The sequence below is a fragment of the Falco peregrinus genome, chromosome Z, assembly GCF_023634155.1.
Source record: "Falco peregrinus isolate bFalPer1 chromosome Z, bFalPer1.pri, whole genome shotgun sequence".
NCBI lineage: Eukaryota > Metazoa > Chordata > Aves > Falconiformes > Falconidae > Falco > Falco peregrinus.
In genome coordinates, this window is record NC_073739.1 from 35,572,797 (window position 1) to 35,861,154 (window position 288,358).

General features: G+C 38.5%; 2 protein-coding genes across 2 annotated transcripts in view; both read left to right on the plus strand.

Annotated features, from left to right (window-relative positions):
• Positions 1-5,655, plus strand: part of MINAR2 (membrane integral NOTCH2 associated receptor 2) — an 8,659-nt gene extending 3,004 nt beyond the window's left edge. The window contains exons 2-3 of the mRNA XM_005233806.4: positions 4,419-4,664; positions 5,468-5,655. Of these exons, the coding sequence (XP_005233863.3) occupies positions 4,419-4,664; positions 5,468-5,647 (426 nt within the window). The 3' untranslated portion in view covers positions 5,648-5,655. The remainder of the gene's footprint in view (positions 1-4,418; positions 4,665-5,467) is intronic.
• Positions 5,656-34,083: 28,428 nt separating this feature from the next.
• CHSY3 (chondroitin sulfate synthase 3) lies at positions 34,084-199,903 on the plus strand. The gene is made up of 3 exons (XM_055791665.1): positions 34,084-34,984; positions 36,573-36,856; positions 197,133-199,903. The coding sequence occupies exons 1-3, from the start codon at positions 34,279-34,281 to the stop codon at positions 198,696-198,698; spliced, it is 2,556 nt and encodes an 851-aa protein (XP_055647640.1). The 5' UTR covers positions 34,084-34,278; the 3' UTR covers positions 198,699-199,903.
• The last annotated feature ends 88,455 nt before the right edge of the window (positions 199,904-288,358 follow it).

The window sequence follows — 288,358 nt, forward strand, 5'->3', positions numbered from 1 at the left end:
CTCCATTACCAAAGACAGATAAAACAGCTTTCTTTAAATTCATTGTGAGGACAGAAGTCCTCTCAGTGCTGCACAATTAAAATAGTATAAATGCCTGCTTTTCTCTGAATGTTCCTGCCACTTTGGCTTAAGCATTTATAACCATCTACTGATCTCCCTCTTACCCATGTCAGGTGGCTTCCCAGGTTGCTTTGTGTCTGGCAAACAATTCTGACCCCCTTTAGTTCCTTTGGTATGAAAACTCATTCTCAGAAACCCTTGATGTGAGCAGTTCGTCCTACTGTCTTTCAGATCTGCTTACTTACCCTTGGTTATTCCTAGCCTTCCTGATTGCTTTTCTGCAGCATCACTTACGAAATCACATTTCTTCAAGAAATTCTAAAGAGCTAATAATTATTTATCCTGATAAATGAGGAGGTTTTTGTTGACCAAATGCCTAGCAATAATTATACAGTTAAAACTATCACAGGGATTTTTGTGTGACCACCTATCAGCTTTTGATGTATCAGACCTTTTGTCTGTCTTAGAAACTTGTCTCTGCATCAGGAAAAATGGCCTTCCAAGTGCTGAGAGAGTCCTACAGGGTGCATTACAAAGTTTTTGCACAATGGAGAATCATAGTCTTAAATAAATTACATGCAAATATAGTAATCACTCTGATACCCACTTTCATTAGGATTGAGGAAGTTGTTACAAAACAAATCCTGCAGTATCTGGTGGCCCTAAGCTCCTTAAAGACCCCCTTGGTTAAAACTTCCAGGCATAGCTGCTCATTGAGAGCATTTGTCACTTTCATTGAGTATCTCCCCCAGAGGCAGCTGGAGACCATGGCTAGCCATGGGACAAGAGGAACTGTCTTTGGGGGAAATAAAGAAAAAAATGACTTCCAGGAAGTAAATTTCCCTAATTTTTTAGGTGTCTCTTTGGTCTCTTCTAGCAGACAGATGGGCTTGAGACCAAGACCTAGCCTTAACTGTTGATTTCATGGTTTTGGTGGGTGATTAGCTTGATGTCTCATATCACAGACTGAGGGAAGAATTGTTATACTCTTAGGTTGTTTCAGTGCTAACAACAATGACAACAGCAGGAACAAAATAATGAATTCACAATTAAAATGAGATTAAATTGCTTCCTAGCAATATAGATAAATTTATATTTTTTTATATTTTGTAACGTACCTATATGCATAATTTGTGCAAGAAAAACCTGTGGAGTAAGCACATTTTGACCAGGGATGGAACTAACATTGACTTTTTGTAGATCTTCAGGCTTTTTACAGAATCCTCTTTTTTTACATGCCAGTTCTCTGGGTATGTCAAAGAGATACAAACTGTTCTCAGTGAAACACAAGTTACAAACCATAACAGCTTTCTTGCTCATAAGCTATATGTACATCAAACACAGTTATGTGTGTGCAGAGTTCAGCATTTTTCATCTTGTTAAATAAGTATTTTGTCAACACATTTCATCTACAGTTTCTCAGAGTTCTTTGTAACTATTGCTTTTTCGAGTATTTGCTGTTCCATCTTCCATTTAATGAATAGTAACATAAATTGCCTCTGGTGTGTATCATATAAATTCCGTACCACATATGGATATCTAAGTTTACAATACTTTCCTCTTTCTTTCATGAATATTTTCTTCGTGAATCACAATCAAAACAGAAATCTGTGAAAACTGTTGGGAGATGTTCCGAATCTGAGAAGAATAAATAAGTAGGTTTTGCTAGAATTAATACTAGCAGGCATATTTTTTATTATCTAGTCTCCTCTTTCTCTGCTTCTATAAATGCATATATTTCATGCAATCTTCTTCGTATTTCTCTGTATAATTTCTTGGGCCTAAACTTTTGGGGGTTTGTTGGTTCTTTTGTATGTGTGTGTGTGCTTCAGGCTTCTGTCCTTCCTTTTCCCTAACTAATTTCTAGGACATACCTACTGCAGAAGTTTCACAACCAAGCGTTTGCCTGCACTCGAATGCCTTCTCCTTATCAACTTAGCACTTCAATGTCTGTTCTCCAAAACTTCTACAAACTATCTCCTACACCAAATTCCAGTCCAGTTCTAACAGTAAAACCCTGTTGTCCCTCCCATCCTATTCCCTCTCTACCTCTGCTCCAGGCTATGACATTCTCCTGTTCTCATGGCCATGAAAAGGAAGGTACTCCAGATGGAATGGGAAAAAATGTTTTGCCACAAAGTACTTACTTTATAAAAAAATTTGCATCATGACATCTATTCCAAGTTTTGGAGCATTTTATTTAAAACAGCTTTAGAAATTACTGTCAAGTCGCGTTCTTTTCACACCATTTTAGCCTAGGGAGACCAAGCATCCCCTGGTGAGACAGTTTATATTCTTCAACAAAATGTTCTCCAAGTTCGAGTATCTAGCAAGCTTGAGGGAAGTGTCATTAAGGTTAATGACAAATTTTAAGGAAGAAATAAAATAAAATAAACTAAATAAAATAAAATGCAGTCAGAAAGAAATGACAGTTAAAAACACCAGCTCAGCTGAAATCCCACCAGTACAACCCAGAAAGCTTCAGTCCCAGCTGTCACTGCAATGCAAAGTGTAATAGTGTCAGGGGACATGTCAAAGCTAAGGAATGACATATGGAAATTATGAACTAACAGAGGGACTGAAAAGGCACTGAGGATCCATCCACCTACTAATAGTAATTATTGATGGGAAACATACTTAGTCACTTGTGCACCATTTAGTGATGGCAGCATGATGTGTGCATGATTTAGAATACCAGCATGATGTTTTCTCCTAGGGTTCCTTCAACAAAACTGTTGTTTTCTCTTCTCCACCTTTCCTTTCTGAAGGAAGCCAGTCCTTCTTCTCCCTTCTACATCTGCCTGCCCCAGACCAACTCACATATGTCTATGTGTGTGCACAGGCACTGAGGCATAAAGTAGGTGATGACATGTAGCAGCTGGCTTCCACTGGAAGTGGATTCACCAGCCCACAAAGGGGGCAAAAAATTACTCAAGCAGAAGTAGTCAACAGTTTGCTATCAGCTTAGAGGCCTACATTGGCTGATGTGGGATCTGAGCAGCTCCCAGACCCTGTGTGTGGGTGGAGGGGGGGATCCCCTGTTCCCCCACCAGAAGGGTGGAAAGAGGAGCAGGACACACCCCTAACAGCAGTGAGCCCTTTGGCTGCTGAAGTCCATGCAGCCCATGGCAACTTAAAAGCTGGAGATCTCAATATAAGAGAAATATCCTGGGAAAGATGTCCTTTCATGGAAGAAGTTTCTCAGGTCCCAGTTTCTTCATCTGTTGTGATGTGCGCTCACTGTATTCCCATATTCTGGGGAGTGTGCCCCTTCCCCAGCACACCTGCCGCAGGGCCACCTAGTCAGGGCAAGGCTCCCCTTGTCTCAACATAAAGTTCCTAAGGACGAAGGTGTTAATAGGTGAGTAGTATTTGCTGATGAGGAAACCTAAATTTGTACTGTGATGGTCCTGTAGAAGCAGTCCTGAGACACGGGAGAGGGTTAGCGGGAAGGAAGAGCTATGTCAGAAGCAGATCTCTTGGGAAACTGATGCACTGCTAAAACCTCAGATGAGTGATGGATTAATTCAGGGGCAGAAAGCTGTGGTGAACAAAAATATTGAACATGGTGAATTGGAGAGCCTGATTGCATTCCTCCATGGAATTAGAGATCAAAAAATATGGTAACTACCATCTTACCAGCACCTGAAGAGGCTCTTAGCGTTGTGTTAAGCAGCAGTTTGCAAGTTGTCCAAAATGTAATCCCACCAGGGTTGTTCTTTCTCCTCCCTTGCCACTCTCTTGTCCTAAAAGGTCCTGTTTAGTGATTATTGTTGCTGGGAGACTGCTCAGATATTTAATTACCTTTGAGTTTTGGTAGCACCCAAATCAAGGACTCTCCCTTAACTGAATGAAGGGTCTCTGACATCCTGACTTGGGTCTAGCACTCAACAGAGTGAACAGAACCGTGAATCACAACCCTGCTGTCAGAGGTGCAGCTCCAGCCAAGGCAGTTACACAGCATTAGCCCTGTGCTTCATTCTGCTTTGTCCTTGTACCTCTGCTTCTGCATCATACACCTGTGGCTCTCAGCAGAACTGCATCTTCTAACACAGTGCTCCACAGCACTGTTTTGCTAAAGCACAGACTTGCTTTCAGCAGGCATAATGACAGCTCACATTTGCAAAAGCATTCAAAGTTCAGATTGTACCCACGTGCTTTCCCCAGAAGGAATAAATCTGCCCAGAGTGAACAGTACCTTTAATGCACTGTAGATGTTTGCCAGAATGAGAAAATTTGCTTCGTGTGTAATTTTAAAAAATATTCTGTCATATTACGAATGATAATTTTGGAAGAGGGCCTGCATTGTAGGTAAATGAAGATGAAAGCCAACTTCTGATCTAACTTGTGCCTTACAGAGCGAGAAGAGGAATGCCAGTGAGCTGCCGGGCTTAGACTCAAATGGGGTCAGTCAAGAAATTATAGACAAAGCCCTTGGGAAACACATTACACCCGTCACCCTGAAATCCACAATCAAAAGCAACCCCTTGTACAGTGATATCCAGGTAGATGATGACTGGGAGGAAAAGAAAAAGACCCCTTCCTGGACCGTGCAAGACTATGACAGACACTCGCTGCACTCTGACTTGGCCAGCCACATAAAGGTAACAGGCTGTTGCGCTGCATTTGTGCAAAGATAATTGCTGATCTGTGTGGTGTGTGTGCATGAACCAGTGTGCAGCCCACTTAGTTCTTTCGGTGGGGTTCCAGAAGTAAATAGAGATGTATTTTCTGTACAGACATGACACTAACATGGGTCTGATCAGGAAAAGTCTACGTATCTGATTAGACCACAGGATTTTCAGTTCTGCAGAACACAACCTCTGTGACCAGAGAGTCTTAAACTGCAACACCCCTCAGCTCAGGTTCCCCGTTTATATAAGGAAGAACTATAAACAAGGCACTTAAATATTATATACCCACTTCAATAACTGTTCAAAACATTATTCCATTACCAAAAAACATATATTTTCTCAGCCTCATCCACACTATGTGGGAACTTGCCTGCCTGTGGGTGGACACAAATAACTTTTAGGGTTACTTTTGTGAGTTTTTTTTCTGTAGTTCCTTTTTTTTTTTCCCCCAAAAGATCTGTGTTTCTAAATTGACAACTCTACTTGAAAAGACAACATAGTTTCTTCTGGGTTTTTTAATCAAATTTCAATGGCTGGTGTCCTGCATTTGGTTCCTGGCTGAAAAGTGTGGGTTTAATTTTCCCCAGTGGAACATTTGCAGTATCTGGCAAGTACCATAACCTATGTTCAAGTGAAAGTTTCTTGCGTTTGTGTTGTGATGCCTTAAATTCATTAATCACTATCTGATGATAGCCAAAATACTTCTGGCTATGTTCTAATGACTTTATGTGCAAGAGAGTGGAACTGAGTTATTTTTCTGATTTTTCTTTTAGGAAAATCCTAATGATCTACGGTTCTGGATGGGGGACATTTATACTCCTGGGTATGATACCTTGTTAAAAAAGAAAGAAAGAGAAAAAAAGCATTCCAAATGTTGCCGAATCATCCTGCTCATGGTACTAGCTGTTTGCATCCTGATTACCATAGTCACTCTCAGCGTTTTACTTACTTAGTACGGCCAAATGATGATGGGAATTTTTTCAATAAATATTTTTATGATACTATTCCCCTCCCTTGTTTTATTTGAATTCCAATTTTTTGCCACAAATACAATTTGTTTGACATCACTATTTTACAATGTTCCTGTGCAGCATAAGGAATTGATCCTGAAAAGAGACAAATACTCCGAGCACAGCAGAATGTATCCTTATGGGTACAATTAAAAAAGAAAACTATAAATACACTACTTTTCTTAGTGCCGCCTTCTTTGTACTAGTGGTTTAGATCAGATGTGTGATATAGTACATACAGTATGTACAGAAAACCTGCTGACTATTTTTTCTAATAAACACCTACCATCCTGTTCTTCTTTTTATGATAGCTATTATTGGTATACAGAAAAGTATGATACAGTGGCATCCAAGATATCCCAAAGAATCCTAAACCAAAAATTTACACATTACTTAGTGACGGAACATATTGCTGCAATGATGCAGCATTTAGTAAAAAGCTAGCCTGAATGCATAAATGTTTTCTTCTGCTTTCCCAGAGAAGAAAAACAAAAAATGGATGCTGAGCTACTGTCAAAAGAATTCCCTGAGACAGGGTTTCTTCATCCCTGTGTCATGTTAGTTGAAGTGTAGCAACTCTGTCATCCCCAAAACTGGAGTGCCAATAGTTTCTTAATCTGACACATCAAAAACTGGAGCAAAATTTGTGGAGTAGTAGAGTATAAATTAGAATTAGAATACACTTTAAAAAGATAGATGTTATATAGCCATGCTGTGAAGAAGGGTCTCTGTAAATGAAAGGCCCAAAATTAAATGTTAAGAGCACTCAGACAGTTCATACACCTCAGAATAATTCAGAAGAATGAAAATATGGGATAAAATTACAAAATTAAAAGTGATTGAAAAAAGAGAGAGCTTAAATTATTTCTTTCCTTTCTGAAAAGTAGTCTGAGTGCTGCAGACACTTTCTACCTCTGTATTAGGGTAAGGGGCTATGAATACTATTGAGATGGAGCTCTCCCTTGCTCACACAAGGGAGTCTCACAAATGCGCAAAAGCTGGAAGGTTGGATTTATACCAGATCTACCTCTCTTCGCATGAAAAATGATAGACTGTGTATTGCCTTCTCTGGATTCTAGCATGTGTCCCACTTACAGAAGCTTTGTAGTGCTTTAGCGCAGGTCAGGATGGATTCATCTTCAAGCACAGTGTGACAGTAAGATAAGTGTGTTTAATTCTTTCCTTCCTCATCTGGCCTGTGTTTGAATCTTGTTTGTACTGTAACTACTTGGGCCCTAGTCTAGCTTGTACCATAACTGGTTCAAAGACACAGGTGAAATAGTCTACTGCTTTAATCTAGTGAGCAGCCAATAGCAAAAGTGTAGCAGCGTTTTAACGTACTGGTACAAAATTAGTATCCCCATTATAAAATTGAGCATTGCTGTAAATATATAGGGGAACTGTCTCCTGGCTTGCTGCAGTTTCAGCATAGATGGGTGTTCTCTGAAAGATCAGGTCCACTCAGCTTATGAAAGTAAGAATTTGGGAGCATTTTACAAGACTAATAGCTGACATTATGAAGTAATTATTCACATTAAAACAACAATACTTGCTTTTTCCAGCCCAAGTACATTTTATTTAAGTGCATTGCATACAATGCAGAGATGTATTTTTGTAAATTATTGATGCAGGCTGGAAGCCTAAAAGCAAAGGGCTCTGTAATTTCCAGGAAAACCGCCAATAATGCGAATTGCTTAACTGCATTGCTCTCTGAGGGTTTAGGAGCAGGGATAAGATCGTTTTCTCCACAAGCCCATTACCGTCCGTTTCAGCCTGGTTGCACTGCTGCCATCTAGCGGAATGTCAGGAAAGACGAAAACCGCTTGAGCCACGGAGGTGCCGGTTGGGAGTCATTTGCCCTTCCCTCACACACCCCACACACCCCACCCCTTCTTTTTCTCTCTTTTAAAAATTTATTTATTTATTTATTTATTTATTTGGGGTGGGGAGTGTGGGGCTGGGGCTGGGAGGATGTTTTTTTGTTTTCCGCGGCGCCGTTGCCATGCGAGTTCCTCTGCTGACACCTGGCGGCAGAGTGCGGCGGGCAGGTGAGCTGGGCCACGGCCGCGCAGCCTGCACGGGGACGACCCGCCCGCCAGGAGGCGCCCTGCCGGCCCGTGGGGGTGGGGGCTGCTGCTGCACACCGCGGGGAGCATCCACTGGGGGGCTGCCCGCCGCCCGCCCGAAGGTGGGCTGTGTTCTAGGGTTTAAGAAAATAAACATCAGTGGAATACCTTGGGGGGACGGGACAAACCAACAGCTTGAGAGGCAAAGACTCCTCTGCAAGGGGGGGCGGCGCAGTCTCGGGACCCTTTGTGTGAGGTGCTTAGCCTAAAAACAATTCAGGAGGTACCCCTTCTGTAACCACTTGATGCAATCCTAGGTGATGTGTGTTGTACAAGAGCGATTTTAATTTTTGGTTGGTAAGGTTGCTTTGTGTTGCCTCTTTTTCTGTGGGTTTTTTGTCTGGTTTTGTGTGTGGGTTTTTTAATCATTAGTGACAGGGACTGCAGAAGAAAAGGCATCACATAACACTTACAAACTAGGATCAGTATTGGAGTTTGGAGAACAGAGTGTTTAGTGTATTCCAAAAGTGCTTTTAAACCTGGGCAAATAAAACAACTCTACTAGGTAATGACATTAAAACAGGACATGCGGCATTTCCAGGGCCCTGTGGTGAGTAATCACTGAGATCTACACTCCCTGGTCTCTTCCTGGCCTGAGAGAATGCTTACACATACACTTTGTTTGACTTCAGTACGATTTAAGCAGGTGTTTAAAGATAAGTAGTCAAATTTGGATCAACAGAAACAAATCTTGGCACAGATTTAAATTTTTTATTCCAATGGTAATTGGCTCAAATGGCAGCCAAGCCTCCTACTTAATAGTCAGTAAAAACTCTTGACATGCAATGCCAGATTGACACACCAATATTGTGCCAGCACCTACCCATAACACATAGAATAATGGTATAACTACAGTGGAATACTACCTTTGACTGGGCAAACTGGCATTTGCAGTGAGATGTGGCAGGAATTAGCTCTTATAAACTGTACAGCTGCAATCTGGAGGCAAATTAAGAACACTCATTCAGGCAGATCCTGCCAACTTATAATTACACTGGCAGATACTGTATTTCACAAGTGATTTTAGAAAAATTAACTTCCTTCTCTCTAGAAAACCAAGATTACCTCTCAAAACTACCTAAGCAATTGGATTTTTATTCTTTATTGGCTTTTCACACAACTGCTCTCCCAAATCACTACAGTATCTTGGAAAATTCTGATTAGGAAATTCCCAGCCTTCCTCTTCCTTTGCTACATTCTTCCTTTCCCAAAAGTATCCTTAAATATGCATTCAGTTCCCATGTTGTTTGGTTTTAGCTTGTGATATTGCTGAACTCAGGCTCATGTTTGGATTTGGAGCTCCAACAGGCATTACTTGAGGAAATTACAGCTACCACTCTGCTTCAGTAAAGTATGGAGCTGCTCCATGGAAAGGATCTTGCAGGGCTTGTTGCTTTTAGCAGGGTACATGTTTTCACAGTTTCCAGTTTAATTTTGTTTTTCTTCTGCCTATACACTCATTAAACACGACAAGGTCTAAAAGAAGAAAAGGAAAGGAAAAGAGACATTTCTGAGTTTGCCATGGATAGAATTACCTTAGTCACCTCAGGATTTGAAAAAGGAAGATGCAATGTGGGTTGTGAGGTGTCATATATTACACATTTCTTTGGGCAGGGCAGAAGTTACTCCTCCAGTTATGATGCTCTGGTGTATGAGTGCTGAATGAATATTTATTTGAACAATAAAGAAACATAACAGCAGAACTTGTGTGGATGCTAAATATATCTGCTATCACTGAAAGATCAGGAAGGTCCCCACAAATTCCTTTACCCAAGGAGAGTGTCCTGCTGGTTAGACTGGAGACATTTTGAAGCAGATCATACTACAGAATCTGCTCTAGGAACCTAGCTCTGTGTGGTTACACTATTGTAAATGGAATAATTCTCTAAAATACAGGTTTATGGAGATACTAGTCAGATGAAATAAGCATCAGACAGCCATCCAGCACGACAAATGTGATGTTCCTGTCAACTGTTTTCTCATGTGGTTTTACTGGTTAGAAGCTGCTTCCAGATTTCAAAAGCTAGAAGCAGCCATTACCTGCTGTAACAAGCAACAAGTGTAACATAAGATGTACCATCTCTCTTTGTTGCCCAAGAGAAATTTTAAAAGTTTTTAGCACAAAGTATTGTAGGTGTATTATAGTTTTTGGTTTAACAGCAGCACTTTACTCTTATATAGTTTCCTTCTATAAAAAGTGCTTTTTGTAAAACATAGGGGGGGTTAGGTTTTGGGGTGTTTTGTTTTTTTTAGGATTTCCTGGGATGCTTTACCTCAAGGACAAAGAAGGATACAAATTCAGAGCATTTCTATGGATTCACAGTCCTGCAGTGACCTTACCTGTACAAACTGTAATCTGATTATTTGCATTGCATAAGAATGCATTAATTAATACATGAGAGACTCTTGTGTCTGTGAGCTGTTTACACTGAAAGGCTTTCTCAGTTCCAACTCAGTCTCCCACAACATGATTTCAGGCTCAAGCCACTGCTGCATGCAGACTCAGGGTGCCTGGATTCATGGATAAGAACGTGGCATGTGCTGTGGTTCAACTCCTTTCTCAGCAGCCTGGAGGCACTGCGAACCTAGAATTGTAAGTCAAGTTTGACAGGCCTGTCCCCTTTTCCAGTCTGTTGGCTGTGAGGAGAAAACAGAACAATGGCTTAGAATAATAAATCTCTTCCTCAAATACTTGTCTGTAAGTCTATGAATCTAAATCTGCAAAAGATTTAAATTGCAGTTCACGGTTTGGCAGGCATTCTTTTCTCTCCTCTTTTCTCTCCAAGCACCACACAGCCACTGGCTCACTCCCTCCACATCAGGACAGGGGAGAGGACTGGAAGAGTAAAAGTGAGAAAATTTGTGGGTAGAGATAAAGACAGTTTAATAGGTAAAGTAAAAGCCCCACACACAAGCAAAGCAAAACAGGGAATTCATTCACCACTTCCCATCTGCAGGCAAGGGCTCAGCCATTGCCAGGACAGCAGGGCTCTGTCAGGCATAAGAGTTACTTGGGAGTACAAACGTCACCACTCCGAATGTCCCTCCCCTCTTTTTTCTTTCCCCAGCTTTACCTGCTGAGCATGCTGTCCCATGGTATGGAATACCCCTTTGGCTAGTTCAGGTCAGCTGTCCTGGCTGTGTCCCCTCCCAATTTCTTGTGCCCCTCCAGCCCTGTGGCTGGCAGGACCCAAGAAATGGAAAAGTCCTTGTCTTAGTATAAAAATCACCCAGTAACAACTAAAAACATCAGTGTATTTTCAACATTATTCGCACACCAAATCCAAAACATACCTACTAAGAAGAAAAATTACCCTAACTCAGCTGAAACCAGGACTCCTCTCTCTCTCCTTCTCCTCTCCTCAAGTTCTTCAGAGATGGGATGTGTGTTTCTGATGGGTACATGACCTCTGCCATTGAACTAGGCTCAAACCATAAGGTTACTAAGCTAAATCTTGAAAATGGCTAGCTGCCTAGGTTTGCAGGTGCTCAGCTTCTCTGGACATGTCCAATTGCAAACAGCTATGGGTGGTGGTAGCACCTGTCACAGGACTGCCTCAGGATGGATACTTCCGAAACACAAACACATTCCAGGCAGATTTCTGTTGGGTTATAGATATAGCTCAAGTTTGAACTGAGACGGAGCCTGAGTACACATGTGGTTATAGTAAAGAGTTTTTGACCAGGTTCCCCCAGGTGGTGTAACACCAGCTTCTTACTTTTGCAGCTGCTTTCCAGTGGACTTCTCCCTGGGATCAGACAGTCTGGTCAGTGCTCGTGGTACATGCTCACAGGCAGCCCTTCTCCTGACAGAGGGACTTGTCAGGATTTTCTACCCATGGAGGCTGACTTTGTGCATCTCTGCAGCTGTATGCGTGTTGCAATGATCCTGATACTGCTCTAATGCTGGCCACGACACACTGCATCCAAGAGTCTGAATATTCAGTTATGAATTAAATATTGTTCGGGGGGGGTTGCCTCATCAGACCTGACGTAAGTCATCTGTTTGTGGAAAATAAATGCTGGACATTCTCTCCTCTGGTATACTGCATTCTATTAAGGCAATCCAGCAATATAATTCCTGTACACATTCATATTTTTCAATGCATTACTGAAACACATTGAGAGACAGTTTTTGTGTTACATTGAGAGAGGGAAATAGTTAATCCACAGCAGTATGACATGCTGTATTTTCAAGAGAACATGGAAATGCTGAGTTGGTGTGCATTGTTTTTTCCACCCACATATTTAGCTTCACAGACAACCCAGCACATGAACCCACCTTCCAAAAAAAGGGCTTGTTTCACTCTGGGGTTTCCTCTGTGCTGATTGTGCTCTTCTTGGAAATTCTCCAAAAGGCCACTTTCTGCTCAGAAATCAACTTGCTGCAGCTGCTGCAGTAAATTGAAACTCTTGTAGCTGTAAGTGGGTTCATCTGTGGGGATTCTTTTTGTGTGTGTGGTAAGGTTAGTCTTGTGGGAGGAAGCAGTGTGGAGGTAAGGTGGAAGGCACAGAGTTTTATGACAGCACGCAATTGTACCACACACAGCAACAAACCCACTAGGCATCAGGCTTATTTGCTTCAGATTTGGTGAACTTCTGGTTTTTAATACCTGTGGGTTTGTGGTACATGAAGTAAATGTTCAGCCTTTAAAGGTTCTTACCTCTAAGCACAACTGAACACTGAAAACACATGTATAAATGTGCGTGTGCTTCAGCATTATTTCCTGTTCAGCTCTCTCTAAATAACTTCATGCTTCCTCAGAAAGGGAAGTGATAAAGATGATCCATAATGAAGATAACAAAGGATGGTTTTGTTGTGGAAGATGCTTGCTGTTGTTCCCAGTTTGATTTCTTTTTTACAGACCCTCACCTGCTTTTTTTGTTTTCTGAACCGCAAACATGGTAACCTTTTGAAAGGGCTTGGGGTGTAAGACAATCTGGAGGAACGGATGTAGAAGCTGTAGGTGCATGATATTCTGAGCTTGGCTAGCACTATTACACTGGTCTATTGCTAAGGGAAAGACTGTGTGCCTTATAAAAGTAGCTGGGTAAAATAAGCACAGGGACTTCAATCTTTAATTTTGCATTAGTTCTCTTGTTAATGAGCAATGTCATAAATGCTGCCTCAGCTCAATGAGAAGTGAGCTGAACCAAGTATTAGTAGATTGGCATGTGGGTATCTAGTCAGAAGCCAAAAGTGTTCTTTCTTTTTTTAATTACTGTTTCTTTGAAAGCTGCTTCTGAAGATAACTGCACTGAATTTCAGAACCATTTGTATTAGGTATGTGGGGAAAAATTCAAATTAGGAATTGGAAAACTGTTTTGCTCTGAAATGGTCTGTATTGCTATAAAGGTCTTGATGTCAGGTGGTTGATGGAATTGAATGTAATATTGGAGATTTGACTGTGAGGCAGTTGGAGCGAACGAGTTGTGCAGGGATAACACAGGTTACAAGCACTTGGTGTGTTCTGCTAAGGGCACACTCTTTTGTTCAGACAAGGAACTTCACAAAGGAAGCATCTCCACAAGATAGATGAGCTGGTAGGAAGCTCACCACAGGCAATGATCTCAGCAAAACTAGGGGAAAGGTAATTCTGGCAGGGGGAGATGGTGACCACTGACTCATAGATCGCTGGCTCAAGAAACCCCCCAGACCCAAGAGTTGTTCAGACTGAGCATGTGAACAAATTAATATGAGAAGCGAGAGAATTATTTGACAAATGGGAAACGCAGTACAAAGTGATGAGGAGGCTGGATAACCTGTAGCCAGTGAAGGCTGATGTCTTTGCATGCAAAACTGTGTAAAGAGCGTGCAGCTTTGACAGTTGGGGAGGCAGGCGTTTGTGGGTTACCACCTAGCTGCCTACTTTGCACGAACTAGAATAAAGGAATAAGGAATACCTCGACTTGGTGTGTGAGTTAGCGCTGTGCACCAGGTAACAAACCCACTTACAGGACAACAGTCTGACAAGATACTGTATCTTCATTGTACTCCATAAAAACTTCTAGATGCCTGCAATATTAAGTTACCATATAGCACAGGTTTTAGTACAATATAATGTGAGTGATTTTTTTTTATCAGGCTGTTTAAAAATAAAATAATGAGAAAGGAAAGGGGAAACCTCCTAATTTGTTAAGATTAATCTGAGGATAAAGAGACAGCCATAACATTAAATCAGGCTTTATCCCTGGTTGAAATGTGACATAGAAAGTGATCTATACTTAGAACAGGAATAAATCCTGAACCAGGCATTTAGAATTCAATCAGCTGATACAACAGCAGCTCAGGCTTTGTGCATATGGGTAAAAATGCAAAACATTGGAAGTAATTAGGTCTGAAATATAAGATTATGCAAAGCTCAAAGCCAGAGAAGAAAGGGCTCTCCTAGCAAATGGAGCAAAGATACAGTTTGCAGCCTGGATCACAGTGCATTAAATTGGCAAGGTGTCAGATCCTTGCAGTAGAAAACAAATGGGTAAGACCTAGGGTTTATAGGATATAATGTTGTGTGGAAATTAATTTTGCATAAAAAAATACATAACAAACTGCCAAGGGAAAGAATTCACTCAGGAACTAAACGCATGTCTGACCTTGAAGTGAGAAATCAATTTCCTTGGGGTTTTCTTGACAAAGAAAAATAAAAGTACGTGATGATAGGATCTAGATAGTGATGCCCATTACATTTTACCTTTCTTACTACATTTAACTGTACGTGCCTTGGTCAGATACTTTTCCAAGTGGTGTGTTCCATACCCCTATGACAAGTGAAGAGTCAGTGACATTGTTGTCACAAGACAACTCTACCACCAGAAAACCTGCTTCCAGTCTGAGTGAGAGCTCCGTCCATCAAGGTAGATTATTTCCTGCTCCCCTCAGTTTAGACAATGATGGTGATGATGGGCCAGTGCAAAGCTGGAAACGTGCCTGGGCTCTGCATCCTGGCAGCAGGGAGCTACCAGGGACGTTTCCATTTGTTTGATGCTGGTAACATTTCTCAAAGGTTAAATCACATCTAATTCTGGCTCAAGGCATGCTGTCCAGTAAATTTTCTGGGTTTTTTGTTTTGGTTTGGGTTGGGTTGGTTTTTTTTCTTTTAGGAGTGACCCCATAGTGTATTTTCTTTGAGGAAGGTTGGCAATCAAACAGCAAGGGAAAGAAAGCAACTAGGGTGCCAGCTGGAGACCATTGCATGACTTCACTTTACTTGTTGTGGATCTGTGCTGAACATCCCTTTCCAATGGTAAGTCCATTTGGAAAAGATGTGAGGAAGTGGCCTTTTGAGATACGCTGTGTAACTCACTGGCAGCTGGAAATGATTGCATGAACTACGCAGAGGACTGTGAATCTGGATTTTCTATGTAGCTTTTAGTCACAGCTGCCCAGGGCACATCATGGGGGTACAGGCACCCTTTCTGTTGGAGAGGTAGTACAGACAAGGAGCTGGGCAGCTAGATGCTGCAGGAGCTTGGCAAGCTGTGCTGGCTGCCTGGAGAGTGGGGCAGCCTTGTAGCTGAAGAAACCAGACGGGCAGTGCTGGCAATCACTGCCTGCACCCATTGAAACTTCTCATGGCATCAGCTCACTCCAAAGAGACGGCATTCTGTCTCTTAGTGGTGGGTTGACCCTGGCTAAATGCCAGGTGCCCACCAAAGCTGCTCTGTCACTCCCCTCCTTAATCAGACAGGGGAGAGGAAACATAATGAAAGGCTTGTGAGTCAAGATAAAGACAGGGAGATCACTCAACAATTACTGTCATGGGTAAAACAGAACCAGCTTGGTATTCAAATCAGAAAAAACCCCCCCACCTTCCCCCAAAAGGATTAAGGCCCTGAGAACAAAGAAGATGTCGTAAATATTAGATACTTAGATGAAAAAAAAAAAAAAAAAGAAAGAAAGAGGCTCCCAATGGGTGCAAACAAAGTAAGGGGGCACTCAATCTCATGGTAGACAGCTCAATCTTGAGAAGGGATACACAGGACCACAGATCTAAGAAAGTTACAAGAGAATGGCAATAGCCTTGAAAGATATGGTCTACTGATCCCAGAACTGAGTTTGTGCAGAGTGAAGGTCAATCAGTGGGTGCAGTGAAGAAGACTACAAGCCTTCGTATGAAAACCCCAACAGCCAGACAAAGACCACCAGGGAAGATGGCTGAGCATGCAGTCCATATATTTGTATATGTTAATGAGTTCTAGGAAATCTCACGTATACGTAATTAAGTTCTTGGAAATCTTGTGAATATATGTAACTTTATGGTATACAGTCTCTGAAAGTCTGTCAGATTGTCGGAGCACTTATGATGGAGCTATCCCCAGTGCTGCCCCAGCGCTGCAATGAAGAATGCCTTGTGTAACAGCAGTCTACTGTTACTGAGTTTATCAGACTCCTTACCCAGCTGCACCTGGCTTCCCACTTCAGCAAGGTTAGAAAGCAAGGGGGTTTGGATGATGCCAATCTTTGTATCATCCCCACCCTTCCCTTCTTCCTGGGCTTAATGTAATTCCCAGACAGGGGTTATGGTCAGTTCATCACATGTTGTTTCTGCCACTCCTTCCTCCTCACACTTTTCCTCTACTGCAGTGTGGAGTCCCTCCCACAGGAGACAGTTCTCCATGAATTTCTCCAACATAAGTCCTTCCCACAGGTTGCAGTTCTTCATACACTGCTCCAGCATGGGTCCCTTCCATGGGGGGCAGTGCATCAGGAACAGACCGCTCCAGCATTGTTCCCCCATGGGGTTACAAGTCCTGCCATCAAACCTGCTTCAGCCTGGGGTCCTCTTTCCATGGGTCCACAGGTCTTGCCAGCAAACCTGCTTCATGGTGAGCTTCCCTCAGGTCACATCCTCCTTTGAGCATCCACCTGCTCTAGCATGGGTATCTGCTCCAGCATTAACCTCCATGGGCTGCAAGGGGACAGACTGCCTCACAGGCTGCAGGGGAATCTCTGCTCTGGTGCCTGAGGCACCTCCCCCCCCCTCCTTCTGCACTGACCTGGGTGTCTGCAGAGTTGTTGCTCTCACATATTCTCACTCATCTCTTCTGTTGCAGGGTGGGGTTTTTTTATGTCCCACCCCCCTCCCCCCCCTTTCTAAAACATGCTATCACAGAGGTGCTACCACCATTGCTGATGGGATCGGCCTTGTCCAGCGGTGGGTGCATCTCGGAGCCAGCTGGCATTGGCTTTGTTGGACATGGCAGAAACTTCTGGCATCTTCTCACAGAAACCACCCCAGTAGCCCTCTGATATCAAAACCTTGCCATGCAAACCCAATACACTCTTAAATAACTAAAAAGTTCCCTGACTTTCCCACCTGCAAATGCTTTTACATATTATGACTGGAGGCTGAACGCCTGCTGAAGATAAAACTTTTTGCTCCTGTTTTCTTAATCCATTTTGCCCTTATTATTCAGCACAGTGATGTGGACCATAAGGGTGAGAAACAGTGTAAACCCACCAAAAACGAAATGGTATGTATTTCTGTGAATTATCAGGAGTTACTTAGTGTCCAATATCAGTTTCAGAACTAAGGAAACTGCTGACACTTGCTTATGAAGAATAAGCTGTTACTGATCACATCAGAAAAATCCATTTGAGGAAGCTATTAATGAGTTAATCAATGAGATGCTGAGGAAGGCATCCATTATAAAGTTATACAAACTAAAAAAAGCTAAATTCTGTCCCTAATAGCACAGTAGTATAGTAAACTTAATTGACAAATACTAAAGTCCTGGAGGCTTTTCTGCTGTCTGCTTTTCCCCTCTATTAGGAGTCATGCTTCTAACTATGCCTTTAAAACTTGATAACAACTTGGGCATGTGTTGGGGATTCCTCCTAATGAGTAAGAATAATGTCCTCATTAAAATGTTCAATGGTTTAGGAGTTTGTGTTTATTTTTCCTTTCATAAATGATGTTCAGAGAGGATGTCAGGGTGCCCACAAATTCTTCAGAATTTCAGCAGAACTGTCATTAAGTAAATCATCTTTTATAGTATAGTTGCACGATTCTTCTCAAGTTTCTGTTCTGACATGAAGTTAACTTCACCTTTACTGATCCATCCTAGTTCTACCTAAATATACCAACAGTGTATTTGGTTACCTGCCAAAGTTCAAGTTTACAGAGCCAGCTACATCCACAGCTTGCTTCTAGCACAAGCCAGTTAATGTCTATGCTGCACATTGGCAGTACACAGGTTTGACCAGCACAGTTAAGCTTCAAAATAATTCAGCGTACTTTTGCAGCTCCCTCTGACACATCTTTTCCAGTGCATGGTGTTCGCACCACAAGTGACTCTAGTCTCTAGAGACTGGCTTGCTACATTGAGCTACCTCAGCCAATGTGTTGTTACCTGCAGGTAAGATACACTAGCAGCTACAACAAAGAGGCAGTTGAAAATTATCTACCACTTTGTCCAAGGGCCTGAGACCTCAAAAAGTGCCCATCATGACTTTAGATAAACAGACTCCAAAAAAAATGGATAAAGACTGGTGAAAACAGATAGACTCTGAAATATTATGCGCTTGGAGTCAGGATGTTGGTGAGCAGGTCCTGTTAAGCAACAGTCCAGAGCTGCTTTGAGAAGTGGAGAGCTGGGATTCCTTGGGAGTCAGTGGCTCTGGCTGTTGCTAAATCCTCATACAGCTCCTGGGTGAACAGATCCTGCTCATGAGCAACTGTAGGAACATGGCAGGAGCTGAGAGCTGCCTGGCATAGGGACACTGCCTGAATTATCAACATGCTGCTTCTGACAAGAAAGCAGTAGGGTTTTGTGTATTTTTTTCTTTTTCTTTTTTTTTCCCCCTTATACTCTGTAAAAAGGTGAATGATTTTGACTGGTCATGCATGTGTCACTTCATGCATACAGTAATGCTAAAGTACAAAATTATTTGTTATCTATTCCAGAAAAAAGAAAATTAATGGTCACTGAGTAACTGAACATGATACTCATGAACAAGGGGGTTTTTCTACTTTAATTATGCTGGCAGAATATGCCAAAAGCCTAGATGCTCCCATCTTTTTTCAGCAAGTAGCAGCAGCGTGTTCTGTTTTACAGCCTGGTTCTTCCTTCTGTGGCTTCTGGCTTTGGAATTCCAAAAGTCAAGAAAAGAAAAAAAATAATAATCTGAAGAATACGCAAATTGTTTTTATAAACTAATTAACTGTAACTGCTATGCAGTACAGTTGCAGGGTTGAGTTCTAATTTACATCCACGTTTTTCTTCACAGAAGAATAACAATACACTAAATAAGGCAATAAGCTCTATTACGTTAGAAAAGGACTTTTCTGATGACAAAATATAAATTTACTTTCCACTTATTATAACCTCTCCATCTACATCTAGAATTCTCAGATGATAATTTATGTTAAAATAAAAATGAATTCTTAAGCAAACAGCTATTCCCTTGATAAAAATACTGGCAGGAGACCAGGGAACATATGTGTGATTACTGTTGTGTCACATACTTTCTTAAAGTTTCTTAATTCTTATACTTTTCTTCAAACCTTAATTTGATGATTTTTTGGACGCAGAAATAACAGAAGAACCAGGAAAAAGAATGCTAATCTCTAATTTTAGAGGGGTGATCTTTGATTTTATCTTTCCATTCTTTATACGGACACACACACACACAAACTCAACACAATAATTTAACTTTGTTATTGTGTATTAAACTTTTCTGGGTATGACATGCAGCCTGACAAAACTTACTGCTAACAAAACCTGCAAATACAAAACCAATTCTTTTCTCCTAAGACATCATGACATTGCACACCTTAAATAAAAAATTCTGAAAACTGAAACTTACTAGTGGCTTTCCCTTCGGAGACTGCTGTTAGAATATATTTTATCACAGGCATTGTGCTCATGACCTAGATAGGGAAATGGCATGCCAGGAAGACAGCTTTTTGGAAAGAATCGTGGCTGTCAGTGTACCAGCAACTGCTTGCCAGAAATGAGCACAAGCATGTTTCATGGCACAGTTTCAGGGAGTGGCATGTACAGCACTGACACGGCAGAAAATCACTTGCCCTGGCAGGGCATTAGGGTCTCCATGTAGAAAACTCAATAGAAATCTTTGGGAAAATTCATCCAAATTCAGTGTAGACATACTATAGAGGTGTCCAGTGGAACCAGAAGGAGAAACTGAGGTCGCTTGAGCTTAGACAGAGAGCTGATAAAAACACCAGTGCAAACTCAGTGTTTTCAATGTCAGTCTCAGTAAAGAACATAAAAAATCTGAATGGAGTCAAAGAATTGGTACTAAGAATAATATCTTGAATTCCTCCTGCTATGATAGGATTTTTGAGTGACTGAACTTGAGTCATCTTTGAGAACTGGTAATTTGATTGAATTTAAAGTTTCAGGACATACTTTTATGGTCAAGAACAAACAGAGATAGGCCAAGCATAGCCTCCTGTGCTCAGGAGAGCCCACTGCTCAGGAGAGCTTTCCACTCTCAGCTCTTGTTATGTTTTTATAAGACAAGAAGTTGGTGGTTCTGCTTCAGGTTATTCTCTATAGAAGTCATAGTTAGGAAATTTTATCAATTTTTAAACACTGAATTATACTGGCACTGTTCCATTCTCTTAGCATCTCACCAAACTCACCATTCTGAGATAACTTCTGGCTTTACAGCTGCTTCCCAGTTCTTCATGCATCCTAAGACGAAGCTTTGCTGTGTCAGCTTCATAGCAACACCTAACTTTTGTAAGGGTTCTTTTTGGTATCTTCCTTCCCTATTCAAAACTGAATCCTCATGCCGTTGGTGCTGATACATTCTGTGTTATCCTCCAGTTCACAAATAACCTCTTCAGTAAAAAATAATGTGAAAGATAAATATTATGTCATTTTGAAAGAAAGGAAGATAAAATGAGTACTCACACGCATGCCTTCTGGCCTGTTCCACATCATTACTTTCCTGACACACACTTCCTTTGTGCTTATGAGATACATTTTGTTACCTCTGATACCTGCTGTTATCTTGTATCCTTTTGGTCCCTGGATGCTTGATGTCATTTTCATCTTGTCTTTAGTAATTTGGCTTATTTTTCAATTTCTGCATGCTTCCTTCTTTTATTTAAGGTAATAAATAATGTACTATTGAATCAGGTCAGTCTGTTACTGCACATAACAGTGGCTGCACTGGAAATGCACATAACAGGAACTTCTTTCACTTAGACCTGGCATTGTTTCTTCAAGGAACCACTTCTCCACTTCCTTTACCTCCCAAGGGATTTTTTGCCTGGCAGTGCTCTGAGCTTATTCAACCATGCTAATTCTGTAACATATCACTTTGCTGAAAACAAGTGTTGGTCATGGGCCTTCTTTTAATACAAAGAAAAAACAAAACAAACATCCCCCATGTTAATAGCAGTTTCATTGAAAAGGAAGCTCTTCTCCTTAAGCTGTATCCGTCAGCCAGTGTTTAAGCATAAAGCAGCACACTGAGCATTCTTTAGTATGAAGAGGCTTTCAAATATAACTCTGAAAACAGAAGAGATGAAACACTGAGTGCATTGAAGGTGATGATATGACTCTTCACACTGTCCTAGGATTAAAAAAGCAAAGCTAAATAAATGAAAGAGAATGGCAAATCTTAAACAAAATACAACATTTCCTGTCTGACATTACAAGAGACAGATGAGGAATCCTCTGCCTACCCTCTATCCAGGAAATCACACTTTGGGAAAAAATGGAATATGAGAAGAGTTGAGGTCAGTACCTTTACACCAGAATAGGGAGGCTGACCTTTAGAAAATGCTTTTCTCCAGCAAATAAACTGTGCAGCCTTATATTGTTTGGGAAATCCTAGTCTCAAAGTAGTAGCAGGAATCTTGATGTGCTCAATTGGTCTAAGGAAAAATACTTGTGAGCTATACTTACTGATTTAAGTATCAGTTGTTTGGGCATTTTAATTACCTTTCTTTTACCCTGGTAGCAGCTAAAGGCTGCAAATGACAGGACATGGTTTACTGGATGCAGGCTTCTATTGCACTAGCTGCTGAATAGCTGGAATCTGTTTAAAATACTGTTAAGAGAAAAAAGTTGTTAGCTGACAAATACAAGCTCTCGCCTTGAAATTTTTAGTGGTGATTACTTAGAGTGAAAGAAGCCAGAAATAAGGTTTAGTGATATAGACACAGCACGGGCAAAGGAATCCTGCTTCCCTGCTTTCTTACTTACTATGACTGGCAAAATAAAGAGAGACATAGCTAGTAAAAGACTTGAACCACTAACTTTCTCTAAGTGATGATACCAAGTGTTGTTTACTGTCCATGTCCCAGGTACAGGGAGGAAAGGATTGTCTCCTCTCCTCAAATATTTTCCCATTGTACCACACAGCCATGCCTTCAGCTGTACCTCCAGCCTTACAAAGTCTGGTTTGGTTGGTTGCTGACTTCCCCCACAGTCCCTCCCACCCCCCCCCCCCCCCCACCCCCCTTGCTTTTTTAGCGATTTGATGGAGGAAAATGACAGAGGGTAAGCTTTGGCAGCCACCACAGTCAGTCTTACCAGTCCAGCCAAACCCAGCAATGCATTCCCTCCCCCAGGACTTCGTGTGGCTCCATCCTTTGGATGGCCAGATGGTACCCCTCAGTAACACTCCTTAAATGCCCTGATCCCAGCCATCTGGAAAGAACTCGACATAATGGAAGTGATGGAATAGATTACTTGAGGAATGATGACTAGGTCATTGGTTGGTTAATCAAGGGGAATCAGCAATTTGTCCTTCTTGCCTCAGGGGAACTTTCCTGCTTTTCTCCAGTTCAGCAGATCTTCAAAGCCCCCTTCTGCTATGGTTGCCATATATGCCATAGCAGCTCAGAGGCACTAGATACAACATGGCATGTGAAGTTGTTTGGGGCTGGATTTTTTTTTTTCTTTTTTAATAGTGGTACAGTGTGGTAATTCATCACCTCAGCCAAAGGCTATAGTTTTGCTTAGGACCAAACAGAAACATTAGGAGTCCTTTGAGTTTTCTAGCCTACATGAAAAGCAAGGATGCTCACAGGGAAACACTACCTTTAATATGCTCACTGTCTTTGTGGACCTTGAACACTGTCTTTTTTTGCCTAAAATAACATCCTGACATTCTGCCTCAAAGCAGAGCAGTTCAAACAGACTGGTTTACTCAAAGCCAAGTTAGTGTCCTAGTCAGAACTGCACAGAGAATGTTTTAAGTGCTATTTAATGCTATTTAGCTGGAGCTCTGAAAGATCTGTCACCAAGTGGGGCAGAGCAAAGCCAAATGCTCTAATGGGGTATGATACACTGGAGAACAATGGACATTCTTCATAGAAATGAAATGAAAATTCATCATGATCAGCCCACTGCCATCAACCTTGCATCTTCCAGCCTGGAATGAGGAGTTCCCATGCATGACAGGAGCCTGACTTAATTAGGCTACCTTCAAAGTCCAAAGCCTTTTTGTTTTAACCCAAGTTTTGCATAGCCACAGATCTTGGAGACAGCCACAGTCATGATAGTCCAAAAGAAAATAAGACAGATAGGCTTATTTTTATTGTCAGATGAATTTATTACTTTTTGTCTTATTGTTACTGAAAATCATAACCAGGAAAACTCTACAAGGGTGCACGGGGGATCTTTTGTCCTAACACGCACAACAAGTTACTCCAGGGTACACATCACATACAGCAGAGAACTTGCACATTCACAGTACGTCACACATTCGTTTTCATTCATACAAGGCATTGGTTACAAGTTTTTCACTTCTAATGCAAATCAGTGAGTAGCCTCAGGTAGCGCTGCTGAAGGTTTTTACCAACTAAGCATGCTCCCCAAGAGGGGTTTGCCCTCTTTCAGGGTGGGGAGGCTATTTGAGTTGGAGGTTGAGATCTCCCATGACCACAGTTTCCTTTCTCCTACTTTCAACTAATTTTCTGAGGATTGCAACACCTTATCAGCTTGTCTTCTCTTCGGCCAGAACCTTCTCACTTGGAGGCTTCTTTCTGCATAATTTAGACAATGGTGTTGTTATCATTATCTGTTCTTTGTTTCCCAAGATTGGCTCCCTTGATTAGATGTCCTTTCATTCATCAATTTTGATGACTTTAGTGGGTCAACAAACTTTAAACTTTGTGCACATATTTGTTTAACATATAGTTAAACACTAATCAGAGTTCTATAATTTAGGAGTTTAGATAACATTATGATCACCTGAAATTTTAAAAGCTTGCCCATGTGGAAATACCTCTTTGAAACTTGTGGTGTGACACTGCAAATCTGTAAATTCTCTGAACTGTCACCTCAAGACCACAAGCTAAATTGCCAAACTGTTGTGAGTCCTGCATTAGTCTGTGTAATTTGTTACATGATGGTATTTATCAGTGGTGCCAACAGCAGTTTCCCAATAAGCAAACTCTTTCATCATAGTTTTTGCATAAAATACAACTAGCTACGTAAACAGTGGGATTTTGCAAAGCAAATTTGCCAGACCTCACACTTGAGGCCCTTGCTTTGAAAATGCTGGTTGCTAAATGGATATGTGTCACAAACTATGAATTTCATAATTTCTGTCTTCACTATAGCCACTTCCTCTTACATGTAAAGATAATTCAGCGGGTAAACTATATCTTGAGCTATGTTTAAATATGTCTAGGCTTAAGAAAATTATGCACTTCCTTATTAAAAAAAAAAAGTTTAAATGGACATAACTTCAAAAATATAATTTCTATAATCATAACATGCTTAATACCCATATTATTGATTTGGAACTGGTGCTTCTAAGTATCAACCTGTATTTTTACTTTGCAGAATGTCTGATGTTTTCAGATACTATAGCTATTATAAAGCAAAATTTTGTGTCATTTTCTCAATTTTATGCACAAAATGAACCTTCTAGACTTTTTCTTTTGAGTTCTCTAGAGTCAAATGTCCTAGTTCCATTGGGATTGCTTCTATGCTAAAAAGAATACATTCTTGCTGAATCTGGGCTACTGTTTGCTGGGTGACTCAGTAGCCAAAATATGCCACAACACTCCTTAATCAAATGAAAAGGTGGAAAGGAAACATGTCATGATTCTTTCTTTAACTGTTGGGTTCTCTTCAGCCAAATGCAGGTTTTGAACATAATACAATCTACTATTCCTATTGTAGCTAAACAATAATGATAAAAACATGTTGTATTTATTTTATATGGTCTATTTTTAAAATAGAGCAAACATTTCCTTATAGAAGCTTTCTGAACTGATTGGTATTTCGTGCACATAATTTTACTCAAATATGCATCATAGCTTTTAAATCAAAAAAGTTTTTTGTCAAATTGCTTTGAAAAATATTCTTCTTGAATGCAATTATAAAATTATATAATATGCAATCTAACTATTCCCTTAGAAAATTCCCTGTGCTGTTAGAATGGGTTTTTTTCTCTTTAGTTGGGTTTTCCCCACAAAATTCTAGATCCTCTAGACAAGACACTTGATATACATTGGTTGATATTTTTGCCAGAGATACAACTCTTTTGGACAAACTTCTGGTATCAAGAACTATCTACTCATTGCACAACTTCAGCTAAATATGGCAAGAAATCAACAAGTAAAAGATAATGTTTTCAAAACTGTGATGGAATTTTCAGCAACTAATTCAGAAAGCAACTAGAGAAACAGCTTAATCTAAGGTCTTTTCCAATAAAATGTAAAAAATAAAATGTTGTAATAATAACTTGGTCCTGAAGATACCGCATGATGGTTTATATTATAACAAAATACTGCCAGGAACCATCAGACTGCAACCACAGTAAGGTTTCATAAGGTGACACAATCACTCCTCATACTGTGTGTGTGTCTGTCTCCTCAACTACCAATGAAGTGGTTAACATCAATCAGCGGTCCAGTGCAGCTTGAAAGAACCTACCTGTATTCAAATGCAGACAGCAGTAGCAAAATCTTAAGCATAAGCAAGTCTTCAGGGCCAGTCCAAGCCTTTTTGGAATCAATAAGCAGCTTTCCAGTGTCTTTGATGGGAATTTAACAGTTTATCCACAGGGTGTTTAAACCATCCTGCCAGGATTTCTAATCCTGTGCATGATTAGTACAGCAGACAATTTATTAAACTTCTCACGAAAAATAAGCTTATAATGCTTTGCTCTTCTCTGACTTTTTAGAAGTCCTAGTGTGATTACTAATAAACTCAGTTAGTAATAAGAACTAGATGAATTGACACATCCCTAATCCTACCAAATTCAATGACATGGCTTCTAAGTAAATTCAAAACACTTAGATATGTCAGAAGTGGGTTCTAATTAGAATTCTTGCTATTTTGCTCTCTTAATAGGCACAATTCTTTATATTCTTAATTCAAACTTTGGAAATTTATCTTTAGGACCAGGGTGGAAAGTGACATTATATACAAACTAAATCTATTTTTTTCTAGATTTATGTAACAATTGCTAAACAATGTTATTGCAGTATTTATGCAGAGTGAGTCATGTAAGTATCATTCTTTGTCCTTCCTCCAGACATTTCAAGTTGCAGACTAGAAGGACATTCCATTAAGTGACTTTGATGTCAAGTCTGAGAGAAGTGATACTTGATTAAAATTTCTAGCAAATTTGGAAAATTTCTAACTAAATTTCAGTTAGTTATCAACTTGTTAATAACCTCTTCTTAAATAATTCTTAGAAAAGGACTGCATAAAAGAAAACACTGTAGGAAGCTCACCAAACCAACATGCTTAGGATCAGAAGGAAGCATGTTTAAAAGAATTCCAGGCTCACTGTTCTCTCCTTTTATTTTTTCCTTCTAAGATGTCACATGGTCTGGTGATACCAAATGTTGGAGGAAGGTGCGTTTCTTGTCAATTTTGGTTTGGCTTGCTTATAGTGGAAGTTAACTCTTCAGTTTTCCCTCTGGGAGCAATAGCCACTCAACTTTGTGGGCATCCTGCTGTTTCCTTTTCAGAATTTTCTTCTAGGTGCTTTTTTGGTTTTGTTTACGTGTGGGGTATTTTTTGGTTTTGTTTCAGGGTTTGTTTTTTTTTATTTAGCTTAAATTTTTATTTCTTCTCCCAGATTTTCCTTTTCAAATGGCTTGAACAACCTTCAGATTTTTTGGCACCCACTTCTCAGGCAGTGCCCTCTGCCTTCACAAAACCACACAACAATGTATATATACCATGCAGCTTCCTTGTGTGCATTGCTTCAGTCTTCAGATTAACCCATAAAATATTTGTGTACAGAGGGTATAGTTATTGCTATTAAAAATTAATCTTTATTTTGCCTTCTTTTGTTTATCTTGTTCCCAAGGCAGGGAAAAAAAGAAAAAAAAAGACTTCTTGTGGCCATCTTGATCAAATGGTGATATTACCTTTGGTATTACAACAATTAGTAAAAACTATTACAACAAGTAGTTGTAAAAATTTTGGAAGAAAGCACTACACAAGTTCTTTCACTACTGTAAATGGTAGGGAAGTTATGTTAAGCAAGAATGGTTTTTACTTTCAACCTTAATCTTTCTCCATACAGTCGGTTCTCAGAGTACATTGAGAATCAAATGTTTCTGCTGAGGTCTTCAAAAGAGATACTTTCTGCTGTGCTTCTTACAAGCGTAGCTACCTCTTTACCAGGAGTGATGTACATGGCCTTCTGTCTATCCTAAGTGCATATGGAGATGCAGGACATTGCCGACATTCTTTGAAAGGGCAGCAATTACTCTGCTTAATCCTTATAATCTACCACTGGAATAGTACATGGTAATGTAAAACAACAGTGTTAATACAGGAAACAACTCTACATTCTCTATTATCAGAAATGTGCAAGAATCTATGAGGAAAAGAGTCCTCCTGCCAAAATTCCCCTGGGATGAACAGATCCTGAACTCCCCTGGAACGTTCTCTGGATTCCCCTGCTTGGGATTCTTTCAGTAACATTACCCCAAGCCACGCAGGTAAGGCCAAAGCACACTTCTTCGGATAACAGTTGCAAAACATGCTCCAAATCTGCAAACTTCCAGGTTTTGCAGGATTTTGTAAAAGTCTTTCTGCCTCTACCAGTGCATGCACACTGTAGCTCCAGAGAGTGTTCCCTGCTTCCAGGCAAGAACATCTCTGTTGGCAGAAGAGTTGCCCATGCACCATGCATCTCTTGCTGTGGCTTCAAAGGAGAAGATGCTGTTCATGTGGACTGGAAGGATGCCACAGTGCTCTCCAGCCACATACTTGATCTGTCAGGATCGAAGCCTGTGCAGTGTGTTACAAAACATACCTGCATTACAAGTTAGATGGCATGAGAGTGCAATGGACCTGGGAAATACGTACCTTTCCTAACTTATCTGAGTATTTCCTATGGGTGTCAGCCCCCATGGACAGATATGATGTACAATTTCCCAAACCTGTTAAAGCCACTTGGACTATGCCTTCCACACAAGTCCACAGCTATTGTGACACCTGAGATGGAAAAGAGTAAATACCGTTGTCCACCGCATTGGACTATTTAATGTATCTCACATAGATGTGGGAGTTGTGTAGGGATGTCTCCTATTCATAAGAGAGAGTGATTGAAGCCTTATTTATGTATATCCTAAGATGAGAGGGAAAACTGCTACAAAATAGAGGAAAAAATTGAATTTGAAAGAACAGCAAAATTAAACAGGTTAAATAAAATTTACATATAAATTGCCAACGTAAACTTAACTGTCATAATAATCATTCAGAAAGAAATGTCACAAACATCAAATCTGAAAGGATTTTCCTAAGTATGGATTTCACATCCCAGCCTATCATGCATATTATTTCAGTCTGGCTTTAATCCAAAAATAAATTACAGGACTGTGGAGTTCCATGTTTATCTTTCATTAAATTGCAGATCAAGTACATTTGCTTCACAAGTGAAAGATGGCTTTCATAACAGCTGATGATCCAAACTCATCTTGAGTCTAAAATTGAAGTTACTGCTGGATTTTCAGAACTACCTGTAACTCTGGAAGATACAAAGTTTTTGCTTTCTGTAATGCCTGTTGCACTTCACTTATCTCAGTCTTGAGCAGGACCGAGTACATAAGCTACAGAAATGTCTTTGTGGATGACAGTGAAGGAACAAGATACTGCAGTGAAATTCCTGCCACAGTAGCTGTCATTGCTCTGCTAGGAAATGGTGTCAAGACCATAACTGTGTGAATGTGACTGAATATACACAAAGAGCTGATCTCCCTTGAAAGAAAGGGCTGTATTTATTCAAGATCTATCTGGGTCTAGCGCCCAATAAAACCAACAGAAAAGGCTTCAATCAAATTCAGTCAGATGGCTGTGAGGGTTAATAGATTGGACCTATAATTACTTTCTAAAATCAAAACGTATGTAGAAATGCAAATGGCTGAGTCAGATGTTGCAATAATGCAGACACCATGTAACAATACCAAGTTCAGCATAAACGCCCTGGAGTTTTAGAACATAAGAATAAAAATAAAGACAATAAAACAATTTCTTAGTTAATATACCATTAATGTATATGATTACCCAGATGTACCAATGCATAAATAAACGCTTATTAAAATGTTAAGGGATACTTGGTAGTTACAACTACTGCTCTGTAAGTGAAGTGTATATACCTCCACAATAATACTGAATATCCAAGGAGAATTTCAAGCTTAATGTTTTCAAAAGTTTGCTCTACAAGACAATTGAAATTTCTTTGTCTTTTGCAGATGGCTGTGATAGCTCTGACATGAGCCATTTTTGTGGGGTGGGCACTTATGGTTTATCAAAGCCAAATGCTATGAATATTCTGTAACCTCACACACTGAAAAGGAAGCAATTCTCTGCTTTCTGGTGATACTTTAAAGAAAAAAAAGTAGTGAAAAAGCAGTGAAAATAGTTGGAGGTTTTTTTGGCTTCAAAGACTGAGACCCTACTGCAAAATTTTCAGACCTGTCTGGTTAGCAATACTAATAGCTCCAGTCCTTTCGATAATGAGTATTTCAGCTTTGAGTTTCTTCTTTCTTGCGTCAGACAGATCCATTTGTCAACATTTTTTTTAGGCTTTTTTGTTTTGTTTTGAAAATGACTTTCATTGCCACTTCTCTTTCTTAATTTCCTAGCAGACCTTGAGCTGATTGTAGTGGCTCCTCCAACATAAATTGAAGCCATCTCTAAGGCTGCTTTTTGAATTTATACATGTTAACAAGATCCTCTTAGAAAGAACACAAAATAGGTATCTGAAATAGAACTTCTCTAAACCTGTCCTTAATACCTCAAAAGCTAAACACCCCACCCCACCCCTAATTATACGCTGAAGTTGATTTGGGTCTGCCTTGGGGGAACGATACATCATATAACTTCCACACCAACACATATACAGACAAAACTCATATGGACAGCTGAGACACTCATCATACCGACAATCCCGAGTAAATGGTCTCTTAACTGGAATGGCACTAAACTGCTTTATCAACAAATACCATAACAGCTACTTGACCTTTGATATGTGTGTCTGTATTTATGCACATTCTTAACCTTACTATTCTATAAAGCTCTCTGTAGAGCAACGCTTAGCACAGTTGAGGGTCAGGAGTTCTGTCCAAAGAACAGTTCTAATACAACTGCGGCAATTAATTTCTCCTCAGGATCATGCTTCAGGTTTTTTTTTACAGCTGACACACTGCATATTTAAGTAACTAGCTACAAATGCAGTAGAGAAATCCTGCTGTTCTAATGGACCTACTTGTTTATGTAGAATATCTGGGGCTAATATAAAATAACGCTGCAACAGAATTCCATTCAGTGAGCTCCTTTCCGATGCTGGATTTAAATTGGATGTTTTCTCTTCCCTGTTCAGCTCCAATCTGCTCCTGGTCTATGTAATCAGCCTACACTGTTAAAGCACCCTTTCTTGAGATGGCAAGCAGGATAAACAACTGTGCCCAAAGATAGTTTCACAACTTACCCACAGCCTCACTTAAATTGCAGCTAGCTTTAGTCAATGCTTTTCACCTACAGCTGCTGCAAAGAGATTGTGAGTGTTGTTAGGGCAATCTTGGTTTAAGTGCCCTTTATACTATAGGTACAATTTTTAAACTGCAGCTCAAGTGTCAGCATCATATTCAGACATGCTAGCAAGCCGGTTGAGTGAAAACATCTAAGAATGCACTCTAGATTGATCTTCCTTTACTTTCTGTGCAGTGTTGAATTTGAAGCATACCAGTAATTCCTAGAAATCTGTCACTGGTGGCTTTGGGCTTGCATTTGAGAAGAAAAAATAGTAAGACTATTACTAAGGCAGAGGAGAAATACTCAGGGAAAAAAACAGCTGCCTTCCTCCCTGACACTGCATATCTGTGGACCACCCCTTCAGTATGGGGCCTTGTGCCTGTTGAAGACAAAACAACTGAGTTCTGTGTGGCCAGAATGACTTTCAAAAAAGTAAATCGAGAGTGAGAAGTTGATACCCACCCATTTAAATACTGGCTTCTGCTGGCATCATTGGATAAGGAACATTCGGCCTCTCCTTCTAGAGCTAAAAAAATATTATATGTTTAAAAGTATTACTAAGAATGAGGATACCCCTATGTTTCTGCCATTCCTCCATCAAAGGACATGTGTAAAATTTGATTAGAGACTGTAAAACTATGGGGATTAAATGGGAGATTGTATTTTCCACTTTTTTTAGAAGAGAAAAAGGAAAAATAGTAAGAGAATACCCCGAGATTCTAATTAAAAACACATGTTACAGTGAACAGAAGACATATTTTCTAATTACCAATAGAATTTTTTCTACAAAATTATCTTTCACGGTTTTGAAGCTGTTGCCTCACCCTGGCCTCTCCCATTTCCTCCAAGCAGTGTGAAATTGGTGTAATATTTATATCAAATGCGTTATAACATGTAACAAGCCATGTAGACATGAACTCATGATACCCGGCCTAACAAGTTAGTGTATCAAGTATTTATTTTCATTGGAAGGACGTTCTGGGTTTCATGCCTTTACTGAACTGTCTCACCTAAAAGCTAAGGCACTATCTCACCACTAGATGCCACTGTTGCTCCGATAAAAGCAGCCCAGTCTGTCCAGTCCTACCATGAAAACCCAAAGCCTTAAACAGATTTGCCCCCCCCTCCATTGAAATACTGGTGTAGCGTTGAACTAAAAATATAAATGCAGGTACACACTTGCAATATTTCTGCTGCAAATATCCTCATACTCAATTCCTTTATAAACTATCTTGATAACGCACAACACCTCAAGGTCCATTTTCATCTTGAAAGTACGTAAAAGGCATTATGGTCACCTCTCACGGGTGCAAGTGCTGTTCTTGTGACAAAAATATGCACTGTCAGACCTAAGGAATTGGCACAGTTGCCACACACTGGAATCATTTCAGTATGCATAAGCAATGGAAGTAGCTTAGCATCATACATCACACCCCTGCAACCCCATAGCAGTAAGCGGTCTGAAAATTTAAGGCACTGTGATGATGGGGTTGTGTGGGTCTAAAGGAGTCCTGATTACTGGAGGTTGTACTGTGCATGACTTGCCAGGACTCAGCAACAACCTGTTTGCAGGGAGTAGGTGAGGAAGGAGTGAGAGACTGTTTTAAAGTGGAGGAGTCATGGAAAGCTCAGACACTCATGATACTGGTAATTCCTCATGCCATGGTAAAGGCATTCTGAAGGACAGCCTTCCTGCTTAGATTGTTGTCTGTTAGTGGTTCAGTGAAGACAGACCCAGGATCTACCAACCTGTTGCTCACAGAACGTCTCGGGTGGTATTTATGTGTCCGGACACACTGCCTGGGCTGGTTTTAGTGGTGACAGCTGGAATGAATATGTATGTGCCTGGTACCTTGGGCTTTGCTGCCTGGCATTGTAAAAGTTACAGCCTCTGTGGGTGTAAAGAGAAAATTAATGATGGACTGCTTTGAGAGGATACAGCCCTGGGGAAGCTAGCGGGTATGTTTCCTGAGCCTGACACTCACACATCTCAAAAACATGAAGAGCACACAGCCTGATCACTGCATGAGGCAGAAGCACAAGGAAAACCTGAAAATTGCGTCAGTAAGTGACCTCTTTGTAGCTAAGGATATGAGAAGCAGGCATTTTTCTCTTCTAGGTGGGTAAAGCAATTTCTGTCTTTTTGGAAAAAAGCTTGAATTTTTTCCTCTTACTATTCCCTTACTTTTGCTAGTACCACACAATACCATCTTCCATACTCCTCCTTGTGCCTTGACATACAGGTCTGACAACTGATAAAGTCACATGAAGTGATAGACAATGCCATAGGTTTAGGTACAAAAACGGGTGGCTTTGCTGGCAAACTATTAGAGATACGCTACTGGATCTTCAGTAACTTGGATGTATTTCAGCAAAATGACAAATGGATGTGAGCAAAAATTTATGGCTTTTGCTGGAGATAAGCATCTTGCACAATTATAATAAGGGGTGCCTACAAATTCGAGGGATAAGAGGGAGATCTCAGACTTCAGAATTAAGGATGTTCCTGTAGGCACAGTGGGCTGGACGCTCCGTTCCTGTTGTCAGTCACCCTGGGCTGTGGACAGTGCAGTCATGCTGAGGTCGGGATGATGAGGATGCAATGCCCCAGCATCTCGGAGCTCGTGGTAATAACAACATACTCAGGCTATGGAAACCCACGCCACAGGAAAAGACGCGGTCAGGAAGGGCTACGGCTCTTGGCTGGGAAGTTGTTAAAGTGTTCGCGGCCGGGGTGCAGAGGGTAGAGCAAGGGCGGAGGAGACGGTTACCCTCCCCTCGAAACTGCACCCCTGACCTGCCCTTCCATGAGCACCCCCCGGGTGCGAAGCCAGGGCAAGACGGTCCCACCCGGCGTCCCCCGGCCTCCCCCGGGCGATGTGGAGCTGCGGCCGCAAATGAGCCCCGGCCTCAAATGAGCCCGCAGCGGCGGGAGCGGGGCGCACCGGGGCGCGCCCGGGGACAAGCGGTGCAGCTGGGGGTACCCGCGCCCGCCCGCCGCCCTCCTGAACCCGCCGCGGCCGGGGCCGGGCGGCGGCGCGGGGGATCCGCGAGCGGCACCTAAAAAAATCGTTTCCTTCCGGATCGGCGGCGACGGCCGCCACTTCCCCGGCACGGCTCGGTACCGGCGGCGGCGCCCTCCGGGGTGAGGCGCTCCGAAGCCGCGGAGGAAGCCGGCTGAGCGGCAAGCGCGGAGCGGAGGCCGCCGCCGCCGCCGCCGTGTGGAGGAGGCTGAGCGGTGGGAGGGGCGGGGAGGGACCAGCCGCCGCGGTGACAAGGTGCCAGCGGAGCGGAGGGGTTGCCGCTAGTGCTCCGCCGTCCTCCCGCCGGGAGAAGTTTGGCTCGGGAGCAGCGCAGCCGCTGGGGCCGCCGCGGCGGGGCCGGGAGCTGCGCCGGGAGTCGCCGCGCCCGGGGCCGCGGCGGGACGGGGGTCGCTTCCAGCGGGAGGCGGCGCGGGGACGCCGGCGGCGGCAGCGGCGCTTCGGGAGCCGCCCCGCCCGCGCCATGGCAGCGCGGTCCCGCAGACCCTGGCTGAGCGTGGTGCTGGGGCTGGTGCTGGGCTTCACGGCCGCCTCCTGGCTCATCGCCCCCAGGGTGGCCGAGCTGGGCGAGAAGAAGAGGCGCGGCGCCAGCCTCTGCTCCTACTACGGCCGCTCGGCGGGGCCGCGGGCGGCCGGGGGCGCGGCGGCGGCGGGCGGGCAGCAGGCGCCGCCAGAGGCGGCGGCGGTGCTGGGCGGCACGAGTTTCAGGAGCAGCCCCTGGGAACTGCCGGCGGCGGCGGCGGAGGGCACGGTCTCCAGCCCCGCCGTCGGCGGGGAAGGGGAGCCGGAGGAGGAGGAGGAGGGCGGCGAGAAGCGGAGCGGCCGGCCCGGCGGCAGCCACAACGGGAGCGAAGACTGGGGGGGCTGCGGCAAGACCCGCAACTTCCTCTACGTGGGGGTGATGACGGCCCAGAAGTACCTGGGCAGCAGGGCGGTGGCGGCGCAGCGGACGTGGGCGCCCTCGGTGCCGGGCCGCGTGGAGTTCTTCTCCAGCCAGGGCTCCGCCGCGCCTCCCGGGCTGCCCCCGCTGCCCGTCGTCGCCTTGCCCGGCGTGGACGACTCGTACCCGCCGCAGAAGAAGTCCTTCATGATGATCAAGTACATGCACGACCACTACCTGGACAAGTACGAGTGGTTCATGCGGGCGGACGACGACGTCTACATTAAAGGTGAGCGGGGCGTGCCCCGCCGGCGGGGGGCAGGGAGGGACGGGAGCGGCGGCCCGGCGGTGGTCCACGGGGGGTGGGGAGAGTCGGTTCTGCCCGGGGAGGGGGGCGCGGGGGGGTACCTCGAGCCACCCCCCGCCCCGGCGGCGTTTGCCTCCAGCCCCCGAGTGCGGGGCGTGTGGGGTGCCGTCCCGGCGCTGAGGCCCTGGTGTCCCGCCGGGCGGAGGTGTCCCCGCGGGCCGGGCCGGGCCGCGCTCGGGGAGCCCGCGGCGGCGGGGCGCGCTGGGGGCTGAGGCGCCGGTGTCGGCCGCGGCGGGCACGCTGGGCGGCTCCTGCGCGGGCGGGGCGGTCGCGGTGCTGCGGTTACCGGCGCTCGGGCGCGGCTCTGCCGTGAGCAGGCGGGGAGGGACCGGCCCGGCGGGCAGCGGGGCTGACCGCGGCAGCGGAGCGGCGGGGGGTGCCGGCCCGCGTCCCGCCGCGCTCGCCGGCGCAGCCGAAGGGTGCGTGGCCCCGCCTGGTCCTGCCGCGTCCCGCCGCCCGTGCGCGGGCGGGCGTCGTCGTCCTGGGGCGGCTGGGCAGCCCCGCCGCCGTTGCGGTTTTCGGTGCGCCTTGGAGCCGGTGTTTTCAGCACTAGTAAGAGTTCTCGGCTGGCTGGCTGACCCTTCGGCTGCTCGCACGCAGCCTCTGAAGGCTCCTTGTAAAGCTGCTGTCCTCAGCAGCGTGTCTCTGAAAAGTACCGCCCGACTCCGAGCGAGTTCAGTAGTACCTTTGCAAAATGATGCTCTGCAACCCGCTTCCTTTTGCTCTGCGCCTGTTGCTGCTGCTACTCGTGCAGTGTCCTGCTCTTGGGCAAGGAGGGGCTGAAGCGGTAAGCGTGAGCCGAGGTTCTGAGCGTGGCTGCTTACCCTGCTGAAAGGCTGCTGAAAGTTAGCTGCAGGTGACCACAGTATCCTGTTCGTCACTTGATTTTGAGTCGTTTAATGCGCTGCTTGCGTGTCAGCCGTCACTCATCTGTGAAATGCTTGCACCCATACATGTGTGTGTATCCGGTTGCAGAGGTAAAAGTTGTCAGTGTTTTCTTTGGGCTCATTTTGGAGTTGTGACAAAGGTTCCAAGTTAATCCTATCCAGAAACTTTCATTCTCAAGTAAATATGAAATCGTGATTTCTTAAAAGAAAATAGGCAAAGGGGTTGAAGAAGTGTGTAGAAGTTGTAGCACTGGGAATACTTTTGAAGGAGCCTGAGTTTTACCTTGTTCCAACAATTACTCTGTAATCAAACATACTTGTCGTGGTTAATTAAGAATTGCTCTGGTCTTTTCAAAAATTAATCCTATTAAAATAATACCTGGCATTTCCCTTGCTTTCAGCTGTATGAAAATGCCACTTTTAATGTTAATTAATTAAAAAAAAATTGTGAAAGGTAAACTTGTCCAAGGATGCTTTCAGTTAAATATAGGGTGCTGCTTTGGAAGTTATTTCCTTTTACAGTCTGAGATGCCTGTGATATTTTTAAGAAAGCTTGATGTACAGGAAAAGAGATGGCTGCTAGGCTAGGCAGAGAAATAACAGTAATCTTTTCTCTTTTTCAGGTGAAAAATTGGAGGAATTTCTTCGCTCACTGAACAGCAGTAAACCTCTGTATTTGGGACAAACTGGTCTGGGTAATATTGAGGAACTCGGAAAACTCGGGTTGGAGCCTGGAGAGAATTTCTGCATGGGAGGGCCGGGAATGATTTTCAGCCGGGAGGTTCTCAGGCGGATGGTGCCACATATAGGTGAATGCCTTCGAGAAATGTACACTACTCATGAGGATGTGGAGGTGGGCAGGTGTGTCCGAAGGTTTGGAGGAACTCAGTGTGTTTGGTCCTATGAGGTAAGTGACAGTATAAATTACAACATGCTATTTGTTTATGGTTTTGCATCTTGCAACTAAGCAGCTGTATCTGCAATCTCTTTGCACTAAAATCATGTTTTAATGCATGCATCAGAATGTAAACTGCAGACTGTTAAGAAAAAGAGAGAGGAAAACATTCACTGTATGTTGCTACAAGTGTATTTCTTTCTACTTGTGTCCTTCAGTTTTGGTCACTTCAGTAACAGTGACAGTTACTGCAGCCATGTGGTACGTATTGCTGTGCTGTTAGTTCCTAAAGCATTACCTTGAAGGTTTCTACATATAATCCTTGACAGGATGGTGCTGTGTTTGACGCGGGCTGTTCATGTTGGATCTTTTTAAGAACTTTGTTTTGGATAAGCATGCACCATGTCTGTTCTGCATCACATGTTCTTAAAATATGTTGTGGTATTTGGAGAAGAATTGCCAGTATTTTTGTAATTACTCAGATGTGGTTTAATGGGGTTCATTACTGGCAAAAGCAGAAATAGGGGTTGGTTGGTTTTTTCTAGTGCAGAAATGAAATTTTTTAGACTGCATGCGTCCATAATACATGCTAATACTGTTCTACAGTAAGAAAAACACTTTTAAAAGTGATAGATGCAGGCAGTATAACAAATCTTCCTATACTGAGATCGTTTGAGAGGCAAATGACTTCATTCCATATTAGCACTTTCTGAAGTAATAAAGATGTGTTACAGTACCCAGAAAGTTTTTTTGCAATGCCACAACTAAAATTCAGGCCTGTTTCTCTGGACATACTGTGGTTAGTGGCAAGATTCTCTTGTTAGATAAAAATTGACTAAGCATGCAACTGCCAGAAAGGGTGAAGATTGGTAACTAATCTGATGAATATGGTTTTAGTTATTTTGATTGGTTCTTTAATATTAATGTATGTTTGCCCTTGTACAACTCCCTCATTAACCAGGAAGAAATATTTAAATTGGCCAGTGAAAGAGGTTATGTGCTATTAATGACAAAAGGACAGGAAAAATACTTAATTTTGTAGATTAGTGTTTTTCTGAGTGGCCTGGGTAAAGGTGGCCATTTTAACAATGGGTTTGGTAGGCTATAGTGTATGTAAACAGGTGAATGGAAGTAAATATTGAATAGTTGATACTAAGTAGGTAGAAATCTTAGAGGTGGAAATCTTACACTTTGCTTCACAATAGGAAGGCACTTTTAAAGACTATTTCAATAAATGTGGTAAATGCCAATGTAAAATAATACATCTGTTGCACTGGTAGAGCAAGGAAGGCATTTATCAAGCAGATGGATATCAGTGTAGGACTAGTGGTTCTTAATCAGACTTCCAAACCACATGCTACGTTGGCAGCTTAGTCTTACACTCTGATTTGGGCTGTGTCTGTACAAGGTTGTTTTCAAATCCTTATGGGCATGTGATGCCTGCTGATCTGTATCACATAGCAGAATTATGATTCTGCCTTGACAGTCATATCTTGGAAGGGGTTTTGTTTTTGTTTTTCTGGTTTGTCCTCCAGGAAGAAATTGGGGAAGGGAAGAAAACTGATAATAGATAACATTATCATTATGGTTATCATTTATTCTGATGTTGAATGTGAGGAAATTTTGTCTCCAAGCACTGAGCATAACTGGGATAGAGTGAAAAAATATGTTTACTTTCTTTAGTTTTGGAGACTGGGTTATATGACTGCCCAGAATTTCAGATTTTCATGGTAGGATTGGGGCCTGAGAACATAAGCTTTTTGGAAAAACCTTGTGTTTTTATGGTATCTGGAATAGTGACACCAATCTTGAAAGTCAGTTGCTCTTGAAGGCTTTAGGTCTCTATAATAGTGGAAAAAGCAAAAAATGCGTAAGGTATTGCAATAGCAGATGCTAATTTCTGACCAGTGTTTCCATCTGTTAGGAGAATCTTTGTTGCCAGTACAGGAGATGCTTCAGAAGATGCAGATGATTAAGACAAAGCTGCTTAGGATGCTTATCCCAGCATTTAATTTGTGTGGATGGGAAGGAGTGAAATAGGGTGTCCAGAGAGAGAGAAATTGCATTTGTGCTTTGGCAGTTTGTGTTGTGTGGCTGGTTGTTTCAAGTAGTCTGATGCTGCACCTGAACAGATTGGCATGTTGTGGGTTGGTAAATCAGTGGTGACAAGGGCAACTTTTTTTTCATAGGGCACTGAAACTGTTGCTGTGTGGTGTTTCATTCCTCCCCTTAGATCAGCCACAATGTTTGTGTGCTAGAAGGGGAATTACTCCCTGAGATACCTGTGCAAAATCTAAGATTGGGCCCAGGATTTTCTGCACAGCTAGTTGTACTTTGTTGTGAAGTCATCTTGTGTGTAAGTATTAAACTGAGTCCTGCTGAGCTGCAAGATTTTTATGAACTTTGCTGCTTTGGTGAAGATGCATAATTTGTATTTAGTATGTGTTGCTGAAAACTAATATAAACAGGAAACAACTCCGTTAAAATCCAGAGAAGCAGATAAGCTCTGGAAGAGCTGAACCACTGTTGCACCATTTTTTACTAGATTTCTTTGCTAAGGACTGGCTGGGAAAGTCTCTTTTTGTTGAGGATGAAAGAAATCAAAGAGTTCAAGAGAAAACCTGAAATGCTTGATTTTTGCTGGGTGGCTCAGCTGGTGTAGGTAAGACTGGCTGCCTGTCAGGATTTATTTTGCTGCTGTTTAGAGTTAGCTAGTAAGCTGTGCTAGCTTGCTGGCAAGGACAGGGTTACAACTTTGACCTTTTATTTTTTTTTATTTTTTTTTTTCCTGGCAATACTTTTTTGGGGGAAGTAGAACAAATAAGAAAAGATGGAGATGTATAAGCCTGCAATAAGCCACTCTTATATCTGGTGCTTTCAAGAGTTTAATTCTTGTTTTGCCAGATTTGAAGCCAGAGCTAAAGGCTGGGTCTCCCACGTACCAGATGACTTATGGCTGAGGTGATGAGTCTCTCTGTCTCTGCTGATGGAGCTCCTCCACTTTAAATAAAGAATTAGTCATCAGACTGCTGAAAGAGTGAATTTAATAACAGGGTTTTTAAGGCACTTGTGCAGAGTGGAGGAGACTGAAACCTGCCCTCAGGCTGCAGTTTGACAGTTGCTCTAAGCTGACTTAAATATGGGCTTTCACTGAAGGATGGCTGATCCTTGGGGTTGCTGTCTTGTTCTGCAGGACTTGTGCAGCCCTCTGGTGAACTGGAGCAGGGGTGGGGTCCACTTGAAACCTGAACCTGACGAAAAGTATTTTCTTCAGGTGAATCAGTACTTGCAGCAGAGTTTGCTGAGCATGAGCATCAGAGGAAAGAAGATGTGGTTATGTTCAGCCAGGAATGAAAGGGCAGGAGAGTGTCAAACTGCCCTTCTGGGCAGCAGCTTACACTCACATTGGCTGGAAGTAACAGTTAAACTGCAACCTAAATCTTATACATTTCCTTGTTACTTGAGGAAGTATGAAGTGGTTTTTGGGTAGGTCATTTTCTTTCTACAGAAGATCCATTCTTGTTCTGATATATTTTTCACCTATATCTTAAATTATCCTTTAGTTTTGATGATGTTGTAATGACATTGTAATGATTGGGGTGTAATAAACCTGACAAATGTGTCTAAAATACCTCTGTAAAAAGCCTCTTTGTTTTCTTAGGTGTTAGCAACTTCTGCTTCCCAAAATCAGTAACAGTAGAGATTAAAAAGGGCCTTTTGCTTTTGTGCTTTCAGAATCCATATTTCAAGGTAGCACTCTCTCTTCCACTGATTATGAAGGCTTGAAAAGTTTTTCTTTAAATGAATGAAGAAATGAGCTTGATTTTATTGACTTACACTTATTTTATTATTTGGAAACAAAAATATAGTTAAACTGAGATGCTGTGTTGTTCCTCACTTTGCTGTTTAGAAGGGACTTGACTATAGAGGACCATTTGGGAAAAAAAGCTGATTACTTCTTTATCCCTGCCCCCCCCCCCCCTTTTTTTTTTAAAAAAAAAAAGCTGTTTCTGCTTGCAGAAGACCATTTTGTAATTTGTAACCTAAGTTTATAAGACATCAAATAGCGTAGTTCTACAAAAGGACAAAATAAAATGCAATGCATGAATTAAGCAGCTGTAACAATTTAAGCAGAAATCAAACATTATCAGGGTATAAATACTGACTGGCAGAGGAGTTTTTTTCTTCAGAAAATGAAAAATGACGAATGCAGCATAAAAAGATTTAAAGACCATTTGTCAGTGTATTTGGGACATTTATTCCTATGTTAAGTTTGTACAGCTTTTCTTTTTGTAGCCTTTTTTTCCTTTCTTTGTGGAAAATAACATAGAATTGTACAGTTTCTCAAGGTAGAAGGAACCCATAAGGATCATCAAGTGCAGTGCCCACTATGTTAGTTGTAAACTTTAAAAACTATATTTGTACAAAAAACTACATTCATACAAAACACCCCATATACTTTTGATCTTTTGGTAACGTGTACATTGATATTGAAAGAAAACATTGTACTTTGTATGTACAAGCAGTCCACATTAATGTTTGTATACATTGTCTTTTTCCTTTTACAAAGGTCTATGAAAACCATAAGATACAGTCTTATTACTAGAAGAGTTTTATAATAATGCAGCTCTCTAATAACCTATTTGTTGTTGATTGCCAGCAGTTACATTAGATACTACAGAAAATACAACGGGAAAATACTTATTTGGATCAAACTGCATGCTCAAAAAGTTTTCCTTTGCAGTGCACTGGTATTGTGACAGTCTCCAGAGGTTCTGGAACCTCTGCAAGTCATCTTCTAGCTTCCTCTAAAAATACTTTATCTTTTCCTTTTTTAATGTCAATTTTCCTTCCTTATGTATTTTAATTTTTCATTCAAGGCTTTGTGTCTCTCTTTGGTGAAGATGTTGGTGGATCATAACTCAGCTTTGAGTTGAACCCTACACCAAACAGGAGCATTAGAGGTGTATTTGCCTTTGACGACGGCAAGATGGAATTGTGCTCATTTGGGTACTGGAATGATCAGGCTTGAAGCAGCAGTACACACTCCCACTTAAACTGTTGGTTTTGGGAAGCTTCATTAGGTAGTTCATTATGCAGCCATCATTTTAAAAAAGCATAGAGTCTTTACAGTCACCCAAGAATAGAAATGCATGGAAGAGTGGGTAATTAAGACTGTAGCAGGGGTCTCTGATGGTACGTGGAGATGAACAGGATGATCCAGAGGCCTTAGAACTATTTGCATAAATGGCCAATTACTGTTACAGGATTGTGTATATGCTGTCTTAACAATTTGTTATTAATAGCTGATTACAGCAATGTTAAAGGTATTTATCAAACTTTTGTTTTTACTTTAGTAAATACAAGGTTTTTTACTTTAATGTGATTCTCACCTCATTAGAAAATTGAGTTATATTTTGATACCATTGTAGTATAGTGTTTCTGTGCATACATGATACTGTAGAAAATGCAAGTCATGAAATGCATATCCTATTGCAATAACCACTGTGCTGAAACTGGGTCATTACTCCTGCCCTATGTGGCTCTGTCTGGTCACCGTCTGAGCTGCCTGCCCGTGTTGTGCTGTGCAGACTCCCTGCTCTTTCTCTGGCCTTGTAAGTAACCTCTTGTCGTCCATTTGCTCTTTTACCTGGGGAATCTGGGGAAACTGCCCAGGAGTGCTGCCTCCATTGGGTTCACATGCCTTGGGACTCCCTGTCTTCTTGCCCCTTTTTGACCCAGCTTGGCTGGGAGTTCAGGAAATTCATGGTGAGAAAACAGATTTGTCCCTGGTAGTTGCATGTTATTGAGGGTCTTCAGCATTTTCTCATGTGGCTCAGCAGGACTTCAAGAGTTGGAGATACCTTTTTGCGGGGTCTTTACTCTGAAGGATTCAGATGGTATTCCCACAACTACTGTGGAGGTGGTGTGCTAGCACACATGAGCACATGGCTATGGTCCAGTGTATCATGGTGTCTTTGCTGTGGAGCCAAAAGCTAAGGGGGCTGTTTCTCAGCCTGGTTGAGGGTTACCTTCTCTTAGGTTTCTGGGTTGTTTGCAGGTTGGGTGTCCTGTCTTTCCTGCTGTGCCCCAAGAGGAAATATTGCTTGTGACTTTTTGCAGTTTGACAGCTGTGTAATTCTGACTCCTGGTGCTGAGTTACCAAGGTGCTGGAGGACTCTAGGGATGTATTTTCATGTCCATGATGTGAAGAAAGCATGGATAAACTTCCCTCTTAATGTGTTTTCTTCTGAGATGCCAGCACCTATTTATGTGCAGGACTATATGGGCTCGCTAACAGTTTCTAGTCTGTTTTGAAAGTTTGTACTTTCTTAAAGCAAATATTTCAAAGGTTTTCATCTTTAAGAATAAGCTCTTGTTTGAATTACCAAAGCATTCCACAGACAAGCCAAAGAAAAACATCAGGAAAAGTTCCTTAAATGATTAAAAATGTGTCTTTAGTTCTGCATATGTATATCCTGGAGCCTCTCTCAACCTCTATGGAAATTTAAACCTAAACATGTTCAACTTTTTTTCTCATGTTTGCTTTCCTTTTACTGGAGATACTTTTTCAAGACTTTTGTGCAATTGGTACATTGGAGGTGGTATTTCCTTAGAAGGTTAGTGTAGGAGGCTCACTGTTCAAGTGTGGTTGAAAATAGTGTTAGACATGAGATGACGCAACTGTGGCACAACTGTTGTAATACTCATCTCATTTAAACCCATCACATCATCACTCTTGACAGTGCCTATCACATTATGCAAGGAAACAGCTTGATTTTTAATCAATTGATGAAGAATTTCCCACTTTATTGATGGATGAATTGAATTAATTTTAATTCTTCTTCAATTGATGAAGATCTTGAGTGCTTTAGGGTCAACAGCGGATTCAGTGCTTTAAGTGAATCCATGAAACAAAGCACCATGAAATCCTGATGTTTTTCCGGTTTATCCTGAAATAGTTTTCTGTATGTTACGTTAAAGTCAAGTAAACCAAACCACATGGGAAGTATTAGTTTCTATAGATACTGCCAGAATTATCTTTATTTTCAACAATTTGTCTTTCCTAGATGTTCTGAAATAAATTTCCCTTTCACACTTACAGATTTGATTGTGGTTATTGGTGATACTTTGACAGAGAATTTTGTTAAACTATCCTGCTTGAGGCTTTTTGAAGTGTTTATTGCAGACTACTAGGTAAATCAAACAGCAGAGAGTTGCTCAAAGTGTGTATAGTCTTCTCAAAGACACTGATGGTCCACAGGTGTTTCCTCCTGCTCCCTCGCAACCCCCAGTTGGTTCTGCTACTTTTCCTGGACTGTTCTTTATATCTCTTCTTATCCTGATTTCGGAAATCTCCCAGAGATAACTTTCCTGACTTTCACTTTCCAACTTTATGACTTTTGATGAGATTGAAAGACATGCTTCTGCTGCAATAGAAAATGCTCACAAAGAGAGAAGCTCGAAGTTGTAAACAAGGAGAGTTACAGAAATTATTTCAAATAAGCACTCATTGAATGTACTATTTACCATGGTATTTTATTATCAAAAATAGAATATATTTCTTTTATCAAATAATAAGCTTTGAAGCTACTCTTTCAGTTCTGTGTGTTTCTTGGGAGTTTTCTGCAAGTAGACAAATAGGTATAAAGTGCAGCTGTGTCATTTTAGGTCTTCCGACTTTATTTACTCTGTGGTTCTCATTACCAAACTGGTTTCCACTTACTTTCAGTTCTTATGTAAGAAAGTATGTATTAAGTCATTGTCAGTGTATGCTGCTGTAATATATTCTCCAAAATATGCTTTTATCTAGATATTTGATTTCATTATATAGCATGAAATATTCAAAGAATACAAATATTATTTAAAGTGTAGCTAGAACTGCTACACTTTGAGGAGTTTATTCCATCTGACCAGTGCTGGCTAATGATTTGAGCTCAAGAGGAGTGCACAGGCTGGTTAATCTTTAGTTACATATTTGGAACTGGTCAGCAAGTAAATGTGCAGGTCCACCCTGGCTACAAAATTTTTGGCTTCCTCGGTATCACAGTAAGAAAAGATTTTTGGCCTGCTATTAAATTTTTTTTTTAAAAGCATATATATACTCCAGGAAACAAACAACATCTTAAACTGGAGGTATAATTTTAGAAAATTCTGGAGGAGGATAAGCAGCCTGGTAACAGATACAGGCTTCTTGAGTGCTGTTTTATGTACGATTGAGAAGGTTACCTTTTAATTTATTTTTTATTTAGGGCTTTTGAGACACATTTTCCACAGTCATGTTCCACATTGGTTGAAATTTTACCTTTAATAACCTAAACTTTCTGAATATTTAAAAATGTGGGAGGGAAACCTAAAATAAGTCTCTTCTGAAATGCGATGGTTTAACCAGACAGAATACTGAAGATTATATAACCTGAGGTACTAACTGGACAATTTTTTTTTTTATTATTTTTTTAAATTATTAGTTTGTGATAAAATATTTGATTCAGAAACTTGAAGCATTCCTTTTAATAATAGGATTGTAATCTTGTGCCTTGTTTTTTTGTGCACTTGATACTTTGAAGGATTTTATATTTTCAAGATTTTAAAGTGCATTTGAGTCCCTAAACTTTTTTGCTTTTTGTTTCTACAACCTTTCAGGGGCAAATTAACATCTGAACAACAATTTGATCACCAAGGATGGTGCTCATTTTGACTCTGCATTTGCTGGTGTCAGGGAAGTGTTTGTTCATGGGGCCCTTTTTGAGTGTGGCCTGTGTGAACTCGTGGAGTGGAAGCAGATACACTAAAGAAATGCAGCAATTCTTTGGTGGTATGCTTGGCCGCACTGCAGTGAATGTGGTCTTAACTACTCCATGAGGCATACACTGTAAATCTGTGCACATGTAAATGTGCATTTGTACGTACATATGCATATATTTAAACCTTGTGCCTAGTTGATAACCAGGCTCCCAGGGGCACAAGAAGGTCCTTTGCAGCTTTTAAGCTGCACTTCTGGGTATTTATCGCTGCCTCTCTACTGTAAAGTTTAAGAATTTAGCTTTCAGCTTGTTTTTGATTTCTCTTCATGGTTACATCTGTTCCTTCTGTTCTGTATATACATGTATTTTGGCTTACAGCTTCAATTTAACATGGCTTTTCAGCTTTCCATTCTCCTTGAAACCTTTCTCTTTCCAGCTACAGACTGTAGCACACCTATTAGCATATTAACTTTTTATCGCCAAAGGGGACTGTCTTATTGACCAGCTCTTATCCTGCCAGAATTGCACAGCTTTCTATTGTTGATCGTGATAAAACACGGTGACTCTTTCTGTCACTTTTATAAATTTTGGGCAAAATTTTCTGAAGTGCATGGGTCTCACTTCCAGAGGTCAGGGAGTTGAACTAGAAGAGATGTAGCTGATGGCAAAGCTTTTAGGAAAATGCTTAACTTGGCAGGCAAAACAGCTTCATTATATGCTATTGATGTTTGTAATTGTTTTAAAATAATTTCTTAGGTATAAATCTGTCCTGTTAGAATGAATACTAGCAGGTGCTAGTATTTGGGATTCTTCTTCTCTAAATTTTTGTAACTGAAGATATTTTTCTTCATGTGGTAGGGGGAAATGATTACACCTAACTGAGGGTAGTTGACTGTAAAAGTAAACATTGTCAAACAGTATAAAGTATAATTTCTTAATATTTGGCTGTGACAATTTTTGGAAATGTACTATTAGTATATTCAAGAAGGTCATTAAGTGTATATATATTTCTTTTGTGGCATTTGATGCTTGAGGTTTGCTTAAAGGTTATACCTTTGCAAAAATTGATTATTGTTTATACCTTTGAGAAAGAATTCTGTACTGAAGCTATGCATTGATCATACCTCCATTCTGGCCATGGTAAGTTGGTGCTCACTTCCCTCTATCAAATCTATTAGACTTAGTTTTTAATGTACTAAATCCAAGAATAAACCTACCTTCCATCTCTTTTCTTAAATTCCTATCCGTGCTGTGCTGCTGACGTGCATAGTTATAGGTGACAACTGTCATGGGAGAGAGATGTACGAGTCCTAGGGTCTCTATGGGGCAGAGAGTCTTGAATGAGTAAGAACAGCTGGTCTTGTTTCTTCAATACGTTTATCAGCTGTGCTAGCCCATCGTGAGCTTCCTAACTCATCACTGGAAAAATGTTTTGAACAGCAGTGGCTTTATTATTTTAGCTACATATAATGCTAGAAACAGCAGAGGGAAATGCTGGAAGGAGGTAGGCTGGAGTAACAGACTGACATGCCTTGATTGAGTTTGGCATGTTAGAAAACAGCTACTGCGAATCAGCTGCTTGTGACTGGGATTTGCATCCCCACACATAAGACTATGAGATTTTTCCTTATAATAGGATGTGGTGCTGGTGTTCTCTGCATGCAGGCGTTATGTGGTTGTGTATACATGTGTGTGCTTATGTATTTTTAAGAATAATGCTGTGTATTGCCATTTGCCTTTTTGCTGCACTTTGAGCGCTGAATAATCATAAAGGTCATTAAGTTTATGTCATGTAGCTTGTTGTCAGCTGTTTCTGGAGACTGATGATTTTTATAACAATTGTTGTGCCTAGACCTATCAGGAATTGTAGGAACCTCACCCCCATGTGAGAATCCAGTGTTATAATGTTGCTTTGTTTCTATTAAACATGCCAGTTATCCTCTGTAGTATTCACCTACTGACTGTATTTTGCTAGTGCATTAAGGGATGTGAAAGTACTTACGCTCCCACATTGATCTGAATAGGATTTACATTAGCGATGTATTCTGTTGATAAGACGCTGAATAAAGTTCATTAGTTCAGAAGTGGGAAAATCTAAATGAGACCCGTAGAACAGCCATGTTAAAATATGTTCCTGATTAAATAAAAGCTTTCAAATTTTTCATGTTTCTGAATATTGGTGATACCTATACTGGTATCTGAAAAGACACTTCAGTAGCAGCATTCCAGCAGGTAGTTCCAGAACTGCAGGAGCTTCCCACTCATCTCAGTTTAAAAGAACTTTGCTGTTGCTAATTGAAATGTTGAATTTAGTACTAAACTCACAATTTTGTTGTTTAATAGTTAATTTCCATTGCTAAACATTATTTGGACACCTACTGTTTTCCTTGGAAATGGCCTTTGAAAAGATTTATTTAGAGCTGCTGCCATATACCTGTGGACTGATGGTTTTACCGGTTTTAATAATCCATGTTATCTTCAATGTAGGTACAGTTTGTGTTCTTTCAAATCTGAGAGAAAATAAAATGCAGTGCCCTGGGTTGGGAGAGGAAAGGATTTTTGCTTTTCTTGTTTTTTATTTAGTTGTTTCTGTCTAGCTATAATTATATTAATCAGCTTGGTCAAAATAAGTCTTTCTCTGCAGACTAGGTACTAGTCTGCTAGTTAGATCATAACATCTGTTATGATCATGTAGGTAGGTTAAAAAAATAGTTGCTGGATTAAGTATTTCAGTTATATGGGAAGAGAAGCTTTAATGACTAGCACAGTGTTAGTATCATACAGTCTTACTCTGTTACTTTTTAAACAGTTTCAAAAAAGTTTTTATGTGTTTTATAGTATAATTATTATTTTTTTATTCATTGGGAATAAATACATAGTAATGAGAGATGTCCAGTAGAGTTTTTGGCATATGTTCATCAATACAGATAATAAAACAGCAACACTATTGTATTCGTTCACACACTCTAAGAAGGTATTTAAGATACCTTCCACACTTCCCATCATTCCTTTTTGTAAACATATTGAGCTCCATCTAAAATAACATGTTTTCCATTTTACCTGCACTGTGTCACTGGAATACTGTTATAAAAATGCAATTGCCATAATGAGTAGCTTTTTAACCTATGCTTTTATCTTGTTTGATGCAAATATGCAGCCATTTGTTCTTCTGTGAGTTATTATTTACTTCAGAAAGTTCTTGTTTCATCCATTGTACTTACCCACCCGTAGTGATAAATGCTACAGAGCTTTTATTTGTTGAGGTACAAGAATTTGTGCTTTCTGTTCCTCTTGTTCTCTTAATCACCCTTCATTTGCCTCAGTCTCTCTTTTTTTTTTTTCATTTTAAATGCGTGATCGGGATTGAGTATGGTACTATGTATGGGAGCTCATCTGTAACTTCTATAGTAGTGCTCAATGTTCAGCTTCACTGCTGCATCTCAGGATTACATTTACCATTTTTAAGGCTTCCTCATACTGTAAATTCATCACCATTTTGCGGTTGGTTAGTACTAGTAGGTTAATGTCATCTTCGTCCATTTTCACCTATTGAGCTTCTGACTGGCAGAATATTTCACTTGTGTTAAAATTTACTAGTACAGTAGTTGCATGTTTAATCCTGTTGCTATTGGATAACTGTGCTGTCCTGATCAGGATGTTGCAGTATCAGATAAAAATTGCCTTGTCTTGTGTAAAGGGAACATTCCTGATTAGCACAGTGACCTCCACAGCAAGGGCAGATGCTGTGGTAGCAAGAGAGGGACCGTGCTATGTCCCACATGGAAATTGCTAGCCGTTGTTCCAAGTCTACTTGTACCTCCTAGCAGGCAAATGATTAGTGAATAAGAAAGATTTTATCTCACAAAGAGCTTAATCACACATGATGTTAATTTTTGAGGGCTTTCATTCCAACTAAAGGAAGCAATTCAGTGATTCTTAGAGGAAAGTTGCCTTTTGGTCTTTCAACTTTATGCTCCATGATTTGCCATTTTCTTTTTTGATGTTAGTTGTGAAATTACTGCAAATAAACATGTAAATTATCAGAAACACCCAAAGGAGCTCAAAGGACTATCTTTGAACACTGGACATTCTTTGTCAAGTCAGTTACTTGAATCCAAAGCTGAATATCCGTGGAAGACAAACACAGTAATTTCCAGTTTTGCTCTACAGCCATTGTGGCCAGGACAATTACTGAATGAATAATGGAGTATGCTGGTAAAATTGATGCTTTTGGTTGAAGTATGTTGACTGTGTAGTGCAGATATTTTCACGCTATGAATTCATACGTAATTTGGAAAAAAAACATCCTGTGTGTACTGTTTATGAATGCTTTAATTCATGAGGAATTGAAGTGGAAGATTCCAATTAATTGTTCAAGGAATTGAAGCTTGAAGAAGTGTGTATGTATATATGTACCTACACATGTACGTATGTATGTGTTTTTGTATGTGTATATATATATCTATATATATCTATATCTGTAAGAAATGCCAGAAGAGCATGCCAGTACTTTTTAATGTTACAGCTTGAGGCAATTTCTTTGAAATACCTACAATAAAATGCAGACTTGTAAAAGATTTTTTTGGATACATTGGAAAATATGTTCCCATGAAAACAAGGCTTACATAAATGCAAGGGTTATTGCCAGCTTTAATGCTTCTTTAGAGCTTTTCAACTTCAGTAATAAGCAGTAAATATATGTGTGTTAAATCTTATGTGCACCTATATTCCTTAGGCAGTTCAGATCATGCCTGTGTCTTGAGGTTGGCATCACTCCTGCAACAAATACGAAACAAACAGCTCAGTCTTTGCAGCATACAAGCAGTTTGCTCCTGTCAGCTCTGGGAGCTTTCTTGGAAGAGATGTCAACTTTTGCAGAACTCATCTTTTCCCAGGTAAATAAATTAATACAAGTTGTAGACCTAAAACTGCCTCTGAGGTCTCCTTGCAGTCATCTGTGTTATATGCTGCTACATCCTGAGCTATCTAAAAAATCTGTTTTCAGTGCTCTTTTGGCATTCAAATGGTAAGAAGAGCCATAAGCTCTTGACGAAGCTCTGTTTGGCCATAGCACGTGCAGGTATTAAAGCTACTGTCCATGACAGGTGGTGTGAGCTGGGGTGGAATCAGATATATTAATAACTTCTGGAGGTTACTGAGGAGGAAATAATTTTTTCGTAGTAATTTTTGAATTTTTATTTCAGAAGTCCTGGAAAAGTAGGTCTTCTTTCCTTTGCCTGCTTAAATTAAGAAATACGTGCATAGACACTTCTCAGTTACATTCTCTTCACCAAAACTTCAGTCCAAAAAGTTTTTTTTTTAACGAATATGCATATTTTCCTAAGAATACAGCTTCTATAGTCTGGTGTTTCTGGAGAAAGTCTTACAATTTTTTTTAGAGGATTTTTAGTTTTGCTGTTGTAGGAAGGTGACAGTTGGGATGCAATTCTCTGAGACTGGGTAGGGAATAGGTTACTGCTGTGTTGACCTGCAGTGCAGTCCATCCTGGAATGGAGGAGTCAGTCACCAGATTTGTGTTTCTCACGCAGTGATATGCACTGAAGGTGGTGCTTTTCCTTCTTCTGTGTTAGCTGAGTGCTATTGCCTGAAGTGTTGCTTTGACACGAGACATATTTTAAGATAAATTCAGTTTTTTGGGGTCTTCCTGTACACCTCTGTCTTAAATATTTTTATATTATTAGTTTATCTTCAGTACAATTGTTCTGTTGCACAAAGTCATACAAACTGCTGCTGAACTGCTGAGGCTACATTGTTTATACACACCCTTTCTGTTCAGTCATTATCAAAAGTCCTTCAGCAATTAAATATTCATGATACATAACATTCTTTGTCACAAATTTCCAAAAACTAAAGAGTTTTATCATCAAGGGTTTGCCTTAACAGAGGGAAGAAATAGCTTTCAGAAAGCATTTTGAATGTTTGATAATTTCATATGCATTAATATCATAATGTTTTCTAGATTATGAATTTGCCCGGCAATAAAAATGCTTTGAATATGGTAATGTGTGGGTTTTTAGAGTTTCTCCTTAAATATCTGTAGCTGTGTTCTGTGTTGTAAATCTTTCAGATGTAATCAGTTAAATGTGGTTAGTTCTCAATATTATTTGGATGGGAGACTTATGGAAGTTCTTGGATGTTTGAAATAAATTATCTTGGCAATACCTGGTTCTTACTTCCCTGAATCCATGCTCAGTGAATGCCTCCAGACTGTAGTGAAGGATGGAGCAGCTCTTGGGATATAGTGCTTGTTGGAATGCTGTCCCTATGAAAGATACCAAGTTGTGGTTCTGGCAGCTAATGACCAAAGAGATCCCATGTAAATCTACTCAACAGCCTTTATCTAACTTTTGTTGTTTTATGGTCAGCCTATGTAAATCTCCTCCCAAAATGTTACATTATTGCCACATATTCACCCAGCAGGTGACTTGGTGCTAGCAAAGCCCTGCAGTGGTGAAGAGCTGGGAGGGGTGGGAGCATCACAGGTACTGCTTGTACATCTGCATGATCGGTGCTGAAGACAGAAGTCAAGAGGGTGGAAGACAAGATTGTGACATGTAGTTAGTTGGCAGAATGAGGATACCTGAGTAGATGCTCACTTGATAAGTTTTCTGTGAGCTCTGGAGAGACAAAAAGGAGAACTCCATACAACAGTCTCAGTATCTTGTCCCATGTAGGGACGGAGAAAGATGCGCCAAAGTGAGAGCTTGAAAGAGGAAAGCAGAGAGTAGGTGGGGTTCACCTGTCTCAAAGGGGGAAAAGGATCCTAGGTCAGGAGTTGGCAGGTCTTAGTGAGAGAGCTTTAAATTAGATTCAAAGGGGGAACGGAATAAAACCAAGCATGTTAAAGATAAGCCTGGGGGTGGCATGCCAGGGTTGGAGGCAAGATCAATAGCACAGCTGAAGTGCATCTATGCCAATGCCTGAAGCATGGGAAACAAACAGAAGCTGGAAGACTATGGCGTAATTGCCATCATGGAAATATGGTGGGTTAACTCACATGACTGGAGTGCTGCAATGGATGGCTACAACCTCTTCAGAAGGGATAGACAGGGAAGGAGAGGTGGCGGGGTAGCTCTGTATGTCAGGGAGTGTTTTGACTGCCTAGAGCTGAATGATGGTGGCAATATGGTTGAGCATTTATGATGAAGAATCAGGGGGAGAGCCAACAAGGTGGATATCCTGGTGGGAATCTTTGATAGACTATCCAACCAGGATGAAGAGGCAGATAAAACGTTCTACAAAAAACTGGGAGAAGTCTCAAGATCACTTGATCTTGTGAGGTACTTCAACGTACTGGATGTCTGCTGGAAATACAACACAGTCAGGAGACAGTCTAGGAGGTTCCTGGAGTGTGTGGAAGACAATTTCTAACACAGCTGGTCAGTGAGCCAGCCAGGGGGGATGCTCCACTGGATCTGCTGTTTACAAACAGGAGAGGACTGGTGGCTGACATGGTAGTTGAAGGATGTCTTGGGCATAGTGATCATGAGATGATAAAGAGTTTTTGATTCTTGGAGAAGTAAGGAGGGGGTCAGCAGAACCACTACCTTGGACTTCTAGAGGACCAGCTTTGGCCTGTTTAAGAGCCTGGTTGATAGAACCCCTTGGGAGATAGTTCTGAAGGGCCAAGGGATCCAGGAAGGCTGGACGTTCTTCAAGAAGGAAGTCTTAAAGGCACAGGAGCAGGTCAGCCCCGTGTGCTGAAAGATGAGCCAGCAGGGAAGAGCACTGGCCGGACTGAACAGAGAGCTTTGGCTGGAGCTCAGGGAAAGAAAAGAAAACATCAAACAACAACAACAAAAAGAGGCGTTTACCACCTTTGGAAGATGGAGCAGGCAACTCTGGGGGACTGTAAGGATGTTGTACGGGTATGCAGGGCAAAGATTAGAGAAACGAAAGCCCAGCTAGAACTCAGGCTGTCCACTGCCACAAAAGAGAAGAAGAACAACAAAAAAATGTTTATAAATGCATTGGAAACTAAAAGATGACCAAGGATAATCTCCATCCTTTACTGGATGTGGCAGGGAGCATTGCCACAAAAGATGAGGAGAAGGCTGGGGTACTTAATGCCTTTATTGCCTCAGTCTTTAATAATGAGACCAGTTGCCCTCTGGGTACTCAGCCCCCTGAGCTGGAAGACAGGAACAAGAAGGAGCAGAATGAAGTCCCCACAGTCCAGGAAGAAAGAGTTAGTGGCCTGCTGCTCCACTTAGACATGCACAAGTCTGTGGGGCTGGATGGGATCCTCCTGAGGGTACTGAGGGTGCTGGCAGAGGAGCTGGCCAAGCCACTCTGTATCATTTATCAACAGTCCTGGCTAGCTGGAGAGGTCCCAGAAGACTGGAGGTTAGCCAGCGTGATGCCCATCTACAAGAAGGGCAGGAAGGAGGATCTGGGGAACTACAGGCCTGTCAGTCTGACCCCAGTGCCAGGGTAGGTTATGGAGCAGATCATGCTGAGCACAATCATGCAGCACATGCAGAACAGCTGGGGGATCAGGCCCAGCCAGCATGGGTTTATGAAAGGCAGGTCCTGCTTGGCTAACCTGATCTCTTTCCATGACGATGTGACCCACTTAGTGGATGAGGGAAGGCTGTGGATATTATTTACCTACACCTTAGTAAAACCTTTGACACCATCTCCCACAGCATTCTCCTGGAGAAACTGGCTGCTCATGGCTTGGACGGATGTACTCTGTGCTGTGCTTTTAAGCTGGCTGGCCAAGCCCAAAGGATGGTAGTAAACGGGGTTACATCCAGCTGGCAGCCGGTCACAAGTGGTGTTCCCCAGGGCTCAGTACTGGGTCCAGTCCTGTTTAATATTTTTATCAACTATCTGAACAAGGGGATCAAGTGTACCATCAGTAAGTTTGCAGATGACACCAAGTTGAGTGGGAGTGTTGATCTGCTTGAGGTCAGGAGGCTCTGCAGAGGGATCTGGACAGGCTCAACCAATGGGCCGAGGCCAACACTATGAGGTTCAACAAGGCTCAGTGCTGGGTCCTGCCCTTGGGTCACAGCAACCCCCCACACAGCACTACAGGCTCAGGGAACAGTGGCTGGAAAGCTGCCTGGTGGGAAGGGACCTGGGGGTGCTGGTCAACACCCAGCTGAACATGAGCCAGCAGTGTGCCCAGGTGGCCAAGAAGGCCAACAGCATCCTGGCTTGTACCAGAAACAGTGTGGCCAGCAGGGCTAGGGAAGTGATGGTCCCCCTGTGCTTGGCACTGGTGAGGCTGCACCTCAAATCCTGTGCTCAGATTTGAGCCCCTCACTGTAAGAGGGATGTAGAGGTGCTGGAGCGTGTCCAGAGAAGGGCAATGGAGCTGGTGAAGGGTCTAGAGAACAAGTCTTCTGAGAAGTGACTGCGGGAGCTGGGGTTGTTCAGTCTGGAGAGGAGGAGTCTCGGGGGGACCTTACTGCTCTCTGCAGCTGCCTGACAGGAGGCTGTGGGCAGGTGGGGGTTGGTCTCTTCTCCCAGATAACAGGTGACAGGACAAGAGGAAATGGCCTCAAGTTGTACCAGGGGAGGTTTAGATTGGATATTAAAAAAAAATTCTTCCCTGAAAGGGTGGTCAAGGATTGGAACAGGCTGCCCAAGGGAGGTGGTGGTATCACCATCCCTGGATGTATTTAAAAAACGCGTAGGTGTGGGCTTACTGATAAATTTGGCAGTCCTGGATTAATGGTTGGACTTGATGATATTAAAGGTCTTTTCCAACCTGAATGATTTTATGATTCTATGAGCAAGGAAAAAATAACGTTCATCTAGGAAGGGGTAAGAACAAATATGCTTATTCTGGGTGACATGTATAGCTTTGGGTCAGGGCTTTGAAGCTGAGAACTTTTAACCAAATACTGTTAGAGTTGGAAACAGAGATACTTTCTGTGACTGTGAATGACTTGTTTCCAACAAAGGCAATCCATTTGGGGCCCTTCTTAGTAGATGAATGAAGGATAAATTGGAAGAACTACTGATTATTAATAATGTCAAAAAGCAGTCAGTTTAAAGCATAATGACGATGGTGATGGGATGTTCTGAGCGAAATTAAAGTTTTGCATTAAGATGTGATTATGTTTTGCAGAAGCAGCTTATGTGCTGTCTCTTACTCTTCAAAAGAGCCAGTTTATTAAAGGTTCATACCTAGCATAAATGAAACCTCATTCAAGGTTTTAGTTGCTTGTAATTTTAATAACTCAAAAAAAACCCCCCACAAAACCTGTCCGTGAGTTGCAAATTTCTTTATAGGTCTCCAGGTTAGTTTCTTTTTTTTTTTTTTTTTTTTTTTTAGTTTTTACAGTAGAGGTGGTAGGCACCCAAATCAACAAAAAAATGAAGAAAGCTGTGCAAAAAAGTAGTGATCTGTAAATGAAAATAAAGTGTGGGAGTAAGTTTAAATGTAGGAAGATGTTTTATAGTTGTTTGCCACTATTGCTGTTTCCTTTTTTATTGTTCTTTTTCTTTTCCTTCCAGTTTAATGGATTAGTGTTGTCACTCAGGTGTTCTTGGTCTGTAATATCTTGGGACTATAAATCCCCAGCCTTTCAGTATTAACAACAGCAGCAACATGAAGTTACATCAGAATCTGTGCAGTAGGCTGATGATGTTGTACATCATCTTCACTTTCAGAATGTGCCTGTGTATCATGAGTACATGTTGAGTGCTGGATTGAAGCACCCGGTTGTAGCACCTGGTGGCATCCCCAGTTAGGTCAGACAGGACTGAAGGTGTCTCCTACAAGGTCTGCCTCCAGTTAGGAACCAGATTTTTTCTTTCTTAAAAATTTGTGGTGTGGGTCCAGTCTAAATGGGCAGCAGGGGGAAAAAAACCAAGTATAAAATTGCAAATTTAGTGACTCCTAATCATCTTAAGGCAACCCTTTCTAGGTACTGTGTAGCTCCCATTTAATATCTTGTAGGCTCATATTTTTCTTCGGTTGTTGCTTTTCAGGCATTGGATAAAAGTGAACCTTTTATTCCATAGTCCAAATGGTCAGTCCAAATCAAGAGCATGTCTCTGTCCAGAGGCTCTGGTTTCTGCCATTTCAAACAAGACTCCCAAGTTATAGGGTGCAATATAGGGTTTGAACCCCGGATTTTCAAATTCATGAATTCATGGGTGTTTTTTTTCTCTCTACTTATTGGATGTTTCCCATCTTGCATGGAATACTTTCTGGTTTCAGCAGATCTATTCTCTTCCTATGGAAAATTAGGATAGAAAAAAATAAAAGGATTGGAAAATGTGTTCCTGTTTGCTCTATCAATTTTACTGTTTTCCTTCATTGGCAGTCTCATTATCAAACTTCAGTCATTTTTTTATTCTACTTGATGTTTTTTTGGGACACTGTCTTATTTTTAACCCAGTGTTTATCTTATGCTGCATACCATCCTTCTATACAGATTTCCAATTGAAAATGAAATCTTTTACTTCAATTCTATCAACAGTTATCTTCAGTAAGTTTACTGAAAAGCAGCTCAGATTGTAATATGCTGCAGTGTAGAACTTCTGCAAGTGCAAGCCAAAGGTAAAAGTCTGTCGTCTTGGCAATTTGTCAGTTTTTGCAGACTGTGTCCTGTGCAGTACAGAAGCAGAAAAACAAACTAACTTCGAAACAGCTATTGTGTAGAAATAGATTAATAACAACATAGTTGGTCCCTGTCCCAGCATGGTTTACAGACTTGCAGGGTTTTTAGTAGCTTGTCTAAAGACAGAAGCTTTAAATATTGTGTACTGAATTATCTTAATCAATGAAGGAACTCTTCTTTGCTTACAGGTATTAAAATGTAATTTCTTTCAAATGTTTGGTAGTCAGATGGTGTTAGTTTGTCTTGTTTCTGTCCCAACATATTTCAAAAGAGTTATACTGAAGGCAGGAATCCAACATGAAAGCAAATGACCATCTCATAAAATAAAGAGTATAAGCCAAGGAGAGGCAAATGAATTCTGAACGTTCTGACTTTTCTCTTTTGCTACAGTCCACAACACTTCCTTTCGCTGTCATCTGTCAAAAAAAGGCTCTTTGTGAGGAAGCGCTGTGAGAAAGTAGTCCCGCAGTGCATATGTTAGTGTGGGGAGGTCGTGGGAGACACAGAAGAAATGGTGAAATATTGTCGTGATCAGCTGGCTGAGGAATGCAAAAGAAAAGGTACGAGCCTTCCTTTTGGCCGCCAGAGAGGGTTAGGAACATGTTTTGCCTTTCTGGGTGTAACCAGCTAGGAACTGGAATATGGGAGGTACAGTTCAGGTAGTCTTTCTTCTCTTCAGCCCACTTACCAGCATCCTTTGAGACTCTCTGTATGCATGGGAGGGTCCTCATGTTCTAAGTCATCCTTCGCTTGCCATAACGTGGGAGGAAAACAATGTGTCCCTCTGTGAAGGGAGTGGGGAGGATTGTAAAATAGAGGCTTTTCTGAAAGCATTTTCCTTTATTCTCTGACATTTGCCACTCCCAAGATTTGTCCCATAAATAAAAGGCAGGTTTGAAATGGTGCATTTTGCCATGTTTTTTAATTCAGAATTTTTATCTCTGAATATTTTAAAGTATATCTAGGATGTATATGATACAACATGGCCTTGCTGTTCCTGACTGACTTTCAAACAAATATTTTTACAGACATTCATTGTACCTTTTTGTCCCACAAAGTTTAAAAGAATGAGGAGGCTTTCCTGTAATTGCAGAACATGCATGTTTCCCTTTCCTGAATTTATTTTGTGTGAATCTGCCTGAGAAGCACAGAAGGAAAAAAAAGTAATTATTTGGTCAATTCTAAATTGTGATTGCATGCTTAGTACTCTGAGCACTTTTCTGCTTCATGATTACATTGTCAAGACTGTTGCATTCAAGGTTTCCTTTGACCCTTTTGTTATACTTTATACCCTAACTGTTATACCCTATACTAATTGTAACCATGTTAGCATCATATTTGGAGTCCCTCTGATCAGTAAGCCAATGTCATTTACAAGATGCAGAATTTCTAATCCAAGGAATGGCAGCCATTTTATTTTGTGCAGCTTGGGTGGGGGGGGTGGGGGGTGAGTGTGTGTGTGAGAGAGGTGTGTGTGTGCTTAATATCTATGTAAAAGTACTTCTGTGACTGCATGTGTGAATACTTATTCTGTCATTTCTACATCCAAAATTCCTTTCCACAGATTTTGTCTTGAACAAGTAAGTGTCATAAGATTTCAGATTGTTCTTCATGAAAAGTCATAGTCCAACACTTTGTCCCTTAGCTAGTGAGATATACTAAAACCTGTATGGATGGCAGACTATATGAAGAGCTTGTTACCAGGTGAATAGTGTCTTGATTTCAGCAGATTTTCTGATAGACTAAACTTTACTGTGGTTATCTGCCACTTTTGAAGAAGCAATTGTTAAACCTTTTTTTGAAAACGAAACCGATATACTTTGTTCAAAGACAAGCAGCATGTATTAACTGCTCTAGCTCATAGCCACAGTGTTCATGAATTGCACTACAATGGAATGGCTACATTGCTTCTGGGTCATATATATATATATATATATATATAAATATATATATATATATTTATTGCTTCTATTGATCCTTGGGACAAAGTGTTGCAGCTTTCCCCCTCTGGTATAAGTATTCCTTTTGGTTACTAAATTCTAAATGTTCTGCTATGCTTAATGGTTTTGATAGTTATCCAAGTGCTTCCTAAGTTTTTTGAATGTTTGACTTGAGAATCTACTATTAATATTATTATTATATTAAGCAAGAATGAATACCAGACAAGATTTATGGGGTTTCCCTTTATGTTAATTATTCTGAAAATTTATCAAGATTGTATTTTGCCAGATGCTGATTTTTTAACTTGGTGAAAAATGAGGGATAAAATTTATGATTAAAATAAAAATAGAGGTTGGTTGACTGAAAGCAATGTTTAGCTACAGTAATTGAAGGAGCTTTGTTTCACCTTTTTAGCTTTGCTGGAGAGAGAACTCGTAGTCTTAAGTAGTCATCTGTCAGTTAATGAGCCTTTTCTTTTGGTTAGTATGTAGGGGATAAAACTCTGAACATTAATAGAGATGGATACACTTTTTCCATGATGGTACATCTTCAGTGATGGTATCTCCTGGTTTCTAATAGTCTTCTGTAAATGATCAGATTAATTCATTGGCAGTGGTTTAGCTTTTTTTAATTAAATTAGTTTGTTCCTGGTGCACTCAGTTCATAATCAGTAGGTACCATGTGCCTTTTCTTTGCCTTCTCTGAAAAAAAAATTGGTATTATGATGGTTTTCTCTAAAAAGGTTGGAAAACAAAACTATCCTTTTACTATTTTAACTTACCCAACCAAATACAGTTGAATAAAAAAGACTGATTAAAAGTAAAAATCTCTTTAAGAAACTTGTTGTATATCATTCTATCTACTCTCAGCTTCTCATCTTGATACCTCATTATACTCGTGTTTCAAAACATGTTCGATGTAGATGCTTACGTTTTTCTTCTGTTTGCAAGCCCTTATGTCATATGAGCTCTGCTTCCTCTTATTATGTTAGAGCTGTGCAAATATATTGGTTTTTTTAACGAGTATTTTTTAAGTAAAGGAATACTTGAATTACTTTAATGCATGCAATTTTGATACATTTTTAGTTTATTTACATTATTACAGGAGAAGATGGAAATACTATATGACAATTTCAAAAGTGTTTAAAAAAAAATTGGGAAGATCTCTAATACAGACAGAAAGTATCCTTTATGTCAATAATCTCTGTGTTCAGAAAGTAATTACAAGTGCAGATAATTAGCTTTCTCTATATTGGGGGTGGGGGCTGGCGGAGAAAAGCAAGATTAGGGAGAAACCCTCTTTCTTCCAAAAGGCAGTTAATGTTTAAATTGGTTTCAAAACATGCTATTTATAGTATCTTCTAAGCTCCCAGCTATAAACATGGTACCTTTGTAGCATTCACTTGTGTTTACAAAGTGACTTTTATTTCGGTCCATTAGTATTGCACAAGAACAGGATATACGAGACCAAAACACTTGAAATATTTGGTTTCAAGTAAAAAATTCTTACTTATTGCAGGAAATACTGTGATACCACATGACAAAAAAACAAGGACAACCTGTGTATTGTATATTTTCTCCCGGTGGTGAAATAGTTTCAGGCAATCGTAATACAGACTGCAAAAATTGCTTTTCCATTTTGAGTTCTGAAAAAAAGACATTTCTGTAACTCTATTAATTTGTCCCTTTTGCAAATTTAGTTCTGTCAGTATTTTGGTTTTCTTTCTTTATTTATTTGTTAATTGCTCATGCTTCATTTAAATGGGTCAGTGGTTCAGTTATTTGGTAATGAAAATACCATTGTAATGAGCACACACCCAGAAAGAAGTCACCACCATTTGAGTAATAATCTTTAGGTTTTGTACTCTGTATCTTATGCACAAATAATTACCTTTTTTCCATGAGTGTGAAATGTTTTCCCCAGAGGAGTTCTTTTTCTTTTCTTTTAGTCTTAAGTATACTTTTATGGCTTTGAGTAACCTCTTTACTTATGTTCTAGGTTTATATGTGCTAAATATAAAAGGTACAAAAAAAGGTAGATGACTGGATTTACCAAGGTGTGCACAGCAGGACAGAGTTACCCAGTTGTGTTGGGCTGAGCAGATGTAGCGCAGTACTCAGAAAGCTCAAATCCTCAGGGGCAACTGCAGTATATTTCATGCAGCAGGCAAACAGCAGGAAAAACATGCAAAGCGGAAGAAGGTAATCAACAAGAGTTAATGTTATTAAGGCAAGCAATGCTTGGCCAGCCTTATTGCCTCTATGATGAAATGGCAGGCTTTGGGGATGAGGGGAGTGTGATGGGCTGAGTACACTTTCACTTTAGAAGACTTTGGCGCTCTCTTATTCTCATTTGTAAGCTGAAGAAGTATAAACTGGATGAACAGAGCACTACATAGGCTGAAGAATGCTTGGACTGCTGGACCTAAGAGTATGTAAGTGATGGTTCAATGTTGAGCTAGTGTCTGGTCAAAAGTAGTGTACCCTCAGGGTCCAGTTCTGGGTGCAGTAGTATCGTTCAGTATCTCTATCAAGTATCTCTATGGCTGAGATGGGAAGGAAGACTGTACTTTCAGCAAGTCTGCAGAAAACATTGAACTGGGGGAGTGGCACAGACAGAAGAGGTGAGGTGCAGTACGGAGGGGCCTTGAGACACCTGAGGAGTGGGCCTTCAGACACCTTGTGAGTTAAACAAGAAATACTGCAAGGTTCTGTAGATGGAGTGAGATAGCCCCATGTTCTATACAGTCTGGGAAGGGACTGGCTGAGGAGCAGATCCGCTGAAAAGGGTTTGGCATTTCCAGTGGACACCAAGTTAAGACGAAAATATGCTTACATTGCAAATAAAGCAAGCCACATGTTAGTCTGCATTAGGCAGAGCATGGTCAGTAGACTGAGGGAAGATCTGTTAGCCGCTGTCCCCTGATGGAAGGATTATGCTCAGTTCTAAGGGAAATGTAATAATGGCCTTTTAAAAATACTAGGACAGTTACAAAGATGATAGAACTGAGCTCTTCTTTATAGATCTAGACAGTATAAGAAGGGGACTGTTGTCACAAGTTGTGGCTTGGGTGGTTCATGTAGCACATTAGGAACTTTCCCATGAGGACGGCAGGGCAGTTCTGGAACAGATTACGCATAGATTGGACATTTTGGAAGCTGCATTTCAAGCCAGAGGCTGGACTGAGTCATCCCCTAGACTTCTGTAAATCAATGTGTCTATGAAGAGAGGATGCTCCAAAGAATGAGGCTGAAACAGGGCATAGTTGGATGATGGTGCAATCTCATCAAAGTTCAGTTGGTGTCCAAGTCTGTAACACAGCGCACTCTTAAAGGAGCTCTGAAGTGGAACATAGTGGTCCTTCAGCCACTTCTGCTTCTGTAGTACCTAAAGTCATCAGCCTCTGAAGAGTGACTATAAGATGCATTGAAAATTGCAGGCTTGTTCTTATATTTGCTGCTTCTAACATAAAGGAATAACAACTTCATTATACATCTGCAAAATCAGAGGAGAAGTTAATCCAAGCACCTAGTGGAGTCTCAGTGCATGTGTATCAGTACAGTGACAAGGTTTCTTTTTCTCTGGAACTGTGTGTGTGTTAGCAAAATGCTAGCCTAATCTTTTAATAAAATCTAGCTTAAATCTGCATTTATCTCACTATTAAAATACTGCTTGTTACTATCATTTTGAAATTAAACTTCAGGCTAAAACCAGGTGTGGAATCTGTCAACAGAATTGAAACAGGTCATGATAACATAACTCTTTGTTTCTGTCCTGGTTTCAGCTGGGATAGAGTTAATTTTCTTCTCAGTAGCTGGTGCAGTGGTGTGTTTTGGATTTGGTGTGAGAACAATGTTGATGGCACACTGATGGTTTTGGTTGTAGCTGGGTAATGTTTATACCAAGTCGAGGACTTTTCAGTTTTTCAGGCTCTGCCAGCGAGAGGGCTGGAGGGGCACAAGAAACTGGGAGGGGACACAGCCAGGACAGCTGACCCAAACTAGCCAAAGGGGTATTCCATACCATGGGATGTCACACGTGGTATATAAACTGGGGAGAGGGGGTTGGCCGGGGCTTCTGATTGCTGATCAGGGGCTGGCTGGGCATCTGTCAGTGGGTGGGGAGCAAGTGTATTGTGCATCACTTGTTTTCTTTTCTCCCTTCCCTTTGAGTTTCATTCCTCTCCCCCTCTACCTCCTTTTTAGTATAACTGTTACTGTTAACTCTCATTTCAGTTATTAAATTGTTCTTATCTCAACCCTCGAGTTCTACATTCCTTTCTGATTCTCCTCCCCATCCCTCTGGGTGAGGGGGGAGTGAGCGTGCATCTGCGTGGCACTTCATTACCAGCCCAGGGTTAAACCACAACAGTTTCTTTTTCTTTTATGCCTGTATCAAAGATGACTTTTTTCTCAGGGCTTGACAAAACTTACATGCTTGATATATTCTTGAAGTTTTGAACTGCACAATTAATTACAAGTATTTTTAGAATATAGTTCTGTGTTATTAATATGCTGGGCTTGTGCTTCATGAGCTCTTAAACTACAGCAAATTATATAGTTCACATGGAAGCTAGATGATAATTTATAGTTTATATTCTTTGAATAAGAATTGTAATGTTTGTATTTGATAAGGGTAATGTAATGTGGTTTCTCTGCATTTCCAGGAACCAAATTTCTTCTGAAATCTCTGTTAAAAATGGTTTTGATACTGTAATGACAATTTCAGGTCTCTGACAAATGTTTAAAGGAAGCTGGATTTATTTGGCCAGTGGATATCACCATGGTAATTTTAAGTCTGTATGCAGAAGGCAGCTAATCCAATGCACTGTCTGTTAAGTTTCATTCACCACAAAATCGCAGTAAAATACTGCTGTGGTTAATCAAAGGATTGAGGCTTGGTGAAGGCTCTGCAGGTCTGGTGGTTGAAAGTGGAAAAAATAATGTGTTTTGTTTAACAGCTTGTATTCTGAATAATGATATGGTTGTAGGGAGTAAATTGATCTGGTAAAAAGCGGTTTGGGCTCTATGTGAAAGTAGGCTTTCTTCATGTGCCTGAGGTAGATGAATGGGGAGAATAACGAAGTAGTAAAGGAAAAATGGAGGAGGCTTAGATTATGATCCTGTCTGAATGGAACTACTCTCAGTTAAGTAATAGGCAGGAAAAGTGGGCAAAAATATGTACTTCCTCCCCCCCCCCAACAGAAAATACTAAGTAGACGGAAAAGGTCTATTCTATAGGTTGAAAATGCAGGCTTGATATTTACTATTTAACCAGTAAAAAGTAGGAACTAAGTTATTGTATGTCACTGATGTTTGTTTTTATACTCGCTGGATACCAGCTCTTTTTTCCTTGACAAAGGAAAGACATGTGCTCTGCTTGATTACTTAATGGCCTAATACTGTGTATTTTTCTGTTGTATTTACTGTGACCACACTTTTAGGGAAGGCAAATTAAATATTTTATTTTTGTAATTTGAAGAATTTGATACTAATCCTATTTAGTAATTTAAATTCTTTCATAATAAAAAGAATGTAACACCTTTTTTTCCTGTTCTTTAAATATTGGCAGTACTAGTGTTAAGTCTGTAAATGTAAGCAGAACATTGTCACCTCTATGATGTGTTCATTTCTTCCAAATTAAATGCTCAAGAATACTGTTTTCTAATTTCATGTCATGTCAATCTCCAGTTTTAGAATTTGTGGGATAATGTAGACTGGACAACAGATTGTGTGTAGGAACTAATCTGATTTGTATGAAAAAGACACTAGGTTGCTGACTCTTTCCAGCAATTCATCTACAATGCTGCTAGGGAGATCTGGCCAAGTTACATATTGTCAGAGTGAAGCATCATCACACCAATTTTATCTTTTGCCAGTTTGGATGATTCTGCTGCACAAGTAGAGCATGCAGTACAACTATCTGTGCAGTAATCGGCATGTTTCGTTAAGTATATTTACCCTTATGAAAAATAACTATGGACCAAGACAGGAATCTACTTGAAGAGAAAATAGTGGGAAAAAAAATCGATTGTTTTCATCATTTCTAGAACTTGATAATAGTAAAGATACGATACTAGAATTTCCCAAGTTATTTATAAAAATTGAGGGTTTGGCAATCATATGACAAAAGTAGAGAGAAAAAATAAATGTGACTGAAGCTTGAGAAAGACAGAATGATATAAGTCAGTAGCTTAAACACTGTTTTAAATCAGTGGAGCCTCATAAAAAAACACATGGAAAAAGTTTAACTTTCCATTACAGTTTTAAATGGCATACATTGTTTCATTGTACTGATTGCCATTTCATTTTAGTTCTTACAAATTTGGTTCAGGCATAAAGCAGGATTATAGTACCTTTTCAATGCATATATACCCTACTGAGACTCCCTGTTTCGTATTAGTATCTCAAATTTTGATAATTTTTGCTTAAGAAAAAGTAATGTTAGTTGTATAAACTCTTTGACTTGCACATTTTGATAATACCAAATTGTAGCAATGCTCTGTCTTTAGGAAGCTGAACAAGGACTTTTCTTTGTCAGATTGGCCTGAAGTCATAGAGACTTGGGGTCACTTTTATGTCCCTTTTTTACCTTTTTTTACCTTCAGAGTTTAGAGAAAAGGCTTATTTAATTTATGAGCTTATTAAGATGGAACATGTTGTATAATAATGCACAATTAGCAAAACCAATTGTCAATATATGCAGCAAGCCTAAATGTATTAAAATATGAAAATGCACAGTTGTCATCAGAATGAGATTATTTCTGAAACGACAGTTGGTAGTAACATGTATTGACACTTAAGGTCTGTGGTCTTGTAGTATTGATGACAACAAATTAGGCCAATGGCTTTTGTCTCTTTTCTAAAGCCCTGTGAGCTTTTCCTTCCGATTGCACCAGTGTTGAGGTTGGTCAAGGAAAAGGGGCCAGAACACTTGGCTGCATTTAAAGCAAGGAAAAAGCAAACTCACAATTTTATAATAGAAATAGTTATCCTTCCTTCCTTTCTTTCCTTTCCTTTTATAGGAAGGATAGCTCTTAACAGTTTTATTAAATATAAACCCCCCGTGGCAAATGTTAGATTAGTTTATGAGACAATTATAACTCACTGTTAAAGCTGATCTCAACAGGTTTTTGCGTGGTGTCTGTGTCCCGTGTCCTGTCCTTATCCCATCCTGTCCCCCACTGGCTACATTCTTAAATCCCGTTGGCATATTCCCAAGTGCATGATTTCTGTAGGAGTATTTCCTTGGCTCCTGTCACAAGGAAAGTATGTATACCATGTACCTTTATTAAAACTTTGCACCTTATTACTCAGAGAGAAATACCATTACTTATATAAGTGAAAGATTCAAGAAAGATGCCTGCATGTTTATAATCATATCTAGTACATAATATGAAGAAAAAAAATGTGTGAACCAGACAGTTCAATAGAACAATATTATTTTTCTTTTACAGAAGCAAAATCTCAAACATTAATTAACATGCATATTTGTTTTATGATACATGCAGAAACACCTCAGTTGTCTATTCTGGTTTTCCAAATGTTTTTCCTGTCTGAAGGAGAGGGGGGAAAAAAACCCCTAAACAATCAGGAAACCAATTTTCAGGCATGGTTTGTAGCAATAATGTATAAGTTGAAATCTGTTACAGCTTGATTTCAGACCCAAGTCTTGAGAAGGGTGAGTGAGCAAGAAAGCTGACTCTGTAGATGAGTTAAATTGCCTCTTTATGCCTATTATGCCTTAAATTTATTTATGCATTTTATGAATTAGTCTGAGGGAGCAAAGACTAAAAGGGATTTAAATACAGAAAACAACAATTTTGCTGAAAATACGAGTTGTGGGTATTTAGTATGTTGCTGGAAAATATTAATTATTTGGAATCAGATTACTGCAAAAGCTTATGCTTGTGGCTCTTTCAGGGAGCACATCAAATCTGGTTTATCTTTTTCAGAGCTGTCCCCCTCTTAAATTATTTGAAGTTGCTTATCTGCTATAGACATCAATATATGCCGCAGGTGGATGTTGTAAATTCCCGCTGTTGCTTTTTTAGTTATAGATGGGTAATCCAGCTTCTTGACTGTAGGAAAATTTTCAAAGTTACTGAATGCTTTCAGTAATACATTTTCTTTCATAAATTCTCTAGTTTTTTAGAAACTTTTATATTGTCCTCTGTTGACCTTTGGTGACTGGTTAACTGTCTGGGACTTGTATGAACAAAGATGCTGACCTCTTAGGCCTCTGTGCAGTGAGATGTTGGCCATTATCAGCTGGTGCCAAAGTCCTGAAGCTCCCTGGGAGGGGCCTGATTCAGTGGTCAAGCAGGTTCTGCAGAGCGTAAGTGCACCATCTTTGTTTTACACCTTTGTATAAATTTGGGTGTGGCAAAGGTAGAACAGAACTGAGTGGCCTCAGAACAAAAAAGAGTGGCAATTCTGGACTATATTTTGAAAATGAAATAAATGTAAATGTCTGTATATGTATTATTGATTATAAACCACTGTCTGTATGAAACTTACAGTAAGTAATCTTGCCCAAGTGTAACACACAGAGGCAGAGATGGGAATCTTGTACTTCATACTGATATGTATTTCAAACTTATAAAAGTTTTAACACTGAAATGTTTTAATAGCTGACTCTACTGAAGCAACTTAATACCTTTCTTAAGCTTCTTGCATATTTGAAGTTATTTGGAAATTATTGAAAGTAAGTTGTTTGATCTTTTCTGATTACTTTCTGATCTGAAGTGCAACAATATGTTCGAATAAGATAACGTTTTAAATTGTTTCAAAAATGATGTAGTAGTCTGTTACAATCCCCCTGTTGACTAAATATAGTCTAGTTACTGAAGATTTCTCTGGTTAATTGCCTTTCTGTTGGATCTGTTATACAGCAAGGATATATGTAATCTCTTGAAATTAAGCAGACAATGTAATAGCTGTACGAATTACTGTAACTGTATTAGTAACCGCTCTGCAGAGTATGGTGAGATGGAAGAATGAGACCCTGGTGTGAAACAATACAGTTCTGAAGATAGTAAGAAAGTTAATTTATCTCCCTTATTATGGATTGCCTCCCCTTGTATATAGATAAATAAAATAATGCTTCAGCATAAACTGCATTAAAAAAAAAGACCATTTATTGAAATGTAGTCAAGTAATATGACTTAGTAAAAGCTGTCTGATATGAAAACACGTTACGGAATGTAAAAATGTTTTAAAACTCAGTGTTGTTTATTTTTGCATTTGTATATATATTATGCAATAAAACCTGGAACCTCTTTAGGAGAGATATATCCTCAAGTATCCTGTTTAAGAAACTGCCATTTAACATTAAGCAAACCAACATCACTTCATGGGTCTAGAAGAGTAATAGTGTGATATGACTTGGAAGAGTCATGAAGAGACCATGTAGTGTATTATAGTATGAATTCATAATTAAATTTGTGATAAATCTTACCACCATGATCCTGCTCAGGGCTAGATAGTCCTGACACCTGCTAGTAGAAGTCTAGAGATGACTTCTACAGTGGTGTTTTGCTCTCTGGTGGCAAAGGCAGGTCTGTACCAACTCTCGGGACAAATCTGTGTGACAAGGCTTTTGTTGTGTTTTGTGATTTTTCATTAAGCTCTGCACTAGATTCAGTTATCATGGTATGTTTTTAAATTACTGTCAGTACAGTGAAAGGAAACAACTTGAGGGTACTTAATTGGACATTTCTGAAGTTGTTCTGTGAAACTTGATTCTGGAACTGCTGAATTAGTTTTCTTTCTAAAATGATTTTCCATTTGGCAGTGAATGAAAAGCAAATAAACCCTGTCTATTTAAAAGCATTAAGGTTGCCTTTTCAGGCTTTTAAAACCTGAAGCACCAGGGTGCAATTTAAATGTGTCTTGCTTGTGTTAAAATAGAATTTCTAATTATAGACTTGCATGTAGGTGTTCTTTCAGTGGATAAATGTTAAGATTTTGTTTTAAAGGATTTTCCCAAAATCATAAACAGGTGGAGCATTTATTGCTGTACAGTAGTATGCAGTGATCTTGATAAGTGGCAGATCATGATATCTCCTGTCTGGAATACCCATCTCATTACAAATGATAACAATCCTGTAAATGGGGTAGTATAGTCAACAATGAATTTTTCTTTCTAATGCATATTCCTAATCCTTATGAATGTGTTTTGTTGCTTATAAAAACAGGCTTTAATAACATAACTACATACTGTGGTTTATATTTTATATACAACAGAGCAAATAATGGGTAAGGTAGCCTTGTATTCTGTTTCAGCATGTCTGTGAAGTCAGAGGTCTGTCCTAATTTGACAGCATACTTGACAGTTTCATAGCTTTTTAGTTAAATGATTGGGTGCATTTCTTCTTGCTCCCCTGCCATGTTGTGGCATAGATTTTCTCATAAGATTTATTTTTATAAAGTCCTTAAATTATTTTTACTGAAACTTTAATAAAAGGAATAAAGGAAGACAAGGAGAAGGACAATGTGGCATGGGGCATTTTAGTGAGACTATTTTACTTAATGAAGTTTGATACTCTACTGTTTTAAAACTTACTGTTGATGCAGTACTATACATTAATACTGCAGCCCAAAGGGGTGTTATTTTAGAAAATGGTATAGCACTGGAAGAAGACTTTATAGTAAGAAACCAAAATTACTCTAAATGTATTTTTTTCAGTGTAATAAATTTTAACTAGACAGAACTGTATTACAATGAATAGTGAATACCAGATTATGTTGTGGTTTAAGCCCAGCTGTCAACTGAGTACCTTGCAGTTGCTCACTCACTCCCCCCTCCCTGCTGGGATGAGGAGAATCAGAAAAAGATAAAACCTGTGGGTTGAGATAAGAACAGTTTAATAACTGAAATAAGGTAAAGCATAACAACAACAATAAAAACAGAGATAAAAATATATAACAGGGATATATATATATATAAAAAATATTATATAATATATAAAAGGAAGATAAAAATAATTAACGAGAGAGAGGAATAAAACATAAGAAAAACAAGTGATGCCCAGTACAGTTGCTTACCACTTGCTGACTGATGCCCAGCCAGTCCCTGAGCAGTGACCGGCTCCTCCTGCCTATCTCTACCCACTTTGTATACTGAGCATGTTGCTCTGTGTTATGGATTATCCCTTTGGCTGGTTCAGGTCAGCTGTCCTGGCTCTGTTCCCTCCCAGCTTCTTGTGTACCTCCTTATTAGCAGAGCATGGGAAACTGAGGAGTGTTGAACTTAGCGTAAGTATTTCTTAGCAATGACTAAATCGACAGTGTGTTAACAGCATTATTCTCATACGAAATCCAAAACACAGCACTATACCAGCTACTTAGAAGAAAATTAACTCTATCCCAGCCAAAACCAGGACAATGTAGAAGATAGTACACAGAGTAAGAGACCTTTAAAAAAAAAGTTATGAATGCAGCATGTGGAGGTGTGTCTGTGCTGGTGTCATGTAGTTCCTTGTATAGCTAGTGCAGATGGCATGTGGCCCCATGCTTTTTGTGTGATCTAATATGTTAGGTGGTCATGCATCATCTTGTACAAACTAGACCTTGGTCTGATTGGTATTAGCTAGTCAGCTTAACAAAGCACACTAATGTACATGTAGTGACTTCCTGGGATGGGTTGAAGCAGCTCAAGTTGCATCTGCTCCAGAGGAGAATGTTGAGGTAGGTAGAGAAAAGCCATTTGAGGAGTACTTGGTCTGACCTAGTGTAAACATAGCCAAAATGTTCGATGAGGTAGTGGCTGGTGATGCCTTGTGCTTGACGCCTTCTGAATAGGTTTGAGTAACTGAAGAGTCCATTTGTGTAGGAAAGTGTTCTTCCCATCCATTTACTATATCTGTTCTTTAATGATGCTTGAAATGGGAGAAATTTCTCCCATCAGCTCTGTTTTGTGGACCATAGGTTATTTTGTAGTCATCTACAACTTTGAATAAAATGGATAATTTGTTTAGTATTATCTAAATATGTCCTGTTAATTGCATGTTCATTTGTTGTGTGTTGAATCTGCACATTATATTTCTTGGCTTTGAACTTTCAAAAATGTAGTTTTGACAGGTTGATAAATGTAAAATTACTTGTACAGAAGTACAGCAGGAAGTCCTTGCTGGCAGTGTAAAACTGAAGTGCTACAGGTCTCTATATCTCAAAGACATCTGACTACAACCTGTTTTGTCACTTCACTTTTCATTCAGTTCTACTCAGTTGCACTTCAGATAATGCTTTAAAAATTAGAGGAAAATGAGTATTGGTTATGACAGTAGACTATTCCTAAATAGCTGGAGCCATCCCTTCAAAAAATAGTACCTTCATACATGTACAATTTTATATATATATATATATATTTAATTTCAGAGTTCTGTCTCTGTTCAACCTGGAACTATGAAATGATAACATTTTACAGTGAGATTATAAGAATTATAAGAACATTATGGAGAAGAGTTCAACAAGATGAAAATATGTTCTTCCATTTCCTTGCATGTGAGGTAGATTTAAAGACAGTTGGCAAGGTCAGAGTTTCATTTTTATCCTGCTTTTAAGAGGTACTTTCAGAAACCTTTAAGAACATGCAATCTTGAAGGAGAAAATTGTTGTTATTAACGTTCTTCTACGAAGGATTGTACAATGACTCTTTGTGCACTGCAGTGTTAAAAAAATGTCAAAAGAGCTAGCCAGCCATGAGGCTGCTGCTTCTGCTGGCCCTGCCTGGGACAACTGGCTCATGCTGCCATGCCTTGCAGCAGAGCTGCTCTCCCCCATGGCTTCCTCAGCACCCAACACCATGTCCTGCCAAGAGAGATGTGCTGGAACTTGTGCAGCATTAGGGGCAGAAAAGCAAAGGAAGCCCCAAAAGGTTGTGGGAAAAGGAAGGCAAGGGCCTCCCGAGGGCTCTCCTTGGAGAGCTGGAAAGCAGCAGCTGCAGCCCTGGGGCAGGACAGAGAGATGTGGGGCTGTGCCAGGCTGTGCCTCTATCTGTGCACCCCCTTGGAGATATTGTGGAGGGAGGGAGGAAGAGCAGGAGGGGAAGCCCCAGTCTCCTCCACACCTCCTCAGTGTTCAAGCTGGGATGGGTGAGACACCTGTGGTTGACTTCAGCACACTGTCAGGGAGCCCTGGGGAAAGGCACCCACACTCTCCCCCCCAGATGCCGCCACCAGGTCAGTGCAGGGTACCTGCAGTAGGTGGTCAGGGAAGGTGGAGGAAGCCACCAGGTGAAATGAAGTCATAGTACCTTCTCAGAATTCCTCCCCTTTGGCTTTCCCACGCTACCAAGACAGTGTTGGAAAGTGTTCCTTGCAGTGGGTTGCTCTTTGGTCATGAAACACATGCACTGTGGAAAGCATCAAGGTGTAAACTGGAAGCAGAAGTGGATGCTGAGGGGCTGCAGCTACACCGTGACATTGTGTGGGTCCAGAGCAGCAGCAGGGCTGGCTGGACGCTCACCTGCACTCAGTAGTGTTGCCTCCTGAGATGGGCTTGGTGGGGCTGGCCTCCAAGAAGCACTGGTTGTGGGAGTGTGCTGGGAGACCCGGGAGCTGCACCCTCCCTCTGTGAGCAGTTGGTCCCCACAGGCCTGCTTCTGCTGGCTGAGGGGTGGCTGGTGGTGGGCCACCTGCACAGGCTGTAATGCCACTGCGGGGACTGGCTGTGGGCCCTCTCCCTGGCCATCCTCCCGCGCAGGCAGATGTAGGGCCAGGACAGAATGTGCCCCTGTCTCTGTGCCCCCTCTGAGGCGGGCTGCAGGGAGGGAGGAATGGGGAACAGGAGGGGAAGCCCCTATCCCCTCAGCACCTCCCCACTGCTGAAGGGTCAGGTGAGGTGCCTGGGGTGGGAGGTGAGCTGTTGGATGGCCCTGGGGGAAGAGCTGGTACACCCAAGACCCTCAAGACCCCATGCTCTTCCCCAAACACCACAAGGTTAGCACAGGGTACCCTCAGGAGGTGGTCAAGGAAGACAGAGGAACTTGCTTCTGCTATAAAGTAAACAAAAGACTTCATTTTAATACCTCTCTACACCTTTAAGCAGATATATAATATTGAATTTAACTTTTTTTAGACTTTGTGGGCAAGAATATATTTTTTAATGGTGTTTGATTTATAAGATTACTTTAGATACCAAAGTACCTAAAGGTATGCCTAATGTTATCTCCATGTCTGTATCTGCTGATGCCTAAATATTAGTATAAATCTTGTCCTAGGTCTATATCTCCTGAGCTGCGATGAAGTCAAGACACTCATACTGCTTATCTGACTTTTCCTTAAGGAATTTCTTTGAAGAAAGTGGCCAAAAAAATACTAAGAAAATCCCAGCTTCTTTGGTGCAGAGATGATAAGTTGTTAAGTTGGATTTTTTTCTGCGGCATCTCCTGTAACTTTTCTTTCTGTCACCTTGTTACTTCAGAAGGCTAAGATGACAACAGTGCATTACATTGATTAGATTCTTTTGCTAGCACAGTCTGACTCACCTATATTTTTGGCAAGACAAATACTATTATATTAAATTGGAAGGATGTTATCTGATGTCACATTTGTAGAACCTCTTGCATATCTGTACCATTTGAATATGTTATTCCTTGGGATGAGTCATATGACACTGCAGAATGCTTTCCATTCTTCCAGAAACTCTTACATTCAAATTTTCTGGGTGTCTCATTTTTTAAAACAATATTTTTAGCAGTATTATGGAAGATGAATATTGATGTCAAATGCTGTGTGAGTAAGTAACATCCTGGGAGTTCTGTTGTCTGTGGAAAAGGTGTTCAGATACATTTATTTTTGCTTAACTGGGCAAAAATCCTGACAAATCTGGATATTCCTTGAGTTAAAAATTGCCCTGAAAAGAGTGTCTCAGCTAGTTTATTTTTGAGGCCTGCAGCTGAACTATTGAGCTGAACTTGGCAATTATTGCTTGGACTATGGAGATCAGTAAAGCTGTCTCCAGTGTCTAATTTATACAGTCTTAGCATAGTCCTAGTACTTTGATAGTATGCAAACCCTTCTCAGCAGGTGCATCACTAAGTGTTTAATCTGAGTGTTTATTTGCATAATTGCCATCACTGTTTTTAATACTTATGTGGACTCAAAGCCATTTCCTATTCTGAGAACTCTATTTAATTTTTGCTGGTTCCCATGCTGAGAATTTTGATGATATTCACCAACAGCAAAGATTATGCTTCAGCGTTTTTTTGCAGTCATCTGAGGCAGAAGTGGTGACAGTTTTTGTGAGAAATTTCCTTTGAAAGTAGGCTTCCTAAGAAAGATGGACAGTTTTCCAAATGGTGAAAATTGTTACATATAACAGAAGCGTTTTCACTTTACTCCTCCTTAATAGTGTTGAGTTCTTTGTTAGCATTCTAGTACGTAGTAGTAGTAGAACACTAGTAGAACATGTGGATATCGTAGCAGATGCATTTGGAGACAGGTGTGACAAAATACACGAGGGGGGAAAAAGCTAGGGACATGAATACCAAAATATGGCTACCGCCTTCCTCTTCTTTTCGTCTCTTAAGGATTTATTTGCTGAATACTATGGCAAGTTCAAAATAATCCCAGCTAATATACTTGTAGTTAACTAATCAAGGCCCTGCTCACCCAGACGGCTGGTGCTGGCTCCGGCTCCATGCCCACGGCACAAGGGCAGCGCCACGCATGCAGGCGCCCTGGCAGGGCAAACGGGGGGGGTGGTGGTGGCTTGGGTCACCTCGTGTCCTGTCAGTCAGCAGAAGGGTGGGTGCTTGCCTCAGAGTGAAAGCTGGGGCTTCTACGGGAAGAAGTGCTGAGACATCTGCTGCTTCCAGCTGGGCGCAAGTGGTAGGGAGGGAGCTGGCAGTGCAGCCCTTCGGCTGCAGTGAGTGTCCAGGCCTTCCTCCTGAGGCACAGGCGAGGACCTGCAAAAGATGCAAGCAGGTGGAGGGTCTGTCACAGCAGGTAGCTGATTTACGGGAGACAGCTGTGTAGTATTGGAGGGGCTGAAGAAGAATAGGTAGATGAGGGGATTAGGCTTGATGCTGCTGGGGAAGTTCTTAATGCGTTAGAAGTTTAAAAATAAATTTTGACACCCCCCACATACACACACACCCAGCAGGTGAACAATGTTTTAACTGTGTGTTGGTCATTTGTGTGATTCACAGTGGAGTATTTGCTGCAGTGTATCAGTATTGTTGACATTAGCACAATCCTGTGTATCTTCAAAGCAAGTCTTCATATTATAAAAGTAGCCATCATTTCTCGAATGCTGCTGATAATAGAAAAATTAATTAGATATAAACTCACTCTTGAAAGATTTCTTCTTGAATGTATTAACTGATGACATTTTATGATGCTTACTTTCTGCCACCCATTGCTAGTCTTCAGTTGACATAAAATCCTTCTGTTTATTAGGGCAAGCCAAATGTATTTGGAATTCCTTAGCAAAAGAAAATTGCATTAAGCAAATTGTCATTAAGACAGAATTACAGTAGAGACCTTTAAGCCTTTATCTGCATCTCATTAACTGGCTTACGATTTTCTAGTGTGGCTATTAATTATACACAAGATTATGGGAGAATATAAAGGATGATTCAAAGACAAGCTGTCTGGACAGCTGGTTTTGTCTTTAGGAATTATGAATTTAGGAATGACAGGTCTTAATAAAACTGAATATTAGGTTTTGAGATGATAAAGGCCTAAAGAGTCACACCTGAAATTGTCATTTGTATTTGGAATCCTTTTAATTTAGTCTGTTGTCACGTCATTTATCCTCAAATCTTTATTGGAGGCTTCTGATAGCTGGAAAGCGGCTAATAGAGTTCAGGATTAATAAAATCTGACAAAAAGAGAGATCCCTCTTAATGTGAAATCATACCCAAGCTGTAAATGATGCTGACAGGCTGTTAAAAAGTGCCACTCTGAGTTATTCTGTAATATGTTACTGTGTTGTAAAGCCATGAAGTTCACGATATAATTACATGTTTTATGAAGATTTGTCAATGAGTATGCTGTGACTTGGTAACCCATCATTTATGAGAATTTTTCTATTTTGTACTTGCCATGGTTAAATAATTAAACTTGCTTATGACTGCATGTTTTAAAAAGGAAACAGTGTTTTTTCGACAACCTGTCCCATCCCACTCAGTGGGAGGAGGGAAAGATTGTTTTTAATTCTCCAGGTGGCAGCTAGGAATAACTACAGTTGCTCAGAGACTTAGTGTAACACAACAGCTTTTACTGGTTGATTTGCTTATTGCAGTTGTTATGTGGAAAAGAATAGAGATTTGTAAATTTGAATTCTTAAACACATGGTACAAGAAAACAGAGTAACCTGAAAACTTGAATTCTCAGACTTCAGGAATAGGGATCTGTAAACTTTAACTCTTATCTCTATTGTATGAGAAAATAGAGAAATAAGGAGAGAGGAAGAAAGTGTTCACCACCCTCAGATTCCACGTTGTCTTGATCTGCAGTCTTCTATGGAGCGTAGGTAGTCCTCAGGTAGTGGGCGCTCACATGTAGCTACATGGATCGTGTTTTTATATCCTTAGACTCTGCCCAGTTCTTCCTCTGAGGTGGGCCTTTGGGTATCCGTGTATGTGTGCATTAAGCCTGGTGGAAAGTTCTCAAAATGAGTCAGGGGGTGGTGTTGGGGTCCAGAGTGTCTCCAGACCCCTGCCAGTATCACATTTGATTGACCAGTCAAAACTTGGAGTTGCACCTAGTCTCTTGGTTATTTCTAATGAATAGTGTCATGACCAAGTGTTATTTCTGGGTTGCAGATGTCCCTTCCAGGAGACATTTTACGGCTTTGAATTAGGACGGGTGCTTAAAGGTGTTGGTGAAGGGGTTGAGAATTGGATCTACTCATGCCAGTACTCTCAGTAATGCAGAAGCTCTGTCTGACTGAAATGATGAAGAATACTACATGGCCTGAAAACTTAGCAGAATACTCTGGAAGCCGTGTCAGGATGGAGAAATGCGACATGGATTTTAAGAGCCTTGTCTTTGCTGGGAGAAATAAATTTTTGACCCAACATCTGAGTGGATTTCTTAAATGTTGTTGAGTGGGTAACAGATCATATTATTTATGGTAATCCCTGAGACAGGAAGTGTCTGTCTTGGCTCAGAGCCTAGTCTAAATTTGCAGTACTTCCAGTTAGGAAAGCTTTTGTCTACCACCTGAGCAAATTTTATATGGAATCTTTGAGAACAGATAAATAGTGAACACCCAAATGCTTTTTCCAGAATCTTCTTTTGGAACTGAGTCACACTTAAAGGTAATTTTGTACGGAGGTATGTGTCTTTTAGAGGGTGTGAGCTAAATTAGTTTTTTCATATAATTATTATAATACCAATTCACATTGTCTTCAACTGGAAAAGCCAATCCTGGGTTTAGAAAGTACTTCTATAATAAAGCTGATTTTGCTTTTGATATTGCAGAAATTGTTTCAGTGGGCAGAATGATGTAATCCCTGTAGTTTCATTTAATGTGTATATCTCATTCAAATCTACAAATAGAAAAATAAAAATTAAATGATCTCTTTGCAATTGCTGAATACCTACATGGAAAGTATAACTGATGAGAACTTAATGAAATGCATCATGGAATCACCATCTGAAAACAACAGCTGTATGAACTCAGATTGAAAAGAAGATCTAAAATAATGCCCAGAAAGAGGAAAATGAAAGCATTTGCCTAGGCAGCCAATGTAATTTTTTTAAAAAAACTAGATCTCTTTCTATTAGATAATACCTATATGCATATATGACTATATAAAGCAATGGAGCAAATAACAGTGTTCGTTTATTTCTGTGAAGATTAAGCATATTCCCCTTCACTGAAGCTGTATCCTTCCAAAGCATAGCCATTTTATAATCCCTGCTAGTGCTAGGGTGTTTGGGCTCTTGCTTTGAAGCTTGTGTGGCTTGTAGGATGCATTTTAGAGGAAGCACAAGGGAGATGTATTATAAAGTAATACAGATAAATGGATTGTTTTGACTGTGGATTTCATCCAAGAGGCACGCAAGCACACTAGTGGTTTGTTTGGACTTTTTAATTAGGTACTAGAGGGCGGGCTGTTGTCCTTTCTTGTTTGCAGGATGGTCGGATTTGTGGCCAGAATGCATCATTCGTGCTGCTTTATGTCCCATGAAGGAAATCCCAGTGCAATCAATTGGATGTCATGACCTGCAGTTGCTAAGGGTGCTTCTATGTCAAATGATTCATGAGCATAACAAGAACATTGTTACTGATCTTAAAATGAAGAATTTCTCAGGCTCTCTTTTATAGGCAGTTCTGAGCAATGAAACTGCCAGTTTTGTCTGGGTTTGAAGTCCTGGTTTGACAGTGGGAAGTCTATATAAGTACTGCGAATGGAAGGCTAGCAAAGAGAAAGGGAAAAAAGGATTTGGATTTTTTTTTTCTTTTAAATTATTATTATATCAGGTAACGTTGTGTATGTGTTTATTGGGTTTTGATCTGTGTCTTGTGGTTGCTCAGTGGAATTAGGCACCTGTGCTGGGGTGCTGCTGCATAACAAGGTGAGGGGATGACCTCACTGGGGGAGCCCCTGCATGGTTATCCATATTCCTAGCCTAATACGTGGTGAGCCAGCAGTGGCTGCTTTCCTCTGTGAGCCACGAAGACGTTAAGCCTCAGGGGAACACTGCCGTTTTCCAACCTTGGGAGTATTCCCAGGGTTTTCTGTCCAGTTGAGTTTTGGAAATTGTGACTCTTGAATGTATGAAGCTTTTTAATGTGGCCAGAAAGATTCACCCCTCTGTCAAGTGGCATATAAATGCTCTTGGGAGAGCTTTTTTTCAACAAATGCTGTTCTACAGTTGGAAAAAAAAAAATGTTCTGATCCAATACATGTCCATTTTAAGCAAGTCTCAATTTGGTCAGTTAGAAGTGCATGTAGGAAACTGGGAGTTAGCATACTTTGTCTGCCAGCAGCTGGAGTCACAGGGAATGTTGGCTGACTAGACTGTGCTTTTTCAAGTAACATTGCTCAACTTGTATTTCATGAGCACTTGGTGGGGGATGTTTTCATATTAGATCATAGTGATGTGACTTTAAAGTATCTAACACACCGGTCATGTTTTAAATACAGCAGTGGGTCTTTGGGAGACTTGTATTTTGGACACATGAAGAAAGATCAAATTGCAAGAACTGTTTGACTTGGATCATTATGATATAGAAACTTCAGCAGATCTTTCCTGCCGTATCCAAAAGCAGAGCATAGCATGCTCTGAAGAACTGGTAAGTATTTAAATATCTTCAGTGCGTCAGAACTGGGCAAGTGTTGGGATTTTTTTCTGTCAAGTATCTTAGCCACAGATATGCAGACTCTGGAGCATCAAAAAGTGTGTGGTTTTCTTTTATGGGTGATTTCACATTAGTTTCACTAAGCTAATCGAGCTAGTGGGAAAGACACCTGCTCCAAAATTAGAAAGTTGTGACGTTTTCCTTTCTTGAGTTCTAAAATGACTTTGCATTTGGAAACTAATTTAAGCTTCATGTAAAAGTGGGTAACATGCTGAATTAAAACTTCCAATCAAACAAGGTATATAATTCGGTCAGAAACTCATTTTGCTTGATTTGTCATTTGTAAAACAACACAGAGCTTCCATTGATCCCAATGCAAAATGTTACAGTAATTTTTACTGGAATGCACAAGTTACATTTTTGTGTTTTAAATGTGCTGCAGCCACTGGATGGGCCAAGGTTGGGAAGCTTCTTAACTGCCTTAACATTATGAATAGGCAGCACCACCTTTAGGACTACGGTAGGAAAAAAAAAATATCATTTGGAGAAAACGACATAATAGTTGGACTGTTTGAAGAATTACCAGCTGTCACAGATGGACAGTATGAAATAGAAGTAACCAGGGAAACTGCAAGCTGTGGGTATTTTTTTTCTCATTTTGAAGATGAAGGTAACAGTTAGATGGGAATAACTGACCTTTAAAAGTATGTTGCTTTTGTGATTCTTTGAAATTGTAATATAGCTAAGTATAAGTAGATTCAGATTTGTTCATTTGTGTGTGTGAGAGAGAGAAGAGTGAAATTATTACTTTCATGCTACAGGTCTCTGATGTTGCCATGTCTATACAAAACACAGAACAATTCAGCCCAAGCATATGCAATATAAGCATATATACAGATAGACACATATATTTGTTTTCCAAATTGTTTATTTGTATCCATGTATTTTCATGCCTTGTCTGCATTATCCCATATGTTCCACTGAGCAGTATGTAAAGTCTTTGAGATGTGCTTTCCAAAAATTGTAACTGCAGTAACAGAGCAAGTTTTCTTCTCTAAGTTGGAGACATGGTGATTTTCTGTATCAAAAATCTTGCATTTTTTCACTGCGTATGTGTGGATGAGTACTCAAACCATGGCTGTTGTTAAATTAACACATGTACTTAGTAGTGTTTATGTTGTAATTGACCAGGGAATTGTATAGTGTAATTTTGTAATTGATTGAAACAGTTAGTTGTGTTTCTCAGGACAATTGCAGATGATTTTTTTGGAGATCTGTTCAAGACTACCAGAATCCATTAGCATAAAAACCAGAATGGTATTGCTATGCTCCAGTGCTCTAATCCAGCTCTCACTTGACAGTGTGACACTTAGACACACTGACAGTTTTAGAAGAAAGCCTGTACAAGCTTCAACAGAAGCAAGTAAAGATTTTGTTTGACCTTTCAATTATAAAATAAGAATTGGAACAAAATGAATTTGCTAGGGAGAACCTAGGCAACAGAAATAGACTATGATTTATAATATAGTTGCATGTAAAATAGCTGTCTCTCTCAACGTAAATGATTGCATTGCTTACAGTCACTTGCATATGATGTTTGCAAGGGCTGAAACAGCCATAAATGGGGAGGTGTGTCGTCCCCCTTGTTGCTGCCTGTGCTGAGCTTGCTTGCTGAGTTGCTTGGAGTGCTTGGGCTTTCTGGACCTGAACAAATACCAGACCTAAGGCCCTGATTTTTGCAGGTTACATACTAACGCAGAATTGCCTTCTGATTATTTGCTTCAGTAAGGATGTGCAAAGCTGTGTTAGAACTGTGAGTGCAAATTCTGGATTTTGTTCCTTGCATTTCACATTTTAAGTTAGTTAGGTGTACAAAAAGAAGATTAATGAAAGTATTTCAAAAAGGAGAAGTGCAAATATTCTTTGAATCCCTGAAAAGCTGCCTCCTCAACTGAGAACATGTTTGTTTTCCTGTTGTGGTCCTTAAATTGTTTCCATAGTGTTCCTGTGTGAATGCCTAGCACTTTGCTGAGGTGCTACTAAATGGGTGGAGGCTCTCAATCTGCTATATGATACTAATGATAGTCATGTTAACTTGCTGATGTTTGTAGCATGTGAAAGTGTGTCGTGTCAAACCTTATACAAATTGACAAAAACCTTTGTAGAGCCATATTCTATAAAGCAAGTTAATTTAAAGTAGGGAAGGATGAAAAATAAAAACACAACCCAAAACTCCCAAAGCCAACCATAATGAAATAGGTGCTTGGTATCCCAAATAGGCACATGAAGTGAATGACCGTACCTATATTTCAGGTCCTACAGAAAAAATACTGAATCCTGTTGATATACACATGGTCTGTGTTTTGCAGGTTTCAGCTGTATATGAAGTTCCTATCTGTATATAAACTCCCTATATATAATAATGACCATATTCCCTCTTTGTCATTACCCTTGGGGAAAACCACTGCTAGCCTGTGATCCAATTGTTTTAATGTAAGTAGCCTACAGAAGTACAGGGCAAGTGGTGGTACCTCTTTCACAGCATGTGCATAACATATTTACTCTAACTTGTGGTAGACTGCACAGTTGTTTACAGAAAGGTTGCATGGTTGGGTTTGTTGACTGAGAGAGGTGGGTTAATGTTTCAGGCTTCTGAAATAAATCCAGAGATTCGGATGGTGAAGAGCAGAGTATGTTTTATGCTTGATGTGATTTGGAGAATCTAGTGGTTTCTTTCAGCAGTATTGTAGTAGTGAAAAATGGAGATAAGATGCTTGAAATACTTAAAAAGTACAAGGCTGTCTATTGATGTTGTGTCTATCACAACAAAACAAAGGAATATTCTTAAAACCCTTCTGATACCAACAACAATACAAAGTTGGTTTTAAGTCTCCAGTCCTATTTTGCTACTGGTACATGGGTGTAGTTTAGGGAATATATAACCTTGTTAAGATAGAAGTACCTTTCCCTAGCTCGACTTTTCCCATTCCCGATAGCTAGAGTAGTCCCCTGACTCCTCAGATCTTGCAGTTTACTTGAATTTCCCTGAGCTTTTAGAGGCTTTTGCTTTGGTTTTGCCTCGCTTCTTTTCCTTAACAGTGAAGTGAGTGCTGTGGTTTTAGAATGCTGTGTGTTTGATCCCATGAAAATAATTGTTCCCTATCCAAAACCTGACAAAGTGGTAGACACTACGTTTCTATCAGTGCCGACATCATCAAGCTGAGTAGAACATGACATTTTACACTGTGAAATGCAGATGTAACTGTGATGAGTATCCAGTGGTCATAAAAGGCAAGTAAGTAAGACCTGGGCTTTTGTTGAACTCTATGCCTGTAGTAGAGTGTAAGGTTTGGGTCTTCATGGGATTAAACTTCCCTTTAGAAATTATTGCAAAAATGCCACCACTAAGCAGCTCATTCCTGGAACAGCTGGCGGATAACTTATTTCACAGTATTGGTGTTTTGGTTAGAGGCTGGGTAGCTGCACAGTAAGAGCAGTCAAATACTTGTTATATTAGACTACAAGATCAAATGAAGACAGAGATTTTATTTGCCAGCACTGGCTTTAGACAGAAAGGTTATCCTGTATAGCTGAAAAAAGATGCCTGTTCTGCATTATCTTGATGGGAAATTTACTTTTTGCTATTGATGGTAGGGGAATATAAATTAATCCTTGTAAGTATCTATAAGCTTGAGCCTACTCTGAGGAGAGCAGCTTGCTGCTTCAATTGAACTAACATGTCTTAACAGATCTATCTTTTGAGTATCTGTGGTGGTTGCATGGTGTTTGGTGCTAGTTTGGCTTAGAGCAAGAATATCAAGATAAGATGAAAATCTCTACAGAAAAAGCAAAGGAAGAGAAACAGGTATGCTTTTATTATTTTACTGTTGAGTTGTAAGGCATAGTCGCTGCCTTTTGTCACCTGCAGAAAAATGAAGGTAAACGGGTAACAATTAGCAGACTTTCAGAGCTGGTGACCAAGAGCAGGTTTCCTGGAGAGGAGGGGAGTTAGCATGTTAATGTATACAGATCTTGACTAACAGGGATTTACTGCAAAATGCTAAGGAGTTCTCTGCTTTAAGTGGCAAAAGGTACAACAGTAAGTTATGGTTTATTAACCATAACTAATGACTGATTGCAGAGGAAGTAACAGTGACATCTTTCAAGGGGGTGTAGCAGTATCAGATGACAAAGGATCTGGGTACTCTAACTGAGATAGCAGGAAAAGATTCAGGTTTTTTGCGTGAAAATAAGATAGTCGGATTAAAACAATTGTGATTCTAAGATTCTGAAGAGCTGTTATAAAGATCATTTTATGTATTCATTTCTATCTAAAATTTTGTAATTTGTCTTTAATCTCTAGTCTGCTCACTTTAATGAGCAGACATACAATATGGAACACTAAACCACTTGGGTACTAAAAAATAAGCTACTGTAACATACTTTGAAAATACTGCAAGTGTTTGTGACACTAGAGTCCTGTTCTGACAACCTAGGAGTGATAGTTAAATCCCCAAATAATTACTGGAAAACTGAGTAACTGCCTTTTCTTTCAAGAAGAACTTTACTCTAACTGATTGTCAGTGTTTTGCTTTTGTGCTTTTAGAAAAGCACTTCTCAACTTGGTTTAATTATGTTGACTGTGAAGCAACTCCAGTTTCTGGTGACTGAGTCTTTGATTTGACAGGAAGAGAAAGCACTTGCCACAGATAGGATTTGTAAAACCTCAGGATTATATATACAGAGAGATGAAAGCAGGTACTTTGTTGAAATTTTAGATTGATTCTAGTATGATTAGGCTTCAAGCTTACATTGTGCTCTGAAAAGCTTGGGGGCTTTCCCCCACTAATGCCAATCAAGCACAACTGCTCTTGCTCTTAGCTGGAATGATCTCTGCTTACTGGTCTGTAAATCAAGTTCAAATCCATTGTAATCTGGGAAGCAGAATTATCTAATCCCTTACATAATTTGGGTACATTCAGGAAAGACATCAATGAAAGATCTTTAAACCTTCATGAATCACTGAGCAAAGCACAGTATTATTATTTGTGTGAATCATCTACATGGCATTTGTTACCTTTCAAGTGCAGATGTACTGTGACAGTTGGCCACTTACTCTGTCAAAGACAGCTTTCTAAGTTGCTGCTTCACTGTCAGACTTTTGGGACACATCATACATTGGTTGTCTGTGGGCTTTTATGAAGTTACACAGTAGTTTCCAGAAAATATGCACCTTAAAACACAGGGTTGGTCAAGTTATATGAAAAATTGGAAGTCACTGTACCTTAATCCAAAAGTTTAAGTTAGTATGTGCTGTTCCTTCCTGTTTAAACTGTGTCACAGGTCAGTTTACTGAATGAAGTAAACGAGGTGTAGTAATCAGAAACCAACCTGAATGTTTTAACTGCAGTATTTGGCTTTGATATCATGATGTGTAATAATGAGGTCTATATTTTGAAATATTGAAAAAAAGTCCTGAATTAAGCAAATGTATAAGCTAAAGTAGGGCAGAAATATGTAATCAATGTGTCATATGATTCTTGGTATCCTGTCAAATCACAATTACTCTTCAAGTGCTATTTGAGAATGTGCATATTTATTTATTTCTTAGTTGTGAATTTTATGCTTGGGTTGATACAAAACACATAAAACTTATTGGTATAAAACTGTGGTATATTCTTTGTTGTTACAACACAGCATTTTACAGGAACAAACAGAATCCCTAAACAAGTAGAGATTTTGTTCTCGTGATGACTCCCTTGGGACAAAACCTCAGTGTTTTTATTTTGAAATTCATGGCCTTCTACAGTTATTCCAGGCTTGTCTAAAAACAGGTATTTCACAGCTGTTGATTTCTTTCTCAGAGACCTCAACACTAAATGTTGGTTCTCTGACTTTCAGCAAATAAGGCCCAAATTCTGTGTGGGATGAACTTAAGATGCTGAAGACTGAGATGTGCTTTCTCACCTATTTTCCTAGATCAGTAGAACATCATGAGCACCTGGTGTCAAGGGCTTTATTGTTATTCATGTCCAGAAGCATTTGTTTTGGTGACCTTAGCAAATGTCATTCATATCTGAGGCTCTTTGGATGTAACAGGGTGTTTTAATGCTGCAAGTTTTACATCAGTTTTAATGCCAAACCTGTCACAGAAGCAGAGGTAGAGCTAACATCTCTACCCAAGTAGATATCTCCATCACAGGCATGGAGGCACAGAGCTGTGATCTCTCCCTGTTCTCATTAGTTTTCTGTTTGTTTTTTACCATGACATCTCACTTGGAGCGTAAATTCCTGGGAAACAGTAAGATTTCAGGCGTATGCCTCTCTTAGGTGTTTCATTTGTCTAACTTAGTCATCATACTGAGGCAAGGAGAAGGCAGTGATATTTTAGATATTGTAGTCTATTTTATTTTAATTATTTTTTTCTTAAGCTCTATGCCCTTTCTGATGAATTTTGCAGGGAACTTAACAGGGTGGTTTGGGAAAGCTTACACTTTATGACAGCAGAAGCCCAAGAGTTAGGCATTTCTATGCTCAATGTCATTGTGTGTTAATATTCTTTTTTTATCTGATTCTGAAAGTATTTCTGGAAACCTGGTGACTAAAGCTTGATGTGAAGATAATTCCCACAAGTGCACACCTTGTCCTTCTTGTGTACGTTATTATTTGGCACAGACTTCTGTAGAGCTATGTTGTCTAAGGGTAAGTGATGACCCAAGGGTGAAGGTTACAGCTTCTGGCATTGTAATGCAAGTTCCAAAGCACAGAAAAGAGGAGGAAAGAAAGGTGGGGAACTGTAACAGCCTTTTGCAAGGTATGAGGCAGAAGGCTTGGGTAGGTTTTCCTGTAGGGTTAGATATGGAAGGAGCTATTTTAAACAAGACGAATGTGCAAGTTCAGCATGACATGGGCTTTTAAACCTGGCCCTTGATGCTGCTCATCAAGTCTTGCAGAAGTCACATCTGTTTGAAATGTTTTTCTTCCAAAATTTTTATTCTGTTGCTCTTCTAGCAGGGTATTTTAGTCTATTGTCTGATATCTAGATTGTAGTTACTGGTTTTTTAAACCCTTTTTAAATCTGAAATGTTCCTGAAGATTATGAAACGTACTATTTTGGTTTTCTACATTTACAGCTACTCCTGTTAAGGCTTCCAGTTAGTCCTGCATTTTGTTTGGAAGACCTACATTTCTCATTTGGAGTTATTCCATGATGCTTTATATGAAGTTCTTAATACCTGGTTGTATCAACCAGATAAAGTCTTTTAGATAAGCAGGCTCTGAAGCAATGACTTTTTAAGTGGCAGTCTTACTTCTATGTCTTATGACCGGTGCAACTACTGATTGCTTGTGTGATATTAAAAAGTGGTACGTGTATTTCAGAAGTGCAGAAAGAACTGGCAAAAAAACCCTGAAAGACAGAACATGAGAATCGGTTCATGATGCTTGAAGGCAACTATTCAATAACAGTGAGTGAAAAGGTTTTAGCTGTTCCTAAATTGTAAGTGTGGAAACATTATTAACACAGGGGGCAGGAAGATGTAACAAAAAGAGTTTCTTTTATGTTGATATCTACTTCCTAGATGGATTTTTTGATTCTGCCCTGAAATTTTAGGAGATTTTTTATTAAATGAGAATTTTTTTTTTAACTCATTTGGTCTTGAACTGTGGTGTGATTATTTTCCCTTGAAGCCTTGTGCTTGCACGGGAATTTCTTGTAACGTATATCTGGTGTTCTCACTTTGGATGACATTGGATATTCCTAAACACTGCAGGACTTCTGCCAGGAGAAGACCATGAAGTTTGGCCAGAAAGCACAGAACCAAAGCAGACATTCCAAAAGTTCATGCCATCCTTGGATGAAAGATAGAGGAATTTACACAGGCCAAAACTGTTTTCATCTGGAAAACTGGAGACACTTTGACCTAGAGCAGACACTTTGAATTGAAAAAATAGTTTGTCTTTTACTAAGTAGTGTTTGCCTTGATGTTAAAATTGAAATATTTCCAGTTTCATTTCATAATCACAGTAGTGCAACACAGTGCATAACTACTACTATTAATTCCATATAAGCAGTTTTTTTACAAAAAAAATTCATAATGGAAGTGGATTTAGGAATGTGGATTTTAATATCACCTCTCATTTTAGCCTATGCTAGAGAGTGGGGTGTTAGAGCACACAAATTTTAAGGCCAGCTGAAGATTTTGACAAATTTGTTTAGTATATTGCAATGGCAGATGAAAAATGGGTTTTTAATTCACCTCAAGAAAATAAAAATTCAGTCTTTAAATTGTGCTCTGGGTGTATTAGCTTAGTATTATTTTTTTAAAGAAGACCTATTAAATTAACTTCTGTTTTAATTAAATATATTTGATGGAGATTGAAGATCTCTCTGAGTTTTTGTGTAGGCATAGGATTTGTTGTTTTAAGAGGAGTAACAGATCAGTCTTCTGCTTGGATTATGGTAAAGCACAGCTGTTGACATAAAAGGGACCACAAGTGTAATTCTTCTATATTCTTTTTCACAGCATATGACGTGATTTCAATTCAACGTTTTTCCACCTTGTAATACAAGAAAAAATTAGCAATAATTGTCATTTTTTTCAGATAAGTGCTTAACTATTTAAATCAAGATTTAATTTCTGGAATATAACTTTTTTTCAAGGCATGCCACTTCAAGTGTGAGTAGTAGAACTTACTGAGTTCAGTTTTGAAGTTGGGTTGAAGGCGTAGCTCAATGGTAGCTTCTGCATCCTCTGTTTAGTGCTTTTATCCATGTAAGAAGCACTGCAGGGTAGCTATTGAGAATATCAGAAAAAAAACCTAAAATGATGGGGGTTTTGTCTTCCAGTTCAAACATTAAGGCAGAAATGTGTATGATGCTGTATTAGAAATATAGTTTATAGATTCAGAATATAGAGAATATAGATGTGAATTGATTTGCAAAATAGATTTTCTTATTGTAGCTGTCATGCTGTCTTGTGATGTTCATAGAAATACGAGTTAACTGTCCCAGGTGAAAGAATAGAAGCATAAATAGAAAATCTCTAAGTATTTGTCTGACAGCAACCCCCCCACAGAAAAGACCAGTACTAAGTCTGTCTGTCCAGCTTTCCTCAGAATTTGTCAATTTTCTTTGTCCCTGAAGTACGGATTCTCTAATTCCCACTTTGGTAAACAGAAGGTTTTGTTTAGGTACTAAGAGTAATAATGGCTATCACAGCAATTGCTGTTTGGTCTGTTTCAGAATTTGTTTTCCCTTGAACTTTATTTTGCAATTATAGTCTTGCCTGCTGCTGCTGTTGTATAGACGATTATGCTACAGCTATGCCCATGGCATTTCTCCGAGCAGTGTGTTGGTGTCATCTTTCCTAAGACAAATTGTACTTGCTTTACGCTTAAAATACTTATATAGAAATAAAGAGGTTAATTGTTATTAGGTGTTTCCTTCCTTGGAATAATTTCCCTTTTATTGTAATTAGTCATTACATTCATCGAGGGACTGCTTTGAATTTTAACAAGCATTGGTAGAATTTTTAACAAATTTTATTACTAAAAGTTGTGGGAATGACTGCAGCATTTATTATAAATGTGAAAAATAGCATCATTTTTGAAAAACAAACCATGTTAGTAATAGGTTTCATTATTTGACGTAATTGATGTAGAAAAATAATATCTTTACACTGCTGATTTCAATTTTTTTTACTAGATATAAGCCAGTTTAGCATTTCTGCATTTGTAGAGGAAAAATGGAAATTGATGGGACTGAAGTCTAACCAGAATTAATTCTATTATGTTCTCTTTTGTATGGAAATATAGTGTATAAAGGCTGGTGACATTTCAGTTTTCACTGTTTATTTATTTCCTTTTTCAATGCATCATGTGAAAGAATGGGTTTTAGCCTGTGATGTTTTATACTTCAGGACAGGGTTATATTGGATTATGGGGAAGTATTTTTTCTTTCTTATGCACTGTTCTCTGTTATTTGGAAGAGAATTTTTAATGACTGTAATGACTTTGCTTCAAAGGATCCCCTGCAGTGGCAGCTTACTATACATCAGTAGTCTGCATGTTTGGAAGGTAATGAGAAAGGTTAGTGTTCTGCAAGGTCCCTCAGCAGTGCTTGAAATCAGGTACTGAAGAGGTGAATTCCTGTCTTACTCTGCACTTTGCTGTTTGGAAGGCAACCTGAGTAATGCGGTGGCAGTCTACACCTCTTAGACTTAACTCTTTGATACTGTGCTCCCTGTTTGTTCAGCCTGGTGACTGTCCAGACCTTTCTCTCTGGCATTGTCTGTCTTGAGGGAATCAGGTTAAAAAAAGGTCCATTGCTTTCTTCAGCCTGTTGTGTCTTAGTAATAGATGCAGGACTCTTGCAATAGGAATCTTCAGCTCTCTTCTGGCCTGCGTACAGCTATGGTGGGTAGCTTATGGTCTAACACAGGTCACCTGTGTTCAAGAGAATGCAATATATCTTTTAGGCAGTACACTAACTTCATCTTAATTTCTTCTGTTCTCTTCCCATGTGTAGAAATTAATCAGTTGCTTCTATCCTTATGAGCCTTTAAATTTTATACCTAGAGTGGAGAAGAAGTGAATACTCCCTGCGTATTTATATATTCATTTTTATTAAGTAGCTACTGCAGGTTCTAGACCTTTTGTGCATTTTAATGTTGTTACCAGTTGGTCACTGGGTTTCCATTTTGAGTTTTCTCATGGATTAATTGGTTCTGTAGGTGAGTAGTCTTTTCTTAAAGAACATCTCTCTCTCTCCACCCCCCCACGCCCCCATATATCTTTCTTTTTAAGTTTCTGTCTTTTGGCTGCCTTTCCCTCCTCTTGTCCCAATGATCAGCTCAGCACCTGGAGTGCCTGTCTGGACTCTGAAATTTGATCAGACATCTTTCGGGACTGGTGGTGTGGGAGGATGTTATCTGAATAGTCTTCACACTTATTCCGTTAGATGCATACATGAAGTTTCTTTTCCAACTCCATTGTATGCATTTGGTATGGACACCTGGATTTTGCAAACTCTGTCAGTTTTCGGAAATCTTGAACACATCTGAGCTGCTTTCATTCATCTGGGTTGTAAGCAACTCTTTCTGTTGCAAGAATGGTATTCTTCTTTCCCTTTAATGGTCTTTTACAGATTCTCCTGTGATTGTTATATGCAGTCCTTGTTCAGAGTTATCCTGCTTTAAATTGTATCAAGGGAAGCTGGTGTCTCTTGATTTTCCAAATTAATAAGGATATAGATGCTGCACATTTTGATTGGTAGTAGTATAGTAGCTATTACATGTTATTCATTTGTTGTTTTGTTGGGTTTTTAAAAAAAATATTTTGAATGCTCCCTAGAAAATAATTTAAATTTAAAGATGTTTCAAAATTATGAAATACTGTTTCTTGAATATTAGTGGCATAATTCCTATTTGGATAACTTACCAGTAAGGAAAAGTGTTAACAGAAAGAGACATGAAAATGTTCTTAAATGTAACTAAGTAATCCTCTTTAATCTTAGAGTTCCCCTCCGATATAATTGTACAGTTGCTATTTTTTGATCATCGGAGGTTTTAGATCAGTGCAAAACAATATTTCTTGCAGAGCAATCTAATATATATTGCAAAATTATGGTAATGACATTCCTATTCCAGTCAAATACATTGGTACATGGGGTTTTCTGTTCTGCAGACTTCAGAATAATGAAGAGCTACAGTGAAGTAGCTTAGATAGGAGAGGCAGAAGGCATGGCAGCATGGAGTTTGCATGCAGTAGTGTAGTCTGCATCACTTGGGTTTCAGTAAATCGTTGGAGTGTAGCATAGAGCATACTGTAACTGTGGAGCATTAAGCCACAGAAAGCCTGTTATGTTTGGGGGTGGCAGAATACAAAAGCAGATTTATATTAAAATAGTGTAAGAACCTGAGCCCTTGAGAAAAAATAGGATAACTTTTTTATTCTTTATTTCTGTGATGTTTAGTATTTAACTCCTATCACCTCTCACAGCCAGCTTCAGGGCATGGAGAAAGAATTGAAATTCCTTCTTCTTTCCACTTTGTTGCCAGCAGTAGTGAAAGGAATAGTAAACTACAATTTAAAAGCAGTTATGTCTGTAGTGATACTGGTCCATCTATAATGAAGAGATGAAACTCATTGTGTTCACATCTGATTTAAAAACAGTCCTGATAATTCTTATGGAGAAGTCACTGACAAAAGATGCTCGCAAATCTTTGTTTTGCTGCAGGCAGTTGCAAAGAAATGCATTATTATAGTTTGCCTCCAAAACTTATGTTAGGTCCAGGGCAAGATTACACGTTATTACCTTACTACAAGTAGCAAGAAGTTCTAATCTTGGTAACAAGTTCTTTAGGTATATTCTTATTTTTCAGAGTACCAGCATAATATTTGGATGGTTTTTTTAAGTTCAGCTTTAAGAATGGAAGGCATCATCACTCAGGCCCTTTTGTCCTCAACAAGGTGCTGTTCTGTTACATCAGGACTGGTCAAAGTGAGGTGTGTTTTAGTAGCACTTTGCGTTTCTTTTTCCTTGAGCAAGTTTTAAACCTCGGTGAACTCATCTGTCACTTTTTAAAGCTGCAGTTCAATGTAATGTTTTTGGAAATGGAAGACTTCTGAGAAGCCTTACTGTTAAGAACTGACAGTCTGATCTATTTCTGCATCCTCTGAAAAACGCGTATCATGGATTGTATCTTCTGCATCTGAAACCGGAGCTCTAATCCATCAGTTCTGTTACTGCTAACAGAAGGTGAAGTTTAAAACTGCAGGCTATCAGTGTCTTCTTCAGCACCTTTTTCCTGACTGCCTGGAATGTAATCCTTTTTAAATATGTACCATCAGCAGAACCCAACAGTATTTTCTGCTTAGACTTGGTAACAATTACTTCTTGGAGCCTTATTCATTACTGCATAAACAATATACCATTAAACATGACTAACTAGAAGTTTCAGTCTCTCCTATATGATCTTCATTGAACATGAACTTTTCTGTAGTATATTTATCTGCTGAACGTCTAAGTTGCCTGTATTTATTTCAAATGTGTTGCACTTAGAAGGGAAAAACATTTGGTAACATTACTTTGCCCTGTGTTGGGTCAAAATCCTAAAATGTAGTGCCGTGGTTTAACCCCAGCCAGTAACCAAGCCCCACTCAGCCACTTGCTCACCCCCTCTCACCCAGAGGGATGGGAAGGAGAATTGGAAAGGAATGTAAAACTCAAGGGTTGAGATAAGAACAGTTTAATAAGTAAAGCAAAAGCCACACACACAAGCAAAGCAAGGAATTCATTCACGATATTCCATGGGCAGGCAGGTGCTCAGCCATCCCCAGGAAAGCCGGGCTCCATCACACTTAACGGTTACTCGAGAGGACAAACGCCATAATGCCAAATGTGACCTCCTTCCTTCTTCTTCCCCCAGTTTATACACTCAGCATGGCGTCATATGGTATGGAATAGGAATATCCCTTTGGTCAGTGTGGGTCAGCTGTCCTGGCCGTGTCCCCTCCCAATGTCCTGTGCCCCTCCAGCCCTCTGGCTGGCAGGGCCTGAGAAACTGAAAAGTCCTTGTCTCAGTATAAACACTACCCAGCAACAACTAAAAACATTTATTCATTAATACATTTCTTCTTGTTCATATAAGCTTGTATGGACTTCAGAGGTTTAATGTACTTCAAGATAAAATAGGTAGTTTCTTGATTTGTAGTTCTGTCTTTCTGTAATTTCACTGTGTGAAAAAAAAATATATGTATGTACTTTTATGGGGAAAACGTGAGGTGTATGATGGTGCTTTCTATGGGAAAGTATTATTTAAAGAATTAGATGATGCCTTTTGTATCCTTCAGGAGATGTAATTCAGTATGTAATACTATTTATTTGATTTACTATTTCAGAGCAGAGATAGTGAGAGTCATGCTTTCTCCCCTTGAGTCAGAATTACTATTTTTTTTACTACAAAAATGTTAGGGAATTATGTTCTGTTCAGTATATTAATTTCATGCAAATATTTTTATTCAAATTACTTTAAAATTGTTTGGATGCCAAACAATTTTGGAGCCAGTAAGATGACCTTGTATCTGCAGACTTCCCATGAAAAGTAGTTCATAAAAGCTATGTAAGGATGCCCTTCTTAGTGGCCTTCCACACCACTCTTCAGTGGTCAGTGTAATCTCCAGGGAGAGGAAAAAGTTTTCCCATGGATGTATTGCAGAAGCGTTTGAAGGGGACCATGTTATTTACAAACGTGCAGTACTTCAGATCATTCTCATATCGAACAGGGATGTTTGGTGTTTCAGACCTTGTTCTTTTTTTGTAGCCTACCTCTTTGTGGCACAAGCTTTGTTCTGTAGAAAAATAATGGAAGTTAAATGTATTTTTACAGCTGCTCTTTTTCACTGAAAATGCTAAAGAACCATCAATTTTATTCTGATTTCTTTACTAATGCATGTTACTAAAAAAAGAATCAAAACCTCATTCTACAGAAATTGTTATAAAAGCTAAGGGAAAAAAAAATGTGAGTACCTATGGCATGACGTGTAAAATCTTCATAGTACTATTGCCATGGCACCTAGTCATCCAGTATTCATACATGTGTAAATTATTGACCAGGCTGCAGGTGTCAGAGACAGGATTATGTGATCCTGTGATGCAAACCAGGAAAGACTGTAAGGAGCAAATGAAATGTGCACTTTCCTGCCATAAAAGTAAGTTCCTTGGAAGACAGACAAGCAAATAAAGTCCTTGTCTTCTAAGGTCTGGGACGATAGTCAGATATTTTGAATAGAACAGAAACTGTGAAGGTTATGTGATGTTTAGCCCTTTTTGACTCAAAAACTGCTTACAAGAATGACTAAATTTGTTGCTGTTGATGTGCTAAAGCAATAAGTTGGCCAACATTTTCAACAAGCAGGTAACTAACCCTGTGCTCAAATTTCTTATTTGTGGCCAAAACAAGATGAGCTACAGATTTTCTTGAGCTGCTAGAGAAAGTTATCTATTTTTATAAAAATACTGAATTCTGAAGGAGGTGTAGGGTGAACAAGAGAGCTCATTATTAGTTGTTGTGAATTTTGCTTTTATGCCAAACCTGCCAGTTCTTATATTTTCTATTTTCACAAGTAATGTCACTGAAGTGTACAGTTCAGAATGTTGTCAGTATCTGCTTCGGCATTTATACATACTAGCTTGAGCAGCAGTGTGAGGATCATAATAATTACCAGCCCAACTTTAATTAAGAGTATATGCTCTGTTAGATTGGGAACTTTACAATTTTGATCAAGGGTATGTAGTTTTACCTTGCTTTATATTTGCAAAAGGGAAGTGTGTATGTAGAGAATATATTGTACAATATTTTGTATTTTTTGCATTTTATGTGTTTTAGTACACGATACAAACCTGTCATGCACTGTAGAATACAGTTTACTGAATCTCACCCATGCCAACTAAGGCCAAAGACTAGCATTCTGCCATGCCAGATATCCAGCCATTTGTTTGTTTTGTTAGGCAAAAATTGGATTTTCTTGATGTGAAAAGACCAGTCTCTCCTTTAACGTTACATGTAACTAATATACATTTTTTTTTTGTGAAAACCTAAAATAATTGAGATGCAAAGTCACCCAAATTCTAGTACGTTAATTGCGGCTGCTGAATTTCAGTGCCTCAGCATTAGCATAGTGATTTACATATTTAACCACTAGTAAATAAAGTCTGCCTCTCTCAAACCAGAAATGCAGAGCTCGTGCATACTTAGGATCTTAATCTGTTTCTATTCCCTCATTTGTTAATGTGGAAAAAACTGCAAGTCAGTTGTGAGAGGGAGAAAGATACTAATCATTGTAAGACTTGTTCAGTGTAGCTGTGACCACTGTAGAAAAGCATAGGAAAAACTGTTACTTCAGAGCGTAATTTACATGATACACAGTAACACCAATGGAGAAGAAAGGCCTAGAGAATAGTTTTTCTTTAAAAACTGCAGTACTTTTTGTACCTTCATAGAAGTGTCAGCTCTTTTACAGAGATGTATACCCAAGGTTGTATTCTATGAATATGTGCGATCCAAACTAAGGCTGTATTAGGAACCTACATACTGGTATTTCTGAGCTTTTGGAATGTTGGACTTTGTAACTGCAGTCCTTTAAATGTTATATAAAATATTTTGTCTTCTAAGAGGACTGTTTTGCCCAACATTTTTTCCAAAAGGACAGCAGAGAGCAACATCCCTTTCACTCAGTTTATGACAGATTTCAAGTACCTGCTTTCTGCTTGCAACTTTGCCAGAACAGTTCTCAAGAATTTTGATAAGATCGAACGGTAGGGTTTTTTTAGTTGGCATGACCTTTCCCTTGTCTGGCCTCCCTCATTTCTTCCCCCAAAACTGGCATTTATCCTGAGGTAGACATGGGCAATTTCCATGCTGAAACCTGGGGGTGAAGATTTTGATGAAGTTATATTCCAAGGGAAGAAGGAGTGGGCAAACCTCCTAATTGCTTATTAGTGTCTTTGGGTAATACATGCCACTGGGCAAGTGGCATCACAGCAGCCAGGAGGCTTTAGTGGCCTTTTATTCACAGCAAAACAGCATCAATCCCTATATGCAATTCATGAATGTATTTCTAAAGTATTCTGTAGCCTTAGCATGCAGGCAACATCCACAATATGTCTTTGTACACTCTTCTTTCCAGCTTTTTCTTTCCCACAAAGGTGTTGGAAAGGAAAGTGTCCAACGTACTGAACAAAATCAAGTTGATTTGTGTAATTCTTTAATCAGGGTTACTTAGTCTTTTACTAACTAAAGAGCAAAGGAAGACAGTATGTCAGCATATAAAATAAAGATGGTAAAAACTAATTGTATCTGTAAGGTGCTGGTTTATATTTGCATCTAATCAGTAGAGGTGAGTGATATATTTAGTAGTCACTAAACTGAAATACTCTGTTTCTCACTGGACTTTGGTTTCCTGCACATTGCTATTAATGTGAGATTTCTTTACATTTTGGACAAAGTGTATGTTGAAGAAGTCACAGTAAGAATCTAGCATTTTTAATACACAGTTTTACAACAAAAAATACTGTGAGCATTTAAATGAGTATGCTTCCCAAAAATCTTTAAAAATAAATAATATAAAAAAAAAAGTATAACTAGCAGCTCTCCTGCCTGGCATTTGAGTGTGTTTGAGCTGTCTCTTTTATTTTAGTTCTTAGTTGGATTGCTTAAATGTGTAGGACCAAAGCAACCACCATATTGATGGCAAACAATGTAAAGGCATTTAAGTTATGAAACAAAGTGTGTTGTAAGAGGCTACTGGAGCCTGTCCAGTAGCTCCAGCTCTTTTTTATTGAGGAGCTCAGAACTAGGCACAGTACTCCAGCAGTGGACTTAGTGCGGAGGACAAGACCGATCACCTTCTTCAACCTACTGACAACACTTGTCCTACTGCAGCCCCAGACACCAGTGACTTTCTTTGCCACAAAGGTACAGTGTTGGCCTATGTTCAACTTGCTGTCTGCTTGGCCCCCTGAGTTCTTTTCTGCAAGCTGCTTTCTGGACAGACAGCCCCCAGCAGGTACTGGTGGCCACTAGTTAGCAGCCTCCAACTAGGTTTTGTGCAATGGATCACCACTCTCTGAGCTCTGCCATGCATCCAGTTCTCAATCCATCTCATTGTCTGCTCATCCAGCCCATACTTCAGCAGCTTCTTTACGAGGACCTTAAGGGAAACAATGTCAAAAGCCTTACTGAAGTCAAGGTCAACTGTATCCACTTCTTTCCCCTCACCTACCAAGTCAGTCATTTCATGGTAGAAAGTTACTGGGTTTCTCAAGCAAGACTTCCCCTTGGTGAATTCACACTGACTAGTCCTGGTCATCTTGTCCTTCATGTGCCTGGAAGTCATTCAACAGGATTAACTGCTCCATCACATTATCAAGGATCAAGGTGAGGCTGACTGTAGTTCCCTTGTTCTTCCTTCTTGCCCTTCTTGAAGATAGGAGTAACATTTCTTTCCTCAAGTTCTCCAGCACCTCTCGCAATTACCATGATTATTCAAAGATTATCAAGAGTGGATTGACAATGACATCAACAACTCCTGAGTTGTTTTGAGGTCATCCTTTACTATGGTAAAGTTATTGCTTTAAGTTAAGGAGTTTATTTTTCCTTAGAAAATGCAGGAAAACTGTATTCCTTTCTATTTTCAAGTAAAATTAGGTTGAAGCCATTGAAAATGGTCTTCTGTTTTATGTCTCTACTGGCTAAGCATGTGGTTGCACAGTTGCACAGCTTGAGTTGAATGGTCAACTCTCTCCATCACTGTAACTGGATAGCAGTCCCATCCCTTCCTCGTCCATGTTCTCCTAAGTCAGAAACTGCATCTGCTCATTGAAGCAGCAAAGCAATGACCCCAGAAACATGAATATTTTGAAATGGCTTAGTGGAGTTCTGTTGGCTTACTTTCTGCTTGGAAGGACATCAGAATTAGTCTAAGGTAAGCAGTGGTTATGCACAGTCAAGAGGTGAGAGTGAGTTGTGGAGGGGAAAGAAGAGAAAGAGCCCTTATGTTTGATGGCAGAAAACTTAATTCAGTTCCATAGTATGGGGAAATGTTGCATGGAGAAACTGTTCTCTACTAAATGAGACTGAACAGTGACAGGATCAAAGCAGTTAAATTTAGGAAGGAAGAAGGATAGGGAATGGTTCAGAGAAGAAACATGAATTTTAAAATCAGTTAAGTTAATTACAGTGACAGTTCATTGAATGTCTTTTAAGTGATTTGTGTCTTAATAAGATACAAGGCAAGTATGTGAGTATTTGAGCGTAATAATAGTAATAGTTTCAAGTATATTCCAGTTAGTTTTGCTGGTAAGTCTATATTTAATTTTAACAATGTTTAAATATTGCTGAGATATGTTACAATGGTATAATTTACTGTTTAATGAAGATTAAACAACTAATGGGGTTTTTTTTAATATTCAGCCAGTTTTCAGGATTACTGCTTTTAAAAGCAGTTTGTTGTTCACTGTATACACAGTGCCACGTAAATTATTGACACGTTCTGGACATGCAAATTTTCATGGCCGTGCTTGGATTTGCATCAGAATTTGAAGTAGCAGCTGTCTTGCAAGTATGCTGGTTTTGTAATGTGCTATTGGTTCACTTTGTTGTAGTTCAGTTTTACAGAGCATTTCTTTGTTCATTCAGCAGTTTAGTCTCTTGCCTGCCAAGAAGATCCTGATGAGTTCCAGTTTTCCTTTTGAAGAACAGAAGCACTTGAGTACTGCAAAACAAATGTGCTTTCACAATGATTACTGCTAACTGCTGCCAGGGCGTCTATCTTCCTTTGTCTGTTTCACTGAAGAATAAAGTGGGTTTATACTGAAGGCTTTCTATAGTAACTTTTCTAATACCAAAGGTGCAGGCAATGTTTAATAAAGAGCTTCTCCTTTTCACCACACCTGTGAATCTCTGTTTTGAAGAGAGGACTGGTTATTTTACTGTCAGAGCACTGTCACCTCAGACAGCATTTCAGGCAAATTCTGCAGTTTACAGAGCACATGCATAGTACTTAAGATTCTTAGTTCTAACAATCCAAAATCTTTGTATTGGTTGGAAGTCAGGAAGATTTCATACTTTTTGTGTTGTAGTGTTGCTGGAAAGGACTTTGTAAAAGATGAGATTGCATAACAAGATAAATTTACTGTGAAACAAGACTTTGGCAATCGGAAGACAAGGTAGCATTCGTATTATTACTTTACTACATAGTGAGGTTTTATATAAACAAGGAGTAAACACAGAACTCTGTGTTCATAAAGGTGACTGAGTCAGTGCAAGCAGCAGGTGAATATATGTAAAGGTTGGTGTAACATTAGGTTAAATTAACCTTATTTTCCACTCAGGTTATTTGAGCAAGCACACTTCCTTGCTTGTGGGTTACACAGTAGCATTTGATTTATGAAGGATTTTAATGTTTTGATTATGTTAGGCATGCTGGGATTCCTTTGTGTACATACTGTCAAAAGGAGGGGCACTAGGTGAGAAAATAGAACAAACAAAAATTATAAAAACAGTGGTGGGTGGTTTGTGGGTTTTTTTCTGTTTCTTTGTAGGGAGTTTTTAACATCAGGTTATAGTGGCTTTCTTGACCACTGCCTCCAACTCTTGCTTTACAAAGGAACGCGTGACCCAACTTTAATCTTACAGTACATTAATTACTAACACAGGGAGCTCATTCTCCATGTCACAAACAGAAATATGCCTCTATTCCCAGACACAATACTGTATTTTGAAAACAACAAAATATTTGTGCATTCCCTTGGAGAAAAATGCATTTGTATGTGAAATAATTATGGCAATTATATTGCAGTTTGTTTTCAGCATCGAGTTACTTGGTAATGCTGTTTCCCATGTCAAGTAGAAGCTTATATTATGCCTTTAATTTCATCACCATGGGATGGCATGTGCCACAAGAAAAAAAAAAAAAAAGCAAACTTTTTAGTTTATCTAAGTAATTTCTGTTGTGTTTTGTTCTTACTAATGGTATTTTAAAATAGCGATATCCTTAGACACAGAATTGTGCTGGTTTTGCAGTTCATAATTCTGAGATTCTAGGTGCCTGCTATTTATTTGAAATGGTAGGTGATCTGATTCAATTGATAATTGTATCTCTTTTGAAGCTATGCTTAGGGGTTTTTTTGTGTGTTATGTTTATTTCAGTCTGCTCATTTATTAACCTTTCTGCCGAGGAGAGGGGCCTTCACTTTTGTTTTTATAACATAGATGCTCTCTCCCCCCATTCTGTCATGTGAGCTAAGTGTGTTTCCCTTACTTAGTGAGATATTCTAACCCCTTCCTTTTTCATCTGTGTTCAGCTGCAGTATAATAGCTATGTCCATGCTGACTTCTGATACAATTATTCTCTGTTTTAACATATTTGGAGGTGTCTTTAGGTCCTCCATATATCCTCTTTTAGTTCTAGTTCTGTGGGTTGCCCTTCACCCCTCCCCATTTTCACTTTCAGTGTTGTTCCTCAAGTCATACATCCTATCCATCTCTAAATTATCCTTATTTTTTACATCATTGTTTTACAGTGATGAATTATTTTTATCCATCATTACTTTCTTCTATGTGAAAACATAACCTTTTTTCATTAGTTGAAGAAAAGAATCCTTTTTCTGGACCCTTTTGTTTTTTTGAAGGTGATTCTTTACTGCAATCTCAAGTATGTTTCCTATTGGATTTGTCACACTTACTGGTTTTATCAGAGTTTGATGTCTGGGAAGACCTGTTCAAAGTAATTTTTCAGGTGTCCTTTCTCCAGTCACTTTCATATTTATATTAGGCATTACTTCCCCTATTGTTCTGTGTTTATTCTTATCTTTCACTATTATTTTTTCTGTAATTTTGTTTTTCTTATTTTTTCATAATTGTAGCAGCCTTAGTTAAAACCTTGTCAGTATTCAGTGTCTTCTGATTTCACCTCTCATCTTTTTTCATCTTGTGTTTTGGTTTATTTTCTTTCTTTTCAGTTAAAAAATTTGCCATTTTATATTATGGTACTGTTTCTGGTGGTCTGTTCAGCTCACCATTTTCAAGGTGTCCGTTTTCTCTGATGGTGTCTGTGCATACACCTCCAATTCTGAGCTGGGGAGTAAAAATAAAAGAAACGTCTGTTCCATCTATGATTTTTTACCATTTTTCCCTTTTCCTAAGAGGCAAAGATTTTCTCTAACTAACACACTTTTCATTCTGTATACTAACTGAGTCTACATATATTTTCAGGCTATTTTTTTCTTCCATGTTTTCCTAAACCATGGTACTCTCAATAGTCTTCTTTCAGTTCATTTCATATTATTTGTGATGATCTATTCTAATTGTGATTTTTTTAATCCTTCCATCAAGGTCCTTATTTCTACTTATGATTCCTCTCATTGATGAAGTCAGCAAAGTCCTTTCTGGAGTAAGGGGCTATTTCATTTTCTGTCTGTTATGTCCTGCAAAGTGTATGTTTCTTTTTGAAAATTGTCTTTTAATAAGAACATTTAAGTGCATTTTTTTTGAGTTACTGTCTCTAGGAACACATGGAAGACATTTTCTTTTGGTGGAATGACCTTTCAGCTAAGTCTGCATCTGTGTTTTGTCCCCTCTACTAATATTCCTTCCATAAAGTTAATGGGATTAGAAGTGACTGTAGATTTTTCACACCTCTCTTTTAAATCTCTAATGCTTTATGTATTGTGTAACACTGACTGAGATTGATAACACGTTCAAACCTAAATTCTCATCACTGGTTGTTTATTCACGTGCTTGTTCCAGCAGGAACTGGAATTTCAGTTAAGGCTCTTTAGTAAGGTGTTGCAGAGCTGCTTCTTTTTGAGTTCTGTTTTTCCATATTTTTTTTTTTTTTAAACTGTGCTAGTAGTAATTCCGAGTGTTGAAAGTTCTTATTTTTCCTGCCTCCCTTGTGGTGATTATCTCTGCTGGTTGCAGACACTATCTTACCATCTGTAAAATGTTTGTTTGCACCAAAGTGTAAATTACAATGAAATGGTATTTTTACCTAGATTACATTTTGGTTTAAAAAAAAAAAAAATCTCCCCACAGTTCACACTGTAGTTATTTAGGTGTTTTGGATTGGTGTGGGTTTTTAAAAAAATATTAGCTCTGACTCATCAGAAGAAATATCATCTGGCTGGCTGTTTCGTTGAAAATATAACTATGACATTATTCATAGTGCTGTGTATATGTGAGAGACAGAGAGTGTGATTTGTTTTTAGGCTGCCTCATTAAGCATTCCATTCCACCCCCTTATTCTGAGTTGTCCATTTAATCAGCTCTGGCAAACTGGTACTTATGGGAACTGAATCACAGAAATGCTGGCAGTTTTTCTTCCAGTGGCTTAATCAGGGTCATATTCTTCCAAACTATTTGATGCCAGAGCAACCAGACAAGAAATTTAATAAAGATCAGGCTCAGAGTTGGTTGCCCAGATGCTTATTGAACAGGACCATTCCTGAGGATATTAAAGGAGCTCCGAAGAAGGTCATCAGCCTGAGCAATGCACAACAGGAAAGTCATAGTTTTTTGAGTACCTTCCAAATATTCAGATAAATCGTTGACAATAATTCTGCAGATTATTAACACATTCTTCTAACATACATAATTGAGTTTACTAGATAGTGTAATTGTATAAAAATTCAGTGACTAGTCATAGGGAAAAATTTACATGTGTTAAGTATAAAATTAAATACATTGTTAATAATATGTAGTCTGTTGAGAAATGTAGGAAGTCAGAACTGCTTAACATTTAGTAAATGTGACAAAAACCAGAAGTTTCCTACTCTTTCCTCTCCTATTCTCTCTGGCAAGTTTGGATTGCTGAAATATTTTGATACTTAATGCAGCGTATGATATAGTATCATATTGCTCAGGTATTGTTTAAGTAGAAAAAAGAATCAAAATTATAAAGATCTATTTGAAAGCTCTTTAATTAGAAATGTATTAAAAACTTGTGTGTTCCACTGAAATGTTTTGGATTTGATTTAATAGAATTTAGTGAAAGCCATATTATAAAAGGTATTTTAAACAGTTTCTGAAAGTTTTTTTTTTAAGTTGTTGGTTTTTTAAGCTGTTTTTTCTAACTGCCAATAGCCTCAAGTTTTAGCAGCAAAATGCTTTGTATTGAGGATTTTACTGAATGGGGAAAAGTCTCTTAACATGTATTTCAGGAAACAAATTTTTAAAAGCTTACTTTGAACATGTGTTTTACACATATGTAACTTCAAATGCTGTAACAAGTGGAAGTCAGATTTTTACTTGACTTTCAATGGTGAATATTAAGATACAACTACATGTATTTTTGCCTTCTCACTATATTGGGTTGTTTAGTTATTTTGTATGATTATTGTAGAGTAGCTTGTTGGCAGCTGTGAGATGGCAGGCATGAGGGTCAGTACTAAAACAAGCACCAGGTTGTTCAGGTAGGTAAACACTGTCACGGGAGATGCCTGTTCAGAATTTTACAAGGTTGAGGTCTGGGCTGTATTCCATATCTCCTTTTGTCTAGTGTATTGCTTTAGTCAGATCATCTTATTTCTTCTAATGAAAGTATTTCCTCTTTGGAAAGTTACGTTTCATTGCAAAGGTGTTCAAATTTTCTCTAAATATAAAACACTTGAAGTATGACTATTTTTACCATTTCACTCTATCTGCCCTCTTTGCTTGAGCTGTCTATATTTTTTGCAAAGAGCAGATTTATCTGTTCTTTTTCTCCTCACTACCAGTTTTGCCACCAGAAATGCAACTCAGTTTTTCAGCTGTATCTTTTTCATTCTCAAGTATTTTCATTTTTTTAACCTGGAAGTAAATGGAGTGGGGTTTCATTCATTATTTATTTATTCTGAATTGCAGTCTGTAGGTTGAGTCATTTCTTAAATACATGTCACCATCGAATTTAAAGGAAAACTTCCTGTGACTTAATTTGCTGTTTGATAAATATCTTTAAAAACATTTAAAACACTTCAGATTTTTACATCATGTTGAAGATTTTATTAGCATACAGAAGGCACACCTGAGATTTTATGGGAGGTATAGGCAAAATTATTGTAACACTCTTGTGATTACAAAAAATACGCAAGTAACAGTTAAAGGAGCTGGCTGTAGGGAGAATGATTCATTCTTCTGACACTTGGATTGAGTTTTACAACTATGTGAGGATCAGCTTTTCTAAATGTATGTTCTTAGGGTACCCCTTTGCCTTCATCCCTGTCTATTTTCTGTTGGTGGCTTTTTTCCCTTCTATGAAAAAAACCTCCAAACTTGTAAATATTGTCCCCTAAAGACTGAAAACAGTAATCTTAGTTGTTAGCTGAAATGGAATCATATTTTTGTATTTTGCTTTATAATTTGTTTTTCCAGGTGTTGTGGTTGAGGAATTTCAGAAACATCATTTTTTATTACTCTTCAATGGAATTGCTGATTAGAAAGGGTGCTATTGCCAGTGCCTTCATTTACAACTAGATATAGCTATTACAATAAAAAATGAAGTTTTATTACTCTTCAGTTTACCTGTTATTTTACTATAATATTCAAATATCCTAGATTGAAAAGTGATTTTACATAACAGTAAATATTCAAATGTCCTGTAGCAAAACCAAAAATGACACATGTACTAGGTACCATGAACTTTATTTCCTTGGGGCATTCTGCTTGACCTGCAGTTTTGATTTAATTCTTTTGGTATTTAATAATTTGACTTTCCTTTGCATCTTAAGTCAGTATTTTAGTTCCAAAACAAATAGGGCTTGGAAGTGTATTTTTGGTTCACAGTTCTTCGAATAAGTGTGGTGTTACTAATAAGAAAATACTGAAACTTGAAACATAATGTGCTATTGCTAATACTTGTTATTCTATACTTACCCCGATTTTGTTGTATTAGCAGAAAATACCAATTGGGGTAGGTGAAATTTCTTGCATGGTTGAGTGATTATCCTTTAATAAGAATATGGTTGTGCAACTGAAGTCTTTGCTAACAGTAGAGCCTACATCGTTGCCAGTAGTCGATGTTAAATGGAAGCGTTCACTGTACTTTATGCTGGAAAACTGAATATGGACTTCATTATTTTAAATCATTCTCTATCAGTTGACTATCTGTTTCTAATATTAATATTAATACTAATGCCAATACCAGTCAATCAGTCTCTAATACTGGATCTTGGTCTGTGCAGTCAGTTTTACAAAAACAAAACCAAGCAACCAAAAACTAGTTTATGCTTGATCTATGAAAACAACAACAAAATCTTTAAATCAAATATGTGATATAATACAGGTTATCTCCACAGAGATTACAGAGATTATAGAAAAAGGTGCATTTTGGCAAATCATATATTTCACTGTGCTTTGCCAATGAACTGTACCCTGCATTGATTTGCCAACAATTTACATTTCGTAGCCTTTCACTGCATATCACAGCATTGCTTTATGTGTTGTTGGTTAGCTATAGAACTATTTCTGCTTTGTATATGAATGTTTCAAAATGATGTATATTTCATTATTTAGAATTAGTTTGGAGAAATTAACTCCCCTCCAGAAAATCAAGTCTCTACCAGCTGAATGACTGTGAATGCTATTAAAAAACTGTCTTGTTTTATGTCTGTATTGATTTAGGGTATCAAATAAGCAGCTAGTGCTACTATTGTTATTTCGGTGTTCTCTTTAGGTGTGTAACATTTAGTACATGGGACATTGGTTAACTATAACAGGCTGTACAGATATTTAGGTTTCAGCTGTTCCTCATTTCTGTACAGGCTATATAAATAAGCACATATGCACAGAATTGATTTAAGGACAGACTGTTCAGGGGAAGATCCAAAATCCAGTAAAGTATATTGACCTCCTTTCAGTCAAATACAATTTGAATTAGCAATATTAGAAAAAAAGGGAATGCCTTCACAATACTTTTTTTCATATCATCTGTTAGTTTGTCTGGTATGTTAAAAAGAAATTTATAAAGTGCTCAGATCTCTGTTAATGCTTGGTTCTGGTCTTTTAATAGGGACAGGTACATGAATTTGATTCAGGGAGCTGAAGAAGTCTGTTAAGTGTCGTTTCATGCTTTGAAAAAGTTCTGAAATTTTAATTTAAATAGAATTTTTAGAAAAAATAAGGAAAAACTATTTCTTCGCTTTTTAAATAATTATTACAACTCATATTTTTAGGTTTTTTCGAGTTAATAACTATCCATATAAAAAAGTATTTTCCCATTCTCTCTCCTGTCAGTTTATTTTTGTTACAGTCAATTCCCCTCCAGTTTCCACTGTTGCTTCTGCTGATTTTGGCATGTGGTAAAATCTGAAAGCCTTTCTTCATGTCATTATGTGAAATTAATTTTAAAATTTGTATTTGTATTAAGATTTCTGTAACTATTTTTCAAACGCAGCCCACTAGTTTGGTCAAACAATTATTTAAATTGTGATTACAAGCTTGTGACCTGAATCACTGTGACACTTGAGGAAACCTCATTAAATAGCAAGTTGGTGACCCTGGGAAGCTTAATGTTAGCTGTATATTGCCTTGTTCCACAGGAAATATCCTCAGCAAACAGGTGTTCTTTCTGTCTTTATTGTCATCACAATTAAGTTATTAACTTACAAATAGGTGCTTGGTGTTGCAGAGGCAAAACTGATTGAAATTATTGAACAGTTCTGTTTAAAAGGCTGGGATGGAGCAAAAACCTATTAAATGTATATGTCCTCTCTATCAGTATTGCTGTACTGTTAACAAGATATTAACCCTGACTTGGAAAAATGTAACTTCCTATCATGGATGTCAGTAAATGGGAAGTTTTTTCAGGTGAAGCTCTCTAATTATTGTCTTACTAGCTATAAAAAACCAGTATATATAAAAACCTTTTGACCATATCTCTTATAACACAAAGCTTCGGTTCAATGATACTTGTAGCTTAATTTTGGTTTGCGTTGTTGTAGCTTAGTTCTTCATGTTAACTGTGTGGAAGATGCAGTAAACTTAAGAATTTTAATTTTCATTTTCTCAGAAGAAAATATGTGGATTTTGTAAATCAGAGTTGGAACTCTGAATGCTGTTTCAGTGGAAGGAAGAGGCAGCTGCTAAGCTACTAACTGAGCAGGGTGTGTAGCCTCAGGTGTTAAGAGTCTCTTTATCCTAATTGTCTCCAATAGTGTGTCAGGAAACATATACCAGAAGTTTTTAAACATATTACAGTTTATTTACTTGCCTGTTGTGGTTTTTGCCCCTGAAAATTGTAGTTGACCTCCTGAGTTCCAGCTCTGCAGATCAGTCCACATCAATTTGGCAGACTCTTTACACAGATGGAGTTGCATAAACCGCATAGTTGCATTTATTGAATTATATTATACCTTCCAAATGTTTCTGGGTTTTTTTGGAGGGTGAAGGTTGTTGAGATTGTGTTTGTTTTGGTTTTTTTAGTGTGGATAGGATTTCCGAACATATGTCTTTGAGTTTCTTTAATTAAGTTCCATTAAGAGGTGGACTGCACAGTTTGCATTTGAATTGTGCTTGAACTCTTTATTCTGCAGAATACTGAGCATGATTTTAAACAATTCCTATGTGTAATACTCTTCTTTGATGATTTTGCCAGTTTAATTTGGAAACAATTTGTAACTCTTAATTGACAACATTTGAAAAAAACTTAAAGATTATGACAGATAGTGCATCTGCTAATGAAATATTAGAAAAGTGATACAGTTAGAAATGAACATAATGAGATTCAGTTGGTAAGGACAATATTAATATTAGAGTAGGTACATAGAAATATGTTATATATTAACCTACCTTGAATTTCACTAGCTATTCATACTCTTACCTGCTTCTGGGTCTAGAAAAACATATTGTCTCATTAATAAATTTGCTCTGGTTGTTTCAGAATTGGGTATGGCCACACCAATGGCAATATTTTCTACTGAACTTTGTACGAATAAAAAAGCTAAAATGGAAACTGTACAATTAATTTACATTTACTTCTTATATTTTATTTTTTTCCTTGATAAAGTACTAGTTTAAAAGGTTTTCTGATGTGTATTTAGTGATCCCTCAGGCTAATAGTTAATAAACTTTAAACTTTACAATTATGACTTGGATTTGAAAGAGTTCTAGACAAATGCAAAGCAACAGTTTTTGACATAAGTAAAGAAGCTCTTCTCTGATTCATACTTCTGAAAGTAAACACCACGTTTTCTCACCTGTTTCTGACCTTTTTATTTATCCCGCTTATCAAAAATGTATATGGAAAATGGTGACTTAGGTAATGCTGATTATATCAAGCTATCTTTGGGAAAAGAATGTGGATACACATTATCTGTGTATATGGCAAGCGTGCAGGGTTGCCTTAAGGAAAGAGGGACCCAGTCATGGGGGAAGCTGAATTCAGTATCTGAAGGTACAGTTGCCATCTCTTGCCCTGACGAGTACTGTACACCACCCTTTTTTTTTTTTCTTTTTTTTTTTTTTTTTTTTTCCTTGGCATCCATGGAATTTCTGATTACAGAGACTTTAAGCAACACATTATCTCTGGAACTATGTAAACTGTTTAAACCTCCTGTACACACCACACCCTCTTGCTGTCGCAAGGGCAAGCCCCAGCACAGTGAGCAGGATAGGTGAACTATCAGGAGACGTCTTGACTGTGCTGGTCCCTGGTTTTTCCTCCCTTGGCCGCCTTGCAGAACAGTGTCGGGTACCAACAGTCCACCACTGTTCTAGTGGATGCTCTTGAAACCTTCTGGGTCTATAACTTGGTTTTGAGAAAGGAAAAGCCTAAGTAAGTGATGTTAACACTTGTTTCCTGGCAGTATTTTGTTCTTGCAGTAAGATAATGGAAAGAAATGGGTAAGCCAGAAAATGCTAGGTAATAAAATCATTTATGACTCTTAGCCCTTTTGATGTACTCAGATTTATTTATATGGTTGAGGCTTCCCCCTCCCCAGCATTATCCCTGCACACAAAATATAATAAAAAAATTAAATTATTTCTCCTATAGGCCAAATGAGAGGGGGAGGGAAGTTTTCTCTGTGTTAAATATTTCTTAGGTGCCCTTGTAGATGCACAAGGGGCATACAGATATAATGGTTCACAGTTCTAGTAATGTCTACTTGTGTACTGTTTAAGGGCTAAGCTGTATTTTAAATATTGTCTCTTCTCAGCAATGAAGATGTCCTCCTGTTCCTGACAGAAAACAAAACATTTCAATTCCTATTCTGTTTTAATTAAAGGTGTTTTAATATTAATGCCAGTATTTTTTATTCAAACCATGTTTTATTTTTAAGAATGGGCTGCATGCTTTCAATAATCTGAGCTGGGCACACTTTTCTTTCCGAAAGAGTAATTGAATGTGGAGACTGAGTGGAATCTGCTTAAAAATATTCATGGCTTTGTAGAAATGAGCTGAAAAATCAAAAAGGAAGTTTATAGAAAGAGAGGAAAAAGAAAAAAAAAAGAGAAAGTATTGCTAAGAAAAAAAAAAGATTAATTTACAGTACTTTATTCTAAAGGGGTAACTGAGTATTTGGATTTTCATAGCAGTTATTCAAATGAACAGGAAATCTTTGTGATAATTATACATCAGCTACAGATATTAGCATCAGATGATTTGCTCATAATAGCTTTGACAGTAACGATTATATTTTTTTTTCTTAGTGTGCAGCTTATTTTAGGAGAAAAATGCTTTTTTTGGAAAGTATTTTTCATTTCAGTTTGATTGACTTGAATATCTTAGCTACCTCAGGACAACTGAAAATCTAAAAGAAAGTTAGTTCTGTGAAGGAGGCTTTGGGAATCAGCAAGAAGCTGAAGCAAGGCTTTGATTCTGTCAAACAGTCTGGAGGATGTTGCTCAGGACTGTTGGGGAAGGAGCTTGGATCCATCATTTGGCAGGAAAAATACAAAAACCTTGACAGCAGCCCTTCAAATGCTACTCCTACCACGAACACAAATTTTTGTTTTGGATCTTGAACTTTTATCTTTTCCAGGAAGTGTGTTTGGCAGTTTCTGCCTTAAGTTATTGGCCAGTGTTCATGGAATCAAAAAGTACAGCAGGTTCTTTCTGCTTCTGTCACTGTAGCTGTCACAGAGAGAGTTCTCACTTCTACAGAACTGTAAAGGCTTTCAGATATCTGTGTAGGAGCATGTCATAAATAGGATGTTTGAATAGTTTTTACAAATGTAACGGAATTAGTTTTTTGTTTGTTTTTTATTGTTTGTTTGTTTGAGTTTGTTGGGGAGGGGGGGTTGGTGGTGTGGGGGGTTTTATAATTATGTAAGTTTCCTGAGTCTTAGTATTGTCTTATTGTAGAGAGGCTTAACTATAAGGGAACGTGTGAAAAAAGCATTTCAAACCCCTCATCTTCAGTCAGAGAAACCACATTTAGAAAAGCTTTCCTCTAAGTACTTATGGTTATTACCAGCTCCTGTGTTGAGACCTGCTAGAAAAATGGAATTTTATTTCCAAATTTACACTCATTAATAATGATTTTTTAACTGGAAGAACCCTAAAAAACTCAATTATAATATTCAAACAGAGAACTTTTTAATAAACAGTATTTCTAACCATGGCTTTTAAAAGACAGCAGATTTTTCTCATTTAATACTGGAATGAAAAATCAGATTCTATGTTTTCTTATTGTCAACGACAATCTATCTTGCATGAATGGTGTTGTAATATGGAGCAGAGTCACAACAAAAAAAGTAGAGTAATACAGTAAAAGTATGTGCCCACTATTCTGGTCAGTGAGATCTCTAAATGTTAATCTGTCTCTCTTCAAAATTTAGTTTTGGGGATCAGCTAGCTTTTGCAGTTATGATGGAATTAGGTCTGGACTATTAGAGACATCAGGACAAAAAATAGTTTCTTTTAATGAGGTTTGGAGTAGACTTGCAGACTGAAGCATCTTGATTTTGTTAAAATTGTATGTACCTCTTGTAAAATATCTGGCCTAAACCAGTGGACAAAACAGACGTATGCTATATGCTGGCCAGGGTCACATGCCAGGAATGCTTATTATAGCATTAAGAATGTGTTTTTATACAGGTTTAGAAAGTTGCAGTATTTTGTTAAAAATAATTTAAATATCACTTGTTCCGTATCTGCAGGAAAACTGAACACTATCTTTTCAAAGAGAAAATGAAAGTGATATATTTATTTAGCAAATTGACTGGTATGAAAGAAATTAAAAGCTGTTCCATGTAATTCAGTTTACCTAATTTGTAAGTTTAAAATCAATGGAATACTACAACTAGCTTTTAATGTAGCCATGGAAATTGAATGTGCACCTGGTTGAACCGTAAATATATGACTTCTACTCATAGTGAGGGAAGCCTCTGACATTGGGATGGCAGGAGAAGTAATTTGCACAGCTGCTGCTGGAAAGGGGCTTGGGCACATGTAGACAAGGCTAAAGCAGGCTGGACTCAAGTCAGCCTAAAATACAACAGCATGGCAACCTGGAGTGTTGCAGCCAGTAGGGAATGCATTTAGATGGGCTTCTTGACTGTTTCACCAATTTTATCTCTCTGTGACGTCACACTTACAGTCCTTAACTGTCATATGGACTAACCACTGTAGCAGATTAGCAATGAGTCGGTCAGAGTGCTTTGGTTTGATATAGATGATACAGATTTTATTGTTAAGTTAGACCTAAATAAAGAAATAATTTATTCATGTCAGGCCTGTTGTTTCTACCAAATTCTGACTCAATTGGTGTTTCATGCTCTGCCTTTGAAAGCCAAATTGAAATTCCCACATGAAATGTAGATGTCCTAATGTGCATAAGCTATACTGACTAATTGAATTAGTAGCTTCCTTTAACAAGTCTTCATGGACTGACAGATTTTTGAATACTTTAAATGATCTTTCTTATTCATAATCCAAGGATACTTTTACCCTTTTCACTGTTTTCAGTTGTAAGGGACACAACCATTGTGTGAGCCTGGAGGTCACTGATGAACTGTGATGCCTGTTCACGTACTGGATTATAAAAGTATCGCAGAATTTCATCTCCCTTAAACTGCTGCATAGTCCTGTTACAGAAAATATAGCATTGGACTTTTAGGTGGAATCAATCAAGAACCTTGTAGGATACCTTAAAAGAAAGAAAGTAAATTAACTGAAGTTCCAAGTGAAGTCAATTTAAAATAAAAGAGTGAAAGTATCCAGGGTTTTGCTTAAACATTCATGTTTCTGTAATTGTCTATTATGGTGTTCTTTACATAAAAGGAAAGTGGAAATGCTACCTTGCATGAAGTCATGGCCAGTAATTGTGAAATTATAAATGATCTGGTTCATATTCTATTCATTTATTCAGGCTTCTAAAATTCTGAAAGGCACAGGCTGAACAGAACATAAATAAAAAATTATACACTTCTTCCTATTTTCTTTCTGCTTTTCCAGTCTGCATCTGAGTTACATGAATGATTTCTGCTCCACTCAGTTAAAATGATGCTCTCTAGAAAGAATTTTGATGGTGCATAAGTAACAGGGTTTTTTTAGTAGCAGACGGAGGATTTTTTTCTTGAAATATGGCTGAAATTCATACAGAGGGTCTACTATGTTGCATCATAATTTTATTCTCTATTAAAATGATTTGTCAGCTTCATATTCATGCACTTGCTGCATTAAAATTGCATTTTGAAATCTGTAAATTGCAGAACCATGTAAAACTCGTTTAAATGCTCCATGAATAGGTATCTTAATTCAGCACATTTCTGCCTGCTATTATAGAACAGATTTAAAAAATCATTGTGAATGTATGTTTTCTCAGCCAATAGCATTAGTTTTGAGTTTATTACAAAGACTTGCAATGAATTTAATAGATTTCAGGTTGATTGCTTTTGCAGTTTTCCTTAAATTGGATAGGCATTTGCTTTCTAAATTTATAAATGCTAAAAACTAGTCTCACAGATAGTGTTCAGGTTTTTAAGAATCAGATATGAGATGATGCTTTCTGTAAGAATCCTAATTTTCAAAGCTACATTTTTACAAATCTAGGAAAAATCATTAATAGTACATGCATTTTATACTATATACATTTTATTCTGTGATTAGCAAACTGATTTATGTGGCATTTAGATTTATTACTGTTTCTTTTTCTTAGTAAAAGCAAGTATTTTCTTTTACTTTTTTTTTTTTTAATTTAAAAGACCTGCAAGCCAATTCTTTATGTTTCCCAGAAGTATTCTTTTTACATCTGTAGGATGAAAAACATTCAGAAGTAATTAGGGTAAGATAAAGGTCATTTTGATGAAGCACTTTAGATGAAATATGAAAATGCCTTTTGAGATATATCCATTTGCAAAGCCATTAACTGCACCATTCCGTATATTGCTGAGTAATATATGCTTTTAATCCCCATCTATGTCTGTAGTCAGGTTTAAGTTTTACATGATGCTTCTTCTGATGGAGATTACAAGGACCAGTATTACAGAAGCTGCTTACAAGATACTTGCCAAACTATATAGAATATACTTACTGCATTTAGTGAATCTTGTGTATTATGTGGTATTTCTTTGTTTCTGAGGGAATGTTAGCTTTTTTCAGTAGTTTCCTTTACCAGCATTCAGTGGTAGATCAAAACTAATCAACAGATGTTTCTTGAAGTGTTTCTCCCTGCAGTGTCTATGTGGTTGCAAAGATTCCTCTGGTATTTTCCTCGGGGGTTTTTGGTACTTTTGTTTGTTTGGTTGGTTGTTTTGTTTGTTTGTTTTTATTACATATTGTCCATAATGTAATTGTGGACAAATTAAAAAAAAGAAAAAAAAAAAAGAAAGAAAATTATATATGAAAAAGAAGTGCCCACAGAAGAAAACATGCGACACTGCAATGAGATTTTGAGCATTTATAACACATACCCTTTTTTCTTTTAGCATCTGTCACACCATCTTTATATACTTTTTACTTGAATAATATTTATCATAACTCTGTGTACTACATGGAAAAAAGAGAAAGGGAAGATGAGTTTGGAAACTGTGTAAGAAATATTTGCACAACATTCAGTATTCACAGAGGATTATTTGATGTTTGAATCTTTCAGAGTTAACTAATGGAGCTCAACATTCTGTATTTCACAGAGGGAAACATACATCAGCACTGATAGGTTGAATAATCAGCTCCATGTCATGCTGAAAACTCTACATTGTTTTAACGTAGAGTGTAGTTTTTGAAAAAAACTAATCAGATCACATGCCTGAAATCCTTATCTGGATTGTAGGAATGGAATTCTGGTCTAGCTGTGAAGCTGAGAGCAAAATTTCAGTTCAATGCAAGGCAGAATTTAATTGTAAACACCAAGGACACGCACTCAGCAAGCATTTTAAATATTCAGGCATGACTGCATGGACAGTGCTAGCAGATCTGTTTACAAGCTTAAAGCTGGACATTTTAATTACTTGAAGGGTTTGGTGTTTTTCAGAAGGCCAGAAAGAAGCATTATGAAGGGTTAACATTTTAAATGCATTTTGGTGTCAACTGCTGTTGTGTGTCCAATAGTAGTCAGTGATGTTAAGTACAATAATATAGCTTGCAACATTTTCAGTGGTTTTTTTTAGTGTATGTAAAAGTTTTCTTCACCGAAATGCACCAAATTATTTAATAACTTTCCCCCAAAACTTAATCATAGTCACATAGCTGTGAGATACCATCCCTGTGGTCAGACTAATAAATAAAGTAGTGAAACAGGTCCTTTGGCAAGACTCACTCTAAACTTGGTCTTGCCATATTACTCCATTTTTTACCTCTTCTTAAATGAGAACCAATCTAAGCATCAAATATTAAATTAAGCTAAAAGTTTTGATTACAATTCATCTTTACTGTTTTACCCAGAAACAAAATATGATCTGATTTATGCTAAGAAATTTTAGACAATGTGGAAGTGCATGAGGCAATGGAATAGAATCAGTGTAATATAGCCTACACCACACCTTTGATTTGAGCGACACTGGATAAAACTCTTCCATTTCATTTATTCAATTGTTCCTTTTCAACCTAATTAATCAATCTCTGATTAATGGAGGGCATGTGAGATTCAGTATTCTTCAGTTTACTGCCTCTTATTTGTTTTCTTTACATGGTAATTCATGCATGAAAGGAGCTTTGTCTGAGTGCTTTGCAATTTTGCAATCCAGAATATTAGCACCCTGGATTATCCAATTAAAAGCACACTTGGTTTCTCAGGTTAAGATTGGAGCAAGGGGCATTTTGAGAAGATGAGGAGGCTACCCTGTTCAGATAACTGCCATAGGGAGACTGTTCCCTTATTTTTGACCCATCAAAAAGTTGGTGAACTGCATATGTCAGGAATGCATCTGAAATGAAGTCACATTGTCTTACTCAAAGTCTAAACCCAAACATGTTGTAATTTAGTTCATGGTTATCTTGCATTAGGACAAAACTTTTCCTGAGGCTTTTCAAGAACTTACTGGACTGTTATCTTTGTGCTGAGATGTGTTGCTGTCTTGGAAATCTGTGCACATCTTAGCTTCACCGCAGTGAATACAATTCATTGACCCAGAAAGCCCTCAATGGCTTTTGCCATTCATATGCCTACTAGGCATTTGAAGCAAACTGTCTGGCTTCACAGGTTAAAGCTGTGCCCCATCAAAGCTGGGAGGGAAAAACCTGACAGTATGATGTTCAGGCAAAGATAACGGAAGAAACGGTATTACTGTGTTGCTCTCTGTGTAAAGGGCTTCTTTCCTGCCTCTTTTCCTCCGCCCCCCACAGCTGATTTTACAAATGTGTTTGGCTGAGGCTATTAGCTAATAAAAACAAGCACTCCTCAATACAAGAAACTACTTGGTGCCTGTAAATATTTCAGTGATAGTAAACACTGGTGTTCTTAAAGCTACAGAGACTGATAGGTATCTCTGCTTAATAATTTACTAAATTATTTAAATGCCTACATAGCAACAAAATAATGTATTAATCAGCACAGGGAAGCATACTTGTGTCTTTTTCCTTGTGGAAATTAATTTTACCACATCAGTATTAGAAACCTGACCTCCCCTTTCTTGGAAACCCCATCTCCCAGACACCTGGAGTCATATTTTTCTTATTATTATATTGTATCTTATTTATGAACTACTAAGTGCTTGATTCCACCACTGTAAGCACTCTGTGGAAAAGCATACTTGAACTAAGCACAGGTTTGTGGAGTGCACTTCCACTTCGCACTTAAATTTCAGTGTCTACTTACCTTATTTACAATATTTTTTTTTTTTTAATCATAAATCAACTACCCACAATTGTTAAAAGTATAAATAAAAGTGATAAAATAGCAGAAGCTTTATATTGCCATGCCACAGCTTCAGCCCTTGACAGCATGGTAGTGAAGATTTTGGGGTTCTTTGTGCAGCTTTTTTGGGATTAGAATATAACAATTTTAAAAGGAAAGTTGAGATTTTTATGAATGTGCAGGCTGAAGGCCATCACTTCGATGCCATTGTTGTTCCAGGGAAGGTCACTTCTCTCTGTGACTGCTGTGCCTGGAATTGTACCTTGTCCTGTTTTAGTGAAAATGAACTGGATTCATTTAAATATTAATTTAACTGAAGTAGCCTGACTGATAAATCAAGGGGCCAGAAGCCTCTGGCAGTAATGGGCACAGTGAAGTGGTATTGCTGTCACGTTAGCTGGAATAGCGATCCCTAAAGGGAATCTGTTGTCCAACCCTAAGTGGCCATTAGCTTTGCCAGTTACCAAATATTGACATAAAAAGCACAAGAAATGGATACAATTAATTGTACTGTTTTAGGGGATGAAACTACTTAGCAGATAGTGATTTTCCTTTTGTTTAGACTGTATAAACATCAAAAGTTTGTGCTTCCTATTGTAGCTGCTATTTTCTTCAGGTCAGAGCAGATGAAGAGAAGATTTTGAGCCTCTCTAAAAGCTCATTTAGCCTATAATCACTTCTGTGGACTGTAGCATTGAATGATCTTTGCGGAGAGACCTCACATGTAATTTGAGGACTCTCATCTAGAAACAGGCCTTAAGGAAAGCTGGCTTTTGGGGGGTAGCTATATAAACGTTTTACATGTAGAAGCAACTGTAGTTGTCTTCCTTAGCCACGAGCTGTAAGACAACTTGAAAAATAAACATGGGATGTTAAGAAATAGCAAGCAGGACACTGAATCAGTTGTCTCTACTTGCAATGAAACCAATTTCTGTGAGTAGTAGGTAGGCATATGGTTATTTTTGTCATAGGTATAGAGTAGTATTTATTTGTTAATATTATGAAGGCATTTAAGCATCTTCTTGTTTAGTTCTCAAATAATTGATTTAAAATCTCTGTGTATTTTAATCATTAACAGCTGTCAGCTTGGGTGTAGCTCAGTACATTCCTTACGTTAAAAAATATTGTTGGGAACTACACAATCTCTGTATTTGACAGTTAGTTTTAATAGTAATTCTGATCATGCATGTCTGTGGATTATGATAAATGAATGTAAAATATGCTTCAACAGGTTGTCTATAGGGGAGGGGGGAAATCCCTTAATTCCTGCTGTTTGTGTGTATGTGTGTTAATTTTGCAATGGTTTAGACTAGTCCCAAAGTATTTCAGTTGGAATGAGGGTGTTATCCATATATATACATGTGTATAATTAAATACAAATTACATTAGAACAGCTCATATCTTTTAAATTCTGTTTGATTCAATAGACTTGTGTAGGCAGGTTTTAATATATGGTACACTGTCCTAAACTGGGAATTACTTCTTCATTGAAGAGGTCAGTACCAGCAATATCCCATTTTTATTAATTATTTGGCTTTATAGTGTGTTATTTATAAGAAGTGCAAAAATATTTTTGCATTTTATATTATTCCTCTTCTGCTTTGTTTGGAATAATATGTATTGTTATTTCTAAACAGCAAAAACCCTGGAGCAAATTTTGAATTTGCTTTATGAAATTACAATTACGGAAAAAGTAGATGTCAAAAGGTAGTATTTTTTGTTATTGCCTTCCTCTGTCTTTTGCAAAAAATGTGGAGATCCCTCTCAAGTATGTTTTATTTTTACTTTTTAGGTCTTACCAGCAGCCTAAATCAGTAAAAATCCACAGCTATTTCAGTAGAGAGCTATAGCTATCCTGGCAGATAGTACTTTGATGAGGTGGTTTGGTTTTAGGAAATGGCTTCACAAATTGAATTCTTCTCATAAATGTCTTCATACTCACCATCTATTCTAAGAGAAATTAAGAAGCTGAGTTAATTTTAACAGGAGCAATTATAAAAGGTTGTTTATGTTTAACAGTGGTATTATAAAGCCTCTAGAGATTCAATACAAAAGTTACATAATGAAACAACTTTTTAATTTAAAAGCAATAAAGCATTTAAAGAAAGAAATATGTTAAATTCGAACCAGTGTCTTCATGAACCCCTCAGTTACTGCTGTCTTCATAAGTATGATATCCTTGGTATTTTCTAAACTTGGAATGTAACATAATTAGCCAAAACACTGACAGAAATCAGTGTCTGTTATCATCTCTACTGTAACAGCTGGTTTATCCTCCTGATGTGTAAACTGCACATTTGGAACATGAAGAGGAAAAGCTGAGTAGATTGACCTCTCTGGGTGAATGAAGAGGATGATTAATCTTAAAATATTCTTAGAATTTCCTAACATAATTAATTTCTATTTTTGATACATAGTTGATCACTGTGGCCCCAGTAATCTTGTAGCATTAAATTAGGGTTGTATTTTTATACTCTTTTGACAAGAGTTGCTGGAATCAAATGCTTTTCCCATCAGGACAGAACACAAGCTTGGGATATTTTTTCTCTACCTAGGACTTCTCTCTCAAAGACTTATAAATTAGTTAACTAAAACCAAATAAAAAACTGATTTTAATGGTAAAATCTGTACTTTTTTCTTCTTTTTTCCCCCTTTTTTCTTAGGAAGTGTTAGAAAGTAGCATATCTGCTCCATTAAGACCTGTCAGTTTTTTCCTCTGCCTTTATGAAAATATTCATTATAATGATAACTTCCTGTAAAGATAATACTCCATATTCTTCCAGCATTATGGATAGTACTGATTTGTTTTTACAGTAGAGAGAAAAGGAGAGTGAAAAGGATGAGGGTCAGACCCACCACAGCTTTATTATTTGTTTTTCTTTCTGTAACGTTAGTGAGTAAGAGACAATAAGAGCACAAGGGCTGTGATTATTTACCTCTTTGTTTTAAGATTCTTATAAGTCAAATTGAAAAGTGTCAGACTCTTAGGAAAAATCTTGATTGTCATTCAGAGGGTTTTGATTTTAATTTCATGGTGACTTATGTAATGGAAATATACTGAAAATGTGTTCTTGGGATGAAACTGTGCTCTTAGTATGCAGCTTGTCACATGGTTTTACAATGATAAAGCTCTTTTTTAAGGTTTGTTTCTTTACAGACCTGACAGTCTAAGTAATTTTGGGCACCAGGAGATACTTTATTAACTGCTGATATAAACAGGGATGCATATACCTTCCATTTCTCATAAACCAGGAAACATTGGACAGACATGCTATGCAAGTTTTTTCTTTTTTGACTGATTTTCTTACTATGCGTTGTAAATATAATTTGACTTCTGTAACTTTTTTTTGTTAGCACAGATTCAGTATTTGGCTGAAAGCATGTATGTACAGTCCTAAGAATGAATATGCTTTTCCTTGTATAACTTTATTTTTGCATTAAGCATACTGAAATCAACATTAATTGTGAACCACAAGCTATTCTGTTATGGGCTAATCAGCCGATGAAACATTTTTAGATTGCCTGCTATGTTCTTTGTGAAAATCTTTTACTTGCAGTCCTGACAAAGGTAAAGTACTAATAGTAAGTGATGCACAAATTGTTTGGGAGGGCACCATAAAAAATGAAAAATAAAACATAGTGAAAACACTGTCTTAAAATTGAGCAATGAAATCCGTTGCATGCATCCCTTTTTTTCTTTCACAATGGTATGTGTGTAGTTGAAGTTAGTGGAAAAATATTTTATTTTAATCCAAAGTGTGTTAAGTCTTCCACCTGTTTTCTGTTCTGGTATATATAATGAAGGTTAATTATATTTGTCTGTTGCAGAGCCATTCATTCCAGTCATTGTTTCCTGAACGATTTTGTCTTAAAGACTTAAACATGATGTACATTGCCTAAACTTTACATCCTCATTATGCCACATCCCCAGGCATGGGATAATTTTGCTTCAGATGTCAGATTTACGTGTCTTTGCATTTGCCCTTCACATCACAATTCTTTCTTCCTTAGTTATTTTCCTTTTCATTGCAGAGTTCATTTTGTAAGATATGCTTGTTTATAAAGTGACTAGAAAATAATATCTCCTTTACATCACTGTTTAATAAGGGATGTTAATATGATTGATGTTGCTATAACTTCCATTGTATTGTTACTCCATGGTAGGACTGGCTAAATTTTGACTTCTGGAAGTAAATGTTGTAAAGTTTGGCAATGGAGTAATTAAAACTCTTTGCCAGAATTTCCGTGATAATATCATATGAACTTTGTTTCACATGCATTCTACTAGATTTTAGATTGATTATATTTAGTTAAGTACAATGTTAAAGAAAACAAATGAACTTAGGGGAGGGGTTTGAAAAGCTAAGAAGCAGCGCCTTACACAGAATTAAAGAAATAATCCTGGAATTGTATTCTGACTTGGATAATATACTCTCTCTATAGGATGGTACTTTTAAGCGTTTGGGTCCTGTAAACTACACTTTTTAACACTGTGTAGAAACAGATCATTGCACAAAAAAAGCTTCCAGCAAGTGTAGACTAAAATGGCCACATTTTACAGGTCATTTGCTGTCTGTCATACCCCTTTAGGTGAGCTTCCTCTTCTCACCCGATATTTAAAGCCATCCAATTAATAAGACATCAGCATACCTTAATTCAGAAAGGGAAACAGCTAATTTAAAATTAAACCAAAGATAAGACTTAATTAATGGACAACTAGAATATTCTTAGAAGAAATAGGTTCATTGATTTTGAGCTAATTGTTCTCCAGCTATCGTATGCATCTAGGTTATATGAAATTCTCATTACATAAACCAGACAGAGCAGTTTGTGCTGTGTAAAAGGTATCAACATTTCTTCTGATATGTTTTTGCCTGCTTCTTGAAGATATTTTGTATTACTGAGTAGTTTTTATGTGGTTTCTACTCCTTTCCCCTCTTCACCAATTATATAGCCTGTGAAATATTATTTATGTTATAGCAACAGTTCTCAGTTGAGATCTGTAGCATACTTGTCTTGCTGTTACATCAATTCTTTGAATTTGTGAGCATCACTAGGAGCAACCACTAGGAACAAAGCCTGCCTTTTATGAAGAATCAGGTAGGCTAAGGAGAGACAACATAAGGCTAATAACTGCTGAAGTCAAAACAATTACAGGAAAAGACAGTTGGGAAGAGTAAGGATAAGGTACTACCAAAGTCAACAGCATATCAGAGCAGAAACTTCAGAGCCGTAAAGCTTCAGACGGTATGACGCAGCTACTGCTAGGAAAGAAAGGCCTGCAAGACAAATGGCAAAAATCTAGTTTTAATGATAATGGTGTGTTACAAGTTTGCCAAGTCTTATAGCCCCGTAGGTAGGAAGTGTGAGAAGCATTGTGTCTGGGGTGCTAAGAGGGGAAAATTACAAGAGTATTTTCTCAGAGGTGATAAAAGTGGTAGTAAGAAAGCTTAAGAACCAGTACTGAAATATATAAAGAAAGATGGTTTTCAGTTCTTCTGGATTAGTTGTTTCTAGTGAAATGGCACTTCAGATAATCGCCTGCTTTAAGGTCAGATTTCTTTGTATAGGCAAAGCACTCCAGCAGCTGTCACATTTTAGGCAGCAAATACAGCCCCTCAAGTCTGTTCTCTTTGCAGCCTTGAATGATGACTGTTTCTTGTGGGAAGGCACTGGGATCTTCTTGTTCTTAAGACAGAGATAAAAGTAAGTTGGCAGTATCACACAGGCAATATGTCAGATATGACTGAACAGAAGTTTTTTGAGGCTTACTGATAAATAGTATAAACCTGTAACGTTTAATACACTACAAATTATCCTTAATATTCACATTTGAGAAGACTATACTTTCTCTAAATAACATCTTTCTGGTGAGTTTCTTAAATGGAAACTGTACATTTTCTTAGTAAGAACAATTCTTAAATTATTACTTAGAAGTACTAAAAAAAAAATAAACAGTAGAAACTACTACAAAAAATAACATGCACCTTTATTTTGGAAAGCAAGTGTAAGATCTTATTGTGTTTCCATTATAAAGAGTGTGATTGAGTACAGGAACAACATGTTTGCATGTATGCATGCTCTACTTGCAGCTCAGTGGTGATCCAGTGGACAGAGTAGTAGCCCCACACTCAGGAGGTCTGAATGGTGGGCTGTTAAGCACTTCTGTATAATAGAACCATAGAATCACAGAATGGTTTGGGTTGGAAGGGACCTTACAGATCGTCTGGTTCCAAACCCCCTGCCATGGGCAGGGACACCTTCCACTAGACCAGGTTGCTCAAAGCCCCATCCAACCTGGCCTTGAACACTTCCAGGGGTGGGGCATCCACAGCTTCTCTGGGCCACCTGTTCAAGTATCTCACCACCCTCACAGTAAGAATTTCCTCCTTGTATCTAACCTAAATCAAACCTCTTTCCGTTTAAAGCTATACCACTTGTCCTGTCACTACATGCCCTTAGAGACATGTCATGTGGGACAGTGTCAAAAGCTTTGCTCAAGTCCAGGTAGATGACACCAGTCACCCTTCCTTCATCCATTGTAGAAGGCCACCAGGTTTGTCAGGCACAACTTGCCCTTAGTCAAGCCATGTTGTCTGTCCCCAATCACCTCCTTATTTTCAATGTGCCTTAACATAGTTTCCAGGAGGATTTGCTCCGTGATCTTGCCAGGAACAGACATGAGACTGACTGGCCTATAGTTCCCTGGATCTTCCTTTTTTCCCTTTTTAAAAATGAGAATTTTGTTTCCCCTTTTACAGTCACTAAAAATTTCACCAGACTGTCATGACTTTTCAAATATGATGGAGAGTGGCTTAACCACCTCATCTGCCAGTTCCCTCAGGACCTGCAGACGTATCTCATCAAGTCCCATGGACTTGCGTACCTTCATGTTCCTTAGATGTTCTTGAACTTCCTACCACAGGCAGTTCTTCATTTTCTCAGTTGCTGCCTTTGCCTTCTGCGACTTGGGCAGTGCGGCAGGAGCACTTGCCAGTGAAGAACGAGGCAAAAAAAGTCATTGAGTCATCATCCTCCCCATCCCAAGTAACCAGATCTTCCCTTTCCTTCCAGACGGGGTCCACATTTTCCCTAGCCTTCCTTCTATCAGCGATGTACCTATAGAAGCTTTTCTTGCTGCCCTTGATGTCCCTGGCCCTTTTAATTCTATCAGGGCTTTAGCTTTTCTAACCTGGTCCCTGGCTGCTTGGACAATTCCTCCCAGGGTAACCTTGCTTCCACGCTCTGTAGGATTTTGATTTTGTGTTCAAGTTTGTCCAGGAGCAACTTGTTCATCCATCCAGGCCTCCTGGCATTTTTTTGCCTGACCTCCTCCTTGTCGGGATCTATTGCTCCTGAGCTTGGGGGAGGTGCTGCTTGAATATTAACCAGCTTTTTGGGCCCATCTTCCCTCCAGGGCTTTATCCCATGATACTCTACCAAACAGATCCCTGAAGAGGCCAAAGGTTGCTCTCCTGAAGTCCAGGGCAGTGAGCTTGCTGAGCACGTTCCTTGCTGCCTTAAGGATCTTGGACCCTGCCATTTCATGGTCACTGCAGCCAAGGCTGCCCTTGAGCTTCACATTCCCCATGAGCCCCTCCTTGCTGGTGAGAGCAAGGTCCAGGATAGCACCTCTCCTCCTTGGCTCCTCTGTCACTTAGAAAAGGAAGTTATTGCCAATGTATTCCAGGAGCCTCCTGGATTGACTGTGCCCTGATCAGAGTGGTTGAAGTTCCCCATGAAGACCAGGGCTTGTGAACATGAGGCTGCTCCTATCTGTATCTAAAGGACCTCATGCACTTGGTCTTTCTGGTTGGGTGGCCTGAAGCAGACCCTCACTATTATGTCACCTGTTCTTGCCTTCCCTATAATCCTGATCCATAAATTTTCATTTGGCTCCTCTCCCACCCCCAGGCAGAGCTCCATGAACTGGAGCTGGTCATTGACAGAGAGGGCAACACCCCTTCCTTGTTTCCCTGCCTGTCCTTCCTAGAGAGCCTCTATCCTTCCATCCCTGCACTCCAGTCATAGCAGCCATCTCACCACATCTCCGTGATGCCAGTAAGATCATAGCAAACAGCCACAGAGAATGACAGTAAGACCTGTTGCTGACTTCTTCCATCAATAAGTATCAATTTATCTGTTCTTACTGACACTTGTTCAGTGAGAGAACACAGACGCTGAATTAGCAAGATGACTTGAATATTTTTTTTTATTATTACTGTTAAAGCTTTAAAAGAGATTCAGTTTTTCCTAAACAGGTTTTTATGCAATTCAACATACTTACTTTGACCACAGGACACTGTTGCTTTTGAAAATGGAAAAAAAGATAACTTTGTCTACTTGGTTCTGCTTAAAATGGACGTATGCATGTTTAAAGCCTATTGTTAGCCCTGTGAGCTCACCCGTAAGCCCTTTAAGAAGTACATTTGTGAACCCAGCTGTTCTGTGTTAATGTAAAAGCATGCTTTCATTCAAGTCAAGTTGGACACCACATATCTTGCCAGCCTTCGCTATCTGCTGTGTTGGAAAAAAAAAAATCGTTTCATAAGATCAGTTGCAAGGTTGTACTGCATCAGTTGTTTCTTCAGGGATTTATCTGTAGCCTTTCAGACTCCATGGCAGGGGATATATGGAATACTGACCATTCCAGTCTCACCAAGAGAATTTTGCCATTCTGCTTTTCTGTGGAAGTCTGTCAACATTTGGTCTTAAAACACCTTACAGAAGGAAAGCAGAGAAGCACAATTCTTCCTATGTTTTGGTGTTACGTATGTCAAATAAAGAGAAAAATATATCTGTACAATGTCAGTTATTTTGTCTCACTTTGTACAGTTTTCTAATTGATGTGCTTGAAAGCTGTTGGAGAAAGATAATTTCATTAGCATGCTTGCTGTTCATGAAAGTGTTTAATTCCTAGAATTATTACATTAAAAGTATGTTGTGGAAAAAGGTTGGCATTGCTTTGCTTTTTAATCTTATCACTGGTTATGAAACCTCAAATATTAGTTTAAAAAGGCTGCATTTGTCGTCTTGTCTGGGTTGAAAGGTTGTGATAGGGAGAGTTAATTTTGGTTTTCACTGAAGAGAAACATCACATCCGTGTTTATTTGACAATAATTTCAGGGAAACTCCGGAGGTATTAAAGTAGGATGTCATCAGATTCTGACACTTGCCAGTACAAAGAAGAAGAGAATTTTAAGGCTGTTTGTAAAACGGGATTTTGTTGATCCCGTCTTTAACCTTACTTCTTTTGAAATTGGCCATTGAGCTTGAGTGTACTCTAACGTGAAGTATTTTGAATAGTATAACTGTGCCTTTTAATTTCCCTAATGTTAGGTAATACGCTTAATGTACCTTTGGTAGCTGGGTTTGAGAGGCCTTTTCAAAAGATTTTTCTGAAAAGAACTAGATGAAATTATCCTTAATGCTTTTATATTCCAGAGGAATACATATTTTTATTGTAAAATGTGACTGCACCTAGCAGAAGAAAGTCCTTCAGCCATTTTCAGAGCATTGTTACAAATCTCAAGTATCTTTAATTCTCCACTATATCTGTAAAGGAAATAGTCAGGAGGAGATTGGTTTATAATTAAGTTAGAAATACTAATTGTGGAACTGTATTGACATGCTTTCTCATCTACAAGCAATTAAAATATATAATATGTTATAAAATAGAATTGCTTTTCTTCCATCTTGCACTATTTTGTCTATAAAATGGAGAAATTTATTGAAGATCTTGCTGAATGCTGAGCTGTTGTACTATACCTCTAATTTTCTTGTTGCATCTTCTTTTGAATATTTTTGGGTTTTTAAATTTTAAAAAAATGGCCATCTGAAAAAAAAATACTCTGTGATACAGCACTGCAAAGAAATAATTATGTTTTTTTAAAGTTCTTGTATGTTTCATGTTGTTAACAGTTTGGTTTCCTTTTCTAAGGAGAATTACTTTTTGTGGTGTCACAGGTTTGTCTTGCACAAAATTTACCTCTAAAGAACTGATATTTAAAAAGATGCTGGATGTATGTGAATTCTTATACAACACAATTATCAGGAATTATAATAGCTAATATTATTCATTCTGAAGCAGATGTGTATGTGATTGTCCCTGTTTGATAGAATTCATCTATGTTTCCAGTATAATGTCTATCTTACGTGAGTTCCTAAGCAGTTAAATGTGACTTCCTAAATGTAATAGTGTATTTGTGCGGACAGTATAGCCTGATCTCTTCTAAAAGTCATCCATTTGTATGCTTTCAGCATTGTTGAAGAGGCCTATGCAGTGCAGAGTGTAATTGGGCCAGATTAAACGACTGTAGGAATTTTCACAGTGAGAGTTGGGTGGAATAAAAATGACAGAGTTCAGGAGAGGAATCCAATAAAATTCTGTGAAATTCTATAGTACACTTCAAACTGTAACTGGAAATTTTCAAAAGCTTTTAAGCTTGTTAGAGTCCTACTCTGTCTTCGTCAACCTGTATTGATAAAATACATGCCACCTAAAGCTGTTTGAAATGCAGAAATCTGTTTTATGTAAATAGAACAGAGAAAATACTGATCTTGATGCATTTTGAGCTGAAAGGGCTTTCAGACTTACCTTCACAGGGAGAGTGAACATCACAGTGCAGTATGTGCTTAAGACCATACAATAGACAGGGTTTTTGGCAAATCCCTTTCTTGGGTGTTGGTCTTGGTATGCCACTGATTGGACTATTGGCTTTTCTAAATCCTTATCTGGCATGTACCTCTGTCCCATGTGATGTTCAAGGAACCACAACTATGTAACACTACTTACATCATGGATTCGACTTCTGGAACCAGTCTTCTAGGTATCTCCATGTGCAATCTCCTGGTATCTTAAGTTCAATTAGAAAGCTTGCTTCGGCCTGAAGAATAAATGTAAATGTATTGATAAATTTGGGTGCTATTATCTAAAAAACTGGGATTTTTGACCAATAAATAGTATACTAAAGTTGAAAAATCATACAGCTAGACAGATACATATTTACATACACTATGAGACTCTTTCTTAATCCTAGTCCTATGTGAAAATCAGTAGAAAAGTGGAGGTAGAAGTGCAGATTTAAAAAAAAACACCACCAAGATTGTTTGTCAAAACAAAGACATAAAACCTGTGATACTTAGGATTAGATACTTACCTTTCATGAATTCAGCTGCACCCATCCACCAGGGTTTTTTTTAGTGCTACCTACTAAACTGCATATCTTCTTTTTCTCCTTCAGGGAGAGTCTATGGTTTCATTTGCATAAGTAATTCCTTTCTTCTAGCAGTTTGTCTACAGGAATACTGAAAGAACTTTATTTCAGACATGCTGTAGTAGAGCAACATTCTGTCTTCATGATAAGACTCGTCAGAAATAATTTAATTGCTCTATCATTTGCTTGTTTTATTCTGAAATGTTTTATTTATCTTCCAAATTGGATAATGGAAACATTGAGACCACTACAAAATAGAAATCTATGAGGTTAAATAACACTTCCTGATTTTCCTGCTGTAATGGTGGGCTTTTATTGGTGTATAGTTAAGCTTGTCATCCACAGAGAATATTCAGTCATGTAGTTGTGAAAAGAAGGAGGCCATAATTTTTGTTTTGAAATTGTGATGTTAACTTGATGATTAATTTCAGAAAGTATTTGGTTCTTCAGAATACTGTATTCCTTTGCATAAATCTTCCTTTCTGTATACCTGCATATTTTCTTTATTGATTTAATCTAGCTTAATTTTGTATTGTTGGCAAATTAATAATAAAACTTTTCAGTAAATTTTAAGATTTACTAAAATAAATACCTGTGAAAGCAGATTCTGGCAGCCTTAAAAAAACAAGAACAATCAAAAAACCCTACCTTACCTTTCAGCAGCAAATTAATTGCAGAGCCTGGTCGTTTGTAGTTGCATATGGATCCTTAGTGAATATGAAAGGAGTCTTAGTCCCAGTGTCCTTGTGGTTGCTTGAATAGCAATTTAAATTTCCTCCTTCCCTCCATTTCAAATCGATCTATTCACAACCTGCCAGTATTGTCATCTTAGGAGAATGTGAACTTACGATGCTGCTACTATAGGCTAAAGAATAACCTGAAAAAATAAGAAAGCTGGAGAAGCTGACTGTTCCAAACTTTGGCCTTAGTTTATGCCATCTATCATTGAATATTGTTGTAACTGCTATAATCTTTTATATGAATCCCTCATACTGTGTAGAATAGCAAACATTTCCGCTATGTAAAGCTGCAGAAGCAGGTCTTGCTAAACTCGACAGTAGTCATTGGGATTCAAGTGAATCTACTTCAGTGAAAAAATGTCCCCTGATCTATTTATTTTTCCTGTTTGGAATATAAAACAGCAGGAAGATAAGACATTCAGGAGTAATTACCGTATAATGACTTTTTTTTTTCACTGTTGTTCATCCAACATTTTTACTGCAAGCATATTATACTTCAGATCATACTAACAGGTTTTATAGAGATACAGTACATAGAGGTAGACTGGGATATAGAAAGAGTATTGTTTGCTAATGGAAATGTTGAGTCCTTTTACTTTTAATCTATACATAATAGAATTTTTCATTCGGATGAAGACAGTGAAAAATGAACAGGAAAATACTAAGGCAACTAGGTTTGTCTTCACTGAGTTCAAGGTTTTATTGTTTGAAGTGGCAAATACACTTTTATATATATATATATATACACGTATGCATGTATATATCTTTATCTACAAATAATAAAGGTGAAATACTGGAAATATGTAGCAGATGGCAACTGTGAGCTCCAGTTAACAAAGAAAATGAGATTTAGTAGAATTTACTGAAAGAACAATCTCCCAGTTCTTAGGTTGTTAAACGTAAGTGAAGATGATCTTCTCTATACATATACTGCAAATCAGAAACCTGTTCAGTTTTTAATTATTTGTTGGTTGTTGCTGCAACGAGGAAAAGGAATATTGTTTTAAAGGCCTGTTGACTTCTTCTGATACTGTTTGTTGCCAAGACAGCAAAGTGAAAAAAAAAACCCAACTATTTTGTCCATCAGGAAACATTTTGCTAATGAAAAACACTGTAGATTGTTATGAATCTTAGCTATCTAAGAAACCTATTGGACACAGGACAGCTGGAAGGGATTTGAACTTGTAGATGTTGGCTGTCCAGTAGCTAGATGATACTGGTTTTGTAATTGGTTAAATCCAATATATGTTTCGTCTTTTACTGAGTACACAGTTGTATTTTGGATTCTGTATTACTTCTAGTTTTCTTCTTTGTGATTGGGTTGCCATGTTGATGCTGCAGCTATATACTGCATTTATGATACCAGGCTTGGCTATTTCTGTGACACTGGGGTGCAGAGGATGCAAAAGTAATGCAGGCTGTACTTAACAGTGATGACCACCTTCTGCTGAAAGGGTGGTGATGAATTCCTGTATTCATAAGGTATCTGAATTTGATAATGCAACTAGAGCAATAAATATTGCTTTTCATTTGGGGCTTCTGCAGCAGTACCTATTTTTTCCAGTAGAGCTGGGGTGGGCTGGGGGTTGGGGTGCGGGAGGGGTGTGAAAGGGTGGTTTCTGTGTCAGTGTGTGTAACCTTCACACCTGCTAATGTGGTATTGCAGTGCCAAGTCATTTGCTGAGATACTGGAGAATATTTCCAGGAAATTTGTGGCTATCTTGGTGCACAGACGCACATTGTGATGGGTTGACCTTGGCTGACTGCCAGATGTCCACCCAGCTGCCCTTTTACTACACCTCCTCAACAGGACAGGGGGAGAAAATAAGACAAAAAAGCTCACGGGTTGAAATAGACAGGGATATCACTTACCAGTTAGGGTCACAGGCAAAAGGGACTCAACTTGGGGGAAATTTAATTTTGTTTATTGACAGTTAAAAATACAATAGGATTGAAAGAAGCAAAGACAAAAGTAAAAACACATTATCCCCAGTGCCCTTTCTTCCCAGGCTTGACTTCACTCCTTTGATCCTTATTCTTGCACCTCTTCCTTCCCCTCAGAACACTCTGTAGATAGCAAAAATTTTTGTGCTTTGGCTGTTGAGATTATGTTGGCTCCAAATGTTCTTCTCAATTAAAGTAGAGTCTCTTGCTTTGTTTGATGTGTTTTATTACTGTGCTGGTCACTATCAGCCTCTAACATTTGCAACAAGTATACATATTAGTCTTGTTGTGTGTAGAATAAATTATATACTTTTTCAATTTTCAGTGGGTGTGTTTTGTTATTTCTGAATTACTTCTGTTATTTCTCGCACTGAGATATTTTCCAGTAGCTAAGTGAATGATTCATTAAACTTTTCAGGTGTATTACTGATGAACAAATTGTCACATAAATTTGAGTATTTCTACTGCCAAGTTTTCAACATAATTGTTTCAGTGATACTGTGAAATAACCATCTAAAAATGCATCATGTTCTATTTATTGTGCAAAGCAGCAACATAAAATTGAAATCATTCTATGATCTGTGTAATAGAGCTAGTTACATGGGGCCTAGGTTTACTCTAAGTCATAATAAAACTTAGAATTTGCTTACTAGTTTAAAGAAGATTGCAATGTAATTGTTAAATATTTTTCACTCATGTAATATAAAATATTCAGGGGGAGAGGACATTTGTTCATTTAAATGCTACACTGTGAAAAATTTTAATGTGTACATTCATCAAATGGCAAAGGTTGGGGGGGGTTATTATTTTATTTGATGAGCGGTGCTTTTTTTCTGGATCTAAGTGGTGTTTTGGTGTTAGTTTAGAGTTAGTCTAGGATAGCAATCTTTTCTCAACCTGTATCAGCACATATAAAACCCACTAAACTGTTAAAGTAAAATTTCACAAGTGAATATGGCTGTGTCTCATTGCTTTGGTAAAATAAGATTAGTATTGCCCTTTACAGTATTCATAACTGTTCTTGAAAAGCTGGTACTGATTTTTACTAAGTTGGAAATTTATGCTTTAGATTTTAACTGCTACAAGCAGAGTATTGAAAAAAGATGCAATTATTAATTTGACTATGTAGTTACTATATTCAAATGTATGTTGCACATTCATATTTTAAAATGTGTCAATATGAAGACTGACCTACCAGCTTAATTTGTTCCTTTATTTTTATGCATTATATGCATTACGGTGCAATTTCCAATTTTATATCCATGTACTTCTTAATCTGGGTACAGGAAAAATAATGCTTAGGAAATAAATACCCCAAATTAATATGAACCTTATAATTAATTTACCTGTCATAGTTTTTCCTTTATAAAACAGAAAATTACCAACTTATTCTCATAAGGCATATTGAAAAACTGCAAATTTCCCTATTGTACTTGCTGGGAATAATGTGGTATAGATCAATAAATGTGGTTTGAAAAAATGTAATTGTAATGGTGTACCAAATGAATACATATATTTATAAATATCAAGAGTCCATTTCTGTATTGATGAATTATAAGAAGTTCTATACTCTCTTATTACTCACATCTCCATCAGCCTGAACCTCTCCAACAGTGCTGCCTTGCCCAGAAGCCAGATTCCTGCTTATGTCTTCAGACTTCTCTGTTGTATGTAAAGATACATAACATCCCCTCTTCTCCGCCCAACATTCCCTCAATTTTACTAATAGCAAATTGGTAATTCAAGCCAGGCAACGTGGCTGCAAAGCCTCAGAGGAAACCGAGATGAGTAGATGGAAGGAAAAAAAAAAAAGAAAACTAGGGGCTTGAGCAGGTGGTAAAGGAAGGGAAGGACTCTCCATGTAGGAGCTACAGGAGCTATGCAGAACAGGGAATAGATTTGGGAAGCTAGAGCTGTTGTTGCATGTCCTTGTCATCAGCCACCAATATGGAGAAAGAAATATTTGCCACAGATTTGATTGCAGAGCAAACTATGGATTGGGAGTGTCTTTAGAGATCCTTTATAACCTACACTGGTACAATAACCTCCACTGTTGTTTTGGGTTTTTTTTTCCCCTCTGGTTTTATTGTTTGCTTTTTCTTCAAGAAGTAGCTATTATTTGGTACGTGTGAAACATGATAAAATGTGAGTTTCATTCCTGCCATGTGTACAGTAGTGTAAGTAGATCCTGAATGTAGCTGTGAGTACCCTAGTAGTAAGCATGTTCATCTGTAAGATGCCCCTCGGCATGTAAAATACATGATTGTTACTGATGTATTTTAAAGTATGGCAACCCCATTTTCCAGGTTATGAAAATTTGGGTGCAGTTGGTAGTCTGACTATGAAATACTTGTAATCGATGTTTTACTAGAAGATAAATTGTAATGAGTTTTGAACATGACCAGGAAAAAAGTGATGGGGTTTTTATTTGGTTTTGTGTTTGGTTTTTTGTTTTGTTTTGGTTTGCCTTTTTTTTTGTGTGTGCGGAGTATGGGGAGAGGGGAATGGGATAGACAGGAAAGTTTGTGAGGGTTTTTTTGGTTGTTGTTGGGGGCTTTTTTTGTTGGTTTTTGTTTTACATGGAAAAAAATACTGTTCTGTTTAAACAGGCATTATTTATTTTATCTTATCTCACTTTCTCTGATTCCAACACATTTTGACACATAATTACTTTGAGCTTTGTCTGTTTTGTAGAAATACTGATGGTTTATCAAAAGAGAGAAACTAGCAGATAGCACTGCAAAGGGACAGGTTCAAAGGAACGTGTGACTGAATTTCACTTTAGCTGTCCTATAATTGTGTATAGGTATCGTTAGGTATGAGATAGTTCTATCAGTAGTTGAAGTAATGAAAATACTTCTTTTAGGTCTGCCTCTTTGTACTACGTGAGAATATTGTCTAAGGCCTCTCCTGCTGTTTGAAGAGCAAAATATTAATTATATTCCTGAGAAGCTGTATAATTTTAATCTTCACAACTGTGTTTGAGTTCTACATTCCAGAAATCATCCCTACAGATATGACATTTATGTACTGCTCTATGTGGGTTTTAACAGAAAGGCAGACTTTGTGGATATTATTCCCCAAAGTATTATAAACCCTCTTTATTAAGATATTTTTAGTCATAGGAATGAGAATAATGCAAATAGTCAGCTGATTCATAACTCAAACCTGCCATTTTTCTCCATCCTTTCCTATCTAGAAATAGTTTTCTTGGGTTTCGCTCTTTGATGGCTCGTCTGGAATGTTGTGCTAGTATATTTATGCTAGGCAGACACTTGACTGAATTTTCTATAACCTGCAGTCTAATTATGTGATTTTTAAAAGATGAGCTTCAATAAGGAAATACACAAAGCAGGAAGAAGAAATATGACATCTAGTAGGCACCAGAATTAATGTTATGAAACAGCCTAAAGTGGTTTTAGGCATTTTTTTAAATTTATTGCATGTATAAAGTACATGACTAGAATAATAGCTGACTTCTTCCCAAGCATGTTGTTAGGCTAAAAGCTAATATTTGTAAAGTGGTTTGAGATCCTCGAATAGAATTAGCAGCTTAAATTCAAATAACATTAAAGTAGTGTTCTGATTTAGTTCAAATGTAATTAATCTAATAAGGTTGTTGGTCATTGCTGTCTCTGGTGTCAGTAATGGTCAATGCCCTGCTAAAGTAATGTGATACTTCTCATCAGCATATTATGAGAATATTCAAGTGCAGATATTCTGAACAAACTGCACTTAAGAAATTCTGGGTGCATGTTCTCTTTACATTTGGAGCTAGATCACAGAGACCAAGAAGAGAACTATGCTTTATTAGTTGAAGAAAAGTTGTATTTTTGGTCTCAGGATTACAGAAACATAATCTTAACTTCTTTTATCAAGACAAAGGAGTATTTGCTATTTTCACACTCAATTGCTAACACCTTCACTTGAAAAGAAGTAGAGTTTATTCCAAGCCAAAAAGAAGTATCATGCCAAGCCCTGGCATGGGTTGTAGATACCTTACAAAAGTGTACCTTCTTGTACTGCAGTTCTGTTAACATACTTAGATTTTCATTGACTGTTTTTACTTTAATCTAGATACTTACATGTTGCCATTTGGAAAATACTCAGCTAGCTGTTTTAAAAAACTATTTTTAAACCCTGTTAAATAAGGCCTGTACATTATCTATAGAAAATAGCCTTTTGTTTTAGGTGATTACTTATTTCCATTTTATTAAATGCAGGAATATAATGTAGTGTAATAAAAATGGTGTGATATATCGTATTTTTTTACCTTGCAAATGAAACCATCCAATGAGGTGCAGATTACCATTTGAGTGTATATTATCATATATATCATCACTATGTATGTACTGATGAATAGCGAAAGATCTTGCCTGATGAAACCATAATAAAATTGCTTTATAGTTTTGTTTAACGTATATGTATATTTAAGGAGTGAAATGGACTAGAAGAATGTTAAGTCAAATTAGAAATTCACATGCATTAGCAATTGTAGCCAATGCAAATTCATATGATAACCAGATAATAATGAAATATCTTATAAGATCTAGCTAACTTGGCCAGATAATTCTCTAGGAACAGGTGACCTTCACAATTCTCTTTTTAGGGTTTTGTGTCTTTCTCAGAACTACATGTCACTTTCAGTCTACAGTGATAGACTTTGGTTGCAGTCCATCTTCTTTCAGGTTTCATTTCTCTCTCTCCTCTGTTTCTTCTCCATTTGTTTATTTCCTCTGTTATTTGATTTGCTTTTTCTCATTGCCATTCCAAGCCCTGGTAAACAGAGTCTTTCATAATAGCAGATGCTGATGTTGACCCACTAACATTTTTTTTACATTTATCCAAATTGTTGATTTGCAAACTTACTTTCCCAGCATTCCAGAAACTCAGATTATCCTCATTCTCTTTCTGCTTTCTATTGATGTGGAATTAATCAAAGAACTTGTTTCATATGGTATTCTGTGTTTCTAAATTACCATAATTTGTAACCACTCTTCAGTTACTTCCCTGTGGATTCTTTCCTTTCGTCTCCCATCCTCTTGATGCTGGAGTTAATCTCACATTTTACCACTTACTTTATTATAGGGATTATGTTATTAATTCTGTTATATTCTATGGCCTATGGCCTTTTGAACATTACATCAGTAAGCATCAACTGGAGACAGGGAATGATTACAGCTGGGGCTGAAAATTCCGTTTTTACCCAGTACGTCATGTCTTATTCTACTTTCTTCACAAGTGAGAACTTTCACATAAAACTTTCAAACTAGCAATACATTTTCAAGTTATGTATTAATAAATGTGAAATTATGTATTCACATAATTAATTTTATGTTATTATCTATGTATATTTTTCAAATGGTATATTACTTAAATGCTATATTAAATGTGTCCATCAGAATGCTGTTGCTCTGGGAAGGGATGTAGATGGTGCTATGCTGTGCAGATCTTTGCAGCCAGATGTGAAGGAAGAAATGTGTCTCCAAGGCTAGTCAGATCTATTAGCCTTCATGATGCAATTACCTAAGAGCCCAGATTTCATATAACTTACAGATTTTTCTCTTCCGATTTTAGTGCATAAATTTAATTTCATGTTGAGTTTCTGAAATTTTCTGAATGCATATAATCCATAGATGTTATATTTTTATTAGCTGCCTCCCATTAGTATTGTCTAGGTTTTAGCACATTGTGAGGAAATTATGTTTTCCTGTATGTCCCTTCTATATGTTATCTTCAGTGTTAAACTTAGCCAAATAGATCTCATCTTCACACCCTTCTTTATCAAAGAAAGTTTAAAACCAAACCAAACCAAAACACACATGCCTGTGTAATGTTGGCAACACTTTGAATAGCTAGAGAAATGACTGCAAAGACATAGAAAGTTGGATGCAAAAGGTTAAGATGAGCTGAACTTTGGAGAACTTGTCGGATATGAAAGAGAATGGGTTTAAGGTGACTGACTCTCTTCCTTTAGGTTTGCTTTACAATAAATACTATGGGGTAAATGGGTGATGAGGGAAGGAGATTGTGGGCTTTCTCCAAAAGAAGGTTCTTGCTTTGTTGAGTCTGCAGTGTTTACTGCATCCATGCATCTGATGGGCCTATCAGGATGCTGAGAGCTCATACTCTTTTTGTTTTAGGAGGACCAGAAATCAAATGTTGGAAGAAAAGTTGTTTCAGAAATTCTTACGTATGCTTTACACAGTTTTGATGAAATGAATTACTTTCTGACTTGAATAGTAGGAGTGCCATTAATAATGTAGTAACCTCCTCTAGCAGATACCTAACATTTTATTTTAAAATTACTAATAGGATTAGTTGACAACTAACATATTTTGTTTTAAAAATACTAATGGGATTTGCTGATAACTTCAGATCAGCAGAGGTCCAGTTAACTATCTTGTGTAATTTATGTATGCTCACTGCTATGTAATTCATTTTACTTCAGATCTTTTTTCTAAGATTTGGAGACAATTATCTTTGCGCTTCTGTGCAATGAATTTTCAGTGGTATTCTGTTTTGCTTTCTAAGTCTACCTTTGGATTACAGTTGCTTGGCTTACCTGTGCCTTTGATGAAGAGAGAGAAAAAAACCAGGTTTAGTAAGTGCAGGAGCACTAATTCAACTCTAGTAAAAGCGGAAAGGATAAATAATGTTTTCTTTTGATTTACAGTGGAAAAAAAGTAGTTTCCATCCATTAAAGGGTGGTACGATGCTATACATTATGCTTAGGCTGTAAGATTTGAAAAGATTACATTAATTATAATAAGGACTTCTAACACATATGGGTTTCTTCTTTAAAATTATTTTCTCAGTCTATGGGAATAATACTTTCCGCAGCAAATAGTTCATCAAATTTATCTGCCTCAGTGAATCAGTCTTTGCACACAGGAAAAAAGCAGTTCATGTATGACATTTTAAGGAAGGTGCTAACTGGGAGAAGGCAAAGTAGCATTGTAAGAAAATACCAAACTGCAAACCTGAACTGCTTTGGTGTCAACCAAAAATGACATTTGCTGTAACTTACCATACCACAATATACCCCCCCCCCCCCAAATTAACAGTTTGCTCATTGCACTATATTAATAAATTTAAATTATTTTCAAAATATGGTGAAACAGATTAAATATCAGTGCTGTCTAGCTATTTGATAAAAATATGTTGCATGAAAATGTGTCTTTTTCTGGCAAAGATTTATTGCCATAGACTCTCCTGAAGGAGGTTCAATTGCTATCAAAGCAGATAGATTTATGTTTGAACACATCTATTCTGATGTGATTTTTAACTTTATTATGCTAAGCATGTTATTAGCATGAATAAACATGATCACTTTGATGGGTTAGTCAGCACTTGGCAGAATTGCATCACAGGGCAAGTCATACATGTAAGTAGTGAATATACTCCTGTTGTTACTCAGCTTCATAAGGTTTGATTCTCATGTTTCTAATGGCAGCTAATTTAATAACAGTACTTTTTGCTCCTTTAAAAATACTAATTGAATTCATCAATATTTAAAAAAAAGACACTAGCAGTTCTCACTCTTGTTGAAGAACTTTGTGAAAGGCATTTGCTGTCAGGTGTACTTAACACATGTGAATACACCTGAAGAGTTGTGGTGCAATAGGAAACTTCTACCGTTATAATGCAAAGTGATTGCACCAGGTAACAAGTCTTTTTTTAAAGCAGGGTCCTCAAACTACGGCCCGCGGGCTGGATACGGCCCCCCAGGGTCCTCAATCCGGCCCCCGGTATTTACAGACCCCCCCCGCCCCCCCCCACCGGGGGTTGGTGGGGAAACCAAGCAGCCGCAGATGGCTGCCTGCCACTGCATCCGCGCCGGCCCCCTGGTTAAAAAGTTTGAGGACCCCTGATGTAAAGGGTACTAATGATAGCACATGGTACTTATCTAGTGTAGTACATATACACACACATTTTACAGATTTTTGAACACTTTTAAAACACTGTAAGCACTTTTTTGGACATGATTTTGTCTTTGTCTTAAAAAAAAGAACCAATGGTTGGAAAAAAAAGGGTATATTCTTTTCATCAACAGGTTTTTCCAGTTAAACTCCTCTGGATAATTGGAAAAGTTAAATATATATAATCATACAGTTTTTATTTCATTATTGTTTTTATTTCAAATTATAAGTAAACATGGTAAGTTTTCCTGTAAGAAAATCCCACTAGTTCAGTTGCAGGGATGGTGATGAGTCTGCATCTGCAAATATGCTTTATGCAATTATATACATACATAACTTCCTCCTGCTGCAGTCCCATGGTGTTCTATTTTTTTGTTTAATTTTTAGCACAGAAAAATGCTTTTATCAGTTGATAACTTTATTTGAAAAGCACTCATGCTAGCTGAACTAAGAGAGTGGAAGTCAGTAAATGTGAAATATAGTGCTGCAAGTTCTTGAAGATTTAGCGTATCTATGCAAAGCTGCCACATGGATTTAAAACTTGAAAAGTCTAACGTAACTAGGGACTTGTCCTACAAGAATTTAACTAAATTGTGTGACCATGGATATTTCAGATTTACAGTAATTTACAATAGCAGAAATATAATTGTATCAGAATTCTATTATTAAGGCTTATCTGTGTTGTGTTCAAAGTCAGTTATTATAAATTCACAGTTGCTTTTCTTTTCTTTATAACTGAAGTTTCTTCCTAAGTAATGCCTTACCTCACCAGCTAATTGCTTGAAATACACATGTTGTTTAAAGCCCTGATTATGCCATTTCAGACTTTTGGCATCTTAATTGTAGTGCAGTGTTGTCTTGGAGTTGTTATATTTTACTGAATTTTACTGGATTAGTCTGTGGAGAACTTGCCTTAATATATAGTACAGCATACTAAAGTTGTTGAAGTAGACTAAAATACCTTCTCCAGCTTTAAATTATTTTTTAAGGTTTCCAAAACCTTTTCAAAGAATGCATTCTCAAAAGGGTTTCACATGCTAAAATCTGTTCAGATTCTCTCACAGTTACATGTCTGCAATTCCTTTCAACTCAGTATTCCGATGTATGATTGAGGCGGGAGGCACATGACACATGACTGTTGTTTTCAGTAACACTTTCAAATTGAAGCACTTTTTCCTTTATTATCTTTTTTCCCCCTGATATTTCCATTTTAATTATATCTGTACTGTTAACAGGAAAGGAAAATATGAATTTTGCATATAAAGAATCAAAAAGGTGAATGAGTAGAAATAAATGGAAGAAAATATGGTTGGCCAGGTCCTTGTCCTAATAAGAGGAAAATCTGGTAAAATAAGTACCAGAGACATACTCTATGTAGCAGAGACATACTCTATGTGGGTAGAAATAACTGTGAAAGTAATCAAGGGTGAGCAGAACAAGCAATAAGCTGAAACAAGAAATTTGAAACTGTGAGATCAGCCTCAGTATAGGAAGGGCAACTGATTAGGATGGAGAGAATCCAAGCAAATGAGAGCACATCTAAAGAATATAACAGGAACTGGTGCATGATGAGAATACAGTTAAATACTGAAGTAAATGTATTCAGATGTATTTAAATAGAATTCATCACTGTGAAATAAACAGTTACATTCATGTATGTAAACCTTTGCTGATACATGTATCCACTGCTGGCAGATATGTTGTCTGTCAGCATAAACCTGCCACTCTAGTAAGTCCATATTTATTGTCAAGTAAATATGTTCCCATTTATATCATTTGTCCTTTCACTTCTGTGTGAGAGGATTTTACAGTTGTTGTAGACAATACTGCAATATTTTACTGTTGTTTTAGCTCAAACAATAGTCAAGCTCTCCAGCATAAGGCATGGGGTTTGGTTTTTTTTTTGAGAAATCAGTGTAATCTGTATTTTCTGAATACTATTAAGTATTTTTGTTTTAAATTATATTGGTCACATGTAGAGCTGCCACTGTTTGATAGCTGAAGTGTTTGTCTGCACTGTGTGTTAACATTCTAGTAGTGATAGATATGAACTCGATGATAATGTTTAGCACCATTTACTTCCAGATTGGCCAACATACTCTTCCAAACTCTTCAGCTACTTTACATGGAAGATTTTTTTTATAAATTATAGTTTTAAGCTAGTACTTTCAAACTTCATCAGTCCAAATGACCCTCATAGAGCTGGAGCATGTCTATGGATGATTTTGAGGTGAAGACACCTGGGCAGAGGTTATTGTTGGCGAGATTGTTCTGGATATTTTTTAGGTTTTCTGTCGTTACTTTGGTATTAAATTTGATTTGATCAAAAGTGATTGATGGCATATGTTTGTTGCAGCCTCACAGGCTGTGTGCTTTGACTGTAACAGTGCAAGGTTCTTTCCTTAGTTATAGGGAAGTTCATCCACAGCAGAGCTTTGCACAACCTGCTGAAATCATTCGGTTTTATTCTGTGTCAGTGGTGTCATGCTGTGACAGCATGGTGCAGTGGAGGTTTAAGAGCACTGTTACACAAAACAAGAATGGTCTAAGTTATTCAGCATAAAAAAAAAAAAAAAAAGAAAGAAAGATGGAAATAGCTGTTAATGTGTTTGAGAACAGAAAAAATTTGTCAATTTTGAGTAAAGCGCCTTGTGGCTGTGTCCTGTGCGGCTCTCTTTGGGTTCAGCCTGGCTGACACAGCCCTTCTCTGCAAACTTGAGGTTGGCAAAGTTCTCACTGAGCATTACCTCTCAGGTACGGTGTTGTTTGCTGTGAAAACACAACCTAGCCTATGGAAAGAAAAGCCATGTTTTTTCTATAGGAATTGTGTTACACAGGTTTTTAAAATTTGTTTATCTGGGCACCATGCAACACAGAGAAGTCTCAACAATGACTAACCTGTACTGTTGTTTTCTTGGGCAATAGCTTTCTCTTCCACTGCCAATGTGTGCCTGTGCATGTGGACAGGCACCCACACATGTACCAGCTACAAAACTTTCAGCTGAGCATTCCACCACTGGAAAAGCAAAGGACTCCCATGGGATCAGATTAACTTTCTGTGCATGGCAACCAAGGCCTGGTTTTCCTCTCCATATGTTCTGCGATTTGTTGCAGTTCAGGATATCCCTGTGGCTGGCGTTTGCCTGAGGGATCTTTTCTGTCTCAGGTGGATGTTCAGTTTTTATTCTTCAGTGAGCTACGCAAATGCAAAATTTGCTATTTTTAATATCTCATTTTAGAGCAATTCCTGATCAGTGATTTCTAGTAATCTCATGTTTTAGCAGGAAAAAGTGGGATGAACTTCAGGCAGGCAACTTCAGTAAAAGACAGTAGAGATTCTGTTGTATATTTAGCTGTGAATAATGTGTTATAATAATATATTTTTAAGTATAACTATAAATGGAAAAAATTCTGTAATTGGATTCAGATCCTATTCCTTTGTTGTCCAGTGTTTTTTCCAGTAAAGAAAAACAGGCTGATTGGAATTTCCTGGGATGCAATTATTCTGTATTTGGAGACATCAAAATGAGAAAGTTGAGATGTTACAAAATCAGAAAAATTGATAAGTTACCAATATTTACATCTTTTACTGCAGGTTAAAGCTAATGAGGAGATTACAGGTTTCTGGCATTTGCAGTGAGATACTTATATAAGAAATAAATTTAAAAGAATAGGTGGCTACTGTGGAAGTCTAATGTAGTTCCCATTGAAAACTAGAGGCTTTTTAAAATGCAGTATGTAGCCTGTGATGCTTTTTAGCTCCTAATTCTATAGAAGGCAGTGATGATAATTTAATGATTATATCAGAACTGCAAGAAAATAAGCAAAAATAACTGATTACATTGTAAATATTTACTAATACAGGAATTTCCCTCCCTCCCCCTGAGGGAATCCTTATCTTTATTGCATTTAGAGATTTAAAAGTGATTCCTCCAACTTTCAAAAAGCACACACAGCTTACTTTTTTATGTTCACCACATTTTTTTATTTAGTATTACTGAACTACTTTAACAAGAAAGTTATAGTTAAGTAGCTCTAAATGTCTTTAATATCTGCAATAATTACATAAGTCACCGTTATTTAAATATATGTTTTGGTCTGTGAGACAAGCCTGAAAGACCTACATCAAACCTTAAAACTGTGTGAAAATCTTCTTATGGTCAGAAATATTGATTACATGTCTATGATTAATAGCAAAACACTGATTGTTAGCGTTCAAACACACACGCCCATTCCCATCCAGTTAGCGTTTTATTGTGGGAAGGGTATGCTTTTAAAGGGAATCTTCCAGTCATGGCCACTTACTGCATCATCACTCTCCTTTACTGAACAGATTTTCGCCTTGGCCTCTAAATCTGTTCATGATTTGCATTTCACAAAGAGTAAGATTTTATATAAATATAAAGCTTCTAAATATCTGACATATGTAACATAGTTTTCCCCACTGCACAGTTTAGTGATAATTGCTGCCTTGGTTCTTTAGTCATCCTTACAAAAGTTGCAGGCACAAATTTTGCCTGTGAATGCTGTCATCCTGAGGTGACAGCCTAAACTTTTGAGCTAGCTCAGCATGAACATACTTTTCTTCTCCGTCTTTTTCTGAAGGCATTTTAATTACCAGGCCAAATCATGGCATATTATCTTTCAGGTCTGATAAGCCCGTAAGTCTAATAGACTATATTGTCCTGTAGCCCATAGCCAATACAGAGCTTTACGCTGAGTAGTTTTCAGCTGGATAGTTCTGTGCTTTCCCATTGACTGGAAGCTTGAAAAAAAGGTAATTGTTATGCTTAGTGGTTCCATAGCGTGAATTTGCCTGCTAAGACACCTGTTTGTATTTTAGATGGTGTAATACTGCAGCCAGGAGCAAAGCAGAGAGACAGCAGCAGGCAGGAGGGGTAGATGTGCTGCAGAACCAAAGGGCTGGCAGCAGAGCAGCTTCGGTGTCTTGGGCACAGTGCTAAGCCTGCTCTTAGATGCTCCTCAGCTCTGTGAAAGCCAAGCAGCAGCACACCAGAGAAGTGTGACTGCTTTCCATGCCTACTTCAGTATCTCTAGTCATTAGAGTGTGGCTCTTTGAGTAATGGGATTGTCCACAGATTGGAAATGGAAATTGGTTTATTACAGCTTGGTGTGTCATCCTTTTAAATAAATCCTGTTGATCTGTGCAACAAATAGCGCGGTTTTACAGATCTGTAGATTCAAAATATTTAGAGTTAATGTTTTCTGTGGGGAAAAACGAGTATAACTAACATGCCTAGTTAAAATATCAGCCCTAAACATTGCACCACAGCATTGTATTTTCCTGTGAATCTTCATCCACTTAGCAATATTTCTGCTTTTCTAAAAATACTGATGTAATTTAGAAGTCATCACCTACAGAACGCCTTGGGACCTCATATTCTTGACTTAGAGGAATTATTTTTTTTTGTTAACTAGTTAATTGTTTTTATCTCCCCCCCCCCTCCAGCCCCATGATACCAAACTGCTGAATTCTGGTGATGTATCAACCAGAATGTATAGCATGCAGTGGTTGTTTCAAAGAAGTATGTTAGACTTTATTTTATAAAAAGAAAAAAAAAAAACTAAAATCTTGTTATCCTCCAGAAGGAAGACATGGAAAAGTGTGGGTTTTTTTTTAAATTAATGCCAAAGTTTTGGACACACTTCACTGCAAGACACAAAGCAGGAAAAAAAACCAACCCCCAAAAAAGCAGTTTATCAGCAGAAGTGTAGGACACAAGTCATTTGCCTCCATCTGCCTGTTTTCTCCCTAAAGAGAAGCTTCTCTGCAGTGCAGTCCTCAGCATGTTAGAAAGTAGAAAATGGGTTATGTTTTGTATGTTCGCCGGTCATGCAGGTCTCCTTTGGGAAGTTCTTGCATGACATTGCTGTGGATACCTGTTTCTGGCTGGATTAGAGAGATCTGAATGCTGAACAGAATAAAAAATGATGGAACAATCTCCTCAGTCTTCACCGTTCAGTGCACATAGAGGAACAGTGTTCTCTGAGGAGCAAGCAATTCTGTTACAGGTTATAAAAGAGCTAGGAACAAGTTTTATAACCAAATAGCATATCCAGAGTCTGGCCAGCTCTCACCCTTACCTAAGCTGACCAACTTCCTTAAAATTTTTAGTGAGGGAGATCTTTTATCCAGCCCTCATGGGAGCTGTTGGTGCTTAAAATGAATTCTCATCCCTGTGTGAAGTTAGGTAACGGTGACCACCAGAGTGATGGTCATTGGTTTCGTTTCAGCTTTGTTTGATCCTAAATGTGGAAAGCAGAACCTGCTATTTTTACACTCGGGTCAAGCAAGACCTCTCTGCATCTCATGGAAACATATGAAGGAAGACAGACTAGCAAGTGAAGGTCAGGAAGATTTTCAATCACTCAGAAAAATCATTTTGAATTCATTCGTGTAAAAGTTCAGGCAGCAATTGCTTGCAACATGATATCAAGACAACACAGTCTTAACAGCCTTACCTAAACAGCCCCAGGTAAAAGCTACATTTCAGTGTGTTTGGGAGAGCTCTGAAAAATTCACTGCTGGCTTATTAATAGAATCTCTAAGTGTTTTGCTATCGTGGCAGGAGGGAGGGGAAGCCTGAAAATAAGCGTTGGGAATAGTTTCAAATGGCTTTACAAACTGTAAATTGTTGCAATACATAGTGCCTAGTCCATTTATTTATTTCTGTAACAGAATGTACTGGAGTCAGGTTGGTTTACAACACCCTTTCCTTGAAAAACATCTTGCATAATAAAATATTTGAAAGAAACCTAAAGCTTTCAATTTTTGATGCTGTAAATTGCATGTTGAGCTCCACACAACACAGTGAAAGTTCTTTTATTAGTGATGCAAAGTGGAAGACAGCAAAAAATTACTCTAATAAAGTGTTATTTATTTTATCCCATTGGTTCTCAGTGTTATCTTAGTCATTGCCATGTTTAATTTTCTGTTTTCTGTAACACCAAAAAACTGTTCCTAGGACACACAAAATTTGGTGTCTCAATTGCTCTTTGCAGTATTTTCCTGTGTACCAGCTTCCCAATCTGTCTTGCCAAAGCAGTACAACCGTTCATTCCCTTTTATACTGTTTCATAAAATTTGCTTTTTCTGGGGCACCTACTTACAATTGATTTATTAGTAAAATAGGCTGGTATCATGAAAGGCTTGCATCTTTTTTATTATTGACAGTATTATTTATTTGTTATTGTTTATTTATTGCTTACTTTTTAATAAAAAAGAATATTTCCTTCTGAGACATGAGGGTAATATTAAATTAAAATTAATATTAAATAAAATTAAAAACAGGAATTGCAGCTGGATGTTATGCTAGAGGAGAAGGAAGAATTTGTTGAATTTAGCATTAAATATATATAATTAGAAATCTGTGTATAACACATTCTATGATTTGCTTGTAAGTTAAATCGTTCAGATGCTTTATAGCTGGGCAGAGACATGCTTTGGAGTATAGTAAATTTAAACTTTTACTACAATCAGACAGTGGTATTTGCCTGAGACAGTTCCAGAATAATTTTCAGTGTCTTCATATGTGATGTTGCGAATCTAATATTCATTAATACCTTTCTATTCCTACTAATTTTTATATCAATATTTAATTGGTTTCAATATTTGAGGTCTTCATGGTAGTTTATTTCTTGTCAAGATATGACATTTAAATATAGGATCTTTAAATATTACATGCAAGCTACCTTCTGGTATCCAAATATTTGTCTCTTATTTTTTATGTGTAACTTACTTAGCTGTGAAGTTTATAAGTGAGTTGACATCAGAGGCCAAATAAATCAGGATGATTAAAGATGTGATGCAAATTTTAAGTAGTGTGATCTTTTAGGTGAGAACTTTAAAACAGTGGCCTGTGTTCCTTTTATTTTTTTTCTTTCAAATTGCTAAGGGGTAAGCTTAATAAGTAAAGGATATCAACTTTGAAGATGGAAAGGTACAGATGGGAATTTTGTGGTCACATACTTGTAAGTCAGTTTACTGCCTATCAGGTTCATCAGCCCATCTTCTTAGGCTCTTTCTACACTAAGTGGGAAAAGATGTCTCCATCTTTTTGTAGTTGATTCAGAGAAGGAGGGTAAATTAGGTTCTTTGTTTAAATAATTCAAATGTTTCTTGCTTCTTCCAGAGCAAGATGCATTTTCCTCTCCTTCCACTCCTGTTCTACCAACTGTAAATGTTATAATCTGTCCTGGTACCTGTCATGTTAAGGATTACAAGGCATTAGATGACGGTGGCATGTCAATGACTGTGACAGACCCATATTGTCCCTTCTAACTGCTTCTGGGTCTGCCAACTCCTGATTCAGCCTAGGGGCTTCCCAGGGCAGGGGCTTTGCACTTCTGTGGGGTTTCTTAGAGGCTCCTGCATTATGTTGTCATGTAGACAACCTTATAGGGGATTTTTTAAATGCCATCTAAATAAGAGGAATCATGGTTTTCTGAAAATGTTTGGAGGATGCTCACATAAAAGGTTGTACCCATAAATAGGATCTATGATAATTTAGGTAACTTGATCCACAAACTCAGGGTACAAAGATGGCAAAATGCCATTTAACTGGTTTCCAATACTATATTACACAAATGTGGCAATACTGGCAAAATTTATTAATGCTGTTTCACAAAGCTTCTCTTAGACCTAAATAAAGACAAGGTCTGGCATCTTTGTAGAATGTCACCCTTCCCTGTAGCTGTCACTGTTATTTGCAGAGCTGAATTGCTGCCAAAGTTCAGTGTTTGTTCAGAATGCGCTGAAATTATGAGAGGGTAAGAAATCTGAAGCCTATTTGAGTTAGTAGTTAATACGGTGTTAAGATGATTAAACCACTTAAAGATAAACTCATGGAAGTTCCTTTACAACCATTTTCAGTTGTAATGCAGTTAAGTTTCATTTAGCTTCTGTTAATAAGGAATTTATTTGGTTAGGCTGAATTCCTGTTAGTATATTTAGTTCTACTTCAGCCAAACTGTTAAAATTAACTTTTACAGAAAACACCTACTTTTTTAAAAAGTGGAGAGTGTATAATGCAGTCTGAACCCATTCCCATGTCAGATGAATGAGTCAAGGAGATGTGCCTTTTGACAGCAACCATGCGAATGAAAAAATGTATTAGTCATAAATCCAGATTCTACCTACAGGGCTGGAGGTCACATTAACCATGGAAGTGTGCATATATACAGTTAAAAATTAAAAAGACAATGCAAGACAAAGGCACATGTGAGACAGGCCCTCTCAGTGCACCGGCACAGTAAATCTGTTTCAGAATTTAGGTAGAGGGAGATACTGCTCCCTGCTATGTATTTCATCCCACAGAGACACAAAGAAACAAACTTTCCTGCTCATAGAGATTGCAGCCTGTATGTGAAGTTGTGTATTCAGTACAGAAATATTAGGTAAAACGCATAGTCAAGAATTTGTGCTCAAAACTAGCTCTGCAAACACATATGATAAATGTTCTCTTGTCAGACTCTCCCTGCAGCCCATCTGCTGGGCTAGCACGCTGCACGCCCATGCGCCAGCTGGGTGCCTGCCTTGTGTTTAGGTCCTGGCAGCAGTGGCTTTAGATTAGTTCTTCAGAAGAGTATTCAACACCACCGCTGATTTTCTTGAAACTTGCAGTTGCTGATGTGATTGAAACTTAATTGGCCACGCCTAGACTAAAGAAGAGCATCAACTGAACTGTGCATAAACTTTTATGTCAAGGGGAAGCTCTTATTACTTTGTCTATCAGATGACAAATAATCAAGTGGATGATATTTGGTATTTCAACTTCAAAATTGTATTTCTTTCCTCTTTGTTACCTTTCATATGTCAAATGGCATGCTGCACCTGTATGTAGTGTGAGAAGGGAATGATGGTTTGGGTTTAGGAAAAAAAGTAGTGAGGCAGCAAATAAGGTTCTCTGCTGGAAGAAAGGTAGAAAAGATAAGAGTGGGAAAAAATATTTGCAATAAGAAACAAACAGGAGAGTGACCAAACTTACATTCCAAAAAAGAAAGAACAGGACTAGTAAGAAGGAATAGTTGAAAGCGGTAACTTCACCATTGTTTACTCAATTTTATACAATATTAGAGTGAATAATAAGTGATCAAAAAGTTTACACAAATACAAGGAATAATGAATAATTTATCTTCAAAATATTTATAAACTGTCATCTTCCCATTCCAAAAGACTTAATCTTCAGTAAATATTCTACTCAGATAAGAATAATGTAACAATGTGTTTTATTTTTAATTACTATTTAAAACCTACATTCTTATTTGTAGTAATGAATTTCCATTTAACTTTTCTCATGATCAAGGAAGATTTGGCTTTGCCTACCTGAATTTTTATAAAGACACTATAATGTCCTTGACTTTGTGATGCACCCTCTTCCATGTACCTTATGCCATATGTGTTTGAAGTTATGAATGGCAGAATCCTCTGCTAGTATTTCCTATGTTTTATTTTGTTCTGATTTTTTTTTCTTTTTCAATGTTTTCTCCATTTGGATTCTTTATAAATATTTTTCTCATTTATCTCCTTCCTTCCTACCTCTTATTTGTATGTCCCCTTCTGTTCTGCTATCTCCTTTTCTAAATTTATAACTAGAGGAAGGCTAAAAGAGCACTCACTGATCGGGATAGTGACAGTTTCTATTTTCTCTGTTCTTGTTCTTGTTCTTTTAGTTCCTAAACTTGTGCCCGTTGTGTTTGACCACAACCTAGTACTGAGCTGAAAATTTTATTAGAGTCCCTATTAAAATGCCAAGATCTTGTTTGTAGTTGGTGGTCATTGATTTGGAACTCACCAAAGTGTATGAAGGTTCTTTTCTGTATGATTTGAATGTTGCATATTCCATGATGAGAGGCAGTCACATCATGACATTTTCACATTGCCCTGAAATTGTGGATAAAATGGTGGAAACTTTTATTTGTTGACACTCTGTTTATAAAAGAACTGAATAGAAGAATCTCAGAACAGCGTGTCATTATGAACCCTGAGTTAAAGTGACAGTGGCACTGGACAAGAATGGAAAAATTTATGAAATTGGGAGATTATAGTGCTGACTTCACAGGTGGGATTTCTAGGTATTCCTGTCCAAATGGACACATTTTTGGCCACCCAGGTTGAACTTAATGGTACCTCTCTGAACATGAGCTGCAAAGAGCTCTGATGGAGTATAATCACAATCTCTGGAAGGTTGCTGCTTGTCCTTGATATCACAGTCGTTCTGTTCAGACTTCTGATGTCTTACCAGCAGAAATGTGTTGGAACATATGGCTGCTGCCCACGTGCTGGAGAGCTTGAGCTCTTCTAGGCAATGTAGTGTTACAGCCTTTTTGCCATTTGATTATGAATGAGTCGCCACATGTTGTCTGTCCTTGGGTGCATTTCAAAAAGAAAACTTTGGATTTCTCCTCTTTACAAAGCAGTCACTAAACAGGACCAAAAAAGCAGTGAGAGGTATAAAACAAACTTCAGTGCCTCTGAGCAAGAGTTTTGTACTGGTCTTCAAGAGGACAAATTTAAGGGACATAAACTTTGTTCTGCCTGACATGTATAAAAGCTTTGATAATTTCAAGAGTAGATACAGCAATTCTCAGTACATGAAAAGCATTCCTCTGAGGAAACCATGGATGTTTTGACCTATCTTTGTATCTTAGAGTCAAACAAAATATAGTGTTTGAGTTAGAACCATTTTTTTTTATTATTGCTAAGTATGGGGTTTCAGCAGTTTAGAAAACTCCAAGGTTACTGGAAGTCCTCCAGAAAGAATATGGTATTTTTGCAGATGCTGATGGTATTACTCAGATCTTATACCAATCATTCACACATTTGGTGCTTTTTTTTTTTAGATTATTGTTGATACTATTTTAAATTCAGAAGTTTCTATAAAACTGTAATAAAATACAATAAATATTTTTTTATTTTAAAATTTTAAAATTTTAAAATAAAATTAAAAAACAAAAAAAAAGTAGATTTATATTTATAAATATAAATATGAAATATTTCTGTATATGAAATATTATTTCATGAATCCTCAGGCATTTTTACAAAGGACCATTTTTTAGCCTAGCCTACTGTTAAAAGTAGATTGAATTTCTGATGTGTTCCTTCTGTTATCGGTACGTAAATTTTTAATGGCTGAGTTTAACATGTGAGTATAACTTTTTCAGAGATATTTAGCCACACAGACATAGAACATGCATGAAGGTCATCTCACCTCAACTGATTTAGTTCACTGAGGCCTGCTTAAGTCTACTTAGACCACCCCATACATAAATATAAGAATATAGAAATATATTCTTAAAGCTGTCCCAGGTTGGACACTAACATACCCTATTTAATGACGCCATACATTTTTTCCACTGTTTGTATAGCTAAAAGGCCTATTTCTAATGTGAAAGGAAAATAACCTTACTGTAAATTAAATCCCATTTGTCACATCCTTTCCCTGAAGGCTGACATGAGGAAAAGTTCATAACCACATTCTTGATAATGATTGTCTTGAATATGGGAAGGTTGCTACCTTATTTTTGCTCATTCTTTTCTTTGTAGTTCTGTTTTATCCTGCTAGATCTTGTTTCCAGCATGAGCTGTTTTTTTGCCCTCCCCAACCTCTGTAGATTGTTCATATCTTCATTAAAAATTATGCCCAAAACTGAAGATAATATTCAAGGCCAAGGTGTCACCATACAGAATACATTTCAGAATGCTATTTTTAGATCCCTTTAACTTCATTCAAACATGATGGTCAGCATACCACAAGTGGTCTGTCTTCTGAAAGCTGCGTGTGTAAAAGCAATAGCATCTTAGGCCATGAATTGGCCAAATTAAAAAAATACTGACTTTTCTTTTGTCCTCTTCTTGAATAGGAACAAAAAAATTATCTATGTATTATCACTTCCTCCGTGAGAGACTAACATCACCTATATTCACTGCTATTGGCCTTGATAGAGGAAACTTTTAACAGTAACTCCTGGAAAAACCAGGCTTCTGCAGACCTCACCAGATCACATAGTTCATGCTTGAAGGATCAATTCCTGTGTTATTCCAGATAAACTTTTGCTTAAATTTTTTTCAGAAACCTCCTGTGAGAGTCATCCAATAACTTCGTTAGGAAGTCTATTTCAGTATTAACCAAGGTTTCTTTTTCTACCTTTTTTCTCTCTTCTTCTCATGTGCTGCCATTTAATATTAATACTTGCCTAATCCACTATGGAGACAAGGAACATCTCTTTTATTAGTGAGTTTATTAGTGGGAAAGAGGAATAATGATGCATAGAGTTCATGTTGTACATTGACGTTTCTTCTCCTTTTGATGCCATGTCTGTGTAGCCTGTTCTGTTTCTCCATCCTCTCCTTCGGTGGATGTCTAGTACTCTTCTCATTTGCATCCTTTGTTACAACTTTCAGGTTTCGACAAACACAATCTTGACACCATTCTGATACCACTGGCCTAAGTGACTTTGTTAATGCATTCTGATATACATTAACTATAGCACCTTGAGAAGAAAGGTGAAACCTGATTTGTGGACCTAGCTGCCTTCTGCCTTAGGCTTACATTTGAAAAAAAAAATATTAAAAATGAAGCTCTGTATCCCTCACTGCTCCCAAACTCTGCATTTATTCTTGATATCTTCACATACTCTGTAATCAGATTAGCTCCAGGCTACATACAGCTATGCTGTGTTGGAAAGGAAAGAGTAAGGCATGTTTCTAGGGTGGTTTATTGTTAGTTTTGTGTTGTTTTTTTATTAAATCTTTTGATGGCTGTTATGCAACAGTTGTTTTATTAGCTCTAGAGTACTGAATACATATAACCATTAGAGGATTTTTCTTTTCTGCTGCTTTGGCGGTGTTAAAATACCTATACTGCTGAATCTTGGCTGAGTGAAAAGCTGTTTTCTAGAATAATTAAGGCATAATTATTAGGTTTTTATTTGTAACTTTATGTCACTGAGTTCTGTCTCTGCAGAATGCTCTATAAGTTTGCATATTTTCAAAATTATGTTAGTCATCACTCAAAAGACATACTGAAAAAGATGTAGAATGAATATCAGTTACATTTTTTACTAACTTAGATTAAATTTATCCTTTCATCCTAAAATGCATGTTGCATTATCATTTCCTGCTAAGCATATCATATAGGCTGGGTACTCAGTGGTTTGTACTTTGTTTTAGTTACTTTGGGAGGAAATTTAGATCTTTGCTCAGATATAGCTACTGGTTACAGTCTTACATAGCCTACTAAGTCAGAGGTTTATTCTGAATGAGGATTGTGCCGATGCAGTCTGGAATTCTGGATTGAAGCTCACTTTGAGTTTACTGGCTTCATGTTCTTGGCAGTAAGTATCCTGGTAACTGTCTCCAGGCAAAATTAGAAAATTAGGTTAGAAACAGGCCTTGAGATAAAAGATATTGTTGTGTTTGAAATGTAGTTTTCATGCCAAAAAGGTGTTTGGAGACTATTGCTCTCATAGTTACCCTTGTAAAACAGGAGGCTGCTTCTTCAGCATTTGACTTAGTGTGGTAGATTAGCCTTGGCTAAGGACCAAAATCCCACCCAGATGCTCACTCACTCCCCTGACCTAGTGGGTAGAGGGAGAATAGACCAAGACAGGGTAGATCATTTACCATTTGTCATCACGGGCAAAGCAGACTCAGCTTGGGTAACACTAGGTTAATTAATTGCTAATTAAAATGGCACCTGCTTCTCCTCATTCCTCACCTTGATACTATTTTTGCTGTTTCTCACTTTCTTTGTTCTGTCTTGTCCCCCTTCCTTCCTCTGTCCAGTCTTTTCTGCCTTTTCCTGAATATTCATTCTCAGAGGCACCACCAAGGCCAATGAGCTCAGCAGTGTGCTGTGGTGGGTCTGTTAGAGGTGCTTGGAGCCAGCTGTAAGTGGCCATGGTGGGCACATGGCACTGTGCGGTCCCCTACGACCTACACCACCACACAAACACCCTGTAAACCCAGAACATGAGGTCTACTACATTGTGTAAAATCCCAGCTTTGCAGGAGCTAGAAGATACCTCTTGATACAACCCAAACTCTTGATACAACACTCTAAATGTAAATAATTACCTCCTCAGTGCAAGCAACAGTTTACTTTTTCACTTGTTAGATTCAGAGGCAACAAATTAACTGGCTACCTATTGGCCTGAGCATGTAGAAACGGTGCTACTTTCACACTGTGAGTATATGGTGGAAAGAAGGCTGCATGCTGGGTGGATTTTCCTTTCAGGTTGTTTTCACAGCACAGTTGCTCTTTGTGCAGCTTTTATGTGGGAAAAAGAAAACCTCTTTTTGTTTATGAAGGTATGCTTGATTCTGTGCTTAAAAACTGAGCAATAATAAAAGTCTTGTTTTTCCACAATGTACAGGTTGTAAGTTGGTCTAGAGGATTTCATACTTTCTTCATGTAAATCTATTTGCAATTGTGGATATATTAATAGTGTTAAGATTTTTTTCCACCGGTATAAGCGCTAATGGTCCTGTTAGGACTCATTGCTATCTCTAAGGCACTTTGTAAGTCCATTCTGTAAGATTCTTTTGAAGTGTTTTTAATAGCTTAAGCTAATTGTTGTTAGTAAGTGCAACATGATTGATTTATCAAGCTCTGGTCTCAATGAGTTTTACCTCTACTTTCCACTGAAAGGTCTTTGCCTCTCCTGGAAGGCAGAGCAGGACCTAATTTTGTCTCTTGTTTGTTATTTTAGCTCATTTGAATAACTGAAACATCCATATCCTGTGTCTGCTTTTTGGCTGAGAAGCCTGCAGAGAGAGCACTGAAATAGGCAGCACTTGCATCTCCAGCATGCCTTGTTAGAGCATGTTGTCATCTACTGCCAGGATCTGCAGACAACAGGTGCTGGTTGTTCCTGCAGAGGTGCCTACCAGGATGAATGAAGTGGTGAGGGAGGAGAGCTGTGAGTGGCAGATGCTTGAAAAAGCAGAGTAACAGTAGGATTACAGGATTTTAACAGAGCAGGTCCTATCCCACGATGCAGATTTATTTAATGTTATCAATATATGGGGCGTAGGGTGGGAGGATGATACATGCTCTTTAAGCCAATTCAGTGATTGATAAAAGTTTCTGCTCCTTGCTGTGAAACCAACTACTTTTACATGAGAACGGAGAAACGAAAAACATCTGAGATAAGCTGCAACTTGCCTGTTGCATAAGGAGTTATCTAGAGGAACTGTATATAACACAAATGTGTGGTTTCTTTATTTATGAAAGTTCTGTTTGCTTAGATTGTCTACTTGTAAAATAATTGATTTTTATGTAAGTGATGGGTATCGTGCTCATTGTGCGCATTTGACAGCAAAGCAGATGTGATTATCCATGGATCTGAGATTGATTCTATGTGTTCGTTTTGTTTGGTTTTTTTTTACTCAATCTGGTTCCTTTTACAGTGAAGCTATATATAATGTACTGTAATTGCAAAGCTCCTATATGTATATTTATACATTTAGGATTCTGAGAGCTCTTCTTTCTGGAAAAGTAGCAGTGTAAAAGAGGTTCACTTGTTGTTTTCTTACCTTTGAGATTTGAATCTCTGGTGCCTAATGATACTACTATAAAATCAGTGGCTCTTTCTTGACACTTTCTTAGCACATTAGCTGTATTGTTCTAGTCAAACACTTTTAGTAGGCTTGGATTGTGTGATAAGATGAAAAGTTTAGGAAGGTGAAAAGGTAGGATATAACCTAGTCTTTTAGAGCCTGGAATCTAACCAATGCAGAAAAGCATCCAATTATATAAAGATTAGATTCCCTTGAAACAGATCTAGATTAAACAGTCACACTAATGACCGTTTTTAAGGGGACTGAAAAGTAATCAGTGCAGAAAAGGAAAATAAGGGGGGTGGGAGGTGGGGAACAGGGAGCCAACATTTATTTGCTACCACAGTTTCTGAAAAAGTAAAAAAATATTCTAAAATGTGTGTTAGAGTACATTTATGCCTTTGTGCTTGTTGGATACTGACATCACTGGAAGTTAGATTCAGAGGGCATCAGTTATTTTAATTTTTAAACCCAAGGAGATTTATTTACAAATTGTTTGTAGAGAGACTATTTGGTGGTAAATTCAGGCAGATGTTGCCCTAAATACTCTTGTTCTGCTTATGAATAGGGTAAACAAGGAATGATAGATTTGCTGTCAATCTTGAAAACTATTGGAAATGGAAATATGCAGAATAATATGACAGTGTTTTCACCCCTTTCCACAATATATTTTTAGTAAGCCTGTTTATTTTGTGGTCCTTGTTTTTAATGAAGACTGTTGTATACAAGCTTAAGACCTTAATATCTCATTTACTGTAACATATACGGGTTGGTATTATTTAGAGATGTTTACGTAATGTAAGTAAATGTTAATCTGGCTAAGCAGCATTGTACCCTCTTGTTACGATTTTCTTAATGCTATACTCTTACTCTCTTTGATGACCTTACTTGTTCTTTTCCTCCAATCTTATTTTAAATTCTCAGAATTTGAAGTCTTCTCCAACTCTATTTTTCAGTCAGGTCAAAGCCAAAAAATTGTAACATATACTTTGTAGATTAATCAGTTGTATAGTTGTGTACACACAAATAACCCCAGGCTCTGTTTCCCGAATGCAGTCAGTTATGATCCCTGTGGCATTATAGCCACTGGTGACACGTTTATGGTATGTTTAATTCAATTCCAGTGAATGCTGTATGTTGTGTAGTTATCAACAGAAATTACTCCTCTGATATAACATGAGTTTTACAAACAATTAGTAAAAATGTTTTTGAGAGGCAGTGGTAGAGTCTGTTCTTGTGATCACTTTGTGTGACCTGTGGCGGTCTGCTTGTATAACGACTAAAGGTTGTCTTTTAAGTCACACTTTACTGATAATAGATTATCTGATCAATATATTCCTTGCATTTCATCAATATATTCCTGTTTTTTCTGTAATTATAGTGCAATTTATTAAAAAAATCCAAAAAAGTTGGCTTTTCTGTCTGTCCCAGCTAACATATACAGCAAGCACTACCTGTATTTAAACTATTTTTAGTGGTTTATTTATTCTTATTTTCTAGGCAGCATATATCTGGCTCTAATACTTCATTTTCTGAGTAAAAATGTGCTTTAATATGATTATATTTTACTATTTTATGATAGTCTGGGCATTAAATGATGAACTGTAAAGAACAGGGTAAGGTTTCGGGACATATCCTAGCTACAGACTTTTTGACATTATGCTCACAATAGTAGATTTCAGCCAAGAGTTTCAGGCATTAGCTCAAAAATATGATGTCATCTGGTAATACGATCTACAACTGTGAAATTACGTAATTTACTGTAGAAGCGCAGTTAGAGTGTTTGGTTATTTTGGCTGCTGGCCTCAGCCAGTTATATTCAGACAGAAGAAACTGTGTTTGCTTCGGAGGTCTTGCTGTTGCAGTCCACAAAATGAATGTTATTTCCTCTCAGATTTTGGCTATTCTGTTTGTTATCTTTAGAATTCCCTGACCTGGTTAATTTGTGATGGTTCTTAAGAAACTACTATACTTGAGACTAACTTAATGCTGTTCTCAGTATTTCCTGTAACCTTCTAGATGGATTCTGTACTTAGAAGGGTAAGGAGAGGGAGAAGTTTTGGCAAGACAACAGAGTGATTTTCATTTGATTTTTTTTTTAATCAGGACTTTCATGTGTCTGTTTTGTTATTAAAAAAAAAAAAAAAGTGCCATTAGGCATACCATTGAAGTAGTCACATGGTAAGATTTACTGGTTTTTTAATTAATAACTGTATGAAATATTTCACTGTATTAGGTCATATCACGTCTGTCGTAGACTGCGATAGCTGTTTTGCAATTACCAGATCGGTTTTCTTATATGTTGCTAGTGATTGCCTCTCTGCATGTGCATAGAAAGATTGCCTTGCTTTGTCCTTGTGTTGTGGGATGACACCGGGGATTCAAGTGCTCTGCAGCCTTTTCAGATCAAAGTAATTTCAAAGTATGGCAACATAAAGGAAATGGCTTGAACATAGCTTGTTTTGTGCTCTGTTTCAGGGGGATTCTTCAAGCCCACACACTGGTGACCCTAAGTCCTTGTTTGCTCCTTTGTCATGGATTATACTTCTTCCATAACTTCACTTTAAATTCTTTTTGGAACCAGATTAAAATTTTTAAGTTCAATAGTCAACTGTTAGTTATAATTTTTGGAGGAAAAATCAATTAAACTTCAAAGTGAAGAATGTAGTTAATGCTCATCAGAACTGTTACATGGAAAATAAAAAGTCAGCCAGATCCCTTGATGAGATTCAGGTTTGCTTAATATAGGTAAATTGTGTAGAACAAATTATTTTTGTTAAAAGTTTAATATTGCTTGGCATAATTTTTCTTAATAGTATTGTATGCTATGAAGAGAATACATGTTAAAGCCATTCACAGACAGCTGACAACATGTCAGATCTCAAAACCTACTTGTCAGCTGGGAGAGATCATCAGCAGTTGTTTCTAGATACTGCCTTTTCTGCTAGACCCGAGATAGATGTTGAAAGCCACAACTGGTGTGTTGGGAAGCTTTTTTGTCCCTGGAAGCAGCTCCATACAGGAGTCAGAGGTCACAGCAGAAAACACTGAACCTGAGTTCACAGGGTGACCTCCAGGGTGAGCAAAATCCTTGAAACTGAGGAAGATGTAAATAGAAGGGAGGTGGATTTACTTTTACCAAGAAAAACTGTGAATATCATCTGGGGATGTATAGCATTTGCATTTTGAAAAACGAGAATAAATCAAAAAAGAATCAGAAAAGTATTCAGGAGTTAGAGAAAGTATCAGCGGGGGTGAACGTAGGAGTTCAGTGGTTTAACTTACAGGAAAGAGGTGGAGACATGACTGGGTTGCTTGAACAGAGAAGTGAAAAAACTACTGTTACTAAATGGTTCTTTTGGTTATTGAAATAAACAAAATAGAAAAAACTTGAAAATTTTACAGTGTTAAAGGGAACGTGTTTAATTCCTGGATCAACAATTGGGGCACAGCAGACACTCTTCCCTTAACATCTTTAAATCAGAACATGCCTTTTGGAAAGCTACTTCTTCACCAAAAAAAATATATGGAATTTAATAGTGGGCTCAACTAGAAGGTATGTAATTGCCTGTGGTTTGTAAGCTTTATTCTGTAGTTTAACGGATGTACTGGTCTATTAATTTTTCTATTAGTCCATGACAATGGATGACCCTTCTTGGCTTACTTGCTGCCAGGTTTCTCTTGAATGTTTTACCTAGTTACATTGCATTTCTGATATCTTCCTGCAGTGAAACGAAGAAAATGGCAAGGGCATAGTGCTTCCAATAATGATGACAGAGGAGAGAGGAAGAAAACGTGCATGATAATGTAGAAAATGAGAATACAATGCTGGCACTAAGATGGAGTGAATTGGGAGGGAGGGTGGTGCCGAGGAAGTTGGATGTGGTAGTGGGGAGCTTGGTCAACTTATAATGGAAAGAACTTCAAGAATTAGACTGAGTTCTCAGGAGCAGTGATAAAGAGAATGCAGAGGTAGCTACCAATATTTTTTGCTAATAGAAATAAGGAGGTAATAATTTTAACAACAACTGAAGAAGCATATTAAACAACTCAGCTGTGTTACTGTAACTTCCTGGTGGGCTAAAATAACAACATAATTAAAATCAAACAGAGGTTGAAAACTGTCAGCTTGAAGGGGAAAAAAATGAACAGATTGGCACTTGAAACACAAGGTAGCTATTGTTTGATGAGAATAAAGCAGATATGATACGGAGAGATCTGAGGCTTTGGGAGTGAGACCCAAACAGATGAGGTGATATGTAAGAGAAAACCTAGGGCAAGATCTGTCCTTTGGGTCCTGTGTGTGGCTGTGATCACCCAAATGGGCAGCATCATCACAGTGGGAAGTTCTTTGGCTGCAGGAGTAAATCCAGTTTTGTACCAGTACCTTCTTGAAATGTGTTGCCCTGGGTTTACGGACAGTAGCTGACATCTGTGGTATGCTATTCACTGTTACCACTCTGAGCTGCAAAGTGCTTAGAAGGGGGAATGTAAAGTTCCATATGCAACAAGGTTAATAGGTAGTAAAAAGAAAAAATAATAATAATAAATTTACTAGATACAGTAGAGTTTAGCCTTTCTGTTATAGGCGCAGGCAGGAACTGCTCAAAGCTAGTGCACTCGCAGAAATATGAAAGGCATCCAGTAAGTGATAAAAATAGACCCTGGGTAGCAATGATGGTTTTAGTCATAAAGAACCAAACAAACCAACCCCAAAACGCCTTGAAAACCAAACCTTTAGGTTTTTAAGAGCACATTGTTCCAAATCAGAATAAGTGCATTTCTAACTGTGGTGACCATTTAAATTAATGAGATTGCTACAATTACTGCAGCATGTTTTTTGGTTGAAAAGCATTTTACCATACTAAGGTCCAAATTATCTACAGTTCAGAAAATATACAATAGATGGTGCCAGACTAACAAGCCATTAGTATATTTATGAAGCCACCTAAAGACTCCTGTCACTGCCTTCTCAAAACCATTGCAGGAAATAGGGAAGCTGTCTGTCCCTGATGCCAGATTTTCATACTGACTTCATTTCACCTCAGGAGTTCTTCATTGGTTTCCATATCACATGAAGAAAGAAACCTGTCTGCTTCAATAGATCTGAAATTGAGAATCTCTGAGGTTTTCTTGTCTATACAGATAGCAGATCTTCAAGGAAATCGGTGGTCACCACCGTATGTGCGTTGTACTTAAGCAGCCTTACATTTGCTGTTATTTTAAGTGATGCTTCGGAGTATTAAGACACTCTGGTTGGGTTTGTAGGAAAATTCAAATTCCTGTAGGTATTCTTTCACTAACCATGCTAAGAACTTTTATATATTATATATTCATATAAACTATTCTACATCTTATATATAAAATTGTATATAATAAGGCAATGGATCTTTATAAAGTACATGAAGTACTTTTCATGAGGCTCAGGAGCAGATGGGGATCATAGTGATGAAAATTTATGCTTTTTTCTGATTCAAATATATGGAGGCTTGTTTCCTTATATTGCTTCAGAAGATGATAAAATACTGAAGACCAAAACATTGATTGAATCAACAGTCAACCTTTGTCTTTGATAAAAATTTGTTGCATCTTTACAGGTTAGGTTGGTTCTCAGCCCTCTTTAAATCTGTATTGGTAAGTTCTGGGAACATTAGAAGACTGATTTTCGTCCTTTCAAATTACTGCTCTGTATTGTAGAAAGCCAGACAAAAGGAGCAGTTAAATGACAAAATAACGTATACTCAGGTCTCCTGTAAATACTGTGAATTGTATACTCACGAGAGAGAGAATTAGAAATACATAAGCCACAAGTATGAACAGTGAAATGGAAACTTGAATTCTTCTGGTATACAGACGATTTTTTTTTTCTTCTCTCTTCCTTACCTATACGCTTGTCCTTCTTCCCAGTTTCAGAACATCCAGCAGTATTAGGTTGTTTTAAGTACGTATAAATAATCTGCTAAAAGGCAGAAATGTTTAAGTCATTCTGGGTGGAAGTGCTGGAATTCAATAAAACTACCTCCAGCTTTCATTACCCAGACATTTCTAATCACTTTTCATAATGCAAATTTTGTACAAGGAGGTTGTTTTGGTTTGGTGAGCAATCTTCAATCCCAGGATTGAATCAATCACAAGATAGAAAAGCAAACAGAAGTTTAAACAAGACAATGTTAGGCAGGAAGCAAGGCATAATGCTTAGTAATTATGGCAACTAACTGTTGGAACAATTTATGAGTCAGTCTATAACCTTTTTCTCTTCAGATCTTTTAAGATTGACAGTCTTTTCAAAAGGTGTGACTTCAGAATTTGTAGGGCTGTTTCAGATATTTCAGCATAAAGTGTTGTAGAAGATGTAATATAGAAGGGCAAGGTAAATTATCATAATGGTACTTGCTGGCCATGTTATCTATGAACCTGTTGGAGGAGCTGAAGGCTCTCCTATTAGGCTATTCAAGATACCATCTTAACAAGTTTCAGAAGAATGGTTCCTAGATCCACAATTTCCCCAATTGATTGTAGTACATATCCTCATGTCTTCCCTTTGAGGTGCCCTGTAGCTGCATCTCAAAGTTCTTCAGCATCTGGTTTGAAAACCTGTGGCATTGCCTTGTTCTCACTCCACTCCCAAGGCTACTAGCAGCTATCATGGTTGCATGATGGTCAGGGAGATCATTAGAGTTGTGGCCTTCGAACCGCATGTTACAGCACAAGAACTACCTAGAAGGTTGCATAAGAACATGTCAAATCCACTGTTCCAAAACTAGGTTGTTTTGTTAAATATTATCAGACAAACTGACCTAGAGAGAATGTGTGAGTTTGGCTTATGCCAGCTGCTGCAAATGTACTGTGAAAGCGTGTAGAAGTGTTTAGTATGCTTCAAACCGTTGCCTTGTAGAGCTTTCTACCACATTAGAAAAGTCTCATTAATTTCAGGTCATAAGTGACAGATTTCCTGTGCTTTTATAAAAGTCTTTCCTTAATACACTGCAAGTGTCTATTTATTCTAAGTATGTTAATTCTGGTAAACTACATGAACTCTGGAATTCCACTGTTTTAGTGTGATCCTCTCACTGAAAAGTACTAAGCAGTTATACAGGGTTTGAGATTTCAGATAGAGAGTCTTGTATCTGTCAAATAATCGCTACTTAAAACTTGTAAACGCTTCATTAAGATATAGAAAAGAGGAAAACCACTAAAGCATTTGAAACAGAGTTTTAAGGAAGCTTTGCATTTTTTACAGTCTCCTTTATGATATTCAACTGCAGAGACTTGCTGTGTTTTGTTTTTAATGAGAAAGGCTACTCAGCATTCTTTTGGAAAGTTTTGTAGGTGGAGTAGGGTAGAACTTCATTGGACTGAGCTGTGTTTTCATCTTACTTCTGTGAATAACTCTTTCCTCTCATTTCCAGAGAAGAGGACAGAAAGAAAAAGACCCCTGCACAATGGGGAAGAGAAAGAAAAGGAAAGACAGGAAAAGGATACAAAACCAGAAGTCTCATATTCCCTGACATAGTATGAATTTAGCAGAAACCCTTGCATGAGCTTGAGCTCATCAGATCTTTGAGGGTCAGTCCCGTGACACCCAGTGTCATGGTGCATCTGGAGGTGTATCCGTATTTGCAGGCAGTGCCTGTTGTTGCTGATGTTATTTAGCCAGTTTATTGAATACCTTTTTCCAGTCACCACTGCTCCAGGCAAGTGCAAGGCTGGCATGAGTACCTTCAAGAATTGCCTTGGGCCTATACAAGCATTAGCGTAGGCTTTAAAGCTAAATTCAATGAGACTTTGGATTCTGAGTGCCCAAGTCTCTGTGTAGTGCCTTTTTGCTTGTGTCCTTTAGTTTTTTCATCATAACTCAGTGATTTATCTCACGTGTCACCAGTAGTTTTGTGGTAGCATAAGGAACCGAATAGGAATTCCTGAAGCTGCAGTGGCTGAGCCATGGAATTGCCATTTTTTCATTTTAATTTATCTACTCTTATTCTTTCTGCTTAATGAACATTTGAGGTACAATGAAGAGAAAGGTCACTATTTTTACAAGTCATTGTAAATGTCAGTCCATTTCTGGGGTGAATATATCTAGTTTTCAAAATGTTGAATACTTTATTCCTGGGGGTTTTGGTTTTTGTTTTTTGTTTTTAAAAAAAAGAAAGAAAGGAAGGAAAAAAAGCTATCTATAGTAGTAGATCTTGCAGTAATATACCTCTGTGGACCCAGAAGGGTTTTGCCATCAGGTCTCTTGCCTAAAGCAAATGAAAAACAAGACTAACTCTCTTTTTATGAAAGATGCAGGGGACCAGTAGGGAGTATGATAAAATGTGTTAATATAGCAGCAAGATTTCGTATTTCAGCAAGCATTCTGCAGCTGCAAGGTGTTCCCTGATGGAAACTTGGTGTTAGTAATCCTTAAGCAAGTTTGGCACACAAGTCAGATGGGCTGAGAGTAGCTGCAGTAAAAGCTAACCTTAAGTAGATGCCTTGTGTTGGAAAGTCAGCAGAGAAAAGCTGAGGTGTTCTCTTTCCAGTGAAGAACTTATTACTGCTAATGTGATGGGTTTATTTCACCTTGCGGAATCACTGAAGCCCTTTTTCTGTATATGTTTTTGGCACATCAGAGTAGGTCTTAGTGTTACACAATTAGTTATTTTTCAGAATTTCCTTTGTGACACCCAGTGTTAGGTTCCTGTGGGTTGAAGAACCAGAAAATAGATGATTATAAGCATTCAGGGGGCTACAGATTGTTTGTATGTCTTTTCCCACTGGAAATGTTATCAGAAATAAAAGATCTTATTTACAGTACTGAAATAGTAAAACAGTATGTGGCTATCAGTAATGGAAATAAATTTCCAGATAAATTCTAAATGACATTTGGGAAACTGCACACAAACACCTTACATTCTAGTCTTTATTGAAAGAGCACTTGTGAACTGTAATAGAATGACATCTAAAATAGATATCCTCATGGTGGGTTTGGGCTTGTGTTCTGCATTTTTAATGGTAAAAGAGAAATCTTCAGTCCAGCAACCATAATGGACAGACATCACACCCTTTACCTTACCTGAAGATAAGAGTCCATTAAAATAAATATGCTAGCAGCTGGAGAGGGCTAGTATTTATGAAGTAGTATTTAACACATTTTGGGGGAAAAATGATAACAGGAAGTGTTGACTTGTATTTCTGCAGTTTGAACACTGGAAATAGATTTTGAATTATCCTGAAAATTATATTTACCCATCATTAGGCTACTTAAGTGCCACGTTTTGATGGTACATGTAGTCAGAGAACAGAGTTACTGCTGCAACTAACCAGAAAAACTGAGCAAGTTCCTGCTCCAAGATAAATGTAACTTTGAATAGGCAGTGGACACAAACAGCAGTTCTAAGGGCTTTTTTCCTGATTCCTGTTCATTTTTTTTCCTGGATTCTTTCCTAGTAATGGTTTATTTGTATATTGTTGTGTCATGAAAACTGGCGTTTTCAGTTCTGCCTTTCAAAAGACAAGTCATAAAGCTTTTGATTCCTTTCTTTTAGTCAGATGACATAAGAAGTATTGGAGTAATCCAGAAAAGTAGTAAGGGTTACTTCTTCTTTTCTTCCTTCCCACCACATAGGTGGATGTGACTCTAATTAAAGTACAGTGAGTGTACCACTACAGTTTCATGATGAAAGTAGATAGTGACATAGGATGTGATGTGATGCAGTTTCCTGTACGCCTGTGGTTGCTCACCCTTGCCTCAGAGGGGTGGGGAGGAGATTCAGGGAAAAAGGTAAAACTTGTGGGTTGAGATGAGAACAATGTTGTTATTTTTTATTTTAATTATTACAACAACGACAATAGCAAAGGGAGAAAAACCCAGGCAATGCACAATGCAGTTGCTTACCAACTGCTGACATGCCCAGCCAGTCCCTGAGCAGTCAGTGATCGACAGGCCCTGGCCATCCCCCCTAATTTATATACTGAGCATGATGTTCTGTGGTGTGGAATACCCCTTTGGCTAGTTCAGGGCAGCTGTCCTGGCTGTGTCCCCTCCTGGCTTCTTGTGCCCCTCTAGTCCTCTCGCTGGCAGGGCCTGAGAAACTGGTTAGTACTTGACTTAGTGTAAACATCACCCAGCAACAACCAAAACCATCAGTGTGTTATCAACGTTATTCTCATACTAAATCCAAAACAGATCCATGTACCAGCTACTGAGAAGAAAATTAACTGTATCCCAGCCCAGAACGACATGTAACCAGGACCCTTTTGCTGCAGAAAGGGTGCAGAAGTTCTCTCAGACCTTCTGCAGAATCATTTAACTACGTTTCTGCCCAGTGCTTCAGGTGGGCTGTGTTTTCATCCCTAACATTTCTGCTGGACAAAGTCAGTGTATTTGCCAGAGGAAAACACACTGTTTGGCCCTGAACACATAAAACCAGCTTTGCTTTTTTATTATTATTTTGGTTTTTTAATATATTGGTGGCTCTTGAGTGATTTTATGATTTGAGAGAAATAAACCCCCAGTATGTTTCCTTCTAAAATTTTGTGAATATCCATAATGAACCTTCCATGATTAGGTTGTTAAAAACTTTATTATGCCATGTTATTTTTCCAGGCTTGAAGAATAATTTATCTCTTAGATTTAATACTTCTATTAGGTATGTCTGAATATCAGAATAAAGGGTGAGGTACTCTTCCATATAAGTCTAGAAATTTGAGAACACATAGGACCTTCAAACCAGAAAATGATAGTTTCTCCCAAAATAATCCTTATTCTTTAGTGAAGGTGGCAAACCCTAATAATTAATGCAGATATTGTAATGATATTAATTTTTAGCATACTCTTTACGTCAGTTTTTAAATATAGCACATGAAATCCAGTCTTCTGTCAGCATTACGATATTTTTTTATTAACACTGGAAATAGTTGGAAAATAAATATAACAGGAAATGCATTTCTTTGTTGCTTTAGCATGAAAACAAGCATTTTCTGTGAAGTATAGCATGTGTGAAGCATAATACAGAACACGAGAACAGTTTTGCAAAGTAAGTTGTGTTACTTTGTGCTTGCAGATAAGGATATTAAAGAACAATTGTGTTGTGAACACAATCCTCAAGATTGCTGTATTTCAATTTAGATTTGCGATACAATAATGATTGCTATATTGTTATAGTTGCTCTCAACCATATTTTAGCTGAAAAGAAATTTCAGTTTGCAGAAAATGTTTTTTTCTTACAGTGTTTTGCATGTGCGAAACTTTCAACACAAGTTCAGAAAAAGCCTAAGGAGATGGAAAAACACGATCATAATATCATGTTTTGATCAGATAGGGAAAATTACTACTGAATATCAATGCCTACAAAAGTATTGTGAAAAAGCTTCATAATAAACGGTGTTTGTCAGTAAAGTGGTGGTCATATAACAAGGAAACTAAGAAAAACACAGCACAGTGTTTTAACCATAATATCTAGATATCTGAAGGCATCTGACTGAAATGGCAGACTTTGTTTCAGTTAGAATTTGACTGTTTTCATCAAAGTATTTTTATGCTTTTCTCTGTGTGTGTGCACGCACTTCTGTGCAAGTTATTATGATCTGTGCTCATGTTAAGCCCATCCCTTTTAAAGTGCTGTAGTGGTTAGGCTTCTGAGCTTATCCAACTTTATTATCAAAGTAATCAGTAACTTAGGCTCCCTGCAATGTTTACTTTGAGATATTCCTTCAAGTTTTAAGTAGGTTTGGGAGGATTTATAAAACATTGATGCACATGACCCTGGGCTTAACCATGTGTTACAGTATTTTCAGTTATTTATATTATATGTTGAACATAACATTCTGGATTACCAGTATTATGGCTTGATGTTACCAAAGTCTATAAAATGAACCAAAAAAATTATGTTGGTGCACACAACAATTCCCAATGATGACTTAAGTTCCAATTTTCTTTTTAAAGTTTTTGATAGATAAAGAAGACTGCCTGAGAGGCAGCTTAGTTATAGTAGCCATCCCAAGTCAAGACAAAGGGGGGAAGTAGTGTTCAAGGGAGGTGACAACCTGTGATGACACTCATAACTTGCTAGTATTTCCAGATGTGGTGTTAAAGCTGTATCTTAATCAGATCTCATCATATTTACCTTCTTACCTTCTACTGTGACTGGAATACTTTCAGATTCTTTGCGTTATTTATTTGCTGGCTCAAAACAGTACTCTTGGAGGAAAAAAAAACAACCAACAACAAAAAAACCAAAACGGAAATCAAACAAACAACCCAAACCTGGTTACAATTTGTTCCTTCTCTCCTTGTTTAGAGTTTTGTTTAATCGTTTTATGCATAGCTGCATACTCCTCCCTCATTCTAATTTTATTTCTTGAGTGTTTTACCTTTAAACAAGGTAAAATAATTGCAGTTATTTAAGGTTCTGTCTTGATAAATGTAGCGAAAAAAAGAGATAAATGCATGGTCCTATGTAATAGTCTGTGAAGCTGTCGGATTAGCTACAGACTATTGGACATTAGCTTAAAAAATTGGCTGCTGATATGCATGCTTAATGCATATACTGGTAATATCATTTTAACTTCATCTGCATTATTTGAAAGTCTAGTCCCACATTTAGCTGAAAGTAAATCTAGGTTAGTCTCAGGTTATTCTCTGTGTGGGCTATAGAGTGAGTATTTGTTTATCTCTTTTGGTGGAAAAAAAAGGTGTTGAACATTTGGTTTACCAGGATATCAGTATAGAAGCAGTGTTTCTTTGTGACTAGTTACTAAAACACTCAACAAAATCTGGAATAATTGTGCTCAGTCACCTTCTGAGACTCCTGCTCTTTCAGAACTTGGTCTCAGATACACCTCAACATTGTACATTGTCCTGTCTCTGCAGCGGGACATGCCAAGGATTTACATAGGAACGCTGAAGCAGTGTTCTTAGGTGAGGTTTTTTCCATCTGGATGTTTCTTACATCTTAGGGTCTGAGAACAGGGTGATCAGCTAAACTATTTCAGTTCATTATTTTGAGACTTAAGAAATTGTGAAGCTGCAAATTCTCAAGTTAAAAATTATCTCTTTTGTTTCATCATGCTGGAATTCACTACATTTCTGTTTGTTTTCAGTGAATCCTGTCTTACTGAACACCTTTATAGGTGTTGGTTTTCTGCAAAGTACTAGACTTTGTCTGTTATATATTTGCCTTGTCTTACTATCATCGAGATTTCTAAAGAATCTGACAGAAAAGGAAGTGGGTTTTACCTCTGTTTAAGTAAGGTGGGCTATGATACCCTTGTCCAGGGAAAGAAGAACTTTAACATCTTTTTACAGTAGCTAACAGGAAATCCAACTATATAGCTTTAAACAACTAAAATAAACACAATGCAAATGAGAACTTTTTTGGAGGCAGTATCATTTAAAAATTATGCATGATGCCAAACAATTTAGCATTATAGTATCCGTCTTCTCTGTTATTGTACTTTTTGAAACTTAGATTGTTTTATTGAAACAAATGCTATTTACAATCTCCTTGGGGCAGGGGGATGGCACAAGGGTAATTATCATGCACTCTTTGAAAGTAATATCTGGTTTTCTCAAAGGTTTAGCTAATTTCCTTACAGGAAACAGATAAGTTCCTTACAGTCTAAGAGGAATCCTCATTTCTGAGTAGAATCATCATATACAAGGCACTGACCTCATCAGTTGAAGTACTCATAGAAGGAAGGATTTCACATACATATCAATAGCCTACTCTTTTGTTTTGGTGTGGCAGCCTTCTAGATTGTAAGAATTCTTCAGTATGTTGATGCTGCGAGTATGTAGTAATGAAAAATTAACGTGCTTTTGGCAAAGGCATGCAGTAGTGAAACTTATTGAAAAGTTTGCCTGTGTGAGATAGCGTGGGACTATAGCACTTATCATTCTCACTTCCTATACGTATGTACACTCTTTTATAAGTAAAGCAAGAAATGTTTAAAAGACATTTGCATACTCTGCAGAAATTGCAACAGGCACAGCCATGTGTAAGAATGTGAGTAATCATCTCTCCAGTTATCACACCAGAAAGACGAGAGAAATCACTTTGCAGCTGGTGGTTTTTGTGATTTCCATTGCTCAGGCAGCAATTAACAAAGAACACACCTGCAAGTATTCATATACACATAAAAACACCTTTGGATTTTTTGTTTGTGGTCTACAGTCCTTCAGAAATGAGATTTTAAATGGTCACTGGAATAAATGGTGCTTCTGCAAGCAACTGGAGACTCCATTGCTGCAGTTCATAATCTTATATGACAGGTGGTGCAGCTGGCTTAGAGGTCATCTTCTCTGTGCTCCCAGCTTTCTTTCAGGTTTCTGACTTCTATTAATCAAGGTGGGATTATTACAGCGGCAAACTGAGTGGGGCATGTACAAGGACATGCAGCTGTTCCCACGCCAAGCTGGCTCGGGGCAGACAGCGGCTATTTGCCACAGCATCTTCTTCACAAACACAGCCCTGTGGCTCCAAGGTGGAGAATTGGTACAGCTACTTTGGGGCAATGTGGTGCCTGGGCTGACGAACCTGCAGCAGGTGGCATGCAGACCCACACAGCAGCGTGCCAACGCAGTGCTGCTGGCGGTCCATGCCCACTCCGGATACTGTGTGATCTGCTTCATCTCATTTGCACAGGAATCCTTTCTCCTTTCTCTCCATTACTCAAGATAACAAAGGTGGACTATCACTGGTCTTGCCTTTTATCTTTTTCTGTACAAAAATCCTTGATTTGAGTTAAGTGGTGATTAAAGCTAACGTCAGGCAGCCCAGGTCACAGTGTGGAAGGGGGCCCTACAACCAACACAGTGCTGACAACTGCACAGTGATTTAAGGGAGCTGTGGAAACTGGAGTTACAGAAGTGCTGGAGATCACAATCAATCATGCCGGCTTCAGTATTGATTCATAGGATCACTGTTTTCACTTGGGCTGAAGTAAGGAGAGTAACTGAGGTATAACAACTTGATTTAACTGCTCTAACGAAGCCGCACCCTGAATTAACAGGACTGAATGAGGTAAATTTGGTTGATAAATGATTGATTTTTGGAAGACTTCCTAATGCTATATGATGACTGGTAGGAAAGCATGACCTTAATCTAGAATTAAGATCAAACACGTGGTGGATTGACCCTGCTTGGATGCCAGGTGCCTACCAAAGCCACTTTATCGTTCCCCATCTCAACTGGACAGGGGAGAGAAAATGTAACAGGAGACTCTGCTGGGTCAAGGTAAGGACAGGGAGAGATCACTGGCGATTACTGTCGTGGGCAAAACAGACTTGACTTGGGGAAAATTAACTTGTTACCAATCAAATCATAGCAGGATAATGAGAAATGAAAACTAAATTGTAAAACACTTTCTACCCACCCCTCTCTTCTTCCTGGGCTCAGCTTCAGTCCCAAGTTCTCAAACTCCTCCCCACCAGCGTCGTAGGGGGATGGGGAATGTGGGTTACGATCAGTTCATCACGTTGGGTCTGCTGCTCCTTCCCCCTCAGGACTCCTCACACTCGTCCTGTGCTCCAGCGTGGGGTCTCTCCCATGGGCTGCAGTTCTTCAGGAACTGCTCCAGTGTGGGTCCCTTCCATGGGCTGCAGTTCTTCAGGAACAGCCAGCTCCAGCATGGGTCCCCCGTGTGGTCACACGTCCTGCCAGGAAACCGCCTCCAGCCTGGGCTCCTTTTTCCACAGGTGCACAGATCCTGCTGGCAGCCTGCTTCAGCATGGGCTTCCCATGGCATCATAGCTTCCTTTGGGCATCCACCTACTCTGGCATGGGATTGTCTATGGGCTGCAGGTGGATATCTGCTCCACCATGGACCTCCATGGGAACCTCTGCTCCCACGCCTGGAGTACCTCCTCCCCACTCTTTCTCTGCAGAGTTGTTTACCCACATATTCTCATTCCTTTCTTCAGCTGGAGTTTGTTGCACAGATTTCCCCACCACCACCACCTTCTTCAATACGTTGTCCCAGAGGCGCTACCACCATTGCTGATGGGCTTGGCCTTGGCCAGCGGTGGGTCTGTCTTGGAGCCGGCTGGCACTGGCTCTGTCAGACATGGGGGAAGCTTCTAGCAGCTTCTTACAGAAGCCACCCCTGTAGTCCCCCCTGCTATCAAAACTTGGCCACACAAACCCAATACAGCACAACAAACTACAGTATTGAAGTTTTTCCTTAGTGATGATTACAGTGAGAGGTATAATAATTTGGTTAACATAAACCATGTGTTCTTGGTCAGTGATGCTCTTTAACATGTGCAATCTGTCAGTTCCTAGGGAAGGATCTTGACAGTTGTTTGTCTAATAAAGCCCTTCAGCTGTCATAAGTTGGTTAGCAAGTTCTTGTATCTCACAGCAGCTCTGATACGAATTCAGTGCAGCTGCTGTTTATGAAGAGCAGTAGCATATAGTTTTTGCTTTCTTCCACCATCCTTATTTTATTAGTTACTATTGCCAGGTCAAATGTAAAAGATGCCTTTTTTGGGGTACAATACATTCCATTTGTATCAGCCTGTTGAAAAGTTACATGCATTATTAAAAATCTTTCAGAATTGGGATTTATATACATATTAGCCTGTGGCTATTAATGCTTTTCTGCAAGCTTTGTACATAATTTAGCCTATACTAGAATGTCACCATTGAACTGTAATTGTTTCTCAGCAATTGGTCTTGGGGAGGAAATTATTGATGAGCCATAGTGATAAATGCTTATGATGTTTTACGCTCCATTTGGTTGGAAACATCTTACGTGTGTAGAAAAAACAGGATTAAAAAATCGTGCCAGAAAATACTTCATCTGTTTAAAGCAACCATTCTAGGTTTACTAATCCAGATGAACGGTTCTAAGGAGTTAACTACACCATTTGCCTAAATTTTATATATACACATATATAACCTCATAAATGTGAATGAACTGAGTCAATTGTACTATTTCTTTACTGTTGCTGTGTTTTCTTATGACTGTTTAACTACCTGTGCAATTTAGGTGAGGTTACATTAAGATCTTGAGAAAGTTCATAACAAAATCCACATTATGTTTTATGGCTTTACAAAATAAAAGACAGATTCTCAAGGAGGAGTGCTGCCACTTTCTGTTTGTGCAGAATTAAATCAAAATGCAGAATTACATCAAAATCAGAATGAGTCTGTCCAAGTTGGAGTTGTGAATGATAAAAATTGTATCGTAGTGTTTACACTAAAAAATCACAAACTTTTTCAGAGACCCTGAGGTGGAGTTTGTGGATTTGCAGAGACAATTGTAATACAATTCTGGGCAAGCTTTATGCAAAATGAGGTGGAATTGGACATTGAATGAGCGTATATATATTATTTTGTCTCATCAACAAACCTGATTTTTATAATTAGTTGATAAAATACAGGGGCTAGTAAAGAGAAATGCAGTTACAGTTCTTACTTTATGAACTTTGTTTAGTTATTTGTGATGTTTGTTTAGTTACTTGTTATGACATGTCCTATCTGTGCTGTCTTTAAAAGAGCATCATCACTTTTATAAGGTAAATGAAGTTTCTTGCACTCCTCACTATGGACAGGAATTAAATACATAGAGATGGATATCTTACTGAAAAGGGAAATAAATCAGTAATTAAAGGCACAGATGGAATAGGGATAATGAACATATATATATATAAATTGGCTTTACAAGCCATAAAAAGAAACCCATCTGTTTTAAAAGAAAATATAACCAAGTATAAAATCAGCTTGACTTACAATTTTGTTCATAGCTCTTGAACATCTGTGCAAAGCACTTTGCTAGTGTAAGTGATCATGGTTTTGCTTTTATCAGCAAAGATTTCATTCATATAAGTAGAAAGCTATAAATACAATACACACACTGCTGAGCCTGCAAGTGTAAGTTGGACTGCTCCCATCAAAGTTTTGTCACAGGGTGCTGCAGTTGTGCTCAACGGAGCATTTTATTGGTGCAGGCTCCTGTCTCCGTGTTGCATCCTGCTGGAAGATCATAGAAGCATAGAAACTGTCATGTTCTACATGATCATGCCTTCTGAAGAAAATAGTATGTAGGAATTAGTTCTGTGAAATATTTTTGTACTGCATTACTTTCCCTTCCAAATTTTGAATATATTCACTATTGAACATTGTGTTTCTTATTTTTATTTTTCGATCTTTCAGGACTGAAACTCATTTAATCCATAACCCAAAGAAGTCAAAGAAGTCCCCTTCCTTTTTTTTTTCCTTTTTCTTTTCTTTTCTTTTTTTTTTTTTTACTTGATTGTCAGATTATGGGGTTTTCTTCTACATTTTCAAAGTAGTTCAAATCTGTAATAATACATTGTGAAAGAAAAATCCCTGAACCTAAATTATGTATTTAGTACCTGCAATGCCTCTTACTCAGAATTCTGAAGTATGCAGTGCACCTTTGGCTAGTTAGGAACTCAGCTGGAATCCAAAATGCCTGGCCAAAACTGAGGAGACCTAAATTTTATAGTTAACTATTTTCTGCGGTGTTGTGTCCAAAGAAAATAGTTCTTTGGGAATATAAATACTGTGTATAAACAAAACGGTTCTTTGGGGACATAGATGCTGAAGAGCCTGGGGTAAAATACCATGTTTTCTGCAACTGGAAATCTGAAGGAGCAGTTGCAAATATCAAACTTCAAATATTTTACTAGCCAAAAATATAAAACACATTCGCTAATATCATCCAAATGTACAGCAGCAGTTTCCTTTAAAATTAATTAATTTTTTTAATAGAAGGAAATAAGTTATGTGTTTTCCTATCAAAACTTTTAAAATCTCTGATACAAAATGAATATTCGATTGATCTAAATTTTGGTTAATGCCAGGGCACATTTTTTCTTTCAATGGGGAAAAAAATCTGTTGTGACTGTGGTTAAAGGTGATAGACAATAATGTAAAAATAAAGAAATATATATAAGTGAAATGATGAAAAATGAATGAAAAATTCTGATATTTTAAATCTTCAGCAAAATATTTAAAATCTTTACACAATGAAATTAGTGCAGCTGCACATCTAGCCACAAACTCTCTGGAGGTGAACTCATTTATCAAGGACAGATACTGTAGCAATAGAAGTGATAGAAATTTTGGCTAAAGCAGAACACATCATGGAAACATGCCTGGATTTTTGAGAAGCCTAAGGTTTCCCCTGTTCTTTTACAGTGTGTGTGCTCTTATTTAGTGTAGGCTGGGCTAGCTGTACTGCTTTTAATTACAGGCTGCATAAGTCTTCCTAGAAAAGGGCTTTATTTTCTTTACTTATGATTTTGCTAGATTGATCTGATATTTTCTATGCCATGAACAGATTTGTTTAAATTTTGTTAAAAAAAAAAAATGCTGTCCTTTGAAGAAAAGGATTAGAGAAACTATATTGCTGATCTATATTAAGGAAAAGAGAAGTGCCTTCTTACTGATAAGTTGATTCACATTCATGCTTGAGGGTGGCTACTTGAAAGTTAATGGGCTGGTGACCAAGGTGAGGATGTGTACTTACCATCACCGTGAAAATTTACCTCCAAAATCACTGTGGTTTTGTAGGAAAAATGGAGGCAATGATGCTCTCCAAAGATAACATCTACTGGAAGGATATTTTACCATCTGTGACAGCTCCTTCCTGACGGAAAGACTAGTTACACATTATCCCACCAAAGCACACCAATGCAGTGACTGGAGAAGGTGGAAACACCCTTGTGCGTCAGGGAAGGAGTGGGTAGGGACATGACATTGCACAGGAATGCAGGTAGGAAAGAAAAGGGGAGTGGAGACCACAACTGACAGAGGAGCACTGGCCAGAACCAAAGCTTTAAGGAGAAAATACACTAGGAGTGATCACATGTACTGACAGGGACAGAGAAATAAGAATCTGTAGATTTTAGGGCATGCACCTTTGGAGCCAAGAGCAGTTCTCATTTCTACACTCCTTTTCTTTCAGCAGTAGCTGAAAGCAGACTGGATTTTTATTTTTTTTCTAATTGGCCTTCATTAATTAAAAGCATGAAGCCTGTGCTGAGGATCTAGGAGACCAAACTGATTCAGCAGTAGCAGTCAGGAGTCAAAATGCCCCCCAACCTGGCTATTTCTGGCCCAGGCTTAAACCTTTGTGCATTGAACTCTCTAATCTTCCATCTCTAGGCTGCCATGTCCCATACCTTTGATCCTGAACTTTCTTGTGAAGTCCAAAATTGTGTAAGAGCAATTATTTCTGTAGTATGGATGGTTGGGCTAGCAGGTACTTGTTTTTAATTTTTGTTTCTTGGCAAGAAACAGAAAAATTACATCCAGAATTTAGGAAAGAATAGAAACATTGAAATCTCCTACTCTCAGAAACTGGGGAAAGTCAGGTTTAATTCTTTCCTTGCATCGATGCTTTTTGTGTAGGGAGACATAATGCTGTTTATTAGATCTGCTTGTTTTAGGTGGAAAACCAGAATTTGAACATACAAGCCCTCTTCAAATCTGCAATACAGCGTCAATTTCCAATTAAATACAACTTGAAAAGAATTATTTGGCACTTTGTTATATGAAATCAGATCATTTGAAGAAAAATTGCAGCTATTGGGGAGAATTGTTAGTGTTGGAAAGGTAATGAAGTAATTTATTCCAATAGAATGCTATGCTATAGATAATCTTTTTGCTTGCAGAAAATAGGAAGTTAATTATGTTTTAATCATTTTAAATTACAATCATGAAATATTTTTATAAGGGGCCCTGTGTTTCCTACCTTCTGAATCTTAATTTGTAAACTTGAAATTATTGCAAATTTTGGTTGTAGTTTGTGTAGTGTTTCTGGGAAATGTGTATTTTAGCTACTTGTATTTCCAAGTACTGTATTTATGCAAGGTTTTATTCTTTACAACTTTGTTCACTTGGTGATATTGAGCTTATTGAATTTATAATGCATCTCGAAAAGACAAATGTGTAGATAATGGAGATGGTTTTCAGGGTGTTGACATGCTTACTATAATTCTCAAGGGGTTGGCAGCTTTAGAAAAATTGTGTTGGCATCATGAAATTTAAAAATAAGTGTTCTGAAAATATATTTCATTACGGTGAACCTCCTTTACTGTAGTGTCTGAACTGATAACTTCTTGGTCATTTTTACTGATCCCAAAATGGAAAGTTACTCATGCATTTCACTGATATCTTTCATAGCCTTTGCAAAAACTTCATAGTGCTTATTTGAAATAAGAACAATGATTGTCTATTTTTTATATACCAAGCTACAGTAGAACTGTCAAGCAGGTGTGTAGCCTGTACATGCAATGCAGTATGTGTGTAGAAAATGTTTTCAAAGACTCAAGGAAACATTACATTAACAATTCTGTGTATTACTTCTCATCTTCTAGATTTATTTATACTGACTCAAGAATAAAGCTGTTTGGCAGTCAGTCAGCATCAGTTAAACTAGCCATTTTACTAGCCTATAAAGAGATGGAAGGTGATAAATAGAAAAGGAATCAAGTATAAAATCCTTTCAATTTCTGTCTTACAATACAAATCTTCCTTTAGTATATATTCTAGCTTATTTACCAAAAAAACCCCACATTTGTGAATCCTGTCTTCTTCATTTCGGTGAGTGTGACTGTTGTCTAAGACAGAGGTACTATTTGTTTCAACTAAGAAATCCTGATCCACTATTTCTCTGAACTCATTAAGTAAAAGATTTCTTATTTTTGGCATTTGCTAATTTGTTATAAGTTTTTTTTTTTAAAATAACTGAAGTTTTTTTCAGCTACTAAGTAAAAGACTTTGGAGGCCAGCAAAAGCAGGGGCTTCTAGCTCTCCTGGGTTAAAAAAGGCACTTAAAGCAACATAAAAAATGCTACTGTGGGTCAGCTTCCTGGGAGTATCAAATAAGATCTTTCATCTCCTTGAAGGCAGTTATATGCTTATGTTTGTATGCATTTAAAGGTGTTATAAAACTGCTATTCAAGGAGCTTCAGAAACAGTCTTTAACAAAAAGCAATGAGTTTGGATCATTTTATATATTAAGTAGTTCTGGTTTTGTCCTCTCATTCTTTCAATCTGTGTCAACTGTATGAACATGATAGGTCAGACTGCACTGAAAATATATCTCCTGTACCAGAAATTGCCCATATTAAAGCAGCGATTGAGCATAATTGTCTGTGGGTGCTCTTTGCTGTGTGTGTGGCGTCCAGGTTTTGCTTTCTTTTCCAAATCTTGTATGGGAAGGATTTTCAGGAAGGAAACTGATGAAAATTCAGTGATTATGAATGAGAAATTATTCTATATAAAGATAGATTTCATGTTATCATGTGTTAAAGCTTCTAATGTGGTCATTTTAAAAATTGGGAATTACTTTGTAGGCACGTATTTTGGAAAGACAAGTGAGGACCAGTTTATATGTGTAGTTTCTTTAAGCTGAATGAAAGAAAGAATAAAATTTTGAAATGGAAAGAGTTTTTTCAATTGGATTCAAGTATAGAAATGAGTTGATGCAATTTACATACTTCCTAATTATGTAAATAAAGAAGACAAGATGGGGGTGGAGGTTGCGGGCTTCATTGTTGTGGTGTTGACCTGTTCTATGTCACTAGTGTAACTGTAATTCAGACTGGTAGTGACTGAAAAATGTTAACATATAGCAGCTGTTGCATAATTAGGCCAAGTAAGTATGAAAAAGCTTGAATCTGAGTTATTTACAGATAGATTAAATACAACATCCCTATTTGGCGAAAAAGGTCACTGCAATTCCAAAAGGTGCCATATTTGTATATTTAGACCTCATTTTTGAAAGAAATTCCTGTTGGTGTTATCTGTAAGGAAAATATGTTGATAGATGTTTTAAATGTTAGAGAACCCACCTGACACTAAAGAGAAAAGAGCAACACTAATTTCCAAAGTGAAGATAACTGAAAATTCTGCTTGCTTGCTGACATCTTTCAGCAAACAATTGATCATTTCAGCATGATCACAATAGTGGTAAGAACAATAACCAATTATGTCTCTAGTTCCTAGTCTCAATCCATTTTAGCTTCTTAGCAGGAAGTTCCAATACATTATTTCTTTCTTCCTTTTTGATAAGATTTGTGAACTCCATATATGAGTGAGGTCATTTGCACATTCTAGTATACAGTTTTTCTCAGAAGGCAAAGTCTGCCTGGTTATGAGACAGATACAGTGACGTTTCAACACATCCACCTAAAACCTATCTCAGTGCAACTTGACTGTCAGTACCCTTTGTATCTTAATGCTTGCATCCCCATGTTCCACATCTGTCATAAGTAACAGTGCAGGAAAAGTCATTTTGTTGCCATGTTTTTGAATGAACTTACTCCTATTATCATCTCTCTCTAAAGCCTTTTGTTGTTTTCTCCATTCTGTTCAGTATTTTAAAAAGAATATTTTCTGGTTTTACTCTATAGCAATTGGTAGGCATGGCTGTAACAGAAATAACAGCTCACTGTAGGCATACAACCAAGAAAACAAATGTAAAAACCCTGTTTCATGGGTTTCAAAGAACTTTGTAATGTTATCTTAAGCTGATCATGAAACAAAATTGTGTGAGAAAGAGTTTATCTTACTATATGATATATAGTATCTATTATATGGTATATATATCTATTATGAAATAGAACAATTGGTCACCTTGACAGAGGAGTCATTTTCTTAATATTCATCCCATGTAAAATAAGTTTAATGTTATCCTACACAAATAGCTTCATAGTTCTTTCTAGTTTGGTCTCATTCCTTCCAGGTATTAAAGCATTTTACAGTGAAAGACAGGAGAAAATTAAAATTAACTATTGGACTTTGTTTTGATTCTTACTCTCCCTTTTCCTTCTCCCTACATCCCCCATTCAAAACACAAATCAAGCCAATGAACAATGTAATAAAAAAAGGACCAACTCACTTCTGAATGATGTAGGTCAACTGTATTGTTAAAATTCGAAGTAATGGTTTTTTTTCTGAATTTTTTTCACCAGAAATTTGCTTGAGTATTTCTCCTGATATATAAATCCCAGCCATTTGCTGGACCCCAATGCACTTTCCCATTCATCATAGTTTCTGTTTTGTTTTTGTCTATTTTGTTCCAAAAGTTTTATGATATGCATTCATAAAACCTCTTTCTATATATTTCATTGTGCTATGACAGATTTGGTCTAAAACAGAACGATGTGATATAATGTTATACAAGACACAGTGCATGTAGATTATGAATTCCTTAATGAGTTAATCTCTGAGCTAGACATGCTTTTGTGATTTGTAAGAAAATTGCTAGTTTATTACTGAAGAGCAAATGAATGTGCAGGTCTTTTACTATTGGGAAAAAAAAATCAGTTTGAATTGTATGACTTGAATTAGAAATTGCCATTAGGAGGGTAATACCACTTTTTAAATAACATAAATCTTCAAATGTATATTAAAAATAGTAACATTTTCAGCCTTAAGGACATATGAGGCAGTATAAAATGGGTTTTAAATTACTACTGCTGGAACACTTTCTTTTTACTAATCAGCAGCACTTCCCAATTCAGAAATCGAACAATGAAGTATCTTGTTAAGGATATTTTATCATACTGGGAGGATGAAGAGTCACTATTCAATTCAACATCTCCAGTTCCCATGAAGCATATAACTCTGTAGGCTTGTTTTTTGTTTATTTTATATGTAAGACTAATTTTCAGTGATGTTGTAAGAATACATTCATGTTAATTAATGCTATAATTTCATCCTATCCCATCAGAAAACACAGCTATGCCTGTGGAAAAGTATAATGGCAATATAATTAGGATTTGTTCTAAGAAAAACATTGTTACAGACATCCTGCCATGCTTATGTTATTTTAATTAGATGTTTAGCTCAGGGGCAGTTCATAATTTATCATAAACTTTAATGTTATAATAAAATCAGCTGGAAGGAAGCTATACTTAATCTTCTTGATTACATCATAAGAAGTAAAATCTTAATTCGAACATGCCTTTTTTTTTTTACTGACAAAGCAAGAAGGGAAAACTAGGTTGACAAGATCATGCTGTTCACTTCCTCAGATAAATAATGATGCAATGTTGTGCGAGTGTAGGAAAATTGAATCAAAAAAAGACGAGATCTGGCCTATCATGTTGGTTATCAGGATGCAGACTGCTAAGCAGTTTTTTTGTCAAGGGAATGGAGAAGTATAACCGAAAGTCTTAACCATACTGATTTTGCTTGTTGTTTCTTTGACAGAATTCTGACTTTTTGGGTGCTCTAATAGAGTCTTTAGTTTCCCAGGGGTAACTTATGGAAATCACTTTTAGCTCTACCAGACACCAGAACCAGGTTTCAAGTCATTCTCAAATTTTGTAGAGGTTGCTATAAATTTTACTTTCAACTTTATTTTAAGGGAGGATTTAATCAGCAGAAATAGAGAGACTTGGTCCATACTCTGCTGATGCTTCTGTTTTCTTAAACATGAGAGTTGAAAATGGGACTTTGCAATATATTTAAGTGTTCCCCAGATGTGCTTACAAACTTAAAAAAATTTTTTCATTGGTTGGTTGTCCAAAGGTACTGAAAATCCTGTCTTCTGTATGTTAATGTGATGTGATGTATATGAAAGTGGTCAAATTCTCATTTTTTACTAAATACATTTTTCTGGGAAGAGTTATTAATGCTGCGTTCTGTAGGCTTGATCTCTGCAGTGAGCTCATGCTGAGACCTTGCAGTGGGCCGTTACTGACCTACCAAATTGCTTTGGCCTCAGAGCAGCAAAGATTCTAACTGCTCTTTTCCCTTGTACTGTCATCTTGGATGTTCTTATTATCTGTATGTTTAATCCTTTCAGCTTCATGCTAAGTTCTGAGCTTCAATAATGTTAAGAAGCCCTGGCTCCCTTAGATACTTTATCACACACAGACTTTTTCCTTTTCTCTGTTTTAGAGCTGCTGATTTTCTGTTTCTTTGTCTGGTAAAAAATATATGTCCACTTTCTTTTATCTGTTATCTGTAAATTATACCTGTGTTATTATAGCTGCATGACTGTATGCTTCCTCTGTAAAGGTAATATTCCTAGAATTAGAAAAACAAGGCTGGAGGCAGGTTTTAGTTCCAGTTATCTTCAGGGCTCTGGTGCCATGCCAAACTCAGTCACCTGTCCCTGCCTGGGAAGGACAGACCCTGCACTCGGGCAGGCGAGACCTCTGCATAATGAAATACAACGCCCTACCACTAGCTGAGAAGTGGGGAACCAAACTTACCTCTGCCAGAGGAGAGCTCTGGAGATCTCCTTTCTCTTGGCAATAAGGCATCACACCTCCCTGAACACCGGATTGACACGTGATCCCCAAAGGCGAGCCTGGAAGTATAGAAAAAGCTCTGGACACAGCAGACAAACCCTATAGCATGGGCAAAGACAATGGGAAGAGGAAAGTTTTCCTCTCTTTTACCTAATGCAGACAGAAAGATGTGGCACCTTGAGTGGGGCACTGCTCGGTGGCTTGCTGTAATGATACAATTTATGCCTGTTTTTTTAACAATGTAAGAAAGGTCAACATTACTAGTCAGCAGTATTTCCTGCTTTGGGTAGCCCTTTGTCATAGCTCTAAGTCTCCCAAACCACTTCCATATAAATGTATATAAATCAAGTAAGTCATGGCTGAGTGCTTAAACACACTTCAGTGCTTGTGTCATCTGTCATTTGTCTGTCAAGCCTAGATATACTGACATCACATGAAGTGGGATGACATTTGCGGTCTCATACCCAGACAAGCCTGTATAGAAGGGATTGTAGCTTCTGCTCAATTTAATTTTTTTTTTTTTTTGGTTTGGTGGAGTTTGTTTGTTTGTTAGTTTTTCCCCCTTGGATACTGTCTTTCAGGGTTCCTCTGCTCCAGCATGTCCATAACTGAATACCTACTCCACCCAACAGCTTTTGCAAGATGCTGGATTTCAAGCGCAATTGGAATAAACATGGAGGCTTCAAAGCAAATCAAATAAATGTAATGCCTTTAGAGTTTTAAACAGAAAGTAGGTGCTCTGATACAAGTACTGATTTTTATGAGATTGTCTGCTTCTATATTAACAGTATAACTTCCTTGTAAGTCTTAGCCCTGATCTGTTTTTCTTTTTAGTTTCCCAATTTCCATCATCTTTTATCTCTTGATACTTCAGATTTTGTCAGTATGTCACATTTATTACCAGAAAACGGAAATCCAAACATTATGGCCTGAGCATGAAGCAAGAAAACTAGTCAGCTATCTAAGATATCCAAAAGGCTTCCAGGCAGCTTTTAAGCTCTTTTCCCCTAGAAGTTTTCTTCCCCTAGAAGCTTGTTTATGTTGTCCTTTTATACTAGTTAGTTTTAAAAACGTGTATTGCCTCTATGTCACATTTTTGCCTCAGTCCTTAGACCAGCACTGCATAAAATATTGCCATAAGCTTTTATCTGATGGTGCCTGAGTGTAATTTAAAATAGATGCTGCAGACTTAATTCTTATTTTCCATCTTTAAATGTATAACTAAGTATCACTGTGTCTCTCCTATGTTAAGCTTTTTAAGTTTTTTGTTTACATATATTTCTTTATAATGCTTGCCCTTTATTTTGTGTGGAAAATCTATCCAAATGAGGCTAATGAACTGGGGAATTGAAATACTTAAACTAATTTGTTGTGAAATATTCTAACTGTGAATAAACAAAGATATTTGAGGCCAAGTGTTTTCTTACACTGCTTTTGTTGTAGGTGTTTAGGCATCAGCCTGAACAGATGTGTAATATATTCTGACAGTTTTGTTTGATTGGTGAAGTATTTAGACACAGAATTCATGGTGTTACTTAATGGAAGTTATGGATGTTATACATCATTTCAACATTATCTGAGAGTGCTGGAATATAAATCTGTACTTAATTGGTTATGAGAGCATTTATTGAATTTTCTTCTTACAATTAAAGGCTTCAAAAGCTTTTTCTAAAGGGTAAAAACAGCAGTTTTCTGAAGTGTATTTGCAGTAGAATGATAATGTCTTAAGAAAAAAAGGAGAAAACTGTAGCTGGTGAACAGTAGAGAAGAAAATAAGCTGCATGCCTGTATCTCAAGAGAAATAAAATTTTAGATGCATAGTTATGGATTGTGATGAAATACAGATAAAGCTACAGGATTTTTTTCAGCCAATCTCATTTTTTTTCCCAAGGACCTCAATGACTTTGTAAACATTTTTTCCCATTTCAGTGGGTTTTTTTTAATTACTAATCTGATTTCTGTTATGAGTTATGAATATTTTCACATATGAAATCACTTCTTTTCAGAAGTGTCTATACTGAAAAGAAAATACCTCTAGAAATAATCAGACAAGCCATAGCAAAGGCAAAAGCAGCGTTCTGTTACATTTCTTTTGTAGATCTGTTCAGATCAGAGATCTGAACAAACACTGTATTGAGAAACTTACCAAACTGCCTTCTGTTTGGTTCCATTCTGCAGGGGATAGCAAATTTTAATCTGGCATTTCAGCCAGGGGCAGCACTGCTCTGGCTAGCAGTCCCAGGACCCTTTGGGCTTGATCTTCTGCCTAGCAACCCCTCAGTATTAGAAAAGCTGTCTTTTTAATGAACCTAGTGCTTATTTCTCATGATCCCCTATAGCTAAGTCCCCAAATTCCAGCTGTGTGAGCATTCCTGGTACAGTTTAAGTTCCCAGTGGGAGGAGATGAGTGTAAGCAAGACATAACATTGCAGTCGTGTTAGGAGCACACCATTAGTATTCACTTTTTGACATAAAGAATACATGATTTCTGACACAGCAAGCCCTGTGTGCATTTCCCTGCCTTACTGTCTTTACCATTCAGAAGCATTTTAGTAGCGGGGAAGTGATGTGCTGGTGCACTGCATTCTTCTATATGGGGCAAGCTACATTTCCTGTATGAGAAATTCCAGTCAGTGTATCCGACCTTCCCAATTCTTGCTTAGTCATGTAAATGTATTGGTTCTTACTACCCTCTAGGATAGGATGATGTCCCATCCTTGTCCTTTTGTGATGCATTCTCTTTTGACTTTCTGTTCTGACTTTTTAAAATGTCTCATTCTTACTAACTTCTATTCTCACCTTTATGAGCTTTTCAGCTAAGTGATTTTTCTTCTTGGGCAGTACTTTAACAGCTCTACTTTGACCAAGATGTAAGTATTGAGTATTCAGTATTAAACTGAGTATTTTCAATTTGTCATTTATCTGGTAGGTATGTAAACAGTCTTGTTAGCAAAAGAAGAAATATGTTCTTCACAATATGTTATATATCACTCTTCATGGCATCAGTGGCATGCTACGAAAATATCAGCCAGTGTCTTTAGTTGCATTGGTTCAGCTGATGAAATAGCCATTGTTTTCATTTTGTTTAACTGGCTGTGTACAAATATTTTTGAAACTATGCATTTCATCTTCAGGAATGTTGTGGTACTAGTCTCATAGGGCTCCTGATGCATAATTCCAAGTCTATATAAAATATTCAATCTTAGACTGGGGGGCTGAGGAGGAAAAAAGAAAAGAGAGAAAGAAAAAAAGAAAAGAACAAAGAAAGAAAAACAGAAAAAAAAAAACCCCTTAGGTATCTGATTAAATGAAAGTGTGTCAATAAAGCACAGGAGAATTATTATTTTTTGCTGCATCTAAATACTTTCCAGCAATCTGCAGAACAGAAGGATACTCCAAGAAAAGAGATAGGTGAAAAAGTTAACTGTAAGATAAAGGGTAAAAAGAATAAACAAACCAACTCAGTAGCATCTTTTTTAAGGCAGAATTACTCCAAGAACTTCTGAATCATGTTACTTGTTTGCCTTTGAATATATGCTGTATGACATAGGTGACATATTAACAAATTAAAAATAGTCTGAATTGTCAGTGTTTTGTCTCCCAAAGCTTATATTTTTCTGAAAGACTTTTGGAGAATTCCAGGTGCAGATTCCCTAATACCAATAGTACAGCAGAAATTTCTGCCACATATTCCTCTTCAAATTATGTTTCATAATATCAGAAGACTTATTAATAGAATTGTAGGGTCACAGAATAATTTAAGTTAAAGAGACCTTGGAGGTCATGTGGCCCAGTCCCTTGCTCTTCAAGCAGGATCAGCTTGAAGGTTGAAGGTCAAAATTGCATCAGGTTGCACAGGATTGACATTACTTAACAAGTTCCTAAAAGTCATGTTTTTGCAGAAAAGAAAAGTTTGAGGGGTGGTGGTGACAGAATGTTGTGGTAGAATTCCTCTTGCTGTGCAAAGGCAGTTTGTATTTAATAGCTGTAAATAAATAGTTGTGATGTTAAGCTTAAAGGGAGAAATTTTTTGGTAAATGCTTCACATAGATAGTCACAAAAAATACGTTCCTGTTGTTTCTTTTAATAGTTACGGAAAGTGTAGTCCTGCTTCCAAATAACCGTGGACTTTGGGGACTGCAGGGCGATTCATTATTGCTGTCTTTTGTATCAAAATAGATTCTGCAGAACAGTAGGTAAAATTGAAGGTAAAAAGCTATTAAAACAGCTTGAAAAATTTTTTTTCCCCTTTCCTTTTAGCCTCAAATTTTAAGATCAAAAGGTAATACTTATTAAAGACTCCTAACACGCAATCAAACAAGGTGAGGAAAAATCTTTTATATCCCAATAATTGACTGCACTGATACATAATACCTCAGAGCATTTCCCTTGTGTAGGCTATAATGATAAATATACTGTGAATATTAAACCTAAATAATTGCTTTCACTTAGAACTTTTCATTTAGCCAGAAATGTGACAAACTAGTGAGGCAGAGAAGCATTTCTACTTTGAAGCAATTTACCTCAGCACTTAGATCTCAGGGTTTGTAGCCCTGATTTTTTAGTATATTTTGTTTTAGATTAATCAGACAAGATAATGGCTTTTTCTCAATGTTTCAACATGTGAATTGCTGAATCACTTCAAAAATAAGGATACTTATGACTGAATCAGTTAAGGAAGACCTTTTGAGCTCCTGCAGAGCAATGTAAGATGTAGATTTTCTGTAGTGGATAACAGGTTAAGTAGGGATACAGGCATACAGATTATTCAGTTAAACATATTTTCCAAGGGAAGTCATAAATACCAGGGAACCCTTTGTGTCAGACTGCTATAGTCTGCAGAGATGCTAATTTCCCAGTAAGGCGGATTATGCCTTGTAAAATATCACTACTGTACGGGGATTTTGCATGAGAAAGCAGCCTCATATTGTTTATAACTAGTGTTGTTACTAGGGCAGGGGTATGCAGGGGTGCTTCTTTCTCTCGATCTCTTGACTTTGATCTTGTTCTTTCCCACTGTAATAAGATTACCTGCTCAGAGTACTTGAAGCATAAAGGTTATGGAAACATTAAATTTTCATATTGCACTGAAATTTGAGGCACAGAAGAAAATCTCTGCTTTCTCCATTCAGCAGTAGAGATTCTGTGCATTACACGTGGCAGGGTTGAGAGTGAAGGGAATTACTTCCCCACGTCAGGCAATGTAACAGAAATGCAGATGATGTGCATAGCTTCTGTCCTTGTATCAGATTGTATGACAGGAGTGAGGGAGGTCATGGCATGTGACACAGCTTTGGACCCAGTACAGGGTGTTAATTCCCTGGGCCCCACCACAGTTGATTAGCCTGAAACAGGGCTGGATAGATGAGGGCTGTTAGACACATCACATGGGGAGGTTGATCTCTACAAGTGAGGAACAGAAAGGATGCATTGCAGCTACACTTTTAGGAATAGCTGTAGCCAAGTATCTACAAAATACTGTCCCATGTACCTTCATACAGTCAGAACAAACAGATCTTTGGTGTAATACTACAGAAAGCTTCAGCCCTCTTATTGTGCTGAGTACATCCAGTCTAAAAAATGTTGAGCGTGCTAACTGTTGAGATTTGGATGATTTCTGTGCAAGGCTGTTGTTTTGGTTTGGTTTGGGGTTTTTTGGTTGGTTTTTTTTGTTTGTTTGTTTGTTTGGGTTTTTTTTCCGGGAGGGAAAGCTGTTGGAATAAGCTGAATATATATACATCAGCACTGCTGGAAACCTGAGAATGGAAAGGACAGTATGCATTCATTATAGATTACTGACAATGATTATAGGCAAACACGTACCAGTTGCTTAATGCAGAAAGGTCCAGAGGACCCACACCATATGTCACAAGCCACAAAATGTTTTCATAATTCTATGTAATTAAACACAGGATCAGAGATTCAAAAACTTGAAAAACCCAACTGGTCATGAAAATAATGGACTTGCTCATGACCTTTGCGGTCTAACAAAAGGGAAATTGTTCAGCAAAAATTCCCCCTGGGTTAATCCTGTAAAGTGGGATATGTTGCTAGACCAAATGTGATATTACCCATATAGCACAAAAAGAATCAACTTTCCAGCTTCTGTATAACTTTAATATGTGTAATCAGCTTTTGTGCTATGAATGCACTTACAAGAGTAATTAGTGTTCAGCTCTTTAATCAGATACACAGATGCACAACTCCATGTTTTAGTAAAGTTTATCGTTAAACAAATATACTAGCTCTTTTCCCAAGACACAATGAAACAATTCAGAAAAGATAATGTCATCAAATCACCGTTTCATCTTTTTTCCATAATCCAAAGGATAGAATTTGATATTACTGACTAAGTAGTTGACCTTTAAAGACTTTTTCCATGTTTTTATGTTGCTAGTGTTGGAGGCTAATAATTTAACAGATATTATTAGTAATATTGCCTGTGAATGGCCAAATCTGTCACAAGGTGAGAAACGGACAGTATAAGATCAAGAAGTAAAAATATTTAAACACTTCAAAATACATGTATTATGTAATAGATTTGTTGTAACTTGAACTTATTTTAATAAATAATAACATAGTTGCAATAAAACTTTAATTATTATTTTCGCTAAAATAAAAACTTGTTTTTTAATTTTATTAATCAGTGACGGTTATAAAATACCTTCATTACATGGTCTACAGTTAAGGATAAGATTAACTTTCCTTTTCTTTTGCTCCTTGAAGTTAACAATTCAACATTTTTCTCAATGGCATATTAAAAAATGTATGCTTTATAGGTAGAAATATATTTTAAATGCTATGATGAAGTGGTTTTTGTGAACCTTTGGGAAGATTTAGTGACTTACACTGGAGATGTATTTTTCTTTTCCTTTAAGTGATTATGGATTTCTTTTGTGATCAAATTTTGTAGTGCTTTTTAAAACATATAATGCGAATTCTGTAAATACTAATGCAAGTACATTAAAAAGCTAGTGTTTCTTGTAGATTGTAGTTGATGCAGATTATAGGTGACTAGTACACCATCATAATGAAATTAAGCATGCTATTTTAATGCTGAAATATTTTAATGTTTTGATGCAAATGCTGAAAGGGTTCATATTTATTGTTTCTAAAATGCTGAATGAAAGTTATGAAATATATCTTAAAGTCTGTGAAATACTACTTATTAATCAACTCAGCACCTGTGTCATAGTGTATATCTCAAAGAGAAGTCATTGAAATCTAGGTCTTGATATTTGAAAGGAAAATTTATTATCTTCACCTTGATCACAGCAAATTATTTAAGGGCTCGGCATGACAGCTTTTTACTGTACTACTTCTTGATCCTGGAACAATCAATATAACCTTTACAGTCTGAAGACAGAATTTCAGAATGTAAGGAATTGTATTTTCTGAATTATTTATATAGATACTACTGTAAGATGTTATACAGCTTCAAATTGTCTGAGCTATATACAATGCTACTGAAAGAATGTCTTGTTTTTAGGAAAAGTACAATCAAAAAGAATTGGTTAGGAGTAAACATTAACTGTCCGCAAACTCAGACAAGAAAACACCTTTGATACAGTTCTTCCAGATCTGGATGTATTTTTAGAGCTCACTGACAAGTTGCGAACAGCTATCAGCTCTCATTTCTCCCAGAGGTGGAACAGTTTACTCAGAAGCCAAGGCAGCCATCTCTTAAGTCTTCCAGCAGGGTACTGGCTATAAAATACTGGGCATCTTTCTTTACTGCAGGAATAAAATCAGAATCCCTGTTTCTCAGACAGCTTCTAGAAGCAGCACCTGAGGCAGAGCTGCCACCCGTTAGCAGGGCCGCTGCCGCGGGCAGGGCATGTGTACCAGGAGCAGCAAGGGCTGGAACCTGGGCGAGATCCCTTTGGGAGTGTGGCCCTGTGGGCGAGGAGCATGTGACTTGCAGGAGGGTGAATTGCTCCTTCATGTGGCTGGAGGGAGCCTGAGAACAGTTCTATCATTTGGAAAAGTTTTAAGCACAGACCTGTTGCCTAAGGAAGTGCATGTCCCGCCAAGATCTTCAGAAGGATATAAAGTACGTGCATGCTTAGAGGTGTCACGTAGATGCAATAGTGGGCCATACTACCATGATAAATCACCAGTAATGAGGCAAATGAATAGCAAAGCTGCAAATGGATTTACCAGCTGGACCATGAGTATGTTCAGTCAGGGCTGAGGAGGGCATGTTCAGCTCCCAGGACTCACGTTGCAAACATGTAGCTTGTCCCAGTGCACTTGCCAGTGTCTCACTGTGTAACTCCATGAGAATGTGAATGTGCTTTCCCCTCCTGAGCTCTCTCTGTGATGTGAGGATGTAGGAGCAAACACAAGTCTGAAGATCACTAAATTAAAAGCTTGAGCTAAGATAGAAAAATTGGTTTTAGCTTCTCCATGATCACTTCTCCTTTTTCATCCAGAACTGGGAGTGACTAACATCTTCAGCATTCTCAAAACCTCTGAGCTAGCTTTTTTGCTTTTGCGTGACAATGGAAAGGAGATTGGCAGTGAGGGGGGGAGCTGGTTGTTCATTCTCACTGTTGCACCATTACCTCTTACCCATCACCCATGATGCTACTACTCTGAAGGCTGGTTTGCACCAAAGAAGGGGGCAGTGACACCAGGCAGACCAAACCTGAGCAAGCTGAAAGGGTGACCACCTAGTTTCCTTAAACCTGTTAATTTCTGAAATGCAGCCTTTTCCACAATTGTCCACCTAGTGCAGAGGGGAATTTCAAACATTTTGCTGTTTTCTTGAAGCATTGCTTCTGTACTTGCATGTCAGTGCTGTTTAATTTGTCTATTTATAGGCTAAATTACTAAATTTAGCCTATAAAAAAAGTTCTTACCATGCTTTTTCTATCATGTGCTTGTTTTGCCTGTACAGATTTGTTGGATTTTATTACATTGTGTGCTTGGTGAAGTAACCCTATAGCAGGACAGTAGCTAGAATTATAACCAAAACAGCATGACTGTATGTCCTTCTTGTATTGTCTGTCCAAATTGCAGGAAGACTTTGGGATTTGGAGTGGGGGATTTTAGTTTAAAGCAATTAAGACATGAGATGTCAAAAACTTCTACCAACATTAACAGAGCAGCACTCTTTCCTGAGCACTTTATTGTAGGTTTTCTTGATATCACTTGGCTTACAGCATGCTGAGCTAGTTGTAGTCCAATGGCTATATGTGATAAAAGTTTTTATTTCTTAAGTTAATAATTTCTCATTATTTCTCTAATGTGAGAAAGGAGTTGGGGGGGGGGGGAGTTGGGGAGGAATTTGCTGTTAACCTTTATTTAATCTCATTAAGGTAAGGGTCAGGAGAAGCATTATAAATAATTAATGCACAGTTCTACTTCTAAAAAAGTCTAAAAAATTTAGCTCTTTTTTATTCTGATCATGACATATCTTAACTAGCTAATCTCCAAATAATAACTTAGATCCCTTTCTGCTGAAGAAACTATTAATTGAATTTTTAGTATGCACTTGTTAATTTTTTTACTTACTAACCCCTCCGTACCAGAGCTGGAATCAATACATCAGATTTCATTCGTCCTGGGAAAGGTGTCAGCAGGAAGGCTGTTGATTCTGGTGCTTTTTTAAGGTGTCTGTTAATAATGTATGAAATGGAATACTGTTCAGTTCTTGTTTCTGTGGCTGATTTGCCTTTCAATATGCAGCAAGATATAACTCTTGTATACATGGTGTTTTACTGTCACTCATATAGTTACACTTCAGTTTTCCCTGTCATTTCTGGGTGCATTGCATGCTAAAGTGATGGGCATAATATGCAAATAGCAGTAGGTTTTAATCTCTTACAATCATTTGAATAGTGAAACATGAATCCTTGTTCTGTTTTTGTGGCAAAATGCCTCACAGCATTGTTACTCAGATGCATTAAGAACTACAAACAAATGGTTGTTATAAAGCTATTATATTACCAGTCATCATTTTTAGAGATACAAAACTGGTTTGTTGGTCATTACACTAAGAGGAAACATTTAGAACTACTCTTGGTGGAGGACTATGAATAGAAAGGGAATGTTAGGTATTTTCAATGTGATGTCTGTTTGTAGGAAAGTTGACTGCTGCCAATTAATAATATTTAATTAATTCTTCCTAAAAACTAAACACTATATCACTAGGAAAAACTGAATGGATCTCTCAAATAATTGATTTCCCTACTTACAAGCAATCTAGATTTTTTATAACCCGATCAAACTGTAAGCATTACTTGTATTGAAAATCTAATGTAAAGCCTTCATCCTCCAACAGCTAGAAATTTTTCTTAAATTTCCCACCCACATATAACCAAAGGCTAGTTTCCTTTATTTATCTTTTTCTAATTTACTTAATGAATTTGAATACAATATGATTCTTATCTTACGTTTTCCAAGGTTAAACCAGCCAAATAAATTAACTTCTTCTCATAGGACAGTTTCTGGTCCTGGCAAATCTCTTTTACATTGATTTGGTCCAACACATTTGATAAAGATACAGGTTCAAAATAATATGAAATTGTCTGCTGTGTCTTTCAGAAATATTCTGACTGATGCAACACAAAATCTTGTTTCCCTTTTCTGTGGATTCCCACTGATATTTCTTAGTGTCACCATGTCACCTTACTGTATTATTATTATTACTACTACTACTACTACTATTATTATTACTATTATTACTATTCTCATCATCATCATCATCATCACCACCATTATCATTATCATTATTATCATTATTATTATTACTTGACAGTTGTTTCCAGTTTAAAGAGTCAACTTTCCCAAGATACTTAATCACCCTTAATCTTAAAACTACAGGTGTAGGATTATGTGTGTTGTATTACTAAAACAACTGAATTTCTGCAGTGTCACTTCTCCAAGTTCTCTGGCTCTTCTTGTGGGGTGTCTTCTCCTCTTGTCTCTTCACTAAGTCCTCTACTTTCTATTGTGAGCAGTGCTCCAGATTTTGTGCCAGTGTCACCACATATATTGTTCCTCAGAAGTTTCTGTAATGACTTCCCTCCAAACTGACAGTCCCTCATTTAAACTAGTTATTGCTTCAGTGTTCATATGCATTGCATAATTCCAGTCTTAATCCTTACCTTCTCCAGGCTGACATTTTTTCTCATATCACTAAACCAAATGACTTGCTGAAATCTTTTTTGTTGTACAGAAACCTGTGATTACTCGCAGCTTAGTGTTGCATTGTATTTATAGTACCCATTATTGAGAACATCCTGATGTGCTTGTAGCTACTGGAATTTTTAATTTTTTTAAGCTCGTCCTTCAGTTAAGGTACTCTCAGCTTGCTGCTGTTCAGACGAACAGTATCTTCTCAAACACAGTAGATGGTACATGTATTCTTCATATGAATTAAATGCCCCTTGAAGTCACTAGAAATTGTGACTAAATCTTCATCTTTAGGAGAGCTAAACTCTAAAAAGCAGGGTGAGGAAAGACCAAGAATAATTCCTATTCATCTTATTTCTAAACTTATTCAAAGTCCAATTTAGATAAAATGGTCAACAGTTTAGTACTACTGTAGATTTAGGAAAAGCTAAAGTGGTTGGAGGATTAAGTTCCGTGTCCTCTCTGTTAAATGAAAGAAATTGTTCTTAAACAATACTCAAAGAAAAAATGTGTTAATTTAAAAAGCACCATTTGCATTCAGTCTTTTAATATGTGATAGTCTAGCAGTAATTAAGTAGGTTGTTTTGGGCTTTTGTGTATCCATAATAAGAACTTTCCTTTTTTATTACATCAGTAAATCACAGGGATTACAATGATTTGAGATCTTGCAATGCAGATTACATTGTGCTTATGTGTTAGCTATTGTATTTCTCTGCCACGATGATAAAGCATTGCCTTTATTTTAATTTGTCTCTTATTTTTTTTATTCTGGCTTGCCTTTCTGAGTTCCTTAGAACATGAAATTATTATTCACATTTCTTTCCAATTCCTAGTTGCATCTAGTGTGAAAGGAGGCAAGCAAAAGTCCTTGCCAACTCTAGCATTAGTTGTTCTCTAAGTATTTTTCAGAAGTTAGCAAACTCTTCAGGAAAGCCATAGTCATGCAATATGAAAAAATAAAATTTTGTGCCTCCATGTATTATATTAAATTGAAGACAACTTCTCCCATTCACTGCTTTCAGTGAACATAAAGTGGTTGTATGATGTCAGACTAAATGTTGATTTGACAAAATATCCTCTCTCTACAGTAACCGGTAGAAGCTGCAGCAGGGATGTAAGACAATAGACATATTGTGACACAGCTTCAGCTGGGGCTCCAGGAGCCTGCAGTACAGCAATGTTGTGGAGAAAGTGTACCTTCTTGTTTACATAGCAGTGATGGAAGTCTCCCACTAAGCTGTTGGCTCACTCTTCGAAGCCATGCAAATTTTTGCCATCAGCAGCTTGTTCTGTGGTTGAGCTACGTTTTCCCTTTTCTGGTTTTGAATCTTGAGAGCATAATTGTGTGTGTCATAGTTCTTTATGTGAGAAAAGACTGGTGACTGTTCCCATCCATTTCCCTGATGCTGCAGCTGACTTTACAGATCTTGAGGCTGGACTTTTTTGAATTACTCCCTTTCACCCTAGTCATCTAGTCATCTAATGAGTCACATGTGTGATCATCTGGTGGCCTTTGCTAGTACCTTTCTACTCATATCTTATTGATTTCAGGTAGGACATCACAATACAAGGCAGTTGCCCACACAACCTTCAAGATTCAGGTGCAATATGGACGCAACCATATAATGATGTTTCTGATTCACCCTAGACTTGTTCTTATGCTATTTGCTTTTCCTCTCATCAGTGTTGAACGTTGATGTGACATTTACACAGAATTGCCTACTGTGTAACTAGGTTGTCCTTCCAGAGTGTTAACAGCTTGCACAGTCTGACATTCTTGAGATGTAATTAGGATTGCCTTGTTTGCATGTGCTTTGCATTTATCTACACAGAATTTAATCTGCCATTTTATTACTTTGCCATTCAAAGTCATAAGAACTTTTGCAGGAAGGTTTACTTTTAACATGCTGAATAATTTGTTTACATTCAGTAAATCTTTCACCTCCATTTCCAGATCACTGATGACTGCACTGACCAGTTCAGGCCCTTACACAGATAAGTTCTCCAGGAAGCTTAATCATCTTTCCTTTTGGCTCCTAGGCTTGACCACCTTGCTTGGAAATTTCAAAGCAAAGTTAGAATTTCATTTAATTGCTTTCATCTAGATGTTAAAAATTTGAGTTGTAAAAAGACATTTTTGACCTGCAGTATTGTGGCACCAAGATTAAAACCTGCTATCTTCAGGAAGAATTTATGATTTGGGTGTCATCTTTGTTCTGAACTGTTTTCTCTGTATTGAGATCTATTGGAAGTGTTCAGTATCATAATTTAAAATGGATGAGTATGGGTTTTTTATATGTGTGATAGTATTGTATTACTGAATTGATTCAATATTTTTTTCATTGCTGTTGTTAATCTGTTGTTGATTATCAAAAGCAAAATCATTAGTATAATGGAGTACATCCTCTTGCTATGATTTCCGTGGAGCATATCTAATAAACCAAGGCATCTGAAATTGGAATGTAATAAAAATGTGGTATTTATATTAATCAAATATTCCTGTTAGATGGGTGATGCTAATGAATCTGCTATGATGCTGAGCTTGTAATAACTCAAAGGTTACAGAAAAATTTGCACAACAGGAGGATTGCATTTACTTTTACAGCAATAGTTTGTCATCTGTTAAAAATCTTTTGGATAAAATACATTATACTACTTTAAATAAAACTGTGGAAATTCAGATATCAGAAGTTAAATGTGTAAAGGTAGTAAATAGTTGTTTCAGTTATTCTCAAATATAATTATTCATTGTGGATGAAGAAAAATTCAAGTGATCCTTCATGGTTAGAACACTTAGGAAAGAGTGTCAGGATTTATGGGGAAGGATTTCAACACCATTCAGCAACTAATGCGTCCCCCTTTCTTCCTTTCATTTTCAATGTTATATATTTTCTTTATTTATTTTCCTATAAGGGGATTTTAATGTAAAATTCTAAATATGAAAATCCTGGATTCCACCCTTTCCAGAAAAAGTGGAGAATACAAAAGCTCAGTCACCTTGCAGAGCACACATTGGACAGCTTTAAATAAAAAGGGGCCAGGAAGGGAGTATGGCTTATAACCAGAGAGATGGGAATCTCACCTCGTTGGCTGATCTTTTTCATTATTCAAAATGTAAATTGAAGAGAGAGAAGGGAAATTTATCCTTCCAAAGACCAAATATCTTCACCCAGCCCTTTCCCAGGCACTTTTCCCTAATTGAATCGATAATCTCTGATCTGTCTGTCTGCCAGAATACATCTCTTGCCCTCAGAGAAGACATATTTTGATTTTGCCAGCATTGCTGGTTAAACACTGACTCAGTACTAATAGTGTTGGTTCCTGTTCACTATATGAGCAAGGAAATTGCCCAAACCATCGTGTCCCTCGTTCATCTCGTCTCGTATGACAAGCAACATACCCACTTCCCAAGACAGAACAAATGTGCTCTAACAGCTGTAGGTAGGAGTTCTGTGAATAAGGAGTATCTGAGTCATTTTGTGTCTATGTATGTGTTTTTCACACTCACTCTTGCTTTAATATAACAGACATAGCTGTTTTATTAAAGGGAAATTTAAAATAGATTAACATCGTTCTCAGAATCAGGTTCTTTTTTTCTCCATGCTATATGACTGTAGCCTCAAAAATGCAGACCTGACTAATAGTGTTAGCTATGCTCAAGCAGAGTCATTTGGGTCTGAATGGAGTAGGAGGGAGGTTCTACAAATTCTCGATTAAAATTCTGGTTTTCTAAATATGACACTGTGTATTTTTTGTACATGCTAATGGGTTCTATTCATCATGAATATTAGCTTTGCTAGGAGTTATTGTACATCTGTTGCCCTGTGCTTAATATTACTTCTAGTAGCAAAACTTCTGTTCTAGAAGGAACTGGAGTAAGATGACCTACGTTTGGAGTCTGAGACATTGTGTATTATATATGTGGAGCATATCTAATATGTTCTGTTACATATTAGACCTCACCCCTCTTGATTCCCTCAGTGTGTAAAAGAAAAACTTCATTACCCATCTCAAAATCTGTTTAGTGCTCAACCTTACACCTCCTTGAAAACCATTTTCTATATAACTAGCACATTTTCCCTATGTATTAATAACCGATCAGTCTGCAGATGAAAAAAAAGCAGCCTTTTCTCCTTTATCTGCTACTCATGGGAAATAATTCTGTTTCTCTGGAGTTAATAGGTGTTAGCATAGCAAAGAACAGTGGATCTTAAAATTATTTATGATGTTAATATTTTACTCCTTATCACTTCTCATTTAAGAATAAATATTCATCACATTAAATTAATAATGAGGGAAGTTTTCTTTTAGGGAGGAAACTAAGTTAGAGAAGTTTTATGCTTTGCTCATAGTTTAGCTGTTAGCACAGAAAGGTATAAAGGCCAGGTGATACTTTAAGTCCTAGACTTGTGCTTCAGCCTTGAAAGGTATCTCTTCACTACATCTTCAATAGAAAATATTACCAGTACTAATTTGGCAGAAGTAGAATGTCTTTTTTGCTACAGAAATACATTGGAAATTACTGAAGATGAGTTATACTAGCATGACCTATAGCTTAATTGACATATTATTGCTGCCAACTCACATCTTCCAGTGGTTACATTTCTGTCATTGGATTCTTTGTCGCATGGAAAAAATATAGTTTTGTTTAAATGAAATCCATTCAGTTTTTTAATAAGTAGCACTATCCATTTGTGTGTGTCTAGAAAATACAACTATCTTTGTACTTCATAGACATAAATCCAATAGCCTCTTTAAAAACATCATCAGTGCTGTTAAACTTTCAGTAAGGATCTGTGTTAATAAGGGTTTAGATGTAGGTGAAGACTTAGTGTTTAATGCATAGCAGCATTCATCCTGCCCCTAGGAACTCAGAAACATTACATACAGACCTTCAGTTAAGAGTTTCCTTTAGTTTTGCAGTTAGGTGAAGATAAAACCCAAGATATCTGCCCTTCTGTTTAGTTAGAGGACAATATTTACTTATTTGGACAGCACTGAAAATGAGACCAAAACAGTGTGAATAATTCCTACTGAAAACTTTAAAGTTTTTACCTAAAAATAGTCATGATGTATTAGAATTGGTAATGACCAACAATACCAATGCAGGTCCTTTTGTGGGTAGAAGTACTTCCACTTACTGTCTTTATTTTTTCTTTTTTTTCATTTCTATCTCTCTTTCTAGATGCAGCAATTGTTTCATGAAAACTATGAACACAACCGCAAAGGTTACATTCAAGATCTTCACAACAGCAAGATTCACACAGCCATAACACTTCATCCAAACAAAAGACCAGCCTACCAATACAGGCTGCACAGTTACATACTGAGTCGCAAAATTTCCGAACTGCGCTATCGGACCATCCAGCTCCATAGAGAAAGTGCCCTGATGAGCAAGCTCAGTAACAGTGAAGTAAATAAGGAAGATCAGCAATTGGGAATGATGCCATCATTCAATCATTTCCAGCCACGTGAAAGGGATGAAGTCATCGAGTGGGAGTTCCTGACAGGAAAATTTCTTTACTCAATGGTGGAGAACCAGCCACCCCGGCAGAGTCTGAGCAGCGTCCTGAGGGCTGCACTGGATGACACCGTGATGCAAGTCATGGAAATTATAAATGAGAACTCTAGATCTAGAGGAAGGCTCATTGATTTCAAGGAAATACTGTATGGCTACCGCAGGGTGGACCCTCTGCATGGAGTGGAGTACATTCTGGATTTACTGCTTTTGTACAAGAGGCACAAAGGAAGGAAAGTTACGGTTCCGGTGAGACGCCACGCTTACCTTCAGCAATTGTTTAGCAAACCTTTCTTCAAAGAAGCAAAGGAGCTGGATGTAAGAAGCCTACTGGAGGATACCAACACTGACACTCAATCTTTCTCTTTCCTTTCAAATTCTTTAAAGATTTTTTCTTCATCATTCCAAGGCACCAAAGACATTGCGAGACGCAGTGACAAGAAAATACATATTCTTGTCCCTCTCACAGGAAGATTTGACATTTTCTCAAGATTTATGGATAACTTTGAGAAGACTTGTCTGATACCCAGTCAGAATGTAAAGCTGGCGATAATTCTCTTCAGTTCCGAATCGGGCCAAGATTCCAGCAGACACATAAAGCTGATGAAAGAATACAATGTTAAGTATCCTAAGGCAGATATGACCCTGATTCCGATGGCAGGAAAGTTTTCTAGAGGGTTAGGTCTTGAAATGGCCTCATCTCAGTTTGACAATGGCACTTTGCTGCTGTTCTGTGATGTTGATCTGGTGTTCACACCAGACTTCCTCCAGCGATGCAGAGATAACACTATTCAGGGAGAACAGGTTTACTACCCTATCATCTTTAGCCAATATGATCCAAAAGTAATATATGGAGACAACCCTCCAGCTGAGGGTAGTTTTGTTTTCACAAAAAAAACTGGATTTTGGAGGGAGTATGGATTTGGAATTACCTGTATTTACAAAAGTGATCTACTTACTGCTGGTGGATTTGATACCTCAATTCAAGGCTGGGGACTAGAGGATGTAGACCTCTTTACTAAAGTGATAACATCTGGCTTGAAGGCTTTCAGAAGTCAAGAAGTAGGAGTTGTCCATATTTTTCATCCAGTTCAGTGTGACCCCAATTTAGATCCGAAACAATATAAAATGTGCTTAGGGTCCAAAGCAAGTACGTTTGCCTCTACCATGCAGCTTGCTGGACTCTGGCTACAGAAACATTTGGGTGTCAAGTACAATCAAACTGTGTCCTGACATCTCAGCTTATTTGGCCTTTTAAGGGAGTTTACCTCATTATTGTTATTATTATTTGATCTTGTTGTCATAGTTTTAAACTCCCTCCTATTGTCTTCCAAAGACTGTTGACCTCAAACAGGATGAGTCTGCTGTTCACTGATGTTTCTTATAGCTACTGAACTGGTGAGGTGAATTCCTTCATGTTTCCTTTGTTTGAAATTCAGTCAAGTCACAGAAATCATATGTTCCCATGGAGCACATGCATCACAAGAGACTGCATGAGAAGAATGTTCTCCTTCAGCTTTGGGATGCAGTATCGTCTTTGCTGCATTTCTCAGATTTCGTGTGATATAAATATTTACTGGTGAAGGTACCACAAAAGTGCTTTATGCTTCTTCTGGGGATGGAACTCTGTAAGATAAACTTGAGTTTTATAATTTATATGAGGAGTTATATGTATAAACACTACTTTTCTTCATCTTTAGAATTTTTAAAGTAAATGAATAACTATGATTGTACCTTTATTTTTTAAAAAAAAGCTAAAAAAAAAAAAAAAAAACAAAAAAGACACACACCAAAACCACAACCAAACAAACAACACCCAGAAAAGCTGAGGAGCTACTTGCAAATACAACTGGTACTGGCTACCAAGGTCCTTAAATGTCTTATTATAATAATGAACTCCTCATTGTTGTTCACTCTAAGTGTAAATGAACTTTATTTTCACAAGGAACAGGATTTAATCAGATACTCATGCACACTTTAGAAGTTGTGTGAACCAACGTTCTTCATTTGCAGGCAAGAAGAAACTAAGACTTAACATGGTCGTTCATGATAAAGTGCAGGCATACAGTATTCTTTTTTTGAAACACATAGTATAAGTTGCTGTTCCTCTTCTTAGACTGAGTCTCTAATACATAATTTTCTTTTACATTCCTTTCATAAAGCTGCATTTCATACAGAGTATTAGAAGTTAAAGCTGTATCTTTTTTTTCACATTTTCCATGAATATTGGTACTCAGTAGTAGGTTGTTGTTCAGTTAAAATAATTGTAGAATAATTATTTAAATTTCAAAATTTACTATTGCTGGTCAAAGTTCCTTGCCAATATATTTATATTAGTGAAGGTTATAAGACTGTGTTAAGATTTATCTCTCTGGAGTTGTCATATTGTGGATTCACAGAGTAAAGTATTTAAAATACCAACGTAAGAAGTAATAAAATCAATTTCTGTAATTTAGAGAAGTATTTATATAGGGATGTGTGTGTGTGTGTGTGCGCGCGCGCGCACGCGTGTGTGCATGTGCGCATGTGTATATCCCTATATATATATATATATAGAAAGAGTAATTTCAGAGTATGTTCCTTTTTTTCAGTTCAGGCAGAAATTTGTTACAATTGTAATTTTTGCCACGTGCTTGGAACGTTTCATGTTATACTGTGGTAAAAGCTCAAAGGCATCCAAGAAACCATCAGAATTCAGCCAAACTTAAGTTAATACAGCAGGTACTTCTAATAACCTCAGCACCCTTGATTTCAAACTATATTTCAAATAGACCTGGGCAAGAAGAAATAAACAATTACTGCATTTAAGTTTGTAAGTTTTTCAGCTGTAACAAGCTCCTGTGTTTCCTTTCAAAAACCAACTAAGACATCTGAATTCACTGACATATCTGTTTGTACGGAGCTATCCTGATAAATTTCCTGAGGCACAAGGGGTGCATAGGCCAGTTAATGCCTCTTACCTGCAGTTCTCTGTTCTGGATTTAGCATGCAAGGAAAAAGGCATCCCTGAACAGGAGTGAGTAAACTCAGAATTAAAGGGCTGGCCATTTTTGTATGCTTTAAAAAAGGCCATCCCCATTGCCTTGGGGAAGGTAGTAATTGTGGTAGATTAGAACAGATAGAAGGTAATTCATTCTTGTCTGCCTTCCCTAAGGAGAGGTCCTGGCTTGTTATTCTCCTAGAGGCTGTTGCCTTTCTAGCCCAGTATTATTAGCTCAAATGTCTGGAGAAGGTAATTCAGTATTACTTATGAAATAGTTATTGGAAAACGCTCTTCAAATTGAGTGCAAAGGTCACGCTTTGTTCAACAAGAAAGCCAAGAACAAGGAACATAGAACTTATTTGATTGATCTCAACTGACTGATGCAACTCAGACTGTAAATATAAAAAACTTAATTCCTGTTGATAAATGTTTGTGATGATTTCATAAACATGAAAAAAAATATTTACAAAGACATCTAAGGAAATCATTGTCTGTTGGGATGTATTCCAGTGCTTATTTCAATTACTTAGTGGCCAGAAAGTATTTGCTCAGCTCAAAGTAAAATAGTAGATTAGAACAAGAAATGAAACCAATCATTCAGTGGGGATAAAGATGTATACAGAGGGCTTGCAGGATCAGGTCCTACATGATATAATAGCAAAATGCTAGTATTTACCAATAAAGATATTTATTTAGTGTCTGACTGATTCATTTGTTTATATGATGAATTACTTTGTTAAAAACCAGATTATTAATGTTTATTATCAAATATTGCATTGTCTTTTGAATAATTATCCTGAGATAACTTGAGAACTTGTGTTAGTTTGTTTAAGGAATAATATGCCTTCTAAGGAGATGATATTAGAGGGAAAAAAAAGCACAAAAGTGTTAAGAGTAATGTTATGGATGTATACATTAAGATGGGAATGCCTGTGCTAATGAAGTGTTTGCTTTTGTCTAGACTAAATCATAAGCTTGATTGTAAAATGAAATTTCTGTGTGTATGATGTCCCTTTGTAAACACATAACTAATGAATTCACAGTAGGACATAATGATCATTTTTTTCCAAAACCCTCTTACCCTGGGAATAGATTCCCTGGTTTCATTGTTGGGATGTGGGTTGTGAACTGCTTGCACTTCGGCTTTTCAGACACTGCCTTTATTAAAAAAAAATATCTCAGGAGATCTCACACAGAAACCTCAGTAATTCCCACGCCACCCCCATCCTGACATGTTTTCCTGTTCACAGTACTTAATTCAAGTGTATAATTTAAGTATAATTTCCTGCATCTTCTGGATGAAGGAAAAACATCAAGTTGGGCTTCCTAAGACTTGCTGAATATACTCTACATAAGGATACTGAGTCTTCTGCCCAAGTCACCTCCTTGCTGCCAGCAGCGCTGACAGGTGCCTCTCCATGGAGCTGCGAACAGGTAGCACAAGCCAGTGCAGAAGAACTGTACTTGCTGTCACCAGCTGCTTTTGGGAAGCAAAAGGGCCATTTTATTCAGGACTTGATAGGAGTGAAAGGAGGATGACGAACTGAGGTTTCATTGGGTTGGGGTGGTGGGGTATCTTGTCCAGATCCTGTGTGTCTGTGTCCCCAGGAGGAAAAGGAGTCTGGTCCCACACCTCTTCCCTGTTTCCTCTCAACGCATATTGTGAAGGAAAAGTCAAAACCAGCAGTGCTTCCATTTAGTAAGGCTAGCAGACCTGAACCACACACCTGGAGCCTTATCATATAATGGGATGTATGGGGGAAAAGGTGCTCAGTGGTCTTCCCAAAAACCGGTACAGAGAGAGGCACCTGCACTCAGCAAAGACCAGAAGGATGTGCAAAAAGTGCCTTTTGGAGCCTTTGTACCAGTGTGTGCTCAACAGTGCCTCAAGACTCTTGCAAAAATTGTAGTACTGGTTAAATGGCTCATAGAATCTTGAGGAACTGTGGAGACTTCCGAAGAGCATGAGATAACAGTCGATTTCTTTAAATAGAGCAAATAAGCAATTTAATGGTTTCTTAAGAAGTAATTCTAGTGATTAGTTATGATGTAGTTCACCACACAGAAGATTTTGCTCCAAAGAACAGTGCTAGCTTTAAGATAAAACAAAACACATGTGCAGTCTACATCTGATTTTCCTGCAACTTGAAATTGGTTAAAATTTTTGGAAAAAAATATGGACTAAGAATTGGTGAGCCACTGATTGGAGGAAAGCTTTGTGCTTCTGCTCTATTTTTAAAAGAGAATCAGATGAGAAGAAAACAAAAAATGCCTATAGCAGATGCACACAAACATCAGCTGTGATGTGAGGGTAGCAGCATTGCTTATAGTCCTAAATGCTGAAGCACAATAAGATGTTTCACAGAAGTCTGTTTACAATAAATGAATATCACTGAAGGTTATACTCTGTCAGAAGTCTGTAAGTAACATATAAAGTTAAATCAGTGTCTTTTTAATTCTTTCATTTCTTAGAACATTTTCCTTTACATTTTTTTAACTGGCATTTATTCACTTGCATAATGAGCTGGCTTTTCATGACTCACTGTCTCCTTCCTATTTTTTTTTTCTTTGAGTCTTCCTATTTGCAGTACATATTAGTACAGTGTTTGAAACTTTTTGAGCTAGCATGGTATTTCTGTTATGTTTTTATGTCACTGCCATATAAAACTGCTGAACTAGAGTATTTTGCTGAATGAGTTTCCAGTACTGCTTCAAATTGTTTCCATTTGCCTGTGATTGTAAGTTCAAAATGTTTTGAATTTTGCTACTTCATCCCTTTCACTGGTCTCCTTCATACTGGAATCCCACCAAGGCAAGGAAATGCAAAATCTTTCCAATTCTTAGTCTAGGATAATTAGCAGAATCTGGGGATTTTCTTGATCACTTTTTTTCCTTGTTTGTCTGGGATTTTTTTGCCCTCAAATATTTTATCTAGAATTCCAGAAGCATATTTATCAGTTCCATAATTTTAATACAATAGTGGTTATTAAAATGTAAAACAGCACATATGTGGCCCATATGATACAAACTGTAATTGTACATCCTTATTTTCTAGACACCTAATTATTCAATAGATGTGTGCCATTTATAGGAACTTTGAAGATAAATTAAAAGGATCCTTGCTGATTCACTGTTTATTTAGCATTAGTGAAAAGCTTGACGATGTATGCAGAGATCAAAAGATGTACTATGTAGGCTGCTGGGGTTTATTTCTTTTATAGTGCTGATGGGAAATCTCAGTTCTGCCTAAGATACTTGCAGTGTAGTATTGTTCCTCACAAATCAGCCATGTCTAGCAATGATTTTAAGTGACTGCAAAGCTATGGGCATAGCATCCAACTTCATACAGCAGGCAAGATTTACTGGATTTACCTAAACATATGAGAGACTGATCCTCAGATTCAGAGGGAGTCTGGCATGACATAATCAGATAGTAGGTGCATTTGTCAAATACATCTGCTGCCACAACTTCTGGGCACGCCCACTGTAGGCATCCCTTTGAAATGCCCCAGCAATGCAATAAGCTCTGTGAAGGTATTTCTGAAAAGATACATAGTAGCTAACATAGGTGCCAGACTCTTTTACTTAGAGCAGGTAAGTGCCTTTAGATGAATTCGTCAAAAAAAAGGATGGAAAGAATAAGATACATGATTTAAAAAAAAAAAATGCTTCTGCTTGAGATCATGAATATTTTTAATATTGGTTATTTGGAAAGCCTTCATGACTTGCTCTCACCCTTGCTTAGGGTAATATTGAGCAATAAACTATGCTTATTTTACACATTAATCCATATTCTGCTTACTAAATAAAAGATAAGCTGCCTAAATGCTTTGAAGATGCTGGTTGAACCATAAGTGGCCAGAGACAGTTGAGTGTAGTTCAGCCTCAAAACCAAAACTCGGATCTGCTCCCAGGTAAGGACGATTCTAGCTGGCTGTCTTGGGCAGACATAAGAAGTAGAAGCCTGAGTTTGTACAGAGCCTCATGGTATCTGGGGATCCACCTGCATGCTTTTACTGTGTGATTGCTGAGAGCAGGCACAAAGTCTGAATGCAGTGCTACCACCAGTGGAAAAAATTAGGAATGCAGTTAAGTGAGGAATACGGTAAAAAGTGTTGCATGGGTGACAGTATGGTAGGAAGGATGTAAATCCAGAGAGTTGTGTGTGTCTTGGTTATGAGAGTGGAAAACAAAATTTGTTTTAAAGTGGAACTCAGCTTTCCTTTCTCCCTGAAAGCCTTTTGCCTTGCATTGCATTCCACTTGTGCATGCAGTGACAAATGCTGAAACCATCTGGAGCAATACCGAGACTATAGACCTTTCATACCTGGTGTGTTCTGACCATCCAGCTCAAGTTCACTGAAGTGATAGTTTAACTGGCGATTATGACTTTTTACTGTTCTGTTTTTAGACATGTTACTGTTATTTAACTGGGAGTGAGATCTTTCACAGCTTTGTTCTATTTTTGCCTAAGGTGCTCCAGTCTTTCCATTGTAACTTTATATATTACACTTTTATGTGGCACATCACGGCTTTAAATGAGAAAGGGTTTCTTTAAGCAAAGGTGTGTGGACAGTAGCATACAGCTGGTGTAACCTTGCAACCACAGCTACATGGTTAAAATAAAGTATGTTCACCTATGGTCTTTTATTTGCTGTGTTGATACAATGGATCTGCTTGATGAGAAATCCAGAATGAATTATGGCTGAATATTTTCTGTTGACAAAGCTAAGCAAATTTATTTAAATAACTGGAGACAAGTGATAAGCCATACACCCTGTATGTGCTGGTACTGGAGGATATCTAGACACCTATACGGTGCTTTTAACAAAACAAGTTATAGGAAGGTGTCTCTGGTAAGAGTGAATGAGAAATGCTGTGCTTTCCATACCAGAACTGCTGGTAGCAGAAGATTTGTATTGCTTGTAGAATGACATTAGTCATAACTTCTGCCAAGGTCAGCAGGTGTTTAAGGGAAGGACACAAGGGCAAATCCCTGGGTCTTGCTCTCACGTATGAAAGAGACCAGAAAGATCAAGATTCAGCCCAGAATATCATTGGAAGAGGAAGAGAGCCTGCTCTGAGAGAAACATGGGGCTTGGCAAAGAAGGGAGCATGCAAGAAACCAAAGAGAAGATTCCCTTTCTTCTTTGTTTTTATGCTTGACATGTTGCTGTGCTCCACAGAGAGCTACCAGTCTGTCTGGATTCACCTTAGCACCCAGTGGAGAAGGCCATTCATTAAGCCTTGTGGAAAGAAAGTGTAAATGCGGTGCATGTGACAGGAGCACGTACTGGTGGTTGATGGGAAGGAAAGTGCATGGGAATCATATAAGGAGCCAAGAAAATGGAAGTTTGTTGGGTTTTTTTGGTTGTGAAGTTAAAATTCATTCTGTGCGTAAGCAATTTTACTAGCCTTGATACGTAAGGCCAAGAGCCAGTAATAGAGAAATAAGAGGACATGAATTTCAAAAGAAGGAGAAGATGCAGACACAGTGCAGAAAACAGAGTACCTGTGTAAACATAAAATTTAATTAAAATAGAGATTAAAGTAGATGGGGAAAAAATAGAACAAGAAATAGAAGGAAAAAAAAACCCCGCAGGAAGAAAATAAGGACTTTAAATTATTTAATAAAAAAGCAACTGAAGGACTAGCATAGATGTAACCATTAAGCACTGGGTACAGAATGCTTTGCAGTGCTGTTTGAGAAACATGGGAAACGTTATGGGAAACATTTCTGCAGCACTGCACCCCACTATTTTACCTGGGGGTGGCTTAAGAAGCAAAAGCTAAACTAATAATAAAATATTCCTACTTTTGTTTGCTTTTTATCAGAGCCTAAAATACCTCCATTTGTTTTCAGGTTGGTTTGCACCCACCCTGTGTGGTAAATATCTTTTCCAATGCTGTGTTACTGGGATTTTCTTTTTCTGAACAGAGTAAATAAGATGGGTGAGCTGTCTGTAGTACTAACAGTTGAAGCTTACTGGTAGAGAAATGGCAATACCAATGCTATGGTACATCTTCTGAAAAACAAAATCTTTTTTATTTTAATTTTTTTTTATTATAGTGTTCTTTAGTTACAAAAAAATGGCATTTGGAGGGAGCTTCTGCAGTCTTGTCCCATGTCCCTTTCCCTTCCTATTAAACCTTCAGTTTCTAGCTTCTGCTATACTTGGGTACTGATGACAAAATTGGAAGACTAAGGAAATATCCTTTTTAATATCGCCATAGCAAGGAATTAAATTTTGGGCATAAATTTTGTTGTGAGCTTATGAATTTAGTGTAAGATTATATATTCCAGGTAAAATTATTTTTCAGCACCTTGATAGTTTATTCATTCAAATGTGATTAAGTTAAACACTCTAATGATGTCACTGCTGTATAAAACTGCTGAAATGCAGCACTCTGTTGAATTAGTTCCCAGCTCCATTGCAAGCCATTTCCACTTGCTTGTCACTTGTCTTTAAACTATGCTGAATTTTATTACCACTTCCCTCAGCCCCTTTTCCTGACATCTTGAGTTTCTTGCCAGGAACAGGAGCACAAATCCTTTCCAGAGTTTAAAATGCATCTCCAAAATTAGGGCTGAAGCATTCAAGACTCACTGATTCAGCAGATGTTAAAGGGCTCAGCGACACAGTGAAGCAAACCCTTGAAAACCGAGAGAGAAAATGTTGAAGAAGTGGGAAATGCTTAGCTCCCGAGACATATATCAGACTTTGTGAGGTCACATTTCTATAATGCTCTTTTTCCATTTAACACTCGTGACAACTATGTTGCTTTATTACAGACTTAACTGCAAAGTGTTGTCTGACAGCAGTATTTGTGAAGTAAATTAAGATGTCAGAAAAAGTGTTCAGGAGAGAAATAAGGAGGAAAAATGCACCCATACTTGTCTGCTACAAGGCTGGTTCTGTTAGCACTCCCGGAATGGTGGGGTCAGCAAGGCCTCTGGAGGCCACCCTCACTTCCAGGGTGGGATTGGGTTCCCTGGAGCTGAATAAGCACCTTACTAAAATCTTTCATGCTTGTGTACTGCACGTATTTCACAGACTCACACACGATCACAGAATGGCTGAGATGGGAAGGGAGCTCTGGAGATAATCTAGTCCAAACCCCTGCTCAAAGCAGAATCACCTAGTGCAGGTTGCACATGACTCTGTTCCGTTGGGTTTCAAATATCTCCACAGATGGAGAGCCCCCATCTCAAAGGGCAACCTGTGCCTATTTAGAGCAGACCCACTGGGAACCACAGAGAAGACTCTAGCTCTTGCCTTCTTTATTCCACCTATAGGTATTTATACATATGGATAAGATCTCCATGAGCCTTCTCTTCTCTAGACTCCCATCTGACAGATGCTCCAGTTCCTTAATCAACTTTCTGGATCCTCACTGGACTCACTCCAGTATGTCCATGTGTCTCTGCACTGGGGAGCCTAGGACTAGACCTAGAGCTCCAGAGGTATTCTTGCCAGTACTGAGTAGAGGGGAAGGATCCCCTCCCTCTTCCTACAGGTAATGGTCTTCCTAATGCAGCACAGAAGCCTGTTGGCCTTTTTTGTTGCAAAGGCACATTGCTGGCTCATGGACAGCTTGTTGCCTAGTGGGACCTGAAGTCTTCCTCTGCAAAGTTACTTTCCAGTCCTGGATAGTTCCCGGTGTGTACTGTTGCCTGGGATTATCCCTGCCCATGAGCAGAATTTTGCACTTACCTTTGCTGAACTTCGTAAGGTTCCTGTTTGTCTGTTTCTCCAGCCTACCAAGGTTCTTCTGCTCTATTCTGCACCCGCCTGCTCTATTAACTATTCCTCTTACTTTTGTATCTCCTACAAACTTGCTGAGGGTACACTCAGTCCCATTGTCCAGGTCATTAAAGAAGATGTGACCCCAGCCTCGCTCCCCCCCGCCCCCCCTTCCCCAATATGGACTACTGAGGTACACCACTAGTTACTGGCCTGGGTCTGGACTTGGGCCTGGCCCTTCAGATAGTTTTCAGTTCACCTCAGTGTCCATTTATCTGGTCTGTAGATCTTCAGTTTTCCTGTGGGTGTGTTACAGAGGAGTTGAAAGCCTTGCTTAAGTCCAAATAAACAATGTCCACTGCCCTCCCCTTAGTCACCAAGACAGTCATTTCATTGTAGAAGGCAATCAGGTTGGTCAGATGTGATTTCTTCTTCAAAAAACCATGCTGACTACTACCAGTCACGTGCTTGTCCGTATATTTGGAAATGGTTTCCAGCTTTATTTGCTCAATCTCCCTGCCCTGGAATTGGGGAGATGACCAGCCTGTAGTTCCCTGGATTCTCCATCTTGCTAGGTAAGGTGGCATTTGCTTTTTCAAGATTCTCAAGCTTCTAAAGAACTTTCCTTGAGTGTCACCACCTTTCAAAGGTGACGAGGAGTGGTCTTGCAGTGACATCAGACAGCTCCCCAAGCACTCATGAGTGTATCCTATCTGGTTCCATGGACTTGTGTATATCCAATTTGTTCAAATATTCCTTAACCTTGTCTTCCTCCACCTAGGGTAAGTTTTTATTACTCCAGACTTTCTTGCTGGTGTCAGAGGCCTGGGATTCACAGATTCACAGAACTGCCTGAAGCTGGAAGGGACCTGTGGAGGTCGTATGGTCCAAACCTCCTGCTTAGCTCAAGCAGAGACACTGAAAGTTGATTGCCCAGAAACATTTCTAGGCAGCTTTTGAGTATCTCCATGGGTGGAGACTCCACCACCTCCCTGGGAAACCTGTGCCAGTGCTTAATCATCCTGACAGTAAAAAGTGATTATATGGAACCTCCTGTGCTTCAGTTTATGCCTGCTGCCTCTTGTCCTGTCACTGGGTACAACTGTAAAGAGCCTGGCTCTGTCTTCTTTGCACCCTCCCTTCAGGTATTTAAATACATTAATAGGATTCCCCCAAGCCTTTTCCAGGCTAAGCAGTCCTAGCTCTCTCAGCTTTTCCTCACAGAAGAATTGCTCCACTCCCTTCACCATCTTTGTGGCCCTTTGTTCAGTTCTCTCCAGTAACTCCATCTCTCACTTTTACTGCAGAGTCCAAAACTGGACAGAGTACTGCAGGTGTGGCCTCACCAGTGCTAGAGAGAAGGAAAGGATCACCTCCCTTGACCTGCTACAACATTCCTCCTGATGTAGACCAGAATACCATCAACCTTTTTTTGATGCAAAGGCAGTGCTGGCCTATGTTCAATTTTGTGTCCACCAGGACCCCCAGGACCTTTTCTGCAAAGTTGATTTCCCAATGAGTGGCCCTAACATACATTGGTACAGGGGGTTGTTCCTTTTCAGGGGCAGGCATTTGCACTTGTCCATGTTGAACTTCACGGGAGTCCTCTCAGCCCCCTTGTCCAGTCTGTCAGTGTCCCTCTGGATGGCACCATGACCCTTGGTGTATCAGCCACTCCTCCCAGTTTTGTGTCACCAGCAAACTTGCTGCACATACACTGTGCGCCATCATCAAGATCTTTAATGAAGATGTTGAATAGGGCTGGACACAGTGTAGACCCCTGAGTTATATCAGTAGTCAGTGGCCTCCAGCTAGACTTTGTGCTACTGATAACCACCCTCTGGGGCCAGCCATTCAGACAGTTTTCAACCCACCTCACTGTCTGCTTATCCAGCCCACAAATCAACAGCTTGTCTATGAAGACAAATTCCTGGAGGCAAATCTTAACAATGTCCTGAAGATTCCTGAAGGCAAATCTTAATAATGAGGTGTAGGCAAAAAAGTCATTCAGTAACTTGACCTTTTCCATGTCTTCCATTATGATGGCCCTCTCCAAATTCAGCAATGGACCTGCAATTTCGCTTTGCTTCCATTTACTGATGGTACACATTTAGCAGCCCTTTTTGTTACCTTATGCCACTTGCCAGAGTCAACGCCTGATGGCTCTGAGTTAGTAACCTGATGTCTTTTCAGATGTAATTCATGCTGCTAAAATTTCTGCTGGATCATTAATTGAAAAACATCTGTGGAGTGAATACATAAGCTGAAAACAGCTACTATAAGCTTCTGTCCAAGACACACCTTGTCCTGCAGCAATAAGTAGGATGCTCAATGACACAAAGATATCACAGGCAAAAGACCCAGGAATGAGCAGGCAGAAAAGATACGGAGCATCTCAGGGAAGTTTTTTGTTGAAATTTCCTAGGAACAGCAGTGCTACTGCTGCTGTTGTTAAGAAGACAGTTACATGCTGAGGACTGAACTGGACACTAAATTGGCCAGCTTGACTACCATCATGACCAGAGATAGCTGTTTATTCCTATGATACTGAATTGTATAAACCATTGCATATTTGGGATTTGAAAACCTGGGACTGTTATCCAGTTACAATTACATGGTGAATTTATTTGCCCCTTTCCTGTTCTTTTATAATAATGTTAGATGGTTATAGACAAAAGTCTGGCTTAATTTTGCTTCCTGCAAACCTAGTCTAAAGCACCACAAAGAGCAATAGTAATGTTCTGATTACAAAAGAAAATGCACTGAGGTGAATGTCACCAACACTGGTAGGAAAGGTTCTGTATGCGTTTCTATCTGTTAGGATTATAGAAATAAGAGAATCTGCGTTCTGTCTGTTTTTGAGGGATTTTTTAGGCAGTGACATTTCCTACTACAAAAGGGAACAAATGGCTCTTTCAATTACTGCCCTATATAATATCTTTTTTGTTTACTCTAGGCTGCTTAGACTTGCTCAATGGGGTGGTCATTATTAGTGGCAATGAATATATGCCAAATTGGTCTCATCATAAGGCTGTCAAGACAGATTCACCCACAGACCAATAAAGGTAAAAACTCTGGAGAGCAGCAAGTGACCAATTAAATTATTGCTGGTGGCATGCAACAATTAGGAGAAGGAAGAAATGACAGTTTTGTGAAGCCTATTAAGGAATACCTCTGCAACTGAAGCAACTCAATATGGAAGTGCTCTAAAGTTTTCTGTAAATAAAAAGCAACTGATCTTGTGATGGCGAGCTGTGCATTGTAGATTACTGTATCAATTTCAGATTTTACAAAGGAATACCAGTAATAAAGATTGTGTGTGTTTACATGTGTCTGGAATTAGAAGGCTTTTCCCTATAAATACACTTAAATTCATACCATCTTTCTGTCTAGTTCACGTACCTAATTTTGGCATGTCAGACCACATAAAGCTGTAACCCAAATTCCCGTCTTTGAGGGCATTTAAGTGCTAAAAGAGGAGCATGAAGCTAGCATGATTCCTGCCCAACATACAGGATGAAAGAGTGTGGCGCACAGTTTCTGCTACTTGACATAGGAGCTCAAGTAATATCAGAGTAGTCTTGAGTTTGCTCAGAAAATAAGCAAGATGGATGGACTGGGAATGGCTTGACACTAGTAGACACTGTCAAGGCAGCCACTCAGTAGGATCACATTTGGACAGCACGAGGGATCTAGTTCTGTGTCTACTTTCTAATGAAATAAAACTTTGCTTCGGATGCAAGTCTTTCAACACTGCCAACGAAACATATTTAGATGTTCTACCTGTCTTATTCTTGCAAAATATTTTCTCTCTTTTCTTTTTTTTTTAATTTAAATTTTTTAAACATTAACTCATTGTTATTTCATATTTTGCTGCCATCTTTTTCTCCAGCAAAACTTCATGTGAACAGCATTTTCTGTTCTTTCCCACCCACCTTGAATGGGTGAGATTGGTGGGGGTTGGGGAGACACAAGCTAGCTGAACTGCTCAGTTTTTCTAAAAGTTCCCTCAGTTCCTGAGAAATTGAAAAGGAGTCCTTCAGAGCAGAATATATTTATCATATTTTGATGCAGAAGTGACTTTTGTATCAAAGGACTGTATCAAAGTAAAGTGGTTCAGAAAGTGCTTTTTGCAGCCAGATGGGGTTCATAAATCAGACTTATACGACAGATTGCAGTAGGCCATATCCTCCATAAACCATATTTTTATCATGCAATGTATCATTTTTTTAATAAATAAATTTTTAGAAAGGATTTTTTAAATCTGCACCACTTTCATTCAGCCATACGAGTCAATGATAGTTGCTTCTTCATCTGCCCTCACTTTGAGAATAAGACAGAAGGAATTTCTGTTATTTCATGGGCCATTTATAGATGAACCCATCTTTACAGAAGTCTTTGATGGAGGATTGTAAAGAATTTCTGTAGGTTGGGGTTTTTTATTATTAAATGGAATTGTGCAAGGAAGGGGAATAGACTAAAAGATGAGTGTCATTTGGATGACATTATTTAGCCAATTAAAGCTACACCAGACATAATTCTAAACTCCTAAATTCTCTCAGAATCTTTGCAACATCTTTGCTGTTGTGATAAGGGTAAGATTAGCTTCTGGAAAAGCAGTGTAAAAATGTAATCTAGAAGAAAGCAAATAATGACAAAAGCAAAGGATTGACATTACTGGACAAAACTATACTGAAAGCTGCAATAAGTTTAAAGCCAATTTTCTTATGTGCTGTATCACTCTTTATGAAGCTTCAGCCCTGGTAAGCTGGTAGTGATTGTTGAGTTTCTAAAAGGCCCCCCCAGCTTCAGGAAAGGGGGGACAGGTTGCTTGAACTGAACAGGTTTGGAGGCAGCAGGATTCCTGCAGATGTTGGAAGAGAAGGACTGTGAACTATCCACTCAGGCAGCCTTCATTACTGGGATTACAATACACACCTTAAAGATTTTGAGAAGGAGAAAGCAGTATTGATAGTGCATATGTCTGTAGAGAGAAGAGGAATGATGGTGGCCAACAGCCCACTGTGGTTCTGTATGAGGTTGTTGGGGGCTAGCTTCAGTTTTTCCTGTTTAGCAAAACCCTAAGATGACATTGACAGAGGATTGCTATGCTAGTCTCAACTATCTGGTGAGCACACACTGCAGCAACCCTATACCTGCTCTAATTTATACTAGAACTGGTTGGGTCACATTAGATTAACTGACAGTCACTACTTGCACTGTTGATATTGTACAGGCAACTATGGCAATACATTTGCAAATAGGCAACTAGTGCTTCCAGGCTTGGAGGGAAATACAGGACATCCTGAGGAAGCACAGGATGACAGAAAGAAATACCTGCTGTGGACATGTTGTGCCACCTCTTCGTTTACCTAGAGAAGAAAATAATTATTAGATATGTCCAAATGTCACACAAAGGAAAGACCGTCCGTCTTTCAGGCTTGCACATGAGTGGGTGTAAGAAAAAAAGGAGAGTGGAAAAGATGCTGGAGATGAACTTGGAGGTGAAATTCCCAGTAGCTGGAAGCACAGTAACAGGGTGCACATAGTGCCTACCTCCTTGCAGTCCATGCCCAGACGCCCTGCCTGCCATGGTTATATTGCTAACGATGAGAAGTCAGGAAGAAATATACTGCTTACCCTGGAAAACAGGTTGTTAACATGTTCACGGGAAACGGTGAGGATATAGACATCACTGAAGCTAGGGAACTGTTCAAGAAAGACCATGTTGTCAGAGCTGAAATGGCTCAGAGGACCTTGCTGGCAGAAACTGGTGGAAAACACCTCCAGGCACAGGCGTTGTTCTTGAACAAATGCCAAAGGAATCAGATATAAATTGCTTTGTCAGCTAGTGTATTTTAGATCATGGGAACAATTGGTTTGCAGCTCAAAGTTTAATCAAAGCAATGCAATTGGACAACCTGCTAAAACATGTGAGATCAAGATGCCTTTCCTAGAAATAAGATGCCATTAAGTGTCATCATCACCATTACCACTGACCATTTAGAAATCCTCCCAGTTTCAGCGTAATCAGTTTCAATTAACAGTAATGGTTTGCGGAGGGTACCTGTCTGGCTTGAGTAACCTTTGACTGATTGACAGTACATGCTCCATTTTACATAATGCAATTTGCGTAACCATTTGCATAATTTTGCATAATGCATTCTCTTATTAAAGAGATTGTAACTCACATGAAGTGTACATTTTTGACAAGGGCAATTATATTTACTGTGTGAGGAAAAATTTGGCAATGTCCTTATTTTTCCCTTGATAAGCTTAATAAATTCGATGGAAACCATGCTAGAACACAAAGTTAGGATGAGAACCATTAGAAACACAGGCAAATCTGAAGCAGAGTATGCAATAACATTTTTTTCATTATGTACTTTGTTTAAACATAAGTTAGCAACCCAGCACCATGCTAGCCAATCTTCTTCTATATTCCCTGGAATAAATGTCTTTCTGTGCTTCCAGAGCTGAGCTCACCACCATACACACAATGCCTCATTCTTCACCAGCATAAGATACCACTGACAAGCCTTTGTTGTTAGGTTTTTCAACAAGCATCTTATACAGATGTCTGGAGTCGATTCTGCTTGCTATCACAGACTAATTCATCTTCATTTTTCTCCCTTCCTCTCTTATTTGACACATGGCTAGCAGGCCTCTGAGGTCCGTTCTACTTCTTGGCCTGTGTTTGTACCGTTCACAATACACCACCATGTCCACTTGTGGACCTCAGTGCACCCCAGTAACAAAAAAGCCTCATGTGTTTTTTGCCTTACACTGATTTGTGCTTCACCCTTTAATAAAATTATATACTGAATTAGGGTCTTGCAAGGCCAGCTTTGCAGAGATAATGCTTTTTTTTCTATAATATGGTAGCATACAATCTCTTGTAAGGTATGAAAACACTAATCATAGGCATATGAACTTGAACATTACAGAAATCTCTGTTGTAGTAACTTTCAATCATTTCATGTATAAATGCTTCAGTAAGTAGAAATACCAAATAACAGCAAATGACTGGACAGATATACATACATTTGCAAAGAAACATATGGTTTCTAGCCATGCAATTTGCATTAAGATCAATGAGTTCTGCAGCTAAGTCCCCTTGCAACACAAAGTTCAACTGAATGGTTCTGGGTTTAGAAGTCCATAGCTAGACATTCAATGGCAAAAAATATATGTTCTGGAAAACCGTTCTCTGTATCTGCTTACAAAGGCTTACTTCTACCATTGTGTAGATCTTCCACTTTAAATGCTCCTCTATCAGACTCAAGAGTGCAATTAACCTGGTCATATACAAATTTTCAAACTTTTGTCTTTGGTGCCTCTTGCCTGAAAAGGAGGGGAAAGAAACAGTGCCAATAAGAGGGAACATGTCTTCATGGATCGGTGAAAAAGAACCTCAAAATGAGAACACATCTGTCTTGTAAAGGTTGTCTTTAGATAGGGTCACCATACCTTTGAACATACTTGTTCTGAAACTGTCAGATGCAAGTTACCCTCAGAATAATATTCTGTTTGCAACTGTTCAGTGTTTTGCTTGCGTCAGCTGGAAGTGAGCAAAAGTGTATCTATCACCCCTAACCCATCCCTTAAGTGTTATACAGCTGAAGCCTATTCCTGCCAGCCACTGGCACTGGCAAGCAGGCAGAGGCATTTGATGCCTGCTCAGAAAGAAGCAGGCAGCAAAGAGCCATCCAAGCTGGATCGAAGCCACTACCAGGTCCAGCTAAAATGTAATGAAATCTGGCTTGTTCTCCTTCCCTTCCACACGTGCTAGATATTGGCCTTTCTTTAACTCACATCAAAGCTTTATCTCCCGAAATAACTGCACAAAATCAGGAGCCATGATGTGAGTACCTTAGAATTTGTATGTGGTGGAGTATTTTCAGTCCTGCATTAACTCCATTTGCAGCTGCTGGAGTCATTGCCTTCAATTCAATAGGATGAAAACATGAAAAAAGGACGCTGCATGAGTTTATCAAAGACTGTAGAACAAAATCACAGTAATTAAGAGCCACTGATGAAAGAACAAAGTGTGAAACTAATGACAGGCTAATGGAGAAAGGCAGATTGAAAGCATTACCACAATCTGAGATGAGCAGACAACTGTGACAAAGCAAGAGGGAGGACAGCTCCCTGCTCTGCCAAGAGTCCCATCTTTGCCTCATCTCCCACACATTTTCCATGCTTTGTAAAGAAATCATATCAATAATGCAGCGTAGCATATAATGATTGTGTTGTAGTTCTAGGACCAGCTAGTAGCAACCAGAAACTCTGATGGGTTTTCATTAAGAAAATTGATGGACTATGGTGTCTATCCTTGTTGGCATGAACCAGTAACTTTCCTCTAGCTTTTGCTCTTGTAGTTTTTTTTGAAGCCAATAAAAATGTAGTACCATTTGATTGCTGGTTAGTTTTAAGAGAACAAAGGCATAAAATCCCTCACCATTTTAGCACTGAAGTTAACTGTTCATTGAATAGTATCTAACTACATAAAAATGAGGGACCTCTTTTTTTGTCACTCATGTTCACCTTTTTTAATTAAAAATTCTTTGTCAAGAGATGTGTATGCTTTGGCCCTTCTAAGAGACATTCAAATATGGGAAGAGTATGTCTGAAAGCTAACCATATAGTATTGAGATTTGAATCAGGTACTTAGACCAGGTGAGGCAGAGCTGATTTCTGTTGAAGTCAGTGCTCTTCATTGTTTATTTTAGGTTTGATTCTGACCCAGTGTACACTCAGCATCTCCTAGCTGTGGAAGGAGAGGAGATCTCGAGCTCTCACCCACCTACCAGTGGGTGGGGGGGAGCCATGGGGCTGTCTGAGAGGGTCCCTCCAGGGACCAGCTCAGATTGTGATGTGTGCAAGAAAAAAGCAAACCCTGAGTGCAGGGCTGCCCTTTCCTGTGGTCACCTTACCACCTCTGTGAACTTAGAACTTACAGTGCCGCAGCACTGGTATCCTCTGCTCTACCCCACATGCCTTGATGCTTTACCAGTCTCCATTTCAGCATTCATTTAAAGCAGTGGGGAAAGCTCTCCAAAAGAGGCTAGCAATGAAAATCTGTAAGGTTTTCTAATTCTATTATTTTTACATCCCTGTTTAGGTATTAGACTATCTCAGGGGTTTAGTTTAAGCCATGGCAGAAGTCTTGATAGCGAAGTGGAAATCTCAGTGTATGTTCTTCCATTTGATTTTAAATTTTTATTCCTCACTTCCCCAGAGAAATCTTTCTTAAAATCAATTTTTCAATTCTAGGAAATCAAAGCACATGTTCTGTGCCTCTTAAATGCACCTTTGACATCCCTCTGTTTTTTTCAGTGGATGACATTTTACAAGCTTTTACTTCTCCACATAGAGAGCTGCTCTTTGGTATTTTAGAAACAAAGCATTTTAATAACTCTTGAAATAAGTGTGAGTTGAAGATAATTGCTGTCTACTTTCCAAACTGCATTGCTCAGTTCTACCTGCAAAACATATTTGTAGAATATTTTCACTTCATATTTATAACCTTTCATTGATTTCAGATATGAATCCATTTTCATTTGGGATTCCTATTTGGCTTCAAAGCTTTTCTATGAAAATAATGTACATATGCTTAAATATTTCCATTGTAAGTCAGATACATTAGATGTTATTAAGTTGGCTTTTTTCCTCCAGACAAAAGGGGAAATGTAAACCAAAACATCTAATTTTAACATCAGAATTTTCAGAGTTGCCATAGTAATTAGTGCTAACATTTTTAGTGTTCGCATAGTTCCCTTCAATGTGACAGCCTCTGTGATTACGACAAGTGACTCCCGAAAAGAAATGTGCTTACAGTACCACAGTGTCATCTGGCTGGCAGTGCCTGGTAGTATTTGGTGTAGTTGCAAAACAGACCCCTCAGAGGGGTAAGGGTGGAGGGGACACCTTCAGCATACTTTTTTTGTGTGACCACTTTGTAACTAATTCTGAACTTGTTTAGGCTTGTGCATTCATATTCTGTTCCTAAGTGTAATATTTTGCTCACAAAATGGATAGGAATTATCAAACTGATTAAGGCATGTAGCATTTCCATGGTACCTTGACTGACCTCCTTGAAGGGAGGGTTCAGAGCTTCTTGTGATGGGAACTAGGGAAAAAACAGAGACATAATTGTCTTTTTAAAATTCAGAATGTCCTGACAAATCCCTACAGTCTGACAAATTTAAAGTTATTTTTTTCAGTTTTAGGAATATAACTGTAATTGTGTTAGAAACTTTGAATATGTAATTTTTGAGTTAATAAGAACATAAGAAAACGTGTCAAGAGAATTCATTTGCAAACTAGATTGGTATATCCTTGCTGTCTTCTGCTTCAACAGGCATCTGTGAAGAAGCCTATGCAATTGTTTCACCATGGAGCAATGCACTTAGCACTCAGCACATACTAGAGGGTCTGGGAAAAATGCAGTTTTACCACATGAAGGTAATGGGAAGGACAAAGGATGACAAAAACATGTGCCTCCATAGTTGCCTTTGTTGCTAGGATCCATAGTCTTTCTTCATTTTAAGAGCAGCTTGAAGAAGATTAGCCCTCTATATACTCGTCAGCATACTTCTTTGTATGACTACAGTAACATTCATGGCTCAGCTTTCCATTTTCACGATATTGTACTGCCAGAATGCTAGATTTCCTGGGGATAAAAAATAACAAAAAATACTTTGGGGCTGCCCTACCTGCAGTGCATAGACTTAATGAATTAAGTGATGGTCACATTTCTAAACAACATTGAATTCATATTTAGGACTTGAAAAAAACTAGATAATGTGACTCAAAATTAATTTTCAACTTTTTAACACTTGAAATCCCAGCTTAAGTAAGTCTGGGCAAAACAGTAAACTGATTTAAATATAAGATAAATCAGCATAGTACAAGTTACATTCATTTGCAATTCCATTGACCAAAAAAAAAGAAAAAAAAATACTGACTTGAGTTCAAGTAAGAAAAGGTAGGCAGATAGATAAGGGTTCACTCAGCACTGGTTTTGAGTGTTCAGTAATCTTTATGCCTTTTTCCTGGGTGGAATGGCTCTATGAGAGAGTTAAAGGGAACTAAATCATCTGTCTGCTCATCAATAAAGAGCAGGTGTGGGGAGAATTTGTGATCAAACCAGCAGGAGCCTGCTACAGTGGGCTTAAACTCTGAGTACGAACTAACAGAGGCTTCTGACATGTATTATACAGGCAGGGACTGTATATGTTAATTTCACTTTTGCAACATTAGGAAAATTTAAGAAAATCTAACACATTATGAAGTAACTTGAAATTAATCTCCCTTTATTTAATTATCATGAATTATTGCAATAGAGACTACCTGTAAAAAGGTGTAATGTTTCTTTCCTTTTTATGTATTGCCTTCACAATATTTTATCTTGCTTTCATATTTCTATTTTCCTATGTACTCTGCCTTTATTTTATTGAAAAAGTGGCTTTGTCCTAAGATGTTCTGTACATATTAAAAGATATTGACATAAAGTCTTAGAATTGCTGGGACACTCCTGTTCTTTGTGAGGTTTTTCTGCCTCAGGCTGTATCCTGACAATACACGTTTGAGCCATGGAAAGCACAACACTACGCAAAGCAGAATTTCCAAGTTCAATGCAAGACTGTCACAAAAGAAAAGATTAGAAGAAAATACCAGCACATGTACAGCTTCTTCATATCACAGACCCTGAAACCAATAGGACTATTTATATTGTACATAGCTGAACTATATGCTATATACTAATATATATTGTATACTAACCCACTTGCTCTGTTATGGTTGATATAAAAGTAAGCTAGAAGTAATACAGTCTAATAACCTAATTACTGTCAGTTAATTTGGTCTCTTCAGTTTTTCAAGTTCAACATAGTCTACAGTATTTCAGCCCACGTGAGATGTCTGAATAATCTTGCAGGCATATGTGAGATATTTGGTGTCATGTCATTCCTTGGAAAACTGGTGAAATTTTGAAAACTCTTGTCCTTCCTTGATTTTTTGAAGTTTTTTCGTTAGCTAGATCTGATTAAACTGCACTCTGTCAAAGCAGATTTAGTCATAAAGATTAGTGAATGACAGACCTCAAAAGGATTACTAGTTTAGGTGAAATGCCCTGAAGTTCAGGTTCTCATCAAAGATCCTTGGTTGGGAAATTGGTCAGAAAATTTCCCCAAGAACAGACTTTTTCCTGAAAGACTTATAATTTCAGGGCAGGAAATGTTATGGCATCATGTCATGCTATATATTTTGTTATCTTCATTTATCTGAAATCAGGTATATGAAAATGGACATAATTTACAGAGACTGAAAGAAATTATTTACAACCACCAGGAGAAAGCAAAGTTAATAATAATTCATTGCAAAAATCAGATGCAATCAGAACATCCTTTAACTAGATCCTATACCACCAGGTGAGAAGGGTCTAAGTTTCATCACTAATGCACAGAAGTAGACAATAAATAAAGTGAATGAAAAAAGAATACAAATTCATGAATGTGATTGTATTACTTGCTAATTATGTTTCTATTGTTGATTCACTGAAAATTCAGCTTGACTGGAGAAACAACAGATGAACAGCCATTTCTTTATCTTATTACTGAGCTCAGTTTATTGATGAGGAATGTATATTCATTCTTTTGCATTAAGAAAAAATATGTGATCATTCTCATCTATCACATCAGTTACATCAAATGGAAACATTTGCAAACCCCAAGGCTCTCAGGAGAAATTTCATACTTATGCTGTAAGATAACTTCCATATAATGGTTCAAGTAGGACAATACCAAAACTGTTGTCTGGCAAAGAACAGGCTCTGATTTCCCTTAAGGTGTAGAAATTACAAAGGAAAATGCTTAACTTCAGTTGCTCTGGGTCAGGCAGTGAAGACCTGTGTTTATGACATTCAAAGTTTAAGAGCGAATATTTATGGTAGATTTTCATACACAAACTCTCACCAGATGAAATATGTGATGCTCTAGGTTTGGTTTCCTCCCCTAGCACCAGAATTAGCTGGGGACCCAAAACCAAGGTAGCACTAGCATGTGCTTCCCCTTGTAACAAACTCTGCAACAGCCTTTTGCGGAAATGGAGTTTGCTGTCCTTTCCTTCACACACCTCTAGTCCTTTACATTGGTTAATTGTTAATTATATTCTATGTAAGGAAACACTTGAAAGTGTGAAATAGAGGTAGGTGTATGACAGACAGGAAGATTTTGCATTGGCTGCTGGTGATCTCGTATTTATGTCTATAAGATCTCCTAAGCTCACAGCCAAGTCTGATGATGCACTTATGTGTAAGGTCATTTTCATAAGGCTTTACAGGTAGCACGTTTCTGAGTCATTTGGCTTATGCTCCCCTGACTTTCAGAGCTACTGCAGGCTTGTTATATTTTCCCAGAGATATGTTGCCTGATTATTGATTTATTTCTCTCTAAGGTGTGACGCATAATGGTCTTCCTTGCATGAAGATTTTCTTGTACTATAAACAAAACTAAAAATAAGAGGAATGGAAATGGGACCAAAGAAGAGAGTGTTTGCCAGCGTGTGCTCTCAGTTTACTGAAAAGCTGGACTTGAAGTGGTGTTTCCTGTGTTTTCCATTTGCAGTCATTATGGGCTGTTGATTAATGAGCTAATCTCATTTCAAAATACTACAATGTATTATATATAAACTCTTTTAAAAGTATCTTTTGGAAAAGTGGATATTGAAATATAGCAAATAAGAGCCCCAGACAAAAGATGTGCCACTGAAAAATACACAGAGATCTTAAAATTGTATGTTTTGATTGAGTTCTTTATACCAATATAACATCAGGTGTAAAACCTCACCCACACAACAGTATGTAAAAATTATGCCTCAGCTGCTGGCTATATCTGTACAATTACAAAACATCATCAGAACCCTAAAGAATAATATTATACCAAAAAAAGATCTATTTCTGTCATTGAATTAGTCTTTAGTAGTTAAGTTCAATCTTCAAAGATTACATATCTTCCTTTGATTTAATTGTGGGTTGCTCTAAAATAGTATCTGTCAAATCTACAGCCATGGCTTTGAAAGCTCTGTGTTTGTGAAAGACCAGCTTGAATCTTTAAAACAGTGGAAGGGTAAATGTTTCTACTTTAACTACGCAAAGAGTAAGAAATTTTGTGGCATTTCTAGGCAAGTGCTACCGTGCCCCAATCGTTTTGGTTGAAAGAGGGAGATATCACCCATTCATCCTCACATTTGTGCTGGAAGAATAATAATTTGAATATTGCAACAAAAAAGTCTACTTTTTGAAGGCATTTTTTGGTGTGTGTGGGGGTCTGTTACCATGCTGACAAATGCCAGCCCCTTTGAATGCAGCCTATCAGTACTTTTCCTTAAAGAATTCATAACCACATGTGACTTTTGCAGTAAAAAAAAAGGAGAAAAACAATACTAGTTTGATCAGAGGCCTCGTACTGTATATCAGAGGTACTTTCTAGAGCTTTTGACAGTCATAGTGGCGCGGTCTGCAATACGTGAGGAACTTTTGATCCAAAATATAATATATATATTTATATATATATATATAAAGAAATATAAAATTTGCGAGCTCTGCCAATTTAAGAAAAGATTGAAACTTTTATTATTTTGTTAATACCCTAAATTCCCAAGTCACCAACAATGTTCAGTGAGATAAAAGGTGAATCTCCAGGTTACACTGCCATGAAGCATTGCATCACAGCCAGCAACCAGTGCTGGAGCAAGCAGGCAGCTGAGTGTCCAGTGCTCTGTGTTTCAATAGCTCTGAAGTGACCCCTGTGAATGTGGGAAGGAGTAGTAACATGAGTTCAGAATTTCAGGAGAATATTTATAATTAAATATTTAAGCTTAAAGGATGACAAGTGGCTTAGTTCAGATGATGCATTGTCTTTTAATCATGTAAAAGATTATATGGGTTCATGTGACTTCTTTTTTTTAAGATTGTAATTCATTGTTTTAAAGCATTTTTCTTTCTCAGTGTAAAAGATTCAGCTAAATGTGAACAGTCCCGTGAAGAAGAACACCAAATACTGGAGGAGAAGTATTCGGTATTTTGCAATGCAGCATCTTAGGAGATTCAGTCCTCATTAAAAAGTTACCATACTTTTCTAAGCACACATCAAAGGCTGTTTGTATGTATTACTGATGATACGATATGATATGATATGATATGATTATATGATATGATTTAAATGATATGATTTATATGATATTCTCATGAGGATACAATATCCAAAACCCCTCCAGATCTGTTAAACGGGATTCTAATCTAAGTAAATTTTGTTTTGCAGCTGCTCTGGCCAGAGATCCCACACAGGATTTCTAGATAAATTAATTATTTTCACAGTCATGTTTTCATTTAATATGTAATCATAAGGAAGAGAGAGCAGTGAAATTACTGGAAGAGATTCATATTAAAAGAAAATTTTGGTCAGATGTCTAGGAAATATAATTAATTTTGTTTACATTGTTCAATGATGTGAGGCTACAGTGAGGCAAAGCAGTCTAATGTTAAAGCTTAGACCCACTGAAATATATGCAAAGGATCTAAAACTTTCCTATGTGTCCTTAGTTACTCTGCTTATACAGTGAGAATGGCAATTTTGTTACCCACCTATAAACACTAGGCATATGCAGGAATTAAGGAATCAAGGAATTATCCTGTGCATTCAGCAATTTTCTTCTGGTTTACCCTCATGTTCCCTCACCTGAACAGCAGGTGAGCTCACAAGCCTTTCCTGTCTAATCTGAAGGAAGTAACTGTCAGGTGAACAGCTTGCGCAGCTTTGAATATTTGTGATAATCATATGGCCATCTCTGGCAGAGAGAGGCAGACAAGAGGTTTTGAATATTGTGTCATCATGAGAATATCATGTGAATCATATCATATAATCATACCATATCATATGATATCGTATCATCAGTAATACATACAAACAGCCTTTGATGTGTGCTTAGAAAAGTATGGTAACTTTTTAATGAGGACTGAATCTGCTAAGATGCTGCATTGCAAAATACCGAATACTTCTCCTCCAGTATTTGGTGTTCTTCACGGGACTGTTCACGTTTAGCTGAATCTTTTACACTGAGAAAGAAAAATGCCAGCATCTCAATCATTTAGGACTGATGTGGAATGAGTTATGCTTCTTATCATAGGGCAGCGTCTTGGCAGGGCAAGGAAAGCACTAGCTTTTGCACCTTGTTTTATCTGCATTCACATGCTGGGATAAAGTATCGATTACACCTTTAAAGAAGTGTGAGAAGCAAAATCCACTATGTACAATATAGGCAAATAGGAATAAGACATATTAACCCCAGCTATTGGTGCATTCATAACAATTCATTGACTAAGTCCAGTGCATTCTTATTATCCCTATAGTCTCAGGTTCTGGACATTAACAGTTTAAAGGATTCCTGGGTTGCAAAGAAGCTAAAATATTGTTGAAGTTAGGATGTAAACTGGGATTCACAGGCCTGACTGTTAAGCCATGGATGGCTCTTAATGCTCTCTGGAAGGCAAGGATGACTCAGGGAAACAATTCAGAAAAATGAATACAAAAGAAACAAGTTTACAAAGGCAAACTCTCTGCTAAGAAGGTAAAGCAGATGAAAGATGTTACAGTTGCTCATTAAGAGTAAAAGGACAAGTTACTAGTTATTCACAGTATTTATACACCTAATATTAAAAAAGTGGTACAATGTGATCAACAGCCTTCAGAAGAAATACAGAAATTAACTATCCCATATTTGTCCATCTTCACATCACTGTTCAAAGCTCCATGAAACTTTACAAACTTTAGGGCAGACTGAGACCCCCACAAGTGAGGGAAGTGTCACCATGTAGTCATCACTTAAACAGCATCATTCCTCTAATGAGCGGAAAACCCATGGTTACTGTCACAAGGGGACTGAATGTTGACCTCTACATTATTACTGAAGTTGGCAGTACACTGAATTTCATAACTGAGGTATGCTCTAGGCTATGCTTCTATGGTCTCCACCAAGGATCCAGTGGCTAGGGCTGAAAAAATGACCAAGACTTCTTGGAGAGTATCTGGAAGGTCATAGCAGGGGACTGGAGGAGCTCTGTCAGGGATGTTATGCACAGAAACAAATGTTTGATCTTCTACAAGTTAAATGTATCGCATCAAATTGTTAATGAAAAGCAGAACTTGTACTAATATTTTGATAGTACAATATATTAGGTAACTTGCCTTCCAATCTCTATTTAACATAATAAAATGGTCTGTAAGGGAAAGTGAACTCAGCTGCTAGACATTTTACTGCAGCTGGATCACTCTCCTGAGCACTACTTCAAGGAAAGTTATCCTCTTTAAAATGTTTCCTGTTCAAAAGATCCAAAAATGAAACTCTGAAAAGAATAACTGTTATTTGGTCAACCAGCTGATTTTTCTCTGTAACAATAATAATTCATTTACCAGAAAAAGCCATTAAAATAAATGTTTTTTTCCAGCCCCGTCTTCACACCACCCCCCCCACACACACACACTTTGTACACTTGCACTAATGTCAGAAGGCAGTAATAACCTGTTTTTCTTCTGTTTACAACCCTGGCATCCACATAACCTGATCTGAAGTGTGCTTGGAAAAGAGATGTTGTTGGAGGCTCCTGCTGCTGCTGCTACCCTGGGCAATGCCTTTGGACATCATTCATGTTAATCAGGGCCAATCCCACCTGTTTTTTGTTCTGGCTGTTTTCTTGAAGCAGAATTATTTAAGACTCCAAAAACACTCTAGGGAAGGCTCTAATATTAATTCAAGATGTGGAGCAGATGGTTAAGAACAAATTCCACTAACTGAAACACAGTCTGATCCTGTATTCTTGTCACAGCCAAAATTCAATTTCTATGGAAGTTTTTCTAGGTTGTAGTTTATCACTGGATTTGATCTACATTCACACTAGTTTGAAAGCTTGATGATAATAGGCGTTACCTAAAGGGTGATCAAAACTCAGAACATCCAAAGATCCTAACTGATACATATTAAAACTTCTCTTAACCTTTTCATATATGGTTGGTTTTGAAGATGCATATTTTAATTTGTTCTTTTTCCCCATCAATTGTTCTGTCAAGTATATGCCAGTTTCCAATTTCCCATTGCTTTGAATTCCTTTCTTCTTTCCTTCCTCCTTTTGTCTTTTCTCCAGGCAATGAATTGGCCTCCAATTTTTGGCTTTCTGCCTTGTTGCAAGGAAGATATATTCTACACATAACAGTGAGACCTCACTCTTTCACCCTTCCCTTTGTTCCTCCTACAAAGTGCTGTCACAAAAGTACCTGAGCAACTATGCAAAGTTAAATTGAATTTGTGTGTCCCACTTGCTGAAGCATAAAGGGAAAATTTTGGAATACAGTGGAAGTCTTTATATTCTAGTGCAGTAAAGCCTTTTATTGATGATGTAAACTCAAGCAGCTATGTATTTCTGCCTTTCATTCCCTTATAGAAATACTCTTCTCATAAGACCTGCAGTCAGTCAGTGGCCATCTTGTGTTATGTTCATATATGATGTGCTGTACCAGGAAATGATACTGAGCTACAAATCAGTTTTTCATAAAATAACTCATATATGACTTTGGACTACCTCAGGATACATAATAGATTACTAAATATGCTACATGCTGGCTGAAAACAAGGGATTGAACTTAGGCTGCTGGAGAGGTGAAGCCTGTATGGCTGGAGGAATGGTTTAAAAGTGGCTTAAATATGCAGCTGCTTAGTATATTAATGGCATCTGAAACAGTGCCCTTGAACAGTACTAGGATTACCATAGCTATTCATCTGAAAGCCACCCAGATGCCTTGTCTCTTTATCCTTCCTCTTTCAGTTTGGCTGAAAATATATTCCTCTTTCAGTTTGGCTGATACAGCTAACATGCCTTAATTTCAGTTGCATGCCCAGAATCTGTGTAAAATGCTCCTGTAATTGATTGACAGGATTTTTAGATGGATTTGCAAGAAAGAGTCAAAAGCAGCTGCTGTGAGTTTGAGGACACTGGGATACCCATTTGCTGAGTAGAGACTGATGATGAGCAATATAAGAAGCTGATGCCTGTACCATTGTGTTCTGCGTCTGACCAGTGACGTGCTTCTGTAAGTGATACACTGTCTGCCCATGGCATTTCACTTGGGTAGCCCCAGTGGAGCATCTCTATCTACTTGGCCTAACTGGGCACTGCTAGTGTATGCTTTATGAAGATGGAGGATGGGAAAAGAGGAGGAGCTACAGAGCTCCTCTGTCATTACCTGCCTCTCAAAAGAATGAAGCAGTTGATGGGATGGTTAAGCTTGCAAATCTGAGAGAGGCTAGGCCTACAATATAGCTCTAGAAATATTCTGGGAAGCTTTTTGGAAATGTAAATAACTTTGGTTTCTTTTTCTTTTCCCAGTTACACAAGCACTATGATGAATGAATAGAAGATGCAGCAGTCAGTGAGCTGATTACCTTTACCCATACACTGTAAGGATGCAAGAATAGAAGGACTCAAAATGTAGCACAGATGTCAGGAGTTCATTTAGTTATGCATTTCTTGACTAGACTCAAAGCTTTTGTTCTTACCTGCCTCTGGGTAAGAAGCACATCAGGATAAAGGGAATTATGAAATAGAAAACTGAGGTTTTGTTCAGGTGAGGAACAGATGATATCCTAGGTTAGACAGAATTTTTTGTGGTCTGTACAATTCCTTCATGTGGTCATGGTTTTTTCTTCTCAAAACTGCATGTTAAGCTCAAAATTGAAAATCATGCTGCTGTCTCTTTATTTAGTGAGAGTATAAATGAAATATACCAAATGAAATATACCATCATGGGAAGTCTTCAGTACCTTTAATCTCATTTCTTTTAGAATTTTTTCTACAGTCTCACCTGGGTTTATTTTTTTTTTTAAGAGACATCACTAATTGCTATAATTAGAGCTACTGGTGCTAAAGCATTTATCCCCATACATTAAAAAAAATTTAATCAAAACTAAACCCAAACAGCATTAACATTTCCATTTCAGCAAGATAAGAAATAAAATTCACACAAGGCTACTCTATCCTGAAGCTGCAGGTTTTGTACATTCCATGAAGATTCTGGGGGTCTGACATTTGTCACTGTACGCATTTTGTCCTTGTTAAAATGAAAAGTCAAATTCTTAGTCACTTCATGGAGAAAAGTGTATTTGCTGTCCTAATTTCATATCTCTTTTATCACAGTTTATTTCAGACTTTTGTTATCACCTGAGAATAACAAAACCTGAACTTGCCTTACTAATGATCTCAAATTTATTGTATTTTTTTGATATATGTGATGCTTATAGCTAATGATATTGAATATGGCTAAGTTGATGGATGAAGCTGATGTGAATCATATAAAATGTCAGTCTTACAATTACAGTTTTACAGAGTCATGTACTGGTTGGTGCTGGAAGGGACCTCTGAAGATTGTATAGTCTATCTCTCTTGTGTTCACAGCAGGGTTGCCTAGAGCAGGTAGCTCAGGGCCCTGTCCAGTTGAGTTTTTAGTATTTCCAAAGATTCCATGGCAACCTGTTCTGGTGTTTCATCATTCTCACTGTAAAAATAAGTGTTTTCTTGTGTTTGGGTTGGATTTTATGGTTTGGTTATTTGGTTAGTTTTGGTTTTACCCACTGCCTTCTGTCCTGTCTGTCTTCTTTACTCCCCACCACTATCATCAGGTATTTATACATATGGATAAGATCTCCAAGAGCCTTCTCTTTTTCAGGCTGAACACTTGGAACTCTCTCAGCCTCTTGTATACCATTAATCATATCTGTGGCACTTCACTGGACTCCAGTGTGTCCATGTCTCCCTGTTCTGGGGAACCCAGGACTGGACCCAGAGCTCCAGGAATGTCTCACCAGTGCTGAGTAGAGGGGAGGGATCTTCTCCCTCTTCCTATGGGTAATGGTCTTCCTAATGCAGCATAGAAGGCTGCTGGCTGCCTTTACAGCATGGGCACTTTGCTGGCCTCATGGGCAGCTCATTGTCCATGGGAACCTGACATTCTCCTCTGCAAAGCTGCTTTTCAGTCCTGGTCAGCTCCTAGTGTTGCCTGGGATTATCCTTGCCAATAGACAGAATTTTGCATTTCCCTCTTTTGGACTTAATGAGATTCTTGTTTGTCCATTTCTCCAGCCTGTCAAGGTCCCTCTGAATGGTAGCAATGGCTATTAACTATTCTTCCCAGTTCTTTATCTCCTACTAACTTGCTGAGGGTACATTCAGTCCCATTGTCCAGGTCACCAATGAAGATGTTAAACACTGTTGATCCCAGTATTAACCCCTGAGGTACACCACTAGTATACCACAAACTGGACTTTGTACACTGATCACCACCCTCTAGGCCCAGATGTTCAGCTAGTTTTCAGCCCACCTCACTGTCCATTTATCCAGCCCAGACTTTGTCATGGTATCTATAAGGGTGTTATGGGAGACAGTCTAAAATCTACTAAAGTCAGGGTAAAAAATATCCACTCTTCTCTCCTCATCCACAAAGCTGGTTGCCTTGTTGTAAAAGGCTATTTTATTAAGAATAATTTTTTCCTTGTAAATCCTTGCTGATTACTTGCAATCACATTCTTACCCTTCAAGTGCCTGGGAATTGTCTCCAAGATTGGTTGTTCCATCACCTCTCCAGTGATCAAGGTTAGACTGGGTAGCCTGTAGTTCACTGGGCCTTTCTTCTTGACCTTTATGATGATATTTGCTTTCTTTCAGTCCTTGGACATTAATACCAGTCACCGTGATTATTTAAAGATTATCAAGAGTGGCCTTGCAATGAAATCAGACAGCTCTCTTAGCACCCATGTGTGCATTCCAACAGGCCCCATGGGACTTTCACATCCCAGTTTTTTAAAGTACTCTCCAACATGGTTTTCCTTTTTGAATGCTAAGCCTTACTTGCTCTAGATTTTCCCTGTGGTCTCAGGGGCCTGGGATTCCTGAAGGCCATTTTTGCTAACAGCTACTGAGTCCAAGAAGATGTTGAGTACCTTAGCTTTTCTTCTGTCCTTTGTCACCAGGCCCCCCGCCCCACCCAGCAGCAGGCTCATGTTTCCCTAGACTTCCTTTTGCTGTTTACGTTTTTGTGGAAGCCTTTCTTGTTTCCCTGCTCCCTGTGGCAACCGCATGTTGGCCTTGACTTTCCTAATCCCATCTTTACAGGATGGGACAGCAGCTCTGTATTTTTCCTGAGATACCTGCTGCTGCTTCCACCTCTTGTACACTCCATTTTTATGTCCAAGTTCATTCAAGACCTCCTTGCTCATCCATGCAGGCCCACTGCTACCTTTGCTGGGTTTCGTACTTGATGGGATGGACCGTTTTTGAGCTTGGAGGACATGATCTTTAAATATCAAGTTCTGAAAGGCTAGTGGGATCTCAACAAAAACTGTGTCCCTATGAAAAAACAAGTCCGATGTGAAACTAAATTTGGCTTACAACTTTTAAAATTATCCCTTATTATTGCAGTTCACAGGCCAGTCCTCAGTACTGAGTGGGAAAATGTTATTTTTCATGCAGTGGTGTAGTGGGTTTTGATATTTTTAAAAAGCAATTTCCATGACTTTTTGACTTTTTTAGTATGATCATTTGGTAACTTATCCTGAAATAGCTGTGACAGAGTCATCTCATGATTTAAGGCATAATCATTTAGTAGGCACATACTGAGAGTGTCTGTATAAAAAAAAAATAAAGTTGCCATTGAAGCTAGAATGGACAGGAAATCCTTGTAAGATCACACATTGCTCTCTTCTCTCTTTTGTTGCAACAGCAATAACACTCTGACATCCTTGCCCCCAAACCATTACTCTTTGCTCCTTCCAAATACCCACTCTATTATTCTGTGCCTGTGAGCCAACCCCATCCTTTTCTTTTTTATTCTGCCAGACGTATGCTTATTCAAACTGTTCAGCTTTCAAAGGCATGACTTTTCCTGCCAGAATAATTTTCCTCAAATTTACTGTGTAGTGCATAGTATATTCATACACTGAAATAAAGGTTTTCTAATATGACTTTCCCTTAAATATTCCTTTTATATTCCCAGTGAAGTCAATCTTTCCCCAATCCTGTGTTCCCCACCATTTGCTCCATTCCTTTACTACTTCTTCCCAAAACATTTGAAAGTACATAAAATAAAGCACCACGTGCTAAAATACAAGTCTGGAATCCATACAGATAGGATTTATTACAGGTTTCCCCTGAATGAGGCAGGCAAGATGGCAGAAAGTGGTGGGAGGAGAAATCATCAACATTTTTCCAACCAGGAAAAATTTGCATTCCAACCTGGTCAGGATCTGGGAAAAGCACATATGACCAGAACTAAAATAAAGGGTGAGGCTGGAACTGAAATTATTGAGTTTAGGGTATGCTTAGTTCCCAGTACAGGAAACTCACATTTTATTTCAGTTTTGATTTAGCTTTCACTGTTATAAATCCATGCATGAGGTTGAGGTCAGGGGAGATCATAAGAAGAACACTAATAAGACATCTCTAATGCTACTGAAGAACTCCATAATAAATGTAGCAGATTTTTTTTTCTCATGTTCAGAATTATAAATGATAGTCATTGTATTGAGTGCACACTATAGGAATATAACACAGCTCAGAAAATCTGCAACAGCCCTCACTAGGGTTACTCACACAGATACTTTCATTATTTTGCCAGGTTGACAGGGAATTCTTTCCTGTCACTGTCTTGAATTGCCTTGCCTTTTGGCTGCACAGACCTCAGAGGTTTCTAGTGTTGCAGCATGGCTGCAAAGAATCCTCCTCCAGCCTTTCCCATATATCCCCACATGATATCCCCACTTATTTTAATGTATTAACTTCAACAGGTCATAACAGCTGGTTTATGAGATGTGGCTGTATTCAGTAGCTTTGAAATAACTTCAATCTGCTAGCAGACTGGAACTGTCCTCTTCAGGTCTAGACATGGTCTCATTTGTGAAGGGAAAACTTGGACACTTCAGGCCACCTCAGGATCAAGTGAGCTGGAAAAGTGTTCATGCAGCTATAGCAACTGCCCCAAGCCTAGCATGGTTTTCCCTCTGTCTCCAGCAAACCCTTCTGCCAGAGAAGGGCAGTGGAGGGGGGAGGGCTTTTCCTATACATCTCTGTTGTCCTTCTCTGGGGAAATGTGCTGAGTTACTTAAATTAGCTTAATGCCTTTCTTTGAAGCAAATGCACCAAATTGCTTGCACTGCAGTAAGCAGATGAATTGATGCTGGCAGATTCATATCAAAATAAACCAGTTCCTTTTCCCCTAGGAATAAAAGAAATATCCTGTCATGTCAACTAAGCAGCTTTTGAAGAAAGCACCAGAGGGAGAGGAAGAGAGAGAGGGAATTCAAGGTGTCAGTCTCTCTGACAACTCAGGAGCCTGAAACTACATGGTTATCCTTGGAAGAGAAACGCAGCAGTGCAGCCATGCAGGACCACAGTCTGACAGTCAGCCAGGAACGCCCAGGAAGCATCTTACTTCCTGTGCAATGACCCTGGGGCAGCACTGGAAGTGTAACATAGAGTCATTATATTTCAAAATACAAGAAAGATTGCTAAATCAATCTCTTGGAAATTATGAACTATGAGAATGAGTTGGCAATATCATTGATTCAGCAATTCTGCCTTTGAAGTGCTGTCTTCCTGATGTGGTTACATGTTACATTTTTCCCCACTGGAGCACTTTCTACATTTCTCCATAATCTTTTGGTCATTTTTAAAATCTCTCCTTTCACCTTTCCCACTTGAAAAAGAAATAGAAGGTGGCAGAAGAAATTTGCATGTGCACAAATAGAAAGAGGTAAGAAGGTATAAATGATTACAGTCAGATAGTCTAAGCTAAATACTTGTAAAGCTGGAATGAAAAAGTGAGTTGCCTATGCCCATTCGAGCAACCTGTTTCTGCCACTTGGTGGGATCATCTGTTCCGAAAAGCAAACTCAGCACTTAACTCTAAGTCTACAATTCCTGTAGCTAGGCAGAAGGCCACTCTGAGTCTTAGGAAATTCACTGCTGTGTTGCTATTATTTTCCTGTGGGTGAATCCAAGGTAGTTATGGTGAGATACCCGATTTCAGTGAGGGTCTCAGCACTTAACCTGGCTTGCGCCAGCTGGTTCAGGCACTGAGGTAGACCAGTACTGGCTCAGTCAGAGAGCAAGGTAAAACATCATATGCTCAGCTGGATGCTTATCAGAACATGAGCTGACCACTTTAAAGATGCTGCTGGAATGTAGGGATAAGAATAATATAATGAAGCATTTGTAATATATAAAATTACAAACTTGCCATTTATTTTATTTTTTTTTCTGGTGAAAGTTTCAGTTTTTTTGTATTGTACTATGGTTCTTGAAACTTTAGGCACATCTTCTTCAGTTCATTTTGTATATGAAGCAAAATAAATAATTCTGTTTTCCTACCTATTACCTATTATAAAAGAAGACAGTTTTTTAATTACCTTAAATTATATTTTAAGAAAAAAAAAAAAAAAACAAAACAAAAGACAAAAAAGCCTGTAATAACTAATTGCTTATGAGCAAGTACTGGAGAAAGTAATGTAAATCTGTCAGAAACACTGTTTTTGATAACATTTGATATTCCATTAAGTTAAAGATAATAAAGATTAGATCCTTCTTGTTTACCAAAAGGCTTTTAAATCTGTTAGAAGTGTGCCTTTTACTTTCTGCATGCTTTTTATCTGTTGTTTGATTCACTTTAGTATCAGGTCAATCTATTTATTTTATAAATGGCAAGAACTTCCTTTCTTTGAGAAGTGTGGTAAGGTTGTTTGGAGTAATTAGCCCAATGTTTAATGATGTAAAGTCTTCTTTTCTTCTTGAAACAGAAAGAACTAGTGTGGTGCTGAGTGGCATTAACAAGAAAGAGCAGGGTAGACTGTACTCAAATCTGGCCACATAATGTGCTAAGCTTTGCAGTGGGAAGGAAATGGTTTTTGGGGAGTAAGGTAGGGTAATTGTAATAAATAATCTATTTTAGCAGCCCCATTAAAAATTAGTAAAAGAGAGAAGGCTCTATACTTCTGGTTCACAATGAAAGCTGTCCAGAGATGAGGTTATGGTGCTGTCTTTTTTTCTTAACTTTCATGTGGTGAAAGCTTCATGTCCTGCCTTGTCCTTGTAATGTTGAGTGATAAATTACAAGATATAATCCCCTCAGGCCATGCTGTATTTGGCAGACCAGGGTGATTTTGCAGCCATGTCACAGACTTGCTTTTTCTGGGGGTCAACAAATGCTCCCTCACAAGGGAGCTACAGCATCCACCACCACTGCTACACAGCCTCGGAACAATCAAAACAGTTTTAACATCCTTCTGTTTTCATTGTTTTAAGAGTGGCCACAGAAAGGGTGGAAATCTAGGGGAATGTTGAAAGGGCAGGGCAGGGAGAAGGGCAGGGAGAAGGGCAGGGCAGGGCAGGGCAGGGCAGGGCAGGGAGAAGGGCAGGGCAGGGAGAAGGGCAGGGAGAAGGGCAGGGCAGGGCAGGGCAGGGCAGGGCAGGGAGAAGGGCAGGGCAGGGAGAAGGGCAGGGAGAAGGGCAGGGCAGGGAGAAGGACAGGGCAGGGCAGGGCAGGGCAGGGAAGGGAAGGGAAGGGAAGGGCAGGGAAGGGAAGGGAAGGGCAGGGCAGGGAAGGGAAGGGAAGGGAAGGGCAGGGAAGGGCAGGGAAGGGCAGGGAAGGGCAGGGAAGGGCAGGGAAGGGAAGGGCAGGGAAGGGAAGGGCAGGGAAGGGAAGGGCAGGGAAGGGAAGGGAAGGGAAGGGAAGGGAAGGGAAGGGAAGGGAAGGGCAGGGAAGGGAAGGGAAGGGAAGGGAAGGGAAGGGAAGGGAAGGGAAGGGAAGGGAAGGGAAGGGAAGGGAAGGGAAGGGAAGGGAAGGGAAGGGAAGGGAAGGGAAGGGAAGGGAAGGGAAGGGAAGGGAAGGGAAGGGAAGGGAAGGGAAGGGAAGGGAAGGGAAGGGAAGGGAAGGGAAGGGAAGGGAAGGGAAGGGAAGGGAAGGGAAGGGAAGGGAAGGGAAGGGAAGGGAGAAAAAAGGAAGTGGGTATTCTGTTGTCTATTTTTGGTGAAAATTTTTAGGGTTGTCTTCAGTCAGTATTGTTGCCACCTTATTAGAGCTGCGTCTTCTTTCAGAGACATGCTCATTGTGACATGTGAAATGTTCTTAGAGCCTGAGTACTTTTCCTTCACTGTCTCTTTCTGTATAAATTACAAATAACTGGAAGCTGCTGGAAAAGAATTCATATCACCTTCCTGCACACAAGGCTGTTAAATGATGTCCACTGCAATTCAAAACAGCGCCTTGCAGTCCCAAATCTGAAAGGGAGCTTCCACCCCTGAGAGTAATATGTCATCGTGGCACTAATACTGCCTTGCCAGTCTCTTAGTTGCACCATAAAAAAAAAAAAACAAACACCACCCCCCCCCCAAAAAAACAACCCAAAACCAACCAACCAACCAAACAAAAAAAACCCAACCAAAAACAAAAACAAAAAAGCACCTTAGCACTGCCAGGGTAGCACAAGTACTGGGGATGCATCTCTGGAGCCAATAATTTCAAGGACTTCAGTTTGTATCTGAATTTGCTGCTGAACGACCGGTGCTGGCCAAGAAATGGAAGGAAAGAATCATGGTGACATAGCCCTTCCTGGGTTGGCAGGTTGGCTGTAGTTGCATTCGATCATTCACAATTGTGAAGATTCTAATGGTGAAAAATGGTACTTTATTTTTTCTGGGGTCTTGCTGCATCATTATTCAGTTAACTTGTTAAGATTTACCTTGCCACTTTGGAGATAATTAGGTAGTGTAAGGGAGCACTGGTCATACTTGTAACAGATGTGTTAGATGGAAGTAAATGGAAGAGGAGCACTTCTAACTTGCTTTTGTAATTATGGCTCTGATGACAGGTTTTAGAGGTTATTAAAATCCAAGAAATATCTAGGTATGGGAAGGATAGCCTTCATTTGTACATATTTGTTTTCATTACCAACTTCTACTGAGGCAGTAAAAAAAAAAAAAAAAAAAGTATTTTTGCCTCAAACGTATGAAAAGGAATATAGAGACTCAGTTCAGGTCATAATGATCAGTTTATTATCCTCTGAGACCCCTGTGGAGAAAAACAAACAAATACCACAGGGACCTGAGAGCCCCTGAAGAACCATTTTGCATATATATCTTACTTAATACTAGTTGTAATCTGTTTTTTTGATGTTCACTAGGATCCTTTTTACAGGAAAGTAGAAGAAAGAGAACAAAGGAATTCTGCCAAAAGAGATTTTATGAAATTGATCCTGGGTGTATTCAGATGCACTGAAAAGGGAGAGAGCAATAAATACAGAGAGCCAATTATACGTGCCTTTAATTTATTATGTTTAATTTCACCAAGTGGCCCAGCTGCCTTAGTGACTCAGCTGTAGCTATGAAAATTGCCTTAAGGTCTGCACACTAACACAACTGATTTCAGCATGGCTGTGTTTGGCTTACCACCTTGCAGTGGAATATGTAAATGAAAACATGAATTAATTTCATTTTTCCAACCTCATATCAACAAGCTTACAGCAGAGGTCTGAAAACACGAAAGTGAACCCTGTATAGCAATTTTGTGCTGTGGTTTGTTTGCTTTGGACAGCAACATGTGTGTTCTTTGTACAATGTCTTAATGCATCTTGGTATTTTTCTTGGTTATTTTTTATTGTAACTTCCTTCTCTTTGTTATTAGCCTTCATTTCTTGGGCCTGTGACAATGAGTTAAACTAAATGTGCTGAAAATAACTGCTCCAAAAGTGAACACACTCTTTCATTGAAAATTCAGTGCAGCTCCCCTTGCACTCATTGCTTGTCAAATTTTCTGGGAATAGCAATGGTGAAATTTAATTCATAAGGTGATATAATTATTCCCTCAAATTGCTCTCAGCCAGCTTTTGCAGTCCTTCATCAAACAAGATGCACCATTAATGCAAAGAACCAAGGACTATGCAGTCTGTTTTTAATCAAAATAATATTTTAAATAGACATGTATACATAAATATTATCTCTATTTGTTTACTGATAGAATCTTTTCAGAAATTCCATTGAATCCTCTAAGACTCAGTAAGATGGGATAATTTTTTTTTTTCATCTTGTCTTGTTTATAACCAATCAGTTCCTTCCCTTGATGTCATACTGGGATTTTGCAGTAAAGAAAGCCTATAAGAAACAAATCTAACCTTTCAGACTGTGGTCCCTACCTCTGCATGACAGCTAATTACAGAGCTTTCCTAAATAAGTGTCAGGAAGTATATCCGAGAACGTCTCATGTAGCTGGGATGTATGAACTAAGCTGATAACAGTAAACTAAAAGTTGGGCCAAGCAAGGAATTGGAAGCATTAAAACACCTCATGACTCACATTTTGACATTTCCTCAGAACATTCTTGTATGTTCACCAGACATTATTACAGGGGGGAATCCTTCTCTAACTGAAAGTCTTGGCTGAACATCTATAACAAATCCCCCTCTCGTTCTTGCAGTTCGTGACTTTTCATGACAATTTTTCAATGAACATTTCAAACTATAGGATAAAGCCTTCTCAGTGAATTATTATCTCCAAATCTCCCTCCTCTGTGGCTGTTGCACACTAACTCTGAGGCTACAGTAAGCCACCTACCAGCTACTGGTCTGACTGCTGCTTCCTTAACTTCTGTTCAATTGTTTGGGGGTTTGGTTTTGTGTGTGTGGTTTTTTTTTCTTTCCCTACAAGACTTCTGAAGCCAAATAGCTGACCTGGCAATAACTAATTTTGTTTAGTTACATTATCACTATTTGTCCAAAACATATCTCCTGAAAACTCTAGTGGAAGCTTGTGGTTGACATTGCAGCAGAGTAGCAATAAATTCTTCCTGGGGTCTACATCTCTGAGGTTTTTAAAATTAAGTTGGGAGGAATAGAAAGAAAATAAAAAAATGAAAGTAAATTATTTTGTTATGTCTTTTTTTGAAACTCATTTGTGGATTTTGACTCATTTAATTGCCTGGCTTGCTAAAGGCTCTTTGATCTCATAGCTCTACTGGCAGAATTTATACAAGCTGGAGACTCCATGTCACTGGTAGAGTTACACCTTCCCACCTTCCATAAAACCTTGGTCTTTTAGCTGAATTTTGTTAGGTTGGGTTTGCTCCATGAAGCTGAACATCTCCTGCTTCCCCAGCGAGTGAGTACCAATCCTGAAAATGCCTTGGATCGCAGAAGAAAACTTTTGTCCATGTTGAAGGAGATAATTTAAAAAAATTATCTTGGTGAAAATACTACATCCTTGATAACAACAGTGTCTATGAAATGAGCTACTTTCCTTTTTATTGGAGTTTCTAGTTTCTGAGTTATGAGTTTGTCTGAGCTTGACATTTCTGTTTGGAATATACAAGGAGAGAAATGTTTTCACTGTCGCATACCTAAAAAAACCCTAAATTTTCTCATCCTGTAGAAAACCATTCATGTTTTAAATGGAGACTGAGTTTGGGAAGTGTTGGTCCCAAAGACATATATTCATGCAGTCATGAATTCATGCAGGTGTTGAGTACATGAGAAAATTGGGAGAAACCGAAAAGGGACAGCTAAGAATGAAAGTATCACTTCAGCCTTGGCTGCGGTGATCTGTTTTAGAGAAGTATAATGATGGACACAGAAGAACAATAAATATATATTTTTCATTTATTCATAGGAGAACTACTGTTAAGCAGGCTATTGTACTTTATGTCAATGCATTTCACTGTATAACAAAGAACAATAACTGTTACTGTTGCAGAATTATAGATATTGTAAATATGAACAAAACCTCAGTGATTATGTTTTTAATCACTATGTGCCTATGGGGTTTTCACCTGCAGTAAACAGAAACTGGAACAGCATCAGCCTCCCAGGTTTGAGGACATGCACTGCGACTAACTTAAAATGAATAAAACTGCATATGATGAGCTGTTTCTTTTCTTTTCAAATTGGTTAATATTGCATAAAGTCATGTTCTGTCATTCAAAGTGTGTTATAAGAAAGACTATAATACCTTCTGACAAGTGCATTTTCTGCCAAAGTGCTGCTGTGTGCACATTGGTTTTGTCTTTCTTAAAAATGTCTTGTGATATGTGCTGTTCTCAAGGAATAGTTCTTGACACTGTTCAGGTTCAAAACATTACAATGACGTGAAAATGATGATTTAAAAGTGTATAGGCTGCCTGAAAACGGAAACTACAGATACATAGTGTGGTTGAGATTGGAAGAAACATATGGAGATCATGTAGTCCAACTCCCTGCTTAAAGCAGTGTTGCTCAGGGCTATGTCCTGTCAGGTTGTTCATATGTCCGTAGGTGCAAAGTTCACAACTTCTTTTGGTAACCTGTGCCAGTGTTCAACCACACTCACAGTAAGAAAGTGTTTTCTTGTGTTTAAACAGCTTTTCCTGTATTTCAGTTTCTGTGTCCATCACCTCTTTTCCTGTCGTTGGGTATGACTGAGAAGAGTCTGGTTCCTTCATTTTCATTCCTCCCATAAGGTATTTACACACATGTATAAGATCCTTCTGAGCCTTCTCTAAGTCAAATAGTTCCAGCTCTTTCAGCCTTTCCTCATATGGAAGATGCTCCATACTCTTAAACATATTCATGGTCCTTCACTGGACTCTTCACAGTTCAGCACCTTGTCTAGTTTGTGCTTTATAAGTTAATCTATGAGGGTGTTATGGAAGACACTGTCAAATGCCCTACTAGAGTCCATATAAAGAACATCCACTGCTCTTCTATTGTCCACCAAACCAGTCATCCCACAAGGCTCTCCAGGGAGGATTTCTTCTTTTTTAAGTGCATACTGACTACTCCATATCACCTGTTTTCCTTCAGGTGTTTGGAAACAGCTTATGGAGTTTTTCCCTAACACCTCCCCAGGCATCAAGGTTCCCTGGGTCCTCCTTCCTACTCTTTTTGAAGACAGTAGTGGCACTTGCCTTCTTCCAGTCCTCAAGAACCCCTTCCCTCCCCTGATTCCTCAGTTGCTATCACCTTTCAAAAAGGATCAAGACTGGCCTCATCAGCCACCTCCCCAAGTAGTCATGGGTGCATCCCATTAATGGGTTTATATAAAAAAACGTTTAATTTGATTGTATGCTCCCTAACCTAACCCTTATATCAGGAGTAAGTCTTCCTTGCTCTAGAATTCATTGGTCTTGGGCCTGTGATTCCTGAAAGGAAATCTGGTATGTGAAGGTGTAACTAAAGAAGGCATTGAGTACCTTGAGGTTTTCAGTATCTTCTGTCACCACGTCCTGTGCCCCATTCAGCAATGGACCCATATTTTCCTTCATCTTCCTTATGCTGATGATATACCTGTAGAAACTCTTGTTGCCTTTCACACCATTTTTATCACAGTAAAGCCCAGGTGGCTTTAGTTTTCCTAGTCCCACCCCTCCAGTCTTGGACAGTGTCTACTTAAGTCTCCTGGGTCACATGGCAGCTTGTAGCTCCTCTATGCTTCCTTGTTATGTTTGAGTATAGGCAGGAATTCCTCATTCATCCATGCAGACCTCCTGCCCCTCTTGCTTGATTTCTTGTTCATGGAGCTCTTGAGCCTGTATAAAGTGATCCTTGAAAATCAACTAGTTCTTCTGAACCCTCTGTTCTCCATGACCACCTGCCATGGGATTCTTCCAAGTAGTTCCTGAACTGGCCAAAGATTGAAGTCCAAGGCTGTAAACCCTCTATTTGCTTTCTTCCCTCCTTTCACGTTCCTGAACTCCAGCCTCCTTTGGATGTTGCAGTCCATGCTGCACCTGCATCCCTCACCAGTTCTCCTTGTCTGTAAGTATTAGATCCAACAAAACACTTTTAAACTTCAAATTAAATTTCATATTTAACTTCAGATTAAACTTCAGCACTTTTTAACTTCAGATACCTCCAGGACTGCTTGTGTCCTGCTGTGTTGTCCCTGCAGCAGCAGATTATCTGGGTGGTTTAAATCCTCTGTGAAGACCAGGGTCTCCAAATGCTATGCAGCTTCTAGCTGGCTGTAGAAACCTTATCTACTTATCCCTGATAAGTCGATATTTAGGAGACACCCACCACAATGCTGCCCAAACTGGTTTGCCCTCTAATCCTGTTCCATAAACTCCCAGCCAGCTGATCAGCTGTCCCAGAAAGAGCTCCATGTGTTTCTGCTGCTCTCCCATATTCAGTGCAACTCCACCTTCTTGCAGTCCCAGCCTGTCCTTTAGAAAGGGCCTGTACACATTCATTCCAGCACTCCAGTCATGTGAGTTCTTACACTGTGCCCCTGTGATCCCATGAGACTGTAGCGCTGCAATGGCACACAGACCTCCAGTTCCTCCTGTTTGTTCCCGGTCCTGCCTGCATTAGTGTGCAAGCACTGCAGAGAGGCACCTGATCATGAAAATTTCTCAGATAAAGTGTGAGACCTTCCCTCAAATTGCTCCCTAATTACTGTGAAAATAATGAAACAAATTAAAAATTTATTTGTTTTTAATTTAGTCTAGAGGATCACTCTTGGATTTTATTTATTGGTATGTATTCCAAATGATGCTTTGAAAGTCATGCAAGTTATGTTATGGAAATTAATTAAGCTTTCTCTTTGTCTAGATAGAAGATATTCAATAAATCATAAGAGAAGTAACTGGGCCTGCTTGACAGTCTTTAGGGGAAACCAATTATACATCTGTATATTTTTATCCATAACACAACACACACATACGCACATCACAGAATCACAAAATGGTTGAGTTTGGAAAGAACATCCAGAGATAATCTGCTCCAATCCCCTGCTCAAGCTATATACACATACCCTCCATAGAGCTATATACACATAAAAGTATTTATATATCTTTGTTCTGGCTTTTGATGAAGCAACTTACATGGCTATTGCATTTAAATTGGAGAAATGAATGATTAAGAATGAAAGCACTTGAGTAGATTATGACTAAAATCCTTATTCTAAGGAAATTCTAGTAGCATCACAAGCGAAAAAAAAACCTCATGCGAATAGTGATAGAGGAATAGTGTCTTGGTATAAAGTGATTTACACAAAACATCACCTAGACTACTGATAGATTTAACATCTGCCTCTGATTTTTCCTGATTTTATTGCAAGAATGGAAAGTACATCATGACTCCCTGAAGAATATAAAAGACAATAAAGAGCATAGACAATGAATAAATAAGACAAAGAATAATCTCCTAGTGAATTCTGTATGTTCCCTCAGATTCATGAAAATCCTCCATCTATTTCATTCAATATCTTCATATCCAGGATATCCAGGAGCTATAGCATGTATTAGACAAATACAAAATACAGATTTGGTAACAAATGGTTATGAAATTTATGTATCTAACCGGAGTGATAGAAACATATGCAATTTTTTCATCTGGAATTTAGTATAAATAAAGCTTTAAAGAAAATGAAAAATATGAGAGTGTATTGTATGATACAAAAGGCACTATATAAGTCTTTGAAATAAAAATCTGAAGTCTGAGACAAAATCACTATCATTTCAGCACAGTTAGGAACAGAACACAGCTAGATTTACAAATTCCTTGGAGACAATATTTTCAGGGCTTGCATTCCTTTATAATATAATAAATTTTCTCAATCAAGTTGAGTGCCTGCCAGGGTCTAGGTTTGTGCTTCAGTAGAAAAACCTGGGTTGCTGAGAGAACAACTATATATATTCTGCACTAGTTCTTTGAAAATGGTACTAAATTATCCAAAATAGTTGCATTGAAAGCTCCTGAAAAGATCTACTGAAAGTTCCTTTAATGCTGCATGACTGCAAATAAAAGGGCAAATGTCATTTAGTATCACCAAGTGCAAAGTACTACACACAGGAAAAAATAACCTTGTCTTCACTTCATAAGGTGCTCTAATTATTTGTTACCTTTAAGAAAGAAACCATGGGTCCATTATGGTCCAGCTTCTAAGGACAAGCTGCAGAGATGGTTAAAAGGATGAGGAAAGCACAGGGCTTTCTTGGGAAAGAAGAAGAGAAGATTTAAGTGAAGAGTACTGTGGTGCTGTACACACCTATAGGTCCTGCAAGACTAGGACAAATTCTTCAGTCATCAGGCTGTGGAGGGAAAGAGTACAGAAGAGTCTGGAATAGCACTTAAGTAATGAAGGACAGCTACATTAAGTATTGAGTGTCTGGATGTATCTATAATTTCCCAGCTGTTAGAGCCTTGGGAAATATATCTTATGCCTCTCCATTTAGGCCACATTTTTTGAAGTTTTTCCCAAAAGTCATGGTGGTTAGAGGCAGGGTACGATAAAACAGTTCATGTGTTCCTATTCACAGTATCTCCGGAACTATTTTACCTCACATACCAAAGTGGGAAAATCAGTATTATCTTCCCAGCAAAGAAAAGGCCAGTTGCCACATCACGAGACCACTTTTTCCCATCTTCCAAGATACAGGGCCTGTAGGTTGTAATGCAGGGACAGACACACTTGTGCTCCTCTTTTAGGTGAGGGACTAGAAGTAAACTTGTGAATAACTCCTCTTTTCTGCATAAGAAAAAGGAATGGCAGTAAATTTAGAAAGCACAGCAAAACATAAACCAGTGCATCAACTATATATAATGAAGAACGTATGAGGAAAATGTCTATTATCACTTTAATGGTTTCTTGTGATGACAAAAACGTGGTATTTCAAGCATTTTTACTTGGGAAGACCATTTCCTACCATGGCTTCCAAGTAGTTAGTTTACAAATTCCTTCCCTAAAATATCACATTTGTTTCTGAAATGGCTTTGATGTAGAATATTATCTGGTTGGGTTTTTTCTGTATTATGGCAGAATACTTCATTTAAGGTAATTGCATCTTTTGATGTACTGTGATTTTGCATAATTTTATTAGCCACAGAGTAAAACCATGGAATTAAAAAAAAAAGAACCTTTGTGAGTGCATCTGACTGCTAATATTATCTATGGAAGTTATTGGTATTTTGAATATATTGCCATAGCTGCAATGTTCTGCAATACATATTTGTATTAAAAATTGTATGGATTGAGTGACATACAACAAATAAAGGCTTGGTCCACTTCAATGCAGATTTAAAAATAGTCATTAAAGAAGTAATTTTTCTGACCTGCTCATCTGAAAGACAAAAGACAAAAATATGCTGTGCGGGGGCATTAGAGTACTTAATACAATAGAACACCTAAGTGATTGTTCTGCTAAGGAAATGGCAAAATGGCTCTTCAAATGCAGAAGACCTTGCAGAAGGAATGATTTAAGTTCTTTGAAGTGTAGCTCTAGGTGAGTAATAACCAGAAGGATTAGCAACTGATTAATAAATTAGAGCAAGAGTGTAGTGATTATAAGAAAAACAATTGCAGTTGCCCATGTTTGTGGTGTCCTTGCTGGCATTTTGATATTTCAGTCTATTTGGCTCTAAACCAGGGGTCCTCAAACTACGGCCCACGGGCCGGATACGCCCCCTCAGGGTCCTCAATCCGGCCCCCGGTATTTACAGCCCCCCCCGCCCCCCCCCGCCGGGGGCTGGGGGGGAAACCAAGCAGCCGCAGATGGCTGCCTGCCACTGCATCCACGTGCCGGCCCCCTGGTTAAAAAGTTTGAGGACCCCTGCTCTAAACAGTCCTAAGAAAAGTAAAACCAGTTCTGTAATACATAGCCTTTGCAGTACATAAAGGATGGGAAAATCCCCAAATACTGCTACCAGAACTCTTAACACCCTGAAATTCTTTTAAAATGTGTTTTCCTGGCAAAACACTCTATTTTTTTTCATTGTTGTTTTTTTTTACCCCAAAGTCATGTACTGCATATGGATATCTCTCAAAGTAAAATTATGTCCCCAGGAGACCGTCATTCTTCTCTGCAAAGGAAAGTCCCACTTACCATATATGTTACTTCTTTACACCATCTATGTGTTTGGGGTATCAGCACCGGGAAATCCCACAGGAGTACATCCTGAGCATTTTAAAGGCAATGCCTAGTGAAAATGAAAGATGTGCTAAGAGTAGATTCAGTACACATATTTCTGAGTCTCTAACCCTTTAGAAATCCAGTTTATATCTTAAGTTATGTCCTGTGATGAGCTGCATCCCATACATAACAGCTTTCAGCACATTTGGCAATAACCCTCTCAAACAAGTGACTCTGCCCCCCCACAGCTTTGCAGCAGGATGCTAATCCACCCAGGCAGACAGTGCACTCACTTCCAAGAATCTTAGCATCTAGAGTTAAGCAGCACAATTTCACACCATTAGAAAAGAGATTGGTTTCTGCACATGACAGCGGGTCATTTTCTATACCTGCAGTTACACTTGGCTGTATTTGCAGCAACAGCCTGGTAACAGAGATACTGAAGTGTATCAAGCCGGAAATAAAGCAAAATTCCCTGAAGCACTGTGGTTAGTGTTATATATGAATAAATAAAACTTAACTGAGAGAAAAATTTTAGGAAGATGCCATCTCTAGAGCTGAAAAAGTCTTTAGCTGTAAGAAAGGGACAGATGCTGGAGATCTAGTCTTAGCATTGATTTAGAAGACAAAATTAAACAATCAGTTATGTGCAGTTTCATAATTATTTAAATATTCAAATGCAGTAGCAGTTCCTGTCTAATATTTTGCCAAATAATATAAAAGTTATACAAATGCAGTGTATAGCCCTTGGCTGGCTTCCTAGTGAAAATCTTGGACCTTTGAGACATTTTAAATTCTTACACCTGGGAAAACAGTTATTTGTTTGGGATCCTTAAAGTAATGTCAACCTGGGCCCATTTATTGTGGGTTTCATGGTATTTGATGGGTATTCTTCCTTCAGCTGCCATTCGTGGATTCATGAATATTAGAGCCTTGAGAATGATTTAGTAAGAAATTAGGTTTTCAGCAAACAAAAAGAACTACAAATATACATGAAATGCTGAGTTTGACAATCCTGTTTTCTAATGCTGGATCAGATCTTCTGCTATATCAATCATCAGTTCTCAGTCAAATCTTCATGAAAATATTCCCACTCCAAGTGAAATGAGAAAAGTGAACATATGTGAACAGTCGGTTTTCTTTTCTTGTCTTCATTAGTGCAGTATGTTGTGCCGTTTTTTCTTCTACTTTGTCCTAAGTTGTATGTGCAGTCTTCTGTATGAAATAGATCTTGCTGTAAAATTCACCTCTCATTTGGTAAACATGGAGAATAGTTTAGACGGTCACTTCCTTGTGACAAATAGAGTCACAGATCACTGAATCCAACCTTTAACCTAGGACTGCCAAGTCCACCACTAAACCATGTCCCCAAGTGCAACATCTGCAGGTCTTCTAAATATCTTCAGGGATAGTGACTCAACCATGTCCCTGGGCAGCCTATTTCAGTACTTGACCACCCTCTTGGTGAAGAAATTTTTCCTAGTCTAAACCTCCCCTGTCACAACTCGAGGCCATTTCCTCTCACCCTAAAACTTATTACTTTGGAGAAGAGACCGATACCTACCTCACTGCAACCTCCTTTCAGTCAGTTTTAGAGAGCAATAAGGTCTCCTCTGAGCCTCCTTTCCTCCAGGCTGAACAACTCCAGTTGCTTCAGCCACTTCTCATAAGACTTGTCCTGTAGACACTTCACAAGCTTCGTTGCCCTTCTCTGGGCACATTCCAACACCTCAATGTCTTCCTGGAAGTGAGGGGCCCAAAACTGAGCACAGTATACAAGGTGTGGCTGCAACAGGGCCGAGGACAGGGGGGACAATCACTCCCCTAGTCCTGCCGGCCACACGGTTTTGGGTACAGGCCGGGATGCTGTTGGCCTTTCTGGGCACGCTGCTGGCCCATGTTCAGCGGGCTGTCAACCAGCACCCCCAGGTCCTTTTCTACCAGGCACTTTCCAGCCACTCTTCCCCAAGCCTGTAGCTCTGTGTGGGGTTGTTGTGACCCAAGTGCAGGACCCGGCACTGACACTGCTCCTTGTTGAATCTTGTATCATTGGCCTTGGCCCATCAATCCAACCTGTCCAGATCCCTCTGCAGAGCCTTCCCACACGAAGGCGGACCAACACTCCAACCCAACTTGGTGCTGTCTGCAAGCTTAATGAGGGTGCACTCAATCTTCTTGTCCAGATCATTGATAAAGATGTTAAACTGGCCCCAATAGTGAGCCCTGGGGAACGCCCCTTGTGACCGGCCACCAACTGGATTTAACTACATTTACTACCGCTCTTTGGGCTCAGCTGTCTAGCCAGTTTTTACCCAGTGAACAGTACATCCGTCCAAGCCATGATCTGCCAGTTTCTCCAAGAGAACTCTGTGGCAAAAGGTGTCAAAGGCTTTACTAATGTCCAAGTAGACAACATCCACAGCCTTCCCTCATCCACTAAGTGGGTCACATTGTCATAGAAAAAGATCAGGTTAGTCAAGCAGGATCTGCCTTTCAGAAACCCATGCTAACAGGGCCTGATCACCTTGTTGTCCTGTATGTTCCACTTGATGGGACTCATGTTGGTCTGCTCCATAACCTTCCCTGGCGCCAAGATAAGACTGACAGGCCTGTAGTTTCCCAGATCCTCCCTCTGTCCCTTCTTGTAGATAGGAGTCACATTGATTAGCTTCCAGTCTTCTGGGACCTCCCCAGTTAGCCAGTTAGCCATGACTGTTGACAAATGAAAGTTCCCCCAGCTCCCTCAGTACCCTTGGATGGATCCCATCCAGTCCCATAGAGCTGTGTGTGTCTAAGTGGTACAGCCAGTCACTGACCAGTTCCCCTGAGATTATGGGGACTTCACTCTACTCCCTGGCCCTGTCTTCCAGATCAGGGGCCTGGGTACCTGGAGAACAACTGCTCTTACTATTAAAGACTGAGGTAAAGAAGGCATTAAATACTTCAGTGTTTTCCTCATCCTTTGTTGCTGTGTTTTCCCCCTGCATCCAATAAAGCATGGAGCTTCTCTTTAGCCCTCCTTTTGTTGCTAGTGTATTTATAGAAACATTTTTTGTTGTCTCTTACAGCAGTAGCCAGGTTAAGTTGGGCTTTGGCCCTTCTAATTATCTTCCTACATAACCTCACAATATCGTTGTAGTCCCTTTGAGTTGTCTTCCCCTTCTTCCAAAGGTCATAAACTGTCTTTTTTTTCCTGAGTTCCAGCCAAAACTCTCTGTTCATCCAGGTCAGTCTTCTTCCCTGCCAGTTTGTCTTTCAGCACATAGTGACAGCCTGCTCCTGTGTCTTTAATATTTCCTTCTTGAAGAACATCCAGACTTCCTGGCCTACTTTGCCCTTTCAGGACTGCCTCCCAAGTGACTCTGTCAACCAGTCTCCTAAACAGCTCAAAGACTGCTCTCTGGAAATCCAAGATAGCAGTACTGCTGATCCTGGTCTTCACTTCTCCGAAGACTATAATTTTGTGATACCTAATTCAAAGATAACCTCCAACCACCAGATCACCAAGTCCTTCCCTGTGCACAAACAGGAAGTCCAGTAGGGCACCTTCCCTAATTGCCTTATTCACCAGCTTTGTCAGGCAATTATCTTCCACACTCGCCAGGAACCTCCTAGACTATTTTCCCTCTGCTACATTGTATTTCCAGAATCCATCTGGGAAGTTGAAGTCCCCCACGAGAACAAGGGCTAGTGGTTGTGAGACTTCTCCGAGCTACTTGTAGAGTATTTCATCTGCCTCTTCATCCTGGCTGGGTGGTCTATAACAGACTCCCACCCTGATAACTGCTTTGTTGGCCTTCCCCTGATTCTTACCCATAAACACTCAACCCTATCATCCCCTTCATTAAGCTCTAGACAACCAATACACTACCTCACATACAGGGCTACCCACTGTGTCTCCCTCCTTGCCTAACCCTTCTGAAGAGTTTATAGCCATGCATTACAGCACTCCAGTTGTGTGAGTCAACCCACCGTGTTTCCATGATGGTAACTACACCATAGTTTTCCTGCTTCACAATGGCTTCCAGTTCTTCCCGTTTCTTGCCCATGCTGCATGCATTGGTGTAGATGCACTTCAGTTGTGCTATTGAACCCACCACCTTTTAGGAGGGATAAGCCCTAATTCCTATGCGACCATCCTTTGTCACTTCTTTGATTTCTAACACGTTAATAACCCTTGCATCTTTGCTGCTGAAGGGATCTCCATCCCCTGCCTCCACTGAGATGAGAGGCTTAAGGACTAGCTAACACACCATCCCTCAAACATTGGCATGCTTCCCCCAGGCTTGTATCTAGTGAGCCTGGGTTTATCCCTTTCCCCCTTAAAATGTAGTTTAAAGCTCTTTCAATGAGCCCTGGAACTTCTGTGCAAAGATCCTTTTACTCCTTTGAGACACGGGTACCATGTCTGTTGCCAGCAGGTTTGCTATCATGTAAACCAATGCATGACCTAAAAAAACCCCAGTTCTGTCAGTGACACCAGGCTTGGAGCCAGGTATTGATCTGCTGGTTCTTCCTGTTTCTTCCCTCATCATTCCCTGTAATTGGAAGGCTAAAGGAGAATGCTGCTTGGGCTCCTGATCCCTTAACTAGCTGTCCCAAGGCCCTGAAGTCTCTCTTGACTGCCCTCAGGCTTCTTGCTGCAACTTCATTGCTGCTTACCTGAGAAATCAGTGATAATAATAATCTGAGGGATATTCCAGGGTAGGAAGCTTTCTCTTCACATCTTTAACCCATGCCTGAAGGAGGCAGCAGACTTCCTTAAGAAGTGGGTCTAGTCTGCATTGGGCCTTCTGTTCCCTTCAGAAGGGAGTTTCCTATGACAATGACCCATCTTTTTTTCTTTATGGAAGCAGTTTTGATGCAGAGCATAGGATAGCTTAACCTCAGCAACACCTCCATACTAGATGAACCACCATCCTCATCATTGCTCAGTTCCACCTGCAGAGCCTCTTGCCCATCGCACAAGGGCACCTGGGGCAGGGGGTGGTCATGGGCCTGCTGTGCTGGGCAGGAGCTTGTCACTGCTGCCCCTGTCCCTTATGTCACCATGTTCAGCCATGCAGAGAGAGAGAGAATCCTTGGCATCATGCACCCTGTCTGCCTGTTGGCCTTGTCTAGGGGAAGGTGGGATGTGATTCCAGTAGTCAATCTCTCTTTCACACTTCCTCAGACTCCTCAACCTTTGCACCTCCTACTCAGCTCTAATAGTAGTTAATTATCACCATACAGTTCATTGGTGTTTAATGTGAAACAGCTGCTCCTAGTTTTCACAGAAAACAAAGCAGAGGCTGGAGCATGAAGATTCAACAAGGCTAGAGCAAGCCCTGTGAGGCCTGAAATTTGTACCTCACTGATGCAGTCTTCTTTATCTGGTAAATACTATTTATAACTTTGTCCTCCCCTTGTTCTTATTTTTTGCCTCGTAAAGCTTTGCAAATTATAGCTTCCATACCTTAATATAAGAAAGCAAATTCTTTTCTGGCTCAGTGGAGCTGCTCAAAAACTGACACCAAGTGTTTTGTTCTGTATAAGGAAGGAACTTCATCACAGTTTAGTTTCTATATGAAGTAAAAGAATAGCTGCAGTGTATTACAGTCCTGACGTCTTCACCAGTTAAGTGTCTAATCTAAAGTGATACAGTATTGATTTTCTTCTTACTACTATATTGAATTTCTCTTTATTTGTATACATGTATAATAAATCAGAGTCAAAACAGGTAATTGCTAGAGACTTCTTATCATCTCATTCATACACCTTGAAGCATCCAGGGTAAATTGTTATGTATGTATTGTGGATGATTTATACTGTTCGAAAGCACGTTCCAAATCATTTCCAAATAATTTCCCCAAGTTCCATCTAATACCCAAAAAGCAAAGTGTCCAGGCATGTTCATGTTAATATATTATAGCTTGTTGGCTACAGGAACTGCTGTGAAAAATCCCTGTATTATCAAAATTCAGGTCAGAATGGTTTTATAATCTGAAAATGAATAGCACATTGACCTAACAGCTTAGTAGCCACATAATACCCTGAATATTTAAGACACCATGGCTTTTTGGGGGAATTAGGGTCTTTCTACTAATTCTGTGTATTTTCCAGTTTCAAACTGGTGGAACAAGCAGTTCATTTTCCAAGAGTACAAGCAGTAAATAATGGCAGCAACTAAAAGAAGATCTGTCTCGAGTGTGACCAATCCCAGAGAAGAAAATGAGCTAATTTGTTTTTATTAAAATCAGAGGACTCCATTTGTAGTGAAGAATTATTAAATGGAATAATCATCAATGACAGTGCTTTAGACATGCTTGTTTGTACATCTGTACAATTGTTACTTTTCAAAAGAGAGAGTGTTAGGTCTGATAATGATGTCAAATCTTCACATGGCTACATATAATACAAATAATAAAATAAAAATATTACAAATTACATCCATGGGATTTTTTGCCCAGCTTGGGCAAAATCTGACCATTGTATTGCAGTGATTTGAGAGCACAGCAAGGAACAAGTTTCCTTTTCTCTTTCACCACACAAAACACCCAAACCCAAAACATGGTATATGCTCATTTTACACTTGTGGCTGCAAAACTGGAAGGTGGGCAAAGCATCCTGCATCACCAAGGATTTCTGACCAGTAATAGTGCTTACAGCCTCTGCTCCTCCTTCCTAGTGCACAGCAAACAACAACATGGAGACCACACACTGTTCATTTTGGAGCAGCAGTGGGGACAGATTGTGTAAGGGTTGTAATCTGCTATGCTGTGACCCTCCTGTCCCTCTGCATGGACATCTGCCCTTCTGGTTCACTTGTTGCTGTTGTCTCCTGGTATTGTATGTGGTCTAAGAGGATTATATGTTGTTGTAATACATAATTAGCAGACAAAGTAAGGGCAGAAACTATTAAGACTTGAAGCATCAAATTTTGTATTTGAAAGACCATTAGAGAATTCAAAATGGCAAGAATGTTAAGATTTCCTTTTTGCATCTCTTGCAGTAAAATAAGTTGTGGGGAAGAAGTCTATCTAGTTATCTTTTCTAAAGCTAGCTCTCACTAAAGGCATCTACTTAGGATTTAACTCCAAACTTCTTCAAGTTAAAGCAAAAACTTATGCAGCTATTTGAAGATTAATTGTGCTACGATGTTTACCTGAGTGTGTGTGTAAGCATTTGATGCTCTGTTATAAGCTATATTTCTGAGAGCTACTTCCCACTTAAATAGGTTGGAGGGGACACTTCCAGGGAAAGTTATCCATTATTTTGTGCAAGGTATGTTCAAACAAGTGACGCAGAACTCTGTTTTAACAGGGAGATGCTAAAAGAGAAAGAAGATATCCAAACTGGTTTTATGTTACAGTTTATAGGACATGAAACAGATGCCTGGTACACCGGACTTCTGCCATTCTTTTTTTTTTTTTTTTGGTCTTTGTTGTTTCTGTAGCTCCCACGCAGCAAATAAAACTCTGATATATAAGGGTCGCATTCAGCATAAGTAGGAGTGGCAAACTCTGCCTGTATGGAGTTAAAGCACTGACAAATCCACATTTTTATGTAAGACTGCTAACTTATGATAGCACCCAACAGAGAAAAAGTCCCTCGAATGAATACAGTGAAACAGAAATATGGCGGTGCCTTGATAAATATGAAAAAATAAATCCATGAATGACACTGTATCATTAGGCTGCAGTTCAGGTCAGAGGATTCACTCAGTAACAATATGTAGCTTAACAAAATTAAAGTTAAAAATAATAAATGCCTATTTTCATATTGAGTAAGAACAGTATGCACCAAGCTCTAAAATTTAAAACAGTCTATCCAAATGTTGCAAAGCTACCCAATGTATTTATACAGAAGACTAAGGAATGTTTAGATAAAAGGAACAGATCACACCTCTTGATAGTGAAAGTAACAGCTTTCTCAAAAATAAAACAAAACAAAATAAAAACACCAAAAAAAAACCCCAACCCCAAAAAAACAAAGGAAGAAAATAGAATAACCAAGCCATTTAAAATGAAAACAAGATGTGAATTTATATCAGGCTGGTGACTATGGAGATTACAATTGTTTGGTATTTTCAGTAAAAAAAAATCAGTATCACATATATCTTCTATTTATATAGTGTTTCTCTACGTATCTGCATATGGAGGTGAATGCAATATACTCACAATAAGGCAAATTTACACCAAATAATGCTGTTTAATTGGCAGACATTGTCAACATGTTTTTCACAAATTTTCATTCGGTGTCTGTTGTCTTTTCTTTCTTTCCCCTCTAAAACTCTGCTAAGTTTTTAATAGTAATCTTATTTAAACCAAGTGGGATGTGGAGATTGAAGATCTTTATTGTTCTACCAGATGGTATTAATATGTATATATAATAAAAAAGAAATTTAAAAAAGAAAAACAGAGGAGGGTTTTTTGAGTTCTTTACTACACAATATCACCTAAGCAAAACATTGATTAATTGCTTTGTATTTATTAGATATGCAAAATAAGAGAGCAGACAGTTTAATGACTGCAGTCATAAAAATAAAAGGCATTTTTAAGGTGTCCCTGAACTATCCTAAAGGTTAAGACTTGTTTTTTATTTCCAGATGATTAATTTTATGCAAAAAAAATATCTTTTTTACCTTTTGATCTGTTTTATATGCAGTCTCTAGGTAATATACTTAAAATTGTCCTTTGGCCATTTACATAGAAAATTAATACAATTTGACAGAAAGTAATCAGAGAGAAAATAATTCAGGTTTGGGCCAATTATGCCAAATATCATGAAAGTAAGATATATGGATTTAACATTTCCTTATGAAAGTGGAAAGCAGATGTTTTCCTCAAAACGAAGTAGAACAAAATCCACTGTATATCAGAAGTCTGACACATCTACATTGACAGCAAAATTTCTGTAAGCATTCAGAACAGTTAGGGTGAAACAAGGACTTTGTTTCCTTCCTTTTCTGTTTGTTTTCTCAGGTACATTTAACCTGAAATACTAGTCCAGGCCATGACAAGACAAAATGTAACTTGCCACTGAAACACCATGCAAGTTCTGAAACTTTTCTAGGAAGAAGTCTTTGATTTAATATCAAGCATCAGCTGTCTCCTACAACATTGTGTAACCATGCAAAATGTAGTCAAAGATTTGCACAAACTGATCTCTGATATTTTTTTTTGTTGTTGTTTTTTGTTTTTGTTACAGATGCCCAGAACTGCAGTGTTGAAATACAATATATAACATTGGAAGTCCAAAATATTGGAAAAAAATATATTTTACCTGTATTTGAGGATTAATCTCTTACTTAACAGAAGATAAGTGTAATAACAAAACTATTAACTCTCAGCTACACCATGTTATTTGTGACACCATAATTAAAGCCCATGACATCTGCAGAAGTTTCCAGCTAAGTGTTCAATATCTACCAAACTGAGTATATCCAAGGGGATTTGGCATTTTCAAGTCCAGGATTTTGATTTTCCAGTCTGGTCCAGTCTTTGAACTAAAATACCTTATTTCTGCAAGAGAAATCAGATGCCACTGTGCTTTTCAGAAGCTGCTTTATACATTTGCATATTCATACACATTGTACAAAAATGTATGTTGTACTTATGTCAATGGATATATGTTAAAACTGTGTGATGATAATTGCTCTGGTTCTCTTTACATTATAGTTTTCTTGTCACAATTAGAATTAAAAACATATTTTATGGTTACTGATTGTTTTGTGTACATTTCTGATTTTACACACTATCTTTGGATTTAAGAAATATTTCCTACAATTTTTAACCATATTTTTTAGTTCTTTGGGGTTTTAAAATATTAGATATGCTGACCAATGATTCTCCATGTATAAAGGCAATATCTGTGTATGGCAACAAGAGACAAATGTTCTTAATCTCTGCAATCTCATTTTATGTGCTAAAGCATGAAGTGCATTTTGCTTAATTAGAATTCCCATTATTGTTAAATGCTTTATTATGTTGTTGCATAATAGCAGTGCTTTGAAAATTAGGATCTAACAGCAATTTGGAACCCTACCAAGGGAATTTTTCTACCCCTGGCTTACCTCCATTCCTATTCAGAAATGTGTATGAGGAGCTGGTTAACTTAAAATACAGCAAACTGATCCACCTGAAAGTACCCTTTTTTCCTCTCTCTTTTTTTTGTTCTGTTTTGGTTTTTTTGTTTTTGTTTGTTTGTTTTAAGGCTGAATATTCTCTGAATTGATCTGAGTGATCATATGATCTCACAAAAAATACTGGTGGCCCATTGGATGTATGGCCAAAGTGACAATGGGCAGCAAGCAGTGACTCCTCTTAAAGTTGTTCATGGGTGCAAAGCCACTCGTGATACCCTAGCTTGCATTTTTGTTAATTTGGAGTGAATGGCAATACTTGGGTGATGAGACCTGGCCTTTGGGAGTGCTTGCAGCATGGCAGCTGTCACATTGATCGTGGAGGTGGACACTGCATGACAAGACATGGAGCAAGCACAACTTGGGACATCACCTGCCTCCTTTCCCCACCAGCCTTCCCTGCCTCATGCTTGCTATCACATCACATCACATCACATCACATCACATCACATCACATCACATCACATCACATCACATCACATCATCACATCACATCACATCACATCACCCTTTTTTGGGAGCAGACATGGGCATTTTGGGAGCAGAGATGGGCAGTTAGACCATGCTGGCATCTGATGACTTAATTAGGCTGGGTGGGTGGAAACCAGGTGTGAAAACTGCCAAGCTGTAACTAGAGATGAGGGCTGGAGCAGAGTGTAGGAGATTGAAGGGCTGGCATTACTTCTTTTTGCTTTTGTATGGTTGTGTGTGTTGCAGCATGTTGGTCTGAGAGCTCATCTGGGCTAGGAGAAGTGGAAAGAGCAATTTGGGTTGGGCAATGTGACTTAGGAGAAGTGGCATAAAGTGTCATTCACACCTCTAGGAACTAGTACTTTAGTAAAGCCAGCCTGCGGCAAAAGTCATAAAATGTACAACATATGCTTTTGGATGCAATCTGAAGATGGAGGTGTACTGGAGGAAAACAGAAATAGACATACAATATAATTTCTGCCTTTTCCAGGTTTGGCCAGAGTGCTTTCCTTCTCCTAAGTCTTCCTTATGGTAAGAGGATTGTGCCTTGGGTGGGTGCTTACAAAGTACATGGCACCTGAAAAACACAGGGCAGTTCAGTGGCTGAGCTGAGCCCTGTCCTGATTTATTTTCCTCTATAATCAGAGAATAGGATCATAAATTCAGAATTGTCTTGAATAATAAGAGGATGGGGAGAGGTTTTTGCCCAAGAATGATCTTAGTAAAATATCAGTAGGAATACTATATCTCATCAAAAAACTAGTTAAAGCCTCTTTTGGCCAAAAACTTCAAAAGAAAAGTTGGCTTAATATTTTCATATGCTCTTCATAAAAAGCATGACACACATTTCAAAGAGTGCATGGGTGAGAGACATGAACCAGGCTGCTGCCATAGCAGAATTTAAATGGATGATTGGTATTTCTTCAAGTGAGGAGTAATGATATTTGAACATTATTAACATTATAACTGCTACTGACACTCAATTCTTAAACTGATAACAGTTAACAAATGGCATTCATAAATACAATGCGGTTTTGGTGTGGAGTGGACTTTTGGGTTTTTTTATTTATTTATTTTTCAATCCATGGATTTTGCTCATTATGATATCTAATTAAGACGAAGAACACCATCTTTGGAAAGATTTATCTTTTTTTTTTTTTTTTTTTCATGCCTGAAGGATAAGCAAAAGAATACATTTGATGGTATAGCAAATCCTAAATTTTTGACAGTTAAATAGCGAAAATCATGCTACCTAATGGTGAAAGAAGGGGTGGGTCAAAACAGTATGTTAGGGAGAATAGACTGTTCTTTACAGTATGGTTTTGGAGTAAATTTTCCATATTTCTTCCTGCGCATCATGTCTCTTACAGTTTTTCAAGGCATGTAAGTCACAAATCACCTATGGATGTCACAGACAGAGTGTATTAACCACATTAGCAAGCAGGAAGTTCAGTTGCTATCAAAGACTGTGGAGAAGTTAAGGCACATCCTTCTTTTTGTCCCTTGATGGTATACTGAACTCTTACAAACCTGAAAGAACAGTTACAGAAGACTCGGAAATACATCATAGGAAATATTTTGTGGGGCAAGACATCCCACACATCCTGCTTGCTTGGGACATGCATTTCTTAGGAAGTCTTTAAAACATTCTAGTAAAAAAAAACTTTTTAGTAAAAACATTGCTTAGTCTAAAGTATTAAATACTATTTCAACAACAACTGCAATTTATTCTTGGCTATTTATTTTTGGCTATTACCATTTAAAGACAGTGGGAATATCTTATTTATATAGATAGGTGTATATATATAAATATTTAAAAAGAGAGATTTAATATAAATGTGACAGTATCAAACCTACAATTTAGAAAACAACTATGAATGGGTTTAGACCCTTTCTTTACATGGTTTTAGTGCCTGACTGCAAAAAAAGGCAACTGCTTTTCAAATAGGATCATAAACTTGGGCCCAAATCTGGAATTTTTCTAAATTGTGAGCTTGAGTCAGTTTCTTGTATGTAGAAGGATGGGAAAACTGCATTCCTGAGCTCTTATTAATGATTCTTATCTCACTTCCATGCAGTTAGTAGATAAATATGCCCCTCTGCAGACTGGTTTATGTTAATAAAATCGGAGGCTTTGGATTAAATGAATATGAAAAGACAAAATACGTTAGCAGTTTTGTGACTTGATCTGAAATTCTATTATTTCATGTTTTTTTAAACCATAAAATAACTATGAATTTATAATTTAATATGTCAGATCTCATACAACTCTGGAAAAAGATAGTCATATATTTTAAAGAGTAAGGAAGTTACATTTTATCTCAGTTAAATTATCAAAATATCTTTGCGTGAATGCACAATCCCCACTGCACATTGCTTTTCTTTTCATTGTTCAGTGTCTCTTAAGATCAAAATAATATAGATCTAAAGGTAAAACTTTTTGGTTTAGGTTGAAGCCACACCCATAAGATCATGTTATTATGGCAGAATCCTTTGTACAGAGGCATCTTACATTAGGAAAATAATTTGTGTGTTTGTCTGGGTGATGTCTTTGGCAGTGATTTAGAATGTTTTTCTGTTACTCCACACTGTTCCTGTTTGACTTGGGGGTTTCCAGCTCAGCTTGTTCAGGTGATGTCACCTAGAACAGCAATGGTCCTGGGTGCTTTTCTCCATTAGGCAAGCATTGCTGAAAATTTAGGCTATAGCTTTCTGTCAGGTGAATAAGATTGTCTCTTAGAAAGTTCAGTACTCCTGAGATCTTTGAGTCCAGATAGCAGACATCTGAGGGACAGAAACCACAGGCCTCACAAGCTATATTTACTGTCTTTATGAAAGAGGAGAAAACCAGTCTATCTGTAGTCTTGCCCTCACTCTCCATTTTACACCCTTTTAGTGCTGCTGGCGTGCCCACAAAAGAGGAAGGATCAGGAGCTGTCGGTATGAGACTTGAACCTCATGTGACAGATATAACTTCAGCTTCTTTTCAAAGACAAAATTATCAATTAATTCAACTTCTTTTAAAGGTACTTACAAATTATTCAGGCACTGACAGTTTGATACTTACAAATAATCATCTACCGAAGCTGGGAACAGGAAGAGATATGTCCCACTGGTGAGTTGGTTCACCTAGTAATAGCCCTGATCTGGACTCTACTATTTTAATTTTTGTCTTTCGTTCTGTATATGCCTTTCTGCTGGTTTTGGCCTCATCTGATAGACGTGTAAAGGCACCTCTGGATTACCTTTTCAGTTCTCTCTTTTTCTTCTGAGATCTAAACACACATTTGGAATAATATAAAGCTCTGCTTTAATAACTGGGTGTTTGTCAATAGTTCATGGTGTGTTTTGAGGGTGTGGATTGTTTTCTTTTTCCATTTCTTTAAGGAGAAGTAGTATTAGAAATCAATCCAGAAGATTTTCCTTCTTTTTTGAATGATAGTCGTCTGTTTCTGAAAGCTCCTTAGTTGAAATTTGATAGGAGTCAGTAGATGACTAATAATTCAAGATAGTTGTTTGTTAAGCACATGGAGCTTTCCTCTCACATCCATTATAGACTGCATTTCCACTAGTCCCCAAACTGACCTGCAATAGTAGAAAACAAGTTTAACCTTCCAGACTTCCCCAAATTGCTTTTGTACATAGGGTCCCAAAGGGATTCTTGAAAGGCTGCAAAGAATCCCAGCAATAGTCACTATATTTGGCTGAGTTCAGATTAAGCTAATTTCTTATTTTAAAAGCTGCTATGGTCTAGTCTAGCATAAGAGAGCATTAAATTCTTGATTATAAATTTGGAAACTTTTGTATAAAAAAGTAAGGTCTTTCACAGTGAGATCCCCCATTAGCTGGAATAGGGCACAAACTGGCAGGGTGTGTGGGCAGAAAGTGTAATGAAAAACTGCCTTTTCTTATCCTTCCTGTATTCATGGTGGAAAGTTTTTTCCTCTCTCATGTCTTCTTCCACAGAACTCCTCCTGGTTTTGCTGCTAGGCAAAGTGAACATAGCAGAAGACAGAGCCCACTTTCCATTTGCTGTAGGCGTTCACCTTCATTCTGCTCTGACCATCACCCAGCAAGTTCCTTCTAGCTTAAGTATTTTCAGGACTGTTCCAACACTTTATAAATCATGAGAGAGATTCACCATATTTGCATCTTATTAAATTGACAACATCTAGCTTCCCATTTGTGCGGCTCACATATGTGTGACATAATGATCATAAAAAAGCCATATCTGTCATTTGCATTAATTTTGCAAAAATTCCTACTCCTCTTTTCCTACTCATCCTTGTCAGAAAGTCACAAAGTTATATTTTGTAATATTGGCCTCTAATTGTTAACTGAAATTAGTGTGAACTATTAGTACAACTTAAAACAAAATTTTTGCTTTAACATGAAAAGCAAAAAACATGTAAAGTGCAGAGTGCACCTATCCAAAGTATCTTCTACAAAGATGTTCCCCCTGCATTTCCAGCTTTATTGTTAGAGATTAAGTCAATTTAGTCTGTCACTAAATTCAACTTTTTTTTCAGTGAATTAATTGAATTTGTAATTAGGTAGTTTAACTTCACTGCATGGCTAACGTTTCTGAAGTGCAAATACATCTTAGACTGAAGAGCTAAGCAGAGTGTATCACTGTTTCCAGTTTCTAGCAGAAAGACACTCACTAGAAGGTTTGACAGGTGGGTCAGTCTCCACCTGTTCTACCTGTGGTGTTCATTTGTCATCCACAATAACTCTTGACGCTTTAGTTTGGTTTGGATTTTTTTTGGGGGGGGGAAGCTGGTTTGGTTTTGGTGGGTTTTTTTTGGGTTTTGGGTTTTTTTTGATTGGTTTGGGTTTTTTTGTGGGGACAGATAGAGGGTATTCTGTTGTTTAATGCAAATTTAATGCAAGTTCAGTTCACAAATTAGTTATTACTTTTTCAAGACCCTAGAAGTACTGGGAACAAATAAGCTGCAGATCCTAGAAGACATATATCTGGGTAAGAAATATCAAGTATTTCTTTGGGTTTTGTAAATAGCAGTTAGGACATTTTGGTTCTTTTACCTAGTTCATTTTCAATCCTTGCTTTCAGGCATAACTGTCAAAGCTGATAAAACATTCTGTTTATTGGTGATACCAAAGCCAGTGCAAGCATTGACAAGGTGCAGCCGTTCATCACACAAACACCAGAGACAATTAATTTTCAGTGCTAGTCAGTCTTATCACTGAGAGGTTCATTTTTCAGCTGTTTTTAAGCTCACTGCTGGAAGATCAGCATGACTGAATTAAAAGTGCTTGTAATCTTGCAATAACACGTGCTGTCTCTCCTGGTCTGGTCATACTATATGTGCTAGAGATTGAGGTGCTTCAAGGGTATTAGCAGATGAACATTTAAAATTGATGTATCACACAGTACATCTGTAATAACCACTGTGCTTGAATACTGTAGGGAATCATATTTGCAGGTAAGGTGATAATTCTTTTATTATAAAACCATCAACTTACTAATTTTCATTTATTTTTGTGTTACAGTGGTTTAGAAAAACATAGTCTCTAAAAAGAAAGGGTTTCCTGTTAGTAATTGTTAATGCTGAGGGATTTCTCAGCTTTGTCATATTGGGGACAAAGGTACTAGACTCTCAAAATGGGTCTTTTTGCATTTGCTTCTTGTAGGAACTGGTCAACTGTCATGGTGAATGTCCACCTCACTATTCAATTATTCAATTTATATATCTTAATGTATCAAAAAGTATTCACAGATAGCTTTTTAATAGCTAAAATATCTATGCAAATGAGATGCCAGCACAGAGTTTCTGTGATTCTCAGGCTGCAGCCTGACAGAAACACAAAGCCCACCCATGGTGAGGGTTACATGATGGTGTGGTGCTCTCCCAGGAGCTATTGTGTGACCCTGGTGGTACATGTGTGTGACCAGAACTACAGACAGGCTAACACCCTTCTCAGGGAACATGTCTTTTACAAATGTCTATAGTGGTTGTATTTGTACCCCTTTAGTGCACGTCTGCCTTTACAGTAAGTACTACTTTTCCCTGTCAAATGCTCTTTATTCAGTCTTTTGGTGAAGTCTGATATAAAGATTTAGGTGGGGGAGGATTAAGAGAGATACCACCAGTAGGGCCCTTGCCTGCTACGTAAGGTGCAGCTGGACAGTGTTTAGGGGAAGCTGTCTTATAAAAGGATTGTGCATCAGTCCTCCAAATGAAACAGACACATGCCTCCTTCTGCCATGCTTTCTGGAACAGAAGATTATATAAAGGCAGCAAAGGTATAGTTGGGAAAAGACCTTTGCTTCCCTGTTCCTGAAGACATACTTTTGTCTGACCCAAGCAATGGGTAAATTATTCTTTAATAAATAATCTTTTAGAGCTATTACCTGTGTAAATGCAACCAATGGTACTGTATTGTTTTAACGACTGTCATTCTGAATTGATGATAGTCAAAAAGAACTTGATGTGAGAAAAATTCTCCCTCTGTATTTGGATTTTGCATAAGAGAAGTCTTGAATGACTTCAGAGAGATTATGCTGGGTTTGTACAATATTTTGGATTTGAAAGCTAAAATAATTCTATAGAATTATATAAATACTGGTTAATTAACACTAATAGTGGTAAATTAAGGCATTTATTAGCATTAACCCCTCTTTTCCTTAAGGACACAGTAAGAACAAATTACATTGTCAGTCTGTTAAACGTATTGTTTGCTCTACAAAATACAGCCCTGAAATAACATTGCTGAGACTTAGAGCTTGTACTGAACAAAATCTCATGACCTTTGCCTAGATGCTATGCATAGAGGATGTTGAGTGTGCTGCTTTTTTTTTTTTTCCTTTAGTCTCACATAAAGCCAGTTTCTATTAGTTCAAATCTACTTCCCTACTCTCAACAAAATGGTTGTGAAGTTATACTGCACATACCATGTGGTGAATAATTGTGTACCTCTTCTGAATGAATCATTCGTTTTACAATGTATGCTCAGCATTCACTTTACAATGTATGTTCAGGAGTTAAGCAGCAGGCAGGCTTTTTTTTCCCCCCCTTTTTTTTTTTTGTTTTTTTTGGAAGTGGGGGTCAGGGGATGACAACTATGTGAGGTTATCTATCAGCATTGCATATTTATATAGAGTAAAACAAAATCAAATCATTGGTTTGGGTTTAAGACCTGAGGAAATAAAAGGCATAGCAAAAATGATTCTGTGAAAATTAAACGCATGGTATGTGTGTTCTTCAGCTTCTCAGGGTGAATTGACACAAAGCAGAAAACACAGCTGAAATATGTAGCAGTACAAATGTAATCTCTTAAACTCAGATATAGAATGCTTCAGGCTTCCATAGCCAGGTAGGAGTAAAATGCTTCTTTAGTTTTTAAATGACCTTTCAGACTAGGGTTCAGTGGGCTTCTTGGTGTTGTCTATCATGTTGTCCTTCCAGCAGAGTCCAAGGGCAGGATTATGCTGTACTCATTTTGGATACAAGATATCTAAGTACACACCGCGCAGGCACATTCTAGCCTCTGTAGTCAGCAGCAGCCACTTGCTAAAATGTTACTGAACAAAGGACAATAAACCCATCCACATACAAGCCAAAGAAATTAAGCCAATTCAGTGACTACACCCACATTTGTTTCTTTAACATACGCTGTGCAGCATGTGAAGCTGACTGACAAAGTAAGTTTTGCAACCAGAATTTATGTTATCTGGATCTAGTTATAAGGAAATTACTTCCTACATGATTCTGAGTCCATAGTCTGCATTTGGCTACTTGGGTATAAACTCTGAAAAACTAAGGCAGTCAGTGTTAAAGACTTACAGAAAACTGATAGTTATAATGGCAGAATCTCACAGGTAACTCTTGTCAAGTCAGGATATTTTAGTACAATCTTTTTATCTAGTGTCTCTTAACCACCTCTACTTCATCCAACTAATGGGAAATAAGATTTACGTGTCTTTGTTCTAGTATATTCTGTAAATCTCTTTTAGCTGCACTGTCACTTTTGCAGTTAAAGTAAGTCTTGACTGAATCTTGTGGCTAAAATTTTTACTGATTGTAACTTTTTAATATACATGCTTTTAAGCTGAATGGAGGAGGAAACTATTAGTTCTATTGTGTAATCTGGCTTAATAGCAATATTTTATTCCTAGCAGAGGTTTTAGACCAAAAATCAGCTTAAGGTTGGCTATTGAAGTAAAAAGGTACCAGTTATTTCTGGGGTTTGTATATTTTCTTCTCAGGGTTTGTTGATATAAAAAAGGGAGGGAAAAGTGTATTTTTAGTATTTCATAAGGTTTTAGTATGCCACAAGGTTTGTTGTTTTATGCAGTCATATGACAGAGACACTAGACTTCTTTTCCTTGCTGTAGGTTTTAATGTGTAAGCCACAAATGAGATCTTGCCTGTGCTAAAGCCACAAAAATCCCTTTGCCTTCCACACAGGATAGCTTTTACACTTTTGGCATTTTAGCTTTAAAACTCGGGAAGTGCATATGAAAGGATGAGTTGCCTGCTTGCTGATTTCAAGACAATTTATAATCTCTGTAGTGTTATATCACAGAAGCAAGGTAAACTACATTGTAACCTGAATTTAGTACGCTCATGAGGGACACGCTGGTTCAAATCACAGCCTTGATGGGGTTTTGATTGTTTGTTTGTTTGTTTCTAATTATGTGGGTGGTAAGTCAAACCAAATGACATCCCCTCCTGACACTTAAAGGCTTTAAACCATCCACAGATGGCCTTTGTAACCATCAGGGCTATGAATAAGTGAACTGTGTCAGCTACATGGTAGATGTTAAAAGAAGCAGCCTAGTCAAGTTCCCCCAGATGTCTCATCCTTGAAAAACATTTGTGGGAAGTGTGTTCCAGGGGGGAATGTGTGCACATCAAGAGATAAAGACGTTAAATAGGAAGTGACAGAAAGAAGAAAAGGCAGAGGACATCTCTAAGGTGCAATGCAGGAATTTTGGAGACCCTTTGAGGTAATGTTTAACTAATTGATTTACTAGTAAAGTAAGCATCCTGCAACTGGATTTGTGGCAGAGGAGTGAGGGTCATAAATCATATTAAGTGGGGTTTACAAGAAAAATCATTAGACAAAACAGTACAAAATCAATAAAAGCAATTCAGTCTGGAAACAAACAGCATAGCAATGAGGGACAGAAAGCACACAGCAGAAATACTGCTACTTGTTAAATTAAGCTGTGCACATAATGGAGTTTCAGATGAAAGACTGGCCCCACTTGGCCTCTGTGAGAAATGTTGAAACCACTTCCGTTCACATCCTTCCAGCTAGCTATTACAGTGTGAAGGTGCTAGGCTTTTGTAAAACACTTGTAATGCTGACAGGAATTGGACTCTGTTGAGGGGGTATATAATTCTCCTAAATTTTAGGTATAGACACCTAAGGAACACTGCTAGCAAAGACATCCTCTTATGTCCCTAATACAGTACCAGTACAGGCATAACAAAGCCTCTGAGTACCAACTGTTCTCTATCTAGTTCAGCATATTATGTTTTGATTTCAATGAGGGACTGCAGAATCAGGTCACTGCTGCTCCCCTGGATTTTTCACTAAGGAGAGGAAATGCTGCTGGAGTTTTGGCAGCCTCTGGGTTCTCAAGAGTCTCCAAGGCTGCTTCTGGCACTGCTGGCTCAATGTCAGGCACAAAGCTTTTGGAGTCGCACCCCAAGACAGTGATGCAGTAGCTGAAGGAGGAAGGCAGAAATCAAAGCAGAGGTCAACAAGGACTTGGAAGGCCTCTGGAGGTGTAGAGTGGGTGAGCAGTACTTTAAAATGATTGACTCTCAAACATTTACCTTTTCACAGTACCCTGTATGCTTTAATCCTCTGGGGCTTGTACATTTTTTTCCCTCCCAATTTTTCTGTGACAAAGACATCATTGCTTAATCAATACAATAACATTATAGAAATGCATTCTTCTGCAGTAAGGAAAAAAAGTTTCCCATGAAAATTTTTATCTAATAACACCAGTTAAAAATGAAAAAGAAATTAAAATTTAATGTGAAATATAAGGTGGGGGATATGTATAACGTGAGTGATTGGAAGGAACCAAATGTCTTCTTAAAGATAGCAGGGATTCCATTATTATAAAACAGATTGAGAAGTTTTCTTGACAGTAATCAATAAATTCAGTGTTAGATGACTCTGTATGTACTCTGTTACTAGATGACTCTGTATGTACTCTGTTACTAATTGTTGCCATGGCTAAAGGGTTCAGCAAAGCTTTGTATGGAATTTCCAAAAGCACTTGTGGGAAATAGCCCCCCAAATGAGCAAATTGCAGGGGAAAGTGGATATCTCATGTCCTTGCATTGTGAAAGTTCCAGATGCGGGATCTTTTTCTTGCATGGACACAAGGACTTTTGGAAATAGATGTAGAGGTTATACTACCTCCTCAAAAGGAGGACCTAGGGTCTCTTCTTCTTAAATTTGAGTGTCACAACTGCACTGGCATAGGTCCATCATAGTAGCCTGCTGTTCAGCAGCTGGTTTTCATAGGAACGCAGTCTTGAAGAAATTGTTTGAGCTCTGTGGAAGTGGAAAGCATTCAGTACTTGTTAGCTAACACTTAGAAGTTTTGCAGAATTTTCTAGAAAATAAAGGATTTACTGCAAAATGTGACAGATGCATCCAAAATCTGATGTGATTAAAATAGGAATCTATTACTTCTGGTTAAGATTAATCTGTACTTCTCAGTAGCACTTAAAAACATTATGCTTCTAATTTAGTAGCTAAAAGCTGCTTCCTCCATGGGTTGTTCTATGCCATTTTAAGTATAATCATAAACATAATGTCTTCAACCAAAAGAAATTACAGTTATTTTTCAGTATATTGGCTAGATTAAAAGTATTGACTAGTTTATAAAGAACACATGAACAAATTTAAGAAAATAAACTGTCTGACAGAGGCTGTTTTTTCCTGAACAGTAATTAAGACAGCTGAATACATGCAGGAACTGGATGGGTCACTGTTTACAGCAGAAAGATTTAAACATCTTTCTTTGTGAAATCTTTTTATGAAAGCACATTTGAACTTGAAGTTGGACACCAGATCCAAAGTTTACTATCAATCAACACAAAGATTTAGAAGGTGGTAAAGATTGTATGATGGTTTTGAAGGTGAAATTTCTCTCTCTTGCCCTAATGGACTGCCTATTTCACATTCCCCTAATCTTTCTTCACAGCAGTGGCTGAGCAATTTCACAGGCACTACAATCAAGGTCCACCATTAAATGACTTACAAAGGGACAGTATTTCAGCTAAAAGAGGTGATGAATTTAGTAAAGACCCAAGGGGTTAATGGTTCATTCTCTGACTAGGTTTTTTGTGTTGATTAGGTTTTTAATGGGGCACTGCATTTGTAAAGTGACAGAACTTGTCTGTAGCAGGCAAAAAGATACTTTGCTGAGACTTAGGGTCATGATCAGGATTTTGTGATTCCTTCTGACTAGTAGTTTCTTAGATTAATGCTCAGATTACTGCATGGCAGAGACTGTCGCTAAATTCATAAGCAGTCATAAAGCAGGGTGCTGACTTTGCTTCCAGGCTCAAGATATCTCCCCCTGGCCAGGTGACCCTATCAGTAAGAGCCTATCAGCTCCGGCACTGTCCCTGCTGAAAGCTCCAGCATGGAAATGTGAATGTGTGCAAGGTCTGAAAGGCAGTTCTGCCTCTGCAGGGGAATTGTAGCTTGTGTAACATAGAGAAGCCAAAATGGGCACATGGTGCCTGCTCATGGGAGTAACAGAGGAGCTACAGCTCGATCTGTCCTACAAGTTACCAAATGGTCCATCTTTGTGTGTGTAAAGGTCCTACTGTGAATCCTTTGGAATAACACCTACTTTTAGTATTAGTTGTTACAGCATAGAAATAATCTCAGGAATGTAAATTAAATATACTGTTATTTTCCCATACTTTCTTCTCCTTCCTAAAAATCAATTAATCTAATTTTTACCCAGGACTATTTCATATAAAACCCCTAGTAAACTGAAAACACTAGCAGAGAAATGTAGCAGATAGTGATTTCAACAGCGCTGCCATGATCATGATGAATATTTCTCCTTTGAGATTAAATAACCACATTAGAATTTTAAAAAACATAAATGAAGGTGGGGGTCTGTTTTTATTTTTAGCATGAAGTGCACTTTACTCTGAATTCTTCTGACAGCCGTATTTCATGTGACCTTCAATGTGATAAACAGTTCAATTAACTGCTGTCCTGAAAGTCATTCAACACAAGAACAGAGCACTTGTTTCTATCTGGTCTTATTTCCATAATCCTTTTTAACACCTATTGCATAATAGAAAAAAAAAAAAAAACCACTTCAAAAAATTTATCTAGTTATATAGCATTCACCCCCTCTTTTCTCCTTCTGCTCTCATCTTGCTATTTTGCAGGAATGATTTATCCTCTACATTAATGCCTTACTCTTTAATTACTTTATGGGAAGCTTAACAGAGATACTAATAATCCAACAAGAAAGTTCCATTCCTACAGCAGCTAATTCTGTCTGTCAGTGTCTGATTTGCTAACACATGCCAGACATTCACTGATGAGTATATGAGTGACTAGTTCTACTGATGTCAGAAGAATTTTAAGGAAAGAATAATCCCATGTGTGCTGGTTTTGACTGGGGTAGAGTTAATTTTCTTTGCAATAGCTGCTATGGTGCAGTGTTTTGGATTTATGCTGAAAACAGTGTTGATAACACAGGGATGTTTCAATTACTGCAAGCAGTGCTTACACAGAGTCAGGGCCTTTTCTGCACCTCACCCCACCCCAAAGGGGGACTATCACCAAAGGAATAGTCCATATTATATGATGTCATGCTCAGCATACGAAGCTGAGGGAAGAAGAAGGAAGGACAGGATGTCTGGACTGGTGGTGTTTGTCTTCCTGAATAACCATTACATGTAATGGACCCCAGCTTTCCTGGAGATGGCTGAACCCCTGCCTGTCAATGGGAAGCAATGAATGAATTCCTAATTTTTCTTTGCTTGTGTGTGTGGCTTTTGCTTTACCTATTAATCTGTCTTTATCTCAACCTATGAGTTTTCTCACTTTTTCTATTCTCTTCCCTACCCCAGTGCAGGAAGTGAGTGAGCAGCTGTGTGGTGCTCAGCTTCCAGCTGGGATTAGACCATGACATCAAGGTGTAACATCTCTGTCTCTATAAACATAAATTTACTACAGCTTTTAAAAAGGAACTTATCTGCTTCCCTATTAAATAAATTATATGACACCAAAGGAGACATTTTATATTTACTTTGATGTAAAAATCTTCTGGGAAATAAGGCAAGAGGAATACTGGACAAGTCCACCCTCTAAGATAAAGCTTGCCTTTAAACAACATGGTATTTTATTAATAATCATCCTAAATTTTGTTATTTAAAGATCCACAGAATAGTTTGAAGCATACAACCATGAAAGAATAATCTGCGGTAATTAATAAGATTTAAAAGTTACAGAGAGAAAGAGAGTTATATATGTGTTAATACAAAATAAATCTTGATTAAAATAGTTGAGATTTACGCTAATGAGCAAAAAGGCTCCACTTAGAACCACAGAATGTCCTGAGTTGGAAGGGACTCACGAGGACCACTGAATCCAAGTCCTGAATCCATACAGGGCAACTTAAATGTTGAACATTATATCTAAGACCGTTGTCCAAATGTTTCTTGAACACAGACGGGCTTCGGGCCATGACCACTTCCCGGAAGAGCTTATTCCAGTGCTTGACCACCTTCTCAGTAAAGAACTTTCTGAATACTCAATCCAAATTTCCTGTGCTGCAGCTTTAAGCCTTTCCCTCGTGTGCTATCCCCAAATACCAGAGACGGGAGATCAACACTTCCATTTCCACTACTTGTCTTGAGGAGGTCAGTCTCCTCTAAGCTGAAAAAAATCTCATACCCTTATCTGTTCTTCATAGGTCATGCTCTCCAGTCCTTTCATCATCTTTGCTGCTCTCCTCCTCCACTGCACACTGTAGATGCTGGAAGAGTCAATGCTTTTGCAGTGTAAAGGTTTTTGTTCATTTTGGTTTGGGTTGATTGTTCACCTGCCCATCAGAATGACTGAAATGCAAAACTTGTTCTACCAATGATCATTTTGCCCTTGATGCCATTCAAATAATGTGAAATGCCTGAAATATGTTACTGTGTGCAAAAGGAATATCCTGAAGGCAGTCTGGGTGTTTAGTTATATCTGTACACCTCTATCTGTACATCTCTATATATTACATAATATAAATGAAAATTTGGTGTATAATTTGCTCTATCTAATTTCCTTTCCTGTTTTTACTTCTAAATTTTCCCAAACCAAGATATTGCTGTATAATATTTACCAGCAAGCCTTTGCTGTGAGAAGATTTATTTTTTTAAGCATGTTTTAACAAATAAAATCAAGGAGCCATTCTTGGAAACGGTGATACTTTTTTCATTGGTTATCTTAATTCAAACCCACTGATTTCATAGTTGAGAGGGCTGAAGTCTGGATGAAATTTACATTTATTCTATTTTTGTTAAATCCCATTCCAATGTAAGGTCCTGTGTAAGAAAATCAATATTAACAAGCATCTTAAAACACCAGTTCACACAGTGTTTTACTGTATTGCTTAACTTCTACAGTACTGCTTACTGTTTGTGTCTTGTTCCCATTCTTAAGAAAATCAGTAACACAGCAAACCACCAAGGCTTTTGAGTGATTTGTCATTAACACTGAATTTTGGTCACATCTCTGCATTTTGAATTAATTTAATGGAAGAGCTGCTCATCTGCTAATGATTATGACCTTATGTCGTAATAAGCTTATGTTACACCATACACAGGTGAACTAAAGTTTCTGAGTAAAAATAAGCTGAATTCTTCTGTTATATACTGATTTCAAATAGAGATAAATAATCAAACATCTCAGGAAATTTTAAATTTGGAAGTTCCTTCTAGTGTTTTTTGCTGCTGCTGTTGTTATAGACTATAGTAACTGTTCACGTGTTGAAAGGCAGACAAGGCTTTGTATCTCCCCCACATTAAAGAATGTGAAGTGTTATATTGTGTGCTTGAGTAAAGAAATCAAGGAGTTTATTTTGTAACAACTACCAAGTAAGTTGCTTCCTTCAATAGAAAAAATTACATTAGAGCAAAAACTTCAGTTTACGCTTCCTAGGATTTAACTTTCTTAAAATTGCGACTCTGAAAAGTCCATGCTTTTCTTTCTAAATTACAGCATCTCTGGTATCTCTCTTGAATTTTGGTCCAAGATCATCTTGGCAAATCATCACTTTTGATTTTCCCTTGTACTTGTCTATGTTTGCCATCATTCTGAAAATACCACCATTTTGTTTCACTACTGAACACTGATTATCACAATTGTTTCTCTCTTTCTTCATCATCTCATATAGGCTATATCCAAATCTTGACCTTTATTCAGAACATGTATTGTATAACTAAAACTCAAGAACTCTCATCTCACAACTTCATGCTTGCAATGCCTTCTTCTCTGGCCTTAACAAAGGTAGTCAGGTTAGTACTGGGAAGCAAGCACTGTATGAATTTAATATAACTAATTCATTTAATTACTCAGTTCAGCCCTGGTAAATTCTGATTGTTGCTACAACTCAGCAAATGACCAAGAAAAAACTGTAGTGATGTCATTACTGTTGCTAATATCCAATTACAACTTAAACTTTTTTGCACTCTGCTTATGCAGGTGTTTTTCCTCTTAATGCCTTCTCACCAAAACAGATTTCTCGGCTGCAGAGCACCCAGCATAAAGATGCTATGAAATGTGCAGATATGTATGGACACCAGTGCTTAGCCAAGGGTACAACAGTAGCATTGCTTGTGTTTAGGGTGTCTGTTTCCACAAAGTGGATCTTCAGTCATTTTCTTGTCTGCTACTGGCATTTTAATTTGAAGCACTAGAAGTGATGAAAGCTTGTGCAATTTATAGCTTCACTTTCTTTTCCACTCTGAGAATCATTATGGCATATAAATAATTAACAAAAACCCACATGTGACACCAAAGACCTGAAGGTTGTTTTGGCTGCACTTAGTTCAAATATCACTTCAGTAGGCATGCTCTCTGATAAGTACCTGAGTTCAGGTTTGAGGCATTGGTAAAGGGATCGCCTGGTCTTGATAATGCTGTGGTCAGCAGACTGACAACAGCAGTGAGCATAACAAGCAGGATCTAATAGTGTGACATCTAGCTACTCTAATGGGATGGAAGAGATGTAGATTCTGCCTTTTTAAATGACTGCCTTTAAAAAAGCTGCCTCATCTCTTTTGGCTGGTGATGCTAACACCACTCCTAACACGACAGGATGAAAAGTTCTCCCAAGAGCTTTCCAGATGACAACTCAAAGTTCAGTTTTAATTCCCAAAGCAAGTCACTACCATTCCACGGGAATTTTACATAGAAAATCTGGCAGTTGTGTCATGCCAAGCATTTTGTATTGCAGCTGCAACTTACAAACCAGGGAATCCAAAAGAACTTTGCATGTGAGCTGTGAAACAAATTGATGTTTTATCCCTATAAACCTAAAATAAGATATCAGAGTTGAAATAAAAATGTGATTTTTTTTATTGTTGTTTTCTTTCTGTTAATTCAATGTTGCAATTCTCATTCTCAAACTGGTCTTAAATAGTGGTCTTCTTACAGCACCATCAGTCCAGTGGACAAAGTGCTCAATTTCAGTACCTAAGTATATGTGCAGAGAGAGCAAAAAAAAGAGGCTTGTTATAAACAGATGCCACATTATATAGGTTCAGCTAAATAGAGTTTTTCAGCAAGAAAATATGTGCTCCTGAAGCCAAGTCCTTTGTACATAGCCCCTACCATGTTTATCAGATAAGCTTATATTTGCAATATATCACCCTTCTGCCACATTTAGCCCCTAGATTATGTCCTAAGAAAATGCCCATTGCATAAGTAGAAGTTGCCTGCAGGGTTTATGCACTTGTTGAGCTATAGTTTTTATGGGTGGTTTGTTTGTTTTGCTAGGTTCAGCTTAACTCTTTCAGCCTTCCCTTTCGTGCCTCTTGTTCTGCATATTCTTTTATCTTCAAAAAATAGCTGAAAATCTGAAAGCACTACAAGGATCTAACTTGCTGAACACAGATTTAGTGGCACATAGATTGAAGCTTCATGTTCCATTACTGGCTTATTTGACTTACAAATCTTGGATTTACTATCTGGGGTACTTTTCCCAGAGGAATTCAACTTGTTGCTTTCTATGTACTTGAAATGTTCTTTGTTGCAGTGAAACTGTTGTCCTGTGCAGTAATGGCTTTATCAGCTCTTCCATTCGAAATATTTTAGCTTAGCGTTTTCAAGCTTAGCTATAAACTATAATCTGAGAATATAGCTTCCTCTCAACTCATTTATCAAACCAAAACATTGCAGAGTCATTTAGATTGCTTTTATTATTTTGAAAAAGCATATTCCAGGAATTATTTTTATTTTCAAAGTAACTTCATTTCTTTAAATTATGTTTTGGACTACAGCTCTTCGGACAACAATTAGACAATTGTTCTGGTATTACATTATTTGCTGAAGGTTGACATAAAACAGTAAAGAATCTAACTGTTGAATATTTTATTGATACTGATGGCTTTGGGGTTAGTCCCAACATGAAAACAAGACAAAAATTTTACTCCATTCTCTTATGGGATATTTTTTTTTAATGATGGAATTACTAATTTATGTATAATGATAAAATTATTGCTCTGCAGTAGCTTATGAACAGTGAATATGGACCTTGTTGTTAATTGTAGTGGTATATATAGTTATTTTCATAAAAGCATTGTCAAGAGGAAAACACAAAGCAAAAGCGAAAGCAATGGTTCAAAGTAAGTATGAATCAAAAATTATTTATAAAAAAAATACTTAACAGCCATCAAAAAATGTTGTGCCAGAGGTATGTGAGTATTGCATATTTTCATTAGGTGCAGTTCCATAGGCAGCTAAACCAAATCAACAGCTTGTTGCTTCCAAAGTGGTAAACTCTGTAACCCACACAAAGCATCACAGTCTCATTCTTTCTCCTGCACTGGCTCTTATGTTTGACAGCAGACTATGGAAAATTTATGCCAATTGTACTAAAAATAATATTTAGCCCCAAATCTGTAAGATGTGTTAAAGACATGTTAAAATAACTCATTTGCAGTGAGTTTATTAAAGTTTGATCTCAGATGAAACAGACTAGTGGCTCAGTTGGAATTGTTTAACTTCATTCCAGCTGTACTACCTACATTAATGCACTCAAAAATTCTCATAGTTTGAATGATTATTGGTATTTCAACTAAATCCTGAAAAACAGATAATTCAGTAAAAAGCATGATCACTTTTTAACAGACTGCAACTCACTCTGTTATCTCTGTGTGGAATGGACCTCTGTGCATTTCCATTCTGCATTGCTGCACTACTGTTGCATACAAAGGAGTGTAATCATTCTGAGAATTCTGAATTTGGTTTTGGTGGTACTGTCAAGTTTTCTGTTTTAACCTACCTCTTTTCCATTTATGAAAACTTCTTTCTCCTCCAGATGTTGAGCTGGGAAGTCCATCCAGCTATTAACACACCATTCTGTGGAGCAGCGCTCTTCAAATACAATATAAAAAAAAAAATTCTAGTTTCCTCTTCAAACATCATAAGTTCAAAAATGTTATGGTAATATCTATATATAAATGTCTTTGAAACAGCAGGAAACTGATGCATAGGAATATGCTCTTAGATTCTTCTGAATCAAGTAGGTTCTCAACCTGGGAAACTCTGCTCCTTACAGTTTCTTTCACTTTTCTTCTCAAAGCTTTCACTCCTAGTAGGATGGGAAAGATTTAACACTTTGTTTGCATAATCATGGCCTGTAGGTAAAAAGGGATGACCTATACTCCAAAATAACTAAAAAAAGTGTTCCTTATTGGGACACTAGATCAATTTTTCTGAGCTTCGGCAAGTCCTAAATGCTCCATCAGCTACCCTATTTGAAGGGTGTATCCTAATCAGGATGTACCTGGGTTTGGTTTTTTTTTTCTGTGTGTGCCAGGCATTATATTTGTTTTGCATCATTACACTGTTTTCTGAGCAGACGTGCTACCAGCAAGTATCCATAGCATACTACACATCAGCAGTGCTTCCTCAGAAGAGACTCTGACATTTTATTTCCTAACATTTATAGAGCAATTGGGGAACCATCATGATTACCAATCGTACTGTGTAAGAAGTAGAAGACAGCCCTTATTATTATTTCAAATAGACAACCATATGTCTCAAGCCAGGAGGCATCACAATTTTATCTATGTGGTAGCAATTTGTGTGAGAGCCCCCTCTTGCTCATTAAATTACTAGGAGAGGTCATTGCTGTGGTCATTTTTTGCAGAGAAAGTACTTAGAAAATAGAGGCAGTACAAATTATATTAATCATATAAACATCTAATTGCCAAATGATTGCAATTCACTTTGAGATAATAGTAACACTATGGTTGGTTAGCTTTTGTTTTATGTTATGTTTGTCCAACCATTTTACAAACAGTAATTAAATCTTGTGTTTCTTTAGCTATTGAATTTATTGCTAAAATAGATGGGCTTTAAACTATTTATTTAAATGTTTGATTTATATTTCAATATGAATCTAGCTATCAATCTATCTGAATATGGTTTTAAAAACTTAAACCAACTACAGTATATATGGTAAAGAATGGAAAAGTACTGAAACAGTGAACACTTCAGGAATTACTTTCATTGCCTAATCTTTAAGGTATATAGAACACAAATGCTTACTCTGAGCTTGTCAACAGGGGAGGCCTGTTTGGGAGCAGAATAAAGATTTCTTCTGCATTTGGTTATGTAACCTGTATATTGAAATCTTTTTAAAACTAAATATAATACATCCAAAAGAACGCTTCCATCTTCTGTGCCCATTTATGAAATATTCTCACTTATGTTGTATTAAGAAATTACAACAAACAAACATGGAACATACATGGCAACAAGGTGATCAGGCCCTGTTATCATGAGTTTTTGAAAGGCAGATCCTGCTTGACTAACCTGACCCTTTTCTATGACAATGTGACCCACTTCATGTTAGTTATCTTACAACAGTATTTTTAGCTTAGAAGCCTATTTCATTTGCAGCATTAGGCTGAAAAGAATTACCGGGAAGAACAAGTGTTTGAGGCCTTGTCACAGTTAAACTTCAGCTGGCAACTAAGAACCACTTAGTTGTGGTACTTGGGTACCAATTAGGTACTTGGGTACCACTTAGGTACTTGGGTATCACTTAGGCAGCAGCTCGCTCACCTGCCCCCACCCTCCGTGGGATGGAGAGAAGGATGGGGAAAATCAGAAAACATCTGGGTTGAGATAAGAACAATTTAATAACTGAAGTAAAATATAAAATAACAATGATAATAATCACCAAAACCAACTGTAATGAAAAGGAGGGAGTAGGAGAGAAGGATAAAGCCCAAAGGGGAAAAACCCCAACACAAACAAGTGATGCCCAATACAGTTGGTCACCACCCACTGACACGTGCCCAGCCAGTCCCCAAGCAGCGATCAGCAGGCCCTGGCCAGCTCCCCCAGGTTATATACTGAGCATGACATTCTATGGTATGCAATACCCCTTTCACTAGTTCGGATCAGCTGTCCTGGCTCTGCTCCCTCCTGGCTTCTTGTGCACCTGCTCCCTGGCAGAGCACAGGAAACCTTTACCAATGATTTGGAAAAGGGGATTGAGTGCACCCTCAGTAAGTTTGCAGATGACACCAAGTTGAGTGGGAGTGTTGACCTGCCTGAGGGTGGGAAGGCTCTGCAGAGGGGTCTGGACCAGCTGGATGGATGGGCTGAGGCCAATGGTACAAGGTTCAACAAGAACTGCCAGGTCTTGCACTTGGGTCACAACAACCCCACGCAATGCTACAGGCTTGGGCAAGAGCGGTTGGAGAAGTGCCTGGTGGAAAAGGACCTGGGGGTGCTGGCTGACAGCCCGCTGAACATAGGCCAGCAGCGTGCCCAGAAAGGCCAACAGCATCCCGGCCTGTACCCAAAACCGTGTGGCCGGCAGGACTAGGGGAGTGATTGTCCCCCTGTCCTCGGCCCTGTTGCAGCCACACCTTGTATACTGTGCTCAGTTTTGGGCCCCTCACTTCCAGGAAGACATGGAGGTGTTGGAGCGTGCCCAGAGAAGGGCAAGGAAGCTGGTGAAATGTCTGCAGGACAAGTCTTAGGAGAAGCGGCTGAGGGAATGGGCAACGATTAGCCTGGAGGAAAAGGAGGCTCAGGGGAGACCTTTGCGCTCTCCACACCTACCTAAAAGGAAGGTTGTAGACAGATGGAAGCACATGTCTTCTCCCAGGTAACAAGTGATAGAACAGGTGGAAACGGCCTCCAGCTGTGCCAGGGAAGGTTTAGATTGGATATTAGGAACAATTTCTTCATTGCCAACGGTACTCAAGAACTAGAACAGGCTGCCCAGGTGGTGGAATCACCATCCCTGAAAGTGTTCAAAAAGTGGCAGTCCTGGCGTAGTGGTTTGACTTGATGATTGTTACCAGTCTTTTCCAACTTAAATGATCCGATGATTCTCTTTGTCATAAATAGCAACACAGGAAAAACAGTAAATGGTTCAAGGCACGGGTTGCAGAGATTGGTATTGCTCTTCATCTAGAACATGCATACAATGACATTGGTAAGCTGAAGTGCTGAACGCAAGGAAAAAAGAGAGTTGTTGTGAACTTCTCCTTTCTCAGAATATCCATACTTTCCCGTGCCCAAGCAGAATGTAGAGGCTTATGCAGAAAGTTCTATGCTGTCACAGAAGGAGGTGAATTTAGAGTCTAGATTGAAACCCAGATTTTAAAACTTCCCCTTTTTTTTGGTGGAATTTAAGCAGTTGGAGAAAACAGAGCAAGGGCTTGAAAGGAGGATTCTTTCTCAAGGTCCTTGTAGAAGCCAAACCCCCTCGGAATCGATTGCAACCTGGCTGGTGTTGATTGCTCTGCCAAGGTGTGTAAAAGTCACTTTCCACCAACATAAAAAATAAACAACAAACCAAACTGTTTAAATTACCCTCTGTTTCAAATGAACATGCAGATCAGTCAAGACACATGAGGACTGTGTCTGTCATCTGTGAAAATGTTTACCCTCTATTCTGAAATGTCAACATCTGGTCCAAAGATCATCAACTGCGATAACCTCTGAAAGCCTTCCATTTGCTCCACTTAAACTGTCACCTTAGCTACTAAATTCTTCTTGCTGTTGTCTTTGCAAGGAAAGACACAAGACCTGCATCCTGGATCTCTAAATCCTTGTCTGGTCATATTTGAGGAAAAACGAAACACACGACACTAACAGACTTTCTGTTTTCATCTCAGCTCAGCATCAAGGTACCCATTTGAAGAGTTATTGTGCATTCTTAGCCTCGAACAAAACCACCCTAAGAGGATGCCAAAGTGGCAGTGTGTTCAGAAAATTTGGCCAGTTCATATTCTCAACAGCTTCACAGCTATAAACCACAAACCCAGTACGGCCCTGAAGCGCCTCAGGCAATTTGAGTACATTCATTACAGCTTATTTCACGTGTTCAGGTGGAACAAACAAACAAAAAAGTATCTGTCCTAGCACTTCTTGTGTAAGCTGCAGGATAAAGCAGATTTCCTCTAGAGGATCAGCAGATGTTTAGCAAATTTTAAGTCTTAGGTCTTTTTATGTAATAATTGACATTGACTACAGCACAGTAAATTACTTCTTTGCTGTTGCTTCTTACCATCATTTAAGTGCTCACCTACCACAGATAAAAAAAAATAGAAAGTGCTGAGAATTAAGGTTCCCAGCCAAAATCGTTAATGAAACTGACATTAATAGGCTGCTGAAAGGTCCCTTCAGCCTCACCGCTGCTTTCTTGTCATAGGAGTTTTCTTTTCACACCCTAAGAAGACTTAAAAACTTGGTTTGCTCTGTTGGAAACCAAACCACATTTAGAAAGTCAGGATATTATAAGATACTGAAGATCATTTTGTTCAAGTGGTCGTGATGGACTACCTCTGACCTAGGCAAGTGAGGGCAAGCAAGCTGATACACGTATGTTTTATCTACCAGATGTCAGTACCTGTGGAGTCCGTGCATTTCTCTGCTGGGCTTTGGCCATAAGTTCCCATCTCACTTCCCTGACTGCCATGATCCAGGCTTTTCTCCCAAACGGTAAGATCTACGTTGTCACAGGATAGATATATATTTTTTTAAAAAGTGTGAAATCCCAAATTATGAATGCCTGAGACACTGAAAATCATTCAGGCGGAGAAGCACAGTACAGAAATTAGTTAGCTACACCACCAACTTATGCATAATACAGCACCTTTGGAGTGGGTGGTGAATTGTGCATGTACGCTCTCTAGAAGGTCTTTGGTGTGGTGAGGAATAAGCCTTTTTCTGCTGAGAGCAGTGTGAACAGGCTGGCTGATCTTCCTTCCCGAAGAACCAGCCCTGGAGAGGAATGACACCTCGGAGTGTTTCATGTTTTCACTTTGTCAGAAGTTTGGTCTAGCAGTTTGCGCAGCATTTGTAGGGGGACCGTAGAAATTTCAAACGGAAGACTAGAACAATTCATCAAAACTTTTGTTTAGCTCTTGAGAGGATTTTCAGAATGAGGAAAACATGGCAATCGAGGTAGTTTTGTTGGCCAAGTACCTTTGAAATCATACTGCAGAGGAGTCCAGGGAGTTATTAACATGGCTTTAAAAGTGTCATCCAAACTGAGGCTGAAGTCATCAGCCACGCTTTTCCCTTCTCTTCCTGCCTTAAGCAGCAGCACTTAAGACAGACTGCCGATATCGTTCTGTTGCACGAACACCACCATGACTCCTTTCCTTTGTGTGAATTACAACGAGGATATCTTTCATTAGCCTTGTGTAAGTGCTCAAAACCTTTCAAAAGTCAAAGCCTCTAGAAATGACACTTCTTCCTCGGTGACATAAGAAGGGGGATCAGCATACCTGTTTAAAACTCTACTGCACAAGTCACCTCTGATACCCAACTAATTATAATCTGCTTTCAAGGCACCATGCTTCATGTGTGGCAAGTGGCTGACAAGCACAATCTTGCAAAATCCTTGAAGCCTAAAGCTGTAATAAAATAGGATAATTTCAAAAGAAATCAGCCTCTTATTGACAGCTCTCAAATGCAGCATAGTAATAATCAGCATGTTGTTAAAGCTTTCAGTCATTTACTTCTCTAACCTTCAAATGAGTTTTTAATGCTATATTTTTAACAGCAATTAAAAAAAAAAAAAAAAAGGAACAGTGGAATATGTGATTTCTAGACCAAATTCTTAGTTGCTATAGAAATAGTTCAGGGCTTTAGTTCTAAAAATACTGTTGAATAGTTCTTTGTCAGTGGGGCACAGACATTGCCCATGTCTATGAGGTTTATCTATTTGTTTAACCGCCTGCCTTTCCAACTTGATTTTGTTCCGGCTCCCTCTGCAATGCTGAAGCTGATTCGATGGTACTACTTCCGAGTTAAAACCAGAGGATATGGAGTGGAAAGACATATTGAGAAAGGAATTAAAAGAGATGAAAAGCTCTGCTGTTACTGGATATTAGCGATTATCACAATAAATATTCTTGCTCCACTCTAAGCTTTCCCTGAATGTTGTTCTTGCTACTAGGAGTAGTGTTTTATAGGGGCCCAAAGCGCAGTAGGAGCTTTGCAGAGCTACTTCGAGGTTTTAGAGCTAGGGACTGTGGAATCCTGTCTGATTTCAAGAAATAACACACAAAGGAGTGATGGTCGACACAAATCTGAGAGAGCTCAGGAAGGCTGGAGAGGGTGGAGGCGGGGAAGCCAGCAGAACTGGAGGCAAGACTTTTCCTTGGAGGTAAAGACAGGGCTGATAGACCTGCCTTGCAGTTCATTTCCTTGGTGCCCATTGTTTGTGAACTTTTATTGCTTTTTCTTGTTTCTGCCGGACGGTCTTTTTAAATTCTATTTTCACTTCCAATGGCACCTACCATTTTCACAGCAATAGGTCCTCTCAAACCGTGCTCTTCATTCCGATTTTCAAATGACACCAAAACCAGAGAAAGCTTCGCAGTCACTGCACATTGCTCTTTCACCCACCCCACCCGCTCTCACGTAAGGGCCTAATTTAAGAAGTGCCAGTTTGTTACCTCATCTTCCTGTGAGTTAGAAAGCTCAAATACCTGTAATTATCTAACTACTTTATAACCCCTTATTCATTTCCAGGATTATGTCAGCTTGTTAATAAGAAGTTTAGACTCTCAGAGGGCTGAAGCAATCGGTGCAAAAACGATCTCTCTGCCGATCTCACCTGACAGGTCATTTGTCACTGAAGAACTCCGCTATGGAGGGAAACCGAGCTCAGGAGAGGCTTTGTCTTTTCTTCTCTCTGCACTTTTGGAGAGCAACAATAAGATGAGCAAGATTCTCTGTGAAAGAATCTAATTTTAAGTGACTGTTTCTACAAGGAGGTAAAATAAAATCCTATGGTTTCCTAGCTAAACGATGTTGTAGGATAGCTCTCCAGTCTAACTAATATGATGGTTTTTGAAACGAGTTGAGAACCTATCAATATTTCTAGGTATGCAACTGGAAATTATTTTCTTGTAAATGCTCCCTGATCATATTTTAATGCTTTTTAAAAAATCTCCTCCCTCTGCTGCCAAATGTATGTGCCGTTTTATAGCTTCCTGTTCTCATGAGACTGGTACTGACACGAGTGACTTCTGAAAAACAGTCTTCTGACTCCGGCATGATGCAGGATCCCTTACCCTAGTGAATGTTGTGAGTAGCACTCGACATTCCAGTTGGACCACATGACAGGTTTTGACCGCTTATGAAGACATGAGGTACTTACATTGCAAAGTTACTTTTTAGTTTTCCTGGAACCTGGGGCAACCAGCCATTAACTGGCAATATTTCATTTCCAAGTCATTTTCCAAATTGATGAACACGAATACACGTAATGTTTCTTTATTTGGGACTCAAGAGAGGGTTTCTGTGTTCTGTCCTCATACTGAGTGGTCCAGATCTTGTACTTTCATTTCTTTTAGCTTGGTTTCATTAAAAAAGGAAAAAAAAAAAATCATTGAAAAAAGCAATGTTTAGAACACTTTTAAAGCAATTTTATTACTGCTGAACAAAACCCACCATCTAGCATAAGATGATCCCATATTTTTATTATACACACAGGATACAGCAGTCTGGATTTTGTATGCTGTTACTCAGCATCAGCAACAATAATTTCTCTAATTCCAGCCAGGCACCTTGGTTTCACATTGTTCTACCAATAAAGGCATGTCTGCTATTTTGTCCTGAAATACCACTAAAAAACCCCCAAACCTCCTTCCTAATGCTTCAAATGTTGCCAAATTTGTTGTGAGAGGCACTTTTACAGTTTTTTTCCCCCGGGAATCATCCTCTTTAGTTGCCCCTGTCAGATCACGTTTTTCCCAATGCAATTTAACTTTCTCCTCAAAGTGAGCAGCGGATTTATCCAAGGCATCTATGTGTGGGTGTAGGCTCACGGCCAAAGCCTAAGTCAGGCTAATCCACAGGAACACCAGTACCTGAACTCCCTGCTTCTCAGTGCTCACAGAGGAAAAACTGCAAAATGGGAGCCCACAGAGTATTTTAAGAGCAGAATTCTAGTTTCTAGCAATCTCTGCTTCAGCACTCCTTGAGCTGGGAGGTGTAGTGATGTCCAATCAGTTTAATACCTCTCTGTTTCTCTACCATTCACTTACCTAACCGATGATTAGCCTTCCTATAATCCGAGATCCTCAGCATCTTGTAGCAGTGAATTTCACATAGTGACCATAGACTTCCTGAAGAAGAACCTTCATCATTCTTCTCTCCTTCAGGACTTTGTAGACCTGTCATAGTCTTCCCCAGCTGCCCCTTTTTCAGGCTAGGAAGTCGTCGTCTATTTAACTTCCCTTTATATGGACATTTTCCCACAACTCCAATAATTCCAGTTGCTCTCCTTTGTACCTTTTCATTTCTAAAGTATCCTTTTGACATCAAATCATCGTATCTGCATGCATGCAGGATTCAAGACGCAGGTGCAACCGGGATGCATATGGTAGTACAATTGTCTTGCTCTCTGGTCTTTTTCTGTTAGTTCTTACCATTTCATTTGCCTTCGATTACTATAAAGAAATGACTAGATAGTTTCAGATCTCTCTAGATCCAGAGTATTTTTTATTTTTATTTTTGCTTAGAGTGGTAACAAGCCAGCTTAGAAGCAACTGTTACATTTTGTTGGCTGGAAATGCTTCTTTGAATGGGAAGCTAATTAAAAAAAAAAAAAAAAAGGCAAAAAAAAAAAAAAGCTGAATGCAATGGAAGCACCTACAAACCTCACAATATCTTCAGCAAATCGCCTTAGACACTTTCCCCCCATTTTCCAACGTATTCGATTCCACATGTGTGACTAGGTTTATATCACTAACTACCTGAAAACACAATTGTTCAACACTTAGCCACTTGCGCATGTATGGACTCACATGAATGATTCCCTGGCACTGCAACCTATATTGATCAGAAATAGGATTGATGAAAAACATGGATGACGCAAGTGTGTGTTGTTTGCATGTCACGTAAACTAGTTGAGGTAATTTGTCAAATATTCTAGAAAACAAGTTCAGAAAACCAGATCTGCCTTTTTAAGAATACCTAGTATTTTAACACATCTCCTTATACCAAGGAATCTCCTTCTATTACAGAATTAAAAAGGGAATGTCCCCTTAAAACAAAGATCATGCGTAATGTCGAAGATGTATGTCATGCAGGGAAAAAAAAGCAGGATTCCAAAGGTATGTGCAATACCTTTTACGAGCACTTACTTTCCCCTCAATGGGCAATTATGTAGTGTGCCATATTGCAAGTTAGTAGAAAAGACAGATATCCCAGTAAATATGTGTGTGTGTGTATAATAAATGTGCGTGTCTATAGCTCTCTCTTTCAAAGGAGCTGTTTTTCATTGCCAAGGTTAGGTCACTACATGTTGCTAAATCATCCTACTGGCACTATAGAGCTGTAAACTTGCACCTTCCACTTCATGGTGCTCTGCTTTCACAGACCTTGTAGCAACCTTCTCAGTTTGCAGGACCGGGAAAAAACCCATGTACAGGAGACCAAGTGGTGCTGTCTTGGAGAGAGAGTATTGATTCAGTAAGGCTTGCAAGTGACTGGTGGTGTCAGCTGTGAAACCGGGGCAGGCAATCCTGCTTTGATTTTGTTACAGCTAAAATTGAAGAAGAAGAAAGAAATGGGAAAATCATGTAGATAACTCCCCCATGTTGTCTTAGTACTTGGCTGTGATGTTTCAGTAAGCAGGCAGCACTAAGAGGAAGGTAAACACAATGAAAATTAAACAGCACCTTTGAGTAACAGCACCAGTTCCGACCCAGAACTTCTTGTTGAAGTGGCAGTCCAGGATTAACTTCTTCCTTGAGTAATGAATAACACTTTTGAACATCTGAGTACCTCCTCAAGGTAACTTTCTCCTTCTTACGTGCAAAATTCTTCAGAAATATTGAGGAAGTCTTCATTGGCAATCCCCAAATTTGCTACCTCTTTCTGTTATTGAAGGAAACATCGTAGGCAGGTGCTTGAATTCCATTTACAAGACAAGCAGATTTAGGATTTGGGAATATACACTGCATATGCCTGAAGATATGCCTTAGAGAGATGCAGAACTCAAGTCCTTGAGGTGGTCTTACAGTTCAGCAGAAAGAATAGATTCTTGACTTCTGTGAAGCCCCCTGCTCTCTTTAAAGTTAATGATAAGAACTGCAGCAATTCATATCATTTGATAGTCTGATCTCATGAAATTAAACAATTCTGTCACACCTCTCAGAACAGAACTCTGGGGTGAAATGCAGTCAGCAAATTGTTTTGCAGTTGCAACTTTTCCCAGGAGGGAGAGCTTAACAGGAGTCGTAATCTGGGGTCCAGACAGAAAGTTTACCATGAGCAGCTCAGCTGCTTGCCTGTGTGCATCCAGTTATTTACACACCTTTTGCGCCACTCCAGAGCCTCGCTGCTTACCCCATTGGTTTACCCGTAATCTACACTCTTCTTTACTATATGTGTGACTTGAGACTATATTTCTCAAGACATTCTATCAGCAGAGTCTTTAACAAAACCGGTTAATGCTAAATCCACCATAGAGCGCTTCTGAATTCATATTAAAACCCAAACTGAAAATCAGAATGTGGCTCTTGTTTGAAAGCTGATGAAACATTAAATTAACGTGGTGCAGGATTGCTTTATTACTATCACTTACACATCAGTCTTAGATTAAATGTCAGCCAAAACAATTTTTCCTCTGTGGTGTAATGATTTCCCTTAACTTAGGATTTGGGGATGAATAGCCCACGGAACAAGGAACCACTCCTTAAAATACACATTTTCGCAGCACCTCGCCCCAGTATTTCTTGCTCTTGAGCACAGGAAATTCAGCAAGGATAAACCGAACTTTTGGTTACTTCCCAAACAAAGGCAGCACTTGAGCTGTCTGAAATTTTTCCCTATGAAGACAGGTACAGTAAACTACAGAATTTTAATTCAAGGGTTATAAGATCTAACTAGGTCTTATAAATCCCTAGCTATGTCTTACGGCTTGCCGTATGCAAGATATAGGATGAGTATATACGAGAATGTAGTATATTCCTTTAAAAACTAGAACTTGTATGTAATAAATACAGCTATAGCTGAAGGGGATTGGTGACACCAATTTACTTGTTGGCTGTGGAAAACAAGTAGCGTATGGAATGTTTTTACTAATTGCTTTGCACGCAGCAGCTCAATCAGCTCAAATCAGTGAATACTCTGTAGGCTAATCAGATGATTTTTTTCTGTATAGTAACAAGATAATTCACACCATGTGCTGTCAGCACAGCATATAGTTCTTCATAATGTTGCCATACAAAGTTATATACTTCCATGCCTTGTCTACGCTGTTCTTAGCACCCGTGTCATCCTACAGACTCTGTAATGGCTAAAAAGTACTTTTTCTTTCTTTCCCAGTTCTGAAGCTTGGAGCTGGTGCATCAATAACTGAAAGAATGTAGAGCAAAAAAGCAAAGCACTGGTTCTTCGTGTGATTTAAGTATTCCCTCGTCTACCTGAAATTACCATGAAAGTACTATCTTACTAGTGCTCCTTATGGTACCAGCTTTCCCCCCGGTACTTCTACCTAATTATATACAGCATAACTAGTGTGAAGATTTTGGAGGTTCTGTGATGAATTTGTGCTGCTGCCCTAGGAATGGAAAAGTGCCTCTTCTTCGGGAAAGAGACCGCATTCAGCTGTTGCACTGGGGCTGCCTATTTCTGGATGTTCTAAGTCAGTACGGAAGAGCTAAACAGAGAATTCTACGGCATGGAGATAAGACTTTGTCTTTTCAGCCACACATTGGTATTCAGAGGTTTTCTCCACCATTAGATATTCTCTTTTGCAAGCCAGAGTTATTTTATTTGTGTCTGGCCCATGGGTCTAAGGATCTACGGTCAGACATGTTTTCGTTGCGGTTGCCAGCAACCCCAAGCAGCTGTGACTGGTATGCTTTAGCCTGGGGTCTGGGTTTCCTCTGCTGCTGGGGAATGAAGAAGTTACTCATTCTGGATCCAGATCACTTCTCTCCATCCGCTCACTACGGCAGTCTCCACCGGTGACTCAGATGTTCTTAGCTTCTCAAATACTTGTACTAAATATGGCCATTTAAGACATAGCGCTGTGGCTTAGTCCAGTGCATTTTCTTGCTTTTCCACTCCTTGCTACAAAATCCGGAAAACATGCTGAGAATTCTTAGCAAACAGCTAGCATGGGTTGTCCCTGCATTCCTCAAGTTTTGATAACCCCGTTCATTGCTTCCAATCAAAGTGCCTGAGGAGCATCGGTTCCCACAGATGAGAAATTATACAATACCTGCTTTCCCATGACCCTATGAAGAATTAATGCATGTTATTAAGATTCAATTGTTTTTTCTCTTTGGCATCAATGGCACCTCACCTTCACTTTACTGAGACCATACTTCTGTCCCACAATGTCAAACCAAGCAGTTACACGTGAGGAGGCTCTGGCAGCTTCTCACGAGTGTGGTCAGCTGCCCTTGAGCCGGAGCGCCTGCAGCATCTGTTGCAGGATCCCCCTGGTTAGGGAGGGTCAGGCACCTTTTGGTCAGTGCCTGGGAGAAGGCTACGTAAGAGCCAGGCCTAGAGCACAGCTGGCAGGTACAGCAGCTGCTGTGGGAAGGCACGAAGGAGGAGGCCTCGGCTGGGTCTGTGCCAGTGCAGACAGCACCAGGTACAGTGGCTACATGCCACAGGGCACTTTCCCCAGCAAGTGCTGGAGCAGCTGTCCCTGCCAGGGCAGAGGCTTTGACGCAGGCAGAGCTTCAGATGGCAGAAGTGTCCTCCCAAGCCCCAGGCTGTAGGGAGTGCCTGGGGCCTCTGTCTTACACACCAGGACAGGTGCCCCTCTGTCCTGCAGGAGGTGTGCCATCTTGGGGGAGCTGTGCCTCCAAGTGGAGGAGCTATGGAAGGAGGTGAGCAGTCTGCACAGCATCAGAGAAGATGACCAGGAGATAGACAAGGATCTTCTCTGAGGTGCAACAGCTTGAAAAGCCCTGGACGCCAACCGCTATCGAGGTGTGGCAGTGTCAGATTCTAGTGTAAGTGCAGCCTCTGAAGAAGGCAAAGGATGGAAGCTGGTGGCTTCAGGCATGAAGACAAAGGCTCTGCCCTGCCTAAGGGCTTACAACTACAAAATAGGCTCGCTGCCCTCAGAGTTGGAAGATCCAGATATGCCTTCAGGCAAAGGATCTGGACTACCCGACGGTAGACCGTGCAGATGAGGTCCTACGCAGACAGATGAGAGTAGCCTCACATTCAGAGAACCCGATCCTCGTGGGGAACTTCAACTGCCGTGACGTTTACCGGAAAGGAAAACCAAGCAGGACATAAACAAAACAGGACGACTGATTGCCCATGGAGGGCACCAGTGACAGTTTCCTGACCCAGCTGATAGAGAAGCCAACAGGGAGAGCAGCACTGCTGTATTAAATACTCGGCAAGAAGGAGGGTCTCACTGGGGAATGTGAAGGCTAGAGGGAACCTTGGTTGCAGTGGCCATGAGACGGTGCAGTTCAGGAGAGGAGGGAGGCAAAACCACGTCACAGCCCTCGACTGCAGGAGAACAGACTTCGGCTTCTTCAAAGGTGTGCTTCAGGGAGTTCCACGGGATGAAACCATGGAAGGAAGAGGGGCCCAGGAAAGCTAGTGAATACCCATGGATCATCCCAACGAACGGGTAGTCAGTCAAAAATGTCAGGCCTGTGTGGATGAAGAAGCAGCTCCTGGCTGAACTCAGTCCCAACAAGGAAGCATTCAGAAGGTGGAAGTGGGGTCAGGTAAGCTGGGAGAAATACAGTGACAGTGTCTGAGCATGCAGGGATGAGGTTAGGGAAGCCAAAGCCCAGCTGGAATTGGAGCTGGTGGGGGACATATAAGGCAACAAGAAGGGCTTCTATAAATACCTAGGTGACAAAAGGAAAGCTAGG

Bases quoted from the DNA above. Each gene is read 5' to 3' on its own strand.
- CHSY3 (XM_055791665.1), top strand. From the start codon at position 34,279: ATGGCAGCGCGGTCCCGCAGACCCTGGCTGAGCGTGGTGCTGGGGCTG. The intron at 34,985-36,572 runs GTGAGCGGGGCG...TCTCTTTTTCAG, and splicing joins CGACGACGTCTACATTAAAG to GTGAAAAATTGGAGGAATTT. The intron at 36,857-197,132 runs GTAAGTGACAGT...CTCTCTTTCTAG, and splicing joins AGTGTGTTTGGTCCTATGAG to ATGCAGCAATTGTTTCATGA.